Source organism: Sturnus vulgaris, chromosome Z, assembly GCF_052056855.1.
Source record: "Sturnus vulgaris isolate bStuVul1 chromosome Z, bStuVul1.hap1, whole genome shotgun sequence".
NCBI classification, from domain to species: Eukaryota; Metazoa; Chordata; class Aves; order Passeriformes; family Sturnidae; genus Sturnus; species Sturnus vulgaris.
Window position 1 is genome coordinate 65,321,691 of NC_142283.1, and position 282,811 is coordinate 65,604,501.

Here is a 282,811-nt window from a genome sequence, read left to right on the forward strand (position 1 = left end):
TATATTAGGTACCCAAAATCAATAGGTACTTTAACTTTTAACTTTCTGTGCCTCATTCCTGCTTCTGAAAGAAAGCAATAATAATCTCTCATCTTAGTGGATTGTTGTGAAAATGAACTGATTAGTATCATAGAACCATAGAATCACAGACACATAGTATCTGGTTTTAGAAGATAGTGTCAGATTATGTGACAAAAAAACCTCCAAAACTCAAAAGATTTCTGTCCTCAGAATTTGTCAAGTGGTGAGTAAAAAAGCATAATAAAAACATTAGGCCACATGCAACAATAATTCTTTACTAAAAAGTGAAAAAGGAGGAAAATTTAATTCTGATATAGTAGTCAAGTGGAAAATATACAGTAGAGTTATGTAATTGGACAGCACATTATAATATACAGGTATGTACAGGCTGAAATAAACATGCACAGGAAATCTGAAATTTAGCATTTTCTTTCTAAGTGTTTTAAAAATTTACTGCACTACAGCCACAATTGTTGGATTTCTGTTCTTTGTTTTTCAGCATGAGACACAATTTGCTGTAAGGGTGTGAGATACGCAGAAAGACACAATGCATTTATTAAAAACTATTCAGATAGTAATGTAGAGTTTTCAAAAATGAAGTTAGATCTGAGTACACTGTGACTTCTGTCTGCTCCTCTTCCTTGAGCACTATGAGTCAGCTGATGTGGTAAATTGAAACCTCTTGGCACTTCCCTGTGTAGAAACTGAATCTATTGAGTGTTTTCTGTCCCAGCAGAGATACCCCAGAACTTCCCCATCTGCAGCAGAATGATATTAGGAAGTGTAGGCAAGATTTGATAAGACCTGAGTTAAAATGTTTAAATTGGAAGTCTATTTATATACCAAATTTATTGGGACTTTTACCAATATATGTTTGTATGCAGTAACATGTCTTAGTCTTCTGAAAGCTAGCCATTAAAACAGTGAATAAGTAAAAAACTTTAGTTTTGCCTATGGCTCAGTTCTAAGACAAAGGATTAATATGCACACTGAACTGCTGAGCAGGGTGAAAATGAAGGATCAGTGATCAACACAAATAAGAATAATTTGCTCTAAGCGCAAATGGACAGTACTTTTTGTTCACAATATAAACAGCTTTACTTGAAAGAATCTCCCAGTATCTGCATAATTTAGTACCACTAGTTTGGTGTTTTAAATGTTCAGAGTAAGAACTATATTTAGCTTTAATTCTCTGAGTATGTATTAACAGAATTGCATGTTAATTAATTAACAAATTAACTTCCATTTTATTCTTAAACCCTCCACATAGAAGGAAGAGATCAAATTTCATGTTAATTACACAGAAGAGTTGTTTATTGTTTATCCAGGACTGTAAAAATAGTATATGATCCAGATCTATCAATATCCTTCAGGCTGAAGTAAACCAGAAATAAGATACAACAGGCATTCCTGCTCACATATTCTTCAGATGGGTTAAAGGCAAGACATCTATACTCTGGCTGCTGGCCTCTCCCTCACTGGAAAAATCTAAAATAGGTTAATGAGAATCAAACAGCTCTGTAAAGCATGCTTTAGACTTGCTTCAAGAGCTGAAATTTATAGTAACCACATAAAATACTTGGCCCTTAAAGAGCCTTTACACAACCTTACCATATTTCAACCTGTTTTCCTGATAATTTTTTTATTCATAAGATACAGTTTGGCTGATGCACAGAATTTTTTTGTGTGGGAGGTGACCCATGAGAATCATCAAGTCCAACTCTTAATTACATAGTCCGTAACAGGGATTGAACCCACAACATTGGTGTTAATAGCACCATGCTCTAGACAATGGAGCCAATCTCAGGGCCATTATTTACATTTCTTCATAGCGCAGCTTCTTGCCAGTTTTTTCCGTCCTCAAGACTATGTGGAGGATGTTCAAAAGACAAACAAAATTTATTCCTAAGCAAGAATTCTTCAATATGGACTCTGAATATTCACACTGTTGTCTTATTTCCCCTCTCCTTTGGATTTCTAATTGCACGAAGGATTGATGAAAGAATTGCACTGAACTGGCTGAATTCATGTGCTGTCTTTTGACCCTCATCCAGACACAGTAAATTGCCTGAGTGGAAATGCATTTTCAAGAGTGTATGCTCACTGTTGTTTTTATTCCCATACTCTTGTCTCTAATGCAGCTGATACACAAGACTGCCTCTTAGCATGTCTGCAGCAAAGATTGAGATGATTATCACTAACTGGTTTTGTTACTGAAAAGATAGGTTTATAATCCAGCTGCCAAGACATTAGCAAGAAAGGATGGCTGGACTTTGGTTAGGGCACTGCCTTGGGAGATAAGAAATCCAATTTGGTTCTTGTCTCTAGGGCAGGTTTTTCTCTTTGGCTTCTGGAAAATCACAGACTTTTTATTCCACTTTTAAAGAGCGCAGAAAGAAGTATCAGCATCATAGCTTTGTTTAGATTATTACTATTTTTAGGAGAAAGAGTATCTTCTAATACACACATGCAAAAACACAAAATAACATCTGAAGCTTTCAGAGGAAAAAGAGCAAACAAAAAGGATCACAAAAATTGGAAGTATGAAGGTGTATCACTACTGACAAAGAATAAAGTCAGTTTAATGTGAACATACCTTTAACATTGCTGATGAAACCGAAGAACAGGTTGCTGACTCAGGTTTAAAAGCAGACTTAATGAAAGGGGGAAGCCTTCCCAGCTTCCCTACTGTGGCACCGAATATGTCACTTGCTAGTGGGTGTCTGCTTGGGCACCCTTGTAGTGTATCTGATATTACAGGAATACAGCAAGTGGAGAGTGGGTATACAGAAAATAAGAAAACACATAGTAATTAAAGTTTATCAAAGAGTTGCACTTGAATAGAAATTTAGAAGCTTTCAGCAGATTTGTTGCTGTTGATAAAGTAAATATAACTATTTTGTCCTTTGCAAGGCTATTGCTTTTGTTTTACTCACCTACAGAGCATTAGTTTACGAAGAAAATACAGAGTGCCTCTTCATAGACTTATACTATAGTACTATTAATGGATTTTTTCTAAGAAAAGCTTTTACAGAATGAAATTGCTTGAGTTCAATTTAAAATTAACTACTCAATTAACACTCAACTTTTCAGCCCTCTCTTGGGCAAAGTTCATATTAAAATTGAATTTTGCATTCCTTTGGACTGAAAAGGAGCAAAGGGACAAAAGGATTAAATATTTATTTCGATAATACCTATTCTGTAGAAAGACTAAAAAAAATAAGCCTCAGCCACATAGATGGACATAAATAAGAAAAAATGTTGCAGTCAAAGTAAGAGAGATAAGGGACTGTATATACTAATATGTAAAATTGCTAATGTGAAAACCATAAAGCAAAGAATTGCGTTTTACCCAGGATTACCATTGCTACAACCCTGTGATTATTTCTTAGTATATATTAACTATATAATTGCAGTTTCCTGTAAATAATAACATGGAATTTTAATCAGTCATTTACAATTTGTATAAAATAAGGAGACTATAAAATGAACATTCTGCCTATTAATAGTCTGCAATTACATTTTACTATAAGATATATGGAATTAGTTTCATGCCTGAGTCTCTTCAAAACTTAATGCATATTTAATGATACAGACCTTTGTACAAAGTCAGTCAGCAGGGAGCCTTATCCTGACAGAAATCTAGCACACATTTCCCCATCCTGAATCCCAAAGAAGGTTAGTAAAGCCTGAAAAGTGAGTGGCAGTGATGAGGAATGCTGAGAGATACCCTGCTTCACAGCAACTTGCTTCTGCCTGTGAACAGGATAGCTCTTTCAGGGTTCCCTACTGATATTCAATATGAAATATTTAGCACCTCCATTGTCCCTTATAATTCCTTTAGTTGGAAAATACTGAGTTTTATAATGCACGAATTCTGTGGTATTAAATGCAGTAACTAATTGTGGTTATCTCAGACAAAATCAGTTAATGCAGACTTAATATTGCCTGTAGTAAGTGCAAGTTCACATTTACTATAATTTTGAATTAACATCTCTATTCATTTGGTACATCTTCCCAGGAAAAAAGCTAAGACAGCAGAGCACATAGTCTCTTTCTGGACTGAATCCTTTCCTGTCAATGACCATTTTCTCTTCTCCAGGGCACAGAATCACTTGGTCCTTTGTTAAACGGCAATAACCCTTGCTCCATGCTTTTTATGGAGAAATGGTTAGATAGCTCTCACACCCTTAAAAAGATTAAATTTCTTAGTTAATATACTAGGGAGTTACAACAGACATTGCCTTTAGCTGTTTTTTATACCTAATTTTACACAGCCCAATAAGCAGAATTAAATTGTTTAAATAGCTTATTTCTGTCCAGCTGGTTCAGTCAATAATGCCTTTTATTTTTGCCTACTCATATTTTTCTCCAAAGGATTCTATGCATTTTACTTTATTATTTTTCATTGTTTAGGAGGGAAAGGAACATTTCTCAGAAGTTTTATTCTACAAGGAGGAATAAAGAAGAATATAAACAATTTATATATTGTTATAAGTTCTAGCAACTAACTGAGTAATCTTAAAGGTACAACTGTACAACTACCAGCAGCATCCAAAAAGCTCTAAAAAAGTAACAATGGGCAATTAGAGAGTTCCTTGACCTTCCTCCAGATACCCAAGGGAAAACAGGACTTGCTAAAAAATAATTCAGTTTTTATTCATGGAAATCAACTGAAATCTGTGGAGGCTTTTCTCACCAATGCCATTGGCAATGGGCAAGTATAACTTTCAGGCATCACCAAAGTAAACAGTAGTATGTTTGTGACCTGTTTTGCAAGATATGCTTAGAGTTCATTTTTCTATAATCCCACCCCTTTCCACAGACCTGACTTTTTTCAGTCATCCTTCCCGCTGAAATGTCCTAAAGCCAATTCCAGTTCTTCTTTCCCTGCTTTCAAGGAGTTGCAAAGAATGAAGCTCTCAAATACACTTGTTGAGCTTGTCACTTCTCCACCACAGAACTCAACACTGATTTTTTTCCATTTATTGTAAATCAATCTTGACCTTCTGAGACTTCATAAATCCTCTCTGTGACCCCTTCCAGGAGGCTATTTTGGTCTAAGGGGCAAAATTTTAATTCTATTTCTCCTATGGAATTCTGTAAGACAAAGAATTTAAACAAGCAGAATCCCATTGTGACATCTCACTTTATCCCAATTCTTGTTGCCATTTCCCTGTGCTTAAAGGATTCAGAAGGCACACTGTGCTGTTATAATCTTGGATGGTAGCTTCCAGTCATTCGGGAGCAGTGTTACTGGAAGTATCTTCTGGGCTGGGAACAAGATACAGCGGAGAGCTGTCAGAGCAATGGCATTTCAGGGTCAGCTGCCCATGTCCAAACAGATGGTGTCTTGTTCTCTCTCACTGAAAAATCTTCCATGCAGAAAGTAACAGTGTCAGATCTTGTCATGCTAATTTAGCCTATATTCAAAGATAAAATATGTACTCCAAAACCACACAGACTACATGGTCAAAGTGCAAAACACATCTTTTGATCAATGTGGTAATTATGAGATAAGTAATTATGTCACCAAATTGCCTTTTAGTTTTGATTGGATAAACACATCTAAGCTACTTCACTTGTTTGCTTTACATTTCCCTCTTGGCCATGGATGAGGTATGCTGGGTAGCCAGCATTTAAGAGCTGTATTTTCCTTTCAAGTCTGCCTAGCTGTAGAACTGAATGCATAAGACCTATGAAAATCCAGTTTAATTGCCAAGAAAACTTCTGAACAAAATACCTTTTACATGAAAGCCGGTGTCTTGCTTCTATTGAAAAAAGTGATTTTAGTAGAAACATGAATTAGGTCTTCAAATCAAGTATAGCATCTTTGTAAAGACGAGTATAAGCCTTTCTACATTTTCTGAGGCAAAGGGTCCACCCTTCCAGAGAGATTATATTCTCACTATTTCTATAATTATGAAGATTATGCTGAGGATGCAAATATTATTTATGGTTTTTAAAGTAGATTTCTGCCTGTAACTTCACAATTCTCATTATGAAGATCATCCATTTTGCAGAGGACTCCTTTCTTATTTCCACTCACACTAATAGAATGGCTTCTTTAAAATCTGTGATACAAAACAAATAGTGAAAACTTGACCTGTGGATTTTTAAGGTAAAGCAGAGATAAGAAAAAAAATAGAAGGACCTGTTTAATATCTGCTTCTATAAAAATTGCCAGTAGACCTTTAGGATGCCCTTTAAGAAAAAAAGAGCTCCTTAAGGATATGTTGCATAGCAAAATGCAGGTTTAATTATAACTTGTGTTCACATGCCTGCATAGTTTAAATTGGCTAATATGAATAAAAGAATTACATTTGTGTGAACTGGTAACTGGCATTCAGACTCTAAGGCATGTGTTACTACTTTGTCCTTTCTTTTCTTAATGTACTACCTGTATGAGACTAAAACCTGACACAAAAGTATGTCTGTACCAAGACATGATTTCTTATTGAATTTTAGCATTTATTTTATTATTTTTGCTGGAAAACAGTTTTATTTTCATTTAATACTCAGAAAAAAACTAAGTTAAAATGCAGAAAAACCTTGAACTACAGAGACTTCGTATCTGATGTTCATTATATCCAGCAAAAGATGAAATGGTCATCTACACATATTGCTGCAATGCTTTGCCAAGCATATTCCATATATATGCTGTATTTAGACTACAAGCAAAGTTTAGTTTTATGAGTTTGTAGTCACACTGACTTCTTGGGAAGACATGACTATTAAGGAAGACACCACTGAAATATGTAAGATAACACGTTCAGTATAAATATGAAAGACAAGGTCATATGGAAATTGCAATTTGTTTTATTTTGGAATTAGCTGTACCTTCATTTGCTTTGAGACTTTAAAATTCTTCTCACCAATTCATATGTTCCATTGTTGAATCTTCTTCCTTTGGAGTGAAGAGGAAGACTGATGCAGATGACAGTCACCCATGTTCCAGGTCCCTGCAGAGCTTTGTGTCGTCACCTTCTTCTCCTTTGGACAGGCAGACCTGTGGGATGGGCACTGTTAATCTTCAAACACAACAGAGGCGTTATGTAGGCCATAAGATACGTTTTCTTTTAGTAAAGCAATAACATTTTTTTTCACACCTTAGTAAGACTGTGGTTTGAAAACTTATGAACATAAGAAGAATTTTCTGAGCCCAAGTTAAAAGGTGGGAGGCTGTAAGAACTGGTTCCAAACCCAGCTCATTTTATAATTTTAAAGAGACCAAGTATTATATCTCTCGTTTTTAGGGGTAAATTTGGAGTATAGAAGTGTAATTCTAGCTTAACAGAGCTCTCATCACGGAAACAAAAGAAAAAGCTACAAATGGACACATGTATTTGCATGTTAACACTAGAGCAAAGACCACGGAGTCTAATGGTACTGCTTCTATTTACATATTCATTCCGAAAAAAGGCAAAACAATCTGAACATGAGAGGTAAATATTTGAATACTTTGTAAGCAATATTAGAAACAAATGTACTACAAACTTTGAGCAAAATTGAAGTCTTCATAAAATGTACCACACTTAAGTCACAAAAATTGAAAGGTTCAGTTTATCCCAGAAAACCAGACATTATGAAAAACAGGACTAGATTTCTTAGGGTTTGTCTCCTTTTTTATTCCTAGCAGGGACATGAAGGTAAGGTACAACTTCCAATCCATCTCTTGAAGGTTTCCACAGTGCCACAAGCAATAGAGAATTAAACCTGATCAGAACTGTGAATTTATTTTTTTAATCTTCACAAGATCATGGTTTTCTGTATTTCACAAGAAAGAAATCACACAAAGACAGCAAATGTTTTCTTAAGTGTATATGAGAAGAAACCTTAAAGCCCTGAGTCTAAGATTTCCAAATTCCTCATTTTCTTAAACACAGAAACTCTGCTACCAAGGCAGATATCTGTGGCCACTTAGTTTTCAAATTCTGCTAATAATTCGAACAAGTTTACCAATTTATGACTGGGACTCTTAATTACATCTTTTATTGCTGTGGGACTGTTTAAAATCCTAACATAGAACAGCAATGAAATTAAAAATGAGTCTGCAGCTCTACCAACTTGAGCTAAGGTGACATAGAAATTGAAAAATATCATATGTAAATTCCAGCCTGCTTGGCAATATAATCAATTCAAATTTCCTCATGCAAATTTTTTTTGCATCATTTTATCAACAGTAACATTTTTGGTGCACAGGAAGTAGTAAATAACCTACATAAAATTAACTGTAATATTACAATCACTTTATTCATATCCCATAGATTTAAATTAATTATTCATTATAATGATACTAAATTTATACCAATGTAACTACAGTGTGAAACTGGTTTTTACTTTTGACCTTGTTCTACCATTAACCTTTGCTTTTCGACTGCCTGTTGTTATTTTGCCAGTGAGGTTACCTGAAGGTCAGCCAAATATTTCAGGAAACAAGGAGAGGGAGAACAGGTGAAAAATCCTTTTCAAAATCTGTGTGCTTGTTTTCATATCCATGTGTTCTTTTACAGAAAAAAAGTGTATATATGTATATAACCATAGTACACATGATGACCAAAATGCCAGAAGGTAACAAAGCATTAAAGCAAAGAGAAAGATTTTTGGCTGAGAGGCTTTGCTTCTCTCATAGTGTTCATTCACCTTTGCCTGTAGTATCTCTGCATGTTGACATTCGTCAATATCTCAGATAAAGAGTTGCAAATTGTTTCAAGCATTATTTACTCAGAGCACTTTCTTCCTTTCCCTGTAAGTTACATGAGTTTGATTAACAGCAGGCTCCAAGTTACTTACTGAAATTTGAGCTGCAAAAAAACCTGCTGACTGCTCTTGGCATCTATTTAATATTCAAACTCTCCTAATGAAAACCTCATTCTTTCATTTCTCTGCCCAGCTCCTTTTACATTTTTATGCCCTTCTGGATATTTCTAGGAAATACTCTTGGTCACAATTGGCCACACACATTTATTGTTAAAATGTATACTTAGAAATCTATTACTATTAGACCATTCAAATATTTTTTTCCTATCAGTTTTCCAGCTGCTGAACAACAGAACTCTTCTAACTAATCTTAACTTCCTATTTGGTCCGACTTCTTGTCTGTTCTGCCAGTGAAGTCAGAGACTGTTTTATCACATCATTTGTATTCTTGAACTAACCACAGTTTGTACCTTCTAAAGCATCCAATTCTAAATTTCTAGCCATAACAAATATAGGGATTTTGTAGCATTTGGGAACCTTTATATTACTGTATGAGCATCCTGAGTCAAATAACTCCATATTTTTATGTGAGGTTTTTTTCCTACAGATTTTATTTTTCCTGAGTAAGTATATGGTATTAACCTGAAGGTAAAAATTATGTTTTGCTTTCCTGCTCACTATCCTATGAGCTGCCAAGAGGAGAGTTTGTGCATGTCTGCTGTAACAACCTGTTACCATGGAAAACCAGTGTTGATAAGTATGAGTAAGTTAGCCTCTTTCAGTACTTTCAAAGATAATAAATGCTTTGCTTCTTTAATTAGAAGGGTAAAATATCGTGCCACTCTCCCCTCCAGTAATTAATATTCTTAGACAGAGCTATTGGGGCTCCTTGTATCAGTACAACCTGGTACAACCACCTTCTTGCTAATAAAAAAATAATCACTTACCTTTCTCCTATTAAAAATTGGGTGGGATGCAGAGAGCAATGGGAGAACAAATACATCATGCACTTTGTCCTCTTAATGAATTAAATTATGCTCGTGTGGTAAAGTGGTTTAGATTGTCTCAGTCACTGATGTGCTACTGTGTCTTTTTGTTTTAGGGCACCTTTTGTAAAATACTCAATTTCTAGGTCATTCAAACCATGATGTGCCAACACTATATTTATGTACATCTACTGGATGAATAGCAGCACTGCTTTCTATGGGACTTCTACACAAGTATTATCTTGACAGAATCTATTTAACTAATAAGATCGGAAATGAAAGCAATACGACTAAAAGATGTATTATGCCTGTCATTCAAGTTGTTTACCAGTTTGTTTGGACAGTTTGTCATATATACAGCTGGCTATACAACTCCAAAAAATATACTAATTCCCTTCAAATATGTTTGGAAATAGGCATATTCATTAGCATTTACATTTTATGTTCCCATGTTGCTGATATCTACTAAGTAACAAACACATTTTAATGTCAAATCCACCATCAGAGTTTGCTAACTGCTAGTGCTACGGAAACTTGAATTTGTCAGGTGCTACTCTTAGGTTAAAATGCTCAGAATCATTAAATTGCACTGACAAGCAATGAATGATAAAATGTTGTACTCAGCACTTCTCAGGGTCAAAGTCTGAGCCCCAGATTGATTATTTTCCATACAAGTTTACAGAAAATTATTTTTGTGACAGGATTTCACTGAAGATAAACTTGTGCTTCTGTGCATAAGCTCACTTCCATTTTTGGAACCAGACTAATTACCTCACAGCCAAGACCTGACGTTTGCTCCACTTAAATACTTTGATCTTTTCCTTCCTGACATATGAGTTCCTGCTGACAAGCTTCTTTATGAAGACAACTAACACTGCATTAGGTATATATACCAATATGAAACTGAACTTCATTTAAAATGAAAGAAATCTTAGAGGACTTGCTAGAAAAATCTTAGCAACATCATGACTGCTATGTATCTGAAAGGCATGTGTTATAGGACTTGTATTCTACTTATATTGTGCTATTATTCAATGTTAATCTGCACTTTATGTAATAAAATTAAGGTGCCATAAGGCTATGCAATGGCCAAAGGAAATAATGTGTTTACAGTGAACAGAATGACTAATATGTTAATTTAAGCTTAGCTTCTCTCTTGATCAAGTTTGTGGGATTTTCAATGTATACATTAGAAATTTCTTGATTTTTTAAAACCGATTTTGTGTTCAGATCATGAGGTCTTGTTTATAAACTAGAAAGAAAATCATATTTATAAAATAGAATAAACATTTTTCTTTGGATATGTAAACTGCATCTTCATAAAAAGATCTATCAGCTTCATATAAAACAGAGGGGTCTTCTAGTTATTTTTCTCCAGATGTACATCAGTGCTAAGAAACTAAACTAAACTACATCTAAGAAATGTTATTATAACTCATGGCTACTTTCAGAAATTCTACTAGTTTTGATTGTGATGTCCGCCCATGTTCAAATATCCTTCCCATTATTTTCCAGTAGCTGCATCTTCCTTTTTGCAATGAAAACCAATTACTTCTTTTCCTATCACAGCAGCATCTCTGCAGCAACTCTCTACACATAGATTCTATTTTCTTCTCAATCAGCTATAGAAGAAATAATTCTCAGTCCTTTCTTATTTGTCTCACAGGAAGCAGTTCTGAAATATCTGCTTGTTCTTCATGTTCTCATTTCAGTTGCCCTTCATTTAGAGGAGCATCAAAAGGCAGCAACTCTCAAGAATTATGTATTACTGCTAAAAAGAAGAAATAAAGGGTTTTAAAGGTTAAGGGGAAAGCACTGCAAAATGTTAAAAATCACATGTGATGACAGAAGTATGATGAAATCAGAATTTCTTGCAGCTCCTTGTTACATTATTGAGAGGCCTACTTTAATCACCCCTACAGTGGCTAAAGCAGTCTTTACACTGTAGTTCCTCCTGTCAAAACGACGTTTCAGGATCAAGTGACAGTTGCCAGCAATGGTTGTGACTACATGGAAAACAGTCAAAATTCTGAATAGCAGGGAGGGCCAAGCTCTAGCCCTCCGTCCACCCATTATCTATTAAAACACTAAAATTAGTGAACTTCTAAATGATTGAAAATTTTTAAAAATCATTTGTTCTCATCCAAACTAAACTTAATTTGTTGTGCAGATGTATTTGATATTGAATCCCAAAGTAAAGCAGGGATTGCCAAAGGAATCAATTTTTTCTAGACTAGATGAATAAGGAAAATTAATTATGCATTGACATGATGTGTTTTGGACAGGCACAAGGGGAACATCTTACCAACACTCTCCGGATATAGTAACTAAGACTGTCCGCAACAGGCCTTAATTAGTTACAAAATTCATAGCAGCAATTGTAAATTCCCTTCCCCCACCCCGGTTTACTAGATCTAGGTGAAGTGCTTACCAACAGTCTTGCAAATATTGGTTCCCAGTTGCTCCCAGCTCCTCATTTATACCATTTTTCTTCTAGCTCCTTACCTATTCTCCTAGTTCTTTTAACTACTCTTAAGGGTTTTTCCCCTTTATTCTTTCACTTGATGCCTCGTTTTTAGATTTCCTATCCCACTGTCACACACATGGAGAAGTTTCCTTCAATTTCTGCTGGAGTCAGGCATTCCTGCTAAACACCACAAATTTGTGGAAAAGCCTCCATGTTAGGATGTCAACTTGCAGTAGATATATGGGCGTTGCTTTCACGGGTGCTTAGGGAAATTGTCACAGAATCAATTAGATTGGGAAAGAACCCTGTGAGATCATCGAGTCCAATCACCACGATCTCAGCTAGACCATGACCCCAAGTGCCATGTCCAGTCTTTTCTTAAACACCTCCAGCGATGGTGCCTCCTCAGCCTCCCTGGACAGCCCGTTCTAGTATCTAATCACCCCTGCTGTGAAGAAATTCTTCCTGATGTCCAACCTGAACACCCCCTGGCGTTGCTTAAGACCATATGGCGAGACAGACCATGTCCTCTCGTCCAGTCACTGGCTGCCTGGGGGAAGAGACCGACCTCCAGCTCCCTACAGTTTCCTTTCAGGCGGTAGTAGAGGGTCAACCCTGGGCCTCCTTCTCCCTGCGCTGAACACCGCCAGCTCCCCCAGGCACTCCTCCCAGGACTGTGCTGCAGTCCGTTCCCCAGCTCCGTCGCCCTTCTGTGGGACGCGCTGGGCTGCGGGAGGACAGAGCGCCGAGAGCGGCCAGCGCTCCTACGCCTTTAAGGGCGGCCTGGCCGCGCCCCCACGTGTGCGATCAGCTGACGGCGCGTCCCGCCCCTGCCCGCCCCTGCCCCGCTCCCTCCGCCGCGAGGTGCGGGCGGCAGCGCGGCTCTGACAGCGCCGCCGGGGCAGCGCCCGCGCCCCCCGCCCGCCCTCGGCGCGCCCGCCCGGCCCCGCCGCGCCGAGCGCTCCGCGCCGCCGGCCCCGCCGCTGCTCCGCGCCCGCGCTGCCCCCGCTGGCCCAGCGCCGCTGTCAGCCGGGCGGGCGCCCGCGGCCCCTCCGGAGAGCTCGGCAGCCCGGCGCCCGGCGCCACTCCGGTACATGGATTACCTGGTAGGTTCCCGGCGGCAGCGGACCGTCGGACATCTTACGGAGCTGCTGGGGCGGCGTCCGCGGCGCGGCGGGGTGCGGGGGACAGCCCGGGGCCGGAGGCAGCCGGGTCCGCCCGCGCTGCCGAGCCCGGCCCGCCGGGCTGTTAACGGGCGATAAAGCGGCCGGGCCCCGCTCATTTGGCCGCTATTAGGTTGCTAAAGCCGTGACCCGGGTCGCTGTTTTTTTCCTAAATGCTGGAGCTTAGGGCACGCTCCAGTGAACTAAATTGCTACCGCGGGCGGATCAGCCGAGCGCCCGGGCAGCTGGTATTCGGGGGTAGTGTTTATGGCTCTTTAATGAATATTGGCTTCATTCGTCTGTGAAAGATCGTATCGCAGGCGTGCACCTCAGCCGGGGTCGTGGCTGTGTTTGCGCTCACCCGCTCACCCTCGGCAAGCAAAAGCCCCTTGGCACGGCTGGCTAATGAGCAGGTGGCTTTGTTTTAGTATGGTACCTGCTTACCTGGTCTTTTCAGCCTAGCAGTGGGGGGGCGTAACGAGCACATCCCATCGCTCCAGTCCTGTTGGCATCCCATTGCTCCAGTCACGTTGCTTTGAGCCCTGTGCTGTGAACTGGTGCCCACTCCTTCACCGTGAAGTGCTGCGAAGCGTCGGCCGGGGCAATGAAGAGCAGGCATCTTCTGGCCATCCCTGTTCATTGTTGGTGTCAAGTGCAACCAGGAAGTATTATTTAGAATCAGAATCTTGACTCTGTCATTCATACTTTTTCATACGGGATGCTCATGGTTATAGGTTTTCAAGACAGGCTCATCAAATGCGGCAGAATCTCTGGAGATGCTCTTTTTAATGAACAGAATATTTGCCATGCTGAGATAAGAGCTGCATGCAGTGGCTGGCTTTTCCTTTTCTGGCAGCTCACTAAAGCAGAAATTTAATTAATTAAATTAAATTCATACATACATTAAATTCATACTTTACTATTCTTGTGTCTATGTAGCTAAAATTTATTTTGGTTTGTTGACCCTCACACCTCCTAAAAATGTTTTAGGCTTGCCTCTCTGAATTTGAATACTACAGAGAGATGCTAGAAAATGAGTTCTCTGTGGCTGGAAAGGTAGGCAGACGTCTCTTTAAGAACCTGGTTAATGAAATACTGATAATAAACTTGCTGGGTATCAAGTGCAGCCTCTTAGCTCCTTGAGAGCCTGGAGCTGTTTCTTAGATTTTTTTTCCCTTTATAAACTAATGTCCAGATGAAACTGGCCATTCTGTATACTTTTTGAAATGCTTGCATTAACCTTTGTGACTGCTACAGGCTGTTGTGTGGAAGGCCAATCACTCTGAGAACAATAAATTTAATAAGCCTTGCAAAATGAGAGCATGTTTTTGTATTAACTAAAGGGGGGAGGGGATTAAATAGCTCTCCTTTTTTTTTTCTTCCTCTGACTCTTATTCTTCAGCTGGTCCTCTACTCCTCTACCTCTCTTTTGTTGTGTGGCCTTTTATGGTGTCAGTTCTAAAAAACCTCATTGATCATGAGGTTCAGGCACCTCAGAAAGTCTGCTCTAATGAAAAAAAAAGCGATGATGAGTTAGGCCACTAGTTGTGTACACCTGTTTTCAGCCTGTTGTCACAGTCTGCCCTGGTGGAAAGATGGGCCTACTCTTTATCTGTGCAAGACTTGAAGTTACACTGTGAATGTTAACCTATGGCTGAAGAACAATTGTCATTATTTCCAAAGCAAAAAGAGCTGTACATGTTTGTACATGTATAAATTTTCTGTCTTGTGCATTTATGTTGGGTTCTTGCACGTACATGGCAATGAAAACACAAACAGAAGGTCCTTTTGCTGGTTCTTCATATTGGACACCTGTTGCAGCCTGCAGGCAGTGAGGTTTTCTCTTGTGTTTGAAGTGTGAGGCAGAGAGCAAAGAATGAGTTGTGTATGCTTGCAGTAGTGCTGAGACATAGAGTATTTGACAGAGTTTTGGTTATCAGTGGGGCTGAGTGAGGGGGTTTAGTGGAAGGAGGTGAGGGTAGGTGAGGTCAGGTTTGCTGCAGCATGAACTCAGGAGTCAGTCCCTCTCCACAAGGAGTCTATCCTCAGCCAGCTCTTCCCAAACTTGCATAGAAAGATTCTTCTCCTGATTTTATCTAGATAGGACCTACATTGGAGATGTCTTTTCTGCATTAAGAAGCTGATCCCAAGAAATACTGAACATCTGACGCACCTTCCAATATCATCAGGTTATTGAAAGCATTCAAAGCCTTCTCAGAGTGAAGTCAGTTGGAGCCAGCCTGGACTATGGCTTGAAACTTTTATGAGCAGATACCCAGAATCTGAGTAGGGCCTCCTCGACTTAGAGTGTGATCCTTGATTTATAACTAATGCCATTTGATAATAAGTCAGTACTAAAAGAGTATCTTCTGTGATGCTCTGGGCTATTTTCGCAGTTTTACATTGTAACAAAAAAATATCACTGGCCTCTGTAGCTTTGATAGCTGGAAGATGCTCTTCAGCCTGGTGCCTCTTTTATTTTTGTGTTGATGTAATTATGATGTTAGGAGTGGTGTGGTTTGTTTGTTTGTTTTAATCAACATGGCTAAATCAAGTTCGACCTCTAAAGAAGAATACATCTTCACTCAGAGGCACGTTTTACTTATATGTGTTGCTCTCCTTGTATTTAGTGAACTCTTAAAATATAGTATGTGAACACAACTGTGTCAATGTAGATTTGTAAGTTTTTTGTGACTGCATAATCCAGAGTACTGTCTTCAACCTTCTTCATTCTTGCTACATTGTGTCTGGAAGGATTTTAGTGTATTCAGAGATTTGTGTTGGTTGGCCTCTGTTCAGCAGACTATGCTTAATTTAAGAAGTTATGCCATGATGCATCTTGTGAAAAGCATGGCATGTGACCAGTCTTACAGTGTTTGCTTGGAGAACTTGTGGGGAAACAATAAAAATGCTATGCTTTGGTTTTTCTTTTGTGCTACAATTACAATGCAGATTTTAAACTCCTGAGTAGACTTTCACAATACGCTTCTTCAGTGGCATTCTCTGCACTAGGTAAAGTTCTTACATGATTCTGTTCAATGTATTAGCCTGATCTGTGTAGAATTTTTAAAAACTGCTTGAGAGAGTGATGTAGAAATTTGAATCTGTCTCTTCACAAAAGAAAGGTGTTGTATGGGCATAAAAGGTCTATAAGAAAAAAAATTGATAACCTGTTTAATTTTGTATTTTTAGCATTTTTGTTGTGATACCTTATCCCTAAATTATATCCCAAGATGCTATGTACTATCTTAGTTGTATATAAAAATATCTCTTGGGCAGGTATTGAAGAGAATATTCCGACCTGAAATTGAAGATAACTCTTCTTCAATGATCAACTGCTTCAGCTTAAGTAATTTTTTTCTTTTTGTAATTTTTTTGTCCCTTTTCTGAGGAGTTAAACAGGAACATGGGTTCTGCAATGTCAAGGGAGTGCACACTCCTAGTGTGTTAGAATCCTTGTTGCTTTGTTGGAGATGGGTTTCTTTTAACTATAACAAGTTTTGCTGGGTTTATTTTGTGTTTTGTACATGTGTTAGCAGACCATATAAATTATTTTACTCCTGTATGCATGCACATAAAACCTAAAATTTGGTAAGTTTTTGAGTAAATTGAACTAAATTTTCAAATTTTAGATGACTATGTGAATAGGCCTTACAGTGACTTAAGAGTTTCTGCTTGGTTTCTGAACAGTCTTGACTGCACATTTTAGATCGTTAGTGTTCAGACAAAGTCTTGGTTGGGGAAAGCTGCATACACCAAACTGATGTTCTTCAAGTGTTAGGTGATATTAAAATTAAAAAAGAAATGTTTCTGAATAACTTTTCTTAGTCTGCTTACTTCTAAGACCTTTCTTTTAAATAGACTCTTTAATTTAATTGGACAGGTTAGATTCAGAAAGTGGCAATATGGGATAGATCAAAATCACTTAGTGATTCTGGTATATTTCAGATCCTGTCTTTCCGTTGCTGTTACCAGTTCTATTGTTTGGTATCCACAGGTCATAGAAAACATTTTTTCTTATACCACAAATGCGTTATAGAGGCATGTGTTTGAAGGTAAGAGTTTTACTTCACTAAAACTTTGTAAACACATAGGTGTTGTCCTTTGAAGAACGAAAAATGGGTAAAGGTCCATACTAGAAACTCTGTATTTTTCTTCTGAGGCACATATGTGATTTTTATACATTGCCTTGCAACATGAGCAGCCGCGGTTTCCATACATAGGGCCGTGTCCTCTTACTGTTTGCTTCACACCCCTCTCATACGAATTCTGCCCTTCATCATGTAACAATAAGGATTATTTGGGCCCTATGTTGAGTCATCTATCAGCTATAACAGCCTTGAAATTTTAAGCCTTCTGTAGAGCATAAGGGCTTTTATTTTATTATCCTCCCTTCAGTTTGGGAAGTTGATTAGATACAGGAATGACGGGTCTGACAGTTGTTTCAAAATAAAGATATAGCTGAATGCTGGAAAGAAGACAACAGCTGTAAGAGTGCATACAACCGTATTAGTGTTTGGATCAGATGTGAATCTTCTGATTGAAGAAGGTAATGCTTCCAGTTGTAGGTTTGCATTGCAGAGTGATCACAGATGGCATGAACTTAATATTTTTCCAATGAAACCAGATGGAAAGATTTACTTCACTAATAAGTTTTTACACCACAGGCCTAGGTCAGAAGGACTAGTCTGAACTATGTAGTAAGAATACTTGGTCTTCAATGCCCGCTCTTGCTATGTACTACCACACCATGTTGCTCTGCAGTGTGCTGCTCCTGAATTCTTCAGTCAGACCTCCAAGCTTGAGGCAACATGGTAATGAATTTCACAAAAGGTTAGAAATGCAAGCTTTTAATAAGTGAGAATATCTGTGTTTAGTAAGGACAAAATATTCCTTCTAATACCATATGCTGATTAACATTTTTGGCTTGTTGTCAGTATCATCAGCTCATGTTTTTTAATTTTGCCAGCTTGTGCTGTTTATTCTCTTAAACTGAGTTCTGAAGTTTTGTGACTGTGTGAGGATATTAGCTCTCCAGTAATAAAAGAAGCATTTTTAGTTTAGTTTAAAACCACAAATGCGGGCCCAAAGAGCCCTACGAAGAAACCGCAACAGTATTTAAAATCTTGCTCTTCTTTGTGTTTTGGCTCATGCTGCTCTGCAGTATGTTGGTTTTGCTGTTTTCCACTGAGTGTGCAGCATAACTTTCTGAAGCGCAAACTGTCTGTGACTATATAAAAGTCCTCGTGGACATAAATAGGGTATTTGCAATCTAATAGAAGATGGCTCATCTCATGCCAGAGCTCTTCAGCATACAGAATTTATTTTTTCTCTCTGGCAACCTGGTAAGGTGACTAAATTAATTGCCAACGAGTGTGTAACTTTGTTCCTTCTATCTGAGGAAGAGACACGAAGCAGGAAATGTAGCTGACAAGTGCTCTTTTGCTAGATGCAGTCCTGCCCTTGAGCTTTGTTGCTTATAAGAACAAACAGTAGGAAGAACATGAATCTTTGATGCTCTGCTCTATGTTTTGGTGGAGCAACAGAAGAAAACTTTGTTCACAGGACCCACTTTAGCTTTTGGCACTGGAGAGTCTGAGTAAGCAAGATGGCATCCAAGATCCACTAGGAACTGTTGATATGGGGGAAGTAAGTTTGCAGATTTCTTCTTTTGTTATTACTTGGAGCTTTTGTATGGACGAAACATCTGTTTTCCACATTTTATTAGCTTTTAAAGCAACTATTGCCTGGTCTTCCTTTATATGATTTTGACTCTAATAGAGGTGAAAAATTTAAAAGCAATTAAAAATGAAGTAATCATTTTGTAATCTGTAATACAAATTTCATGAGAAATACAAATCATCATTGAGAGCACAGCTCTGGCAGTGAATAAGAGGGAAAAGTGAATGCAGAAATTGCAAGGAAATTTCATGTTTGTGTTTACTTGTATAAACTGTGTATGCTGATGCAGACACGAATACTAAGAATGCATGTTGAACCCAGGAAAAAAATGGTAGTACCTCTTTTGATATTTGTAATAACATGGCAGATGAAATTCAGTGTTGATACATGCAAAGTTGCATATATTTATAGAAGTCACATGGCAGTACAGATGCATGGGTAGGCCCTAAAATACCATCAGCGCCCAGAAAAGGGAAGGAGGATCCTTTGTCAAAATGTCATCTCAACCCAGACAACTGTCAACAAATTTAGAGTATTAAGAAGGAAAAAGAGGGAAAGATCTCATTTTTGCACTGCTTAAATGTAAGGTTTTATCTTGTCTTACATACTACATTTCTGGTGCATCATCTCAGGAAGAATATTGAAAAACCAAAGAAAATACAGAGAAAAATGATGTGGTAATTGAAGAAAAGCAGTTGCTTCCATACAAACAGCCATAAGTAGTTGTAGCCCTTCAGTCTGAAGAAGATACAGCTGACTGGTATGAAGAGATGTCTTCATAACAGATGTCTTTGAAATCACAAAGAAGGGGTAACTAGGCAATAAGCAATTTTTTCCCTATAGAAAAACTCACTGACAGTTAAAATCCAGGAACTGTGTTTTCATGTGAGTGTAGTTGAATTCTCACTTATGCAGTAATGTTAGGGAGGTCAAAATGAGCAGACCAGGAATTTGTACAGAGTCTTCAAAGACAGGTTCATTGTGGGTGGGTATTAAACTTGGTGTTCAGGTGTGATGGTAGGAAATCCTGAAGTTGTGATTACTGGAACATAAGGATAGGCCCATGAGGTATGATTCCCTGGATGACCTGATGCTTTGCTGTGTATCCGTTATTCCTCCACATTGAGAGAACAGCTAGAATCAGTTCTGGAACAGGCAATTGCAGTTAGAAAATTGAGATATTCTGAATGGTGTCCAGGAGTGCTCTCCAGTGTAATCACAATTGTGTTGACTGCACAGGAGGTGAAACTTTTTAATTCAGTGGTATTTATGAAGACACTTAATCTGCTCCAGGGGCATGTAGCTAATGGATTCCTTCTGCTTGGAGGTGCTGCCTTGATGTATGAGGAAAATCTATTGGCATTCTGACATCTGTGTTTTAACAAATTTATGACTTTTTATGTAAGGCCCACAACACTGAGTGAACCCGAAACTGTATAACAGCCTATGTAGAGAGATGATGCACTCTACAATGAGTGATCTCTTTTCTCAGTGCTTTCTTCTTGCCTAGAAACTTGCATAATTTCAGGTTTCAGCAAGATTGGAGAAAAGGTCCAGAATTCTTGAGAAACGTCTGTGCTGTTCTTGCAGCTATTAATTTTCTGCTCACTAATCTGCATCTTTCACTGCCTGAGCCACTGCAGTCCTGGAAACAGTCATGGAAAACTGTTCTACTGATAATATTGCCTAAAAGAGAGGAGAGCATTGTTCTCTGGTGCATCCACTCGATTACATGTTATGATGACAAGAGAGTTCTTGGATCTAGTCCTATTTCCTGTTCACATATCATTGCTTTTCCATCAACATCAGGTTTCTTCTAGTCTGTAAACTAAGATTTATTTTTCTAATTATTATGTACAAAAAGACTGGTATTTTAGAAATCTAATTATTCAGCATTAAAGGAGAATATGAAGATATTTTTTGTGTCTTTTATCCCTGAGACAGTATTAAAAGGAATTCAGGTAGTTTAAATTAGAAGTGTTATTAATGGAATGTGCTAGAGGGCTGTGACATCTTGTGCAGAAAGGGAGCCTTGGAGTTACTAGTTGTAAAGTACACAAGGTTAGCAAACAGCAGCTCTGGTCAGAGTTCCTGCTACCTTTACTGTAGTGTTGTTGTGTGTGCTTTGGGGTACCCACATGCTCCTTAAAACATACAAACCTTGAGAATTCATTTCAGGCTCCATACATAAAGGTACCTTGAAACCTGCATATTTTATACACTTGTACTGCTAATTTTTACAATCTTATACACTGAAAAAGATGCAGATAAGAATACAGGTGGAAAAACTTTTTCCTGGAAGATCCAGCAATTCCAAGTGATTACTGTGTTGTATCTCTTCATTATAAACGAGCAGAAGTGTGCCTTGATCTTCAGTGTATTAAAGAAACGTATCATCAGAAAAAACCTCTAGCATCATCCTTTTTTTGTGTTGCTTTCTGTTCTTGTGGTCTTGGAGTTATATTCAGTGCTGTGATTTATTTAGGATTGTCACAGTGAATGAGGTCAAGGTGAGTATCTCTGTTGGGTGTCAGAATTGACTAGCTCCCACAGTTCTGTCAGTTGTTGAGCCTTTTGGTTCTTTTCTGAGGACTTGATTAGGATTGCCCTCCCCTTTTGCCCACCAAGGTTCTTGGGGCTAGTGCTTTCAACTCGGTGCTTGCTTGGAAATCATCAGTTGCAGAACATGTTCTAATTAATATTTTCAAAATCTGGTCTCTTGTAAAAATTATGAGTAGGGATTTAATCTTGTATTTGCTGACAAAATAGATGTTATTTAAAGCAATGGCTTTGTGAGTTGCAGACTGTGTGCCTGTATCAGAGCTGAATGAGTTTTTTTTTGTTTTAAACACCAAATACTGAAATAGTTTTTACTGATATTTGTACTGATAGATGAATACTTGAAAAAAATAGAACAGATGCTTGTTTTGAATTCAATGTTGCACAGCTGCAGGGCAGATATCTTTCTAAGTCAGTATAAACAGCCACATTTTTACAAGGTACGGTTAAAATAACAAAGTCTTGGGTCAGTAGGAAAGTTAGGCATGAGTTTGATTTCCAGTGGGAGAAATTATTTAATGTTTATGAGATAACCCTTTGCCTAGGCAGAAGGGTGCTTTTTGGCAAAGATGCATGCATATATTGTTTGACATATTTGATCTGATGACTGTGTTTTTTTTGCTTTAGACATGTGAAGCTGCTTCTGTGAAGAATTAGTCTTTGTAGAATTGTGTCAAACAAGGTATCTTTCTTTCATAGAATTTGTAGGTATATTTTTACATTTTTTTCTTTTATTTTCATGCTTACCGTGTAAAATCCTTTCAGAAAGCAACAATAAACTGTAAGTAAATTACATGCAAATTTTTCAACAATTGTTTTGTTGCCCAATTTTATGGTCCCAAGTGAGTTGCACAATGAAGCAAGCAATGAAAGATTACAAGTATCAAGAATAAACTTCCCATTGCAGCAACAGATTATCATCTATATCTTAATTCAGTGGTCGGAGTGATAGTCTGAAGGATAGTATCACTAAACTTTTAATTATTTAAATCAATTCCTGTCATTTTTTCAAGGATTAAACTGAAATACTACTGGGAGGGAATGTAAATTTTCAGAAGGAAGGATAGGTAAATATAATAGATATTATTATTAGTTCAGTTTAATTAGAGTAGTTAGATTAATTAGATTAATAGTAACATTGGGTTTAATGACCCTTTTGCTACAACAGAGTGTAGTTTATAAGGATTATCTTGGAGGCTAGAAGGAGGAATTATAATATTTCACTGGGAAATGCATAAGGGAAACGTTCACTGGTACTGTATGTGACAGAATTTATGCCTTATAATAATAGCCTATGGTTTCAGAAAGTTGACAGTAGCAAACCCAACAACAGATAAATAAGTTAACACAGGATGTTAGATGTTAGGATGTAACACAGGTTGTTTTATTTTTCTGAAGCAAGGACCTACAGGAGCTTGCTGGAGAATTTGAGTAGCAGCTTAGCTCTCCCACTAATGTATAGCCTGGAAGTACTGAAGAAAAATTTGAAAAAGAAACAATTTATAATGCTATGCTTGTCTAGAATAAAAGCAAACTGTATACATGGAGAAACTATAATGGTTTGCTGCTGCTGCACGTTTACTTCTCTTGCAAGCTGAAATAATAATTTACTTTGTATATAAAGTTGTTTCTGCCGGCAACATTGATTCTGCCAGGATACTGAAAATGCAAATCATTCAATGTATCACCCAGTGTTTAAGTATGGGCTTAAATTGCCACAGACCAAGGTTAAACATTAGGAAACTTTCTAGTACAGAGGGTAATGAAGCGCTGGACTAAATTGCTTGGGGAAGTCATCCATCCCTGAAACCTTTGGAACAAGGTCTGCAAATACTGTCAGGAGGGGTATGGCTTATGACCCTGCCCCACCACTTTGTGTAACTGTAGGATTTCTTGAAGTCAGTTCATATTTCTCTGTCACTTTTTTCTTTCTGGGAGAAGCTCAGAGCACAATAGATAGACTTGGATGTTTGGTGTTAAAGCTGGAAAAAAAAAATCTCCTTGAATTGAAATGGTGTTTTGATTCAGCATTTCCTTGTTGTTAATAGCATGCTAGATTACTTCCAGCAAGAAAAGAAAATCAACTGTGCTGTTGAAGATTGCTTTCAGATTTTTGTGCTGTGCTTTTTGATTTTCAGACAGTTCAGTGAAATACTGTTTGTTTAAAATTTAGATGTAACAGTTAACAGCAAAAGAAAAATCTTGCTACACATTTTTTATTATAATTAATTATAATTATAATTAATAAGATCTGTTATTCTGATTTTTTTATATCTCAATTCTAACTAAATGGGTATTTCAATTAAAGGATTTTCTGGTTTTTTTTTGGAGGGAGGCAAAATTAGAAAGCAGATGCTGAAAAGATGTTTTGGCTGGTATGTTTGAAGTCTGTATCATCCAGCACTTTATCTTAGATAATGTGTGAACTTGTTAAACATGTGATAAAAATGTTCCACTTGAAGGCTTTAAGTTTTGTCTTTCAAATACCTTTTATAAAGTAATTCCTCAATTACTCTTCTGAATAAATCATTGTAAGCTTAGTTTATTTTACCTAGTTGTATAGGAAATATTGCAAACATACAGTAGTTTTTATTTTGGTGTTGGAGAGCTGCATTTATTTCCTGGCTTTGTTGTGCTAATTAAAGAAGGTGTTTTTCATCTGTTTCATCAGAAATTCGTAGTCCATCCTCAGCCTCTCTGGGTGACTGCAGAAGACATAGAATTGTGGCATCACAGCAGATTGGAAGTTGAGCAAGTTGAGGGTAAAAACTTTCAATATGATTATTCCCAGCTATAAGAACAGATTGAATAAAATGTTTTATTTTCATGTTCTACTTTGAAGATGAAAATACCAGAAAACTAAAGTAACAAGGCTCCAGAAATGTGCAAACATTAAATTATATGCATTCTTCTGGTATATAGAGGAAGACAGTTTCAGTGATGATAAAGGGAGAGAAAAACTGTAACATATAAACACAGAAGCTCTTTACAGTCCACTAAGAGGCCAAAAAGCACTCCATTAAAATGATTCTTGCAGATTGTTTTAAAATCAGAGTAGATTAAAAAAAATGAGACTGAAAGCTTACATGCAAATCATTGATGTTGTTTACAGGCATTTTGGGAATCATTAGGTAATTTGAGACCTATAATGAAATACTGAACTAGTAGGTGTGAAGGTGTTGACACCTCTACACTTAGCTGCTTCTGTATGAAGGGTAGTATATATCTGTATAACCTGAATTTATATGGCATTTTTCTCAGGTTGTTTAATACAACCTTGAAGAAGGTGTTTCTTTCAGGGTAGAGGGGAGAGATGGGAAGAAAAGTAGTTCTTAATAAATAGCATTCTTGATAATGTCTTTATTTTAATTCCTTTAGACTATGTCTGAATGTATCCAGCTCTCATTTGCTGTTTGTAGAATTGGCATTTACACGGTAAGGCAATGTTCTAACTAACTATTTTTTGTTAGTGTTAATGCCATTTGAGTGAAAAGAAGTTACTTAAGTTTTTTAGGATTGGATTTAAGTAATGCAGATATAAAAAGGGATTTGTCATGCTAGTTTGCATAAACAGACTACAGTAGATTTTTGTCCTGTCAAAGATTTACTAAAACCAGAAGAGAAAAAGTATCTTCCACTTTAGTTAAAAAAGGTAAAGAAAAATTTAGCCAGCCTCCTGAGATATAAGAAAATTTAGAATTCATGTGCGTCAGTTGCTGAGAATTCTTGTGTAATGTAATTGCTGGAGGGTTTATGTACATTTGCCATTAAATACCTATGATGTTTGAGTAATGTCACATATTAAAACATGTTAGCTAAATGCACATATTTAAAATTTTGTCTGGAGAGCCTGAACTTTTTGGAAATGCTGTTAAGTTAAACTTACCAAACATTATATAAAAGAAATAAGAAGCTTACTTCAAGTATGTGTCTCAAATATGCTAGCATTTTTTTCTGCTCCCAGTTGTTCTAATTAATGAGGAGAACAGTTAGATGAATGGGGTTTTATATGAATTAATTTTAACGAATACATTACAATACTGTAGTGTAAACAGAGCTTACACAATGTATAAGACTCAGTTGCTCAAATCAGGCTTCATATCTTGGAGCTTTTGGAGTGGGAATGCTGCTCCTTCTGTTAAGACTTTTCAGGAGGAAGCCTGGAATGTACCATTTCATACAGTCAAAAGTATAGGTGAGTTTTGAACAACAGTGGTGAGGGCTATGTGCCATCAGTAAGTATTACTTGAAGACAGAATCTCAGAGCTTAACATTTGCTTTTGTTCATAGAATTTGGTTCCAGGTAGTGTTTAATACCTGCTTGAAGCTTTCTTTTTTCCCCATGATGTTTGCCTGCTTTCTGTTTTCAGCATCTGGAAGTCTTTTAAATGGTAGAAAAGAAGAGTCAAAGGCATATTTCCTTATGGTACTTAAATTTCTTAGGAAGACTTTCTGTCTAAAAATTCCTGTGTGATAAGATTATACTATCTTAAGGATCAGAGAAGGTTACAGTCTGAGGTTTCAATGGCTGCAAGGTACTCAAATGTTCTGCCAGTTCTTTAGAAGGTGTGAGCAAGCTGTTCAAATTAATTTGAGGGAATGTCCAAGTGTAAATGCGTGTGTATTGCAGGGCTGAGTATAAGCAGGTAAAACGTACAGCAAAGTACATCCTCTGACAGTAATTGGTTCTGTTTTAGTTTAAAATAGGTCAAGTGTTGTCTGTATACCAGAGCGCCCTGCTAAGTTGTGATAGCTGCAGTTATAGTGATAGCTGTCTAACTGGTATCTTCGGGCAGCAAAATACTTAATTTTATCAAATGTTTTAAACTGCAGAATAAGCAGAGCTAGCTTCATTTAGTAAAATGCTGAAGAAGATTAATTTCATTGACTGCTGGTACTTAAGGAAGGATAGTGAGGAGGATGATGACTAGGCTTCAGAGCATCCGGAGATGTAGTGCTGTGGCCACAGTGTACAGGGCAAGGCATGGGTCCCATGTAAAGAGCATTTGAAGGCTAAAATAGTTCCTTTAGGACAACGGTAGGTGTAAAGAGTACTTGCTTACATAAAAATGGCTGTCATTGGAAAGGTGAGATGATCTGACTGGAGGGTAGGTTTGGACAGCTTTAGTATGATAGTAAACAGAGAGGCCTGCTGAAGTGAGAGCTGTGCAGAATCACAGTGTGATAGTTTCTGCCTCTGCACCATACCCTGCTTGTGCTTGTAACTCTGTCACTGGATTGGTTGCTCAAGAGTGTCAGCAGTCTGGCAGCTATCAGCTATTGTGTGGTCCATACTGATGTCAAGAAGCAAACCACAAAACTCCAGTTCGTATTTCCCTTCTAATTCCTTAGGTCTTGTGCTTTCTGCTGCATACTATTTTGCAGATTCAATCGATTTTCTGTTTACTAGTTAATTGATTTTTATCCAAAATCTAAGCAGTCTCTCAGATGTCAGTCCTTAGCTGCACCATGTGTTCAGCTTGTACTGAGTTACTTGGACACTTCCTGTTCTGCATGTCCTCATGGTACAGTGCTGCAAGTAAGGCTCATCAAGCTGCTTATCAGTAACACTCTAAAGCACCCATTACATCAGCTGTACTACACCATTAAATAGGCTTCCTGTTTTTATGGCATGTACGGATTATGAGATGGAGGAAGAGTTTATATAGTGATCTATGGCAAAACAGTGTGTGCTGCCTTCAGCTAGGTGAAAACCTACATCTTTGCAAGAATACAGAAGGAGATGTAATGCCTATTTTGAGTGAATTAACTAGATTACTTTGAAGTGTATACCCTTGAAGGGAGGAGGAGCAAAGCAGAGACGGTTAATAGAAAAACTATATCAATATTTGTAGGGATCTGAAACCGACAGAAGCTTCCTTCTAAAAGGAAAACATCATCATAAACTCAAACGAAAATTTTGGGATTAAGAAATCAACCAACCAATGAAAACAAAACTCAACATGTTTCACATAGCTAGTAGCTTCTCTCAGAAGTACCGGTTTTTCAGGTGCATGTTTCTGCTTCTTCCACCATACTAGTGTCTGCATCAGATGTGTCAATTGGATGTGTGGGAACAGGTAGATAAATTTGTGAATCTGCCTGACTGTGGAGACTGTAAGCATATGGCAGCTTGTAACAAAGGTTATAATTTATTTCCTTTCTGTTTCTGATTTAATTTTCTTAACCAGATAAATGGTTAAGAAAACCATCTTAAAATAATGATGGAGAATTCTACCTATATGAACCTCAGAGAGAAAATAGTCCAAATTTTTTTTTGTCTTTTAAAACAGTTTTTATGATAGAACACTTGCTACCTTTATACATATTTAGGACTCCATCTTGGAAACTTTGTGCATGTTTGTGTGCCTACACATATACTATGGAAAGTTCTCTGATATTGTGTACTAGCCCTTGAGACTTTTTTCTTTTCATCTATTTGCACATAATTTAAAGCTTTTTTCAATAGGGATAATAAGGCATTCTTTCTGTCTCTAACCTTTAAATATAAATATAAAATGTAATTTTCACATCACTTGTTGTTTTGGATAGAAAAACAAGGAAAGAAGCCTCTACAGGGGTGAGAACCATGCACAAATACCTAAGGAGGCCTAGAGGAAGCATAGTCTTTTACTGGTATATATTAGAAGGAAAAATACTGGAAAAATGCATTTTCCTGTTTCAGGAAATTAGAAAGCATGTTTTTCTTGGTTTCAAAATATGGCGTCAGTAGACATATAATTTTGTTTCAAAGCAACATAAGGATAACAGAAAGCTCCCTTCAGCTCCTTCTGCTTTAAAATGCTGGGTATGGCAAAAGTGATGCACTGTGGCAACATTACATCGATGTTGGTATCTTCTTCCTGAAATAATGAGTAACCAACACTTCAGTTTTAGTAGCCTGTTGGCTTGAATTTGCGCAATGCGAAGTGGAAATAAATCACGCATTTTTACAGCTTTGCTTGTTATAGTTTGTATATGGTAAGTATAGTAAACGATGGAAATGTGCTTTTAGTTTTCTGGTTTACTTTGGACTTACTTACATTTGTCTTTGTTTATAATAAATAAATTCATGTCTTCAAATGGTTTGACTGGAATCAGCTGTTGTGCTAAGGAATTTGTCTAATGCTAGAACAAAACAGAAATAACATTACTCATGAAGTGGTGGAGAGGATGCTGTTAAAAGAAGAGAAACCAACTGAACTAATAACTAAAGACAGTCGTGAAATAGGAGGTAATCATGGGAACATGCCTGAGAGGTTCCTGGAGCCAGCCTGTGAGTGTGGAAAGCTTCCTATGAGACTCTTCCCCTCCCTGACATAGTTTCCCATTGGAAAATACTAAGTTAAAGTAATAACAGTGTTCATTTAGAATATCCTGTCTACTCCTCCCTTTCCCATGTCGTGTCCTTGACATGAGCAGCAAAACAAAAGCCCGAAAGTGCAGCAGGAAAAAGTCCTTTTATGTGCTACCCTTGGGGAAATGTGGATAATTCCATTCACAGTCACTGCTGATATTCTGTGGATAGACTGTTGGAAAGGAAAGGTCTAAATGTTTTTAATTTCCAGCCTTAAATAAAAGGTTCTTGCTATCACTCCAGTCTTGGCAGTGACTTGCACTGGGTGGGACTGTGCCTGCTTTGTGGCTGCAAACCTGTAGTCAAGCTGCTTGGACCGTGCTAGTTGTGATTTGTGTTGCTACCAACCTAAACAGGAGAAAGAGGGGAAGACTGTCCTGATCCATGTGTCACTCTGTGCATGTGAATGTTAGATACATCTTGGGTTTTGTACTATGAGCTGAGAATATCCTTTGTACTTGTCCTGAAATAAAGGAACAGTTGTAACATTTTTTCAAATGAGAAAACTAAGGTGAAGGGGGAAAACATCAAGGCTGGGCCAGGAATGTGGCCCAGAATACAATTTTCTTCCCTGTCTCTCCATAGAGTTTGTTGGTTAAGGTGAACTGTGCTGACATTGCTGAGAGTCACTCTCCTTGTGGCAGAGCTCATGTTACTGCTCAAAGAGCTCAGCAGCTTGGTGCAGCCAATGCTGCTGTGACAGCACTGCTTCCCTGGGCTGCTCAGTGATAGACACTGGGTTTCCAGCTCTTTGAGAACCTCTGACAATTAGTAATAGATTTCACTGGGACATGTAGGGTTTGCCAAATTAGCTTGTTAATTTTTGTCAGAATCTGTGTTGGACAAACTTGCATGTTAGAATAGAGCTTTTTCCTGGACTAGGGACTTGGACTAGTTTTCGTTCCATCTGATTTGTCTCTGCTGTCCATGGCTCCTTCCTGCTGTAGAGAACAGCAGTGTTTTTCCACGGGCCATTAGCTTTAGGGAGAAAAAGCCAGATCATCATTACAAAAGTCTACAATCTTTTCTATTCAGACAAGGTGCTGTTCAATTTGCATTTATCAAAGCTGTGGGGTTAGTTATCCTTGTACATAAGTGCTGTTTTGCTTCTTCCCTTTGGAAGTCAGGATCCTCACTCTTGCTGCCTGTTCAGAAAAAAGTTGTGTAATGTGTTGTCAAAATGTTGTATTTTGCCTTCATGGTGCTCCACATGGAAAATAAATTACTCTTGTTAGGCTCAAGTGATGCAGGGGGTGGTGGTATGAATATGGAATTTTTCTGATGGCCTCTGCTGAGCATCCTTTTTTGGATGTAGCCTCTTTAATTATATAAATTAAAAAAAATATTTTAATTGAATATAATAACTTTAAAATGTAATATGTAAGTACATTGAAAAGTAAAAATATGCAGAATTCTGACAATCTCCTATGAAAAAATGAAATCCAAGGTGCCCTGAGATTGTGGACTTTGAAAAATAGCATGGGAGCATGTGGAATTAGTGGCAAATTGCTAGGAAATTGCAGTTTGGCAATTCCTCTCAGGCCTGGATTTCTCCTGTCTCTCAGGTCCATTCCCAGGCTGACAAGCTGACTACAGCTTCAGTTAGGGAGGCAGTCTCCCAGAGTGATAACTTGGTGAAAAACAGAAAGGAATTCATAATAAAGATTAACACCTGGTGCCTTTCCCGTGGGACATCCAGACATGCTGTCCCAGGGGATGTTTGTCCCAATTGTCCAATGAACTACTGTCCTGTCCTAGCTGCGTGTAACACACTTTAAATATGGGATGTCCCTACAATAAAGTTGGCCTTTTTCCCCAAAAGAGGTCCGTGTGTGTTGCTGTCTTTTCTCTCTCTCTGCAGTGCAGTAACCACACTATTGCAAATTACAAATCACTTGAGAGGATGAAAAAACTAGAAGTGGCTCTTCAGCGAAAGTGAATTTTTTCTTTCACATTCTGTAATCCAGAAGCTGGAATCATGCATAGCAAGGAGATGTGCAAAAAAAGCAAATTGATTTGCAAGGATTCCTGACTGGGCATTTCAAAGCAGTGATGAAAAGCAAGCTCCCTGTGATTATGGTCAAAGTTGCATGCCCTGCTGTCTGTGTGCATGCAGTCACATCCTCTACCTTGCACAGTTGGATAAGTAAGAATCTAATAGGTGATCTGCAAGTGGAAATAGGGAGCAACAGTAATATATATCGCTCATAATATTTTACTTGTAGCTGCAGGGTTTTTTTGTTGTTCTGTTTTTTTTTTTAATCATAATCTTGCCAAAAACTGTGAGTGAATATGAGTTGTAAAGATTCATTGTTAGTCTGTATTTGTCTTTGACAGCAATTGGACAACCACAGAGCACTAGAAATTATGCTTGCAGAATAATTGCATCTTTCACAAATGCCATATTACAGAAGATGTGGGAAATTACCTGTTCTGCAGGTCCTAAACTTATGTTCTGTGAGCTCAAAAGTTGTCTGTTTGTCTTAGAGTGAGAGAAGATTGCTTTTTCCTGTGAACATGCATGCACTGTGTCCTGAGGGCATCAATGATAAGTTACTATTATGATTGCTACTGTAAATAGTTCAACTCTGTTTTCTGAAGACATCCTTTTTGTTTGTTCAAGAATAGGTATCTGATAAGGGAAGAAGTCACACAAGTGGATAGAAGATTTTAAAAAAAGGAAGTGCATCAAATACCACAAAACTTAATCTGTTAATGACTTAGCTTTTTTTTTTTTTTTGGTGGAAAGACACTTCTAATTCTTACCATCGCTGTATGTATATCTATGATGTTTTTAGTTTTTCTTCTCACCTTAAAGTAGAAAATATTTGCCTAGGTATTGATGTTAGTTTTCAAAGGGGTTTGAATATCTGTTGCTACAGCATCTTTATAATTACAGTCTGCTGTCTTCAAAGTAGTTTGTTTCCGTGTGTAATTAAATCCATAAATGCTTTTGGAAAGGTTGTTCTTACAGCATCCTTTAGAGCCTTTTAAAGTAAATGGTGCTTCTAGATCTGCCTTCTATTATAATCAGTGTTTGTATTTTGATCAGTTTGGTTATACTGCACACAAATCATAAAGCTAGTTATATTTTGTTATATGAAAACCTTTGAGTGCCATTTCATTTTTATGGCAAGGATTTATATAGTACAAAACTATATTGAATTTTTACTGGGTTTATATTGCTGGGTATTATGTTGTTTAAGAGTAGAAAACAACAGTGTTTAATAGATGCTATAAATTCATACTATGGTTCCACTACTATGACTATATATACTTAAATTTCAAATGGAAGCTTTTAAGTAAGCAAGTGTTACTAGGATCGTGAAAGCCATTTTGGGCAATAGACTTTTAGGAAACAGTAAAAATATGAGAAGTGGTGTAAGAATGTATTTTATCAGGGAAAGCAAAGGCTACATACAGCTGTGACATGGTGTGTTGTAACCACGATTTTAAAATTCTGTTTCTGGTATCGTCACAATTGCCTGTGTCAACGCAGGCAAAAATCTGGTACCTCTGCAGCAATGTTTGTCCCAAGGCTTCCTAAACTTACAACTTGATTTATTTTAGCTTTATTTAATGCTACCAGCGATCTACCTTGTTTCACTCAATCCTTCTAGTGTCCTTAGGACCTCACAAACACAAATTATTTGTCATGCAGTTATTTTATCATGGAATGTCCTATGTTGGAAGGGACTCATAAAGATCATTGAGTCAAACTTCTGACACTGCACAGGACAACTCAAAAAATGCCAGCATGCATGTTGTCAAAATGCTTCTTGATTCATATACTGGGACCTTTACACATTACAGAAAAATAAGGTTGGTGGATCTCAAATCCTGTAGAGCTTCTCATCTGAAAGAGGTTTTTTTTAAAAATTAGAGTAAGGAAAGCAGCAACAGCCAAGGGAATGAAATGTCCTTTTTCCTCCTCTTCTCCAAATCAAAGTGTCATTTGAGACAGGGATGCACAAGTCTGCTGTATGTTTCCTGGGCTTCCAACAGGATGCTGATGACAGAGCAGAGAGTAGCTGCTCAGTAGCATTTTCAAAACTTCATTTCAGCCTTGGGCACACGCTGGCAGCATGTTGAACAGATCCATGGTATTCCAGTAGTTTCTTTTTCAAAACAAGCCAACATGTTTCCATGCTGTAACTGTGACTTTTAAAAGGGCATGTAGTGATAGGAGAAGGGGGAATGGCTTTGAACTGAAAGAGGACAAATTTAGGTCAGATATTAGGGAAAAACTATTTGCTGTGAAGATGGTGAGGCCCTGGTACAGGTTGCCCTGAGAAGTTGTGAATGTCCCATCCCTGGAAGTAATCAAGAACTGGTTGGATAGGGCGTTGAACAATCTGGTCTAGTGAAAGATGTCCTCAACATTAATAAATGTTGCATCTCAGGCAAAACCCACGACCCAATTTTTTGCTTATCTTTGCTTCAAATTCCATTAATCATGGATTTTTTAAACTACTCTTTACACTGTAATGTAGTTAGACAACATACACTTTACCCTAATGGAAGATAATTATTTGTACCTGTCGGAGGTTGAATTGTTCCCTTTTCTTTCTGCGGAATTTTTCCTATTGTTATGCTAAGTATTTGTGGCTACACCTTAGTAGCAATAGTTTTCTCTTGCAGGGGAGTGGGGGATAGGGGGACACTGGAAAAGGAAAGGTGGGACAGGGGCCTGGGCTCTCACTCTCTCTCTCGCTGGTGGAGTGGAAGGAAGATGGCTGGGCTCCTACCTAGTGTCCTCTCCGCCATCCCAGTGCCAGGAGCCACGTTCCCTGCCATTGGACATCGCTCTGCTGCTTTTTCCCACCTCATCCTCCTACCTCTGGACACTCTGCCGAGCACCACGACCGACACCGTGAGGGGGGAGCGGCTCCTCCATCCCTCTCAGCCCTGGGCGCTGCCGCCATCACCCAGCGCCTTCAGCTGCGCGGGGCCTGCCCTGCCCCCAGCACCGGGAACTGAGCGCAGGGAGAGGGCTTTGGCCAAAAGGGACTGGAACTGAGCTACACTGCTCTGGTCTGTTGTCAGTTTTTATAGCTGGTGTTGTTTCTGCTATTTTGCCTGAAAGCCTCTGATTTCAAACTATAATAATTGGAAGGGAGAGTTGCACTCTCCATCTCAGGAAAGGGGTTCTCGCCTTTCCTTAGCAAATACCTGTCTTTCAAACCGAGACAGTACCCTAATTCTAAAAGTACACACATTTCCAAAATGCAAGGTTTTGTTTCTTAACCAGTGCTGTGTTGTGCTTGTGTTGTCTTGGAGATCTGCTTACTTCATTTTGTTGTCATCTTGGATTGAGCGGAAGACATTCCAGTGCAATTCTCTGGAATACATATGTACAGGGTCATACCTAGAGGCCAGACAGAGATTGATACTCTGTTCCATACTGACTCAAGTCTCTGCTGTGACAAGCAAGCTACAGGCAGGCAGGGATTACCTCAAACACATCAGTGTATTTGGATACCATGCAAGATCTTGCCAAGTGCACTTCTTGTCTATGTGTGGAAAAAGAGGTGGGATATGTTGTGAAGTTGAATCCTTTTGGGCAAAAGATCTGGAACCATGAAGGGAAAGGGAAGCAAATGTGTTGACTAAGACTTGACAAAGACTTCTGGTTATTGACATCAAGACTTACGTTTCAGATGCTTTTGCCTTTTTTTTCATAAGAGTTATATGCTGGTTTTTTTCTCTGCTTGAATTTATTGGCCATAAAAGAGAATGAATCTACTAAGAGAGAGGCTCGAGAGCAGATTGGGTCATATTGTGGGATGTTAGAAGGAAGTAACTCTTAATTTCAGTGGTTCTAAAATGCTTTTCACTGTGTCTTGACTTGACTGACTTGACTTTGAACAAGAAGATGACTCTGAAAGGGATGAAGTGTGGAAATTCACACCTTGTCATACCAGATTAAGAAGCAGTGGCCACAGTAGGTGAGACCGCCAAATACTGGACCTCAGCCTTGCAGGAAAGAATAATATAGGGATCATAAAAGAGTTTTAAATCCAAATAACCCATAAATAAGAAGGTATATTGAAAAAGAAAAAAAGAGGAAAACTAACCATCCAACTAAAAACCCAACTCCAAACAACTAGAAAACCCGAAAAACAACTACTGTGGAGTAAACTAAGCTGAATCAAGGCTCTAGGACTATTGGATAATGAGCAAGAAAACCACAATAAAAGAAACTGTTGTTATAGGTGTGTTTTGTGCTAAACCTGTAATGTAACATTAATTTTTTATAAGCTATCGCTCTCCAATAATAATTTAGTGGATGATAATTCAGCTCTAGATGGAGAATATGAATAAAGTTCTTAGTAAGTACAAAGTCTGAATGTATTTGGAAATGCCTATGGAACTCTAACTCATGATATTTTTATTATTCACTATGTTTGTATTCCCAAATCTCACAGATAGTGGCTCAACTTTGCCTTCCCAATGAGACAGAAGCTATTTTGTTTTTCAGCAGGCTGAAGTGAGGTGTAAAATGTAAAGGATTTACTCATACTCCACAGCAAGTTCTAGGCAAGATCTTGTGGTTCTGAATCACAGTCCATGCCTTGGGTGCCTTATACTTCTTTAAGTATTTAAATACTTATATAAGCCTTCTGCTCTTTTTGTCATTCAAATTGGAATGTAATTAGAATTTGTTGTGATTGGAAATTTGTGAATTCTAGCATGGTATTCAGAAAATAGAGGTTTTGTGTCTTCATTTATGGGAGTTAAGGATTTTCTCTTTCAAAATTCTGTAATGTAGGAAGCTCTTTTCTGAGGAAGGAGGATGTTAGTAATCTGCTCAAGGTCTTGAATAATATGGCAAAGAATGCCTCTTAATTTCATGTTGTTACTTCTCTGTCCTCCTCTGGCTTCTTTCAAGCTTTCTTTACAAGGCTGCTTTATATGAGATATGTGCACCAGGTAAGCTGGCATCTATTTTTCTCTTAGCATTTGATTCTAAAGAAATAACCATTTTTTCCCCATAGATGTTAACTGTGATATTGTGTGTGACCAGGGTTCAAGATTTTCTGGTTTTGATTCCCTCTTGCTCTCATTGCCAGAATATTTTTGTTAAGAAAAGCTGCTTGTCTTATATTTCAGCATGTGTATTACCAGCTCACTGTAACAACTGCCACAAGGAAGGACTTAGTTTCTTAACGATAAGGTATTCAGTAGAGGACTGAAAAGAAATTATAAAAGTGGTATATAAATTTTTGCAATTATATGCTCAGTAATTTGAGCTATTGCAAGTCTCTGTGTTGGTGTTTAAGCACTGAACACTGCTGCATTCCTTAGCTCTTAAATTGACTTAAGTAACTTTCTGCTGGCTTTGTCTGTGTTTTGTCCTGAAAACCGACTCCTTCTTTGAAGAATAGGCTTTGAGTCTTGGTGGGGCTTTCCAAGATTATTTTGGGCTATCAAAAAAAGTCTTTCTGTAAAGGTCTTTTTAATAGGTATTTTAGGCTTGACAAGGTTGAAATATACTTTAGGAGAAGTGCTTAGAGAGACGTGTTTTATAGAGAGATGACTTAATGGATTTATGTGTTGCTGATACAAGACTGCATGGCACAGATTGGTGAAGTATAAGAAGCCTCAGAAATAGGGAGTCTCCCTTAATGCATAAATGTTTCTGTTTTTCATGTTCACATGATAACATCATAACAAATAGAGCTGAAAAGAGTGAGAGTCATCTAATTAATTGCTGGCTCAGAGGCAGGATGAACTATGACCAAACCAGTTCTGACCAGACTGCTTCTCTTAAAAAAACACCACATCAGGTTCCACAATCTCTTCTGACAAACTCTTCTTGAACTCCACTAGCCCTACTTTCTACGCATTTTTTTTCTAAGATCTAGCCTATATTTCCTGTTAATCTTTCTTGCTTCAGTTTAAATCTTTTAGCACAAGGTTACATGGGGCTTTGAGCAACCTGGTCTAGTGGAAGCTAGCTCTGCCCTTGGGAGGGAGGTTGGAACTAGGTAATCTTAATGGTACTTTCCAACCCAAACCATTCTGTCATTCTTTGTCTTACATGCAACAAAAAGGTGCACTCTTTGCTGGATTAAAAACCGCCTGGATGACTGGGCCCAGAGACTGGTGGTGAGTGGAGTTGGATTCAGCTGGCAGCTGGTCATGGGTGGGGTTCCCCAGAGCTCAGTACTGGGGGCACCTCCACTTTATATCCTTATCCGTGATCTGGATGAGGGGATTGAGTGCCCTCAGGCCCTTCCCAGATCACACCCAGTGTGAATGTTCGTCTGCTGGAGGGCAGGAAGGCTCTGCAGAGGGATCTGGGCAGGCTGGATCATGGCTGAGGCCAATGGTGTGAGGTTCAACAAGGCCAAGTGCCAGGTCCTGCCCTTCGGTCACAACAAGCCCAGGCAGTGCCACAGGCTGGCACAGAGTGGCTGGAAAGGAGCTGGGGGTGCTGGTGACAGTGACTGACCATGAGCCAGGGTGTGCCCAGGTGGCCAAGAAGGCCAATGGCATCGTGGGCTGGATCAGCAATAGTGTGGCCAGCAGGAGCAGGGCAGGGATTGTCCCCCTGTGCTGGGCACTGCTGAGGCCACACCTCGAGTGCTGTGTCCAGTTCTGGGCCCTCCCTGCAAGAAAGACCCTGAGGGGCTGGAGTGAGTGCAGAGAAGGGAACGGAGCTGGGGCAGGGTCTGGAGCACCAGTGCTGTGAGGAGCAGCTGAGGGAGCTGGGGGTGTTTATCCTGGAGAAAAGGAGGCTCAGGGGAGACATTATCATTCCCTACACCTGCCTGGAAGGAGGGTGTGGCTGGGGGGGTCAGCCTCTTCTCTTACAACCAATGAGATAAGAAGAAATTACCTCAAATCTGTGCTGGGGAAGTTTAGACTGGCTATTTGGAAAATCTGTTCCTAATATTCACTATTTGTCCTTAATATCCACTAATACCTGCCATCAAAATTCCATCGTGGAAAGGGTAGTCAAGCTTTGGAACAGGCTTCCCAGGCAAGTGGCTGATTCACCAACCCTTGTGGTATTTAAAAGTTGTGTAGATGTGAGGCTAACTGTCATGTTTTAGTGGTGGACTTAGCTGTGCTGGGTTAATGCTTGGACTTAAAGAGCATAAAATCCTTCTCTAATGTAAATCGTTCTAAGATTCTTTCCTATGTATAATAGTAAACTTTGAACTAAAAAACCCATTTCAAACTGCATCCATCACTGGATGGTTTTTGGTTTACAGGGAATATGACTTGTTATGTAATTAGATTTCAGTCCTTAATTACTTGCATTTCATAATTTTATGATAGAATTTTATCTGTTTTATGAGAGAATCATAAAAAGGCTTGGTGTCACTAAAACTGCAGAGGCAACAAAAACTTGCCAACATTTTTAGTGGTAGAGAATTAAAGCATTATTTTATTCTGGCCAGGATGTGCAATGGAAACAATTTCATCCCCATGTTGCCTGGGTTATGCAGAGAAAATAATTCAATCACAATATAGTTTTTACTGCATTTTTCACATACTTATACAGTCAAAACCCAAAGAAATTAATTGGTTCAATGTTGGTTGGTCCTAAATTATAGAGTTCTTAGTATTTGGTTTTCTACTGGTTATTGATCCCTTCACCTTCAGTGTTAATAAGGTTCTCAGTCCTTGTTTTCTTACCTATCTTTTCCCAGACCAGGAGTCTCCAGCCATGCCAGAGGTGATGTTTGGAGCTATGTTCGTTAATGACCCTTTTGTGTCTCTTCTGTGTTACTCCCAGTCTGCTGACATGTTAAGGTCATCAGGCCTCCAATGGTGAAACAGTCCTTTGAAAAGAAACTTAAAGCCCTTTACCCTGGGCAAAGGTGAACAAAAGCTCTGAGTAAAGTTATATAAAAAATTTTAAACTTGGTGTAATTTCCAACAGGGAGAAACATTAAAGATCATCCAGTTCCAAAAGCCCTTCCATGGGCAGGGACACCTTCCACTATCCCAGGCTGCTCAGAGCCCCATCCAGCCTGGCCTTGGACATTTCCAGGGATGGGGCATCCACAGCTTTTCTGGGCAACCTGTGCCAGTATTTCACCACCCTCACAGTAAACAATTTCTTCCTAACATCTAACTAAACCCCTTCTCTTTTAGTTTCAAGCCATTGCCCCTCATCACTCTCCCTCTTATTTATGTCTTTATTTATTTATTTTTTTATTTTTGGTTTAGTATACAGTTTTATTATTTTTTTAATATTACAGACCAAATAACTCAAGTGAAGCTGTTTACTATGATCTTTTACAGAGAAAACTCATTCTACTTGTGATTTAACACTCAGGAAGGTGCTAATACTTGGAAATGTGTCTATAGGGCTGAGCCAGTATATTTTCATGAAATGTAGTATTCTTTCTTTTTTTTTCTTTCTTTTTAACTGCTAAATATTTGAACAAATTGTAACTTTGTTTCACATTCTGGCTGTGTGTCAACGAAGGCGAATGATTAGCTGGCAGTACCAGGACTCTCTTCAACTTTATCTTCAGACAGTTCTTGCTGTATTTTATAACTTAAAGTTTTAGTAACATAGTATTAGATTACAAAATTATCAGTTTTCTAGGTTTTCTCTTAATTTGTACTTTAATGATATAGTCCTTACCTGAATTAGAAATTAAAAATCAGGTGGAAAGGTAGTAATTTTTTATTGAAGACAATTTCTTGATTTCCCCCACCAGTTTTAGATTGCCTCTGTGAGATGAAGGGGCAAATAGCAGTCCTTACCAAGTTATGTGATTTTTTTTTTTTTTCCAGTGCTGTCACTATCAAAGTGGCAAAGCTGAGCTATGTCAAATCGAGCTGGTTCAGTATGTTTGCAAGACAAGATACTGTGCAGCTGGTTTTAGACTATCATATCTTTGAAATACTCATATACAGTTTCTGACCAGCAGGTCCTAACTGTCTTATGAGGTGAAATTAATGTTTAACTTCTCCATTTTGTAGGAAACTTAATGTTAATTCCCCTGTTTAAAACTGAAGTGGAATGAAGTTCAGAGCAAGGAGAAGAAGCTGTTTAGGGAGAAGTAAAAAAAAAAAAAAGAAATTAATTACATGGTGGAAATGAGGAATAAGTTCTCAAATGGAGTAAAACCAAACCCAGAAAAATGAAAACCACAGGAATGAAAACTAATTTTCAAACAATACATTTCTACTGGCGTATTTTTGAGCAACATTTGTAAGTAATTTGGTTTTGGGGTAGTTCCTGTTCTGTAAAATTTAAACAGAAGTAGATTGTACTGTTAGATATTATTATAATACCGAATTTTGAATGGCATGCTTATTTAAAATAAAGCCCAAGTATACAAGTCAGCCTGTTTTCAAAGAAGTCACATGAGACTAATAATAATTTGAGCAGGAGGCTATATACAATTTCTGTCTTAGAAGTACCTTTGTAAGAAAAGAAAACATTATATTTGTAGAATTCAGCATCATACATGTTTTTTATTCAAAAAACCTGAAAGCAGAATGCTTTCATAATGATGGTTAATAGTATGAAATATACTTTACAGTGATTGTGACATTAAGATCATTTAAAGAAACAATCTCTATATGTTGAGGACTTCAGCTGTGATTCAATATTTTTGAGGGTTGATTTGTCTTGGTGTGTTTTGTTGGAACTTCTTGGGGTTTTCTCCTCCCCCATGCCCCAGCAGATAAGGCTTCTCTTGGTCTTTTATACAGCTTGAACTTCAAATCGTATTTTTTTTGTGCTGAAATACAGTATTATTCTAGCATATGACATTCTACTTGTTGCCAACAATAGTAATAAGAGAAATTAAAAGCAGTTATATGTAGGTCCAGAGATGTCCTGTGCTAGCTTGTATCAGATGAATGCATGTATCTGGAGAACTTTTTGTCCTGTAGAAAGAGCTGAAGATGAGGAGTGCCTGAATGTAAGCTGTAACTTTTTGAGGTAATCTGTCACTTTAAGTAGGCAAGTGTCCAAAGTGCAAGCAGGCCTCAATTACATTTCAGGGCAGTGCTGCCATAATGAAGCCAGGAAAGCGTCCTTAGGCATTTCTCAATTCTGCCTTTTCTAAAGGCTGTGTGTCTTGGGAACATGCAGAAAGGTGTAAAAAACAGCTATAGCTTGGCAAACAATAACCTTCTCTGGCAAAACTCTGGGTTTGTCTCAGTGAAGTATTTTGATCAAGCTACATAGACCTATAAACAATAGCATGGCTATTTTTTTCTATAGTTCAATATTCCCTTTATTTGTTTAAAGCTTAAAACCAACTGCTTCGTGAGGAAATGATAAGCATGACTTTATTCTTGTTGGGGAAATCCAGGTTGAAAGTTCTGAGTTGCCACAGAGTGTGAATTGGAGGATATAAGTTTGGGGGCCCTCCCTATTTTAGCAGAAGCCTTTTTAAAGCTCTACACAAAGGGATCTATGGAACATGAACTAAACTTTTTTTTTCTAAATGGCTAAACAGGATGTAGATATAAATAATAATTCAATACAAACTTATTTTGGTGGAGCTTTCTCACACACGGCTTCTTGTATATTGAGAAATCCAGTTTCCTTTCAGAAACAGTTTCTTCACTAGTTTCCGGATGGTGCTTCAGAAGAATTCATACAATTTAAAAAGTATTTAAAACCTCTTTTTCCAAGATTTTGTAATTTCTTTTTGCTAATAGCATTTTTTTTTCTTAACCTAAAATCATTCTGACTTTTCTCAACTCTGCAAAGTATTCATGGTTGAGCAAGAAGGTGATCAGGTATTGGAGTGGAGACTTCTTGTACGCATCCTGTTAATAAAACAAATGTTTAGATTCTGTCTTTTTAGAGCATTCCTATTCTTGAATACAAGGTGAATACAATTTCAATGAAACTTTCCTCAAAAATTGCATGCTGATTTATTGTAACAATAATCACTCTATCACCTTAAGCCACCTTATTTTTGTTTTGTTTAAATGTGCCTGCTCAGTAGTTTATCTGTGGTTTGTTCCATATAGTCAAGTCACGTTGCTGACATGCACTTTCTACATAGCAACGGGGAAATCCTTTGTGAAGCTACCACAGAGATTTAACAGACCGGCAGTAGCAGGATGTGAAACCACTTCTAATTCTGGCAGTATGCTTGACTGTTTAATCTTCATCTGGATACTGTCCTACCTTGAGGGCAGAAATCATGGTTGATGTAACCTGAAGAAAATATTAAAACCTTTGATTGGCTATGATAGGAGAGTTGGGCAATACCTTTGTATGAAGGCAAGAAAGAAATGTTTGTCAGTCTCGTTGACATTTTATAACATCTTGTTCAGACAGGTTACTTTTGAATCACTGGAGTGTCTTCAGGTTTAAAACACAGTGGGAGTGAATTTGGGCACAGTGGGTGTTGGTTTTTTTGGCAGCATAGTTTGTATTAAGTTGTTTCTTGCTTTGAGTGTGTTGCCACACAACAGGCTTTGTATATTTTATTCTTTTATATTCTCCAATATTATCTTATTTTGTAAAGTTAACTAGCTAAAATGTTTTTTTCCTCCCATTTGTCTTTAACTAGTTAAATTTGAGGTAATTCTCACAGCAATACTACTCCTGGATAACCTTATAGGTTTGTTAATTTCTTGTATAATTCCTTTCAAGATGGACCATGGTCTCAGCAGAAGTAGTTTCTCCTTCTAGTCAGGCCTAATTTATAATGCCTAGTTCTTTCTTATGAGCATCTGAATTGTTGAGGGGAACCAGGATTACCCTCTTTGCTGTAAGGGCTTTGTGCTTTGCCTTCTACATTTGTCTTACGTGTGTTAGGGATTGATGTGCTTATTTTTGCATTTCTGTGGCTCAACTTCTGCTTCACTCAGTCATCTGCTTGGAGAAATAATCTACTTCTTGAACTATGCTTAAACAGAAGGTCACTTGTGACACTCAAGCTAACCTGTTTTGTCTGTGGATCAAAATCATTCTGTATTACTGCCCCTCTGTTTTGTATAGACAAGAGATTTTGGGGAGAGTCAGACCCAGGAGGTGTATGCATGCAATGTGCACTTATCCTTTCTCTGCCTTTTATATGGTGGTTTCTTCTAACTATTACAAATTTAATGCTTATTGCCTCAAATGCTTGGTCTGCAAAATGTCAGTAGGAATGCCTATGAAGTTTGTTTCTGTTCTCTTTCCATTCTTACCTGCCTTCTTTTTTTTTTAAATTCTCCTCTTTTTTTTTTAAATGGTCCTTCTTTTAAGCCAGTTCCTTGTCTAAGCCCTGACTTGTTAATGTCTTCTGTAAGCTGCTGTTCTGTGTCTTCTATAAGCTGCTGACTGCTAAAAGTTCTCTATCACTCTTCAATTATTATCTGTTGGTTTAATTTTTTTCCTAAAACATTTTCTAACTGAGAAATTATTCCTCAAAGACTTTTTCGGTGTTGGCAAGCTCAAAAGATTGGCAATTTATCCTTTTTATTTTCTGGAGAAGTGCTAGTTTTGTGACTTTGGAATTTCTTTTTGGCAATCTTTAATCTGCTATGAGGAACTGAGAGATGACTTAAAGCTCAGGGGTTAGGAGAACAGAACAAAGTGAATCTTCAAGATTGAGATTTTCCATATCTTTATATGGGTAAATCTTTAAATGAATAAATCTTTATTTGGATACCTACACTTGTGGAAGATGGAAATTAGTGACTCAACAACGCTCCTCTCTAGTCCTGTGTTCCCACTGGAAGTAGGAAGAGTCAGCACAATGCTGAATCTTGAGTTTACCAAAAGTGGGTTTACAGTTTACAGTCCCTACAGTTTAGGGAATTTTTCTGTTTCAGCTAGCCAAAAACTAAGAGCAAGGAGAGCTCTCTCCTGCTTCCACTGCAGACAACACAGTCTGTGTGTAGGATGTGGGGGAGCAAGTGCAGTCTCTGATAACAAACTTTGCACCTTTTCTTTCCTCCTTTACTCCTGGAACCAGTCTTAAAGCTGCAGAACTTAGTATCCAACACAAACAGAACAGATGATTCATATACAAGCATTATAAAGTCACTGCAGGACAACCTTCTATGTAGTTTGTGCTGAATACCTCTCACGCCTCTCTGAAGCTGCTGTGAGTTCTTACTCTCAGCTTTTTGAATACAAACTGCTGATTGGTTTTCTTCAGTCTACAGTAAAAACTTCCCTAATTTAAGGGCTGTGGTTCTCAGAATGTGGTAATATGTATTCCTAGAGAAATATTTTAATGAAATCTGAAGATGATTCTAGTTCAAAACATAAACTACCCCACCTACTTTCCCCAAATAAAAACAAAAAAGAGGGAAATGAGAGGCAGGAGGAAACAAATTTGTGTTTCAGCCTTTTATCTGGTCATCTTTGGGAATTGGGGACGATGCATATTCTTCTGCCAAGCAATTTGTTAGTTTTATGGAAGCCTTTTCTAAGGCATTGGAAGGAATATGGAGAATGGAGGACAGTGCTATCAGGTTTCTTAGTTGTTTGCTTGATTTCTGGTTTATATGACTGAATTCAATTTGATTGGTGGATTTGAGATCAAGAATACGTTTTTTTTCTGAGATCAGACTGTCTGGCCTGTGTTGCTTCCTTCATTTCCACTATGTTGGGGGGTAGTTTGCCTATGAGCTGGTAATTTTACCTGCTCTGCACCCTAAATGTGGAGCTCAGGTGTTGATAATAGCCTTCTGCTGTCAATTCTTTGGGGCATTTGATTGAGGCAACTGGTGGCTAAAGTAATTTAGCATAATTGATGTCTCAGGGTCTGTTTTATAATAATATTTAAATAATGGCATACACATTAATGATTGAAAACTCTGGTGATCATTTCCATCTTTAAACTATGCATAATTACACTTTTTTGGAAAATTATTACCAGAAGCAGTGGCAATACTTGTTGTAAGCAAATTGCTCACGTAGACATGTTTTTTTTTTTCTTCCTGAGTCCCAGTCATTATTTTGGCTTATGCCTGTGCATTACTAATTTGACTGTTTCATACCATATTCTGTAAAATTTGTCTGCTTCAGTTGTCTTGCTGCATGACTGGCCATAAGAAACATTTCCTACAGATCTATTTTGTAAAGACTACGTGCTTCTATACCATGTGGGTATTGCCTGAGGGCTTAACACACTCTGGTTGCAAAGCAATGTTTCCTTATTAAAACTCAGAAGAGTTTATCACTTACGGTATATATGGTTTCATTAAAAATTACTGAGAAAAATCCTGCTATGCTTTAGAGAATGGTTATAAACCACTCAATTGCTATCTGAGAAGTCCATATGATTGCCCCCTCTATTCCAGGACTGTGAGTTTAGTTACTGTGAGACTGTATGGTTCTTCTCTGGCCTTATTTTTAAAGTGGACATTCAGCTATTAAACATTATATTAGTTTATTTTTCCTAATGTCTCCAAGCCTTTTGCAGAAAATCATGGAGAATTTAAAAGAAGCAAATATTACCAGTTCTCCTTAAATTTTACTGGTGTTTCTCAAAAAAATCTTGCAGACTAGTCTTCTCCATTCCCCAGCACTGTCTAGCAAGAGCCTACATTACCAATGGTTATTTATCTTAACTTTATCTGCTAGCAGTAGCTTGTTTCCTTCTGGTCAGGAGAATGAGAAACAGCTGCAGTTCCTGGATGTAGGTGTCGAAGTTCACACCTTGCCCTGAAGTGGCTGAGCTGTTGCCAGCTAAAGGTATACGATTGTTCCCTGGATAATGTAAGTGCTTCAGTAGCTACTGTGAATTGTGTGGTTCAAATCCGAATTGGTATTATTGAATCTGTTGACTGTCAGACTCTGGGCATAAAAATAATATTAAAATACTATTTTGTCTTTTGTCAGATGTCAAAAGCACAGACTGTATCATAAGTTTGTGATACTAATACATTATTTGGAAGCTGTAATTCAGACAGCAAGTGGACTCTTGGGAAATGACATTGAATTGAATGTTAAAGAAATATAGTCTGACACAGCCTTGGTGTGTAAACCAATTTAATTGTAAATCTGTCGTTATCTAAACTGCACACGAAGAGATTTCCTAGATACCAGTTCAAAGGAGGAAGTTAATGAAACCCAGAAATTGGGTGTAGTGCAATTAAAAAGAGAACAGATTAGCTGGGTTGCAAAGGGGAGGTCTGTACCCACTTAACAATTAAGTGCTTCATATTTTAGTGAATTTGAAGTAAATGACCAGTGCAGCATGAATGCATGTTGAACAAAATAGCTACATGTGAAGACTAGAACAGAGGGATTATATGGAATATTCAGCAGAATATTTTGTATGTGTTAGCTTGACATGCAAACTGAGAAGTGACAAAGCTATGGCAATTAGTGGAGTGGACTGCCATAACTGGATAAAGCTTACTGTCCGTTCTTTGGAAAAGATGCAAACGTGGTAGTAGCAGGATAGTGATGCAGTTTGATAAACAACTGTTTTTTCTTCACCTAAAGCATGAGAGAGGTCTTTTTCCATCTCTCTGCTAAAAACGTATGTAAATAAAATATCTCCAGTTCTGTTTAAAAACAAAAAATCTGACAGTTTTTCAATCTTTCCCATTTGGATTTCAGAGGCCACTGCAGAATCTGGGACTCTCTTCTTAGAATAATTACATGAAAGAGGAAAAATAATTTTTGTAGAGAATTGTACAACTTTTGTAGTATGTAGAGGAACTTGATGCTGTAAGATCATGTTAGAGTTTAATAACATTTGAAGGGCTAAATGTTTATATGGGTATTTAATTATATTTGCCTTGAACAGCAAACATTTCTAGGGAAGACATTAAACCTCAGGTTTTCATGAGGTAGTCTACAAACAATATTTCAGAGTCTTATACATGCATACTTGTGTTGTCTTCTGTATATTTTGTCTTAGCAGCCACTGACAGACATAGAATCACAGAATCAATTGGGCTGGAAAAGACCTTTGAGATCCTAGAGAACACCTTGTCAACTAGACCATGGCACTAAGTGCCATATCCAGTCTTTCCTTAAATGCTTCCAGGGATGGTGACTCTGCACCTCCTTGGGCAGGCTGTTTCAATCCTTGACAACCCTCTTGTGAAGTAATTCCTCCTGATGTCCAACCTGAACTTTCCCTGGTGCAGCTTGAGACTATGTTCTCTTTTTCTGGAAATTTGTATGGCAATCTGTGTTTTACTTTTCTTTACTGTCCTGGGGTGACTTTGTCATGTTGAATTGTATCCCCATTTGTCTGTTTAGCCCAGAAATAAGTTTTGTACCTTTAAGGCTGGATTTGAGAGTGAAGGAGTGGGGAGGAGAAGCGGTGGAATGTCTGAGGCGGCTGTTTTCAAAACACAGAGACAGAGTTCCATCGGCTCGTCCTCCTGCACTGTGTCACCTGGAGAGCAGAGAGAGCTCTCCTTCGCTTTTAGTTAGTTTCTGACTAACTGAAGCAGAGAAGTTCCCCGGAAAGTTTTTTTTTTCCCCTTTTTCCTGGAATTATTTGAGCCTGCTCTGGACTGGGGGCCCGGGGGAGCACCCGGAGCTCGCACCTGCGGCCCCCGGGGCCTGGCCTGGGCAGCGCCATTTTCCAGACTGAGCCGAGCTACCCGCACAGGAGAGAGACTTTCTGAATTTGTCATCTCTGCAGAGCAGCGAGAGGTTTTCTTGTTCGGTATTGGGGTTTTTGTGCTGGGCAGTGCTGTGCCAGTAGAATTAACAGGTTTTTTCCACTTCTCTCTGAGGAAATTTCTTCCCCAACCAGCTGGGGGAGGGGCCGCTCAGGTTTGCTTCCGGGTGGCCCTTTGGAAGTTATCTCCCAAATTTGCTCTAAACCAGGACACTTACTAAAACACAATCTGTAAATGTCTGTTCCTAAAAAACAATCAGATTTTGTGAAATTGCAATCTATTTATACTTAGCCCTGTTAGCATTTTCTACTCACTGCTGAAGGTTCTGTCCTAGGATTTAAAAAAAAATAATTAGTCTTGCCTTACGTTTGGCAGATGTACCTATTAGTACAACTGAGCCCAATTTTAACACATAATCAGCCATAACCTTCTGGTTATGATCCAGTGCTGAAGGTATAGAAGGACTTTTGCAGCAGCGTCTTTGGAACTGACAGATATGCGTGGGATGTTCTGATACTGATGACAAAAACCACTTCCCTGTCAGTGTGCTCGCATCTGATTTCTTCTTCATTGTCGTCTAAAGCTATAGTCAAATGCACCTTTGATCTGCCTGGAATGGATGGAGAGAAATGTGGTTGCCTGTCTTAGCTGCTAGAACATAGTTAGAGTGCTCAAGCCCAAGTCACCCAGTTTAGTTTAAAGCACTGTCTTTGATAATTTATGCATTGTCTCTTTCCAGGAAAGCAAGTGGAGATTCTTCAAGTATTTCTTTAAATCAGTCATATAAGTGATATTCTCCCTCAAAAGACCCATACCTCAAACTCTTCCAGACCATTTGAAATTTAGGAGACTAGAATTGTCTGGTTGCAAAGCCAGGTTATCACAGATTGGGAAATATGCAAGCAAGATAATCCTGCCTAATTTGCCTTCTGTGTTTCATGTGTGTTTTGGTATAGCCTTTAATTACCTAACATTGCTTTGTTTTCTTTTTTCCTTTCCCCACTAAACCCATGAGTCATTCATTGCACAGGATGGGTGGTGGTAATTTAATTAGCTGCTGCTAATAATTGTGGAGAAAAACCGAGTCAGATGTTGTTGCCTCAAATTCTTTTTTGCTGTCTGTTCTGAAGGTAGAATTAGAACACAAAGATGTCCAGGTTAGGTCAGTCCAAATACATTGCTTGACCAGCAACGTGTTTTACAATAGCCATAAACAAATTCCTATGAAGTTATAAGAACAGGAAATGTATATGCACTAATGTTACCTGATACATTACAAGTTTGCAACTCTTTTAAGCCCAGGAGATTTTGGAGTTTGTTGTGGCTCGTGTTCTTTTATCATCAGTAGATTTGCATCGCTGAGTACATCTAGCTTCTTCAAGAAGTCAGGGAGAATACACAGTCTCTTTTGCAAATGAGCTGGTGGTTCTTCAAGTGAACTACCAGTTCCACAGTGAACCACTCATGTCCTTCTGAAGTTGCGTCTGATGAGCTGGACTCAATGGCTCTTAATCATTCTATGGGAAGAGATGTTTGCAGTTACCTTTACCACACCCTCTAGAACCCACCTAAACCTTCATATATGTGTCAGACCTCTCTAAAATTCTCTTTTCCTGAATAAAGAAATTAAGATTGCTTAGGTTTAAGATTGCTTGTAGGAAAAATTATCCCATATTTTGATCATGCTTTTTTGTCCTTTTAGGAGCTTTTCCCACATCTGTTAACATTTTTGATAAAAAGAGAAGAAAAAATACAATCTTAGGTATAAATATGGTTACATTGAAACACAGATTTATATAATGGCTTGGTGATGTTCTGGTCATTAATTCTATTTTTTTTTAATCAGGGACTAAACAGTTTTAAAGGGATTGTCATAACCCCAGATCTCTTTTCTGAACAATAGACCATATAAATTTATTAGGACTGCTGTTTTTTTCCCTACATGTAGATCACTTTATTTGTTCCGTATCACCTTCCATTCTCTCTGTTCAGTTTTACATTGTCCCTCCATGAAGCTTTATCCTGTAGTATTTTGAGTAACTGGATGTTTCTTGCTGCTTACCTTTGCCACAGCAGATCCATCACAGTTCCTTGAGAAATTTTGCAAGTGGCCTCCCTGCACTGCAGAATTGACCCTCTGTATCCTGACACTTAACCAATTAATCATCCATACAAGGCTTTTCTTTTTCTGTCATGATGACTTGGTTTTCCTCAGCTTTGAGGAATTTTGCAGAAAGCTTACTGAAAATACACCTTGACTATGCTTTTGTGGGTCTTTCTGTGGCAGTCATGGCAACTGTCAGGGTACCTCACAAATGCTGAATTTTATTTATTCATGTTGTAAAACGTCTTAAATTATGAAACAGAGCATAAAGTAGCTGAAGTCTAAACTGTGTAATAAGTTACTGCCCAGTTTTGGACTCACTCATTTTTTTTCTCTCAGTTTTCCCCCAGAATTCTCATCCTCCTGGAACATGTAATCTCTTCTGCTACATATCCATAATGCTGACTGTAGCAATGACTAGTTCTTCTCTAAGTCATGCTCCAGCTAAATCATACTCCTATTTAGTATCTAAAATAGCGTCTATCTTTGAATTGAGTAAATGTTCTAACAGAGCCACTCCGTGGCAGCAGTGATAGAATTACATTTGCCAAGCTGGCAGTCTTCTGATTGTAATGAAAAAATCTTTTGCCTTGTTCAAATTTCTACAACAAACAATGTTGTATAATCTATATACTTGTAAAACAGACTAAACATGCTGTAATTTATCCTATGTAGGTCCAGGATTGTTGCAGTGCCTTTGTCTTCACTGTCAAAAGACTTAAGAAGGACAAATCAAAATCATTACCAGAGACTTTGTCACCTCAAATATGAGGTTGGTGTTTATGATACCACCTGATCCTCTGGCACCATCCAGCATTGTATGGTGTGCAGAGTGTACAGCAAAGGCCAGCAATGCACCATATAATGATTGATCCACATAATGATATGTGGTAGCAAATTACTTTTCAATTTTATTCACTGTGCTCATATACTTTTCCCAGGATTTGTGTGCAAATGTTGTGTAAATCATTTGTTTTCTTGCATTTTGAGTGAAATTTTTTAATTTCTGAGAGAATTTAAAAAAACCCAAAAACCTAACAGGTTTCTGTGGAACAGAAAATAGATGTGTAACAGGAAACAGCATGGAAAATTCCCATTATCCCACTGTTTTACTGGAGTGGAAAAGTTGGGCTTGGAAAAAGATGGTTTATGCACATAGAATTTTATTCCTATCTGGCACGGAATTGGATTTGGTCACCATGTCTTGACATTGTGAAAGGAGGTCTTCTGTTCCCCAATGTTTTTTGGTGGTCAACACATGCTTGGGTGTGCCCTAAAGGTACATGGGAGCCCAACCAGACAAGAAGTTTCTGTCTGCTGCAATCTTGCAGCTGCAGGGAAGTGATAAATTAAGACTGAATGTGAGAATAGATGTTTGTTGGTAGATAATAAAATTTGTTGACAGATAGATGTCTGATCTTCTGCTTCTGTCATGCAAGACATAGGAGGCATAGGGTAAGGGAACAACTAGGAGAAATGAAGTAGGAAAATGGAGATTTCCTTCAGTCAATAGCCATCTGCTCATGCTTTTGCATTGCCCCAGATTAAAATCTAAAAGTATTTTTATGATTTTTTAACACTGTATAGGGTTTTAAGATTTCTACTGTTCCAGTATTGCCATCTGTAAAGCTGTTTTTCCACATGCACATGTAGTTCTTCACTGGTGTATTAAGCGTACCTGAAATACTTATTGACGCTAGCAAAGAAAATAGGAAAGGAAGAATATCAGTGTGAGGGGGGAAAAACAGATCAGTAGCTATAGACAGTATATGTGGTAGACTGATTTGTAGGAGTGATGTATGTATTTGTACACCTTTTTTTCCCTCTGCAGTTGTTTGCATATCTTGGACATTTTTTCCATTGGCAAAGCAGAACATTCTACAAAAGGTAACTTTCAGGATCTTTTACTTTGGCTACAGCACGAAAAACTGGTAATTGCCTAGACTTTGTGCAGCTATGGAAGAAGACAACCTTTCTTCTGGGTCTTAACGTGTTGGCTTCTTGCAATGTTTTGTATGTAATTACTAATTTTAATTTGAATTGTATATTTATGTGTAGATAGAGCCTAAGTGAAGTACAGGAAGGTCAAATGCTAAATTTTATTTCTCATTTCCTTCACTAACAGATCTCATTTTCCAGTGGCACCTTTTTTAGCCCAGACCATAATGGATGTAGGTTATGTAGTGTACCTTAGTGTGGATGGAGCTCAAGATGATGATGCACAAGTGGGGCTGTTACTGTAGCTCTGCTTCTGGATGTTAGACCTGCAGAGTCTTGAGGTTAATAACCAGATGAGATAGTGATTCTTTCAAGCTTTGGCAATCTGTGTAACCATATCTAGTGTGGGTTGATAATATAATGCCCAGGAGTTGATAAACTTGAGTTATCAGTGGTTTTGTGGTAGCCATTCCTCTTTGCGAGCCTTCCTTGAACTGTTGAGGATTTGTCTGTTGTGGAAATGATAGGTTGGTATTTTCAGAGCTATTCTTAATAATGGTTGGTATTTATGCAGTCCCTTCCACTTGTTTTTCAAAATATGATGCTGCTGTAATTTACAGCCATCTTGGAAACTTTTGGCTTTTGACTGTTTCGCACAACCCCTTGTCGGACTGCTCTACAGCATGCTTCTTAGCTAAATGATATTCCCCCTCAAAGCCTTCCCACCTTACTGTGGAGACTGGAGGAACAACACCTATTTCATATGCCACTTCTCATGTGAAGAGCTTAGTAGCATGTACAAAGTTTTAATCAATTTACTTATACAAGAATCAATTCCTCCGTTCAGTAATCTGTCATAAGGAGTGCACACAGCAGGCACTTTGAAAAGCAAACATCGGGGTTTTGCTAATGACTGGTGGTTTTGGGGAAACTTACATGTTCTTTGCTGTTTTTTTAAGAATTATGATATACCTCTTGCTGCAGCATTGGGAATTTGTTTTGCTAACACAGGGACTCTGTCATCACTCTGCATGCCAGCAGCACATCTGCTTCCTGTTTTCTCTGGTACAGGTGAATGCAGGTCCTCTTGTTACTACTCTGCCTGTAAAAAGTTCTGGAACTGATTTTTTTTTCTCCCCATTTTAAAGAGGGTGTTTAGTTTTGGTTCCAAAAAAACTGTATGCTTTTGTGTCCAGTAGTGATTTTCTTAAATGTGAGTTTTGTGCTGGCTGCAGGTAGAGACTAGCACTGAGCTTTTGCACATTACTTAGTTTTGTTACTGTATTATCTTCTTGAAGAGTCATGCAGTTATTTTCATACTTCTGATGACGATATGTAATGCACAGTGTAATGTTTCTTATGAAAGCCCATCCTCCCTGGTCTCCAAAATCATGGGAGATGATACCATGCAAGCTTAGGGATTCAAATTAGTAGGTTTTTCACTTTTCTGTGTCTTTCTTCCATGAAAGTAGGTTTGAAAAGGTGCTGTCATCTTATAGATTTGATTTGTAGGAATCTGGCCACCCACTAAATTAACAAGATGAATGTAAATGAAAAGTTAAAGAGCTCACTAGACTTTCAGTTTTGTGTTGCAGCTGGCTGGCTCTGAAGACACTACAGCTAAGAATGGAAAAATCTTGGGTGTCTCTAGTCTGACACTGTTCTCAAAGCAAGGTCAGCAAAGATGCCAGACCACATGGCTCAGGGCTTTTTCCTGTCTCTCTTTAAACCTTCCAAAAGCAGGGACCACACAGCATTTCTGTGCAACCTGGACCACTGCTGCACCATTCTTGTAGGTGAAAGGCTTCTCTTTATCTCCAGTTTGAACTTGCTGTCTTTCAGCTTGTGCCTGATATATGTCATTCAGCCACCATGACACAGCCTGACTCTTTATTGTCAGTGACCTGTCTGTAGGCAGAAGAGGGCTGCTCTGAGGTGCTTCAGAAGCGTTCCCTTCCCCAGGCTGAGGTAGCCCTGTGCATCAGGGTCACCTCACTGTGCAGGTGCTCTGGTCCCTGAGCATTCAGGTGGGCCTGTGTTGGGCTCGCACCAGTTTGGCAAGTGGGAGTCCTGCAGTGGGGAGCCCAAACCAAGAACTCAGTATCTGATCTTGGTGTTGTCTAAATAGTACTGAATCAATGGAGAACCATCCCTTTTCCTCCATCTCCTGGTTGTGCCTTACTGCTGTAGTGATGGATAGTGCTGCCCTTGGTTGCTGCCAGCCCCGAGGCCTTTTCTGCAGAGCTGCTGCCCAGGCAAGCCATGTCTAGCCTGCACTGCTGCCTAAGGCTCTGACTTCCTGCAGGCAGGGCTTTTCTCCATGCTGAGCTGCACAGGGCTTTTCCCACCTTCCTCCACCTTACCCAGGTCCCTCTGGATGATAGCCCTCTCCAGCACATTGGCTTTTCCTCCCAGTTTGTATGTCATCTGCAAACTTGGCAAGTGTGACTTCTGCCATGCCACTGAGGAAGGACTGGTCACCGATTTGCTTCTGTAGTTCTCCACTTTGTTACTGCAGTCCTGGTAGAGTACAAGACATTAACTGTTGCCTCTAAGCCAATCATCCAATCTGTTTTTACCCATCCTAAGTTGTCTGCTTAAGACTGTAATCCTTTTCTTCTTGTAGAGGTCCTGCTCTGTGACTTTCCCAGGAACTAAATCTAGACTGATAACCCTGTAGGTCCTTGGACAGTTCTTCTGTGGCCTCTTGAAGATGGCATTGCTTGGGACCTTTCCCCCCACCTCCGTCTCAGTCACCATTGAGTGCAGCCTTTCTGAGGGCCACAGTCTCTTACACAACCCATTACTGTCCTCCCACACTGCTGGAAATTCTCCTTGTAACAGTCTATGGGTGGTCTTTTTGGCACAGTAGTGACGACAGCAGTTTTTCTGAAAGGGAAGGCAATGTGTCTGAAAGCTGTAGCATAGCAGAAAGAGCTGAAGCACAGCAAAGAGGCAATCTTCAAATGAGGTCTTCCAAAACATCAACTTTTAGTCTATTTTCTAACTACTTCTTATATTCCCTCAGCATTGTTCTCATCTTTAAAGAATGTACCTGAATATGACTTATGTGTGTAGTTGGTTCAGATGCACACAATAACATGTTTTTGGTTGTAAGTGAAAGTCAAGGTGGTTATTGGACTTTTCAGGCTTATTATGGGAAGAAATCCTTGTATCTTCAGTGGTTTTCTGATACTGACAGGTAAAACCCAAGAGACCATTTTTAGAAGATGTTAATAAAACTTGCCCACTTTCTTTCTCAGCAAATTGAATGAAAAGTGTTTCTTCTACATATACAGTATATAGGTTTGCATGATTGTCTTAAATTTTCTGAACTTGGTTACACTGAATTTCTGTAGTTGGTTTTAGAACTGCCTGTGTAACAGATATTGTTTTGAGTTACAGATCTGTTTTGTTAGGAAGAGCTAGGAGGCAACAGCATCAGTGATCAGAAAATTACTTAAGAACAGTAAGTACACTCACAAGCGCAGTCCAGCGCTTGTATAGAGGGTATAGAGGTATAGAGGTATAGAGGGAATTCAGCAAGTGTGTCTTCTAAATAGCCTTTGCCTCAGTACCAGCTCTGTCTTTCAGAAAAGTCGGCTGCAGTCTGGCAACAGACCACTGAAATTGCTGTTCACAAGTGTTATCAATTAAATGTGTTTTTATGGAGGTTTGTTTAAAGTCTGTTAGTTGTGTTAGCATATACGTCCCCCGCCAAAAAAAACCCAAAACAACCCAAACCCACAGAAAACAAATGAGGAAACCAAAGTATTTTTCCTTTCAACCTCAATTCCTGTGGCGTGTGTTGCCCGCAACCCCCGCGCCCGGTTCCCGCCTATCTCTACGGGATCCATCGCTTTCCTTATGGATAACTAAGCTGCTGGGTTCTTTTGGAAGCTCGGCCCGGGTCTGGCAGCCTGCGTGGTAACGCAGGAGTGTGAAAGCTGCGGCAGCAGGACAGAAGCGCCATGCGCACCGGGGGTGCCTGTGCGCCGGCGGTGGCCGTGTCCGCTCCGGCCGCGTCCCGCCGTATCCCGGCCGTGTCCGGTCCCGCCGTATCCCGGCCGTGTCCGATCCCGCCGTATCCCGGCCGTGTCCGATCCTGCCGTATCCCGGCTGTGTCCCGCCGTGTCCTCTCGGGCAGCGCGGGGCTGGCGAGGTGCGGTTCCCCCGGCGCCCACCGGGGGGCGCCCTGCGCGGCGGCGCCCCCTGACGGGTGGCGCCCCCTGGCGGGCGGCGCGGAGCGGCGCCGTCCCCGAGCGGCCGCGGCCTCTGCCGCCCGCCTCAGGCGCTGTCAGACCGGAGTGAGTGAGTGAGTGAGTGAGTGAGTGAGTGAGTGAGTGAGTGAGTGAGTGAGTGAGTGAGTGAGTGAGTGAGTGAGTGAGTGAGTGAGTGAGTGACTGACTGACTGACTGACTGACTGACTGACTGACTGACTGACTGACTGCAGCCCAGGTGCGGTGGTACTGCTGCTGGAAAACCTTCCCAGCTGCAGCTAAGAGCAGGATTCACGTTCCAGCGAAGAGCTGCCCTGCCGCTTTGCTGTCTTGTTTGCAGTCTTAATTTTATGACGCTTTTAAGACATGGTGCCTTCATGCCTACTGGGGACGAGTAAATTTTAGATCCCTGCCAACAGAATGGTGTGACCGAGGGTTCTATTATGAGGAGAAGTCTGAGACTGGGACTAGTGCAGGAATTTTCCTGAAGTCAAGCAGATGGAGGGAAGTGAGTGTGCATGTGTGAGGTGGTGAGAGAGCAGATTTTGTTCAGGTTTTCTCTCCACTGTTTCCCTGACTATTATCATGCCTTCAGTGCAATAGGACAATCCTTGGACTTACAAGCATCTAAAGCAATTACTGGGAGACTTTGTGGTCTGAGGCACAGCATTCTGGATGGAGCAATGAATAAAGCTTGGAGTAAGCATACCTGTTTGTTGAGGAGAACAAGGATGGCCTGACCCTCTGAGTCCAAGACTACAGGGGGGACTACAAGGCTGGCAATAGTAGCCAAGGCTGCAGAAAGGAAGAGTATGAGAACTAATTTGGAGTGTGTGAAATGGCACAGTGTAGCACCTTATGGAAAACAGACACTTCCTGCACAGTGGAAGTTTTGGGTGAGTGAATGCCTGAGCCTGACGCCTGAGAGACATAGTGATAGCAGTGTACAAGTGTCAGGGCAGAGTGATGTAAAATGTAAGAACAGAAAGGCAACATTTCTAACTTCAGCCCCCAACATTTCCAGGGTTTTATCCTGTGGGAAGTCAAGAGACAACCATTTTCTGCAATGCTGCTGCCCTACAGGAAGAGTGACACTCCACAACAATCTTCCCCCTTGGCTAAACTGCGGGGAAAAGAGAGGAAGGAGGATACTAGGGATGATCCGCAGTGGTCTGTTTTGTTTGCAGTTGTCCTGCAAATCTGTACATCTGTTAGGCTCTATGTGATTTGCCTTAGGTTTTTTTTGTGTTTGGGTTTTTAAAATTTGATATTTCTAGAAACAAAGCACTTGTGGGCACGTGGCTAATGCGTAGTAGAATAGTTACTCCCTGTGGCATTTGTGTGGGAGATAAGAACATAAAAACTGTCGTACTTTGTATCTGCGATCTGTTTGGGGGTCTCCAACATTCAGTAATAAAAAATTCCCCATGTGAACTCGTGGTAGTTTATGAGGATTTTTCACAGTGCCTAATTTGGTTAGATTTGGGTTTTAAACATTTGTTTTCCTTAAAATCTGTTTGTCTTTTTCCCAGTATTGCAGCTCTCTAAATGGGTTTGCTGGTGGGTAAATGGGTAGAACCTACTTGGTTCATGTCAGTTACTGTGTTCTCTAGTATCTTGTAACAGTGGGGTTTTGCTGTATTGTACGTTTCTGGAGGGAGGAATTTTGTTTGTTTATTTTGAAGTAGCCACTCATTTAGCATAGTTACTGTTTTTACAAGTGCATCATCTCCTGATCATTGTGTATTTTTCCCCAGAGAACCTTATCTATCTTCTGTTTCCAGTTAAGGAGTATTTGCAGAAGAGAAAGAGCAAAACTGCCACTGTGACTTTTCAAAGCAGGGTTGTTTTTACATAGCTAATTATTTGAAATAGGTGCAAGATTTTTGAGGCAAAAATTTACTCCTTTACTGCTCTGTTTGCCATTCTGGCATTTCCATTATCTTGTTTAAGCTGTTAGGCACTCTGAAAAAAGACATGCCAAGGAGATAGATTTGTCTGGTTTGCAAGGAGAAACAGTGTAAATCCCTTCTGGTTAGACAGTTGTGTCATTGACCGAGGCAGGTTCTGAATTGTCTCACTTTAGGTCTTATATTGCAAATCTCATGCAGAAAGATGATGAATGCCAAGAACTACAGAGAGGGGAGATTCCGGATATATTTGAGAACAAGCAGAGCCTAGAAAAAACCTCAGGATGCAAACGAACAAACAAACCATCACTTAAAATTCAGCAGTGGCTCCAAATGTGAAAGACCGTGGTGTTTATCTGGGGGAAGAGGATGGAGGAGGAAAGGCAAATGAAGATCAAGAGTTCTTAACTCTTTTATTAAGATTTCGTTGATCAACTAGGAATAAGTTTTTAGACTCAAAGGAACGAGAATTAGCACAAGTGTCTAGGTAGTTGTGAGCTAGAGCCTGGAGATCTTGTTTCATTGAAATACTGACTTTGTTCATAATGTTATGGATTGCTATTGTGATATTTTTGAAATTCTTTTCTAGGTAAATGTTCAAACCTGTAAAATGAGGGAGTGGTTAAAGTGAGACTCCGGGGGACAGTTGAGCTGCCAGGAACCAGTGTGCTGCTGAAAAGGGAGTTTTGCTTTGAGGTTTATGACCACCTCCAGCTTTCTATTTGGTTTGACATGGGAGATTAAGCATGTGCATGTGGTACTTTTATTATCCTGTTTACTTTTTTGCCAGGTTTTCAAACTGTTTTGTGTTTTTCACCCATATGGATGGTTTCTGTGTACATGAATGATCTATGTGAGAGACTAAATTAGCACCAAGGGCTGATGGCATGTGAGAGGCAGGAATGTGCAGTGCAGAATGGACACAGAAGGGGGTGAGCCTACCCTTTCGACATCATTGAGAGCTAGATGTCTCATGATACCTTTTGCTGTACCTCTTTGAGTTAACAGAGACTAAAAGGGGTTCACTCCATGTACGCTTTTGCTTCATACTATGGAGGAAAAGGCCATCAGCCTTTATGTTGACTGTAAATGCGCTGTATAGCACCTCTTAGATAATTTCACAAACCAATACTGTGTACATGTTTGTAGAAGCACTGTAAGCATTTTATTTGCTTCAGGGTAATGAAGTTTGTATTGGTGTTGTTCTCAAGATTTCAAGAAAGTTTTGCATGAAAAGGCTAGTTTAAAAAGTTTTGTAGAAAATAGTGAAAGGACAGCTAGAACAAAGGAAAGTACTGTCTACTGGAAAGTACAAGGGCGTTATGTTCATATTATCCTGTTGTTAATGAACAATGTATTGAAAAATGTTTCTTAATGCAAATCTTTTAGTGTCTTTGAAAGGGAATAGTGAAGTCTTGGGACTTATTTTGAGAGATTATGACATTATATATAGTGGAGACCTTAGAGAATTTGTTCAGCTGCTGAGTGAAAACTTAATTTGCCAACATCAAGTTTCCACAAGCCTTACTCCTTTGTACTTTCTAGGGCTTCTGGGTTTTCCCCACCTGTTGTTTATCATCTGTTTCTCTTAGCTCCTTTTAATGGCTGATGGTTGGAGAAACAGAGGAGAAGTACAACAGTGAATATAGAATACTGTAACTCAGAGAAATTTTAATGCTAGAGTTAAACTGGACTAAAAATTTAAGCCCAGAGAGCTGATCAGTTTTTAAAATAGAGGGGTTTTTTTCTGCTTATGCAATTCCTGTATTGATTATATAAGCTGCAGTGTTATATAAGCAAGAGGGAAGTGTTGGTTTTTTGGCTCTTCCAGGTTTGTGATGTTTCAGGTCTTGCAGTTCTTTCATACCTTGTTGGATGACTCGGGAATTTCTTCTGAATCCATCTTTGCCCTGTGTTTTTCTGATAACCTTTATTTAGCTGCTCTAAAAACAAAAACAACAAAAGCCTTTTCTCATCAGATGATATTAAATATTCAGAAAGTACTATTGAAATTGTATTCTTGGTCTTGAATGAGAGTGGGTCAGTCTTCATGAGGCTTCCATGAATGCTCTTGCACTTCTGGCATTTACCAAATAAGTCTTGCCTGCATGTTAAAAACTTTTTTCTTGCTCATGTGAAGCTGATGCTCTATTCATATTAGTCTTAGAAGCGTCTGATCCAATTCAGGATGTTCACCAAAACAGCATTCCCGTGCCAACTTTGCATCACCTGGATCAATATAAGTTGCTGGGAAATTCTTATAAGCTTGGCTTCATGCTCAAAGGAGGACTGTTGGCTTGAACTGTGTTGTTATGTCTAAGATACCTGTGTCATCAGTCATCAAGACACAAATTTTGTTAGGAATTTGTGCCAAATTTTGTTCAGAGATGTCCTCTATCATATTTCTGGGCATTACTCTTTGTATTTTTCCAGATCATTAATAAGTCTCAGTCTTTTCATCTTAAATGCCATGCTGTTGATTTTGCTACATGTGGGAGCTGAAGGATATTCTGCAGCACTAATGTGTGCTAAATAATCCCTAAATAGTAATATAAAACTGTGCAAGGTAGGAGCACACTTCTTCGATCTGCAAAGTGTTACCTGAAACAGAAACAACTTATCATTACTGGAAGAAATTGATCATATTTAAGGCTTGCCATGGAAAAAGTGTGCCTTATATGATTTTTATATGGAAGTTATTAAATGTGAACCGAATTTCCAGGGAGAGCTTTCTTAGAATACTGTGTTGTCTATTTAGCCACATCTGTTTCATTTTGCAGTTCTTTAGAGAGGGCTGACATTTGTGTTGTGGCTTACTTGAGAGTTTCAGGTCAGGTAGAATTTGTTTGTTTTATTTTCTTTTTATCCATCTTGGCTCAATTTAAACTCAGATTTATCTCGTATTTAAGGCTGTCTTTTGTTTATGCCTGTTTAGCTCATGAGAACATCTCCAAGACTCCTACAGACTTTATGTAGTTCAGAATCATTTCAGGCTTTTCTAACAATATGTTCTGAATTTGACCTGACAACATTCAAAATTACTTTCTGCATTTTTTTAGTCTTTTTTTTTTTTTAATTCCCACACTGTGCTTTGCACAAACTTGATATTAAATAACATAACAAACTACAAAGCTGTTGACATCTTATGTTTTCATTGCTAGCAAGCATTGTTTGCCCAAGATTTATCTCCTGAGAGGAGAAGAGATTGCTTTAGAGAAATATGCTTGCCTTCACTAGCCTAACAATTGGTAATCTGTTCCAGTGTGGGTGTGTATACACACTCTCCTCTGAAATGTTTTCTCAGTCGTTAGGTTCTCTATAGTATGTTCCCATATGGGAAAAGGAAGTGTGGTTTCAGCAGAAATTGATCTTTTTCTGAATGACAATTTTGGTGTCTTTCATTCAAGCTCACCGTACTTATGATGAATTTCCCCTACTGCATTGGTTTGAATAAAAGCTGTCTAAACTAAAGCATGGTCATCTACAAGGAGCCATTTCAATGCTTGAGTCAGTGCAGACTTTACAAATCTGTTTATATGGACACATAGAATATTTTTGGATCTAAAGAGAAAAAAAGACTGTTTGCTACTTTTCAAAATGGAGTAAATAAAAGCTGTTTAAGTCAAACAGCTCTCTCTGCTCTCAAGTCTCTTCACTGACTAAATTGCTGCTGGTGTTCAGTTCAGTGACCTCTAGTCAGAGTTAGGCACGTCTGTTAAAATCAGAAGGGTTGCATACACGTGACCAGCAGCATAAGTTAGCCTTGAGAACCCTTTACTACATATGAGAGGTGAACAGCATATCTCAGCTTTTGCACCTGAAGTTCTCTGGAGTGATGCTTGCAAGCAAAATTGAATTTCTTCCATTGAAATCTGGTTGCATTTTCTGTAGAATTTGGTGAAATGCACCAAACAAAGAACAAGAATTTAAAGTTTACAAAAAGCTTTCTGAAGCAGACAGCCAGATGAGATACACTGAAGTCAGTATGTTCCATCTTTGGGCTCTGTCTTCCAGACTTACTCCATTTGACATGTGGGAGTGGATGAGCAAAATGCTTCCTCATTTGTGTCCAGCTGCAAAGGATCATACTGTGTCGACTCAGCTGTAGCAGGAGTAGTGACCATCTCACTTTCAACATCTGCAGGTCTCCTTCTTTTACTTAACCAGTCTCTGTGGCTGGCTTCATATCTATAGCAGGGAGAGAAAGTAAGAATTACAAAAGGGTGGTGTTCCCCTTCTGCCTCCTTTCTTTTATTCGTCTTGCAGAAGTGATTTCTGCTTCTGCATATTTCAAAGTCCCTGTGCCAGGCTAGGTAAGCAGAAAACCTTTTCTGTTGCTCTGTCCCAGAGGACATCCTATGGAAAGGTTTGCTTTTCTTGTGTCTGACATGCACTAGAGTCCTCCTGAAAGAGGTATATATTCTCAGCATTGAAAAGAATGTGCTGGAGTTATGCTGGTTTTGTACTTTATGCTGTTCTCTCTGAACTCCTTAAGATTAATAAGCTGAAATCAGCCTATAGCAGTTGTAATTTAGTGAACTCTGTGTTGTCTGTGTCAGCTATTTCTCTGAATGTGAACTATCTCTGTCTGACATGCTTCAGCATAATATATGCTTCTGTCAGCTCTGTGAAATGTTGAACAGCCCATAGTGGCCCTGGTGGAACCAAGCATGGAACTACTCATCTCAAGGATGTGCACTGTCTTATCACTCTTTTAATAAAGCCATGGTTACTAGCTGTTCAGAAAATACACGTAGGATATCCAAATGAATAGATGCAACCCCAGAAAGGTTTGTTCTGATCATGTTTATTCATAATAAATCTTCAGATATCCTCTAAACTACAACAGTATTTTAGGGTGAAGGTTAAAAGATCTAATTCTGATTTGAGTATTTTCAGTAGTAAAAAATTCACTATACTCTATGCAAGAAGTTCTAGTGTTTAATTGCCTCTCCTTTAATGAATGTCTGTGTCATGTTTTGGTCATCCTTTGTATGTTTTGAGGAAGATTGCTCTTACTCTTTATCTTGTAAGGTGAATTTATGAGTTCCTCAATCCCTGAATTATCTGAGATTTTTTTTTCTGCTCTTTCACCATTCCATTTTATTGACTCTTCCATGACCTATTTTATCCTGTTTTTCTCCATATTGAACACTCTGCTTTGCAGACATCAGGACAAACAACAGCAATGCTGTGGGATTGCTCTTGTGTCAACTGCAGACTTCATAGTTTCTTACTTTTCCAGTTTAGTAATTCCCTAATTTCCAAAGAAGACATCGGTGCTTTGAGGCTATAACTGATCTTTATGGATGCCCTGTGCAAATTTAATTACCATGCCCACAAGCATTTTTCAGAGGCTTTATTTCCCAGGGCAGAAAGTACTATCACCTTTTTAATATCTAGATAGAAATATGCACAACTTTGTTGCTAGGCCTGATGTTCATTGCCTGTGTTCAGAACAGTCAATGTGGCCTGCCATTTGCTTTCTGCAGTCTTCTCTCTAAGAAACATTCAGTGACTTTAAACAGAATTACCTTCCACAGATTAATTCAAGAAGTGTCTCTTTCAAGTTTTGCTGTGTTCTTGGACACCTAGTAATATATCAAAAAACTGTGGTCTTCATTTTTTTTTTTCCCAGTGTTCTTTCACTGTTTCAGATGATCTCATGCTTCTTTGAGTTGGGTGCTCTTAAATATGAGACAGTATGGGCTAGGTCCTGTGTGATCACAGTAGAAATGCTTCACTGCATGAAAGTGCCTGGTTTAAAGGTATAGCCAGGAGCCCATACCAGGAGCCCATAAATCAAATAAATTTACATAGTTTTAAAAGTGTTTTGTTGGTATTGGATTTTTCAAGTGGGTTAAGGAAAATACACTCATTTTGGCACTGTAGGGTATTACAGAATACTAAGAATATTACATAAAGACATACTTTTTTACACCCTATTTAAGAACAGTAAGTCTATTGTCTGTAGACCTGTTGTTGGTTCATTGTGTAATTTAATTTAATTGTTCATAATCAAATCGTTCATCAGCTATTTCACTGCATAAAAATTATATTTCTTCACAAAATCTTCTTTAGGCTGACAGGCATAATTATTTAGTGCATCCAATTTGTCTTTTGTAAATATTGACATAGCAGTTCTGTTCTTGCTGTTCTTGTAAACTTTTCCAATTTCAATTTTTCAAACCTTAATGACAGCAAGCACTACCAGTCTAGCTGGTACTTACGCCATTTCTCAGCATGCTTGAATCCAAGCTATCCAGCTTTGCTGATGTGAGTGTCCAATTAATAGCCACTGTTTAACATCGATTGGAATGAAAACTATCAAATCATCATCATAAGAATGTTGTTTACTTTTTCTCAGACAGTCGTGTGTACTAAACTTATGCCTTTCTTTGTTGTTTTCAGGAATGCTACAATTTCCATCGAATAATGCATTTTTTCCCCCCCAGAACTAGAGGACACCTTAAAGACTGCTGGTTTAACAATTCTAGCTATTATCTTTCTGTTCTTTTTCAACTTACATAATTTTCTTTCAGTATTAGTTCCCAGAAATCATTTTATGAGGAGGGAACAGCTGATACCCTGTTAATGAAGTGAGATGATTTTAGTCAGGCTGCCAAAGATGAATTAGTATCTTTTGTGTAAGAAAAATAAACTAGCTGAAGTAATTTTCAGTATGAGCATCCTGGACCTGTGACCTTAGATGCACACCTTGGAGAGAGAAGAACTTTGCATGTGGAGGAACTTGTTTCCTTTTACTGGTGTAAAGAACAGTAAAGAATTTAAGTGATTATTAGGCTTCAGATTTATAAGTGACTTATGGTAGATGTAAAGTGGATAATCTTTTTTTCAGATATAAAAATGGGGAACTACCAAAAGAAGCATCAGGTAGGGTTTATCTTTATCCCTTTGTTGTGGTTTAACCCCAGCCTGTGTCTAAGCCCAGGCAGCTTCCTGCTCATTGCTCCACCATCAGGATCAGGAAGAGAATCAGCAGGGTAAAAGCTGGAGAACTCGTGGGTTAGAGATAAAGATAGTTTAATAGGGAAAGAAAAAGATGCACACCCTGGCAGAGCAAACAATGAATTAATTCACTGCTTCCCATGGGCAGGCAGGTTTTCATCCATCTCTGGGAGAGCATCACACACAAGTGCCTTGGTAAGACAAACACCATCATTCCAAATGTCCTCCCATTCCTTTTTATTCCCCCCTCTCTATATTTGAACATGATGTCTTTTCTGTTACCAAGGTATTAAGTGTCTCTTTACAGGTAGTGTTTATAGTGTTTACCTTTATCCCTTTGTTTTGGTTTAACCCCAGCCATGGGGGTTAACCCCAGTGATCAGTGGGGGTCACCTGTCCTGGCTGTGTCTCCTCCCAGCCTCCCAGGCACTCCCAGTCCCCTCACCAGTGTAGCAGTATGAGAAGCAGGAAAAGGCCTTGGCTGTGTGTGAGCTCCTCTGAGCAATAACAAAAACATCTCTATATTATCAATCTTGTGTTCAGCACAAATCCAAAACACAGTCCCATGCCAGCCACTGGCAAGAAAATTAACTCTACCCCAGCAAAAGCCAGCATACCCTTGTTCACCAGTGACTTCAAGTAAAAAAGTAGCTTGTAAGAAAAAGGTAATAATTTGCATATATAAAATCTGAAAGTTAATTTGTCTTAATTTGTGTTCCAAATCAATTCTTCAGGTTAAATTTGACGTCTGCTGGCTTGTATCTTAAAATCTGTTTGCAAATCTGTTGGAGAGATAGAATGATTAATGTGGTCAGCACTTCCTGATGGGAACTGTATGAAAATTGAGTCTCTTTAGCTTTCCAGTTCATGTAGCCATAGGATTGTTTGGGTTAGAAGGGATCAGTAAGATCATTTACTTCCATCCCCTTGGTATGGGCCAGTGCACCTTCCACTAAACAGGTTGCTCAAATCCCCACCTAGCCTTCTTTTGAACACTTCTAGAGATGGGTTGTCCCCAGGTTCTCTGGGCAACCTGTTCCCGTACCTCACCAGCCTCACAGTAAAGAGTTTCTTACTGATACGAAGCATAAATCTATGCTCTCTCAGTTGGAAGCGATTCCCCTTGTTCTGTCACTACATGCCTTTGTCAAAAGTCCTTCTCCAGCTTTCCTGTAGGTCCCTTCAGGTACTGAAGGTGCTATAAAGGCCTCCCCGGAGCCTTTTCTTTTCTGGACTGAACAGACCCAGCTCTCTCAACCTACCTATAGGACAGGTGCTCCAGCCCTCTGAGCATTTTTGTGACCCTTCCTGGGTCTACTCTGAGAGGTCTGTGTCCTTCTTATATGGGGTGCCCCAGTGCTATGTGCAGTGCTCCGGGTGGGGTTTCATGAGGGCACAGTGGAGGAGCAGAATCCTCTCCTTCGCCCTGCTGCTCACTTCACTGGATGCAGTCCAGGACATTATTGGCTTTTTTGAGCCGTGAGTATTGCTGGGTAATATTGAGCTTTTTGACTACCAGATATCCCACACTGCTCTCAATCTATTTTGTGCTCAGCTTGTATTTGTGCTTGGGGTTGCCCCAGCCCAGATGCAGCACTTTGTACTTGGCTTTGTTGAATTTCATGTAGCTTGCAGAGGTCCTCTTCTCAAGACTGTCAAGACCTTTCTGGATGTCATCCCTTCCCTCCTGCATGTCACCTGCACTGCACTGTTTGGTGGTGTTGACAAACTTGCTAAAGATACACTCCATCTCACCATCCATGTTGTCACTAAAGATTTTCAGCCAATCTGGTCCCAATACCACCTGTGAGGAATAGCACTTGTTACACTCCGCTTGGACAATGAGTCATTGACCATGGTGCTTTGCGTGTGGCCATCCAGCTAATTCCTTACTCACTGAATGGTCCACTTATCAAATCCATTCTCCCCAGTTTAGGGACAGTGTTGTCATGTAGGACAGTCAAATGTTTTGCACAAGTTCAGGTGGATGATGTAAGTTGTTCTTCCCTCATCCACCACCCATCCCTAATCCTGTCAAAGAAGGCCACCAGATTTGTCAGGTGTGATTTATACTTTAGGAAGATGTGCTGGATATTACCATTCACCTCCTTATTTTCTTTGTGCATTAGCATAGTTTTCAAGAGAATCTGCTCCACAGTCTTGCTGGGAACTGAGGTGGCACTCTCAGCCCTTTAGTTTCCCATGACTTCTTATTTCCCTTTTAGAAACGGGGACTATTTCCCCTTTTCTAGTTAGTGGGAGCTTTGAGCTGCCATGACCTCTCAAATATGTTTCACACCAGCTTAGCCACTTCCTTGGCCACTCCTTCAGGACCTGTGGATGTACAATACCAGGTTCCATGGGCTTATGTACTTTCAGGTTCCTCAGATGGTGTTGAACCTGATCATCTTGTACGGTGGGTGAATGATTCTACATTGTCCCAGTCCCTGCCTTTTCCTTCTGCTACTTGAGCAGTATGGCTGGAACATCTTTCAGTGAAGACTGAAAGCAACAAAGTCATTGAGTAATTCGGCCTTCTCCTTGTTCTTGCTCATTTCTTTCTGGATAGGTACTATATTTTCCCCAATCTTCTTTTTATCAGTCACTCAAGTATGCTCTTGATGTCCTTGATCAGATTTAGTTATATGAGGTTTATAGCTTTCCTAATGTGATTCTTGGTTACTTGGTATTCCTTCCAGGCTACCTGTCACTTGAGAAGGAAGTTACCACCAAAACATTCCAAGAACCTCCTGGATTGCTTATGCTCTGCTGTGTTCCTCCAACAGATATTGGGGAGGTTGAAGTTCCCCATGAGGACCAGAGCATGTGAATATGAGGCTGCTCCTGTATTTCTGTAGAAGACGTAATCAGCTTTGTCTTCCTGTTTGAGTGGCCTGCTGCAAATCTCCAGTATAATGTCACCCGTGAAGAAATTAATCTGTATATCTTTTTGTCTACTCTGACAAAAATGCTGTGACATGCTTTTGTGGGTTCTGCAGAGCACGTATATTTGCACATTCTCTGAAGAATTGTTTTAAGAAGAAAGAGAGGAAGAGTGTTTGCAGAGGGTTTTGGGAGGGTGTTTTAAGATCTTAAGATTCTTGAAGTTTCTGAAAAGTCGTTCACATTTTGATAGACTGCTATACAGAAACAAAATCCCCAAACACCACAAAGCAACAGCAAATTAGTGTCTGTGTTACTTCACAATATTCTAATTACAGATTTCACAATTCTCAGCTTTTTATTCTCACCACAGTTGTTTTTCACCTCTATAACTTGTCAAGTTCAAATTACCACATATGGTAACAGGTAACCTTTTATTGTCATAGAATCCTGGAGACTTGAGTAACTATGTACTGTAATTATATGACACGTGATTGAAGGGATTGCATGGCTATTTGTATCCTTCAAAACAGTCTTAGTTTCTTGCTTTATTGGAATGAAGTGGTTCAATTAGTCTTCAATGTACTTACAGATTATGTTTCAGTAGTTTCATCATCATTATTACCATGTGAGATGTCCTCCATTAACAAAATCCCTAGTCTCTTTTCTTCAAATTTTGTGCCTCAGTTTCCAGTGAATCCATATTTGTTGTTAGTGGGAATAACACTTTTGAGGATGGATTCTACAAAACCTGTCAAGCTTACGAGGTGGACTTAATTTCTTTCAGTTAGAAAGGCAGTGGCACAAATATGTCCTCGTATTTATATTCTACTAAATTCTTTGTTGTGTCAAGATTGTGGTTGAAAAGATTTGAACATGTCAGTAATTTCCTAGGAACTCCTTTAAGCAGCTGAATGAAATACCTTTCTATTACTTAGTCCATGGATTATCCACAATTATTTTAAAAAGACTCGAGTCTGTAAACGTTTAGGAGAAATAAATTTGTTGTGCTAAAATTGAAAAAATTAACTATTGTTTTGCTTACAACGCTGGATATGTAATTTGTGTAGTCTTGTAATGTTTGTGTATGTATGAAAATGGATAGCTTCTCAGGATACAAACAGATTAATGTCTGTACTCTAAAAAGGACTGGAAAATGGAAAAAGGACTCCGTGTTCAGGAAGCATACAGCTGCGTTGGTGGGAAAGCAGGAGAGGGCACTACACAGCTACCTGGTGACTCCCTCTGGGGAGCAGCTGCAGCTCTCTTCCCGCTGTGCTCCAGTTCATTCTGTGCTCTGTGAGACATTTGAGTAAAGAAACACAGCCTTTTGTTTCGTATTATGTAGAAGTATAGAATCGCTAAAGGAGTCAGTGGTGCAGGTGTCTTCCCTGGGACTGGCTTCCCAAGGTCCTGTCTTTCCTGTGAGAGGTGTTTTGATGCTGGTGGCGCTTTAGCGGTGGTGGTGCGGCAGCGAGCAGTAGATGGCAGTGCTGTCCCGCTGCACAGCGAGATGGGGCGTCCTTGGAAGTTTTAAGTCCTGCGAAACATGCCCTTCGCTACGTGTCTGCTGCTGAAACATTGATAGTTAGGGCATATATTGTTCTGCCTAAATTTAGGTTAGTTCTCTTAAGACAATGCTCCGTGTAGAACTTTGGAGGAGACAGGAGATTGTGTGTTTTTCTAAACAAATGCTACGTGCATATGTGTTCTTCAGTTATCTGTTTTGTACATGATCCAGACATGAAAAAGTCTAATCCTAATACGATGCCATTTAATCCCATTGCAAAGGTAATGAGAAATTACTGTGATACATACATGTTTTCAACTTTTTTTTTCCTCAAGGGGAAATACTTGCTTTCTGCAGAAACAAGTGTTGGTTAGTGAAGCACACTTTATTCCTGTAAATCTCCCACTTCCCCATATTGAAATATCTCTACGGTCTGAAAACTTGATGACTCATAGTGTATCAGTCTTTTGAGTCATAAGTCAGGGCCAATCTCTTGGCTTTTCTAGTACCGGAAATCTTTGTGGAGATTTTCTGTTTATCCATGAACACACTTTAAACGGAAAGACTACTTTTCACTTATTTTTTTGCCTTAAAATCATCTGATTGCAGCAATAATTTTCTTTCTGCTCCCCACCCTTTTTTTTTAAATTATATTTTTTAAATAATTTTTTGTTTGTTTTATTGGAATTCTAATCTTTTAATCCGTGTCACTAAAAATGGTTATTATAATTGATTCTCTCATGGTATGGTAGCAGAAAGTTCCTCAGACAATTTCATCTCTGTAACAGTCTGAACTTGTTTGTCTTCTGAAGTTGTTATTGAAACCTGTATATATAGATAGATTTTTAAATGTTAAGATAATTTAAATTTACATAGAAATAATGAATTAAAATATCTTTAGGACTGTAGTGTACTTTTTTTTACAGTTTCATTTCAGTGATGGACTACAATATAGCTGTTGTGACTTCATGCCTACTCTTACAAATATTTTTTCAAGTTAGAGTGAGTTAAATTGTGTTTGGAAGTTTATTTTGAGTGATTTTAGTGTGTTTGTGTACAGATATGCAGGATTTTTGCAGGTTCTTTGAAGTAACTATGGAGTTTGTTTTTCTGCAGTGATTTTATGAAACTTTTAGGGATGCAGTATATTATGACAGGTCATTCATGTTAACATGCTAGTTCTGTGTTTTGTCGATAAGGAAATTACTAACATCAGCTTATAAAAGTCTAAAATGCAGTTTTATTAGTTATTTAACTTCCGTTGAGCTGCTTATGGTGGCAGAAGTAAATTTTGCTACTTGTCTTTTTTATTAATTTACAAAGAAAAGTATTTAAGGAGCTAGGATTGTAATCTTGCAATGTTTTAAATATGAAACACCACCATAACAGTATAGAGTCACAGAATATATGAGTTGAAAGGGACCCACAAGAATCATTGAAGTCCAACAGCATTCAGATTGCTTTCAAAAGATTAGAGAAAAAGACTTAAATGAGAGGATGTCAGCTTTTAAAGATGGGACTTGTATCAAAATGGTTGTTAAAACCTGTCTTTGCTGCCTGACTTGATACATCTTCAGGATCAGCAAACCAACTTCACACACAGTTTTTCCAGAAAGACTAAGGACTTTTTGCTGTAAACTTATACATCATAAAAAGAAAACTGAGTTAAATAAGAAATACAGTTTCAGTGGTCAAAAAGCTGGGAACAATATAATTGCTGGAAGCCTAGTATTAGTGGATACTTAACAGAAAAAAAATGGTGGATTTGATGACAAAGCCAAATGTTTTGTGCAGATTATTGAATTGGTTATATAATGCATTGCATTAAAAAAAATACAAGAACCTTTTGAAGGGCAGTATTAAAAAAGCACCCCAGAAACTGTCAGAAGTGAGCTTTGCAGAAAAAAAAGCCCACAGTAATCTTTGTTTTTTGTTTTTGTTTTCTTTTTGTAGTAGATGAAGCTTTGACAATTTAAAGTTTGTGGCATGCTATGTAGTATGTTTACCTATTTAAGCTGTGTCATGGAAAGCTGTGATTTGTTTTTTAGGAAGCAGGAAAAGATTGGCTTTACTTTTAGTTTTTGCATAGCCAGGCTTGCTCTTAGGTTTGTAATATTTAGAGAAGTTCAATAGGGGGCCCTTGGTGCTTTGATCTAGTGCCATGGTGCAGTTTAATGAGAGAGGGGTTTTCAATATTGTCTGCTATATTGCAAATTCTGCCAGCTCTGTCTTAAATAAGAAAATGCAAGATTTACACCTCAGAAACCTTCTCCTTTTTCTGGGCACTCTTTCTGTTTGAAACAGGTAATTACAAAAACCTCCGGATCAATTTTTGTAAAGGGGCACCCTGATGGGTGCCATGACTGAAGTGTGACATGAGCCTTTTCCAATACAATGGGTGGCCTAACATTCCTCGGGAAGGCCAAGCTCATTAAATATTCTCTTCTTTTTTTCCACCCTCTCCCCCTCTTCATGCACTTAGCTTGAGTTGTGCTAAGTCTGAGGTTTCTTCACTGAGGACTTAGGAAAATTGCATAGAGTTCTCAGATTGAATTTTTTATGTGTATGACTTCATGATGGCATTAGCATGTGCTTTGATCCATGTGTGAATGGCACTGGGTCGGCTCTTATTGCCATATCCAGATGGTGTTACAGGGAACAAACAGTTGTGTTTTAGGATTTCTCAATAGACTGTCTAGACTGGTCTTGCAGCAGACAGATACAGCCACCCATCAAATTAGCGTTTGTCAGATTTATGGTAATGGTTCACCAAAGCCTTCCTGTCATTGACATCAAGATTTACGCCTCCGAAGTTATTTTGTCTTCCGCAGTGTGTAAAGTCTGATCATATGTATGTGTGTGATTATCTATATGTAGATGTATATTTGCATATATAAATTTTTAACTAAAGGGAAGGAAAGCAACTGAAGAGAAGTAATTGCTATGGTAAGAGGCAGAATTTTTAAAGTATTTTTTTAAGAGGCTCATTCCTACAGCTGGATTGATTAGGGAAGCTTTTCCTTGCCAGTCTATCTCCTCCCTTCAAATGATAATACGGATGTTCTGTTCTAGCCAGTGTCTCCCATATGCCCTTTTTAGAAAGAAAAACATGTATGTGGATTACTACGGCTAGATTTTGCACTTTCATGTTACACTGCAGTAATATGAGCTGCTCTCTGTACGCAGTGGGAATAACCTTTTGACAGGCAGTATGTCCATTCTCAGTGGAAATGTTTTTCCAAGTCTGGCCAGTGCTCCTTTGATCATGCCACCTCAAACGTAGGGGTCATAGCTACTATGCAATGTAAGAACCACTGATGGTTGACCAGGGGAGAGATGATTTTGAGGAGAGCATATTTAAAATAAACCAAATGTTTTGAAGTATCTTTTTGTTTCTATTTTTTTTGGGCATCAGTAATTTGTGTTGCAGTGGGAATGCTAAGCAGAAGTGTTGGGGAAATTTTAAATTATGCTAAGACATGCTGGTACATTTGATGGTGGAAACAAGAGGTGGTGTAAATTTAAAATATCTGAATTGCAGTGGCAAGCTCTGGGCTTTAACATGCCAGAGCATGTTTTGAAAGTGTTTTCCTGTTACAAGGATATTTCAAGAATAGCAAAGGGAGTAATGGGATGATGAAAGGATCCAGATGTTATAATAAACTATATATTTGAGAAGCACTACCGCTTAATGAAGAAACAATTTTACACAATACTTGAATTGATTTGCAAGTCTCTCTGTGGTATGTGCTTTGGAAAGTCTCTCCTCTCTCGAAGATTATTATGTGTTTATAAGTCTCTCTCTTAATCTCCCAGGAATAATTATTACTGATCATGAATCAGAACAAGAATTCAATTAAGTATAAAACCATTTTACAGATAGCTTTATCCTCTACTATTGCTATTTTTCTTGCTTTAATGAGCTATGTGACATTAGAAGAAAGTAAATATCTCTGGTAAATATGCAAATAAAATTAAATATGTAAACACTAATTGACAAGAATCAGCTCCAGGAAAAGTGTTCCCTGTGCACTGTTCTGGGGACTCATAACCTCTCTGCTACATAGCAACAGTGTATTACCAAATCTTGGAAAAAGCAGATAGTTTATACTTTGCAAATCTGAGATCAGAGACTTTGATGGTATAATACTTGTATGTGTTTTTTGGTAGATTTCTGTGATGTATGAATTCTGAGCGTGTTTGACTATTGCACAACTTTCCTCTCTATGTCCTTTAGTGAAAAGAATATTAAATATCAAAGAAATAAGTATAACAGGAAAATAGGAATTCGTTTTATGCAGAGAAGACATAGGGCTGTTCTTTCTTTTATTTTTTTTTCTCTTTTCATATTTCTTAGGGATATCATCTATGGCTGTTGGGTCTAATAGTTTGTCAAACTTTGTCTCTTGTTTTACCTTCTCCTGTCTCAGTGGCAGCATATTTTTCACTCCGCCTTTTAAGCAGAGTAAGAGAAATATTCTTGCTTCTGATTTTCTTTCCTGTGCTCTAGTTTTATTAAAGTAAGCGTATATTGCATTCAGATATTTTAATTAACATGCTGTTTTTCCATATTAACTTTAAATTATCTAGTATTAATACAGCATTTAAATAATTGAGTAAACACTGTAACTTCACTATAATTTTATTCTGATTTTAACTGCATATTGTGAAACATGTATCTGCAAGCAATAAATATAGGTTTTTATTTATTTATTTTTAAATTTTCAAGACCAGTAAATTATACTTGGTTACTTTTTTATTCCTTGTTCATGGTACACTGGAAAACCAGAGGCTTTAGATGCAAAATTTTTCTTAGAAGTTGAAGAATTGAGATTTTTCTTCCAGCATACTTCTGCTTTTGTTTTGCTATATTGAAAATGTGGAATGAAGTATTACTTCATGCTGCCTTAACTTGTATCAATCAGCTTAAAAATTTTACATAGTTTAAATTCTGAAGAATTTTTACTTCTACAGCTACTTCTACTTGCTTATATACAAGATAATGAGACTATTTATATAAGCATTGCTTACTTTAATTAATGTGGTTTAACATAACTTTGTTGGTCATTGCAAGTGAATTTGTCAGAGATGGGCTAAAAGGTTCACATTTTTGCGTGTGTGTGTTTTGGTTTCTCTCAGCCCCCTAAGTCTCACTTTCGGGGCAGTCTAAATTTACAAAAAGTAACAGAGGGACTGATAATCAAGTAGTGTGCTGGCCAGGTTCCTACCAGAATGGTGTGTTGTGCTGCCTGAGGTCAGTGCATTACAAAGTCTTGAGGGTTCTGAGAGGCAAAGACCCCTGGTACCACAGCAAAGGACAGTTTGCTCTGTGAGCACGTGACTGGAGTGGAGAAGGAAAACTTAAGAGCTGCTGGGTGGTGGAGCTGAGTACTGCCATCACAATGGCCAGAGGTGCTCCCTCACAATACGTCCTTCTAGAAAGAGGTGGGCCACCCATGTTTCCTAACTCAGATGTGCAAGCAGCAAGATTTAGAACTTTTTGTTGGCTATGTGCTTGAGTGAATCACTGGTTTTCTGGGGTTTTTTTAAGAGTTTTTTTTGACAGGTGATGAACTGGGAAAGAAGGTGCTTCCATCTCCCCTCTCTTCTGACAAAGTGAAGAGAGAAGTGGGAGTGGGGAAGAAACAAACTATGGCAACCGGTATGTGAGACATGGGGGCAGAGAAGTGGAGTAAGTGATGAAAAGCAGGGGAGCAGCTGAGAGGGGCCTGATTTTAAAATAAGTGGAGACTAGCCTGTCCCTGCCAGCCCAAAGGCAAAAGGTTTTTGCAACTTGCCTGCCTAAACAGCAGAATCAGGGCACTCTGATGCTGGACTTTGCCTGGGCCACCTCTCTGAATCCCAGGTCCATTACCTGCACCCCAGAGGCAGTGCATTTTCCAGTTCTGCCCGTCACTCCTCCATCTGTGCAGACATTTAGCAAAATCGGGTGAGGGGGAGAGCGGAGCTGCTTGAGCTAATCTCGTATCAGAAGAGAAATCCTGTAGAGCCATGGCCTAATTCCCTTGTCAACACATACCGCCCTCACACCCAAACTTGCAAGTGTTTTAAATCCCAGCTATCTGGCCTAGGTGGGAATATAAACTAGACCTCAGGTATTGTTTAACTGAGTCTGGCAACCTGCCCATCGTGCAAATGAGGATACTGAGTAAGTAGATCTGGCAGTCCTTCAGAGCTGTCCCACAGCTCTCCCAGAAGCACAGGCAGATGCTTGATGATTCCTTTCCAGTTACTGTGTGAGAGGGTTCTCTTTTCCCCTGACTGTAAAAACGAAGCAAAAAAACACCCTGGCCATTGTGATACACCTCTAGAGATGTTTTCACTGGTAAAGAAACAATAAATTGGGTACTGACTACTCACCCTGTGACTAAGTTGGTGTGGGTGCTTTGGTTTGAGCACCTGGGCAAAAGTGGCAGTGAATCAACATGCCTACAAGCAGTCTGTGGAAGTCTATTCAAATTAATAAACTGTTCAGGATTTTTGAGGGCCCTCCCCTGTGATGGTAGATTTTTAAGAGCACTGTTGAATTCCAAACTGTTTATTGGAAAGTGTTGTCACTTAAGACTTGTATAGATGAAATATCACAGAAAGAATTTGTGTTGCTTTCACAGGACAATTGAGGTAGGAAGAGATCTTGCAAGGGCTGTAGTCTAACTTTTTGGTCAAAGAAGGGTCAGCTTAAGGTCTGACTAGGCTGCTAAAGGCTTTGTTCGGCTTAGTTCTGGTCTTGAAACCAAGTGGAAGAAACCGTCAAAGATAAGGGCTGTGGAGCCTGTCTGGGCAGTGCTGGACTGTTCCCGTGGGTAAAAAGTATTTTCTTCAATCCTGTCTGAACCTCTTGGGCTTCAATTTGTCCATTGTTGCTTGTCCTCACTCCATTTACAGCTGCATGCATCCCTTCAGAAAGTTCCCAGGACATTTATCTGGATATCTCAATTGCTTTAGATTGACTCGAAGATTATTATGTGTTTATACTGCTGTGGCTTTCTTAGATTTTGTAAGTGAGATTTCCTTTAGCAGAGGGTGCAGCTCAAGACTGTACTGTGATTTTTGAGAGCTGGCACATTCGATATGCCACGTGTAGTAGAAGTACAAAATAAATTTGAACAAATAGAAATTTGTACTTTGGCCAGTATTGTCATCTGAAACATAAGGAAAAATGTGATGTCTTGATGCATTTGCATTAACAAATGCCTGTTCTGAAAGAGGGAAATTAATGTCTCTGCAAGTAACAAAGAGAAATGGGTTTATTTATTTTATACATGCTGCTACATTTAAGGCTCAGAGTTGAGAGACTGATTTTATTTTTATGTAGGAAACTTAGGGGATCCATAAAGACACTAAAAATCAACAGAACCAAAAGATTACAACATGTTAATGTGCTACTGTTTTTACATAGCAGGGCAGCCTGAAATTGATGTTAAAATATCCAGCTTTATGAAAACAGATGTCTTTATTCTCTCTGTTCCACAGATAGATTTTTCTTTAATGGCTATCAAGTAGGTAAGTGGTTCATATATTTCTCTTTTATTTCCTTATGACTGTTTGACAGTCATAAAGAAATATGAGTTGATCTACATGTTACATGAATACATGCTGAGCTGCAGTCTAGCCTGTGCACAATTTGCAGTGTAATTAAAATTAATTTGAAAACACTTGAGGTACATAAGCACTAATCTGTGTGTGAAAGTTCACTGAGTTAAGCTAACTTGCATGATGTATGTATGTAATGTATGGAAGTGCTAGGAATCCACTTCTTAATTCATGTTTGCTTCTTTTTGTGCATTACCTGAAAGGCTTAAGTATCACTTGTCTGTGTGTAGCTCCACACTGTCATTTGAGCTGTCTAGGGCCTGTGTAAAGCACATTACTTGTTTTATTTTTAAATTGGTGGATCCCCACTTTTAAAAAGGGACTGTGTCATGTTCTCTTCCTCTGCCTGATCTGGATGCACTGGAGCTTTTGTTGTCTTGCACAGTATCTACAATGGTTGCTTTCTAAAATGTGTGCCTTAGGTAGTTAATTTTCTGCAGTGGTCCAATAGCATTTTTGATGTGCAGAGCTGCATGTGAATAGCCAGTATTAAAAATCTAGCATCAAGGACAGAAATTATTTTGTAATACAAGGCTTGACTAACAAAAGCTACTGTTTACTAAAGTGAGTATCTTGTTCATTAGAGAGAAAACTAGGAGTTGCTGGGACTGGGAAGACATGGGAAATCTGAACTTCAGAATGGTTTCTGCCTTGATTGGTCTACTTATTTATGTTACTTCTGTTCCAGCTGAAAACAGAATTGGATAAAAGAAGTCTGTTGAAATTTTTTTGTCCCACCCTACTCTTACTTGTATGTAAAGCAGCATCTTTTTCATTTTTTGAAAGCTTTCTGTGCAACTTCTTAAATACTATTTTTTGTTAAGACAAAAATGTTGCTCAAATGTTCTGTTCAAAATGCATGGTAATGTGATACAAGTGCCTAGTGAAATTCAGTATGGTACTCTGAGATGGTTCTTTACTTTTTCTCTTTGTGGGCATTGAACCCATTCCTATAATCACAATGCTATCGCAGAGGAAATTTTGCTGAACTAATAATCGTCTTGCGGTTGAGACACTACCACAAGTATTTCACTGCTGAAGTCAGCTGCGGTGGAAGTGAGCCTCCCTCCCCTGATTTGGCCCATAGCAATGATCTCTCAACTGCCATCATCAGAGAAGTTCATGGAGAAACGGATCCCCTCCCACGCGTTATCATGAAATCAAGCACCCGATCTTGGAAAGAATCTGCTCGCAGACCAGCGGGCCGCCTGGCGCGGGTGAGCAATCTCCGCGTGCCGCTTCCCAGGGCAGGGTGCCTGTTGATTCAGTTGGAACGCCTCATCCCTGGGGTGTAGCGCTCAGTGATACTCAGCCTAGGGGCGATGAATACATGGATAACTATGCTTGAATCCACATTCCTGAAGAAGGGGTGCAGTCTCCTGGACAGCCAAAGATGGCTAGAGTTTTTAGCTACTGTTACTATGTAAGCATCTAGGAGTACTACAAATAGTTCCCAATAAAAAAGCCTAATCAAATTCCTCCTACATTCTTTGAGATATGTCAGTCCTTTCAGTAGTCAGGTTTCGAAGCCCTAGCCTCCTAGGGTTTAAAATTGGCAATTGCAAAAGGAAAAAATATTCCCCCTCCAAACAACAAATGAGCAAATCCCCCTGAAGGAATGAGACTACACCATTGGGAAGATTCTCTTCGTATGTTCATTTGGATGGGCCCTACATATGCATAGTATATGTTGATACTGAAAATAAAAACTTGACCCTTACCATGTAGTACAGCTTAACATGGGAAGATGTGACTGTAGGATAAGCACAAGTGGGTAATAGCATCTTTTCAGTATTGAATTTTTTTTTTTGGCTGTTTGGATGGAAGCATGGACTGAAGTGAGTTAAGCACTGGTATCAGGCTATAGAAAAGTACAGAAAAAACTAATTGGAACTTGATGCCATATTCCAAAGTCTCTTCCTACAGAACCACGAATACAAATTATATTGAAATGAAATTATTTGAATATTGGCTCAGCTGGTAAAGAACAGACTGCTTTTACTAGATGGGGTATAAAAATCCAGTGAAGTAATTCAGGAGTCTTCACCTCCATAATGTTGAATGCCTCTAGAACTTTTAGATCCTCACATTTCTGAATGAAACTTTCCAGCCTGCTGCAAGTGTTGGGAATGAACAGAGTTATGTGCCCATTCATTTACAACGTGGAGAATACCCAAGCTAATGAGCAGGAAATGCTGAAGGGTATGGCTGACATTTCTGCCACATGATCTGCAGTGTAAAGTGGTTGAAAACTGCGGGATCATTCTTTCAGTATTTTTTTAAGGAGAAAACATGGTTGGGAAACTGTAAACTGAGATTTCTCCCTTTGATAGAATAGAAAATCAAAGGGTTTTTTTAGTTCTTTTTAAAAATAATGTTATGTCTGTATTGGAAGAGAAGTGTTTTGTAGTGTTGGAGCAATATTTTTCCCTATGTGTGGTCAATGGAGAAATCCAGAAAGTATAGGATGTTTGCTTTCTTTACCAATATTTGTTTTCAGTATCAATTTATAATGGCAAAAATGATGACATCAAATTCTTTAAAAACAAATCCATGTAATCTGGTTTTTGTTTTCACTGTCCTAAGATATCAGTGATGAAGTCTGTTTCTAATAACTAGCTAATGAGCCACTGAAATAGCTCTAGTTGCTGACATTCTTTCTGGGAAGATTGATTAAGTTCTCCAGTATGCTACAGTAAAAAAGTAGATCTAGAGTGCAACCAACACAGGAAACGTTATGAGCAAATTGGTCTTCCACTCATGATGGTCACTGAGACTAATGAATATTGCAGGAATTTGGAATGCAGAATAGGAGTAGTATGACTTTTCAAATATATTTGGAATTTGTGGAATGGCAAGCATGAGCAATCTTGCTTAATTTTTAACACTAATATGACTGGAAAAGTACTCATTTGAAACTTTTCTAGAGTTCTGACTCTGCTGACCAGAGATACAAAGTATATAGTACAAGTGTATGGAGATGGTGTTACTCTGCTTTAGAAGGATTAATAGTTTCAAATTAAGATCAAAAGAATGTCCAATATATGTATCATGTCATGCATCTTAATCTACTTTAAGCACATAACAAATATATAACACTGACCTTTACTTGGCATGTTAGAGATGCAAAGGAGTTAAGAGTTTAGATTTTGTCTGATCCTCAAGGTAGTGTTAATTCTTGTTAAAATAAGTCATCCACAATATGCACTTTAGGGAAATTCAAAGCTATTACAGCAGATGGCCTGCCAAAAATCTTAAGTCATTTATGACAGTCTAATAATGTTAAATTCTTTGAACATATGTAAAAATGGGGAAACTTGCAGGTCTAATTCCTGAAAATGTGGGAAGCACAGAATTGTATGAGAACACATTAGTGATCGAATTGCACTGCCAATTCACACAGTTCTTTGTCACGTGTAGTTTAATTTAATGGGTATTTATTTGTTGATAGAAGTTCAGGAATTTCTCCAGGAAATAAGTTTTTGTTTACCGTGAATGATATCTTGTGTGGCACCTGCAAGGTAGCCTTTTTTGTCACTGTTTTTGTCTAGCCAGGCAGCACCAAATTATTTTTAACCAGAAAATTATGAAGAGGACTTTGCTATCCTGAAATGCAACATATGAGCTGCACATTCATGATAGTACAATAATGCAATACCATCATGCTGCTTCTTGCATGTAAACTTTTTCAGTTTGTTTTTTTTGCAGTTGGTCTTTCCCACTGCATGACTTCTCTTTCAGATGCTTCTGATCCCACACAGCTTTAAAATTGTGGAATTAAGTCCAAGCCACATGCTTGATGTAGTTAAATTTTGCTAAAATATGGACTTCTACCACATTTTCTGTGCTGATAGGCTAAGGAAATTTTTAATTTCTTCGTTCCATATTATTTCAACTGGCATCTGTGGTATATCAAACTGTCCCTGAAGGATTTTCTTCTGTATTTATCTGACACACAAGAAAAATTTTTCTAGGAAATACCACTGAATGGTATGGTTGATTGGAGGAGAAAATATATTGCTATTAGGCTGGAATGTAAGGTTTAGCAGAAGAGAAAAGCAGGAGACAGCGGGAAGAAGAATCATGATACATTTGTCATTAAAATACTTCAGTGTGCTTGGAAGTCCAAGTAGGTTTTAATGTTTTTACAATGGACTTCATATGTATGCTTAGTGCAGAAATATTTACCTGGTTTCATATTGTTGAATGTTGTGCTTATTGCTGTCAATGTGATTTTTTTAATGTGGACATTTCCAAATCAATTTATGGTCTGTTGGAACTTTATCTTCATCTTATTTGTAGAAGATTATTTTTCCAAGGATTTTTATTGGGATAGGACCTAACTGTTTTTACCATTTAAGGCTGTATAATGTCCCCAGCTGAAAAAATCTTCAAACATTTAGACTACAGCTTAATAGTTCATTTTGATTCCTGTTTCTGGACTGAAGTCAAATATGAGACTTCTCAGCTCAGTTGTGTCCTCTTACAATAAACTACTTTAAATTGCTCTAGTTCCCTCATACTCGATGGGCATCACAATCGTGTTCTCATATTTCTGATTCCTTTAAAAACAAAACTAGCTCTGAAATTTGCATTTTGTTGTTGCTTTAAACTATTTTTCCATGCAGAAGGATAGTTTTCTTTTGAAGTACATATAGGTTGTGCTGCAACTAAATTCCATTTCTGAACAAAATGAAAAAATAGTCATGTAATTATTGCTTTTGTTGTGGTGTATGGAACTGAGGCTCTTGGCTACTTTACACACTTTGCACTGTGGCTTGAATTATGTTGAACTTCAGTTGTATTTCACTAGAAGTAATACATTGTTAGCAACATGTCCTTCCCCTTCCTGCTGGCTTTTGCAGTTTTTTTCCCCTGCTCTTTCTCTCAGTTTTACATTAGCTTCAACTTAGTGAATTTAAGTACATTTAAAAATAGGTTTAATAAAACTTGTTTCTAAGAATAAACTTAAAAATAAACTAATTTACTGCTAACATCAGTTTGAAAATTTAGGCAAAAGAACATTAGTTTTGGAAATCATAGTTGACCTCCTAATATCAAAGACCTTTGAGAGGTTTTTTTAGGAATATGCCTCAAGATAGCCTATATTTACTAGAATTTCGCATGATTTACTTAATTTTGGACCATGGGCCTAGATATTTTGTTGTTTTCCATCAAATTATTTCTGAGTTTGGAGAGAAAATACTTAATGCTTTAAAAGAGGTCTGAGATATTTTAGTTTCCTGTGATAAGGAGCTTGGAAAATTCAATAGGAAAGACAGTAGCTGTTAGCAAATTTTCAGATTTGATCAGTATGGTTAATAGTGACAGGGGAACTTTCTTCATCATTCTGTCCAGCTGTGCGTATTGAGGAATGGTCAGTCTTATGCTTTTTTTGATATGTTGCTCCATATTTTAAAATTTGATTTTCTTGGTACACATCAGTTGAGGATAGTGACCTAACACAATTTGCCTCTTCTCTGTTGCTGGAGATCTAGCGGCTTGTGCTATCCCTTGGGCATCAGAAATTTTGACTTGTCACAGAATGCAAACAGCATTTTTTTCCTCATTTATATAGGCTTTATAAAATGCTTATATAAAATGAGTAGAAAACATTCTTTTGCAATAAGTACTTCAAAATCTGATCTTTCTGCTCTTGACCTGCAGAACTGGAAGTGACTGCAATCTTGGAGGATCTCCTCTTTTAGTTCCTTTGGTTCAATATCTATTTCCAGAAGGTCCCTGGAACTTCCTGCTCAGCTATACAAGTCCAAGCTAGGTTGTCCAAGGTTGTACATAGAGCTGATGCTTCACTATCAGCTCTTATTCTGTGGACTGTGGGATCTGGGAAGTTTTTGCTTCCTACTGGTCTACAGAGGTAGTGTTTCTAATACAGAAGAGCACCAACAGCCTGTTCTTCACTCTGTTCTCCAAACATCTCATGTAAAATTTCATCTATGTGCATGATGATTCTACCTCCAGGTATCAGATAAGGATTGTGTGCAGTGCGCTAGGAAACCAAGGTTTAATGTCTCTTTCCTTGCTTTTATAGATTTCCATCTCTCCCTTATTAAGCATTGATCTCTTTAAGACATTATTTGTGATTGTATGCTTTTCTGGCAATAATTTTGACAGCATAATCTTAAAAATTTCTTGCAAAGATGAGGAAACTTGATCAATTACATGTTTCAAGAAATAAAGAGGCCGACATTGCTGGAAGTAAAATTCTTTCAGTGCTTTTTCAGTTACTGTGATTTTTGACATGTTTTAGACCAGTTAGTTTCTTCTGACATTCTACACTTTGTAACTTTATTCCCCAATAACATAATCAAAGTATGCTGCACTCCTTAGTTCTTCTATAAAATGGTATGATATATCTCACACCTTGTTGTTTCTTTTCATTGTAATAAATTGCTTTGAAGAATTACTTGTGAGCTGTGAAAGCATCCTCTTCAGTGAAAATATCTCTGTGGCTTGAATAGAACTGTGTGCATCTTTTCTCACTCTCTATATGTTCCCGGAGTTTCAAAAATATTGGTATTTAGTAGGTAATAGGCAGTTGAAGTGTTACTGTTAAAGTTTATTATGCCTTTATATTACAAAACCACAGCTTCCAGTTCCTTATTACAATTCTTTAGTAATCTTCCAGTCTTTAGGAAAGTGAATATAAAAATTTAAGATCCTTAAAATAAAAAGTTGAGTTAAAGCCAGTGTACTGCTTTTACAACCAATTGTATGTCTTAGTCTCTAAAAGACAATTGTCTTCCTTTTCTTAAGCCTGTTTTTATTCATTGTCTCGCTCTGAATTATGCTACCAGCTCCAGATTGCTTATGTTTCTCTGATAGACTGTCATCATTATGGCTATTCTCCCTGGTCCTCAGTGATTTTTTCACTCTAGCCAGCAAAAAGGAGTTTCCTAGCTTGGCAAGATTTATGCTGATCTAGAATAAAAGATAAAGTTTTTGTTCCCGTAAGAATCAGTGAGTCAGTTCTTACTGAAGTGTCTGCAGCCTCCTTAGAACATGTATTAAATCTCCCACAGCTAAGGATTTACTCAGCTGAGGAACTAGGCATCCCAGAGCTGTGCTCAAGCTGTGCTGTGCTGCTTATCTGAACAACATGTTAAGTGTATTTCTGCTTGGATTTGTGATTGTATTCATAAACATCAGGCGTATTCTTAAGTAACAATCTGTTGCTTTTTTAAATGAGAAAAATTTTTATGGAGCTGTTGCATAATAATTATCTGAAAAAAACCAAGACACTCATCACACTTTCAAAGAAAAGCAGTATCATTGAGAAACAGATTGCACAGGAAGGGTTCAGTCAGAGGGCTTTTACTCCCTTTAAAAGTGTTGGTTTCCTAGAACTGACTGGAGGCTGCACCTACTCATAGGAGAAAAATTTAATTCCCTTTAAAAGGTTTTCAGCAGTTCTGATACAGTCTTGTGGATTGAAGTGTTTCATGCCTCTTAATTGATAAAAAGTGGTGGTTATTTCACCAGGAGAAATTTCTTGGTTTGCGCTGTCAGCACTACAGAACAAGCACACTGACGTATCTGTGAGTCTGCGTAGCTTTATGGAAGGCTGTTTGTGAGTAAAAACACAATAATGGGTGTCTTCACAAAAAAAAAAAAAAAAAAGTAAAGCTGGTTCTTGCCAGCTTCCATTTTCACCGAAAAAATGTTAAAATTCAGCCATGGCTTTTCAAAGGCAACATAATCTGTATGTCCAAAATTTGTCTACAGAATATTCTTTGCCATTTATTTGTTTGTTTTGTTTTGTTTTTTTTCCACCTGACTCAAGAAGATGAATAGACATTGGGTCAATACTTACTAAAAGAGAAGAAAAAAATCCTGTTTGTGTGGTTGTTGTATGAGTTTTTGTACTTTATTTTTTTTATTTGGTTTTGTTTAGGTTTTTTTAACAATGCAAACTCATTATCTATAGTTGACACATTTCTCTGTAGGATCTATTCTCTTCCCTATCCACTGAAAATCCCCATCTCAAACTGAGTTGTGTTCCCCAAACTTTCAGGCACTAGAAGTAGGGCATCTCTTGACATTCTCTTTAAAATAGTTTAAAGGCTGTGTAATCCTTTATTTATATGCATGCTCAAGAATAGTAAATTTCAGTTCTGATTTTGCAGTTCTTAATGAACAAAATAGCCAATGGAGTCTTCATCAGCAGAGTGTCAGCTGAGAAACTCCATGGTAGATATGTAGGCAGAAAAAAAAAATAAAAATTGCAGCTGGAGACAGGAGAAATGTAAAATTCCTGTGTTGGAGCATGAGATGTTTTCAATGGCTGAAGTTTCTCAAACCTAACTCATTAAGAGTTTGATAGAGGCTAAACCTGTTCTGCATTCCAAGTGATTCTCATTGATTAAAATTTGAAGAATTTTTAATGGTACTTGAGATTCATATGCCTTCCTCTAATTGTATATTTTGGATTAATGTTTTTGTGTGGGTTGGTCTGTTTCCTCCCATGGTAGTAATGTTCTGCGCTAGCCAAGTAAAACTGTTACGCTCTATAAGGGGGAGGGAAGAGAAGTTCCTGTATATGTTACTACATGTTTCATATTCCCTTGTGTCTTTTGGTCAAAACAGGTATTCTCTTGAAGTTTCTCATTTTTTATAAATATAGTGTACAGGGAAAGTAAGAGGAAAAGGCCACATAAGATTGAAATCATTAATAGGGAGCCTAATGAATAAGAGATACTTATAGCCTGCAATTACCTAGTGTTTCAAATTCAGCACAGAAGACTGGTAACGCCATGAACTGGTAATAGTCTATCGGATCTCCCATTTGTGATGTACCAGTACGGGTATAATTCCTACTCCATTTTCTGGTGTTGAAAGCAGTCTTGTCTTTAGTGTTCCAAGCAGAAGAATTCTTTGGCCAGAAGACTTGCAGAGTCTGCAAAATCAGGCTGTCCTTGTTCTGTCCACCTCCTTCTGTTACATAAATCCTCCAATTACTTCTTGTTGGATTGTATATACTAGTAATGCTATTTAGATATTAAGTGCATACACTGTTTCTATTTTAGTAACTTTTGTTGCATCAGTTTCTACTTGTATCTGCTTTCCTTATCTCTTGGTAATTTTAGGGCAGTCAAACATTTCTTGTTTTGGTAATGCCTAAATTTGCCGTGGTGTGCTCAGTGTACTGCATGAACAAAGAGCAGCAGGGATTCCTGAGCAGGTTTAATAGTCACAGTTGAAACTGTACTTTGCTTCTTAATGTATTCTCACACTATCATGATAGTGTTTACTTTTGCTTTATGGTGTTTTGCAAATTGATTCTAAACTCTCCTGTTTGTATCTTCCCCCAAACCCTGAATGTCAATGTGTCCTTTTCTTCTCTGGTTTTTTTTTTCTTTTTTTTTTTTTTTTTTTTTTTTTCTTGTTTGTGTTTGTTGTTGGTTTTTTATTTGTTTCGTTTAGTTTGGGATTTTTTTGCACATTTTTTTTTTTTTTTTACTTTGATTGATACTCACAATCTTGCTGTACTGACTATTCTATCTCAGCTATGAACTTGTTCAGTAAGACTAGACTTTATAGAAAACAGTCTGGACTGCTGTCCTCAGAGATTTCTTCTCTTTTCTCTTAGATTTGATGTCAAATGTTAGTTTTGAAATCTTTCATAAGAAGGATCAAGATATGTCTTGGGGCTTAATCTCAGAGGGAACTTTGCCTCAAGTAAACATTAGTCATTTCTTCTTTTTCCCTCAAAACACTTAGAGTTTCTCTAGGTTACTTTGCTTTTTGATACTCAAGAGAAACACACTCAGCCCAGGAACTATTTTCTTTTATTTATGATTATGATGCCAAACCACTCTGGAAGCTTTGGATGAAACTGATTGGGAAAAATACACTGGAGTTTGCCTGTTCTTGTAGTGTTACTGATACATTGGATGGAAGAATTCAGATCTTGTCACTTTTTTCAGGGATTTATTCACTGGTGTCACCTGAATCCCCCTTGAGATCTTCTGGCTATTAGTGCATGGGGACATACTTCTCTTGTTTGCACTTGGCTATTCTCATGCTTTTTTCAATTATGTTTCAAATGAATTTGAGTTTATTTATCTTAACTGACTTTTTTGGAGACCACTTTGCTACATAGATCCTTTTGAACATTTCAGTAGTTTCACTTCACAGGGCATGATGGCACTTACCCTCTTAGTGTGCTCTTGCCCACAAATTTTAAGAGTAGAACAGCAGCAGTAGCTTTTCTTGTTCTTTACTTTTTAAATGCATGGACTACAATGCAAGTCTTAATTTACCTCCATCTAGCTAGATTTCTCTTTGCACCAGATATATTTCTCTGATTTTTTCCCCTTGATCCATTCTGGCATGAGGCTTGAAGGTGTCACTCTACTGTTTCGATAAATCCTCTTTTTGATATTGTTACCAAAGTAGTCCTATGTGTGCCATGTATGTTGAATATGAATGATCAAGGTCTTGTGTACTTGTGAATAGTTTTTGAGGAGAAAAAAGAAACAAAGCATGCTGTTGCATGTAGGTGGCATATAGTCAACTCAGAAAAAATATAAGAACACCAAGTAGTCTGCTTTTGTGATCCCATGTGAACAGAACAGAATTACTCATTCTATGCTGAAAAAAAAAGTTGTTTGGTAACCCATCTTATAGTGCACATAAATAATGGAAAAGCTTTTTATGGTTTGCTTCAGAAACTGTGCAGAAATGACTTTTAGCAAACCTGAAAGCTCAAAGGTGTGATTTTGTTTTAGTTGTTATTTGTGTGGTTTTTTTGAGGGGGCGTATGAAGAAAAAAATGTATACATCTTTTATCCTTACCAGAAATTAGAAGTGACAGGAGGTGTCATGTCCTTAACTTTTGCACATTTGGGTGGTGCTGCTACTGCCTTTTTTGCTGGTATTTTTGATGATTCTTCAGGGGTTTTTTTAGTGTGGTTGTGTTTCCTTAAGTTGTGAAACAAACTCTTTGCAAAGGCTTTCATTCATCTTTTTTGTTGCCTTTGTCTCTTGCTGTTAAATGTGAATGGACGGGTGGATTGAATGAATTACTCTTGTGCAATAAAACAAGTGGAAAGCAAACTGTCAGAGAGGAAACAACTTCAGCAATAATTCTACACTTGATGGAACTTAGAAGTGTCCAAAAGCCCCCTTGGAGCTTGATTTGACACTGCAGTGAAGCGAGTGATTGTCTTCTGCTCAGAGTACCACCTGTGCATTTGCTTATAACTGTTTGTTGACTCAGGTTTGGTTTATCATAGCTGTCTGACATTTAATTTTATGTAGGCTTTTAAATCATACTAATTCACTGAATATCTGAGTACATCTACAACTTGATATTTATTACTTCATTCGTTCTTCTAGTGTGAATGTAAAGGAGAATCATAATTTGATTTTGATTTTATAGGGAGTATGCAAAAGATTAAGGTCAGAGAGGCTCATTTTCCCTTTTGGATGTGATGTTTGTGGTTTATTTTGGCTGATGGTAGGGAAAGGACTCCTGTTGCCTTACAGCTTCTTCCAGGGAAGTTATATCTTTGACTGCTTTTATTGAATTTTTATGATTCCTGAACTTTGGGTCAAGCCTTCATCTAAGAGCAGTTCATCTGATATCAGATAAAACAAATTATCTCCTGCAATTTGACCCATTGTAATTGTATTATCATGACCATGTAGTCCTTTGAAATTATATGCTTTGAATGGCAGTGTTGTATCTGGCTTGTCAGAAGTCATCCAGTTCTTCATTCTTAACTGTATTTCCTCTAAGCCTTCTCTCTTGGTAGAAGAATTATCAAATAAGTTAAAACATTAATATGTCAGTGTAATTTGTCTGGTTCTAGTGCTTGAGCCTGTGCCTTATGACATCTGGGACTACCAGGGATGTAGAAAGTTTTTTTAAGACTATTGCTTCTTTAGAGGTTCTAGAATATGACTCTTCTGAAATACCAAGAAGCTTTTGATAGGGGATGGTAAACAATTTCAACCAATGAATCCAAATGTATTTCTTCACAGCCAGAAGGCAGAATTTGAGCTTCCTGCTCTAGACCATATGTAACTACTTCATCTCCTGTAGTAGAGGAGGATCTATGTGAACCACATGAAATTCAACAGGGTCAAGTACAAGGTTCTGCACCTGGGGCAAGACAATCCCAAGCACCTCTGGCAGAGAATAGGTTGTGAGCACAGAATAGATTGTGAGCAGCCCTGGCCAGAACTTGAGGGTGCTGGTGAATGAGAGGCTGGACATGACCCAGCCATGAACACTCACACCCAGAAACCCAAACTGTCCTGGGCTGCATCCAGAGCAGTGTGGGCAACAGGGCAGGGGAACGGGATTATGCCTTTCTCCTCTGCTCTGGTGAGACCCCCACTTGCTGCATCCAGCCCTGAGGTCCCCAGCGCAGGGAGGACATGGAGCTGTTGGAGTGGGTCCAGAGGAGGCCTGAACAAGGAAGCCTGAGCACCTCTCTTACAAAGACAGGCTGAAGAGCTGGGCTAACTCATCCTGGAGAAGAAAATGCTTAAGAAGATCTTATAGCACCTTCCAGCACCTGAAAGGAGCATCCAAGAAAGCTATGAGGGACTTTTGACAAGGGCATGGAGAATAGGACAAGGGGGAGTGGTTTTAAACTAAAAGAGGGTAGATTTATACAAGGTGTTAGGAAGAAATTCTTTACTGTGAGGGTGGTGAGACCCTGAAGCAGGTTGTCCAGAGAGCTGTGATGATTCATCCTAGGAAGTGTTGGGTGAGGCTTTGAACAACCTTGTCTAGTGGAAAGTGTCTCAGTCCCTTGCAGGGCAGCTGGGCATAGATGATCTTTATGGTCCTTTCCAACCCAACTAATCATAGAATCTATGAGTCTATGATTTCTGTGAGGTAGAATATCACCAGAACTGTTTACTCTTTCAAACTGCCTTACTTCCTTGAGGAATTGTTTTCTTCTGTCCTTTTTAATGTTATACAGTCTTTAATGCCTATACTTGTTGGTTTTTCTACAGCACAGGCTGATATAAAGTTGAAGAGGAGTAGATGCATGTGGAGGAGGAGTTCTTTTGGTTCCGTCTGTGGGCTGACATTCGCTACCTTGCCAGGTTAAGCTAGAGGATTGCTTTATCCTGTGTGAGGAATGGTCTAGCAGGTTAGGAGACCTTGAGCCTTCCACTAGAGTTTGGATTCTTACCCTGTATTTGGGTGGAGGATCTTGAGTATAGTGGTCACTGCTTAATGAGGTTGTGGACAGTCAGAGAAGGTGTCTAGTCATGATGCTGGGGTTTTTATCTGTGCTGAACATCACTCAGGCTGGTAGTGGCTTCATGCATTTACATTCATGTCTTTTGGTAAGCACAAAATGGACAGCAATCCTAGATTTTGTCCTTATTACTGAAGTCATATAGATGAAGATGAACCCTGTTGAGGTTTTTTTGTAGAGGTATAAGCACCTGTACAGTGGTTTGGAAACTGAGGAGCCTGCAACTTTAGCTCACGCTGTGAAATGCATGGAATTTTGTTGTACTAATTTAAAGTATTCATACAGTTAAAGTTAAATTTATTTATATCTATCCTTCACGCCCCCATCCCTGCACAGTGTATAATTTCATTCTGGTGCCTTGTGTGTTTTATTACTTGCATTCAGTTCCCAGTTGTTTCCTATTGTTAACGTAACTGTCTGTCTTGTGTCACTGTGCCCCCCCCTTCACATTATCTCTTCAGTGTTTGAGGTTTCTTTGTGCTTGTGTGATCTCAGCCAACTTTAGAGCTATGGAACCTACTGTGTGCAAATTTTGCTCTTTAAAATAAATGAGTTTTATCAGCAGCTTCAGATGATTAACTAGTCCTCTGGATATAAGTGTGTGCAAGTACTAGAAGTCTGTTTGTTCAAAGATACCTTAAACGAAAAAAAAATTGTAAAAGGAGACCATATCCATAAGTATAACCAAGAGGGGGGAAGGGAGCAGAGTTAGGGTTGAGCTTTCAACCTTAATTCTGTATTTCAAGAGTTCTGAATGCTTGGTTTGTTAGCATTAGTGCTGCACTAACTTAGGGTATTTTTCCATAAGAGTATGTGTATTTAACCAACTAAGCATGAAATCCCTTGCTTCTGTTTGTCCCTATTAAATAGTGGCAACAAAAGAAACAGACAGGAGATGGGTCCAGAACAAAGCAGAAATAATGGAGTATTTCACCCCAAAAAGGAGAGTGAAACGAGAAGTACAATGAGTAGGCAAAGACAGACTCAACAGCTGGAGGCAGTTTAATATGTTGTAGAGAGTACTAATTCAGGGATATTTGCTGCCCAGAGCTTCAATCTGTAATCTCAGAGCAGCATATATATCAGAAGTGTTTGGCCATCCCTGCTATAAACACAATATGCTTTTCCCAGAAGAAATCTCCATAGGGCTTTAAAGGGACACTGTCTAGGATATCAGCATAAATACTGATCTGCCTAAAACCCAGAATCATCTGATTGGGTTAGAAATCTGTGAAGAGCAGTAGAACTGGCTAGTTTCTTCTCTTAACTCTTATAAAATCATTATACATGCACATGCAGCATTCATACACACTGACAAGTAAAATAGAAGTAAAAGTGCTGCTGAATATTGCAAAGATGTCTGCAGACTACAGCACCTATTTCTCCCAGTTTCCTGGGTAAATGCATTCTTTTTTTCAAAAACTGATTAAATGCATACAGTTTTTAAAAGGTACTGTAATTAAGGATTAAAAGGTATTGTTTTATTTTCAGTAATTAAAAATATGTTTGTTCATCACAATGAACTCCTGACTCTCCATGCCTCCCTCTCTTTGCATGCCTGTTTTCCCCATCCAGTGGCTATTGCTTTGAGTGTGATATTCTCAAAAATTATGAAAGCTGACATTTGACATGTCATTTCCTTTATACTAAGTAAGGTCTTACTCTGATAGGATGAGAAGGCTCAAAAAAATGTTCCATTTTTGTTGCTAGTGGGGTCTGAATACATTATTACCATATCCCAAGCAACCTTTCAGTGACTGTGCCAGCTAGCTCTGCTTGACCCTGTATTTGCAGTAGTTCAGTGTTTTCTATCTGCTCTGACACTTCCTCTAAGAGGCACTGTTTGGGTTTAGAGTTTGTTTCATAATACCTAAAAAGCAGGATTTTATTGCCCATCGAGCAAATCAGGCTTGGGAATCAATGGAGGAGACTTCCAGGTCCTTGTCTGGCAAGTTAATTCAAGTTTCTTTTATGTCTTTTGGGTTGACTAACTGGAGTGGAAAGTATGCTGGTTTGGGAAAGAACTGACCACTGGTTGTGAATTGAGCAACTCTCTCAATGTTTTTGATATATTTGTGTTTTGGAATTCTGGAATGACTTCTTTAGTTACTGGTACACATTTCTTGCAGTTCTGTGGTTTTCAGAGTGCACTGTAATATGTGACGACATCTTAAATAATGTGTAACTCTAGTCCATGGTTATAAAATATTTCACGATCCATTTCCTGTCTGTAATAAAATGCAGAATATAAGATGCAATTTTATTTGCATGGTGACTTTTGAATTTTCTACTCCCCACAGATACTGTGTAGCTACTAGATGCAGCTGCCTCAGTTGTGACAATAAATGTTTAGTCTCTATAATGGATGCTTAAATGGCGTCGACTTTGTTAGGGAGCAGGTAACTTTAGGCTTCTGAGTGAACAGGAAGAGAGTGATCAGACTGTTTGTGTAGTGATATTTCCAATGGGAAAGATGTTCATTGAGCTTGAGTAAGTAGCATTGCGAAACAAGTTTATAAAGTCTAAATCTGTTTTTACAAGTATCCCCTACAATGTGCTCTAGAATTTCTCATCTCAGCTACTGCTATCTGCTATACACAATAGCTTAAGTTTCAGCAGCTTTTGAAGCTGGAATATTAAAAAATTGTTTTCATTACAACTAAACCAATTTACTGAAGGAAATTAGCCTAGCAGAAGGACAAAGTTATGAATATAGCAAAGACAGAGGAATCATATCAAATAAAATACAAGAATGGTCTGGAGGGAGCCATGTTTTCCTGTCTTCTAAGGATCTGTCTGAAATTTTTATGCCTAACTGTACTTAGTAGTGAAGGATAAGTGAAAGGGTGGTGAGTCTACATATGCTACTTTGGAGATGCAATCTGACCTGAGTTTTTGATCATATGTTTCATCCACAACATATAAAGACTCTCCAGACCAAGTTAAACTTAAGGAGTTTGTGGTAGAGAGATCCTGAAGTTCACGAAACCTGTCTTGTCACCTACAGAGCCTCCATATATATTCTGCAGAGAGCAGAAATTGTCTTTCACAGAACTATGTGTTATTAGATGTTGTCAGGGCTCGAAAGTAATGTCTGGTTGCATAAGAACCAGCACAGTGGCTGGACAGAGAAGCACAGAATTCCATCAGCTCATCTATTCCTTTATACTTTTCAATGTGACATCAGGAGGTTGTTGCAAAGATGGCATGATGACAGGGACAAATTGAATCCTTTTAAAGACTAGCTGTAGAGAGTCTGACACACAGCCTCAAGAGTTCTGGCCAGCTCTGAAGGATTTTATGTGGCCTTCAGCTGGATATCCGTTAAGTGGAAGCTCTATTTAAAGGAATTGATCTTGTTCAATGAACTCAGTTGGTCTTTCTCACTTAAGTACCACAGTAGAATAGTTTGCTGTGGCTTTGTAGAACCTGTGAGATAAGTATAAACCAGTAATTTAATAGAACATCAGTAAATAAAGATAGAAGGCAACTTGGTTCCTTTAAGGTATGGACACATAAAAGTGCAAACCTTCTTAAGATAACAATTTTTTGATTCAAATCTTGATAGAGGCAAAACTATTATTTTTAAAATCTGCTGCCTTTATTTAGCTTAAATATTATTGTACATATTCTTACTTCTTCCAAAGTATTTGGTTTCACTCTTTTAAAAGATGCTGAAGTAGTTTTGTAGTTTTCACTGAATTTATGTTTTGCTTCTTCAAAGCAATAAAAACTGTTTTGGCAGCATGTGTAATAGCTTACCAACTATACTGAGAGAATCCAATTAAAGTTCTGCATTGAGTGAGCCGTCCTTTTATAATCACATTCTCACTGGACGACTTGCTCACAGGGTCAGACCCCACTGTTTGCATTAGAGCCTTACTGACATCAGTTCAGTTTCTCTTCTCCTCCAGTAGCCCTCAGTGAGAAAACCTGGGCAGTTGTCAAGACAAACTAGGTTAAGGTTGTAAAGGCAGGATTTCTTATCCTGCAATCAGTGCAGTGCAGACTTGTGGTTAAGATGGAAATAAAGAGCTGGGACTATGTAAAAACAGAATGTGTGAGAAAGGGCTGATTGCACAGACATGTTTTCCCTTCCCTATTAGAGCAGATGTTGTCCTTTGATATAAAGGTGGCAGATACTGGGGAAAAAGTTATTTATATATATATATATTGGGCTGTTGGAAGTCTACCTTGGAAATTAGTGTGTAATTATGCTCTCTACATAAAATTTAAACTTCCTTGCTTTCCTGGAATTCTATGCTTTTAGATTTTTACATTAAAAATTTCTAAATTGAATATAAACAAAGAACTGAAGAGCTTAGTGAGGGCCTAAGGAACCTTTTGGATGAACCTGGCCTACTTTTGGCAAAACTGTGTAGGAGAAGTGAGCAGAAATCTGAAGTAGGCTTTGTGTAAGATATTTTTATTTGTTTACATTGTGATTAATTTATACTTCTCCAGGGAAAGTGAGAGACCTATCTGTTTTTTACTAAATCTATGTCCAGCAAGATTTATTTGTTTATTTATTTATTTATTTACAAGCTGTACCATTTAACAGCTGTTATTCTGAGCTAAAATGCGTGACAAAGCAAGCACAGAAAGGACATTAGTGGAGCAAAGGTCTCTGATTTTTTTCTGTGACAACAGGTAGAGCCTGGTCAGCAGCTGAGGATTGGCTCTGATATTCATACTAGGTATTGCATGAAATTGGCACAGGAAGGAAACTCATGCATAATAAACTGCAGAGCTGTATAGGGCACGTGCCTGTCTTGTGGTGTAAATGGTTGGTGCTACTTGGGAAATGGATGTCATATCCCTCACAGCTTTTTGAGGTTTAGGTGAAAAGTTAACATGTATATTTGTTTTCTTAGAAAGTTTTTCTAGATTTAGTTGAGGTGGTCTTAGTCTATTAATTGTTGACTTAGTCAAAATACTAAGTTGGAATCATAATTTGCTTCTATCCAATGCCTATAAGTTTATAAACTTCCTTCTTAGAAGGTTAAATGAATAAACATTTGCCCAAAAAGAGAAGTAACCTCTTCCTTTTCTTTCTTTTTTTTTTTTTTTCCTCCCTTCTGTTTTGTTTTGTTTGTTTTGCCTTACCCCGGCAGTGTTTTAGAGCACTTTGCTGCAAGGGACCGCCACCACCACGACCTGAGTATGACTTGGTTTGCATAGGTCTCTCTGGTTCTGGCAAGACAAGTCTTCTGTCTCAGCTCTGCAGCGAAAGCCCAGAGAATATCGTGTCTACCACAGGTAGGATGCTGCCTTTGTTCCATGGTGTGTTGGAATATTGCCCAAAGATGACTTATGAAAGACATAGCAAAAGCTGTAGAGAACTTCAGCCTACTTATCTTGCTCTTGATCCTAATGGATCACTTTGGAACTACCACAATGCTCTTTCAGTATTTGTTTATACATTGGGGAATGTTCATGAACACATACAACTTGGAATATGTTAAAAGTTGAATCCGTGTGGTCTAATGAAGCAGAACCATAGCATACAGTAGCACTGTACTGTAGACACACATTAAAATGTTTCTTTCTTCTCGTTTTACTTTGATTTTTAGACAGTCACATATAGAGAAAGTAAGAAAATTACAGCCTGAAAAATATTCCAGGCTGGAGCTTTTCAGCTCTGTTCCCAGCCGATAAGTTGGTCCAGCTCAAGGCTAGGGAGAATTTCTCCCAGAGTGATAATTTGGTCAAAATAAAAAGGAATTAATAACAAGATAGAACACCTGTTGTGGTGCATGACCAGGCCCTGGGAATGAGGTATCTTCTCTCTGAGCCAATCACCATTTCCCTACTTTTGGAATTGCAAGTCATGCTTTAAAACCAAGTGTGTTTCTGAATAAACTTGTCTCTTTCTTCCTGTCATGAAAGACGACCATGTAGCTATGCATCTTATTTCTGCTGCGCTTAAAGGGTTAAAACCCCTTTCCACGGATACAGTCTCACTATATATTGGAGGGAAAGGAGGAGAACATGGTGTAAAAGAGGATAGGACAGTGATGCTCTGAAACTTAAATTGGGATTTATTTCTGCACATACTTGATCCCTGCTGCCTTGTGGTATATTCTACCAACGAAAAGAATAAATGTAATTTTTTTTGTGATAATCCCAGATTTTTAGATGAGCAACAAGCTTGTTTATGTAGTAAGGGCAGATTGTAATCAAAGGATCAATTTATAGAAAGTTTCAGTGGTAATGAGAAGATACATAAAAACAGATAGTATAACCACAGATATGAGGTATCTTAAGTCCAAAATATTTGAATAGGCATCTTGATAAGGATGAACCAGAATGCCTAATACTGAAAAACATGTTTTGATTGAAAGAATCCCAAAACAAAACCAAGCAACCAACAAAAATCAAACCAAGAACAAAACAGCACCAGAAAAACCAGAAACAAGCATGTGAAGTAAGAAGAGGGAATACCTAGCTTAAAAGTTCAGAAAGAGGGCAGGTTAGGTCATAGGGGTTGAAGAAATCTAGTTCAGTGGCTGCAGCAATTATTAAGGTTGATTTGCTGATGAAACTGATACTAAGTGTTGTGCAAGTACCTTGTGTTTACAGTTACATGGCTTTGTATTGTAGCTGTGGTTCATGGGCTTGAATTTTATGATTGTGCCTTAGCAACCCTAACTGGTTTTCAGTGTACGTATTCTTAGTTTACAAGAACATTAGATTATTTAATACAACTGTAAGTAAAATGTAAAACAGGTACAAGAAAATAATATGAATAATGTGAATAATTAACCTGTGGCCTCTATAGTGGTGTTACTGGCAATGTTACAGAGATCTGATAGCTGGTTGTGAAAAGGTGACTAACTCAAAAAGTTTAAAGGAAATTGTAGAGTAATGAGCTTTTTAAAAAAATTATCCCTCTCTTGAGCTTTATCTCTCATTAGAAATTAGAAAAAAATTATACTTTAACACTTTACACCCTGAAAGCAATAGTAATAGCAATATAAATTGAAGCATGGAGCTATCATAGGAATGAATGAAAATACCATTAATTAAAAATTAAATTGATTTTGTTTTTCTAGAGAGATGCAATAAAATACCATTATATTATTTGGCAACTTGAGGAATGAAAACCAACTCTGGAGAATACGAGGAAGGCAAATCAAAATGATGCATATCTAGAGTATGCAGCTTATAATAAATCTTCTTAAATGTGGTGTATCAAACAATATTTTGGAGAATCTAAGAATACAATGTGACAACTTCTCCACTCAGGTTTCAAGCTATAACATATCTTTTTGCTTTTTTCATCAATCCCACTCAAGTCCTTTCCATTTCTTCCTTTTTTCTAGGAAGGGTTTAGGATTTCTTTTAAGAGAACAATTCTCAAAATATTTCATAATTATTTCCTTCAGATTTTCTTGTCCTTTGCTCTATTACATCTAGCACTAACTATCGTAGGAGTTCTGTAATATCTTATTGGTCTAACCAGGGAGAAAAACCATCTTGTTTCTGTTAATGGTAGCCAATAAATGTGAACTAAAACACATTTTCTCAAAACTTCTTTACTCAGTTCACAGGTATGTAATCATGTTGAAGCTACTTGTGTTAGATGGAAATGAATTTAATTTCTGTCTGGATATTTTTTGCTGAAAGAGCAGACATAATTTTTCCTATGTAAAGTATTATGTACACTTATATATATGTATGCACTGAACGTGCAAAATTTAGTGTATAATACATTGATATGGCTGGGAGCCTTTCACATTCCCTTTCTCTTGTCTGCTTGCATTTTCAATTAAGGGTCACATTTTGGTGGTGGATTTTTATTTGTTTGGTTTTTAAATTTTTATTTCAGTTTCAAGCAAAAATCAGGGTAATAGAGGATTCATAGATGTTTCCGGTGTGCTTATGACCATTTTAATACATCCAATTAAGGTCTGTAGAAGGATCTTTCCATTAATAACATTTATAGAAAGGATTAATAATCCAGGTACAGCCAACACCTTTGAAGTTTAAATGGAAGAATACAGTGATTTGAATTGTGTGTTGTCTTCAAGGTCTCCTAAAACTTGCAGGATGATCACTTCATATTATTGGTAGTCTGAATTATCCACTTTATCTCCAGATGCACTAAAAGATGATTTTATAGAAATGTATTCTGGTATATGGTCTGGATGGAAGTTTTGGGCTAAATTTTATGTGCCAGGTACTTATAACTGAAAATTGCATTGCATATCCTGGCTTATTCTTGTTCTACCCCATGGCACTCCTCTACCTCTTACCCCATCCCCATATAACTGACTTTTTAAACACATCAAAACAGAATTTCTCAGGCTAAATCCTGGTTCTTGATGGAAAAAGTTTTTTCTGAATATATATCAATTAATTCCAAATGGTTCTTTTAACAAATAGTTTACTAATGCTCTTTATTTCTCTTTCTTAGGTTTTAGTATAAAAGCAGTGCCATTCCAGAATGCAATTTTGAACGTAAAAGAACTTGGAGGTATGGTATTTATTCCTTTGTTCATAAAACATGCAATGTCTAAATCTCTAAATTGTCAGTTCTTTTAAATTGTTAGTTATTTTAAATTTTAAAATTATAGATTGGTACAGCTGCAGTTAAAAATCTCAGCAGATAAAGCTGAGAAAAGTTATACAAATACTGATCTCAAAAAACAAAGGGTGAAAGCAGGAGGAATGTAAGGCGTGTGGTGTATCCCCTTAATGTAATTTCTTGGATTGCAGTGGTTAAATTATAAAGAAATACAAACTAGACTGTAATTTTAGTACGGCTCATGTGGCAACTCAAGGAAATGTATGTTCCTTGTGTTTATTTTATGTATAAACTTTCACTTATGAGAACTGGCTCAGGTAACTATGTGAACATTTGTCAAAACCAATATATTTACTGCACCACTGAAAGTGTCGCAAATGCAGCCAACTTTTAATGAGTTATATTCTTTGAGAACTGTTCTCTTGTTGCATTTTTTGGATTCTGGAGCAAGGGTTGTTTTATGGTTTTAGGATTTAAAAAAATTTCTATATACAGACAACCTATTTGGCTCCCAATTCTGACTGAGTCTCAAGTGAGGTTGTTTGTTATAAGCAAGAAAACACTCTCCTGGTGAGAGTTCTTGTGGAGTCTAATGTTCTTCTAATTTAAAACCCACTTAAATCTTCTTCATATTCTAGAAGTTCTGTATATCTTTTTTTTATTATTTATGTAAATATAGTAGACTTAATATTGAGGATATTTATTAGATTTTTTAACAAGCTTGTAACCTCTCTTAAATGATCTGGGGTACAATTTGACTTGGTTCTTGAGGAAAGTTTCAGGAGATCTAGTTGCATGGTAGCTGTCTTACCTGAACTTGTTTCAAGAAGACTTTAAAATGAGCACATGTGGAAGGCATAGCATTTCCTCTTTACTACCACTGGTCCATGGATATAAACATACATGTTCCTGTTTGAGCATGTATTCTGTTAAAAAAACAAAAACCAGTAAGTTTTTAAGGTTTTAAGGGACCACTCCTCAGGGATAGTGTAGATACTGCTCGAGTGTGTTATGTGCGTTATGTGCACTTAGTCATAATGTCACTTTTTGGATTTTTTGAAAAATAGGGTGAATTATTTGCAATCTAGTTCATACATTCTGCAACCTAAGCTATATGAAATATATAATTCATGTAAGTAAATACAATTTTTAATCAAGAATTGAATCTGTGTATTCTATAGCAGATCCTTGTGTAAGTCTCTTAACCTTTTTTGATCATACGACATTTTTGCAGGTATGTGTATTTTGAGTAATCTTATCGTAGTGGAGAGTTTTGGCTTATGATGAGGAGTAATCCAGAATACTTGATTTGTTGTTTTCATCCATTTATCTCGTCTCAAAGACAGAGGGACTGTCAGAATTTTTACTATGCCTTTTACTTCCTTTTCCGTTTGACTATGGGTGTTTCCATGTCTGTGTTTAAAGATTATGTAATCTGATTTCTTATATGGAATATTGCAGAAAAATGCTAGTTCTGTTACCTTTTCATTGTCTAGGTAAGAGAGCAAAAGCAAGCTTCTAAAAGTTTTTGTTCCAAAAGTTGGTGGTCACTAGTGGTGTTCCCCAGGACTCATTATTGGTCCCAGTTTTGTTTAGTATCTTTATTAATGGTACGGACAAGGGGACCAAGTGCATTCTCAGTTTGCATATGACACTGAGTTGGGTGGGAGTGTTGATGTGCTGGAGGGGCAGGAAGGCTCTGCAGAGGGATCAGGGCAGGCTGGATCATGGCTGAGGCCAATGGTGTGAGGTTCAACAAGGCCAAGTGCCAGGTCCTGCCCTTGGGTCACAACAACCCCAGGCAGTGCCACAGGCTGGCACAGAGTGGCTGGAAAGGAGCTGGGGGTGCTGGTGACAGTGACTGAGCATGAGCCAGGGTGTGCCCAGGTGGCCAAGAAGGCCAATGGCATCGTGGGCTGGATCAGCAATAGTGTGGCCAGCAGGAGCAGGGCAGGGATTGTCCCCCTGTGCTGGGCACTGCTGAGGCCACACCTCGAGTGCTGTGTCCAGTTCTGGGCCCTCCCTGCAAGAAAGACTCTGAGGGGCTGGAGTGAGTGCAGAGAAGGGAACGGAGCTGGGGCAGGGCCTGGAGCACCAGTGCTGTGAGGAGCAGCTGAGGGAGCTGGGGGTGTTTATCCTGGAGAAAAGGAGGATCAGGGTGACATTATCACTCTCCACAACTGCCTGGATAGAGGGTGTGGCCAGGTAGGGATCACTCTCTTCTTCCTGTCAGCCAGCAACAGGATGAGAGGACATGGCTTCAAGCTCCACCAACAGAGTTAAGGCTGGACATCAGGAAGAATTTCTTCATGAAAACAATTGTTAAACATTGGAATGACTGCTGAGGGAGTCACCATCCCTGGAAGTGTTCACGAAACAACTGGACATGGCGCTTAGTACCATGATCTAGTTTACAAGGTGGTAATAGGTCAAAGGTTGTACTTAATGATCTTAGAGGTCTTTTCAAACCTAAATCATTCTGTGTTTCTCTAGTCAGCATTTAACCTTTTAGGTGAGAAATATGTTCCTGTTTGATGAGGGTAAAACCTGAACTTTCTGGAGTAGACATGGTTCCTCTCTTATATGAAAATAAACCAAAACATTTTACATTTGTCACCGCAAGATAAAAGTGTTAAATTTTATTTTGGAATTTCTCCTTCTGATGTTGCCTGATTGCTGGATTTTTTGGTCTTATTTCTGTGTTTTGCCTTCTGTTTTTATGCTATTGTTATATAATTTCTCTTTACTGTAGTGTGGAGGTCTTGTCCGGACATTTGATCTCGGAAACTTGAAGGAAGGCATCTTTTCTTAACAACCACTTCCTGTTGTTACATGTTATTTACAGAGTGAAGTTCTATATGGTTTTAATTTTTGTTGCTTTATATTTTTAGGTTTAGGTAACAGAAATCTTCAAATGTCATCATACAATAACATATTAACAGCCAGTATTTAAAACACAGCAGAAGTTATACTGCTTAAGGTTCTTATATTCAGCAGCCAAGCATTTATGTGAAACAGATGCTGACTGTGTAGTATCCTTTCTGTTTCATTGAAGTAATATTCTTCCTTGAGGTCAAAGATGGTGCGAGTTTTTACTGTGCTTGTTGTCTCCAAAGCTGATAATGAAGCCAGGTTTTATTTCTTCATTTCTACAGGGATTGCAAATTTTCAGGCAAAGTATATAGAACATAGTCTCTTCTTTAATCGGTTCAAGGAGTGATTTTCTCTTCATCCTCCTTTAACATTTAGGGACAGGGAGCAAAGTTTCATGTGCTCTCTTTGCAGAAGTTTTTCTTTGAAGTACATGATTCTAGAATATTAAAAATAGGACCCAAGTTCTGTTTGTTTGTTTGTTTGTTTTTTAATTGTTTTTGTTTCCTAAGACAGGAATTTGCAGTCCTAACAGAAAATAAAGGGTTCATCCAATTTGAAAAATGATAAATGTTTTGGTTTTTAAACAAAACATTTGATCCTGAAAAAGTAAGAATATATAGAGAACTTTCAAATCTAACATTAGATTTCTTAAATTACTTGAAAAGAAAGTTTTACTTTATTTGCTGACCAAGATGAACTGCCTGCTCTCTTAGTTGCTCTTTTGCTGTACCAATAATCCCTTCCTTATCCCCAAGAAGCTAAAAAATTACCATTTCCCCCAAAAGATTTGGCCTATAAAATAGAAGCTATAATTTCAATTATCATGAAGATGTGCCATGCTCTAGTCCACATTCTTCCAGAATGTACTGTTACCAAGACAATTGGAAATATGTGTCTTTTTATTATGCATCTCAGCTAAGTAATGGTATGGAAAGGAACTACAGTTGTGATGATTTCCTCTTATGGTGCAATAATTTTTTGTGGGAACTAAGGATGACATTGTATATGATGAACATAGCGAAGAGTGGGAGAGCCCTGTAAAAATAAGGAGGATGATAATGTTGTTCAGAAGATTCTTATAGTGTTTTTCTGAAAAATGTTTGAGATGCTGAATGCTGAGGTTGGTTCACAAGATAGATAATGGAGATGTAAAGGCAATAGGAAGCTTTTTCTTTGGTTCTAACAAATTCCAACCTGGAGACACAGTGGCTGAAAGCACCATTTATTCTCTGGTTTTTAGTCATTTGCTGTTGTAATGCTGTCAAAACAGCATATAAAGTTGTGGTTTAGATATTTATTCAGGCCTGTATCAAGATTTAAGGTCCATCCTGATAGACAACTAAGAATTTTCAGTTGTCTTTTTAGAATGAATTATTTAATAATTAAATTTGGTGTCTTGTAAAAGCAGAAAACTTAGAAACTACAAGTGAGATGCCAAATAATGAGCCAAGTCAAATTTAAAAGAATTATTCTGGATGTGAGCAGCTCGTCTTCTTACAAAGTTTAAAAATACTAACAGCATGATATAGGGTTTAATAATTATTTAACATATTTTATTTATTATATCTTTGTATGTTTGTATTAGGTTTTGTGATACACCCTAAAGCCATTTTCTCAAACATAGAGAGTACGCGTTGTGTAGTCATACTAGAAAATTCATTTAAGACAAAAGTCTGTTAAATACATAGCAAGAGTGGAGCGTTTAGTATCAGGAATGCTCTTGTGTCCAGTTGGTTGAGCTTGCCCAGGAAGAGATGAGAACTTGCCTCTCCACTGCTGTTGCTTCTTAAGCTTGATTACCAAAGTTATAAATTCACGTTCTTAGGCCAGTTAAATTAATTGTCTAGGTGACAGCTTGAGAACAAATAGCTTTAAATAGGTTTGGTTAAACAAAGCATGTATATTTTGTCTTAATTTGGAAGTAAAGAGCAGCAGAAAAGAGAGTAGGAGGAGAAGCCACACGGTTGTGCAGTCCAAGTTGAATGGAAAATATGAAATTCTGGAGAAGACAGCAACAGTTGTCAGGTAGTATCTGCCTGGTGAAAAGAATGGCTGATGTGGGAGAAAATAATGCTCTATTAATTAGAATTTAAAATTTAAATATTTTTGGAAATTTCTCTCTTCCTTTGCTACAGAGCAAAGAAGTAGAGTACTGAACATCCTTCTAGCAACATAGAGCAGCTAACATTTCATCAAGTTAGTCATCAGAAAACTGATCCCACAAGTAAATGCCAGATTAAGTCATCTACACAGTGGTGAACTAGCACAAAGCAATGAAATCTCCATACTGTACTTGGCTAAAAGGCACTTGACACCTCTACAAAATCTGGTTGTGGAGTACATGCAATGCCATCTGTGACATACTGCATCAAACAGTTTATAGAATGTCTTAGCAGATGAAATTTTTAGATGACCCTGTTGAGCTGTCTATGCTGTGCATCACAGTGTGGATTTCCAAAAGCATTAAAGTTAGATCTGTTTGCTATCAATCATACTCAGCCTGCTGTTCAAATGGTGCCCAAACCCAGGCTCTGTCACACAGTTTACTCATTTCATAGATAAGAAAGATCATTTACACCCGCTTATGGATGTCTTTACTGTGAGTCTAAGTAAGCTCTAATTCAGCATAGTGATCTTACCACTCTTCCTTGGAAACACTGTGATTTTGCTACAATTAGATATTTGCAGTGTGAAAAGACAACCTGAAGTTTGTCTCACTGCGAGTAGGAACCGTGCAAGCAATGCCTATCACAGCTGTGTAAATAGGATAGGCAAAATACAGAATTTCCTAATTAAGCTTTTTGTGGGTGGGGACTGGTTATTTTTGTTTTTGAGATATTTTGTGGAGAGAAAAACGGAACATTTGGTTTGTTTAAAAGTCTATCTCCTGTTTGGCTTGCAATGCCATTTTCTTCAGGCAGAATCAAAGGATAGAACCTAGCAGCTTAGTTAAGCATCAGAAATGATACAAATATTTTAGAACCATTTCCCCCTGCCCCGCCCCCCCCCCCCCCCCCAAAAAAAAGTTTTGTCTTTGATTCTAGACAGCTAAAGCTTTAAACTTCTGTTCGCCAATTAGCAAAAAGGCTAAGCAGAAATACACAGCTGTGGCAGACTTGCTGCTTCCTTTGTATGCCTACTAGTTTGAAGTGCCATAGAGAAAGATGTGCTTTGAACTTCATTTAGGTTATTGAGGTTAGCTGCACTGTTATCAAAGCTGTGACTGCAGCTCAGGGGAGGGTACTTTTGAACCTTGCTGGGTGCTGGCAGCAGTCTTACTGTGGAGTTGTGCCACTGCTTCTGAGACCATGACTGTCCTCTAGACTCCTCTAGCAGATGTGGGAGATTGACACAGATGTGGATTATCCTGTTGCCAACCAGTCTTTGCTAGCCCTAGAGGGCATACAGTGTGTTTGTGAATTTAAAATAGAAACAATACAAAACTCATTAAAAAAAGAAAAAGAGCTGCAGCAAACTATTAAATCTTTAGATATTGGGCTTAAATAGATATTAAAGCATATTGCAGGGTACACATATCCTTCACTTTATTTTAAATTAATTTAAATTTTATTAAAATGAGCTTTATAATGAATTTTATGTTCTTGAGTAGAACAGGAGATATTTGTTTCAAATTGCAAGTCTTATTTTAACATGGTAGTATAACACACACACCCAAGTAGATCAAACTGACTTTCTGCAGGCAAGTATAAGTATAATGTTTTTGAAACTTCCAAGTGCTTGAAACCTGAATGTTGTTCCAACAGATTTAAATCTCAGAGTAAGGTGGAGATTCAAAGATGGAAACAGCACTTAAGTTAGCTAATAAGGAAAATACTGAAGGCTTGACTTGTAGATTAATCTCACTGGAAAAGCCTGGAAGGCAGGCAAGAGATGACAGAGATGGTTTCCATAAACTTTGGTTTGATAAGAAAAATAAAGTACCATAAACTTACGTGCATTTTTGATTTTGTATGTTTTGAATACAAAGACAGGAAATTTTTGCCTCAACATTTTTGTCTTTTTTTCTCCTTCTATACTGTTTTTTTCATACTGTATTTGAATTTCTGCAGTGAATATAGCTGATATGGCAATCTCAAAATATTCCTTTTTCTTGGGAAAATATGCCAATTTCCTGCTGCTGTGTTTTGTGCATTGCAGGAGTGCACTGCCTGAAAACCTAGAGAAAGTAGGCTATGATCACTTGGTCTTAGACCCTAGGAAGCAGAAGTCCTGGGACTTTTGAAAATGGAGAAGGTTTTAATTAGCATCTGTGTTGTCACAGTAACCATACAAAGTAGCCATAGAATGATAACTGACATTACATTCATGAAAATGTTTGTATATATGTGTGGATGTCTCTGTCAGATGGGACAAATTCCATGCACATTCATAGCAGGTTATCTTATACAGAATTTATAAATTTGTAATAAAAGGGAGCTAACACATATAAAAACCTCAAAATCAAGAACAACAAAAACTGTATACAGGATTTATTCAAGCATGGAATACTGAGAAACCTGCCAAAATAGATAAGGAGCAACCACATCTCTTGAACATGTTAAGATTTCTAAGGTTTCAGGCATCTTGACTACTCCAGAAAATACATCAGTTTTACTAGTGAGGATAGGATTTGAAATGAAGGTATAAACCCTATATAGAAACATTTAGAAACATGTATTTCCAAAGGTTTTCTTGAAGTGAGAAACTAGGGTATATGTACAGATTTTGAAGGAATAGATAAGAATGGTCCCTTCTTTCTTTCTCCCCCACCCATGGGCCAGTGATGCAAACAAAAAGATTTTGTGGCAGAGTCCTTGGCATTTTTTCACCTTCATGTTTATTAGAAATGTTTTGTTTAATATCAGTAGAGGAATGATTTATATAATATTTTAATTAACCATAAAACCTTCAGAGTATGTAGGTGAGTGGGTGATATATTTGAAGTGGTAGAAAATCTGTTTGCAGCCTGCATTCTTTCGTGTCCTCAAGTTAACTGTTTCTGATGGGAAGGAAAAAAAATATTTTTTGCTCTATTTAAGACTATAACTTCTCCAGATATGTGATGTATTTTGAGGTTAATAAGAGCTTTCGTTTGCAGACTGGACGGTGTTGAAGCAAGGGCTCTGTCACATTTATTGTGCTCTCAATGGGGAGTTGCTGCACGTCTAACAAATAAAAAAATTGACACGTGATGATTTCTTTCAGTGAATTTTTTCGGTAATGCTATGTTCTGTTTCTCCTGAAAGTACTGAAAAGGAGGGAATTGAAGGTAACTTTAAATCACCACTGTGAATGAACATGTAGATAGAAGTATTCATAGCTGAAAGGAAGATTTGCAGCTCTGTGTTTTGCATAATATTTAAAGGAGTGTGTACTTGTACTTGTGTGTACTGGTTCAGGTGCATGTTAAACTGCACATAACTCAAAATTGTCCTCCCAGCTCCTAAGGGGTACTGTTAGCACTGATAAAAATAATTAGCGGTGTTAATATGAGCACACTATTCCTTTGACTGATGATAAAGAAAAAAATATTTATATGATATTTAAAAATATTAAAATAAAGGTCATTAAAATTACAGTTAGTTGAGTAAACCTGTCCTGTAGTAATGCTAAATGGTTGGGGTTTTTAATTGCAGCATCCTGTAATTTTTCTGTAAGGAGAGGTTTGGTTTTTTCCTGTTATAAAGTAATTCAAGCCTACTGTTTGATTGACTAGTATGTGATTGTGTCGTAGTTTGGATTTTGGTGGGGTTTTTTCCTCTAGTTTATTTATAAAGTGCATGTTTTAGTCACATCACGGGACTCAACCCACTCCTGTAAATTCCTTCATTGCTGAGGGAAACAAATCATCTGCTTAGCCATAAGTAGTGGCTCTTGCTTGTGTTTAAGGAAGCTGCTACCCTGAATGCCACATTTTGGTGAACCTGTCACATAGCACGTTTCTTAGGTCTAATGTGGATTATGTCTTTCTGATGTTTTAGAGATTTTTTTTCCCTCATTTTTAAAAAAATCTTAGTTTAGGCAGATAATTGGTTGGAGAAACAGGCATATGGTTCAAAGCTGTTAGAGAAACACATGATAGCAGGCTGACAAACCTAAGTGCTTATTCTATGTGTTGCTATTGTTTGATGGGATGTTTTGGGTACCAGTTAAATTAAATTCCTGCTTTTATCACATCAGTCTTCTCATGTCTAATGGGCACACATTATATTCTGGATTTCCAAAGAACTCAGACTTTGAATCTTCCTGTCTTTGAAACCTTTGGAATAGATGAAAAAATTAATTAAGAAGATAATTTTGTTAAACTGCACCTAAAAACAACTGCTTGCTTTCTAGCGCTGTATTTGTCATGCCACAAAGTGTGAATGGCTGAAACACTATTCATAGACAAGTGTTTCCTGCCCAGTGTTTCCTCACTGCTTTGAGGAAAGAAGCTGAGAGCAGATTCTGTTCCCTGGATATGAAGAGTTAAGGCAAAAGAATATCAGGTTATTTGTCTTGTAGAAATTGTGACTTCCAGCCGCTGATAGCTTATTGATGCCAAGAATTATTTTTCAGGTGCATTGCCAGAAAAATGGTTTGAAATGGCACCCTAACTTACATGTTTTATCAGTCTTTTTTCTTGTCTGCTTAGTGCAAATTATTTTTATTATTAAACCTCAGGTGATTTCCTCAGAATTGAAGTGTAAGCAATTTCAGGGCATGTCATTAGAGTAATGGAAGATCCCAAAGAAAATACCGAGTTTCACGAGACGTTGTAAGTTGGTTCTTATGACTATGCCATGGTGACTGACCAGGGCTGGAGAGAAAAAGACTTCTATACTTTGGTGGTGATTCTTTTGGGACAGCTCACATGGAGGAACAAAGTTGAGCTGCTAAAAGAACGTGAACCAAAATGACAGGACCATAAGGTCAGGAAATCAGCATACTCCTTTTCTGGCTTCAATGTCTCATGCAGGGATCCATGAGCTGCTTTTTTCCAAGTGCCTGCATACAAGAGGTCAAATGCTCTGCAGTTCACCACAGATTTTCTTTTTAGAGTGAGTATGGTTACAAAGATAAGACTCAGATTCTAGCAGTGAAATGTGATTGAAAAGTAGGTGACTGATGCTTAGAGCAAATAAGACGGATGTTATGTTGCTAGGAAAAAAAAAATGCCTTCAAAGAACTGATTGTGGTCTTAGTGTTTAAGTTCATAGAAAATGATTCTCTACTAGTTTTTAAAGTAATGTGATACTTCAGATGCCTGCAACACTGCTGTGTGTGGCTATGTAAATAGTGTCCCTCTGGCAGCTTGCTCTACTTGGTTCTGAAGTAGACAGCTGTTTGGAAAGACTGGGTCATCTAATAGATGCTATAAAATTCTTTACAAGTACAGTTGACAGATATTCATATGCTACAGAAACATAGAATTAGCTTTCAATGCAAGACCTCTTCTGTATATATAATATTAGTCTTCAGATCTTGATGATAAAATAAATAAAACATCCATCCTGTTTGTGCATTGTTATTTTGAGTCTGGTTAAATTAACAGAGAGATTAAACAAGTCCCGTGACCATTTGCCTTTAATTAGTCAACTCTGTAGGTTTCTTGCAGAAAAAAATTATTAGGTATGATGTCAGTATTCTCTGTAGGAAAAAGTGTGTGTGTTTGTTGATAGCTTGTGCTGGGTGAAGATGCAGGAAAAGAAAGTGTTCAGGGTTCCAGTGTGACTAGTAAAAATATGAGAGTAACTCCATTAGGTGAGATTTGAATACTCTTGAGTTGCATACTTAAATTTGATGGGGAAAAAAATTTATTTCTTCCTTCATTTCTGCTTAGTGTTTTTTTGTTGCACAATGTGTAAATTAAGTTAATATTTTAAGTGTTGCATCAATATTATGGCCATTATGGTGCATTAAAATCATTTTGTTTCACTGAAAAGTGGAACTTTATTATTTTCAGCTCTTGGCTCTTGTGTATATATGGAAGTTCACTTTTCCCTGTCTCAAAATAAGACAAGTGTCTGTAAAAGGTACCTTCTGCACATTTCTGCAAGTCACTGTCTGGCAGACATGTCAAGTTTTGTACTAGACTATTGCTGCTGCTGTTCACTGTTTAGTGTTTGTCCCCATGAGTGTAGTGCCAGATCCAGACATAGAATGAATAGCCCATATCCAAATCATAGTTTAGATAGTTTGACAGCTGTCAAATACAATTTTTTTTTTCCTACCTCATTGCTACAACATATGCTGCTCTCCAGGGGAGACAAAAGCTTTCTGTTGATAACCTTAGTGCTTGGCTTCTGTTGAGATGGCTGAGTGCTGCTGAACTGTGTCCTAAAAATTACTGTGGCATATAAGCCAATACAGTCACTCATGTGTCTGCTGTTGGGCTCTTCCAGAATCCTTAGTGTGGTTGACAGAGCAAAAGTAGTTGAACTGAATGCCTTTGCATGTTGTCACCATAGCTCTTCATTCAATGTTCAACTCACTATTGTATCATCATTCTCCTCATTAAGTATCTAATTACTTTAATAGGCTTTCCTGACACCTTTTTTCCCCAATTATGAAGTGGTTGCCTGATGGTTTGGAGATGAACTAGAAAGCCTCATCAGAAATGAGCAACTGCCATGACAGAAGCTGCAGGTTATGACAAGGAGCTGCAGGGCAAAGTGAAAAAGAATAGGTAAAGATTTAGGTATTAGTGCCAAGATATTCCAGTGAGAAGGTAAAGGATTAGGCTGTGTGGTACTGTAAGCATGGTAGTTCTGCCAGTACTCATTAATACAGCAGAAGGTTTAATGGAAGAAAGCTGCATTGAGTGAGCTTCCTTCCTTATTTAAGCAATGTAGATTTGACATTGGTGGTGTATATGTCGGATTTTTTAATTGCTCTTTTTTTTCCTTTTTATTCTTTTAATGATGGTTAAGAGAAAAAATGTGGTTAATTCTAAGTAGAGGGTTTATTTTCATTTACAAGTGTTACATTTGTTAAACTATTCTTGTTTTAATTAGTTCTCATTATTGTTTTGAAAGGAGCTGACAATATCAGGAAATACTGGAGTCGTTACTACCAAGGATCCCAAGGGGTAATATTTGTACTAGACAGCGCCTCCTCTGAAGATGATCTAGAAACTGCTAGGAATGAGCTGCATTCTGCTCTCCAGCACCCACAGTTATGTACTTTGCCGTTTTTAATACTGGCCAATCACCAAGACAAGCCAGCAGCTCGCTCAGTACAAGAGGTATGTTAATGTGGCAGCTTCTTGCCTGTTTGTATTTACTTTCTGCACACCACTGATCCACTCTCACTTATTACCCTGACATCTTGGTTAAGGACTGGCCTCAGTTTCTTCTTTACTGTAAGTATGCAGACCAGGAAGAGTCTCAGTCCCTAAAAACTTAGTCCACTCCACTCTATACAGGCTTAGTTGTTCTGGAAAACAGACAAGTAATACTTGGATACAAACAGATCTTCTGCTTTCACCATATTTTGCTTAAGGGAGAAAAGATGTTTTTAAAACTACTCTTATGAAAAGCTGCTGGGACAGTGATTTTTTGTTTGGCTTGGGTTTTTATTTGCTATTAGTTTTAATTTTGCACTGTTCCGTTACTCCATTCTTTTCAACTGCTTAAAGCAATGCATTACGGCCATATGTTGTCATTTTTATGTAAAAGCTTTTTCTGGGCTGCTGTGTACTGATGTGAAGTCAGAGTTGCAATTCCTGTTCTGAAGTCCTTAATTGGTTCTGTTCTTCCTGTTCCAAGGAGTAATGTTTTTGTCTAATTTCTAGCTATCATACAGTAAATTGTGTAATTGTTCTATTCAGTGTACCTTTTGCTCTTCAGTTTCTGAGAAATTTGTCTTGTCTACATTCCTATCATGTCAGATACATTTGAGGAAATGCTGAAAATTACTTCTGAAATTGTAGGAAGAAGTTAAAATCTGGTTGTGTCATTCTGTTCATAAATGTCATTTAAAGGACTCCTCCTCTTAGAGATTATATATTAAATCAGTTTGTTCTGTGAGTGCAGCAGAGCAAAAACTGTTTCAGCATCTTACTGTGTTGCTGCTTTGTATTTAAACAGATTCTTTCTTAGATTTTCTTTTTCTGAATTATGAAGTTCTGGACTTTCACCTCGGAAAAAATCTGTAGAGTAGCTGCTCTTAGTACAGAATGGTTGAACATAGAGCCTTTACTTCTTTATTGCTACTTGATTCTCCTGTCTGAGTAAAAAGAAATTAAGCTTATTATGTGCTAGGAAGTGGTGTTAATGCTATTCGAGTATAGCAGTGTTTTTAAGAAGAGATTGTGACAGCTGTGTAAACTGCACTATGAAGTATTTTTTTAATTGTTGGTCCTTTTCTCTGAGAATTAATTCTTTGGAAAAAGGAAGAAAAAGGAATTAGATTTTATATATCAAGTTACATAAAACCCCCCCAAAATTATGGAGGGATAGAACCTATAAGTTCTAGATCTTGTTTATATGAAAAACAGACATAGAAAGACGTACTGAATATTTAAAGGAAATGTAATACAGATTTTGATATGTAGGTTTAATAATTTGGCCCAGTTTATTATGCAGCATAAAAGCAAAGCATGCAGTCCTAAATCTCCCACTTAAAAAATGACAATATCCTGAGAGCAAAACTGATTTGATTTTATCATCCAAATATAGTCTATGTTCCCTGGCTTTAATATTTTCATAGAGCAATACAGATCACATTTTTCATCAACAGAAGGGCTGTTTCTTACATGATTTAAGTATTTATTATTTTACTGTATTTTTAATTTTTAAAGGGGCCAAATTTGGTTCAATATTAAGTGAAGTTTTTGATAGCAAGTAAAATTTAAGAAATATTCTTTGTCCAATTTCATATTAATAATGAATGCAATGCCAGTTGGTTTGCTTTACAGCAAATTATACTTGTAACTCTCTCGTTTTGCAGCTGAGCCCATGTGGATGGGCTTTTGGGCCTGAACTGAATTTTTTGTGTATTTAGATTTAACATTTCTTTTCTTTTATTGGCAACACGGTAATTTTCACCTCATTCTTCATTACCAGTTGCTTGAAATCTCAGTAGGGTAATAGATCTCTGTATGCTTATAATAGAATTTCGATGGGTTTCTACTGCATGCTTTAAATAAAAAATCTTACAGTTTATTATCATAGCAGATAAGTCTTGATTGCTAATGTGTGTATGAAATACGGAATACAACAGTTTTGTTAAATGTGCACAGTATATGCATATTTTCAGGAAAAAAACCCACACTGTATCAAGAGCTCAGTGATTTTGAAATTCTTAAATTCGGGGTAGTGAAAAGCAAAATTAAAAGAACAAAAAAAGGAAAAGAAAAAAGAGAGACAGAAAATGTCACAAAGTTGTTATATTGTCCCTGAAAAAAATGTTGATCTGTGTTTGCTGTGTATAGAAAGTAGAAGTCTTATTCAGTCGTTTTTACCATGTTAGAATGGTTATTTTTTGCTTTCCTAAAGGCTTTGCTGTGCTATTGTCCTTATTATTGAGATGTGGATAGAAGTAAAATGTGAATTGTAAGATCATTGCTTATATAAAACCAACATATTAAAGCATATAACAAATGTAATATGTTGAGGATTGGGAGTTTTATTAGACATTTTTTCATTAAGTCCATTAATTATAGGTATTTTCTTGACTTTTTCATGTGTCAGAAGACAGATAAATCACAGTTGAAATTTAAAAATATGTACGCATTCTTTTAGGCAACAAATTGCCTTTCTTTAATGGATATGAAAGGACTCCTTGGAGTATAATTAAGGAAAATGTCTGAGTTGAGTGGTGCATAATAGAAAATGTAGAAAAATATTTATCTACAACAAAAATTCTTCACAAAACTGTGCAAGTGCCAAGCAGTTTCTGCAGCAGATGTTAGTTATATTTTTTGTTGGGAAGTGCAGTTGCTTCAGTTTTTCAAAATGTTGTACTTTATTTAATGTGTTATTTTCCATGCATTGTTTAGGTAGAAATGGTACTCTAGAATCTACATGCTGTAAATAATAAGCAATGTCATGAATAGTTCTATTCACAGCTATAATAGATACTTGCAAGAATATCCAAATAACTTGCTTAATTTATGAAATGCAATTTAACCTAATTAATTTTGCAGAAAATACTTCATATTCTTGAAGTGACCAGGGAAAATTATAGGAGAAGCCAAGCTGAAATACTAATCAGTAAATGTAATCTTTTTTTTCCCTGAGTTCTGTTGCTGGTTAGCTGTTCCCTTGTTATATTTTGATTTTAAAATGAAATCAAGAAAGTAAACTTGGCATGACATTTCATTGTAGAAACTATAAATGAAAATGTCCCTAATATTTCTCTCATGTAGACTTCTATGGTGATTATTCTATCTTCCCATATCAAAGATATTTGTAAGTTTTTCCTATGACAATAGCACTTATTTAGATGTTTTCAAATATCTACTAAGTGATTTCAACTGAGCCATGCTGAAATAAAGCCTGCATAAATTAACCAGGAAATAAAACTGATACAACAATTTTTGTTTCAATCGGTTTGCTCCAGAATAACCTTATTTTAGATTAAAATTACAATAATAAAGAATTAATCATAAGTCAGTTCTGACTATAGTTTTGGAAACTTTATGAAATAGCAAATAAAAACTTTTACAAATGAAAAATAAATTTAGCTACTCAGCATGTGAGGGAAAGTGGTGGCGTATCAGTTTGGCCATGGTTTCCAAAATACAGGGTTCAGTTCCAAAACAGTTTACCTAATTATATGTTTTTTAAAATAAGTATATTCCTGACAGAATGTGCTTTTGCTTTTCCACACAAAAGTACTTTTGATTATTGAAACCGGTTTTCATTAGTCAGATTTCTCTTACAGGCTTAAAATATTGCAGGAGAGTAATGGTGATAAAAGTGTTTCAAAGTGCTTTAAAAGGAAACAGGCATAACTGTGATTGTCAACTTGTTAATTTTTATTTTGGGATGTCTGCTACTTTGTGTATGAGTATCAGAAGCTGGATATTGCATTCTTGTGAGTTGAACCAGTGTGCAAAGAGAGCTACTTTTCTCCCAGGCCAGAGCAGCAGTTAGGAGCTGCATGTGTTGGAAGTTGTCCTAAACCACTATATTTTAGGAGCAGGCTATTCTGGATGCTCGTCTGATTCTGTTCAGGACTCTTGGAAGCCATGTAGGACTGGCCAAAGGAAGAACCAAATTGAACTAGTTTTTCCAGTTCACTGGTGAAGCAGCTACTTGTTTGGCAGTGTGTTGACTTTCGGATGGTTCTGTTTTTGTATTTAAAGCTCTTTTGAAGATTGTAAGTGCATTAGATGATAAGTGTAGGTCCACTCCATTTGAACTATTCTGTTCTAAGACCATATGTGAAGACATTCATAGAGTATAACCTGTTGGTGAGTTTTTCTTCAGTTATCCAAAAATTGAGGTAACTAATACATTTCTTTCATATATTCAAATTGGCGAGCACTAGTAACAGAAAAAATCACTGAAGATCTGTTCTAAATTCCCATTTAAAAAAATGCTAGAACTGTTTAATATAGACTTACTAGTTTACAGTAAATCAACTTATTCTCGTTCTATTTTAAGATTATACTGTTGTTTTAAATATAGTTGTCAGGAAAAGAATAGTGTGGAAAGCTGGTGCTGATCACAAGAGCTGGGGTTTTTTTCTTGTATACAAGATCTTACTTTAAAGTTGAATTGATGGGAGTGTGAAACTCCATAGGGCAGTCATTTTGATTTTCCTTTTTTTCATTGCTAGACCAAGATTTATAAAAAATCTTTAAAATGCAAACAATATTTTCAAAAGTGAGTGTGAAAGGTTTGTTGCATATTTACATAGATTGTGATGTTATTTATCTATTTGAGAATATATGGATTTTTAATCACTGAGAGTGTTTAATTGGGATTTCTGCTAGCAGAATAGTGGAAGTTGACTCTCCTTATGAAAAAAGCCATCTTAGGGCTGTGAGGGCTGTTATCTATTACTCTGCCAATATCTTCTATGTTGTTTATGTCTAGAAATAATTTTGTATAAACAATGTCTAGAAATAATTATGTATAAACACATTAACAATGTCTTCTTGAAGCCTTAAATATCTTAAAGCTGAATAACCATTGTAGGAGAATGCTCAGGTTTGCCAGCAGCTGTGGAGGCTCTTACTGGTGGTGGGGATCTGGGCATGCTGCAAACTGGACTTTCTGGGCCTGCCAATGATCTAAGCTGGCTATGTATCATAGGCTCAATTTCAGGAAGTAATCACTTCTTTATATTACAATGTCTTTGTACTGTTTTTCCATAATTCATGCTGTTTGTGGTTTCTGCTAGTTAGGGGAAAATGGTTTCTCTTTGGAAACCGTTTCAGTGTATGAATTATAGATGTCATTACTAGCAATCTGAAAAACTTCATTGAACAGTGACACCTAAAGAGATTTAGATTCAGAGAGTATGCAGTATCTTAGCTAACAGTTTTGAGCAAATGTTTTCTCCAGGAGCAGGTACTGCAAAAGTTTAGCCTACAACCAAGAGTGAAAATGAAAGCTTTCTCTGCAGTCTGTCCCATCCTCACCCTGGTCAAGACTCTCAAATCTGAGTTTTCAAAGACCAGCTGTTGCAAATCTGTGTGCTTTGTGACAGAGACATCCAGAGCAAAGTTAAATCGGGGACAGATTTTTGGTTCCTCAAGGAACTGTTTCTGAGATGATTTATCTTCAGATTACTGCAGTAAATAGCCAAAATATAGATTCCTACCCTGTTTTTGAGATCATAGTGACCTTAGTGACCTTAATATTTGCAATCCCCTCACTGCAAATACTTCTTTTCGTCCAAGGTGTATCCCCTGATATTTGAAGATTGTTTTGGAGCTGGACTCTGCTATTTTGAGTATTGGCTGCTCCCTTCACAACTGTGGCCTTTGAGGGAACAGAAGAGCTATTTGTCAGACTTCAGTTATGAACACATTTGCAGGAGAAGAGAATATTATTAAACTGGTGTTTAGACAATATTAGTTTTGTCCCATTTAGAACAATGCAGAACTAACTCCTATTTGCATTTCTCCTAAGAACTTCCATTCTGATTAAAAATTTCTTCATACCTATTAGGAAAACTTTTTAGATATAAAAAGGATCCTATAATAAAAATAATATATAAAAAATGCAATATAAAAAGATAAGCAATATAAATAAATGTGAACAGCAAGGAATTTCATATAGTTGCAAGACTGAATCCAAACAGTAACCACACCTTTTCTTCACATGAATTTGTGTTTCAATGCTCTTCCGTCTTCCAGGTATGACAGTCTGACGGTATGACCATGTGATGAACTGGTTTGGACCTAATATTACTAAACTACCATCCTTCCTCAAGGTCTTATTTTTAAATAAACTCAGATGAGAAGACAATTGGATAATTGTACAGGCACAAACAAGAGGTAGGAGGAAGGTGTAAAACTAGAACTGATGCAGAAAGTTGGAGGTGTGGAACTCTAATCCAGTGAGAGTTAGACACTCCTATCTACCATGTTACTTCTCATGTTTTTTTTCTTATCTCCCTACAGTGAATCACAGAAAGGAAGATTATACAGAAAATACTGGAAAATAGTTTTTTCCTCTTACTTAAAAATGAATGTTCTAGAGTAGGTGTTACTGGACTTGAGAGAGAGGTAGAAAAGAAGCATTTATTTTCACTATGTGCTTTGAAAATTTAGAGTCTTTGTTGACTTCCAAGCAAAGAAAGAAGAGAGAAAATATTACTCAAAGAGAAGGAGTTGGCTGTACTTGCAGAACTGAACACAATGACTGTAAAGACAGAGTATAGTCTCTATAAATAAAAAGTAAATTTATGAAAGTTTAAAGTGCTTTCAGATACAAACCTATATGCATATTTTAGTAAATGTTTTTCATAAATATTTGTATACTTACAAATGCTTATATGTATTCAGTAAAGACCGTTAGAAAAGAGCACAGCTTTTTATGAAACCTTTTTTGCTTGGTAAAAAGTTGATGTACTTTATTAGGGAATTAAATGAAATCCTGAGGCCTGTTGGATACAAATCTGACCACACAATCATTATGACCCTTTTGAGCCTCTGTCTGTGATATTGCCGTTCTGGGGAATTCTTGAATGCTCAAAAATTTAATTACTGTTAGTGACGTCTTACATGAACAAGAGAAGATGTATTTCCTTCAGAATTAATAACTATTACAAATGGAACACAATAGTGGCCATATAAATACTTTCCAAATACAACTCTACCATTTTAGCAAAAATGGTCTCAGGATCAGTTGAAAAAGAATGGAAAAGTATTTAGTAACGCATTGGATCAAGTTTGTGAAAACTCTTCTATTGTAAAAGTGATTTAGTATGTGTTTTTCTTTCAAACATCCATCTTATATGGATAGATGTGTGTGTATGTATCAGAATGAAATCTTGAGCTCAATAATACAAGCTCCTGCTTTTTAAAAGAAGAGGACTTATCCTTCTATTTTCTATTTTCCTCTTCAGTGCTAAAATAAGTTTGCTGGTTAAAAGCAAGTCAAATATGCTGTGAACCTTGTTCTTAGCAAGGAAAAGGTCATTTTTGTAATTGAACTACATAATTTATATTTGGTACTCAAAATAACAGAAGTAAGTTCAAAAAGAAGTGGTTTTCAAGTTGATTGTGATCACATAATCTTCATTCCATTAGAGTAGGTATGCAGTCTATGAAATTAATTTCTGGCCACAGTCCATTCTGCAGGAATTAGACACTCACACACATGGGAAATCATGGTGAGCATCTTTATTGGTCATGTCAGGGAAGTTCAGTAATAACCACAGCAGGAGAAAATCTATCCATTTTATATCTATATAAGTATTTCAAGTTGAATTTTAATTATGTGCCACAAAAGGAGAACATTTTCAGATGCATCAGTACTACCTGCACTGTGACACAGCATAGGTTATTATTGTCTGTAATTACTAATGCCCTGAAGACCTTGCTGGAAATATGTGTATGCAGAGTTTCTTAAAACCTGCATCAAATACAAGGTGCTCAGAACTCAGCCTAAGCATGGGAGGCTTTCTATTCCTTATCAAACTCAACATTTCTGAAAATGCTTGAGAAGAATTTCTCTTGAATATGAGCTGCAGCATGAGGGAAAGCAAACCTGAAAATTGATGCGTCATTGGCCCATCAGAGGCTGGTTCTTCTTTAGATGTTTGAGTGTAAAATTCCTATGAGCGAAAACAAACCATAAACCTCTGGAGATGGAAATGTTGGCATGTATGTAAGAATTGATGAAAAAATGATGTGTTCCTAAGTGACAGGATGGGAAAAGGATCATCTTTGCATCAGTGTTCTGGATGTTACTGAAACAATGCTGCAATTGTCAAAGGCCAGGTAGGAAACACTACTGTAAGGTGAGATTAAATTCCTTCCTATTTATTCTCGCTTTTGAACTCATTTTTTTTACCCTGGGACTCTTTCAAGCCAATATACTCCTGGAAAAATCTTGGGTGCTCTCTGGATGTTGTGGAAGACAAAAATCAAAGATTGTTGTGAGCTTGATTGCTGGACAAGACACTATGGTTTTTGCAAATGGAACGAACCAGAGAGAAGGAGTAACAGGAGGAAGGGAAGGGGACTGCTGACAAGTCTCATGTTCTACTTTCCCTGTTACTTCTGAAGACCTTTATTAGCAGTGAAGCAGAAGAGATGAGTAGAGAGTATTCTAGGGTTCAAACAAAACTGAAGAATGGAATAGAGTTCTGCAAATTCAAAAGTAGTGAAGGGCCCCACAGTTCAGGGATGAGGAGGATGCAATACTATGAATTTTTGCTTAAAGAAAATTGGACCCATTGAATGCCTTCTTCTATAGTGATATAGGCTGAGAAGAGTGTCCATTATTTCCTCAGAAACCACTTCTGTTCAGTGCATAATGACATTTGGCTCAAAAAGAGGAAGCCATTTTCCCATCCGCTTCTTGCAGTGATTCAGCAGCAGATGCAGACATGCTTCTGAAGAAACGTGAATTATCCACTCTAGCATCTGGGAACAATCGTCTTCATAAGACTAGAAGCAGGGTTTTGAATATAACGGCGTTATTCTAATGATGATTTGTTGATACTGCAGCATATCATTAGTCATGCTGGAATCTTTATAAGCATAAATGTTTTCTCAAAATAATTTAAATGTTTAGAAAATCTATTACAGCAGTCTGACATGAAACAGTAACTTCTGTTAGAATCTGAACAGCCTGAAATTTGAGTTCATCTAGAAAAGAACTTTGTGGAGGATCATACAAATTAACTAAATAACATATTAAAAAAGGGCAAATTTAAGCAATTTTTACTTGAAAATATGTTTATTATTCATATTTACACACATCATCCTTATATTTTTCCTACTGTTTTCAAAAACAGAATTAACAGTTTATTGAATAAATCCATAGCTGTGACTACATATTTTTCAATATCTTTACTTTTTCTGATCTTTTCTGTTATATTTAGTTGTTCAGATTCTGATTAGATGTGAAGTTGGAAGGGTCCAAAAGCCTGTGCTGTATTGATACTGTCTTAAAAGTAAGGACTCAGTATATTAATGTGTGGGCCTCTTTAAAGTTAATGCATGCTGGAGTTCCATTTCAAGTATTAATAGTCATCTATTGCCTATTAATAGAAGTGTGAGGCATCTAGCAAGCTGATTAAACAAAAATCAACAAAAAGCCCAACCTGCATTAGTCAATGAGCTTTGCTTAAAAGACTGTTCATTTCATCCACACATATCTACAGAGATGGATAATTGAGATTACTGCATATATTGTTATATATTTGCTGCAATTGCATTATTTATTTAAAAATAACATATTCCCTCTTTCTTCCTGTCAATACAAGCTTATTCTGTAAATTGTTTTTCAGTATTTTTTTGTAATGTGCTATTGTAGCATTTACAGTATCGTTTTTTATGTTACTCTGGTAATAAATGCTAGGAAATTGTTTACTACATTATATGACTCATTTAAGTACGTTAAGGATTTCTTTCCTTTGATTCCCTATAGCTTTGTTCTGTTGCAGTAATGCTTTTATAGCAGACCGTGTATTAACTACAAATCTACTACAGATATTCTGTTCCAATTTGTTTACCTTTGTTCCTTGTTGTTAATTATGTCTTTACTCATGGCTGAGGATAAAGGGAGTAAGAAAGTGAAAGTTGAGTCACTCTAGGGCAGGAGAAGAAATCTTTTCAGAGCTGTAAACAAAAAGATGCTCTGTCACCAATATTGCAGGAAACAATCAGGTCCCTTTAGCTGCATCAGCGTCTTCATTAGTGGCACAGTATATATTTGTTGTTTTAGAAATACATAACTCATTATCAATAAGCATTATTAGTGCATGTGATATCTGTAATCTGTGTATGCACAGAACCTTATTAAACAGTCGTACTCTTCATTGAGTAATTTGATCTGTGAATCAAAATGTATTACTTAAAATTTTTACTATATTTAAAATATTTGTTTAATTCGGTTTGGTTTTTTTGTTTGGGTTTTTTTTTTTTTTTTTTTGTGGTTGTTACTAAAAAATTGCCCTATGTACTTAAAAGATGAACAGAGGCTACAGAAATGGTACTGCACATTCTTGAAGTATTGCATGTGTCTGCACATCTGTCATGTACCAGAAGAGTTCAGACTGTGTAGTTTTGCTTGACTACCTTTTTTTGTGGTCATGCTACCTGTGTCATTTCTCATGAAGTTCAGAACATATGATTTGTTTAAATTGAAGTCATAATTGGACAAAAAATTTTGTTGACTCATTTTGGAATAGCTAAGTATTTATGTGATGGAGAGAAAAAACTCTATTATATTCCATTATTATTCCTCTTGCTAATTTTCTTAAAATAAGTTTGAGTTTTATTGAAACCTCAATCTTAACACTTTAAAAATACTCTTATAAAATCTTCTGAAAAACAAGAAAAACATTTTAAGGCTGAAATGAACTGTTGTTAAAGGAGGGGGAAAGCTTAGTATTTTTCTATTCTGATTTATTATACAGAAGGCTGTTTTTTTACAAAAAAAGAGCTTTTTTTTCTTCTTTTTTTCCTTTTTTTCTTTTCCTTTTTTTTTTCTTTTTCTTTTTTTTTTTTTTTCTTTTTTTTTTCTTTTTTTCCCTCCACTATTCTCAGTCTCTTTTGATCATTGATCTGGGTGACCCCACGCTCAGGGGTTTTTTCTTCATTTGACATGGACAGATTTTTGAAGTATAGCTCTCCTTTGGGAACCTCGGGCAGTTCCACTTGACTAACCTGTGATCTAATGAGCAGTAATGCAGGGTTACAGTGACCATTTTGTTTGCTTTGAGGGAGGATGGCTAGACAGAGAGTGGGAGAGAGGCGGTGTCTGCTGAGAAAAAAGATGCAGGGTGATCGAACAGTGTGAAAAAGACTTGTTAGCCCACATTAGTGTGCCTGATTTACTTCACAACAGGTCAGGAAAGGCCAAAGGCAGGGTTGTCATTAAATTGCAAAGTTGAAAATCCTGGTATTCAAAAGCATTCAAATTTCTGAAAGTTGTAAATTAGAAAGTTTGTGGTTCATGTTGAATTTGGCAGAAAGATATATAGAAGTACCAGCTTCTATAAAACATGAATGGTACATTATAAAATCATGCTGTAAATAAAAAGAAAATCAGCTTTTTAAAGTACTTTCATGGTTGACTGTTTTACAATGAGACTGGGTGCGAAAGAAAGGCCAAACACTAACAAGGTCGTTGCACTTTCTTTATGAGCCCTGGGGACCCCTTAATTATGTGCCCGTGCTGCTTATTTTGAGATCTGTAGAGTGTATGTGCACACGTGTTTGTATAATATATAATTTTTATTTGTATTTAATTAATCCATACACATATGTATATACACACATGCATATGTGTATAAAAATAACATTTTAGGTCTGCTTGCCCAAGAATGTAGATTTTTAATCTTCTTCAGCATGTTATGATATTTTTGCCCTCATATCCTTAATTGTTTCTTTTGGAGTGAATATTAATCTTCATGCCTTCGGTCTTGAAATAAGCATAGATTTATCTTAAATTTACATTTACAAATGAAGACACACACAAAAATTGTCTTTATGTACTAAGAAGTTATTTCTCCTAATAGTAAAGCTTGCTTCTGAACACTTGAATTGGACTTGACAGCCTTCTGCTTTGCAATTGCAAAAACAAAATGTTGAAGCTACCTATTCCTGAAATTACATTTGCTGTTCTGTTTCATTCACTTATTTGGCAGTGGCCTGAATTTCCATGAGTTGAAGAGTACAAGCAGTGGCATTGATAGCCTTTAACTCATAGCAAAGTCTTGTTATTGCTATTTCTGATCTGGCTGGATTTACTGAAAATCAAAGTGCAGCCTTTTAGCTGTATTATCATTACGCATTTTAGCAGTAGGTAGTAAAACAAATGGGTGGTCTTAGGGATAAGTTACTTTTTCTGTCTGCTACCAGAAGTTTCACTAATTGATTCTTACTCCTGTTGGCTGTCAAAAGTCAGGTTTTCACTATTGCCATACAACTGTGTTAACTTTTAGATTGTACTGCACAGACAGAGGTGGTTGTCTTGATCCCTGTGTCTTGTTGCAATTAGAAATACATGAATTAAACAGCTGAGAAGACCTGACCCATAATTAAGACTATATTTCTTACCTGACTTCATGGGTTATGTTCCCACTGATCATTCAAATATTTTCACTGACATTTAAGGGAGTGTTTCTTCTTTGTTGAAGGAAGACAACGGGATGTCAGGCTTCAGTGTTCACATTGAACATTAACTTTTGGTTTTAACTTGTATTAGATTATGTGTTAATATATGGTGCCAGATTATTTTTGGTTGATCTTGGTCATCTTTTGTTTACAGTGAAAATATGGTATAGTTTTACCTCCTGATAACCTGAGGTTTAAGTAACAGTTGAATGTGGGTAACAAAATATATTTTTTTATATTCAGTGCTGCATTTTTCAAATAATTTCACAGTATGTCAGTCCTGTTTTTAACACATTGTAAAATTCACTTAGTAGTAGTATTTGAAATAGGATTAGTTTATTTTGAAACAGCATGATGTTCAAAGTGGCTTAGTTGTTACTATACCCAAAGACTAGTCTCAAAAAAATTTGCCGTGGTATGTATGCTTCCATTTTCTTGATTATTTTAACTGATACTTAGTAGTAGCAACTTGATGGAGATATATTCTAGGAAACTCTGCATTGAGCTAGCTTTCTCTGTAGCTTTAGGTCATGTTAGACAATGGAAACTTATTAGGGCATAAAATGATGGGAAAATGTTTAACAAATCAGAATACTGAATCAAGGCATATTTTAAGCTTTATGAGTATTCTCTTTCCATTTGCTTTCTCCATTCCCTAAATAATGTTGTCTTTGCAGTCTCTATGAACTCTTTATTAGCTCTTCTATTTGATTTAATTATTCAGTTACTCAGTGTGTCTGAATTAAGTCATCTCCGCCAATCTGCTTATTACAAAGCATTTGGTCAGTGAGAAGAGACTAATGTCATCTTGCTGGACTTATTTTTGTGGGGGTGTGTTTAGGAATCAAGACACTGGAGCAGTATTTCTAAATTGGCTTATAAAAAAAAAGTCTGTCCAAGAGTATACTATTGATACTGCCAGTCACAGGCTCTGTAAGAGTAAATATTACTTACTCATCTGAAGAAACAGGGAAATTTTCATAGCTTTCCTTAAGATGTGAGTAGCTTTTGCGGGTTTCTACTTGGAAATGCTTTATGTAACACAAAAAGTTTGCTGCAGCATAAATTGTTTTCACATAAACTTGCCAGGTATTATATGAAATGACTAAGTTCTTTTTTTTTTTATGGTAATATTGTTGCTTGTTTCAGGAAGACAGCTAACAAAAGAAGAGGGAATATAGCCAAATGCAGACTTTTGGAAATTTTTTTCCCCAGTTCATAGTTGCATTTTTAGAAAGCATTTCTTTTAAGACAGCCATTCTTTTAACTTTTGATATAGGCGCTAGAATGCAACATGAGAAGTTTTTCCGTTTTATCTTAATGTTGTGTTATAAAACTTCCAGCAAAACCTTCCTGCAGGTTAAGCTACAGTTCCCATGGGTTATCCACTGTAAAATCCTTAATAGTGTGAAGTAGTTATTATTTAATCCTCATCATGGGTAGGGTGCAAACACTAAGTTTAGCAAAACAGAAAAAGTAAGATATAAAAGTAGTTGCAGGTGTTCGTTTTCTAAAGAAAGTGGGTGTGCCTTACATTTCTCTGAAGACAGTATTTGCATCTCAGGGCTATGTTTGAGAGGTATAACTCTCAAACTGTTCTAAGCTGGGAATGCAGTAGCTAATATGTTGCATAAAAGTGAAATGTTATGTTCTGCCAATGGACTCTGACAATTCAATTTTTAGTACCTGTAAAATGGGCTTAAAATGTTCCCCAGATGTATTTGGCTACCTCTCCTTTTGGAAGTCGTTTCTTCTGTGCAAGAGGAAAAAAGTTTGCTTAACTAAGAAAACAAATTCAATAATGCCACCCTTTCCCTGCATAAATAAAAAGGTGGGGGTGGTAATACTATGTCTGGGAAAGGAAGCAAAAATGCATGCTTGGATATCTATTGCTGGCTGTTGTAGAGAGTGCGCTTGCCAGCAGTTTCTGGCAAGCTTATTGCCTCCAAACGCTCTCCAAACTTGCCAGACATTTAAAAAGTCTTTTGCCTGTTAGTCACCTTTCACTTACTTGTAGCATTAGAAGAAATGTTTATTGACTGAAGAACTGCCTGTTTTGAAATCAGGAACATTGAATTAAGTTTTTTGTTTTGTTACATGTTGGTTTGTTGATATTTACTTGACATCAGGGTTTAGTTAGGAATATACTTGCAGGCTGTTAGTAACCAAATTGTGTCAAAGCTCAAAGGGTCTGCACTTGTGGGTAGTAAAGCTCAGGCTTTACTGTTTGGCTGATTTTTTTTGTGCATGTAAAAGGCATCAGATCATCAATCCCTGACCCATGTGCAGAGGGATGGAAGCTGTAGAAGTGGACTGCATTCAAACGATGGCAAAGCATTTTCTCCACTTCTGGTAGAACCTAACTGAGAGGGAATTTAAAAATCTCCTGTCTGGCAGTAGAGCATGCAGGGACTCTTTGTGTTAGTTTGGTTCAGTCGTGGTCTGGTGTTTAAATCCTCTTCTGTGTAATATTGATCAGGATGTGCATGGGTCTGAATCTCCCTAAGGCATTTGAGGACAAAACAAGTAGCATATGTATCTGAGCCCTAAAACAGAGACCATTCTGACAGAGAGGGGTTGGAGGGAGGAATCAGATACAAGGAAAGAGGAGAAACTTGACTATTGTCCTAGGTAGAAGCATGCCAGAAGGGAGACTAGAAATCTAGCTTATTGGATACAAAATATTTTGCAAAACTGCCCTTCTCAAGGAGGTTCAGATTCATAATTGTGGTTCATAGTTGTAAAATCTGATTTAAAGAGAGACCTCAGTTATAATACCTATATATATACCTATACCGGAGATGACTGGAGTTACACTACACCTTCCTTCAGGATTTTTAGATGGGAGGATGTCTGGGTCTTTTTCATGCATCTTCTCCCTTTACCTACATGTTTAACTGAAGTAATAGTGCAGTATTGGCGCATGTCAGTCTTTTAATGGAATTGCTTGTCATCTCTGAGATATGGAAGCAGTCTGCCATTAATTTTATAGTAATTTAAGCATTGGTATACTTGTTAGATACAACCACAAAGCTAATGGCCTTTTAATTATTAGTGATTCCAATGAGAGTTTGTATCTTAAGCAGGAAGTAAGAGCTTAATGCAAAAGTTCGGACAAATAAAAGAAAACAAGACTACTAGCACTGACTGGTGTTACCATTCTAATAATTGAATACTTCTAATTTTCTGCATTTTGACAGGGTTGTTATTCAGGCTGCTTCACAGTGCTTTTATATGCATAGAACCTGATGTACACAAATTAAAGAAACGTGGTGTCAGTCATAAGAACTGTGGTCACAGAGAGTCCTACACATATGTTGCTGTTGTGGTCACAGTATTGTTTTCTCTCACTGTAGGAGTAATGCAAATAATTTAAACAATAAACAAGTATGACGGTCTTGTGGTCCTGTCTTTGCAATCATTTCAACTTATGTTTTCTGAAAAGCACGATTTCAAGCATTCTGAGAACTTGCAACAGCTAACTGGGAGTGATTGAGAATACAGTGTGTATTGCCAGGTTATTGTGATCGGGCAATGAAAGAAGAGTTGACTTGTCTGCTCAGAATTATCTGCCAGACACTCACAGTGTTAGACTAAAATATATCAAATGCTGGAAAAATCTGCCGAAACTTATTAGGTTATTTTCATGCATCTGAAAAATTATTTTTTAAAATTAAAATGGCATTTAATTTTGAATTTGTGTTCAAAATACAGCTTCTAGTGTACTTATATAACTATATAATCACTTTATAACCTGCTGGAGAGCAAGAGCTGCAAATTAATTGAAAGAGGTAGTGATGTTCTCTGACACTTCAACATTGTCATTCAAAACCTTTCTTGATGCTTTGAAAAAGATTTTTATTTCTTTGATATCAATTTGTATTCTCTTTTATTGTAAGAATTGGAAATAAATATAGCACTTGCAAGTTCTGAAATAACATTCTTGTGTTTCCTGAGACATAGAAAATATAGAGCATCTTCTAATTAATCTAAGTCAAAGGCCATAATTCTCCTTACCTTAGAGATTTAAAATTTCCTGTTACTATTTAGATTATTTCAGTTGTTTCCATTTCTTTTGTTTGATTTTTTGTTCTTAATAGAGTATTGATTCATCTTGTGTGCAAAAAGAAATTGTTTCTATTTGGAAGTGTTTCAGAATTCCTAAGTCAGAGTCTCGGGGCAATTATTCAGACTGTTAGTATGAATATACAGAATGCAATTTGTAAGAGATAACAACTCTTTAATTTTTATTAATATGCAAAAAGTAGTGTCAGCTAGTTTGTTCACTGGAGTTGTTTCCAAGTTTTGATAAAATTCTGAATTTTTCTACCCATGAAAAGAAGTTGTAAATTTGAATCGCAGGTCTCTTCTAGGGAGCTTAAATGTTCCTTTATCAGGTACTTGGTCCTTAATTTAAACCAGTGATGCATTTCAGAAGTTTTGTTAAAGACTGCAAAAAATATTGCTACTTGAAATTTGTGGCAACCTTGTACCTATTACAGGAATTTTCTATTTGAGCTCCACAAAAGACTCAACAAGAAACTGATGTAGTTCTACTGAAATGTGGAAAAAATCTGCCAGAAATCCTGCAAAACACCACAGGATTCCACAAATATAGCATTTTTCAGCTGACTGCACTCTGGACAACTACCCTCTCTCTATAACAGTGATAGGACTCATCAGAACCATCAGTCTAACAATCTCTATCACAGTTGTCTCTCATGCATCTTCAGACTTCGTTAGATGGATGCTTTGTGCAGTGTTCAGAAATAGTGAAATGTTTTCTTAATTGCAGCTTTTTTTGCTGGGACAGATGTGATTATTCATTACCAGGATGTTTATAACTATCTTACTCAAAACCACTCTGAAAATCTAAATTTCTGCCTATAAGAGGAAAACTGAAGTCTGTTCTTGTTGAGCAAATGTTTATTTCTTGGCTATTGAAAGATTTTAAAAAAGAGTTTGGTTCTGTCACCTTATTATTTAAAACCTCTCTGATTTTAGTTTGGATTGCTAGATATCATAGAATGGCCTGGTTTGGAAGGGACCATAAAGATCACCAGTTCCAACACCCCTGATGTGGGCAGGTGTGCCAAACACTAGCCCAGGTTGCTCAGGGCACCATCCAGCCTGGCCTTATCTACCCATTTAGTGGAATATATTTGCTGTTCCTGCAAAGGAGGAATTATGGCTATCATCACCATAAGCTTTCTGGTCATGAGCTTTCAGGCACTGAGGAAAATTTCCAAAATTAAACTTTATCATCATAGTTTTCTATTGCAAGGATGGATCAATACAACCCTTCTAATCACTCAATTTTACTTTTTTAAATTGTGTGTTTGGTAGTAGCTCCTGAAAGATTTTCCTGTACTATGGCACTATATTTTAGGGCTCTATCAGCTTTTTGTTATTTCGTAACACTACGAAAATATTATTTACAGATACTATCCAAAGTTTTGCTTTAGAAGGGCCAATCACATGTCTCTTGTAGTCTGTTTCTGAGGCTGGCAGGCTATTGTTAGAAAATACAAGAGGGGGTTTTTTTGTCATGCAGTAGTAAGCTCCTGCTTGTCTTTGCAGACCCGAGGTTTTCATCTTAAGTTTAAGAGGCAAATAACAAGGGAGAAGAGATGAAGAGGAGAAAAGCAAACTAGAGGCCTAGAAAATTCCTTTTCTTTCTTTTTTTCCCCCATGAAACTACTTCTGCAGAAAAAAAAAATATTGACAGACAGGGTGTGCCAGCTAATGTCACCAAGCATTGAGTGGAAAGAAGAATACTAAAGAGCAGAAAATTAGAGCTGTGCTTGCCTGTTCACCTCCCCAAAAGAATTGAAATTGTCAGCGTTTGGGACTCCTTGTCAGAGCTGAGATTCTCACCTGTCTCGTGCTCTGCAAATCTGCTCCGGTGACCATCATCCCTCAGAAATGTGTATTTGAGAGCAATTAGAATTTTACCAAAGAATACTGAAAAAAAATAAGTACATGTATGTCATGTAGTTTCTGAATTCTTTAAAGATAAAAACAAAGGCCACCACAGAAGCAAATTAAAGCCCCTGGGAGCTGACATGGTTATTGAAAGCTTTAACAGAGCTGCCCTGCCATAGAAACCTGCTTTCCTATTGTCATTCATTTTGGTCTCTGAAAAGAAATTTATGATCAAAGTTTTGTTTGAGCACAATGTAAGCACTCAGATTAGATTTTGGCAAAGTTAGTCAGGGATTTAGATATTTTATTTTATTTTTTCTTTTTTTGGCACTTGTCTTCTAGTGAGAAAAATGTTTTGCCCTTAAAATGTTTTGCCCTTAAAACAAGAGAGTATCTGTTTACAATATTTTCTTGAATTATATTAGATCTCTGTTTCTTGTTTTATATCGCCTACTACTGTTTCATGATGACTCCAATCTAGAGCATCTTTTCTGGGTATGTAAATGAAAATACATAAATGAAATAAAACCTGTGTATGCTTAAAATATTTTAATTCTTAAGTTGCTTCTATATTTAAAGCTTCCACCTTGAGGATTCTCCAGCAAATGCCCACTGTCCAATTTTTCAGTAGTTATTTGGAGAAAGAGGTTTTATTTTTAACAGAATACCATAATATAATGTTTCCTGAGCATAAGAATTAGTGGTCCATTAGTTGTTGGATAACTAATACAGTTTGCTTTAATCTGAGGAGGTCTTTTGAGGGAAAGAAATTAAGATGAGAATTAAGCACAGAAGGAGAAGTCATTACAATTACTAAGATGTATGAAATATAGGTTCATTTCTTGTATTTGCTGTTGTCTTGGTATGTAAGAGTTTGTGAGAGTAGGTTTTTTCTGGTCTGCAGCTTACGTCCATATAGAAGAGTCTTGTAAGTGCTCTAAATGATAATGAAGATCCGAAGTTTTGAATATCTTGGAAATTCAAGTACAAGAAGGAGCATTAATTTCTGTGAAAGATGAAGTTTCTTCTCTACAAAAATTTCTGTGAAAGATGAAGTTTCTTCTCTACAAAAATAGCTCTATAAGATCATGACAGTGAAATGAGTTATTCATATTGGTAAGAGGTAATTTAAAGCAAGGATCGAGAAAAATATGAATGTGTCCCTGAAAGTTCCCTTAACCTACAGTCACGCTGGTATAGGCTAAAATTATAGAAGTAGCTTTAGAAATGCTGTCTCATGATGTGATCAAAGCAACAAGCACAGTCAATCAATTTAAGTCTTGTGTCTTGAATGCCCATGGGAAGTAGGAGTATTAACTTAGTCCTGTATGTGAGGTTTGTAAAAAGAATGCACTAGAAACTAAACAGCGGATTTAGAAGTCTGCCTTTAAGATTGTGTTGAAAGAATGAAATTACAATAGAGGTTCCCCCTCTGCTGGTAGAGAGTTCAACATTCAAGACATTTCAGTGTGTCTAGACACAGGTAAATTCGGTTGAGTCTGAACATATGTATGCAAAGAAAGAGCCACTGTTACACAGTACAAACCACTGCTGATCTGCTGAAAGAATTTGAAAGTGCAGTATAGGACAACTGAAGTTATCAAGTTCCATGTCCATTTATTTTAGCTGGCATGTAAGTAATTCATGTCAAGTGCCCAATAGGGAGTGTAAACTATTGTGTTGTCAGTACCTAACCAGTGACTGTTCAGCTTGGTATTTATTCATTTCAGTACTGTTCAAGATTTTTGTCCTAGTAAACAAACCCTTTTCACTTATCCTTTTTAAGAGATTTTCAGTTTGATTTAATTAATCATCTGCTTAAAATATTGCCCTGTGCATGCTTGTCAGGAGAATTTCTCAACTCCTTCTGTGATGGGAAGTGTCTGTGCCAAATTTTGCATATTTACTTTGAGTACTTGTGAAGAAGAGTGAAAATTTTAGAGGTACTGGAGACAAGAGAAGTAGATTATGTATTATGAGAAGCAGGTGCTGTTATCCATTAGAAGGTGAACTAGCAGGAAAGTACAAATGAAAAGACAAACAAAAATCCATCTAAGTGAAATTCTCAAAGACCTGGGTGAATTCATGCTGCCTGGTATGTTTGTCCCAAGGCTGGTATGAAATCTGTTGTCCCAGTAACCCTAACAATGCAATACCTTTTCCTCTACCTCAGGAAGAATTTCTTATCAGGAAGGTAGATAATTCTACTGTTTCTACTGATTTCTTCCAGTTTCTCTTTCTTATGTTTGGCTAGGTTAAAACTCACTCAGAGCTGCAGATATGGTGTTCAGTAAGGTGGTGAATCAGTTAATTTTTAAAATTTTTAAATATTGTGGCTACTTGTTTTCCTCTGTGTCTGTGTGAAAAAAAATGTTACTACTTTTCTTGAAAATATGCCAAGTTTTCAGGTTTTCAAATATATAATGAGATTTTTATATTTTGGTATAGCGAATACTAATACAACTTTGAATAGGTATTTGGAATAAATGTTATGCTCTGTCTCAAATAATTTCAATTTCTTGTGAATGTAATTAAGGCTCTATTACAACTGTTTATCAGAACTTTTCTATTTTCCATCTATTCATATATTAATATGAATACAAAAGTTAAACTTATTTATGTGGGCTTAATGTTGTCTCTCCATACATCTCCATACATCATCTCCATACATCTAGTGTGAGACAGAATGAGGTTTAATTCCCTTCAGAGATGGAAATCATAAGAGGACTATGGATGAGTCTTCTGATCATTGAGCTAAACCTGAGTGGAATTTCTTATACCAAAGTAACAGCACCATCAGGCTAAGGGGTGTTCACCTTCTTTTAAGAAATGAGTAGTCTTGAAATTCTTACAACATGTTTTTGTGGCTTTTCTTTTACATTAAAAATGATAGACAGTGGAAATACTTCTTTCCCTTCTCCCTTTTTTTTAGTATAAGCTGAATGATTTAATGTGTAAGAAAGCAACTAAGCGTTTTGCCACAAAATTTGATTTTGATTTTTATATTTTTAAGATACTTATGGATTTATAACGGATTTATATGGATTTATTTATTTTTATTTTGATCATTCTTTCTGTTCTTTTGGGAAAAAATTACTCTAGCTTTTTGATAATTTTTTATATGGAACTATTGTTTTCTGTATCATATGTTAATCCATATCAATTGTACTTTCCTTTTTCAGTTACAGTTAGATTTGAATTAAGAATAGACATGACTTCTCAGCCTTCAGTTTTATGCTTGCCTTTCAGTATGGTGTAAGTTCTCCCTACTGCTAAATTACTTCGTTTTGAGCAGTATTGTTAGATATATTTTCTCATTAAGCTATCAAAAAAAATTGTCAGTTACTGTACAAACAAGGTCACAATTGAAACTTTTCTGATAGCTACATATTATTTCATTTTCTTGAAACTTAGCAAAATTTCATCTAAGTTTTGAGGCTAGGTATTCAGAACTTGACTATATACCCATTTTATATATTAAATGCTAATATGAACTGGTGAATAGCAAAGTTGATTTGAAAATCTGGCTACTCCTGTAAGCATGGTAAGTTAAAATTTTTCCCTGTTTATACAGCCTTTGGCAATTTAAGCAATGTGTTTTGTCACCTGTTTTGCTGTCTCGTGAAGAGCTGGAACTTTTATGAAGAAATAGAAAATATGACTTTGAATCCTTGATGTCTTTAAATAAATGCACATATTGATAGTGACAGATTGCTAAACTTGGCGTTAGACACTTAGTTGTGTTTCTTGCCAAAAGTAATCCAGATGTGCATAATTTATCCGCCTGCCATATGTGCACTGACATGTCTTTCTATAATCAACTGTCTGTTGAGTATTGTTAAACAGTTAAATGTTCTTTAACAATTATCTTTCTGAATAATGCTAATAACTCCTTTAAGGAGATAAGAAGCAGCAAGACCATAAAAACAGCTTTCTTAAACTGAAGAAGGCAACTTCAGTTTTTTATTATCCAAAAAAGCATGTAGTTTAAGGAGAAAACTGTTGGTAAAAGAAGCATATTTAAAGCCAGTCTTAGATGGTGTTATACAACTAAGGTGGATGCATATTTTACGTAATCTCATTATGATGGGACACATCTTTGTTGTGACTGTGTAAAGGAAGTTGCTATGGAATAATAACATTAATTAATAAGGATTTTTTTTGTATGAGGTGCTTGTTGAAAGGAGAAAATGAACTTGACAAGCAGTAACCAAACATGTCCTGGCATTACGTTCAGAAAGATTTGTAGGAGGACACTTGTGTCATTTGGAATATTTCATCATATCGTCGGAAGAAGCAACTCCCATTTTATGGCATGATTTGCAATGTATGTTTGTTCTTTGACTGTCTTCAGAAAGTTACTTATTGATTAGAAGTACATGACCCAAGTGGAAAAATTCCTATGTAAAAAGAGTTTCTGTCCAATGAGTTTACCCCAAAATTTTGAAATAACCCCCCTTTGCTTCCTATAAACTTATCCTTTCACCTCATTGAATAATGTTATCAGAATATTAGCATGGATAATCTCACATTCATCAATCTCTGAGTCATATCCCAGTGTTCACCTTGGAGGTATATAGGAAGGTATATGGTGGTCATGTAGAGCAAAATACACAGTGTCTCATGGTTCTGAGTTTTCCCTGAGGAGAAGGGTGTCTGGCGCTGTCTGATGTTCCTGTGCATACAGGTAAGTATTTATCCCTACAGTTATATAGATATCTATCTGTTGTACATAGGCCTGTCTTTGTAGCTATCTACTTTGGTTTTTTGAACTTCCCCCCCAGCAGTTGCATAATTTGTGGCATGATTAGCTGCTCTTCTTCATCATCCTGGGAGGTCTCAGTCATGACCTTTCCAACTGCTGATCTTTGTCATTAAGATGAGAATAGGTGTATATAAGCTGTTGAGAGCACCAACTGTGTGATTCTTATTTCCATAAGGTCATCCACATTTGAGCAGCTCATCTTGGTTTGTACTAGGAAGAAACAGAATGCTTACATAATGTCCTGAAATTGGGTTGTCATGCTAGATAAGGTAATGCAGCTATATAAGACCATGTTAGAAGGCATGTTTGCTAAAATGGTATGAAGACACTCCCTAGTTTGTAGAAACATGCTCCTTGTTTGTAAAGTTTGCTGTTTAAGATTTCAGCTTAACCATTTTAAACTAATTCACATGGTCTACATTGAAATACTGATTCAGTGCTCCGAGGTATTACACTGCTGAAGTTCTCAAAGATACAGGCTGTGGGGATATGGTATGGATGAGTACTGCTATGCAAATGCCAGCAGTAAGCAGGAAGGTTGGGAAGCCTCTTCAGCCAAGTTTGTTGGGTGTTGGTTAATATTTCAAAATGATCTGAGGTTGCTAGGGCCTTACATAAGTTGATCGTAGATTAACATTGATCCATTGCTGCTTGAAAACCTGTGCTCATTATACAGTGCTATAACTACTCTGTTAGAAACTGTCTTTTCAAAACAAACAAGTCAAACACCAAAATCAAAGCTGCGTGATGTGTTCTTAGCTGCTTCTGAGAACTGATCATCATATGGAGCTGTTTTCTAGAGAATGCAATTTGACCAATTTTTAAAGTTATGTAATATTTACTTGTCTGATGACAGTAGCATGCAAAATACAGGGAAGCACATTTGCTGAAGATATTATCATTGTTTCTTACAAAGGCACAGCATTTTGCACTTGAAAAATACTGTGGAATCTATGTATCCTATAGCAAACCAGCAGTTTTCACCTGAAAGAAAACCTAACCTATTTCAACAGTTATTCCTTGCAATGTAAACTTTCTTCAGAAGTGTAAATGATGTGTTTTGAAATTTATATACTTTGGGATTGAGAAACTATTGAAGCTTTATTCTCTCATTGTTTCTTGGTGTTTTGTCCTTTGTTATAATCCCTAGCAGATGATGTGAAATTCATGCACATATACACACACTCATTAAAAAAAATCAAAACAAAACCCAAAACCTCACACATTACCAAAAAAATTGTAATTTGCGATATTCCTTCAGGCAACATATTTCAGGGATTAATTCACTCCTTTATTAATGTGCATTTAGTGTAGTACTTTACCTCAGTTTTATAATTATTTACTAAAATATATTCTTTGTTATTTGATCACTTCAGATTGAAGAGAACCGCTTCTCTTCAAGAGAATTCCATATGAGAAAAGACGTGTTTTCTTTTCAGAAAATGCTACTGTGAATTCTCAGATATGTGTTGATGTTTGCACTTTATGAAATATTGTGATATTTTCCATTTTTTGTATCTTAGCTAGTTTTCTAAACCTCTGGGAATCCTTTAGCCTCCACAAGCCACAGACATATGTCTTATATGAAAAAATCTCTTCTGTTCTGATTAGTTGAGTCCTGAATATGACAGAGCTGTCATTGTTATGCAAAGAATTTTGCTTTGGAATCTTATTTAATTTTCTTTCTTAAGCTATTTCCGTCTTAATTCTGTGACCAGAAAGTCTTTTGGAAAAAAGCAGACTAATAAATGTTACTACAGTATTACCTTACATGACTATCTGAAAATTAATGATTGCGGCATTTTGAAATTCTTATCACTGATCATTTGGTTGGTATTGATGACACCCCGGCCACTTCTAATGTGACAGTTTTGTCAGTTTTGATGGTTTTGGGGAGTCTGGGGTGGAAAGGGGGTGTATGGAGGAGAGGAAAGATCATTCAAATTAATCTGGATGTGTGTGAGTGTTTACATATATCTTCCAAACAGTGCTGCAGTGAATATAATCTGGAATAGCGTATATCTGTGCACCATAGTTCTGTGGCCCAGCAGCATTTAATCACTTCAGTTTGTCCTCAGTTACATTTACCCAAAGACTAATTAAAGTACTAGAAAAGTGGTTTTGGCCCATGAAGAGCTAGCCTTACAACTACACTCTCTCATTACATTTCCATCTATCTGTCTTGCTAAAGTAGGCAAGACCCTGGATTGACTTTAGTTTGAAAGGTTAGTTGAAAAGATTAAAGGTGACTTGTAAATGGAAAATGGCAACTTTGCACTTTTGAATTCTAAACACATCTGGTCTAGTGTTCTTCTTGCTGAGTGGTAGGTCTGCCAAGACTTGTTGCAGACTTTGTAGAGCAGTAATAATAAACCTGTTCAGAGGTTTAAAAGAACTTGGCATGTTATATGACAGGTTCTTGAGTCGTTTGTCAGGAGCCAAGTGTACTGTAATAGACCCTTTAAAAATTGTTGGCTTACACGAAAACTAGAGATGTCTGCATTTTCTCTTTCTTTCCCCCCTTCCCCTGAACTACAAAAGGCAGATGAATTTATTAAAATGCTGCTTTAGTACATATTATTGAGCTGTGAAAGAGACCAATAGATAACCATTATTGTAAGTTTGCAGATGCAGTCTCATTTATGCCTGTAGGCAAGATACATTTATATACTTATGTTAGAGGAGCTTTAATCAGATAATCTGTTATTGCAAGCAGTTTAGATCGTGAAGTGAGTAGTTTTTCAACAGGCCTTTACAATGTATGTAGACTTTGCTGGTCCTGTTCTTCATCATGAGAAACATAAGACACAGTCAAGTGTAAGGAAAATAAGCAGTATACTTTTCACTCTTCCCTTCATAAAGTATATATAACTGCAGACATATACAATATTTCTAGAGGAATATACAGCCCATAAAATATTGCTCATTATATTACAGAGAAAACAACAGATGTTTAGGTAGCAACATTCTTCTAAAGAAGTAGGAAAATACCAGGAAAACTGAAATTTGTACAAATAACATCACATAAAGAATTTTGACCCTTTTTCCTAGAAGCAAAGGAGATTGAGATTATAATGGAGGCCTAAACCTGTAACATCTAGCATGAGTTTTCCTGTGTTGAAAAGATGTGTGCTTTTATGAAAAACTACTTGTCTTCCTGTACAAGTCTGTGCTGGTCTTCATTTCTGGTCTTTTTGCTAGTCTTATAGAACTTGCACTTTACACAAGAAAATCTGTGGTTTAGTATATGGAAACCTTAACCCCTTTGACGTCCTCTACTGCTATTCTGGAAAGGTTAAGCTTTTCTGAGAGCATCTTCACCTTATTCAAGATGAAGCAAGGAGTGAATGCCGCACATAGATGCTTTAAGTGGTTGGATGGAATTTTTCTCTGAGAAGAAATCCTATGTTCATGCTTCTTTGTTGCATACAGGTCAAGCATTTAACTGGTGGTTGAATTCCTGGTGCGGGAATGTGTAGTAGACCAAAAAACTTGGGACAGGATCACTTCAGTCTAACTGTGTCATTCATCTTGGTTTTAGTCTTCTTTCCTCTGTGTGAGGGAGAGGTCCCTAAAGAGGGGATAACTTGGAAGAAATCAGGGAAATCCCAGGCCTTATTTATCTCTCAGAATCAGTCTTTTTAAAATTGTATTTTATTTTTAATTTTATTTTTATTTTCAAAGTATTTATGTATTGTGCACAGTAGATTTAAGAGTCTTAATTTTCCCAATATTTTCAAATCCTATTGCTTTCAACATAGAGTATCTCATTAATAGAGCTAAGAAAGTTTTTTGCAAGTTTTTGTTGTTGTTTCAGTTGTTTGTGGAGGGATTTGGGTGTTAATTGGAGGTTAATTGTTGGGTTGATTGTGGTTTTCAATTCTTTTAAGACACTGAAACTCCACTAGTGACAGGAAAAATCACATTATCATGCTAGTTTTGACTGTTTGACATTATAGAATCCTGAAGAAAGCTACTTTCCAGCTTAATATAAACAAGGCGGCGAGAAAAGAAGATAGGAACTTTGGAAGAACAGGAGATTTTAGAGGATTAAGAGAAAATTTGAGGACTGATCACCTAATCAGCTCCTCCTAGATAATATAAAAGGGAAAACAGGAGTACTCCCAGCAAGAGTACTAATCGATAGTAATTGCAATTAAGACCAAACTATTCATATCTCTCCTCTCAGAGATTTCTAATGATTTGGTAATCTACAGTAATTATTTTTTTTTAATACAGGGAAAACAAAATTCCACTATCCGTTTTCCTTTTATCACCTAGAAGAATATTCATGAATATAAAAACTTACCAAAATACACAGGAAAATAAAGACCGGTTAACAGGCCTCTATTCTTCCATCTCTTTATCTCCCAAACCTCCCTTCTTCTCTCAGTAAAATGTAGGCTACTGTAAACTTTGAGCAAATTGAGCAAGATTTTGCAATCAGGCAGAAATGACAGATATGAACGGTGGAAGCTAAATTATGAGTTTGACTTGTGAATGTAATCTGATTCATTCAAGAAGTTTTTAGAATAAGGTTAAATATATCTTTCAGTATGAATTTTGATTGAATTTTAGTAGTATTAGCTTCTCTTCAAATCGCATGTCATGGAAATCTACTCTTCTAAGAAAGTTTTTCATGAACATACTTAAGGATTCTTAAAACGAAGCGAAATATACAGGGTTCAGGTTTTAGAAAATAATAGAGGGAAAAGTTTTTTGAAGGGATCAGTCAATTGCTTTTATTGCAGTTGTGCAGCTGCTTGGCTGCTCTTCTCCTCTCTGCCCAGTTCTGACATGGAGAAGAGAAATAGCATCTCTTTGGGTGTGAGAAGCATCTCTGCTTAGGTTCTTTTGGAAGGATAAAGATGGAACAGAATTGGACAGAAATTTTTGGGTACAGTGATCAAAGCCCAGCGTAAATGCTCTAAGGAACTATAGTTAATTTAATTGCTGTGTTACCTGAACTGGGGGTGGGGGGGTGGGGGGGTGGGTGGGCCACAAGAGCGGGGTTTGAGAAATAAATAATCCCCAAGCCCCAACTTTTGTTCATTATATAATCGTAGAATGTCCTGACTTGGAAGACACTCACAATAGTCATTGAAGTCTGGTTCCTGGCCCTGCACAGGACAGCCCCAAGAAACACTCCATGTGACTGAGAGCATTGTCTAAACATTTTTTGAACTCTGGCAGGCTTTGTGTTTTTAAAATAGTTTGTCTCTTGGCTCTGCTCTAGGAAGAATTCACAGAAAGGCTGATTAGATGCTGGAATGGGCTGCCTAGTGGGGTGATGGAGTCACTGTTCCTGGAAGTGTTTAAAGGAAAAACTGGACATGGCACTAGTTGATCTAGTTGACATAGTAGTGTTTGGTCATAGGTTGGACTCAATGATCTCCAACCTAATCCATTCTGTGATTCTGACTTTCATTTGGTTTTATATGTATGATGGAAAATAGACAGGACAAGGGATTTTTATGGTGAAGTTTCTGACATGGTTGTTCTTTCCCTGGGTTCCTATGTCCCTTCATTTCTCCTTAAGCCTTCCTAGCATACTCTAATCTCATTGATTTTTACTGTGTTTTCTTTATTTGCAGAAAGGGTATTTTGTGGTCCGTATCAATACCAAAGTAGTACAACTTTCCCAAGGAAAAATTCCGCTTAGGTTCTAGTCTCTTTTTTTCTGGTTGTCTCCCTTTTTTAGAACCTGCTACCTTGGTGGATTTTGTGGAGATGCAGTGTGCCAAGACTTGGTTAGCAAAGCAAAGTTGGAAATGTTCACATATAAGTGTTTCCCAAGGGTCTTGAAGTAATAAACGTACAGTCATGGTCAAGGTCGATCTTAATCTCAGGTCAACAGATAAAACTACTTTTAAAGATGTAGTTTCATCAGTTTTCCAAGTGGGAACATGGATTGTTATTACCTGCAGGGGAGAAGGAATTCACTTGACTGTCCTGGCTGGCTCCACAGAGTCTTCAGCTCCTGCCCTAGTTGAGAAGCTGATAGGCAGTTTAGAGCTCAGTAAAATATGTGTATTTGATCTTATTCTTTTCAGAAGCCGTTGATGTGCATTTATTGTAACTGGAGGCATCTCACCTTATGTGTAGCCTTCTGTTTGCTTTGGCTAGATCTCTTTGATCCCTTTCTCAATCTGAATCATTATCAATATTGTTTAATTTTTAATTTATATCTATATAAGAATACATAAAGCCGTATCAATATTTATCATTATTATTGAAATATGCATGTACATTAATATCAGCAGAAAAATATTCTTGAGTTTATTGTTATCTATTCATTAAAAACATACACGAGTGATTTTTGCACCCATGTCATATTGCATAATAGTTCTGTAAACTCAGCCTCATTACTTAAAGCAGTGGCTTTGTGGCATCTCAGTGGTTTCCTGATTTATGAGAATTTCACTGGGTCCCACTTATAAGAGAACTTGATATGGCATTTATTATGCAGAATACGAGCCAGCTTAATATCCATATGATGTAAAGCAAAGAAAATAAAAAGCACCCAGAAGTTCCCTGCAACAACCAGTTTTCAGTGTTCCACCAGAAAAAAAGCCAAGTTATCTTATAATATTTACGATCAAATAAGAAATAATGTGTAAAATCATCCAAAGATGACAAGCATGTCTGCGCAGTTTTCCAGCTGCAGGAGGACTATCAGCAGACCAGGTGTCGTGCTTGTACCACTGGGCTCAGGATGTCCTGGCACATTGCACACACACAGCACATACACACTGCAGGCACTCCTCTCTTGGTCTCAAGTCATGACTTGGCTATACATGGTTAAAGCACAGGCCAGCCTTTAAGATAGACTTTGGATACTTAAATAATGGTCATTGCAATGTACTAGTACAAAATATGTATAACCATTTAGGATTATATTTCTGTGCATATTCTAATGGAGCAAAATGAAAATCTTGGTTATTTAGGCATGTCTTGTCCCATCTGAAAGTTGGAGCCACTGTTTTAATTGATGCTGTTACTTGATACATACTGTGAAGAGACTTTTCTACTACTGGTCTCTGAGTCTGTAATTAATAGAGAACAGAAGGTTACACTGCATTCAAAGAAACAAATGTTTTGCAAAGCTCAGGACTGACAGATGAGTGTCTGTGCTGCCTCAGCAGTGCAGCCCAGCCATTTGTGAGGGGAAACTTCCATGGTCTGAATGCAGGGCTTAGGCTGTGTGTGCTATTGCTATCCAGCACAGCTTCAGGGAAAAGGTGCATTTTACAGAGAGATTGGAGGATGTCTGCAGTGTAAAAAAGTTTATTACTTTATTATTTACTTCTCCAGAATGTCTGCTGAAGTTAAAAATGTAGCTGTGTAGGAAGATTGATCCTTCATATTGGAATGTTAAAAGGACATTGATAGGTTGTGTTTTTTATTACTGTTTTTCTTGTGCTTTTTTGGAAGTTCTTGTTATAACTAAAAACTAGAGTAATTCCTATTTGTAAAAAGCTTTAACGTTACTTAGCTATTACTGGGTTTAGCAGCCTTGACAACAGAGGCATCCAAAATCTGGACATGCACATTTGGGAAAGAAAACAAGTGTTGTGTTACATTAATTGATCTAGTTTCCTGTCATGCAGCATCACTGCAAACATAGGTGCCTTGTGATGTGATGTGCAGCCTGCAGATAGCTAATTGACTCTGATCTCTGTTAATTAGTGCAATTAAATCTTATAATGAAGCTTTGAAGAGGTCATCTGAATTAGATGAAAGCTGAGGCTTTACTCAGTGTCAGAGCCTTGATGTTAATTATTGAATCCTGTGACCCAGCAGAAGGAAGACTTACTGATAATGTGGTCTTAATACAGGAATTTCTGTTGTAGTAGTATTTTAAAAATTGTGTGATTGCATCACTACCTCTGCTTCAGTATACCTGTACTTCACACATGATGTAAAATAATTAGACCAAAACCTGAGGGGGCCCCTGCATTATGCTTAAGATACAGTTTAAATTCTGAAATTAGCTATTCTAATATAAAGAAAAAATGAAATCTTAGAATAGTTTATTTATATTAAAATAACAGTTTTGGAACACAGAAATAAATGTTCTGTGACTGAAAAAGCCCTTGACTTTTTTTTTCTCTCTGAAATTGTAAATTAATCTCTAAAAATGTCACACTCTAGACTGTTCATATTTCTATTTCATCAGCCTAACCTTCTAGGTGTAGGGAGTAATACTTTGTATGCCACAGTCATGTATAGTTGTTATTTTTGATGCTGTATAATTTGTTCATTCTATAAAAATGCACTTACCTAGTTTTAAAAATGAGCTACATGATGTTAAAAAATTGTCAGGTTAAGTGTCAGATTTCAATAATTAGAAAGGCTGAAATAAGAAAAAAAACCACAACAAACTCCAGATCAGCCCTGGTGGGGCCTCATCTGGAGAGCTGTGTCCAGTTCTGGACTCCTCAGGACATGAGAGACACAGAGGTCCTGGAGCGCATCCAGCTCAGGACAATTAAGAGACTGGAATTTTTCTGTTATGGGGAAAAGCTGGAGCTGGGCCTGTTCAGCCTCAAGAAGAGATGATTCAGAGGGCACCTCATCAGTGTGTGTCAGTGTCTGCAGGAAGGGCTCAGGAAAAGGAGCAGGCTCTGCTCAGTGGTGCTGAGCAGCAGGGCAAGAGGCAAGGGGCAGAAACTGATGCACAGGAAGTTCCACCTGAACACGGGGAAGAAATTCTTTACTTTGTGGGTAACCATGGACTGGAATGGATTGTCCAGAGATATTGTGGAGTCTCCCTCCCTGGAGATATTCCAGAACCATCTGGACACAATCCTGTGCCATGTGGTCCAGGATGACCTTGCTTGAGCAGAAAGTTTGGATCAGAGGATGCACTGTGGGCCCTTCCAGTCTGACCCATTCTGTGAAAACTGAAACTCTCAATCTCAAATAGACATTTTGATGGGAGATATTTATAAGCTTTGATATATTTAAAAGGTTTAGGTATTTCTTAGAGTACAACCTCATAAAGACTGTTACATGAACCAAGGTTGTAGGTCTTCCTTTCTGGAAATTCCTGATGATAATATTTGCTCTCTGAGACCTAGTAAGTTGAAATCCAAATCTATTATGAATCAAGTTGTGCCTTCTTTATAGGTGCTCAGCTAGTGCATGTGTGATAGCAAAAGATTAGGCTTGTCGTTCTGAGTTAAACACTTCTTGATAGTGTCAAGCTTGTTTCATTCTTTCACTCATGGAGGCTGACTTCATTAAATTAGAGATGGCCATGTGAGATACTCATGTAGTTTCAGGATTCTTTTTCCAGGATTTTATGTTCACTGTAGATGTCAAAGAAAAAAAGTTTTTCCAGAAGAGTTGGAGAATTAAGAGCAATTTTGGTGGACTGATTTTTAGACAGCATTTATATTTAAAACTGTTTAAAGAATTGCCGTAATATAATTTATGAAGTTGCTTTAGAGTGTAAAAATTATCTTTCAGCCTAACATATTGATAGTTGCTTGAAGGACCAATTGCTAGCTGTGGAAATTATCCTAATTTCCATGTACAATAAAAGATGTTTGCACATCTTGTTTGCTTGGGCATTGGAAATGTGCCATAAAACCAGTGCTTGTTTCAAGAACGCTGGAATACATAGAAGATGTGGGGTTTATTTTCAACATAACAATATAAAATTAGTCTTTATAGCAATAGGTAAAGAATATATTTTTTTATTTTGATTAATTCTAGGAGGCAGTGCTCATTAAGGTGGCTAGCTAGAAAAACACTTGTGTGGAATACTTGTAGATAAGTGTTGTTGATTAAAATTATTTTTTACATATATAATTCCTGTCAATTATTACAGATAAAGGGCTTCACTGTAGAATTTTAGTTCTTGAAAAAAGACACAGATTTTTGGCTTCCAAGCATGTAAAATTTGCTAGAGAAAACTGAGTTTATATAAGTTAATTAAACTACTTTGTGTAAAATAGAATATAACCAATGGCAAAACAGAGATCTGCCAAAGGACAGTGGAGGAGTTTCCTAATATAGTAGATAATATTGTATAGTGCAGATATGTGGAAACTTCCACTTTTATCTGCTGTGTCATGAAATGTAAATACTATATCCTTAAGGAATTTCATAGAACAAGCCTCAAGTTACATACCTGAACTGTTAATAGAAGGACAGAGAAATGTGCCCAACAGAAATGCACTTTTGTGAGCTGCATTCTTTGTATGACTCAGCCACAGCTGGGAGTGTTTCCTTTTGTACCATGGTGTGAGATGCATTTTTCACTGAGCCTGTGGCTTCATCAGATCTTTAGAATTTGCAGTGTGAAGGTCATGATTATTTCCTAATGGTTCCTGGATGGTGATTCAGTTATCATTTGTCCCCGTCTTGTTCCTGAGACCTGATTGCCAGACTGAGGAAATAGGGTAGGAGAGGACAAGTCTCTCAAAGTAGCATAACCATGTCATCTGATGTGGGAACATGAAGTAACCATGGTAAGTCAGGTAGCTGTGTAGTTTATGAACACAGGGTTAGGGTTGTTTCTTTGCCTGTCTGCATTGTGTTTGTGGACATTTTTAACCAGACGTCCTCCTCAGAGATAAAAACAGCTGCCTTCTCACTGCAATAACAAAGTAGTATCTGTTTCCTCTGGTTTGAACTCCAATTTTGCCTGTTTTTAATTAAAATTATTTTGAACTATTTCCCCTTTACCAGCTGAAGATGGGTTGCAGTTCTTCTCTTTAGCTGCAGACTGGACCTGGGGACATTTTGAATTTCCTTGGCTATGTCCATAGTAAAAGTTTTACAGAAAAATGTCCTGATTAACTTTATGCCAAAACCACTGAGCTAATTTCTGGACACTGTTTGGTAGTCAGTGTTCCAAGGATCATTCCCTAAAGACTATTTCTGTGAGGCCACTCTGTTTTGCAGACTAAGGGAGTTTACCACCCTAGACACATCTCGTTTTGTACCAGTTGGCTTCAGTTCCCTGGAAGTTACTTATGGACATGTTTAATTTACAGTTACAGATGTTTCTAAAAGGTTTGTTGCATATGAACCATTTCAGCTAAATAAATACAGTGTGGTACCATTCCATGCTGGGTGACAATGAACAGGTAGTGGCTTCATTTGGTTATGCAACAAACACTTTCATGGGCAACAGGAGGAACTGCTCACGTGTGCTGAATTATGTAGCCAGCAGCATACGTAGAGTGCTGTGCTTCTAACCTGCACGACTTTTGCGTGAATGCTGTTGCCCTCCCAACTCTCTCCTAATATCTTGCAGATGTGTGTAAAATATGTGAAGCTAATAATTTTACTTTTTTGCTCTTTAGGAGGTCACAGTTTTATTGCTGCGGTTTCATTTGCTCATTTTAGTTGTTGCTCATTTTAGTTGAAGTTCTCTCCCTTTGATTCTCATGTGATTATCAGAATCATGCATCCCAATTCAGATGAGCATACCTATTTCCAAGACCCTGTCATACAAGTATTAGATTTTAATTAAACTGTGGAAGATCTGTTTCAAATACATTGGACTTTAAGAATAAAAACTGTTTTTAAAACTCTTGAAGATAAGTTATTTTAAGATATTAAACTTGTCACCATTCTAAGCAGTTTCAAAACCTAAAAGAGTAAATGTGTGTAGACATTGCTTTCTTGTTTCTTATGTATAGGAATACAAGTAGCAGTAGGGCTTGAACTTCTCTTTTCTTTTGCATGAGAATCAGAGTTCTGTCCAACTACTGTCACTGCCTGGCTGTGAAATACATGGCTGGCTTGGACTCTAAAAACTAAATAGAACCGTTGTGAGTAAATTGGTCTTTCTGCAAGTTTTATGTAAGCAAGAGTTAAGTCTTTGGTGTAATATACATGAGTTAGAAGTAAACAGGCTTTGATTTCAATGCTAGACACTGCCTTAAGGCAGAAGAAATTACACTGTCATACAAAAGATATGTAGCTGTTGCTATTTTGGTATTTGATTTTTTCATTGTCACATAGTTGAAAGCTGTCCAGGAGAGGAAGAAGTGTAAACTGACAAAGGAAGAAAATGACCAGCTTATGGAGAATATAGGAGTGAAGAATAGTATATCTATGTAAGAGTCATTTGTACTACTTGCAGCTTTTCTTCTATATATCTGTTTACTCTCAGAGAAAGTATTGACTTCCCAGGATAAAATGCTTCAAAAATTGCCAAGACTTTAATGCTGATTAAATATTTTGGTAATAATTTATGAAGTTGATTATCATCTGACTGATGGTAGTGCACTTTGCCATGAGAGAGAAATGTATTTTAGTAACAGGTATGGCTTTTAATACACAACAGTGGCTGTCTTGAGTTTTGAAGAAAATTCCTGGAAATATCCAGTGCTGGAAAAGGGCTTGTCTGTAGCAGCTTGTGAAAATATGTAGTCATCATGCTTGTCATTGTGTATTTCTTCAAAAGACTCGGGGTATTTTGGATCCAAGTTTATAAGTTGGAGATAGGCAATTTATTAACAGGTTCCTTTAAATATATATATGCTACTGCTAATGGATGAGCAAACAGATAATTAACTTAGGGAAATGTATCCATAACAACTCCTTAAAAAAACGGTAGGGGTAAACACTAGGCATATGTAGTTGAAGCCTTCAGCAAATATTAAGAAATCCTGGTAGTAGCTGCCAATAAATCTCACTCAGGAAGTGAAACATATCTGACCTACCCAAAAATGAAGTATGCAACAGTATTCAAGATCACCTTGCATCTCTCAAACAGATGCTTTCAAACATCTTAGTAGGTGGGCAATAACCGCCTGCATTCTTGCATGCAAATTGACCCCATGTAAAAGAGAATGCTGGGACTGGTTTGTGAGGGATGAGTAACAGGGCTTTATATGTACAGCCCAGTGAGGTACATGTAGGCTGTGAAAGAACTGTTTGTGAATTATTGAAGACTAATAAGGAAGGAAGGGTCTGTTTTGATTTGTGTAGTAGTTGAAATGAGTATTAATGATGTTAGAAGATGTCTCATTTTGTGGGATTCTTTTCTGAAATTATATTGAAGGTGTTGGAGGAGAAATAGTGTAAAGCACAAGAACTACAGTCTTTAAAACCAGAGCAGGACAAATTCAAGAATCTTATTGTGAGAAGTTATGTTGTATTGGGAAGGGTAAGCAAAATATGTGTCCTTAAAGATACTTTGCTGTAGCTGTTTTGACACGCTTTTATTGCATTTTCTTCAGTGTTTCCAAAATACAGTGAAAAATTACTCCCAGTAGTTCTGCAAGGGAACTGAACATTCTTCCTTTCAAACTGTGGTGAAGAGCCAAGTAGTAGGCTGGGGTAAGGGAAAGACGAGGTGCAATGACAAACTTACAGACTTGCCTAAAGAAAGGTTGTCTAGGATCTCTGTTAAGTGCTGGCTGAAGTGCCACATCGGCTGAAGCTCCCCGTTCCCTTGTAACTGTGGTAAAATCACACCAGCAGCACCTCTGCTCCTTTCATTAAGAGCAATATAGGGAAATAATTATTTAAATTACCACAGTTTATTCCATTAGCCTGAAGTCCTTATTTTTTTTGTTATCAGAAAACCTTACTTGCAACAATAATATTTTCTTAAGAAGTAGATTTTGGGCTCTGAATTCCTCAGGCAAATAGATTTTTTAAAAAAAAACAAACAAGGTTTTGTTGACTTCGAGGGAACTGACCAAATTCATTCTGTTTGGGGAACTGATACTAGAATAAGTGCAAAAGGAAAATCTGTAGAAAATATTCCTTGGACAAAGAGACCTAAATAGATAAATAACCTACTAACATTTCTGCAAAGCACTTTTTAGTTGTAATTGTAATATCATATAAAACTACGTCTTTTATAATAAGGGAAATAATAGAGTATGCATTTTGAAGTCCTTCAAAATTATGAGAGGGAGCAAAACTTAATGGCAACGGATGTGCTGAGTACATAGAATATCACATACGTGGGTTTTTTAAAATGTGAATTAACAAGTTAATCCCTGTACTTTAGTTTTGGAATGTATTTGTTGGTTGTCTTAGTGTATGTTCAGGTTTCAATCACTGAAAATATTTAAGGAAAAAGGCAGTTGAATCTATCTTTTGTGTAGAGGTTTAAATTCTTTCCTTAGTTGCTGGGAACAATTAGTTGCAGGAAACATTAAGAGATATCCCTGTCCTCCAATTCTCTCTCATCAGTTGTTGCCAGTAATTAGTTTATAAACAAACAAATAAATAGGTAAACCCCAAACCAAAGAAACCCACTCAAAAACCCAAACAGTTTCCTATTATATAACTTTGTCATCACCTTTTTGTCACAATTTCTTTCTTAAGTATCCAGATACCCCAAATAAACCAAAAGTGTTTAGTCAGTGTGAATGAGTCCTGTCCCATTCTTCCCCCTCCCCCATAAACAGAGTACTTCTTCAATTTATCCAAGTCAGAGTTTCATATTTTGACTTTAAATCTCATAGTAATTTGACATGTAGTAAAGATTTCATTGCCTGCCATTCTCTGTTTTGTTAATGGTAGACATATACTGCATCATTCTGATAGTTATACAAGAGTGAAGATCTTTCACTGCAGACAAGAAGATATTTTGCAGCAAGCTCACATGACTACTATCTGCTATTATATGATTATTATTTTTAAGCCATAAAAAGAAAGAGTTCTATTTTCCAATCAAGTTAGTGTTTTCTTTGACACCTCAGGTCTCTGGAAGAAGGAAAAACAGAGCAACTTTCTTACCCTGTCAGATTTGGACCATCCTTTTTTTTCTCACTTTTGCATCTCATGATGTCTGATGAACTGTGAAAATACTTTCATCTACAGATTGACTACAGTTTAGTAAAGAAGTAAACACTTCACTGGATAACAGTTTGTTTTCCAGTGTCTGAGAATACTAGTTGCTTAGATACATTTAGAAATTACTATTTTCTGTGTACTTAGTATTTCTACCTAGCTAAATTTTCTAATGAAGTTGTACATTTCTATTGTAGAAAATTAACTCTTAAATATTCATTAACTCAGCTGGAAAAAAATGTTTGTGTATATATTATATATAAATAAATGTATGCTATTTATACTTTTAAAAATTTAGTTTTAAGGCCATCAGCATTAGTATGCAATGAAATAACTTATGTCCGTCTGCCTTATTAGCCATGTCAAGCAATGTCTGTCATAATCATTTAACACATTTTCAAGATGCTGGTGATGTGTCCAAGCTAATTCCTTTTACGTATTTTCCATAATTACGCTGTCATTTAAATGAGGTCATCCTCTAGTATTTAACTAAGCGCTAAAAAGTCCAGACTTCAAGTTCTGTCTTGAAGCAAAGAGTAATAAATACTTCAGTATCAAATTATATGTTTCTTACTAAATATTATCAAGGTGTCACCAAACTGAATTCAGTTCTGCTTAAAAAAGAAAAGCAAAGAGAACATAGTGGACAAGTCTTTTAATGGCAAAATAATTAGGCAAAATAATAATGTTATGGTATGTTTAAGTTATGTCGAGCCCTATGAAGTAGATTGGGTAGTCTGGTTTCTTTCCAAAACAAGAAAAATGCATGTAAAATTGTATAGATATTGTTTTAATACCCTTGTGTGCTCACAAATGGTGATACCCTTCTCTAAATGCACCTAAGTTTGTTCCCATAGCTATCATAGAAACAGTTGCTAAGATAAAGTCTTAGTTAGTGACCTTTTTTTCCAATGTGTTTAATGTTTTAGGCTATCATATAAGTAAGACAAGCAGTTCCAGTGCTACTGCTTTCCATACTACCTCATACTATACAATAGTATGCAAAAACATTACAGAAATGCTTCAGTTTATACAGGACCCATTACAAAATCTCATTGTTTCTGCCTTCCTCATTTTGAAGACAACTTGAAAGTGTTTTTCGCTTGGCTTAATTAAGAGGGTGGAATCCTTTTAAAATCGTGGTGAAATACATTCAGCAGTTGTTCTGGGAATCTGATCAGTCCTTACCATCCAGAAGCAGAACCATTTATATAGTGACTGAAATTATTTCTTCTGTGGCATTGAGGTAAGGTTGTCAATTTCAATTATCATTATGTATTTGTATACATTACAAAAACTGTGAAGTGCATTCAAAAAATGTTAAATGTAAAATGAAAAGTCCTGCATGCTTTAGAAAAATTGTCAGCAGAAAAAAATACCCCAAAAAATCCTTTTAATAAGAACGTGTTGAGTTAAATAAATTCCAGGACAAGGTGAACTATAATAGTCCATGTTCAGGACTCAGTCCTGAGAATGGAGCATTATGGTTTAATAGTCCATACAGGTATTCTCCCGGAGAGCTCTTAGATAGAATAAGTTGCAGTTCATAGATTTCAAGGTCCTAGGATGGGGAGGATTAAATATAGAATATGTGTTCTACAGTGATCACACTTAGGTAGAATTCTAGGTGTTATTAAAATACAAGTTCCTGAATAGTACTGAAGGATCACAGTTATTATTTCACTGTTTTTCATTACCAGTTTAAAGGATTTCAGGTCTTCCCTGTTGTGTTGTCCTGGAGTGGTGTGAGGTTTTTTATATTGCAGAACCAAATGTGTGATGATCTGGCTAGAGCACCACAACTTACAGCTCTGCTCTGCCCCACACAGTGGAAGCAAGACCTTTCTGAACATGCAGATAAACAGTAAATTTTAAAGAACTATAACTGTGATTACATTTAGATTTTTCAGGTCTTCTGTAGAAATGCCCAGTAGCAGTATTCTAGGATCATGCCTGCAGTTTCTAGAAGGAACTACCACGGTTCTCCATAATTTTCAGTTATTCTTATAGGAAAAAGTACTGGAAGAACATGCAGCAGCCCCCCTGCCTCCCCCTTTTTAATTTTCTTTTGTAAAGGGTATGCTAGATGACAGCTAACATCTTTATGGCCAAGAATTGTGTCTATCATAAGATAATGTCAAAGTGACAAGAAAGGGAGAAAGTGTAGAAAACCAGAGATAACAGATCTTAGATTTTTTTGCCTTCCTTTGGTCTGAGAGTAGCATTTTGTCTGCAGGATATTTGTGTGAGAAGACTATGTAGAATCAGGGTACAGATAAATGCAGTACAATGGTGTAGCTATCCAGGTAAAAACAAATGAATGAGCAAGAGGTCTGGGCTGTCTGTGCACAGGCTACTGTTGCTGTGGAGCATGACCACTTATTAATGTGCATCCCTTTTACCTGTGGTTTGTTTGAGACTGGACTTCTAACATTATTTGGCTGGTTTATACTATAGATCCTGTTACTAGTATCTCAGAGAAAACTAAGTCCTGCACATGTTGGAATAGGCAACTGGGTAAATAAGAATCAATCCCACTGGTATCCTTGGCAGTGAGAGATCTGCAGCATCAGATGCTGGTGGTCAGAGCTGTATGTAAACCTTCAGTATATGAATATGGGAAATTCACATGTAACTAAAAAAAGGAACTTGGATTGGTTTGGCTGGTTGGCTATTTGGTTGGTTGGTTTGTTTTGTTTTTTATTTTATTTTATTTTTTTATTAACTTAACAAAGATATCCTATTAACATGGTATTTAAAGGACGCAGCTCTTCTTTTCTCCCTAGTCTTCCCCTAAAAAGTAGCTTGTTCCAGTTTGTTTTCCTGCCTTTATTCTCTCATCAAACATACTGGACTTTTGGTTAAAAAAGTGAAAAATGGGGTAGTTGCTATTAAAGCCTTGAGTGTTCCTCTTATTGACCTTGGCAAAAAGAAGATGCTTTGAAACTCAGTGAGAGGATGACTTTTTTCATTAGCCTTTTATTGCTCACTACATATGTTTCCAGACACAGCCCATAAGGAAGTTCCCAGGGAGGTAGGAAATAAGACAAGGTGACAATCTCCCTAACGGGAGGAGGATGCCACATTCCCTAGATGCCCCATTTGGGCAAGAGGAGGGTAGGTCATCTCTACTTCTCATTTTTGAGCTCGCCTGCATTTTTAAAAAGCCTGCTTTGATTTCTTCAAGGTTTTTATAAACTATGGCATGCTTCAAGAATTCATCTCAAATACTCCTTGTTTACTGCTGTGCAAGGGTGCATCACAAAAACCTTATGAGACGCCAAGCTTACTCCTGGCAAATGTGGGTAGATTTCTTCAGCAAAAAAACCCAGAGAAATGAAAACTTAAATACTGTATTTAAAGTTAAGTAATTAAAGGATGCAGTCTATAAAAATGTCCTAGTCTTGCCATATAAAGAGTAATAAAATACATTGTTCTTTTAAATAAATAAGAGGTAATAATATTAAGGGAGTAATATTGTTACTCTTTTGGTCCTTGTATAAGGCTCTGTGTACAATCTTTCTTGTTTTGCAGGTTACTTTTAGAAGTTTGAAAAACATCCAGTGAAAACTGGTTGGTTTTGGATTTAACATATTACATTATTGTGTAATTACTTTTACTGGCTGTACTGCTTGAAATGGGTTTGTTAGGTGGTGTCTGTTGCCTCAATTCCTTTTTGCCACAATGTTTGTTAGGTTTTTTTTACAAGCTGGGACATACTGTAGCTGTCAGAGTAAGAATAAATGCAAAATTTAAGGGTATTTGATAAAATAATTGGGTGACAAAACCTTCTTCTGTGTGTAGATAAAAATCAAAAAGGGCATGTTCCAATATTATTTTGACAATTTGATTAATTACCAGTTTACGAGTTCTAAAAGCATTTGTCAATTAGAATAATGTATGAATACTTTTTTTTTGTTCTGTCAGCCTGAAAATTTGACATTCAGATATGTACATAAATTAGGTTAGTTATTCCCGGACCTGAAGTTTGAGAAGAACAGCGATGAGGTCTTTTTCTTCACCTGGTCATTTCCTTGGTCATCAGGAGTACATCTCTCTATAGTTCTGATGCTTAAGCAGAGCACCCTTCTGATCACCCTTGCAGTTCCCTTTCCAGTTTGGAATGGTTCCCTTTTCAGTGAGTAAGGTCTTTCTGTCTGGTCTGTATTAAGATTCTCCTCCTAGAATTTGACAAACTATAAAATTAACACATGAACTGGGAAAAAAACTTCTCTTAATAGGACAGTTTGCTCATTCATATATAAATGAGAGGCAAGAGAACTCCATAAGTAATAGCTACTACTACTTTTTTCTTGTTTTCCTGCTGACTTCTTATCTATTTGCTTTTCTGTGGTTTTGTACTACAGGGTGCAGGAATACATTATTCTTCTATGAAAGAACATGAATTACTTTATTCTTCTTGTTTTTAAAATCAAAATCAATTCTCAGCGATCTACTGTTCCATTATATACAAAAGTCATTATTAGCACAGATCACTGTGAATCTTCACAAAGGTCTGTAGGAAGAAAAGTGTTATGGTGAGAGATCAGCTGCTAAAACTGAAAAATTAGGTGGGCCAGGAATATAGAGGCTTTTCGTGATGTTAACAATACTGAAGATTTTAAAGTACATAAATTACCTCTTCAGTCAGACTTAACCTGCCTTGGTAACTTGTGTAATAGAAAATATTCAAAATATGGAATTGTAACACAATTATAAATGTAAACTTGCACAAAACTTGCAGTGTAGCTTTTTGAAGGATTTGTGTCCAAAGCTTATTTAAATTACATTTCAATGTTAAATTAACTTTCCTATGTCTAGACAAGTATTTCTACTGCACTATTCCTTTGAGGCTTTTTCTGCTGTCTTAGTTTAAGAGAGCTGTCCCCACAGCCACACCATTCATGAGCATGCGTTAATACAATCAGGTAAGTGGATCAAGTCTGAAGTGTTTAGAAAAGAAAAATAAACACACCAAGGTGATGAAAGAAGTGAAGATATTGTTTCATTTTTTCAGTAAATAAAGGTTTTAATAATTAATAGTTTGTGCTAAGATAATCAAGGACTGTCAGCATTGATTCTTCTGTGTTTTCTTCCCCTATGATTTTAAACTGTTTAAAATCTGGACACAGATAGGGCTGCAGTTAGTGTATCACTGCTTATTGGGTTTTAGACACTTGCATTAGCTAATGCAGTGCCTGTGTAAGTAAACAGAAAGTTGATTTAGTGACCAAAATATCTGGCATTTCTAGATGATGTAGCTTTTTTTTCTTGGCACTAAGTTTCCATGCAAAAGCATATATATTAACTGACTCTATAAATGCCTCATTTGCCCTGTTTGTCACTGGGTTGATTGCTTTCTTTCTGCAGAATGACTATTTTGCTCAGTATCTGCTTATGCTCAGGATTTTGGAAACCTGAAGTTGAGATACTGACAGGTTTTGAGGATATTTGCCTGAAATGTGCAGCACACTCCAAACATCATTTCCCTTATCCTCCTGATTCAAAAGAAGGGATGGTCGGCAGTTTAGTATATGTCCGTTCACTATTTTATATTTAGAAATATTAGTCTGTTTTCCTTTAGTCAATATTTTTACTTTTCTTATTCATATACTCTGTCTGGCAACAAAAAGTAGTCTCAGACTCTGTGGACTACTGGTATGCTCTGAGTACATCATGGTCTTAGATGGAGAGAGGGTGTATTGACAGCTGAAAGTATTAACAGAATAATAATTTTTTAAAATATAAAGGCTGAAGCTTCTGGAAAAGATGCTTCCTCAAATGAGATGTAGGGCTTGACTCTGCTCGTAATCTAGACTGCATGAAAACTATTGAAGAAACATAAAGCTTTACCAAAATAGTATTAATGGATAAAACTTTCTGTTTAGGAAAGGTCTGAGAGGAAACAAATTAAAAGGCACATTTTGGGCCCCGTAGTGTGCTGGTGGAAAACCTCTGTGGATTACACCAGAGATTGCATTGTGGTAATCTGGGAGTAGAACTGAACATTTTGCTCACTGTAAGTATTTTCTATGGTCTAGAGAGGGCGTTCATATTGTGACTGACTTTATTAGAATTAAAACTAATGAAAACAAAGTCTTTTTACATTGGATTTCCCAGTGTATTTTATAAATTGCTTATACTTTGTTCATTACTGAATTTTCAGTTCAATGAATTTTGACATGTATTTTAAAGAGACTTATTGGTATTCATATTAGACACATCTAAATATAATTAATCTCCTTTTGGCAAATACTGTATTCTGTAGTTGAGTTAAAGATACTCTTTGCTATAGAGCCTTAGGGATTACACCTGAATTTCATTAAGGAAGTCTAAATAATATCCAGAGGAATCTCCCCATGTAGAATTGCTCTGGACTGGTTAGGACAAGATGGGATGCAGCTCTCCCCCCAGCCCCTAAACCAGTTGTATTGTTTGCTTTTTGTAAGAATAAAATTGTATTGAGATGAACAGGATATTGTCTGTGAATAATTCAGAGAGTGAAGACAGATCTATTGTGCTGGAGTTTCATTTTCAAGGCACGATATGTTTCATAAGCATTTTTTTAAAAAATAAAATTGTCAGATTTTAACTGAATACAAAGAGTTCATGTACAATACAAGATATTGGGAAATAAATTAGTTATAAAAACACCACTTAAAGCCTTGCCTGCCTAGGTGACTGAAAATTCATGGGCTTTATTCACTGTTCATAATATGTCTATTTATCTTCTGAAGAAGATTTTCATACTGTAGGTTCATCCACACAGATTATTTATGAATAGAGTAAAGATTTGAAAATGCTTAAGGCTTGTATTCCATACTAGTTTTTGTTTTTGCTTTCTTTTTATTTAGGGGTAAAGAGTCATGATCATCTTAGTTTTTTCTTTTCCTCTTAAACCTACTGCTATGCATACAGAACCCACTTTAAGAACTGAATCACGTATGACAGGTGGTAAGAGTACTACCTGTGCTTTATGTACTGACAAATTAGGAACATAAGAAGACATTTTTTTCTTGTCTGAAAGGAAATGCTTGACACAGATTTCGAGGTATTTGTTATTAATCTTAAGTCCTGCGTTTTTGCTTTTTGCCATATACAATGGCTGTCCTGGCATTTTACATTTTGAATTTAGAGACTTGTCAAAGTTCAATAGATTAGTCTATTGGCCCTGTTGGCAATCAGTCCAATGCTTGAGTTAGCTTAATGCTTTCTTTCTCACAACCCATTTCTGCACAGTATAGAACAACTTTTGTCTTTGTTGGTTTCCTCCTGAGAACTGATAATGAAACTGCTCAAGCTCACTCACCAGGCATTAAAGTACCTGGATTTGAAACTTCTAAACAAATTTCTTTTCTGGGAACACTTATGGTGTTTGTCAATTTGTTAAAGTTTGGACTAGACACAACTTTGGGATGATGGTTGTGCAAATGTATTTCTGCAGGCGAGACCTTTAAAAGTTTACAGAATAATTCCGGTTCTGTTTAAGGTTCTAACTAGGTCAGTTCAAGGCTTATATAGAGAAAACATTTCTTAAAAATCATAGCTTTCCGATGGCTTGGCCAACTGTTCCAGATTATTGTGCAGTAATGTACTTCCTATCATTAAACTGATTGCTTCTGTAATTAAATGAGGTTTTTTTCTCCCTCTGAATTCAAATACCTTGCAAAAGTTTGGCACGTAGTAAAAGTTTGTGATTAAGGATTCTGTATATGAAGTGAGATAGTGATAGTCTCGTGAAGATTCAGGTGAACTCTGTTTATGTCTAGTACTGTACATGATGTTTCAGAGTTATGAGGACCTCTATACAATTAGTTATTATAAGTAGTGATCTTGATAGATGGATTTATTGCCAGTGGAACAAGTTCACGTTAGGAGGTCCTCACATTTAAAACAACTTCTGTCTTTTTAAAAAATGTCTTACCCCAACTGTACAACTGGGATTTTACATGATGAAGCCTCATAAGGGTTTTGCAAACTGATAACTGACTGTTATGAGGGAGTTTTGCTGCTGTTTTATCATGCAGATGGTGTCTGAATTTTTCAGAGGAAGTGCAAATTTGTTTTGCTATTGGTACTTCTTTCAATATTAATGCTTCCTGGTTCGAAAGGATCTCTTTTTTTGCTTTCAGCTACTTCCTTTCCTGAAAAAGAAAGGTAGAAAGTGGGGAGAGTCTTTTGCTAGCTCCTTGAAAGTTTTGGAGAGTTGAGCAAGTTATAAAGCTTTGAAAATTGTCATAGTTTGTCTAGCTTTTCCTTTGTACAGGGTGTTCCTGGATTTCTGCCAAAATCACTAAGCATTATTAGCACAACACTTGAACCATCTTAGTGTCTTGCGTCAGTATGACACACACAATTTAAACTCCAGACGGGACGCAGATAAAATAGTGGTGGCTACGGCTGCAGCTGCTTTCCTCCCTCTAAATACCCTTTGGCCCAGACAAAGGTGTCCTGGGGCAGGTAATCAGTAAAGCATGAGATCGGGTGTCATGTCTGCTGACTGATGTTAATAATCTGTGTTTTCCTAATCACTCTTTACCAAGGAAAGAATTCTGACCTACCCAAGGCTACTTGCTCTGAATCCTTCTTCTGAAGGTGCCTGGACACTGTGGTCCTTAAACCAGGACTAAAACTCCAAAACAAGGGGTTCTCAGTCTGTTTTGCCCTATGCATTGTTCCCACTGTAATTAACTGCCTTATGGTAATGTTGAATTCCAGTGCAAAAAAATTAAACTAAAATTGAGATCTTCTCTCTTTCTAATTGGAAGATACAAAAGCAAATCTCTCCTTTTGTCACAGGGTGTCATGCAAATTGCATGGGTTATGCTTTCTTCATTAGGTCTAACCTGCACATAGAGTTGAAGAACTCATTCTCCAGAGGCTGTCTGGAATCAAGGAAACATCTTTACAGAAAATAGGACCCTACTGATGAATGGAATTATTTTTGTATTTTAATGGCAGTTGAGAGGACAAAATTCAGGCTCTATAAGCAGGTCCACTCACCCTCCCCCTCCCCCCCCCTTCCCAATTTTACTAAATTCTGAGTACTTGCTTTTATAACATTATTTAAATTTCAGGAGCAAAGGGTGTCTATCAGTGTGGAGTTGCCTTGTTAACGTGTGAAGGGACTTCACTACTAAGACTTGGGTTTTAGAGGAAGAGCTCTAATCTTGTTTTAAATAGTGAGACAGAGACAGTATTCTGGCAACTGATTTGATGCACAATCTATTGATAGGAACTGCAAAGGAATGATATTCAAGCTAGCTGGGACCCAGAAATAGCAATGGATTCATGGAAATATTTTTTTTTATTAGAGGAAGAATAAGCCAATAATCAGTGCCACTGCTGACTAATACGAATGTGCTCTTTCACAGGGAATGTGCTAGTTGGATACTTTGGGTTTGCATTCTTGCACTGTGTATGTTTCTGTCACCTACAAATACATCAAAATCCTATAGGCCAGATGATAAAATTCAGTGGAATGATGTGTCTGGGAGGCTGGATGCAAGAAGAGAAAGCTTCAATTATTAGATTTGAGAGTTAGAACTGCCGTGGTAGTATTCTGCACTTTAGCAACCAGGTTGACAGTGTAGAAAAAAAGCTGGTAGAAAAATCTAGAAGCCTTTAAGAGTTTGGGTTAAAAGAGGAAAGCAAGAGAACAAAACTGGATTGTAAAACAGCTAGACATAAAATGTGTCTATTTCTAACAAAATGTAAATGAGTGGATGAGGGTGAAGAGAACAAATAAACAGCAGATGGAAATCATGCAGACTGTAGAGTCCAAAAAAATAATCACTTTGTCATGGTGTATGACTGCATGTATCTTTTTTCAAGGCTTCCCACGTCATGCCTTTGAGCACCTTCCCTAACCAGGTCATGAACAGCCTTGTGATGATGTCCAGAAGAGTTTTGTTTTGTGCAATGCCCTGTTTGTTGTCATGTTGAGGACATTACTTTAATAAATGGTTTTACATCTTTTGGCCTTGCTATCCTCTGAGACTGAATAATTGATTTCCAGCAGACCTGCTTTTTGTGTGCTCAGACTTAGTTTAGCATGTCTCAAAACAACAGTGGTTTGCCAGTCTCTTGAAATTGTTTATGGAGATAGTAAAAGAATGATTTTGTTGCATCTTTAATGTGTGTTGGGATATATTTGATGATATATGTGAAACACAAGTAATTATTGCAATTCCATATTAAAGATTTCAAACTTTCAAGTGAAATAAAATAATCTTTTAATGCAATGTTGATAATCCTGGCAGATAAGGATGAGACAGGGTTATTACATGGGAAATGAGGGCTACCTAGTGGTATGTTCTATTACTTTGACTGGAGTGGGCTGGCTGGCAAAGTTGGTTGCTTTTGAGAAGAGAGAGACATCTTACCTATTTTGTAGTTTCTCATTTGACAAAGTGTGAAATTACATTTTATTTCTTTTGTTTTCCCTTTGGAGTCTAGAGTTTGCTGTTTTCTGTCTTAAAGTTACTGGAAGCCTTTCTTTTGATGGATGTATCTGCACAGTTGCACATGTTTTCTATCATCACAGAACAGGTTTTATGCACCCTGTTATGTTTTGGATTAGCAGTACAACTACTATATCAGAATAGGTAATTTTCTATTATAAAGGTGGGGAAAAAGAAGAATTTCAAGTTGAGTCCTAACGATTATGTGTTTCTGGAGTTGTAAATGCATAATTTCCTATATTGAAAGAGCAAGTTTCAGTATTTGTTGTTTAAAAATAATACAGCTAGGGAACTTTCTTTTTAATTTGGATGGAAAATTTCCTTGTACAAAGGGAGAATATTAGTGGCAATCTTCAGGGTATGAAGGAATGTTCAGAGTTCACATTTTCTATACAAATGTTTGATGAAAAACTGTTTATATACACAAAGCCTTCTATGGATGAGAAGTATATAAGAGTTTAGAGGACTTGGGATAAAGAATACCTGTGTCTACCCACAAAGTTGTTTACAAAAAACTGAAGCATTGTGGTAGATGATGTAACATTAGGAACTATGCCAAGAAAGGTATCACACAAGGCTTGTCTACATGAAGAACTAGCCCAAAATATCTGTCAAGGAATAGCTCTTCTACAGTAGCTCTCAGAGGATGTTAAGAGTGTATTTTTAGTCCACTTTGAAAGTGGATTTAGCTAAACCCAGGAAAACTTTTAATAAAAGTCTGTGGGGGAGTTGAACAGAATAGTTGTAGTACTTCTATGCTTTCGGAATACCCTCCCCATATAGATTTGTCTTTGCAGCAATTTTGACCATTTCCAGGTGAATTTTCCTTTTGGGTTCATGACATCATACAGCTTCAGAAAACCTTTTAAGTATATTTATGAAATAATAAGCATACAAATGAAGGCTCTTAAAAATGATATGAATATAACAATGCTGGTCATGACAGTTAAATACACTATGTAAACATTGATTATAAATTTCTGCCTCATACTTGATAGCAGAAATGAATTCAACCTGTACATTTCAAGATCATAAAACTCCTGTATTTTTGGCACAGAAAAGGCCAGAACTTTTCCAAACAAGCCAGATGGAAAGTCAGGTTCTGGAATCCTTCAGCTTTTAAGGGTGGATGTGAATAACAAAGCAAAACACATATCATGGACGTGGTCAGAAAGTCTAATATATTTTAGCAGCAGCCTAGGAAAAAATTTGTTGCATGTTTAATGCTCAAAAAGGTGATGCTTAGCAATGTTTCACCAGAAGAACTGAAACGGAACAGGATATAATTCAAGTTATTATCCTTGTCACAATGATCTCAACAGATTCTTGTAATGCTAGAAGATGCAATTTTGTGCTTCCAAAATAATGTTTGTCACTCTCATCGGAGGCCTTGTTCTGTAGATATATTATTCTAATATGTCATTTTGCATTTTCACTATAAGAATAAATAACTTTATAGTAAAATTCACATGTTTAACTCTTTTATCTGTATATACTATAGTAAAGTTTAAAATATGATTCACAAACAGAAGACAGTATAATTCGTTATGAATCCATTTAGAGAAGGTGGGTTAAATGTGTTCTCCATGTGAAGGAACTTTCTTTGTAATCCACTGAGTCTTTCACACTCTGTTCTCATGCTTTGCTCTGCTTCAAATGGGGTATTGCTGCCTCTTCCACTGGAGACAGCACATGTGCTGTAAGAGCACAAACAGAGTACTATGGAGTTTCTCAATGGAATGATGTGCCTTTCTCATGTTGTTTAGGTTCTCACCTCATTGGGAAAGATAAAGCCCCTTGCCTGTATGTGTGTACTGTGTGAAAAGTATTGTTGTGTCAGAAACGGGGAAGACTTGGCAGGTTTTGGTGTTTGCAGCATGTCACCTGCCCTGGCTGAAGCATACAGTGGCTTCTAAGAGGGCCCTGCAGCTGCTTGTGGCACAGGCGGCTGGGTCTGTCAGGCTTCATCTACATGGAAACCCCTCAGCTGCAGAGAGCCAACCACTGGCCTTGCCTGCCTTTTACATGGTAAAATATTTAGCCTCTGGTTTTGTTTGCGAAATTGTTTTGGTAAACGTATCACTTGTATCTAAGAGCAAGTCTTAGCAGTAGGACAGGAATAGCTATTCATGACTGGGAAATTGTCAAAGAACAAAGCTTAGTAAGAGCCAAAATAATAAAGAAATTGATCTTACTCCTCCACCAGTTCAGTCTGCACATATTATCTGAATGTGGTGTCAAAACAGCATGGGCAGCTATAATAGATTAAAACCGCTTTTTGTCTTTTTTTTTTTCTTGAAAGACCAAACTTTTCTGTTACTGTGTTTGTGACTTTGCTTCAAGGACATAGGGCTAGACTTTACGGTTTGTTTAGCTATGAAGGGATGACAGACTAGGGGGGTGGTAAGGGGAGCTTAGTTTTGGAATGTAAATACATGTAGAGCTCTTCTCCTTTTGTTTAGCATCTCTTTAAACTAAGACAAAAAAAATCAGTGAATGAATGAATAGCAGCATGGCGAAATACCTAAATGTTTGAGTTAAAATTTTTGGATGTTTGAAATCCTATTTGGATCCTTTTCCCAGATCGCTGTGCATTCATATGCACTCAGCAGGAAACTTCATGGAGATGCACATTTGGGCAGAAGGTCTTTGGCGGTGCCTTTTTCTTAACTTGCGTCTTTTCTTCTTTTGAAGAAAGTAATGGCTTAAGTCTGACTGAAGAACAATCTTTTTTGTATGTTCCTTATAAGAATTTACTTATGGTTCACAGATTTTACCCACCATCTATGTCTGCAGTCCTTTGGATTTAAAACAGCATATATCCCTCTGCAGACAACAGGAAACGCCAAATTAAAGACTTAATGACATACTGCTGAAAGAAGACAAAAGGTGACAAATTATAAAACAGCCAGCTAAACTTTTAAAGAAAACGCTGGAAAAAATCCCACATTCAAACAGCTTGAAAAGGATACGGATATTGTTACACTTGCAGACATGTTAATAGAAATTAGACTGAATCATGCTGGATATATACTTAAACATTTAAAAAGAACAAGTTTCAAAAACAGTATTTTCCTAAAACAATGAAAACAGCTTCTAAGTTATTTTTAAAAAGTGAATAATATGTTTTAACCTTGTTGTTGGATGTCTAAACCATAGACTCCATTTTTGTAATTGTGAAACCAGTGAAAATGGGACTTCTGTCCTTTAAAAATTATTAACCTCTGTTGCTGATGTTAGTGCAGTTGTGTTCATTTCCCCTGCAGTTGTGGCTTGGCTGTGTTCTCCAGACTGGCAGCCACTAGCTTGATTTACTATGGGTGGAACATCCTTTGATCTCCTGTTGAGTTCTGGAAGATGGTGGAAAAGGAGCAAGATAAGTGAAAAAGAGAAGGGAGGGAGAAATACACAGATGAAAAGCAAAGTTACAGACCTCTCCTCTCTGATCCTAGGGACCTTAATCTTTTAATTTATTTAATAATTTTAATATTTATATTGTTTGATGGTAAACATTTTATGTTTTACTATCCTTGATGCCATGAACTTAATTAATTTTGGAGTGCAGCACTTAGTAAATTAACAAGAGGTGCTGCCTTTGGGCAGGAAATGGCAAAAATGTGAATAATTTCCAGTTGTGTTGTATTTACATTAACGACTGCTCCCAGTTTACCTTAAAGATTTTTACTTAAAGGGCTACCAACTCAGTAGCTTACTCATACAAACCTGAAATCAGATCAGAGGGAATCTGTCAGTGGCTTTCCAGTAAAAAATCATCATGATAAGACTCTTGTGAATCTTTTTATTCATATGCTCTTAAAATTATGTTTTGATATTCCTGTCACTGCCACTGTAATATTTAGAAATACACAGGATCCATACATGGTACCCATTTGTCTGATGAATTCTGTTGAGGCATTGAGGGGTTTTATTCAGTGGGTGGTTGGTTTTAGTTTTTGTTGGTTTTTGCGGGGGTGGGGAGGGGGTCATTTGGTTGATTTGGGGTCTTTTTTAGTGGTTGGAAAAAAAAGAAAAGGACTTATTGGTTGGGGATTCCTCATGAAATCCAATTGCATATTAAGAGAGAGTCTTTATTCATTACTTCAGTTCTTATGAAAAGCAACATTTAAATAGGAATGTTTGCAGGCCCATGTGAAGTGTTCTGTTTATGATGATAAAGTCCATTGCTGGCCTAACACTTAAACAAGCATCTTCATCCTCTGTGTATGCCTCAAAAGAAATTTGCCATATATATTTGTTTTATATAGACAGATATAGAAGATCCAGTTATCTCCCACTGTGCTGAGAATGTTCTGACCAGCTTTATCTCATTTTTGGAATTTGTCTGCATCCATCTGCTGTTTTTGTTGTTCAATGCATTTTAAGCTGTGGGGCTGAGCCTCTGTTCTGTATGTGCAATATCTATTGCAATGAGTGCAAGTCAACATCTGTGCATCACGCAATGCAGTAAAACTGAATAATTAATGAGTGTGTGTGTGTGTCAGATGAGCTGTTGTCGTTGTCAATGTGCAACACTAAAACCACTGTGAGATGGGTGAAACAGAGAAGACCCACCAAGTTATTTTTTATTCTTGACAGTGTGAAAGGCTGATTTAATTTCTTTGGCTTAAAGCTAAACTGAAATGTTTACCCCACCTCTTTCCATGTGGAAAAAAAGTTTGCCATTACAACAGCACTCCTTTTTTGACTGCTTCAGCAGTTGAAAACTTGATTAGTTTTTAGTTGGGCTTTCTTTTATAAAAGTGTTAAAAGTCCATTTGATGTTTGTCTTTTAATAGGTTACTCAAAATGTTTTTAAACTGAAGTGCTACTTAGTCTTTAAAAAATACATGAATAGTCAAACTCAAATCATAGTAATTTCTTGATAGTCTGTGCTCTCAAGGGTATTATTCAGGCTAGTTTTGAAGAACTGAACAGCCACACTGTATTTATGTGCATCATAGGAGGAATACACATTTGTAAACTCTCTTGGGCTGTAACTGAGTTCTAATAGATGTCTGTACAGCACATCATGCAGTGGGGCCCCAGTCTCTAGTGGGGTTTGTAGATTCTACCATGATAAAAAATAATAAAGGAGAATCTTCTTGTAGAGATAATTTAACCTCAGGGTGTTGCCTTTTTGTGCATGCATGTGTGTACATACACACACACACATACACACAATATATATATATATATATATATATATATATATATACACACACACAAACTCAGCTATTCAGTTATTAGCAGTTCAGCCAAAATTTTTGGTTTAATACCTACAAAACCATTAGTTTCTCATTTGAAACGGAAGAATGTTAAAAATTATAAAAATATTCCAAATCTAATTTACAAAAAATGAAAAGTAAAGATTAAGTATATAAATGAATTTTCTTTAAAATTATTTGTTTCTCTTATTCATATGGTGGAAAATATTAATTCAGATATTCCCAAGTGATTTGCAGTATCTAGTAGAATTGGAGCAGTGCTTGAAATATGATAATCTTGCAGAATGAATGAGTAATCATGAACAGTATTTAGCAAGTGATTTTTAAGTTTTAAAATATTGTAAAGTCCTGCCAGGAAGCAAAAACGGAGAAGCGAAAAATCAGTAATGTCAGATAAATCTGACACTAGCTAGAGCAAAGGAAGTTTCCTGATGGGAGTACTATCTTCTGACAGTAACAAGGAAAGGGCCATTAATCCCGCAAGAGGGAGACAGTGAATGTAACTGCAGTTGAGGTGCTTGGCTGGCATGGTGTGGAAGCAGCAAAAGAGTAATAGGATTAGGGTTGTTCCTTCTTTAGGACTTTCCACCTGTCCATTTGTGGTTGGAGGAAGATGAGAGCCAGCTCTTAGCTCACCTGGGTCTTTCAGAAGCCTCTGGCTGCTAAAATTAAACTGCATGGGTGTGGAGGACATCTTTTTGTTACATTTAGGGGCAAGCAAATAGAAGTTGTTTGTAGGTTCTGCTGAAAAACAAATAATAGTTACACCCAAAGCTAATTTTGTGTTAAAGGAAAGTACATACTTTCTAAGCAAGTTCAGGTATAATATTCCAACCATACTAGCACAAAATTAGCTCTCTTTACAGCTATAGTTTCTCTTGATGCAAATATTATTTTAATCTTGGTTCAGGCACTGTGGAGTGAGCATGGTGGTTAGTCCTAAAAACTCTCCTGTGTTTATGCCCAGAAGCAGTCTTCCCAGTGTGTTACAGCCATGACTTCAAAAGCCAATTTGCAGGAACGGGAAACAGTGGTTTTACTCCTGTGCCACTTCAGCCTTGGGTCTGAACTGCAAAGCTGCCAAAATTGCAAGTCATCATGGTAGTATGAATCAAGGGGTTTGTTTCTTTATTACTGAGAATGCCAGCAGTTCTAGAAATTAAGCAAGACAGTCGACCAAATTTGCACAGGCTATCAAACTATCAACCTGATGCCATCAAAGGGCATCAACGTTTAGTAAGATATGGTCAAAATTATCTTCTGCAGAAAATCCCCAGAGGCACTGAAGGAATGATGCCGTGAAGAACAGACCTGCCACTGGCAATGCTCCAGCCCTGCAGATGTGAGGTGGAGGAGGTTCTGCACGATTAGGGGAGTGGAGAATATGCTGCATTCAGCAGGAAAATTCTGCACTCGTTTACAATCCTAGGTTGCTTAATATGGGTAGAAGGTGGCAGAAACTAAGAATATTTCATAAAATTGTTTGGGCAAAAAGTGAAAGCAAAAGATGAAAACAACAAAATCTGAACTGTGTTTGCAGTAATTTAGAAAGTGATCATAGTTCAGGCTATGCACGAAGGGGCTTGTCACTTCACAAAAATGCTTAAATAAATAAAAATCCATAATCTTAAACTGGCCCCATGAAAACTGTCAAATTGTGTTTTGAATGAATGATTTTAATGGTTGGTTTGCCATGTATTTTTGATGTCATTGAAACACAGCTCTCTTGTGGTACACCAGACATTTTAAAGTGGTTTATCACTGTTATCTTGGCTACCACCGCTGTTCTGTATTGAGCCAATGGGACTCTTCACCACTCCAGTGAAGATTTCTAACCACTGAAATCCAACATAACGTAAAACACTGTAGCTTACCTTATGCACTTCTTGAAATGGATAACCCAGTTCTTTACTGTCTTGTCTCATTTCTCTAGGGAGATGGGGTGGCTTTGTGTAGTTTTTGTTGGGTTTTTTCCTCTTGGTGTTGGCCTCTCTCCATATTTCCCAAGTGGAAAAAAATTATTTTAAACTTAACAATATTGTTTTATAAATAGAATGCACTCATCTAGCTTTTCACTAGTTTTCTTGTTCTCCAGTATGAGTCTTTTTGATTTTCCTTACAGTACCTTTTCCTTGTGATGGCCTGCTCATAGGGATGTTCCATTTAGCTGCCCTTCTTCTGGAACTTCATAGCCTGCTCCCAGGGTCTTTCTTCTTGAAGTTGCCAATTACACAGCTCGAGACATGAAGTAGCCATTTGTTACTTGGCTGGTGTCTCCTTCTTTTCTTTCCTCCCAGATGATATGTGTTCCTCTTGTGTTTTCACTCTTACTGTGTTTGTGTAGCACTTATCAAAACAGACCTAAACAATGTAATGGATGTTATGTGTCAATGATAATCAAAGCCACAGTGTTTAAACTGCTTCGTGAAGGTTTGGGTTTCCTCAGTGTTCTGAGGTGTGTTTGGAAACAATTAGGTCTGTTTTTTGGAAAGAGATCCTTCAGAGTAGGAACAGTTTTTCTTAGTCCACACTGAAAAATTCCAAAGGCAGGTTTTCTGTTGAGTGGTTTAAATAGTTCTGGGAAATGACAATCTAGATTAATTTTTCTACATTCCAACTTTGCATCTGAAAGATATTGTTACTGAAATACAAATTAAATAGCTAATGTAATAGCCCTCAGACGAATGCTGAGTTTAATAGATATGTCTGTATTGTAGTCGTGTCTCTACCGGGACACAAGTTTCAATCAGGGTTTGTCATATGCAGTATGTATGTTTTGCTGAAACCATTTGCAAATAACTGCATCTGTTAGCTATTGGTGTCCTTGCTTAATTGGCAACTTTAAAATAGCTGCTTATACTTATGTGCTTCTGATTCTTTCTTTTGCAAAACAGATGAACCTCTGTATTCCAAGAATTGTTCCAAATCATATTTTCTGGCAGTGCTCTTACCTTTAGCCATTGTATGAATTAGAATATGCTTTCCAGCTCTTGCCTAAGTTGTCAGAAAAGTCTCTACAGAATTGACATGCAAACAGTTTTTGCAATCTCTTTTTTTGTTGTTTTGTTTTGTTTGGTTTATTTTTTTTTGTTGTTTTTTTTTTTGTTTTTTTTTTTTGTTTTTTGGGCTTTTTAAGCAATGTTAAATTTGCTTGAGCAACATCTCTTGTTTTGACTAGTGGAAGATCTAAAAATACACTACTGTATTGACTGAACTAATTACATTTCAGATCTAGCCACTACCATCTGGATCTCTCTCTTTCTGGTTACATTTTCATTGCACAGATTGCACATGAGTGATTAGTACCATGAATGAGTTGTCCAAATTTTGTTCTGGGTGTTAGCAGCAGTTCTGCAGAGCTGCACACAAGTTGCTGTGCCCTTTGTCTTCCTCTGTGGATACTGCATTTCAGACAGGGACTCCTCAAGTCAGCAGTGATGCGGACAAAGTGAGGAGGGTCCAGTGGCAAGCTGCCAGAGTAACCAGGACCCACCTTCTAAATAAGAGAGACTGCAAAGAAGCTGGGCTTCTCTGGTGTGGCAAAGAGAAGGCTAAAATGCAGCAAGAATACTTGAGAAGCAGTTAGAAAGATAACAAAATTAAACTCTTCTTGGTAAACCCAGGTGACATGAGGAATAATAGCCAGAAATTGTGTGTTGGGTGGCTCAGTCTGGACACTGGGAGAGGATCTTCCCCAGAAGAACATGGTTGCACTCAGACAGAGGAGTTATGGAGTCACCCTGCAGAGATTTTCAAGACTCAGGGAGATAAAGCCACAACTAACCTGCCAGGTAATGGTGTTATTCCAGGCTTCTGCCTGAAGTCACACTGAGTGAGCTACAGAGCTCCTGCGGATTCCCTGATGCCCATGAACAGAACTTGACTGAGATCTTGATTTCTACCAGTGAATAATGGACAAAACTTTCTGCTCAAGGCAAATGCTCTGTCAGGCCACAGATTTCAGCCTTGGTAAGTAGCTATTATGTAACTGAAACTTCCTCAACATTTTGAACCCATGCGTAACTTAAACTGGGAATTTTTCATTCTTGGCTGTAGTGTATAGCAAGTACCTGAGGAGTACAGTTTAGTTATGATAGATTACAGGCTAATGGGCATGCTGCCTGAAGGAAGCCTAGCTGAAGCTATCAAGTTGAGCTCAGGCTGAAGCTCTCCTGCACTCGAGTGAAATGTTCTGTACCACACATACACACTAGGCAGCAATGCTTGCATGACGTCCTAATGTAACTCTTGACAATACTGTGCACTTCTCTGTTCTTTCTGCTATTTCCAAGATCATTTTAAAAGAGTCTTTTCTGTCTCATTCTCGTAATGTATATCTTTTTGCTGTTAGCAGAATGTCACAGGTGATAGCCTCTGGATAAAACGTGGAAACTAGAAAGAAAACTGGATGGCATGACTGCCCTCATCCACGAAAAGCAAAGGGTTTTTATTTACATACCTAATAAAGAGTGAGCTAGCATTGCTTCTGAAAGATCTGTGGTAAGTTTTCAAAATATAGGAGGGTTTAAATTCTGCCAGTCCAAGTCACATGATTTGTTGTAGAAAGTGTTCAAAAAGTAGCAGTCCAAAGTCATGCAGTCCATCAGTATTAGAAAAAAAATATGACTTTTTCTTTTGCTCAAACCAGCTGATAATTTAAGAAGAAACAGATTCTAGGGGAGGCTGTCAACAACAAATAAGGTATGAAGTAGTGATGATCAGCTGGGAGCTATGTACTGTAGAGAGGTATGAAAAATTCTCGAACAAATACAATGATAAATGGGTTGAAAAGATGTAGAAAGTTTAAGTTAGGTACTGGATTCAACAAGCCATTTTGATTTTTTTTTCTTATTTTTTTTCTGCCAGCCATGTCCTTGTCCAATTTTTTTCTCTTTTCTAAGCTGCAGATTTTTGTTCTCAGTGGTGGTATTAACACTGCTATTGGACCTGGAAGATAAAGATATCTTTGCTGTAAACAGAATCAGTGAAATTCTGCATCTTTCAATGTCCCTTCCTTTCTTTTCAGAGAGAGATGTTTGTTCTAGTGCACTATAATATGGGAAGGCTGTAAACTTCTTCAAGTCATTCTGTTGCAGAATGAGGCAAATGGGATACTTCCCAAGAAGTGAAAACTTGCACTAGTTCTGCTTCCACACTGCTAGCTGTTTTCTGTCCCATTATACTGCTTGTCAGTCAATGCTACATTAACATCTAATACCATTTTCTTCTCCAGTTATTTTCCTTGAGTTTGCAAAGCAAGTCTAAAACATTTTTTATTTTTTGTATAGGTCTGTTTTTTGTGTTTAGTCATTGGGACAAAGCAGCTTCTCTTCAAGGGGGATCAAAAACAGTTTGTCAGTGATAGCATGAGGTTTATGACCTGCTCCGTGGGGCATAATTAAATGTGGAATTCAGCCCCTTCTTGCAGAATAACTTTGACACATCTGGTTTAAACAGTTTTAGTGCAGTGAGGAGATAAGTAGAAGTTTCTTTGCACAGTAGATTAGTTTCAGATGAGGTATAGGATCCTCTGAAATTCAGATTCACAGAAGTACACCAATGGGACAGCCACCCAAGGAAAGTACAGAGTCACCCACTGAAATACGTTAAAATAAATGGTAGGCCTGCAGTGCAATAATATGAAAAAGAAAAAAATAAATGTCTTGTCACAGTCCCAGAAGGACATGTAGGGTAATTGCCCAGAAAAGGAGAAGGACCAGTGCTGAATTCTTTTACAAAATCCCTATTCTTTCTCTGCTTTCTTTGCCAGAGCACCTCTGATCCAGTTTTATTCCATGTTCCCCTTCAGTATGTTCATGCTTTTACAGATATAACATGTTTTATGACACCCACTAAAGTTATCTGCTGTGAAATTCAATTATTTAAATACTTTGTCCTTTTGTTACCCTTTTCTAATGGATTGCCAATACATATTGCTTTCTCATCAGATACTGATAGTCCCTTTAGTAGACTTTACTATTCTGTAAAATGGTGATGAACACACAATATGGCTTATAGGTAGTGAAGTACAAAGTAGTTGTTTCAGCACTTTGCTCTCAAACAGAAAATACAATTTGTTTCTGCTTAATATTCACAAGGCTCTCCAGTATTTAAGGCATGTTTCTATTAGGTAACTATGACCATTCAGACATATCATTGCTGCGTACATTTTACAAACATATTTTTCCTCATTGTGAGGATAATTAAGATATAAACAAGAGTTGTGTGTACCAAAGGAGTATTTGTGAAGACTTTATGAAATCTGAATATGAACCATGTGTTTATTTGTGTTAAAAATACCTGATGTGAATTGCTGACTGCTGGAAATTAGCAGACTGGCATAAATAAAGCATGGCACATCAACATGTAGGTTAATTTTTTTGTAAATTATTTCTAGTTCACCTTTTATTGATTAAGCAATCTTTAGCTGAATGTTTTGTCAAAGACTAGTTGAGAATCTGAAAAATATGATATTTAGGTGGTTGGTTGTAAAATTTGTGAAGTAACTCCAGAAATATATCACTTTTGCTCCTACAGCAGAAATACAGTAGTTCTTGACCAAAAGTTGAAGTGATATAAAATATGTTGAATGAATGGAAGTGTCCTAGCAAAGTCCTTTGGTCTCCTCTCTCAGTGGAGGATGGAGATCTATGTGGCAGAAAAGGCACAAGGGTTATTGATGTGTTAGAAACTGTAGACCTTAGGTTCACAGAGAACTTAGGGCTTCTTTCCCCCAAAAGGTAGTGGGATCAATAGTCCAAGTACATGTGCACCAATGCACACAGCATGGGCAATGAACAGAAGGAGATGGAAGCCTTTGCACAGCACAAAAACCATAATGGAAACATGGTGGGAAGACTTGCACAGCTAGAGTGCTGTAGTAGAGGGCTATAAACTCTTTGGAACAGATTGGCAAGAAATGAGAGGCAATGAGGTAGGCCTCTACTTTAGGGCATGTTTTGATTGTCTAGGTCTCAACAATGGTGACAAGAGGATTGAGTATTAATGAGTAAGGATCAGGGAAAGATACAAGGCAAATATCTGGCAGAGAATCTGTTAGAGACTGCCCAACCATGATGGGGAAGCAGATGAGATATTCTATAAACACCTCAAAGAAGTCTCATGATCACTGGCCCTTGTTATTGTAGGTGGCTTCAATTTAGCACATGTCTGCTGGAAATTCAATACAGTGGAGAGGAAAAAGCCTAGGAAGTTCCTGGAATGTGTGGAAGACCACTTCCTCACACAGCTGGTGTGTGAACCAGTTAGGCAAGATGCCCTGCTGGACCTGCTGTTTGTGAGCAGAGAAGGAAAGATAGGTGATGTGGTGGTCAGAGGTCATCTTAGGCACAGCTATCATGAAATTAGAGTTTTCAGTTCTTGTACAGGTAAGGAGGGGGTTCAGCAGAACTGCCCCCCTGGACTTGCAGAGGGCAGACTTTGGCCTATCAAGGGGCCTGGTTGACAGAGCCCTTGGGAGGCAGCCCTGAGGGGCAAAGGAGTCCAGAATCACTGTTCAAGGAAGAAATCCTGAAGGTGCAGGAGAAGGCCCTCCAGTGTGCTGAAACACGAGCCAGTGGTGGAGGAGACAAAACTGACTGAACAGAGGTCTTTGGCTGGAACTCAAGGGAAAAAAAAAGAGAGTTTATGACCTTTGGAAGAAGGGGCAGGCAACTGAGGGGCGCCTACAAGGATGTTGTGAGGTTATGCAGGGAGAAAATTAGAAGGCCCAAAACCCAACTAGAGCTTAATCTGACTACTGACATAAAAGGCACTTACAATGTTTCTATAAATACCTTAGCAACAAAAGTAGGACTAAGAAGAATCACCATTCCCTGGAAAGGTCATGGAGCAGATAATTTGACTGCCATCATACAGAATATGCCAGGTATCAGGCCCAGGCAGAATGGGTTTAGGAAGCCCTAAGGATTTCTCTGCTTAGTCAGAGGTCCTTGCTGATCTCCTTCTATGACCAGCCTACCTGCCTGGTGAATGAGGGAAAGGCTGTGGTTATTGTCTACCTGGACTTCAGTAAAGCCTTTCACACTATTTTCCACATCACTGTCTAGAGAAGCTGGCTTCTCATGGCTGGGACAGGTGTACTCTTCACTGGGTGAAAAACTGTCTGGATGGCTGGGCCCAGAGGGTGGTGATGAATGGGGTTACATCCAGCTGGTCACTATTGGGGTTCCCCAGGGCTCAGTGTCAAGACCAGTCTTGTTTAACCTCTTTACTAATGATCTGGATGATGGGATCAAGTGCATCCTCCGTCGCTTTGTAGCAGACACCAAGTTGGGTGAGAGTGTTGATGTGCTGGAGGGCAGGAAGGCTCTGCAGAGGATCTGGACAGGCTGGATCAAGCTTGAGGTTCAACAAGGCCAAGTGCCAGGTCCTACCCTTGGGTCACAACAACCCCAGGCAGTGCCACAGGCTGGCACAGAGTGGTTGGAGAGGACCTGGGGGTGCTGGTGACAGTGACTGACCATGAGCCAGGGTGTGCCCAGGTGGCCAAGAAGGCCAATGGCATCGTGGGCTGGATAAGCAATAGTGTGGCCAGCAGGAGCAGGGCAGGGATTGTCCCCCTGTGCTGGGCACTGCTGAGGCCACACCTCGAGTGCTGTGTCCAGTTCTGGGCCCTCCCTGCAAGAAAGACCCTGAGGGGCTGGAGTGAGTGCAGAGAAGGGAACGGAGCTGGGGCAGGGTCTGGAGCACCAGTGCTGTGAGGAGCAGCTGAGGGAGCTGGGGGTGTTTATCCTGGAGAAAAGGAGGATCAGGGTGACATTATCACTCTCCACAGCTGCCTGAGAAGAGGTTGAAGTGATGTGGGGGTTGGCCTCTTCTCCTAGATAACAGGTGACAGGATGCTAGGAAATGCCCTCAAAGTTGTGCCAGGGGAGGTTTAGATTGGATACTAGGAAAAATTTCTTTGCCTAAGTGGTTGTCAAGCACTGGAGAAGTGGTCCATAAGTGGTGGACTTGACAGTGCTAGGTTAGTGGTTGGACTCAATGATCTTAAAGGTCTTTTCCAACCTAAACAAGTCTATGATTCTATGATTTTTAAATTTATTTGAGAGCGCACACAGTTTAAGTCAGTGTAGGTGGTCTAAGTAAAGCCATTTCAGATGCGGAAAAGGGGTAGTGTTTTCATTCCCATGTGCTGTATGTACAGTATCATGGTTCAAGCTAAACTATTTCCAAAGTAATTGGAACATGAGGAAGTTGGTTACTAGCAAATTAATTCAACCCGCCTCCTGTTGTAAATCTTTCACTCTCTAGAGAGGATACATTTTGTTAAAAAAAAAAAAAAAAAGAATTAAAAAATGTAGAATAGAGAAGTAACGTAGAAATGTGTCATTCTATTATGTAATTAAGTAACTGACTTCTTTTTATGATAATACATTTGGGTGGTCTGTTCTTGAAACACTTGATTTGTTAGGAAACATTACCATTTCCGCAAGTAATCTCTAAGTCCTAAATATTTTGAAAAAAATTTGCATTGCGGTATTTCATCAGTGCATTACTCACCAGTTAAACACTCTAAACTGCTGTCGCTTGGCATTGGAGAGGGCTTCCAGGTTTTTTTCTATCAGCAAAAACTTCTGTAAATTATAATATTGCTTGGCAGAGTGTAAAGAATAAATACTAGAAAACCAGATGATTTAAGAGAAAATAAATGGGAAGACTTGAATCTCATTTTACTTTTCCCTGGAAAAAGAAGTCTCTCTAGTTTACAAAATATATAAAGTTTGAAATTGCCTTCAGCCACAATGTTTGTTTAGGTGTGGTGACCCTTTTGTATCCTTGTAGATTCCTCTCAATCAGCACAATTCTGATTGTCCCCACTGGACACTGAGGAGATTTAGTGGCTTGCTTGCTGTAATGAACCTCAATAATTTTGAGGTTAGGCATGCTGCCACTGGGACTAGCATCATTTTAACTGACAGTGGTAGTAAGCTGCTGACTTTTTGGATTAAAAAAAAAAAAAGAGTTCAAATATACTAAATATTATGCTAATGTTAATAAAAACTAATAGGTTTAATAGCATTACTACAACCAAAGCAATCTACCCCAAACCCATTTTTATAGTCAGCTGACTGTCAAGTTCTCATTCTGTCCACAAATGTTTAAACTTTAGGTATCAGCAGGAAACAGCTAATGCACTGGATACTTCCTATAGTTTATAGTTGGTGAAGGGTCAGTATTAAAGTGTTTCTGTGTTGCAGTTGATGAAAGCAGTCTGTGATGATTTTTCCCAAGCCTGATTTGCAACACCCTTGCTTTACTTTTCTAAATTCATAAACATCTGTATAATCAATTTTTGCAAAAGAAATATACTCATGGAGACCAAACCGGCCTTTTTAAAAATTACAAAGGAAAAGAGAAACAAAAATAAAACCCGAATCAAATTATACTTATTTGCTTATAGTTTTTTAAATATCAACATTCTTCTCAGTTTATTTTCCATGTGGTTCCACTGCTATTAAGTTACAGGTTTCGCTATAATACAGAAATGGTGATTAGAATTGAAGTAATCTGATGCTTGAGTTATTAGGAAATTTAGGACACTGTTACATTTCCTTCTTTAAGACATTCGGGAATCATTATGCTATCATCCCTTTCTTCCGAAGAAGAGTGAAGGCGGGATGTGAAATGAGAGCCCTTTGCTCCCCTCACTTTTTTTTTCCATGCCTGCTGCTATAGCAGCAGCCAAGCTGTGTGGTGTGAGTAGTTGAATGCTGTGGCTGTGTCCTCAAAATAGGGATTTGGTCTCTTGCTCGTGTGGTCTGAGCTCACACAGTAGAAATGATCTGACAAGCACTTAGAAACCTATGAAGAGATTATACATTTTGTTCACAGGTGGGAATTGTGCTCAAGAGAGAAGTCTCTCTAGGGAAAAAGCAAAATCCTCCCTTGTCGTGGCTCAGAGACATGCTGATGCCTCCTGCTAATGCTCAAGTTTCTGCTGACTGTCTAGACGGTTTCCATTCGGTAACTCTGCTTTTGTTTCTTATGATGCACTGTGTCTGCAAAGACCGTGCTGATCGCTGACAAGAACATTCTCTGTAGCTTGATTAAGTCAAAGTGATCAAAAACTGTAGAGGCAGGTTTTCCCTATAAGGTTTGTCTTGAGTCTGTAATCATATGCCTTCAACAAGTTATTCATCATCCTTGAAGTTAGGAATAAAGGTTTTGATTTAAATAGGAAGATTTGACAGTGCACAGCTCCTACTGTTCACAATAATTTCACCTGTTCTGAGGGGGGGAAATGACAATGCTAAGATCTTGGTAACTCTTTAACTATATTATTTCTCAAGCCAGTACAACTCGACTGTGTACACTATGCATTTACTGTTGTAGATCCTTGTTTAAGTGAAACGTCCACTCCCACTCCAAAAATCCACTGAGACTATGAATGGCTCCTGACCAATATCTCTGGGAGCTGAAAATAAAGCAGATACTAGCAGTTCAAGAAGATGTAATTCTGTATTTGAGATATGAGAAAAGAGAGAGATATTGATGCCCTGTGAAAAAAAGGTTTTACTTTAGCAGCTGCAGACTCTTAACTTCATTTTCCTAAAATCCTGGACTCGTAGGTCACCTGATTATAACTCGCTTTGGGGATGATACTGTTAATTTTTCTTTTAAAATTAATTTTATTTACAAGAATAGGTATATCTTCATAGCTTTGTTCCCTGGTACCAAGAGAAGGTAGTGTGTTTGTTGTACTAAAAAAAGACCATCTATTTTACTGTCTTCAACTTGAAAATATAATTGCAACAACCAAAATGAAAATGCAGTCAAGTCGGGTTTTATGGGGAGCAGCCATACGCTGTTTGAGAAGTTACCCCACAAAACACTGATTATTGGCCCTGAACGGCAATGTCATATGAAGCACTGCAAGTACTCCTCTTTGTTTTTGAAGCAAAGTAAAATGTGCTGGTGTAATCTACTGATGAAGAGAGTTCAAGCTAACCTTTTCTTTAAGCTGACATATACTAAAGCATATACAATTGTTATTTTATCTTCCTCAAATGAGAGTGTTTAATGACAGTAGAAACATTTGCAGCACAGTAACTGTCTACAGATACAACTGTTGAGCAAGAAGGTATCTCATTTGCCTTGGTTCTGTTTATATCTGAAGTGCAAAAGAGAAAAATGCTTGGTACCTACATCAAAAGCTGTGCAAGAGTTGGGATATGTCATGTTAATCATTATAAACCAGCATCCTTAAATATTTTATTAATCTTCCTGTGATATCTTGAACCTAGATAAAATAGTGTCACTTACACAAATGTAAAATCCGTGGTCTTGTTTTGAATCATTCACAATAATTTTATTTTTTAAATTCTAAAATATATGTTATTAGTATTTTTAGTCTACTTTAATTCCTTCATTTTAAAAAATCATAATCCATGTAATTGCACATTAAATGCTCCAAATATATGTATAATTTTTTCTTTGAGTTTGCCATGATTATATGATTAAGATAACTTTAGAAACGTAATCAGTCTCCTCTTTGGGTCACTTACATTAGTGCTGCATAGAAATGTTTATATTTGGATCAGACAACTTTTTGTATTGCCATAGATATATCAAAATGTGAATAGATGTGGAACAGCACTGTGCCCTATGTCTTTAAACTGTACGGGCAGTAGTGCTTCCGAAGCAGTTGGTGACAAGGTTTTGTGACATGCTGAGCTGAAGCAGCGGCCACTTTGGCAGCCTGAACATGTGAAATAATGCACATCAGAGACTTGCAAGACTGCTAGAGGAAGATCAATGTCTCATTTTCACTCGGTGCTTATGTGGCTCTATCAAAGTCACTTGCTTGAGCTTGGACACCAGCCTCCCAACTGAGCTCTGCTCAGCCTGTGGGGGTGTGAGTACTGAGCGTACTCTTAGATGAAGAGTCTGCAGAGATGCACTTGAGGAGAGAGGGTTCACTGGTGAATAGAAATATATTGCAGCTGCAGTGCTGCACTCTTCCTCCCTTACCGCCTTTTGAAGTTGTATACTGAACACAGTAAACTGAGCTTCTTGGGTCCTTAAAGCAGAATGGCATCGTGTCTATGAGCCCACTGGCATGGTGCTCAGAAATTAGTTTGAACTGTGAAATGTACAGCTCTGGGTTAATCAGCAAGAAGGCAAATGTGTGAAATAGATGAATAGCAATGGGTTTCCCCAAAGCAGCAAAATAAAATGTGACTTCAGACAAAACTTATTAACTTAGTTGGATCTCAGCTGTTGGCAGTAAGCACTGTTCTGTTATCTGCTTCTCTTTTTCAGGGACAGACTGCGCTTAAGGCTTTGTCAGATAGTTCAGTAGATGTTGGCCTTTGTTGTTCAACAAATTGTGGAAAAATTAGTTTTATTTGGGGAAAATATGTTCTGATCAATTATAAAACTCCAGCTGCAGACTGATGCCTGGATACTGTTAAACACAATATATGAAACAGCACTATACCTCTCTAAAGGATCGTTTGTATACCCAGGCATGCAGCAAAGCATTAAGCAGACATGCAAGTAAATCTCTCCCATAAAAAAGATATTGTGTTATATTGTATATGACCTGTAGCCCAAGACACTTTTATGAACTGCTTATCCACTGCCATCCCAAGCCTACTCCCCTGTCTGGTACCAGTACTCATTATAAATCATCAGTGTTTCTCTCTCTTAATATTTTCCTGCTCTAGTTAAGTTCTATTTTTAAAATAATACTTAATTTAATATTATTAAGAAAAAGATTTTTTTAAAATACCTTTTTTTTTTTTTTTTTTTAAACTGGGTGATTTCCCTGATTTTGGGGATATTGAGGGTAAGAGAACTGCTGCAAACTGTCTGGAGTTAGTAAATGGCCAAGAGGGTGTCTGTCTGGGTGATCTGTATTCAAATTGTGTCGTCTTATCCTCATTATCTTTTTGTGTAATTGTCTGGCAATTTTTCTGAAGGATTCCTTTAGCATATATCATAATATATGATTCCTGATACTTCATTTTTGTCTGTGTGGCTTAAACCATATATTAAATTTGGTCCTTAAAATCCTTAGGTCATTCTTTTTCGTACCATTAAGAATTAAACCCTTTTCTCCATCTCCTTTTTCTCATCCCTAGATTATTTTTTTACTAGAAAGAGCTGATGCCTGAAAATTAGAGGGAAGAGTGTGCTCCCCAGGTTTTCGAAGTGTATTTGTGTTAACATTTTAATGTGGATTTTTTTCTTGCATAATCTAATGATGGTGGCATTTTTAATGAGTTTTGAAGGACTATTCTGAAACAGCCTGTGAAATTTGAAAAATACTCCAAAAGGAGCTGACTAGGTCTGAGATACTCATTAACAAACATCCATAAATTCATAATTGCAGACTGGCTTCCTTGTTTACCATTTTTCTTTCATAAGGACAATGAGACATGACAGCTAGTCCCAAGGGATTACTGCATTTCTCGGCTGGTTGATGTCACTATGTCTTTAGACCTGCATCTTGCAGAGCAACCAAGGGAATCACTGATCTCCCACAAATGTGCTACCTGTCACGTCTTATTGTCTTAAAGCAAACCCATCTGATTACTGAAATGGAGAAATATTTGTGCATGAGCTTTTAAGCACATCTTAAAAAGACTGCCTCTGCTTCTGTAACAGATCCAACATTGAGATGCAGTTTAAATTAAAAACACAGGAAAGACATGTTCTTTTTAAAGATTTCATTTGTGAATCTGTATTTCTTTATTTGGGTGCTGGAAGAAACCACTAAACTGTCATTTGTAAGTAGATACAGGTCTTCCTCTAGCAGAACTCTTCTCAATTCATGTTTTTTACTCAATATCTACTGAAAATTAAAATTCTGCTGCTTGATCAGTAATTTTTGGAGGTGAAGTGAAAACCTAGTTTCAGACTTTCTCAAATGTAATGGATTTGAAGTAGATTTTCTTTAGACTTTTGCATCTGGGCAAATGCAATTACTTTCTTGGCCTTTATATTAATGTATTTTGGTACATTTATTATGATTATTAAATAAATGCTGGGTTTGTGTTATAAATTCTTTGGTCTGTTCAGGATGTCCCCAGATGCTTCTCAGTTGGCTGCTATGTTCTGGATTCTGGATTGAATTTTAAACTGGTGTTTGGATCTGCTCAACTGTGCCGCTTAAAATCTAATTGTCATTTTTGGACTAAAAAAGCAAGCAGGATTTTTCCCCGAAGGTTTGGATGTGTTCATCATTCAGCCTTAAAACTGTTAAGCTTGCAAACAATTTGAACTTGATTATTCTTCTGCAGAGCTGTGTCCTCCAAACAAAAATTAAAGGCAGAAACACTTTTGAATTTTTCTGGGAACAGAATTGGGCTCTTACAACCTCCTTCCATGTGCTCAACTTTCTGAATTTTACTCAGCATTGGTATTACTCATTTATTTGCAATGATGCTTTGGTCTTTGTGCCACATGTCGTGTTAGTCCAGCAGTATGACTCTACCAATGAAGAGCAGGTTTAGTCACCTACACCTAAGAATCCCTCCTGTGCTAGGAACCTCTAATGTGGAACTACCAACATGGACCAACCCCCAGCAGCCCATCTCAGGAGGTGCAGCTGAAGGCTTCCGATAGTAGAAGGGGATCAAAATTTCTTGTGTTCAAAGCTGGCTTTAGTTTGATTGGTAATTTAATGAATACATTATTTGCCTGACTCAGAAATAATTTGCATCTTGCTCTGGCATATTGAGATTCATCAAGTTTCTTGTGCTGAGAGTCGTGAAATTGCATATTAATCACTCCAAATGAATTCTTAGTGCTGCTTGCCATTTCCACGTCACAGTCTCACTTGCTCTCTGTGGCTTCCATCAGCTTGGACGCAGTTGTTTGGGAAATTTTAATTGTCAGCTCCATTGATGTGTGAGGCTGTGATACCTGTGCAACTCGAGGAGGTGTGTGTCAGCTCCCCCAGGGCCCTGTGTTTGGGGATTCTGTTGTGACATGGTGTCCCATGCCAAGCCCTGAGTGCCCATTACATCTCTCCCCAGCTGTCATTGATCAGGTGCCATGCACACACCCTTTTACAGAGACTTGTCTGTCACGGGCCCCTGTCTATTGAATTCTTTTGCAAGATTTGCAAATTCCGCATTATTCTTCCACAAGTACCTAGTACCCCTCCCAAATGTTAAATGCTGGGTCACTAAAGTAGGAATAAAAAACCCTAAGCCTTTTATTTGAGACAAGAAGCAGTTACTTGGACTAGTTTCTAAATATTTGCTTTTATTACTGATATAGTAATTAATAAATTATTAGTAATTAGTAAGATGTCACACACTAGTTGTTTGAGTTTGACAGATTTCAGGGAAGTTAGCAACCTTTGTCTGGAAAAGTGACATTGTGAGCCATTCCAGCTCCATCTTTAATTACATGAAACTGGCTTCTAACATGAGAAGATGTAATCATGCAAAGACACAAAATATCTCCGTAATTACCAGTTTTATGAAGTACTTGAAAATGGTGAGAGGAAGCATATTGCAAATCTCTAAAAATAAATAGTTTGTAAAGTCATAATCATTATAAAACAGATTTACTTGAGGAGACAGTATTACACATGTTACGGGTAGTCTGTCACTTACAGAGTGTAGTACATATGTGACTTGAAAAAGCAAGCCAATAAGAGTTGTATTAATGATGAATTTTATTTTTGTTCTGTCATTTTAAGGGATGAAAAAATTGCGAAAATCAGAAAGGAGTTTGTAATATTTTTAAAAATTCAATCCTGAGAACATGTCTTTTAAAAAAAGCTTAGTTTTTGGAAACATGAACCTATTTGTATTTTGTGAAAACAAAACAGAAGAATCCCCTTCATCAATAGGTAATCGCTCATTTTAATCACCCTACTGATTATTGTTTTACTTTTTCTTTCATTATTTTAAAACTTTAATTTCTGTTGCTGGCTATGTTGGAAAACTACTAAAATACTATAATTTTCCAGATAATGTTTGTAACTTTTTGGCATATGTTTCTTCTTTCAAACCCCTTAGGATAATCCACAGTTCCACAAAAACATGAGTCAAATACATTACAAATTTCCCTCAGAGAATCTACATCTTTTCCAGCTGTTTGGATAGTCTGTCTAAAACCTGACCAGACCTCTCATCTCCCAGTATTGTTTTGGGCTTTTATTTTTTTGACTTTGATTTGTTCAATGTCATAATTTCTAAACTGAGCCAATAATTTCAGTCTCTTTGGTTTTCTTTAAAATACCCACACTGGACAATAGAATGATCTTTTATCCAAAGAAAATTGCATTGTTTTCAACCATTTCTATTTGCCAGTGCAAAATTTCTTACCCATGTAAATGAACTCCCTTTTAAAATCCTCCCTAGGCCGTTTTATATATTATTTATGGATTAAAATATATCTCAGCCATATTCCTAAATAGACTTGTTCTGATTGGTTTCAGATAGATGAACAGAAATGATGAGGGCTATATAGAGCTCTTGGTAGATGTTCCATTTTAAATATGGTTCTGGCAACTGGGTAACTTTTTTTTTTTTAAACAAAAAAGGGGAAAAACTATCCATTTGTAATGATTCCAGTTAATTCCTTGTGTATTTTGTCTGGCAAGGTAGTATAAATCTAATTGTAATAGTGTTAAACGATTGGCAAGCTACATAGTAAACAGCTTAAGGTGAGAATTGGGCCTCAGAAGTTTTCCATCCTAATTAGCAAAAGTAAGTTTATCCACCAGTCTATGTACCCATGATCATTTGTTTTCTTCTAACCCTTAAAAAGCTTTCATTTATGATGGAGAAAAAGAATTATGTTAAGACAGTCCAGAGTTGGACCAGTTAATATCTGTGAACAATAATTTCCTGCTCTACTTTTAATTTTTTGCGTGAAATTTGTTGCCCTCCCTCTGCAAGGGGAAGAAAGCAAAGGAGGTTATAACCATAGTAACACTATGTCCCAAATCTCACAATATATTAGATCATACTTGTATAAAGTGCTGTATTAAATACAATAGCCAGCAAACAGGAAAGCATTTGTTACTTGAGTTGCCCAGGTCTCTCTCAACGGAGGCAGTAATTGTGTGTTTTTGTGCTTGATGATGGATGTCAGCTGCTGGTTCCTTATGAGCATGGGGACTGACACAATAATGGCTCTTTGACATTATCAGCCACAAACTACTCTGGCATTCAGCAAGCTGAGTGGCTTGTAGTTGTAGGACATGGGGCTGCTCTGCTGGCAGCCCTTCCAAGGATCCCAGCTCTATGCCTGGACCAACTTTGAAGGCCTTGAGCTGTCCTATCAGTGCTGGGTTGCTGCTGGTACATGGCAATGGTCTTCAGCTTTTACCTTCCTTCCCCTTCATCTTCCCTGTCTGGCTGCTGATCCTCTTCTACAGCTGAGCAGAGAGACTTTATCCAGTTATTCCATCTCACTCTGCTCACTCTCTTTGCCTCTCTGCTCCAGGATTCCCTGACACTGTCTCTGCTGCAAGCTAAGATCCATCACATAACCCATGTGATTGCTCATTACTCCCATATCATCTCCAGGCTTAAAATTTTGCAAAAAAATAGTTTTAAAACTATACTGTAGATGTCAAAGCTAGCCCAAGCAATTCTAACTGAACTATTTAGGCAAATAATTGCTCAAGCAGTTATGCCAGCATATTCTAGGGAGAGAAAAGCTCTGACATGCCAGGGAAAAAGCTGGCAGGTGGCAGTGACAGCCAAGTTAACATATCAGTCTTCTCGTGGAGCTCAGCTACAGGCAGCACTATCTCTACAGACACTGCCCAGCACAGGCACTGGGCTGCCTTCTGCAGTTCTCAGCCCCACAGAGTACTCTGTAGCTGAGTGCTGCTATGTTGAACCACAGTCTGCTATGCTTGGAAGGTCAGCAGTTTCTAGTTTTTGTCCATTTTCTTTTAGAGATGTTTAAAGAGTTGGCACCTGCGCACTTGCCTCCCAAACAAACAAACCTACAAAAAATAAAACCCCAAAACTTCTGTGGAAAAAAGGTCAGGCAAACTGTAGTGAATCCTTTCCCTTGCCTCCCCAATCTACACATAACACACTTCCTTTTGCATCATCTGTAGGTTACTCAGCAAAACTTGGGAGTGAGTTTAAGAACTGCCTAGGTCACTCTCTGTAGTATCCATGTTCTCTGAGCTTCCCTATATACCATAATTTAAATTATGTGTGCTGCACATTGAAATGTGTGTGTGTGTAGTTCAAGTTGGAGATATGAAAAAACAAAAAGCAATTTTTTGAAAGAAAAGCTGTTTTGAAGAGAGCTTTTTTGCATTGCTATGGAGCCTGAGATAAGTATGGTCAGTAAGGCTGGACACAGTGAACATTTCTACTCTGCTAAAAAAAGTTGCATGCAGATATCCTCATGATACTCTTTGCATGTGTATAGAATTATGTGTAGATCTTATGTAGTGGATATTCTGCTTTTAAACTGAAATGTAGAGTAAGTTTTGGGTACAGTGAGAATTTGAACCTACTTGTCAACCCACAAATTATGCTAGTGACTGCTCTGTGAATTTAGGATGTCTAATAAAATTTTATTTAATACTATTCCTGAGGAAGACGTCAGAGTATGGACATCTTACCACTTCTAAGAAAGTGAGCACTTACTATTTGGTAAGTCTTTGAACTCAAAAAAAGTACTGTGTTGACTGTTTTGCAGAAGAGGTGTTCTCTGGCTCTTTGAGCTGTGAGAGGTTATTTGTTAGTCTTCAGTATTTTCAGTGCTGCTGGTGAAAACATTCTTGTTTTGTGAATCTAACTGATTTACTGGGACATAAGTTATTATTAATCTTTCTCATTATAAAGACTGCATTTAGCTTCTGGCAGTATGCAGAAGTCATTATTGTCACATGTTTCTAATTTCTGAAAACTAATGTTTTTAAGATAAACATGGAAAAAAAACACTCTGGACACTTCATTAACAGGAAAGTAGTTGAAGTTCTGCCATAAACACTTATGAAAAACTGTATAATACTGTTTGGCCCCACATAATTTCCTAGGGAATTCAAATCCTTGAATAAGTAATACTAGTTTTATAATATTCTGTGACAGAGAATGCTTGTTATGTAAACATAGTTACTAAAGATACTAGAACAGATGTGTTTAATACTATAAATTGATCTTACTTGAGCATAAAAGTGACTGAAGTCCCTTTGAATACTTTTTAATACACCTAATGCTTATGCCAAAAGGCAGAATTTATCTGAACCTTTGACCTTTATTAAGTCTTTTTGTCTTGAGTATGCATTTCTCAGTTGCAAGCTGCTTGCTTTAGAAAATCATCCCATAAGCCTTTCTAAACATATAACTGAATCTCGTTTCCAGGAAGAACAATAATGCTAGATGAGCAAGATACTGAACACTTGAGGTGGTATGTTTCTTATGACATCTTGAAAGAAACCTGGATTCTCATATTTTCAATGTGTCATGCTCTGTTCTGCAAAAAACATTCTTAAAGAAATTGCTGTTATTATGGCACTTGCCATGAGGAGCAGGAAAAATTGTTAGTGTTATTCTTGTTAATAAGTCATTGCCTTCCCTTCTGTTAGAAGAATGATGATGCTGTCTAAGGATCAGTACAGGACTTTGTTTTCTCCTATACCCACAAGGTCTTCATTTTGTAACTACTGCATAGTTCCTTATCTTTGTTTCTGTATTTTGGGGGGGTTATTATTGCTACTGTAGGGCTATTATTGCTACTGTAGGGCTTGCCTGTGTTTGCATAGCCATATCCTCTTGGGTAATGGCTGTTATTTTTGACAACAGCATCTGACTGATTTTAAGGATGACATATAAATCTATGTTTGTAGCAGAAACTTCTTTTGGCTCCTATGATCTAGAAAAAAATTGAATAGGACTTTAGCAATATTAAATATATTTTGGATTAATAAATATAAAAACCAGCAGCACTCTACATTTTATCAGTCTTAATAATTTTGCAAGTGTTATAAGACATACTCTCAACTGTTTAATTAATGAAACTTTTAAATTTAATTATTAGGCAACTAGGAAACCTTTTCTAGACATGCCAGTGTGTCCTCTAGCAATGGCATGTTTGCAGCTTCTGGGTTAATAGTAACTGTAAACCTGCTAGTGGCAGATGTCTTTTTGGTTGGGTTATTGCACCTGCTGTATACTAGTTCTTCATCCTGCTTGATGCTGTATTTGGTTACGGTGGTCAGGAAGCTTGAGTGGCTTCGGTCTTGAAAAAACTTGAAAAAGTCCACCAAATTATTATATTGAAAAGGTTTTGTTTACAATAGAAATAAATCTTTTGTTGAAACTGAAATATGTTGTGTGAACTGGTCAGTTTAATGGTACAGCTCTAAAAAAGTCCAGTACTTTGCTTTATTTTATATTGAAAAGATTGTTCTCTGCAGTAAAGTAATACAGAAGATGAAACAAAAGTATTCAAATAACAGCTGAAATGTTGTACTTCAAAACAACAACAAAAAAATAAATCTAGCAACTTACTCCAGTCAGTAGGGAATGATATTCTTTTGTAGCCAAGACTCCCACAATCTCAGTTTTTGAAATAATTGCTGTAAAATTTCCAAATATTGTAACTAAAAAAAAGAAAGCTTCTGACAATACTATTGTAAGTTTTTTTTCCTACTAAATTGTTGTATGCTAAATAAGACATGATCTTTATAGACTAAAATCTTTTGAGTGATAAGATGCAATTTTGTTTTCTTCTCTGAACCTGAATATGACTGAAGATTTAATACAGGAGATATGACAGTGAAGTTGGCAATCAGTTGAAAAGCTGAAGAATGACTTTTTGTTTGAACACCTTTTTTCTTCTGCACAATCTTCTCTAACATAGTACTTGGAGGACAGTATGAGTTTCAGATGAATTAATTTAAGAGAGTTGAGTTCTGGAGTACCAAACCAGTGAATCTCAGTGCTCCTTCAATACAAGGAGTATTTACCATTTAGTATTTAGTAGTACCAGTATTTGATTCTGAATTAGAAATTAATTCAGCCTTAGGAATGCCTCAATGCCTTAGAAAATTGCAGCAAGATGGCTTTTTTCCTTCAAATTTTCTACTCCCTGGAACAGGATTTTTGTCCCAGGAGTGTGGTGTGAACTCTCATTATTAAAGTATGTGATTCTTTATTATTGTCATGTCACAAGTGAGGTTTTGCTTTAAAATAAATATCCTTTGAGGAATTGTTTTTGAATGTGGTTTCCCAAGAAAACAAAGCTCATGTGATGGTGTTTTCTGCATGTGAGAGCCTGCTTGTGTGCCCTACTAGCAATAACTTTTGACTCTTGTCCAACTTCAACATCTCTGTGCAGTCTTCTGAAAAACAAGTTCACCTCAATAACAAAGAATCGGTGCAGGACACAGAAAACCAAATTTTACTCTTTCAGCTGCTTATGGAAATGCTTGATTCATATGTAACATATGGGTTTAATTTGTTTCTTTTCCAAGTTGGGAAAGGTTCTTTTTAAACTCAGGCTTGCATGACTTTGTCTTGGTCCGGACTGGTTTGTTTTGATGGGGAGTTGTGAGACGACAGATGTAGTTGTCATACAGGTGAGCAAGCCAGGAGATCTGGCCCTGTTTGACATAGACTGTATGGATGCTGTTTCCAGTTTCTTTGTATGGTGTAGCTTGAAAGTATGGACCCTTGTCTGATATTAGTGACCACATCAGCTATTCTTTTTATTTCAAAAAGGTATTTTAGATTTTCTGCAATTTATTTGAGGATATGTTAGATGGTATTTTTGACTTTCTGCTGTCCAGCATGACTAGCAAACCATTGATATTTCCATTATTGCCAGCCCAGTTATCCACAGAGTCATAAAATTACAGAATAAGCTGACTTAGAAGGGACCCATCAGGATTATCTAGTCCAACTCCTGGCCCTGCACAGGACCATCCTCAAGAATGGTGCCATGTGCCTGAAAGCATTGCCCAAATGCCTCTTGAACTCTGTCAGGCTGGTGCTGTGACCACTTCCTGGGAGCCTGTTCCACGGCCCAAACAACTCCTGGGTGAAGAACCTTTTCCTAATATCCAGCTAAACCTCCCCTGACACAGCTTCACGTCATGCCTTTATGTGCTATCGCTGGTCAGCGCAGAGCAGAGATCAGTGCCTGCCCCTCCTCTTCCCCTCCCAAGGAAGGTGGAACTGCAATGAGATCTTCCCTCAGGCTCCTCTTCTCCAGGCTACACAGACCAAGTGGCCTCAGTCACTCCTCGTACAGTTTCTCCTCAAGGCTCTTCACCATCTTTATTGCTCTTCTTTGGACACTGTCTATAGCCCAATGTCTTTTTCATATGGCAGTGCCTAAAGCTGTACACAGAAGCCGAGGTGAGGCTGCACCAGGTTAGAGCAGAGGAGGCCATACCTACCTCCAAGCTTTAAATAGAAGCTGAGCAGAGCAGAGATGCACTCCTCCTCTGAACTGTGCTTACCTTCTGCTTTCAGTTCAGCGTATGCCCTGCATTGGTCCTAGGGAAGCTGGGGGAGCACTGCTGCTCTTACGTAATTGTTACTTGCCAGTTTTTGTCTTGTTTTCGTAACAATTTTATCCCAGACATCCTGGTCTTCCACCTTGAAAATGTAATATTTCCCATGTGCCTCTGCCCTCGCCAGGGGCAAGTGCAAAGCTCGCAGGGGTCTCTCTAGTGGCAGCCAGGCAGTAACAATGCACTCCCTCTCCTGTGCTCCTCCTCTTGACCTGTATTTTCTCACTTACCTTTGCCTCAGGCCATGGAGTTTCTTTAAAAAGGAACCACTTGTATGGTTATGTGGATACTATTGTAATCTGCTGCTTAAAACATAAAGGAATGATAATTCTGAGTTAGGTTTTTGTCCTTCCCAAAAAAAATTGTCTTTGAAAATCAAAGAACATTCCTTTTATTAGAAATATATAACTTTGTTAAACTGTTAGCAAAAAGTAGGAGTAGGACTTTTAGACTTATTAATATCCTTAAACTTCAATTTGCTAAATTATCAAATATACTTGTTCAGTCATTTATTTTGATTTTTTACGTTGAAGTAGTATAGTATCTCTGATGAGAGTTTAGGGAAAATCTCTTTATTATTCAAATCTGCAGCACAGTAAAGGGTTGATCAAGTCCTAATGTCCCCAGGCACAACATCTTTTTTCCTGCTCCTTTCATTTGTAACTACTTGACATGAATGATAAGGAGGTTGGTAAAAGCTTTCTGATAAAATTTTGTTGTTTGACTCTTACTTTGAGGATACGTTTCCAAGATGCTGCTGTTCAGCATAAAGCAGTCCTTTTCTTTTAAACATATGCTGCAGGACAGGCTCTGAATGCAGGTTGCACTTAGCACCTTGATGTCAGGCTCGTTCTGTTTGGTTTAGTTTTGTTAATTTTCCACCTCAGCTAAAACACTAATGTTTTGTCTAGTAAGAAATGTGCTATGAGCTTCTGCAGGAAAAAGTATGTCTTGTTTTGTTTATGCAGATAGGTTTTATGGATTATTTCCTCCTTTATCTACCATCTGTTGCTGACTCCTGTTCTCTGGTAGGTTCTTCCCACCCAACTCTCCCAAATATTTCCTTTTTTAGCAAATACATCACGTAGCTCTTTTTTTGTGCAACCCTGAAGAATTCAGTCAGTTGTTAATGTATTTGCCACTTGGATTAAAAAAATGCCTGAAATTCAATGATTAGAGTTTTTAAAAGTAATTATATTGCTTTAGACCCCTGACCAATACCCTCTGAGTGCCTAATATATTTTCCTGGAATTGAAAGTGATTTTTGTTTTTCAAGAATCAAAATAAAATGTCCACGAAAGAAAGCGGGAAGAGTCTGTTCATTAACAAAAGGAAAATTGCTAATATCTGAACTAATTTCTGAGTTAGAACTAAATGTAAAGTAAATTCTTAATACATCTGGCTTTGCTCATTTAACTTAGAATATAGGCTATGTATTTTGGAGGCAGACATATAAATTTTAAAAAATAAGTGCTTGTACATGGCATGAAATAATTGAGAATTTTATTTCCTTCATTTTTGTATTCTATAATTTAAAAAGGCCAATTTTTATGCTACATAGTATTAAGTATAGATTGTCAGGTATCTCACTTTACTGGAAAAAAAATTGAGAAATCTGTAGTTAAAAAACCTAAATTGAACATTTCAATGTCATTTCATTCATTCCAGTTCATTGTACTAAACCATAGGAAAAAAGTTTCTTTTGATTGACATCTTCACATGTTGATAGCTTGGATAGTTCTGACATAAATTTAAGTCTGGCATTAACAGGAGTGAAAAATATATTAAACTTTCCACCCTTTTATATCAAATGTGCTTTTTGATTCTTACATCTGGGTTATACTTTTTTTATTATAGCTGTATCCTTTACAGAAATGCTGGTTGAATAGTCATATCTAAGTATTGGTTTGGACAAGGAATAGATACAAATTTTGAGAGACGTGCTTTAGAAACTGCATGTGATATTGTATTTCAACTGCATGGAGATTGAGCATAGCTTCATTTACTCTTGGCAGAGGTGAGTGATTATGTTGCTTGTCAAAGAAGCATAATTATAAGAGGAATATGTCTTAAATTGAAATGGTGAAGTATTTTTGATCAAATTGCAATGAATTAACATAAACGAGGATTGTTTTGTGAAATGACAGTGGCATCCTCTAGTATCTCTGTCAGTACATCTTACTCAACTAAAACCATTTTAGTGTTAATCTGCTGTACTTACTAGAAGAGAGTGGTTTAAATTTAAGTTTAATCTAATTACAACTGTGATGACCAAGTTATTTGTTTGAATGGTTTTACATAGATGGTTATGTCCCCTTGCCTTCTGGAGTGATACAGAAAGCATTCTGCTCAAGATATTGAGATTCAAGCAATCAAATTGGCATGAAAATTTTGAATATTGAGCAAAAGTCAGGGTGAGACTTAGCTACCACCACAGTACACATCTGAATTTTTGAGTCTGGTTTTTGTTCCGTGGTTAATGGACACCTGCAAAGCCCTCTCTGTGGAGTGTGCTAATTGGCTGGTGCCGGATGAATTGCTGGTGCAGGTGATACACGATCAGCCATGTCAAAGCAGGGGCTTATGCAGCCATGGTCATAGATGAAGTTTACCAAAGGCATATAAACAGACTGGTAAAAGATCAACCCTGCATCAATGAAGACAAAATGTCAAAGAATGCATGCAATCTGAATAGGTGTATAATATTGCAGGAATTACTCTTATTTTTAAGCTATACTATACTTTTTGAGTATTCAGGTGTTTAAAAATAACAGTCCATAGAGCCTTACAGCTCTAACAGATGAGCATAGACAACTTTTTATGACTAACACTTCATTTGTTAGCAAATTATCTTTCCAACTTGCTAGGTCAGCGTCTGCAATCACTGAGGACTGTTTGAGGGAACTTTCTATTTTTTACAAGAAGGAATGTATATAAACACAAAGGGCCAATCTGGGCCAACTACTACATCTCTTGAGACCTTCCTATGAACTCCATGTGGCAGGAACTTCTGCTGAAGTAGTGCATGAGTGAAATCTCAAGTTACTACTTTTTGGATCCACTCTTGGGTGAATGACAGCAAAAGGCAAACAATGCCAACAAGAGTAAAGTAAAAAAAAATTCCACTGACTACCATTTTCTTTTGTCCATGTGTCTTCAATCAGGTTTAGACAAGCTCTTAAGCATCATTTTTCCTCACAAATTCACTTATAGTGAGGCAGGTAGAGGCAAGCAGAATTACTGAGTTGGGAGGACTCCTAAAATGTCTTTGATGCAAGATACCTCCTACTTACCAAGAAAGTTTGATTTAAGCAAATTAGTTCCCCACACATAATGGAAAAAAATCAAGTAGTGATTAAAAAATCAGGACCCTACTGCTCTTGCCACCCTCACAAAATCATTTGTAGCTGAAGTAGGTAAAGCCAGTGGTGATTTTCCAAAAGGCAGGACCAGGCAGGTGATGTGGGTGGTTTTTTTTGTTCACTTTTCTTGTGAAAACTGCAGCAATACACTTAATGGAACAACAACAACAACAAAAAGATTTTTTGAGACAGCTGGTATAGATGAAAAATGGAGAAATTAGAGTCATTAGAGAAGATCAAAAGAATCTGACCATGCTTCAGACATAGTGAAAATATTCAGATGACAGAGATATGGCAGAAGACAGAGACCTGGTAGGGAGGTTTCTTCTGAACAATTATTTTTATATGAAGATGAAAAAACTCTTCCACTTCCTTTAGCAAACAAGCTTGTTACTCTGCTAGCAGAATAGAAGTTGCACCTAAGCACAAGGTAAGACTTGCATAAATAGCTGCTCTTCATCAAAGTGATGCTGATCATCCAAGTATCTTGAAGTGAGTGTTAGAGTTGTAAAATCTAACGAGTTTTCCTCAAAACCTCCCATTAGCTCTACTCTCTCTCTCCCAATATGAACAAGAAGATTCTGGCATTTTATCAGTTGTCAAAAATGAATCCAATTGAATTTTAAGAACTTCAGAAGCAACACCTTTGAGCAATGTGATCTAGTTGAAGGTGTTCTGCCTGTGACAGGAGGCTGGAGCGAGATGATCTTTAAGGTCTCTTCTGACCCAAGCCTTTCTATTATTTGGTGATTTATTGATAAATATTTCATGAAAATAGTACAAAATAGTTTATATCATAAGTGTGAAATTTACAGTTAGTGTGATTTACCAGGGTTAGGTGGAGGTATGGACTGTTGAGAGCTTGTCTCTCTGACTAGATTTTTGCATCTATTCTCATCATATAGTTCTTTTCAGTTACAAACATTAAGGTCAGACAATGCAACAGAAATTTCCTAAGGGATTTCTAATTGCTGCATATGAACTCGGAGATCTGAGTCTGAAACAGGCAAGCTTTTGTGCCTCAAGCAGACTTAATAAGGAAATCTTAAAGCTTTTCCAGATCAGGATGCAACTTTGATTTGATTAACAGTATATCCCCATCTGACATCCTGGTTTTATTGTTTTGCTTGATTACCCTCATGTCATCAGCATTTTATTAAACTATTTTTCTGGAAAGAACTTATTTTTAGTGTACAATCCAATATATATAACGATCAAATATATTAGATTGCATAATTTTATGACATATTATGATATTTGCAAATATGAAATTTTGCAAATCTGACTCCTTCCATTAAATAATAACATGGTTTGTGATATTCCATTAGGTTTGGAGTTCAACCATATAAACCACAGCTGTATTAAATGAACATAGCACTTCCACTTCCACAGCACTTTCTATGCAAGTTAGGTGGTTGGTTTTGTAAGGTATTATGGTGTATAAAGAGGTGTCTGCTTTAGTATTTGGCCTTCGTGCTTAATTTTTTTTACTTTTATAGGCTTAAACCAGACCCTTTATATTGCTTTAATGCATTTTTACATGCATTATAAGCACACCCACACATGCATCAGTTCAACATTCCATCAAGCCAGCTGATTTAAAAAAAATGTTGTTAAACAAGTCGAACTGGTTGGCACATATCTGAAGAAAAAAATCAAATAAAACTGGCAACTAAAGAGAAAGGGAAGTTGATATTGGCACATCATCACAGAGGTCTCTAGGTAAAACATATGCAAAAACCCTTAAAATGTAGTTCTACTTTGAAAAGTGGCTATGTAAAATGTCACCTTACTCAACAGATCTGTTCCTCGTCTGTACTCAGTGTCGCATCCGCTTGCCTTATAAAAAAATACATATTTTAATTTCAATTTCTTTTCCTGTTAACTCCACAGTTTCAATACAAATCTGGCTTGACATTTGTCCTACCAAAGGTCAGTCAATTTGCAAACGACTCCACAAAGTACAATTTCTCTTTTGGATGAGCAGCATTCCAGGCTGAGTTTGGTGGTACTTTAAACTTCATGTATCCCATTTTGTTTTTTAATTTAAATTATCATTATCATTATTATTTGACAGAAATGTGCAGATTGAAATTTCAGTTTCATTGGGCTAGTATTTCATGAAAGAGCCTAGAAGATGAATTCTTGAAATTTAAGCTCATGATTGCAAATGGAGTCAATCTGGTCTGAAGAGAATGGCATAGGAAGAAGGGGCCATTTGGCACTTTCTGGAATTACTTTCTATATCAGAAAAGTACTTTCAGATACAACTGGTAGAATTACTGCCCATATTATAGCCTTTCTGTTATTTTTGGGTTTTTTTAAGGTTTAGTTTTGTGGTATTGAAAGCAAGTTTTCAGTCTTGTCCTTTTCTCTTAAGTGTAGAGTTGCTTAGAAAATTTTTTTTTTCTTAATTATAATTTTGCTGGATTCATTTTGTCAAGGCAAGGGTTTTTTCCTATGCTTTTATCATTACAGACCCTTCATTAGGCATGCTGGAAATAGAATTATGCTTGATCACATACTTCTTGAATCCCTGAACATAGTGCAGATATTCATTTGTGTATCTGCTTGTCTGTGTGCTTACTCAAATTTCTTGCCCTTACTAGATGTAAAATAGCATTGAAATATGCAAATAAATGAGAGGTATCTAACTATGTTAGTCAGAACTCTTAAAATCTGATTATCAGTGTTACTTGTAAATATGATTACCTGTCCTCTAGTCAACCTGAGCTTCTTTTGCAACTTCCATTTCTTTTATCTGCCCTTGTCTGGTAGTACTTCCCTTTTAAACTATATGAAAGAAGAGAAAAACACATCCAGAACTGACAGAGACATTAAGAATTTCAAACTGGACACAAAAAGTGTTATTACACTGACAAAAGTGTTATTACAGATGTTTGATAGGCTCAGAGCTTAAAACTTGAAGGTACAATACTGCCTATCAGCGTCACTATTTTCATTTCTGATCAAAATGGGATGTTGCAAGAATTTTGAGTTGCTTGATGCGAATAAAAAAGGTTTGGGTATTTTATCACAAATAAATTTTTCTGAGCAGTCTCACAGTATGTGGGCATTTACACACTGGCTGGCACAATGCAAATACACTTAGCTAATGTCACAGCCTCTGATAGGATCACGAAGTGTTCAAAATTCTGTGGAGAGTGTTAGAAAGGCTGAAGAATTTATTTTGTGGTATTCTAAAAAAAGCTAAAACTTAACCAGGATTGCTGGGGTTTTTTCCTTGGTGTTGTAAATCTGTATGTTGTGGTGGTATGACAAGCACTGTTGTTCACATATTTCTGTTTTTTATTGTTGGTACCCTGGAAGCATACTTCATATTTGGTCCTGGGGGTGATTGTGTGAACAAATGAACTAAAAGCCACGTACTTCCACCAAGCCTGAGATACACTGCAGTGAAGGCATTGTGTGCTCAGCAGAGGACATCAGCTGAGCTCACAGCCAGCAGTTTGCTGGTCGTCCAAGACTGCGTTTCAGGAATGGAAGGAGCCATCTGCATGCAGAACACTGTTCTCAGATACACATTTTATCCTAGTTGGCTTTCCTTTGCAGCTCAAAGGTCTTGTAGTCCGTGTGTGTGCTGAAAGAGGCCTCCACATGTTCATCTCTCAATTTCCTGCTCTTGTGATACAACAGCAGTTTGTTTGGGAAACTATATGGATCAGGCTAAGTACTTTGGGATAAAAGTATGAGTTATTCATATACACAGTGCATACTTTAATTGTGTTTTCTGACCTGGATTTCTGCTTATGTAGAGATTATTCCAGGGTATTCATGACAGTCATGGGGTTTTTCTATTCCGTTCAAACAAAAAAAGCAAATCTGGTGAAAACTTTCTAATCTGGTGGTTGTTACCATGGCAACCTGAAATACAGTTTTCTGTGTTTGTACTATAAGCTGACTTGAGATGCTAGCATTAGCTAAAGTACTTTGCTTCTATTTCCTTCTCAATTTCTCTTCCAGCATTCCCATGCCTAACACTTCTGGATGATATCTCATTGCACCTCTGAGAAACTGGAGTGCAGCACATTGCCTTTATCCCCAATTGTTTGAATTGTGAGGAATGCAGTCCATGAGTTATAAGTCATACAAGTCATTGTAGTGATAACATGAAATACCTCCTGAAATGCCATGTGTGTGTTACACAGATTGAGTGCTCTGGTTGTCCCTCTGAACCTTAAATCTGTGGACTGCATTCTTACTCTGCATGTCATTTAGGAGTTTTATGTATTCAGTTGAGTAATATTGAAAGTCTGGCATGTCATGTTTTAGTAATGCTGGACTTTCATTGGTCTCCAAGAGAAAATGTCGCACATAGTTTTTGGGGGAATTTTTCTCTCATTGTAATGTGGGATCTGTCATGGCTGTGCCAAAAATCTGTTGATGTAATTTCTCTTGCCAGTGCTTTGAATCAGGGATGGGGGGAAAACTCAAAATAAAAACATATGTCATAGAATTTAGAATTTAGATCTAAATGCCAGTTTCTCATGTTGGCCATAGGCATTATTTGTCTGTAGAAAAAAATTTACACCCACTACCTTGAATTAATATGATGTGTATTTTTCAATCAAGATATCATATTAGTAGATAAAGGGTTATTCTTTATTTTCATATCCATTTTAGAGCCCTAGAAAGTGATTTGGCAATACACTCCTCTGTAAAGAGTCAGGGGTGATGATTATGTTCTTTCTGTTCGTTATAAATTGATCATACTGTTTTTCTAGCTACTTCCCTCTCTTCCCTAAAAAAATAACCAAAACTGATAGCAGTAAATTATTTTTGAGCTTCATTAAAGTAAGTAGTTCTATTAATACTTACTGCAGACTTTTTTCTTCCAATCTAATATTTGGAAACTCGTTTCTGATTTATACTTTTGCTTTGATTAGAAAATGGCTTCAGCAGAAAGAGAGAAGGGTACTGTTTTGGGTCCAAGTATGCAGTAGCTTAAGTAAAGCTTACAAAGGTCTAAAGTAATTGTCAGGTATTTAAATTGGAAAATATCCATTGAATGTAAAAATTAAAAAACCCGCATTGTACTCTGCAGCTCCTGAAAATAGGCACAATTCTAAGATTTCTATTAGTGCTAGACTTGATCATATAATTTTTAGCTCTTTTTGACTTAATTCTATCTGTTCCATTCGGCATCATAATCAGGAATAGTTAGTTACCATCCAGGATTGACTCCAAAAGTGTCTGAACAAAGTCAGCTCTCTATTTTGATTTGATTTGTATTTCCATATGGTAGAGAGCCCAGATGATGTTCTTGATACAAAACTTGGCAATTTTTCCAACACGAATGGAAGATATTTTAAAAATATATATTATCGTTATCAAAACTAAATAAAGCTTTGAATTGTATAAAGCAGCTGCTGTGAGTCAGCCCCTAATTTGAAGGAAATTCAAAGTTTGGTAGTAATATTCAGAGCTATAAGTCCTTTCGTGTCAGCCATGTTTTATGTCCTGAAACTGTTTTTGATGTTATGAGTAGACTAGCTCTTTCAGTACGTGTGTATTCTTATATATATTCATATATATTAATATATATATTAAGTGTATATTAACTTCTGCAGCTTCTTTCACTCTATTCTTCCTTTACTCCTTTGACACTTTGAGAAGTTCCTATCTCATTTCCAGCTGCATTATTTAAATGCAAGTCTCCTTTCTCCATTCTTGCTTAAGTGCCCCAGGACTCCTGATCTTGCTTCCTGCCCACTTAAGTAATCTCCAGGTAAATCTATCCCACCACTATTTTTAATTCCATAGAATCAAGCAACACATTTTAAATCTGTTATGTATATGTTATGTATTAAATTACTTAACTTTTAGATGTTGATTAGGACTACTATTATAGTTTCAAATTGAGACTTCAGCCTCTTCCTTTGCAAAATACAATACTTGGGAAGGATTATGCTGTTACAGTTATATGTAATGAGCGCTCTAAGTACCGTGGATAGAATAGCTATTCCATAAAGGCAATTTTTATGAATAATAAAATGGTATGTATTTCTGATAATATTTTAATTGAAATGACGTTCATTACAGTCTGAGATAAATACTGTGGCTGACTGCTACTTTCTCTTTTATTTCAGTATTCCTGATTATCACAAATAGTAGCAATTTACATGGAGTTTCATATTACATGTTTTATTGACTATTTTGCCATGGCAGACTGAACTTTTTACCAGCTTTATTTCTTATGGGATTCCTTCCCATTCAAAAACGTTTCTATTTTCCTAGTGTTTTTATACAAAGGTGAAGACTTATATTTTTGGATGGTGCTACTTTGTCCCCTATCATCTTTGTGTCGACCGGAGGCAATTTAGGTTTTTAATTCTGTTTTCAACTTATTTTTTAACTCATTATACCTTAAGACTGACACTCTAAAAGTAAGTGGTAAACGTCTGGAAATTTTTGTAGAGGTGCTCAGATGTTATTAATGATCAAGTATAATTTTTCTGGGTTTTCTTGTGCATTTTACCTGATCTTATTGAGAATTGTGCTTAGATTTGCATCTTTATCTTCACTATTTCGAACATGTTTGAAGTAATCTTTTTCTTAAAATAGTTTTCTACCCCGTTCACCTTACTACAGTTATTTATACAGAGATTCAATATTAGATTAAGGTTGAACTTTTTTTCCTGAGCAGACTTGAGGTATTTCTTTTTAGTTTTATTTTCTTATTGTCTGAATTTTGTTGCTGAAAAAATTAATCATGAAAACATGTAAAATGTGAAGAGGAAATAACTCTATGAGAGGCCCAAGAAAAAAAAAAAACCATGAATAAAATTGAAGTGAGGGAGGATTGCACAACTGATATGTGGTAAGCTTGTACTTTTCAGTAAGTACAAATAACAATATCATGAAAGTGAATAATCCCTTTTACAGACTGTCCAAAAGATTTTGATGATGTATGGAGATAATGGAAGAGTAGGAAGGATCAAATAGAAAGAATAATCTGGAAGAAAATAGGATGGGCTTTCTGGGACATGTAAAGATAAGTTTTAAATCTAGTAAATATAACTGAGAATTATTAAATACAGATAGGACAGAAGTCCTAACCTGTGGACAGTTGTACTGAAAGGCAATATGAAGAGATTTGTCAGATATCATCAAAAGGAATGAAAACAAGCTGAAGGAAAATTTATTGAAAGCTTCATTGAGGTTTTACTGCTTAGTAATGGAGAGAGAGTAATACAGAAGGGTGACTCTCTTCATGGATATAAAAATCCAAGAAAATAAACTTTCAAATTATTAAACAGTATACATAAGCAGACAAAAACAAGAAAGGAAACTAGAAGTGAGATGCACAATCTGCAGATGCTACATTTAAAATCTGAAGATGATAAAAACCTTGGAAGGGGTCTAAGGTACAGACTTCTAATGGACTTGAATCTTAAAACTTATCTGGGGATTATCTCTGGCTTTTCTGTAGTTAAAGTACATATGCTGTTACATCCCTCTGTGGCTTCTTCAGTTTCTAATGAGGTTTGGATCTAGGCTTCATTCTTTAAGAGAATGGGTCAGTTAATGTGATTACAGTGCTCTGCATGCTTGTTGATCTTCATGAGACTTGGAGGTTTAATATACTGGTGGCACACCTCATCTGCCAAATTACTGGGTGGATAGAGTCAGTTGAGTGAAGTCTCTTAGTGTATCAAGTCTCCTTGAAAGAGAAAGAGGGAGACAACTAATTTGACTTAGATCCTTATCAAAGAACCTTTTGAAAGTGTTCAGGGATTGGCATTTCAAAGGGACGATTTGTTGATGTAAATGGTGAAATGAAGCTGTGAGAATGTTTGTGTAGACAGCCCAAGACATAGGTACACAGCCCAATTGTATCTTCTATGTCAGAAAATAAAAACATGTATGAAACCCTTTAGGAGCTATAGTAAGTTGTGTTTTGGTTGAAAAAAATCAAAATATATAACTATGGGTGCTTTAAAATCACATTGTTATTAGATATAAAATTTAAATAACTACTGAAATGCTACAGAGAACTGACTCTAAAAAATAAATGTAACACACATTTCCAGTGCAGCTAGTTTATGGGAATGTTAAGATGAAACATGCAGAAATCTTCTACTCCTAAGCCATAGGGTCATGCACCCTAATAAAGAAAAATTATCATGTGGGAGAGGAGGAGAGAGAGAAAGAAAGAAAGAGAAAGATATTTCATTATACTGAAGCAAATATACACAATAATGTAATTAACATCATGGAAGGACATCAAATATACCTTATAAGTCAATTAAAGAGCAGAATGATGGACGACCTACACTAAGAAAAGCTGTAATTGTTTGCAAAACAAATGTATATTTATGGTAAATACACTGGTAGTCAGGTAATGCTTTGGTAGAATTACAGGCAATTAAAACAAGTAGAACAGGAAGTACCTTGCAAAGACGAACTAGAAAGCAGTGTGAATAACTGCTCACGTAAATCTCCAGGAGCAAAACTTGAGGCACTGTACTTTGAGCTAGTGCTGGGTTGCATTATTAGTTCTATAGTCTAGACAGCTGGAGGCCATTTTAGACTTTAGCCAATTAAACAAATCAAGAATGAGACATAGGATGCAAAGATTAAAGTTAATTATGAAAAGAAATGGATGAAGCAAATTGTATAGACAGAATTTCTTCATTGCATCTCATCTGTTGAGCCTCATAGTTGAGCCTCATAGTGTGGTTGTTACTTCCAGCAAGCTATTCTATGGTTGTTTTGCTTAAATGGCACATCTAGTTTGATCTGCTCTCTGAAAGATAACAGGCTGCCCTTCTCAAGTGTCTGGAAAGCAGCTACTACACTGAGGTGTGAAGCAGATGCGTGAATATTAGTTAGAAGTGTGAAGAGTAGAATCCAACCTTGCACAGCTACTTTGTGTGTTATTCTACAAAAGTGCAGGTTTGTTCTCCTTCAGAAGAACTCCAGAAAATCTGCAAAGTATCTTTTCAGCAATTTTGTTAATTACATAGGTGAGGAATCTATGGCAGAAGCTGAGAGAGCAAATTAACTTCTACCTCCAAGCAGCCCAAGATATTGAGATGGAGGCTAATTTAAAAAAGAAGGGTTACAAAATAATATCCTAAAGCAATTCCTCTAAATATTCTAAAATGGTATGTATTAACTTTCTTGATCAGATGTGGTAGTGTTTTAAGATCTGATTCTATAATACAGTACTTTGTTTGTAGACTTGTGTAAAAAGTATCTTCATTTTTCCCATGATTATTTGCCACATCAATGACTTTTGTTGTAAGTCTGAACAGTCTATTTTAATTGATGGTTTAATTGAAAATATAATGTGGTATTGTTATTTAAATGAAATGCTACAATTAGGAATTAATGTAAGATGAAAGGGAGTTGAAATTACTAACTAATCCATCTAACTGGATGTAATTCAAACATTTAAAAAAAAAAAAAAAGTTAATTAGGGAAAACCAACATGACTTTGTAAGAAGGCCAGCCAGCTTAGGATGTTGAGAAGGCAAACAAAGAAAACTGAGTGGATATTTATTTTGACTTCCATAAAGAATGTTAGAAATTAATCACATCCAATACTGTTGGCTAAGGTCAGAAATCTTGTTGCCAATGTAATACGGTTTGTGAAATAGAAAACTCACCTTACAATGTTAAGCAAACTGTAGCAATAGAATATAACCATTATTTTAATAGTCAGAAATTACTAGTGCTTACTGTAGGGAATGATTGTAGGTCATCTAACTTATAAACATGCAAAAGTTTCCATTATTGCATCACTGTGGTTATGAATTCAGGAAATGAAAACGATATGATTTATAAAGTAGAATTACTTGGCTGTGCTGTACTTCATGTATTTGTTTTAGCATTCAAACAGGCTTTTAGTGCTGTTCATTCAGTGGACAAATCAAATTTCAAGTGTTCCTTTCCTGCAAAACATTCCCCCAGGGAGTTTGAAGAAGTTCTTCTCTCTTAGGGGAACTCTCCTGGCATCAAAATCGTACAGGAATAGAGAGCTACAGGCTTGTTGCTGTCATAATCCTATCAACACGAGCTTTATGCTTTTAAGACAGTCTCGGCAGTCTGTCACTGTATTTTGGAGGACTGGTTGATGCACAAAAGTAAGTTGGTTGGCAGAAGCTCAATCAAAAGAAAAGAAAGAAAATACTGGTTCTAGTTTAAGGGAAACTACCAGAAAATTTGGTGGAAGTATTCATGAGCTACAAATCCTGCTAGATTTCTGGATGTTGGCAATGATCAAGTCGATCAATGGCCAAAAAAAACATTTTTCCATCTGTATTTTTGTAGAAGACTGAGCGTGGAGCACTGTAGTGCAGACTTCTGTCTGCTTGTGATTAGATGTTTGCAACATGAATTTTATTGAATTGAATTTTAACCCACCTTCATAACCCAAAGCTGGTAAGGAACCTGGTAGGCTGCTTATTTAAATGTATATATCTTCAACAACACTTTTCATTTAATTCAGCAAGTGGGGTTTTCTTGTCACTGTGTGGCTCTGGAAACTGGGATGTGGGAAAAAAATCAACAAATATCCTGAGACTCGTGATAAAATCGTAAGTTAATAGTGCTGGTGGTGTTCTTGGGGTGGTATTTAAAATATTGTCTTTGGCCTATGGAACACCTGAAGGCTTGGAACTTGTCTAGGCAGTTTGTTCGAGCAGTGAGCAACAGAGGAACTCAAACAAAAGGTCCCCATTTAAATAAGAGCAGCAACTGGCAATGCTCCATCAATATTGCAATGCAGTTTTCTCATTGCCCCTATGTTTATCTTACTAAATTTATTGCAGGAATTAAAAGAGCTTGTAGAGATTTTGTGGACTTCAGATTTATTTTCCTACATCCACACTAAGACTTGTACACTATTAGTAATGTGGAATCTGCCTTCATTCTGAATATAGAGGAAATTTATACAGATTGAAAACTTTTGATATTCCATTTGCTCATATTCATATTTTTTCATGTTTTTATTTTGCAAATAAAATTAAAAATATTAGACTCAGTCCAGGAACTTTTAAAAACAGCTTTTATTTAATGTGTTATTGTGATCTGTAGAGCATGCACCGTGGTTGAATACAACCTCAGCTCAGGAAATTTGTGCTTATTACCAAATTGAACATTTAATATGACATACATACCTAACAAAAAGTGTTTGAAGATTCAAATAAATGTCAGTTGGGCTCAGATCAAAAATAACATGCATTACCTGATACAACATTTGGAAAATATGCAAAAAAATAGCAGTTCAAAAATGTAATCTTTTGCTTATTACTTTGAAAGAAAATATAAAGAAATAATTACTTGTAGCTGTAAAACCTCTTAGCTTATAAGGATAGTTGACATTGCTCTTCCCTCACACATTGAAAGAGATGCATAACAGTGAGTAAGTCCTTTCAAAATCCATAATATGTGTCCTTCTAGTCCTGTTACATCACATCTGGGTAACGTTCTGCAGGTATTCTTAGACCTGGAAAGTCTCTTCACCTTTGTACTTGAGATTCAGACTGCAAACCCCCAAAAAACGTGTGCTAGAGGAAAGCATGCATGTGTGCTGCCTTGCATAGCCTTGCATAGTCACAGTGTAACAACAAATTTGCAAATAATTAAAAGAATTATAGGTGTAGCAAGCAAGAAACAGTTCGATTGCATTATGTCGAGACTCCATATCCAGGACAGTGTAGAGACACTCCAGCTTCATTGGACATTCATTATGTAAGGACTTGCTGCATAAAGAGCTATAAGGTGTGGTTAAGTTACACTTAAAAGATACAGGCTTGTTTGTGGTGGTATTTAGTTTGCTGTCTGCTTGTAGTCAAACAGATTTTTGCTTATTGCTTCTAGTCTTGGCAATAAATTAAATATTGAAATCAACAACTTGTTACTACTTATATCTTTCATGAGCAGCTATCTAAGTGACAAGCAGACATTGCTTCTGGGTGAGAGTGGGAGGACAGAAAATAGCTCACTGTTACAGTATGTAGAAAAGGAATCCAAAAGAGATTTAAAGGTTTACACTATCTAGCCACATTTTTTTTCTCCCCCCCTTTCTTTTTATCAGAGGGGTTATTTAGAAAATGAACAATACCACTTAAGAATATTATTTAACTTCATGTGCAATCATGATAAGATGAAACATTGCACAGACAAAGAGATATGTGGTTTGTAACATTGGCATTTCTGTGTTCTCCCTGATTCTTCAGCTTTGCCTTAAGGCAACAGGACTTTCTTGGGCAATGGTAACAGTAAAGTTGTCTTTGAATACCAAAGACTGAAACTGCAATTCCCCATTCAGCTAAAGAAAGCATTGTCTTTATAGGTCCAAATACTTCCTGATGGTTTTTTTCCGTTTCTAACAGATCTAGAAACTTTTTCAGAGTCAAGTGTTAAGAATATCTGATCTGAGATACAGCAAAATCCCTTACTATTAATTAAAGAATCTGTGTCTCATATAAACAAATGAATTAACCAGAAGTTACTGTCATTTTTAAGTGAACGTGTGGAAGATTTTGAATAGAAGGGAATTTGAATGTGAGGGAGTTACATACAGCAATAATTTTGCATGCTTCAGGAAGTACTTGGTGGGGATGGGAGGAAAGACAGTGCAATATGAACTTGCTACAGGTCAGGTCATTCATGATCGTAGTCCATGCCCACTTAGCCCTCAGCAGGCACAAAATAACCTAAATGAAGTTAGTTCTCAGAGGATGTAAACTGTCTTGAATTTGTCTTAGGCCAGAGTAAACTGTCAGCATGATGCTTGAAAACATAATTATTTGTTCCACAGTGGCTTTTTCCTATGTCAAAGCTTCTGCAATTTTTAAAACTAGACCAGATATCTTGCTTTAAAGTTAGGTTCTATTTCAAACAATAATAGCTATGATCGGTACAGAAACTCTGTGGATTGTCGGTAAGACCAGAAATTGTCATAACTGATGTAACTGTCAGTCTGTCAAATCAGTGATTGACATAACTGTTCTTTCTAGCTCAGTTACTTTTCCTGCAGAAGGAATTTTAAGACCAAAGTCTAGTTAACATTCTACACTGAAATTTTCAAGATTATTTTACTGTTGACTATGCAAGACTTAGTTTTACAGCACATATGTTTACATTATAAAATCTATTTCTCTGAGGATTAATGAGTAAATGTGACCCTTCTCAAACATAGAGCTAGATACCAGAAAAAGCAACCAATTCGCTTGTAAGAGATAGATTTCTGCATGATTACATGTCCTAGTATTTTTAACCCTGAAGCAATACAAAATGTTAAATTTAAATTGAAGCAGTAAATCTTTCCTTAGAAAGATGCACACTGTACTGTCTGCATCATACTGAAACCATTTTGCTTTGAAGCACAGAAGGAACACTTAATTTTTATTTACTATTATGAAGGAAACTCTTTCATTACAGGGGAAAAAAGGCTGACAAATATGAAAATATGGCTGTGATTTGGGCAGAATTCCAGAGATGGGAGAGAGTGATGCTTTTATCTTCAGAGGGTCTCTAACTGCTGCATTTATTCCATTAATAACTTCAGTATGGCTAATGTCATACTTTGTGCATTTTTCCTTGTGTCTGGCCTTTGTATAGACTGCAAGGGAAGGTATTTTGGTGGTTAACTCTGTTGGGAAAAATGGTGCAGTATTATGCTGTGTCTAATTTCCCTGGATTGCATGGGACACCATGCTGAAGTTCCGTTTTCACAAATGTGTTTTTTTCATACTTTTATTCTTCCCAGTTTGACTTTTAAACCCGTTGTATTAAAGATCTAATTGAATAAAAATCATTGTAAGTTTACCCATGCATAAAAGAAACTGAGAAATGAAAGCACTTTGCTATGACCTTCAGTAAAGTTTTTATGCTTTGTAATCAAATTTATCATCTACACATATGCACTCATTCTATTCTTATTCAGTATTTATTATTAGATATAGGTTTACCTGTTGAATACAGGGATGTAATACACAAATGCACTGTAGAACTTTTTTAGCTGTTTCTTGTCTCAATTTCTGCCAAATGGATGAATGGAGTATGTCTGTGAATATACATATATGCTGAGTAAATTCATAATGACTTGTAAATTAATTTTTAAAAAATAGATGAAGAAAGAAATCTGTCAGTGAAAGCTATTTTGCAATATCTACTTTAGTTGAAGTGAAAGGATTCAATCTACACACACTAATTTATGTGTACTGGAGGATAATAAATCATAGGACCTGAAACTTCCATGTCATTTGCCATGCCAGGATTTTGGAGTGCTCTGCAGTTGTTAATGTGAAAATACAGCCTACCTAACTCTGCCTTCCAAAAACAAAGATGAATGAGATCTCTGTGTAACTCAATGAACAGTCTGATCTCATTGCATTGATCCTTAGCCATATGCTTTGTGGTGATACTAAGTCTTTAGAAAGGAGATTGCTGAAACATGCCACTATCTCCTAGTGCATGAAAAACTGTTCTGGTCAGCTGAAGACTGTACATTTAGGGGATTATTACATTGTACCACTGTTCTTCTTAGGTTCTAATGAGAAGTTTCTTTGTAAGGCTTCAAGTTTTCAAATAATTTCATTAATTAATTTGATGAAGTAATTTTGTCTTCTGAAAGGTCTGTCAAAGTATTACCTATGTGGTACAGACAAAGAAATACAGTTTCTAGTTGCCTCTGCTGAAAATAAGATAACCATGCAAAACTTACTTATCCAAAACATTTGACAGTGGTACAGGAATGGTTAGATCTACAGAACTAAGAGCAAGTATTTAAAAATATGGAGTGCTCAGTTATTCCATACCCTAAAGAGTGCTCTTGAAAAACTAAGGTGGTCATTTCTACTGGTTTGTAACTGAACTTTTTATTTCAAAAATATATTTTCTAATATAATAAGATCTTATTTTGTGCAGGTATCTATGTATGGGGTGATTTGGAAAAGTCCTTCTGAAGGGAAAAATGCTTTTAATCACAAAAATCTGTGATTTGAAGCTGTGCTGAAAAAGCCACATGAAAATACTGGGAACAGGTTTGAGGGCATGGAGATATGTGAGGGAAAATGTATGACTTCTTAACATTATTTTAAGATTATATAATAACAAGAGTTTTGCTCAAGCACTTATTTTAATGGAACTTTTTGGTTTGTTCTATTGCTGTATAAAATTAGCATTCAAAAAATTTGGTAATGTTGGAGATCCATTAATCTGCCAATACTTGACCTCATGCCACTGGATATCTCTATCAGTCAGAGGTTTTTGGTCACCTTGAGATTTTATGCCCATACACCAAATAAAGATAGAAAAAAAATAGAACCCAGGGGACATGGTCAAGGAACATGGTGAACAGTCCTGTACTTCCTCTTGGCCCACACTGATTCCCTACTGAGATCCTATGTAAAATTGCATGGCTTTACTTTTTTTTTTAATACTAAATATTTATAATCTGTTTAATTCCCAAGCTTGTTGTTGGTGAAAACAAGGTAAGATTTAGTCTAGATTCTCACCTAATGCTTTTCATAAATTTAGTTTACTTCTGTTATCCATCATGTGAAAATAATCTTCCCATAACTGACCCACGGCTGACTGCTAAGAAACCTAATAGCAGTCTGTAAATTTTAAAAGGTTGTGTTTTCCTCTTTTTTTATATACCCAAAGCAAGTGGAAAAACAACCAAGAAGTTTGGGAGGTCTAAGCTTTGCTGACTGCCAAGGTTGTATTGTCTGCATGAGTTCCTCCACTTTATTTTGTAGCTCATCTGTGGATATATTTTGGTAGTTTTGAGTGATGTTAAAACTATTTATGGCCTTTCACACAATGTCAAATATCCTGCACTCAAAGAGCCCCTGAAAGTCAAGTCCAACAGGCAACCATCCAGAGTACCAGGTTAAAGCACATATTACTATTGGTTTCTACTAAAGTAATGTTAATAATTATAAACTAATAATATAAACTAGATAGAATGCTATGCTATGTGATAGAAACCTAAAAGCTGCCATGTGCATCATATAGTAGCCTAATTACTAGTGGCTTATACCTGAGGAATGTTCCCTCCTTCTCTGCTAAACTAGTCATAAATGAGCTGCACTCTATTGGCTTAAGCTTGCAATCCTCCCCTGAAGTGCAGGGATTTTTACACTTTTGATGGTTCAGCCTCACACTCCTTTTGAAATTTTATAGCTATTTTGTGTTGGTAGAAATCTGCAATTGGTGTTCAAGAGTTAGTATTTTTGCTAATGATTTTCTATCTTTTTTAACTTTTATTTCATTACATTCAGTTAGTTGGCTCCCTTGTTTAAAAAAATAGACCTTAATACCATTCCATTCTTTCATGTTTTTTTTTATTTTTCCTCATCAGATTTGGAAAACCAAAGTCACCAACTCTGACTTCCAGCTCTCTTTTCTTAAACTGATAGTTTTCCTTATTTACATTAGATTATGAGAGGAGTGTAGCCCCACAAGACCATTTGCTATATGATGTTGCTTTGGCATTGCTATGGCTAAGGTTTTTCTCTCTTAAAGGAATTCTATTTTGTTTTTAATCAAAACTGTGCTTCGCTTCTACCTTCTGAGTATAATGTTCTTGCTTAAAATTGATTGGGTTTTTTAAATCTGATTTTATAAAGGTTGCTTTTCATTTGCATTCAAATATTACATAGGGAATTTTGTTGTATTTTCTTGCTTAAGGAAACTGATGTATGATGCCATTGAGTAAAGACGTTTTCCATACTCCAAGGTCTTTTGCTCTTGTAATGAGTGTTTTTATATGCCGTCACATCCAAAAACTTCTGTAACTGTCTTAGATACTTCAGCGTAATTTTGTGTATTCAGAAAGTATGGGGCATTCTTTTTTTTAAAGTAGAAACATCTTTTCTTGGACTTAAATTATGGCAAGGATGCCTTCTGATAATTGAAATTGTTTTTTAAATGATTCTAAATAATTTCTTGCTTTAAAATATTATTAACACTTTTCCTAATATAAGTTTAATATGGGTGTTTTGATTTGCAAGACAATGTAAAGACAGGTATACAGAGTTCTTCTTAGTGCAGTATGAATATACAAACTCCATAAATAGCAGGTTCACGCAGTTCTCTGTGCATTGGCTTCACTAGACAATTAATCACTCTGATGTTTGTTTCAGTTTATATTTAAAAGATCTAGGTATGATACACAGAATGGAAGTAGATAGTGTTTCAAAGAAAAGCTTTGGTATGGAACTACAAGACACAAACTGCTGGATTGAGTCACACCAGAGGATCATTTTTCCCAGTGCCCCTTTCTGGCCATGGTTGGCTTGCAGTAAAATTATACCAGTGTAGGTACACAGTGATGTTTCACCCATCATCCTATCCTGGTTTCAAGTGATCTTTAGGTACTTCCTAATTATGCAGTGTTGAATTTATACTTTTCCAACTGAAAGAATGCTGCTTCCATTAATTTGTCAAATTAAATGTTGAATGTATTTATGCTTCTGACATCCACAGCATTCTGTGGCAGCGACTTTCACAGTTTGGTTGTATTTTGTGTGTGGGAAATCCTTTTAAAGGACCCATGTTCATGAGTAGGTAGATTGTTGCATTGATGGAAATTTAGACACCAAATATACTAGCTGGGGAGACAAAATTTGCGACATGCAGTCTTGTTTAACTACATGAGTCTGATCAGTCAGGTTGTATTTGGTTTTAGATGTCTAATTTCCCTTAATTGAGCTTTATCCATTTGTTACATGTTGTGTGTGGCTTGTGTAAGAGTAAACAGATATAGTGAAAGCAGTGAAGTTGCTTCTCCATAAGTTATGTTTTAAAGTATATATTCTCCTAATTAAATGTTTTGTAATTCCAGTTACAGATAAGAATAAAAAAATAGTGCTGAGCATCAAACATCCTATTATATTTTTTGGCAGATGAAAGTGAAGCAAATACTCAAGTATGTGGGCTATCCTAAAAATGGCATTTTATTACAACTACTACAAACATTCCATGTGTGTTCTGATACAACAGTGCATGAAGTCATTTATTACTCTATACATATGTGTAACTTGCTGTTATGTATAATATGACATTTGGGGGTGAAAAAGGAAATTGTAGGAGGGAGCGAATTTTCCCCCTCAGCTCCATGGGAAATTGTTTATATGTAGATAGATGTGCATTTGCATATGAAGGAGAAAAACATTCTCTTTCCTAAAGTAAAGTGAAAGGGTTGGGTTTTCTAATATATAAATAAATGTAAAGAAAAAATATCTGAGAACATGCCTACTGCAGCTGCATTGTTATTGTTGTTTTTAAGGGGAAAGTATTGCTGCCTCTGTATCATCTTCCATCCTGCTGCAATTTCATTAGATTACAGAATCATACTTTGTCAGGCATTGATGATTATTGGTAGGTGATTTTAGTGGCCAGTGATGCCACATTGAACAGAATTTCTCTCTTTTGTAGAAATTACTTCTCTCTTCTTTCTGAATTGTTTGTTCAATTACTTATTTTGAGAAAGAGTTTGTTAATTTGCTTTTTTGGAACCTGTACTAAGGTTCTGCCCTGTGTGTGCGGCTTCCAGTAAGTACATGAGATAGGATCTTGTTGGTATGTGGGAGAGAGGGCTTATGCTTCTGGCACATTTCCCTCTGTAAGTTTCTGTTTCTCTGATAATCTTTTTCATCAAGAACAAATGACAGTCACCAAATTAACTGAAGTCTATGTGGACCTATGTCTAGGTGACTTTTGCGAAATAATTTTTTAAAATTGTAATTTATTTTACATTTTCAGTTGGTAGCAGGTAAGATAGCATAGTCTTCTTTTTGAGCATGCTATGGTTTGTGTTCAATGTGAGCTGCATTCTTTTTGCACTTTGTAATAGATAATACTTACATTAGTTTGATGCATAATTCTGTTTTATTTTTAGTTTTTGCATAGTGGATGCATTTCAGCTGTGGCCATCTATGGAAATGTTTTCTCTGGCCAAATGATTTACAATCATCTTCCCAAAAAAAAGGGTTCAAAATTGGGTACAACAAAGAACATCAGTGCTATTTCTTTCCCTTTCCATGTTGAAAACTAGCTGTAGAGAATACTTTTGAAAGTGGCTTTCTAGCTACCATTATTTTGGTTTCATGTAGCTACAGTGCTGTGGTTCTAGACTGCTATAAGCCACAGTCACCACATGATTTTGGGTGCTTCTGTTGGTTGTTTCATTGGAATAAAGTAGTGACCAATTTTAATTTTCTCATCAACAAAATTTTGAAGCAGTCAGCCTAATCTTCAATTATGTTACATAATTTGTATTTAGGTACTTCAACAAATCTGAAACCCTGAGCTTTGCAAGTTCTCAATGCATCTGAAAACTAAGTCAGCATTCAAAGTCAACATTCAAATCTGGGTTAAGAATTTAACTGTAAGCACCTCATTTGAGAAATCGAGCCTGTATAAATTTCTGATTATTTTTGGCATTCCATATTGGTGAAATATTAATGTCAATCATGTAATATTGTGCTCTTAACATTGATGGCTGTTAAACTTCTACAGATTTTTCTGCAGTGTCTTTGTGAAAGATGTGCTTCACAGAGCTTAGTACCAAGTGTGGAGAGCCAAAAATGGGCCATCAGGCAGTTTGAAGCACATGCAGATACTTCGGTGGTAAGGCAAAAGACTAAGATTCAGCAAGAGTTCTTTTAGGAATCAGCCATTAATAATATTTATTAGTGTTTAAGCCTTGATTCAGCAAAGCTCTTAAACAAGTGAATAAAGATGATAAGCGTCCTACCTCTGATCCTTAAATATCTTCAATTCTTTTATGTTTTAATGGTACATTTTAAATATTTGGAGTTCAGCATGTCCTTATAATCTATAGTGCATATGGAAATTTTTCTTGGTGGTCTATTTAATTCTGATTCTGTTTAATTTGCTGGCGATCCTTTAAGAAATGAATAGGATCCAGTTGGGAAGATGTGCAAGGCAATGCACAAAGAATTATGTGGTTGTAGTAATTGAAGGCTTCTCTATCTGACTGCCTTTATCATAATTTTTGTCTAATGCCAAATAGGTCATTGAGACCTAGTGGTTTTTAGTGGTTCCTTATTGTGTTTGGTCTCAGTTCTCTTCTTTTGATACCCAGCTTGAGAGAACTTTTCTACAGTAAATGTTGACCATGAAAGACTTACTAAGCACTTTGACTCTGGAAAGTGCTCTATTTGTTTGACAAATCAAAGAACCAATGTCTGGATCTTGAAATTAAGAAAAATGCTGGTCTTTATTTCTGTAGATCAGTTTTTTGCAATAGTTGATTTGTTCATTCACAGGTAGTATCTTTTAATGAACTTTCTATGTATGTTCATCTTTGTTTTGTTGGGGTTTATTTTTCTGGGCAGATAATTTAAATGAGCCTCCTGAACTCTTAGTTAAAAAGAGTGTGATCTTGCATATTAGATTTGGAGGAATTTCCATGGGGATATTCCCATTAGAAAAAAGCTCAGTCTCTTCAGTTTGACATTTCTCTCTTTTTACTTAAGAGCTCTTTATTCTCAGTTGAGAGCTTTTTGCACTCAGTCATACTGCTGTTGCATGAGCAGTCTGTAAGCAAGCATATCCTGGCAGAGCTTCACATGTGAATGCTTGCAGTTGAACTTGCAGTTGCCCTCACAGGGAGCAGGAGAACACAGGGTTCATGATGTTTATGAGCAGTTCTTCCTTCAGTAGCAGTCTGTTTTCACTCTGCTGGCTGACTTGTGCTCTACCTTTCTGCATGCCTCAGTAGTCCTGGTGTGAACAAAGTATCATCCTAATTCTCCAGTAGGAGAAGTAGAAAGAGGCACCAGCTCCAGCTCCTTCTGGCTTTCAGACAATTGCCTACAAGTTTCTTTGTGACCCATGGTATCTAGTTGGTTTCTAAGTACATTACACTTTTTTCATTAGCACCGGATTATTTTTACCTTTGAAAGGAGAAGGCTGCTGTCAGTAAAGAGCCATGTAAGCTGTAGTGTTTAAGAGCCACAGATCTTTGGGAGGGCAAAAGAGCATTACTGTCTGAAGGTACAACTGCCACTGGTCTTTTCTCCTCAGAAAGGAGGAATGAAGAAAGGAGGGTGAAGAGCTTTTCCCACCTTTCCTGAAATTTGTGTACAGATAAGCTAGGAAAGCATCAAGTCTTCATCTTTCCTACAAATCACCTTTTCTATAGCTATTAGGGAAACATCTGTCAACAGCAAAAGGCTCTGGCAAAAAGACAGCAAAATTGTGACTGTTTTTTTAAGTACTTTTCTGTTTGAAGCTGCTGGAACACCTTTCAGGAAGAAAAAAGCACTACTGAAAGTAATTTGCAATGTACAGTGGAGGTGTGCAGAGTATGGTGACTTCACAGACTGTTTAGATTTATTACTTGTCTTGATGCTACCAATCACTTTCCTTTGGTCCTTTGTTATACATCACAATTGCTTGGGGAAATAATTTCCTCTGTTTTTCTTCTTGCCTCCTTTTATGATTCTTAAGCTATCATTATTACTATACTGTGTTAAAATCACTTGTTGTGATGTTCAAGAATTTTATATTGACTTTTAAATATTTTTCAAGGTAGGGAAACAAGGTGTTTCACTGGTCCTGTACTTCAATTCATGTATCTCAAACTTGCTTTAATATAATGCAAAAGTTTTATGGAACTAATGTTTATATTTTAAATTGGAAAAATATGTAATATTTATGGTACTAATTAGGTAGTCACGATGTTGCTTTATATCAGAGTGTTTCAATGCATTTTTCATACTGCTATCAGTATTATTATCAGAGTAAGGCTGTGGTGAACGGTGAAGAATAACAGCAAGGAAAGACAATGCTATTTATCTTGCTTAATATAGCCATCTTTTTGTATGAAGATTTCACATCTCAGTTGCTTCCATATAAGGTACCAATAGGAAAGTTCCTCTGTTGACTTCAGGTGGTACCTGAATCTTTTACAAGCAAATGGTTTTGAGACTATTTTAGGAATTGTTTGGACTTTTTGCAGTTTAGTTAATTTCTGTGTCTTCTTAGTTTGTGTGTTTAGGGAGAGGATGAGGAGAACGTAAGGGAAGCTCAGTACATAAATATCTATCTTACTATGTTTTAATTGCCAAAATAAGTTCTACTACATAGTAATCAGGAAACAAAAAAGAAGCATACATTATAATTAATACATTGGATTCTTCTGCTATAGAGTTTATTAATTTGTATTATTTAAAGTTCTTCTGTTGCTGGCAGTAACCCCTCCACTTCTCTGTATCATTTTTTAGTCAGCTTGTGAAGTCAACTATCATGAATGTGTACATGCTTTACTGACCTAGAATGGATTAAGCAAATCACTAAAAGAAACAGTGTTTTTGCACAACAAGGTGTTAGGACCCCAGGTATAATTCTAAGCGGTCCTCAAGAAACACAGGGAAAATGTGATACTACTACAGCACTTGCTGTAGTAGGGTGAAGCATCATTTGGAAAAAAGCATGTTAAGAAAAGCAAGTTGCCTAGTGTTAAACTGAATTGCACTGAATTGTCTGTTTTCATTGAATGTCCCAAGCTTCATTTCAGTGTGCTGCTAAAAGGCATTTATTTGTCATAGCTGTCTGCCAGAATCCATTTAAACTATTTGAAAATAGGCTTGGTGGAGTGGCTGTAAGAGGGTGAATTAGTTCTGTGTACAGCAGCAGCAGGTTGGCCCAGTGGACTTCTGACCTATAAGGATCCTGAGTCACTGCAATCTGTTCTGTGGGAGATGGAAGGCAGTATGACCTGGCTGTTGGACATGTTTTCAGCAGTCGTGAGAAAACAGCCTGTGGGCTAAGTGATGCTATGGTGCTCCATGCTATTCCTGGCCTTGTGGGCTGTGGTGCTGCAGCAGATGGTTCTTGTCCAGTTGGGTGGATTTGAAAGATCAGAACAAGGTAAGCACAGGAAAGGCCCTTGACTGAGGGGGAGAGGGGAAAGAATGAAGAGGGATAAACAAGCCATGTTTATTTTCTCCTTTTTCTTTGAAGTTTTTGCTTTCTATCTTTAAATTTTGTATAAATATATATAAATATCTTAACAAGTAAACAGTAAGACCATTTTAGTGGGCGAGGAGGACAACAAAAACCTACCGTTAATGTTTCCATAATCAGCTAAAGTTCTGACTTTCTGTTTGTGTTTACTTGGAAAATCTTCAGTTGTGTTCATTAACTCTACATCCACAAACTTCTCAAACATATTGGTAGCTAAAATTAATTAATATTAGGTTTGTAGTATCACTAAACTTAAATGGGAAAGCCAAAAAGAGATTCTGGAACTTCTTAAACATCCTCGGTTTTCTAAATATAGTCATTTTGGTATTTAAACACAGGACCTTGCAACCAAAAAATCTGCTTCTCAGGACTTGAGTGTTTTAGGAAACATAAAATCTAACTTAAATATTACTCTATATTCATTTTATATTCTGTTATCAGGAAAGTAGTATTTTATTCCTGAGATTTGCTATGAAATTCTTGGGCCAGCTGTACTTCAAAACACTTTCTGCAGCCACTGACAGAGAGGTAATTGTACCTTGAAGCATTCATCTTCTGGACTGCAAATTTGCTGTGCATCGAACAGCTATTTTTACCTTATTTAAACAGAATTTGGTGGAGTAGTTATGTTGTGAGTCTTTTAGATGGGATTTTAATGTGGGAATTCTAGTCTTCTGGCACTGCTTGCTATGTAATTATTGACACTGATATCCTGGAAACACTTGGTTTTGATTCCTTTAGAAAATCTCCACATTCCGGAGAATTTCAGCTTGATAAATACTGATAAGAGCTGTGTTAAGTCAAGACAGGTTTTAGGGGATTGGGATTTTGTTTTGGGTTTTTCTCTAGTTTTTTTAGTTGGTTAGTTGGTTGTTTGGGGTATTATTATTACAGTACTGTCTAGAGTAGGAATACTCTACTGCTGGAGACTTTTTCAGCACTGTGCATCTGACACAAGACAGTTATATTGCTGTACACATTTAAATGGCCTATTACTATTCTGCTGCCAGGCACTAATAAAAATATATAAACCCTCTGATCCAATTTTATTATTTTTCTCATTTTCTTTCTAGACAGTTTATGGTTCCACAAGATTGTTTAATTCCCAGTCATGATGCACTGTTAATGGGCTTTAGAATCTTGTCTACTTGGCTTTATGCCAAGCAGAAGTCTTAGCTATCTTTTGAGCAGCTATACATGTGACATATATGTAGCACCAGAATTTCTAATATAACTGTTAATGAGAGGAAATGGCAAAAAGTTGTTCAGCATACTGCAATTCTTTATGCATAAATTTACCCATAAAAATAAGAGATAGATTTTCTAACAAAATATTATTTGTATAAACTTGGTTTTACTCTGTTTTAAACCCACTGAATTTTTTTAAGCTTACCTGAAAGGGAAAAAAAATGAACACTTAATATAGACATAGCATAATTATGCAAAAAAAGTTGAGACATGTAGATGAGAAAGCTTACTGTGTTTATAATGTAAAATTAATTATACTAGTAAATACTGGGAAAAAAACATAGTAAAAAATCCTAATTTTTTCATAATTCTAAATTACTATAATTTTCTCTTTCCCAGCATTTGATCTGTACAAACTCAAGGAGTTGGCCTGTGGGAATCTGATGAGATTTAACAAGGTCAAGTGCTGGTGCTGCACCGGGTCAGATCAACCCCTGGTATCAGCACAGGCTGGGCATGAACAGCCCCAGAGCAGCCCTGCCCAGAAGGGCTTGGGGGTGCTGTGGGTGAGAGGCTGGACATGCCCTGGCCATGGCACTCCCAGCCCAGAGAGCCAAACGTGTCCTGGGCTGCATCCAGAGCCCCGTGGGCAGCAGGGCAGGGAGGGGATTCTGCCCCTCTGCTGTGCCTTCACAAGACCCCACCTGCAGTGATGCATCCAGCTCTGGGATCCTCAACATAAGAAGGACATCAGCTTGTTATAGAGAAAGTCCAGAGGAGGCCACCAAGATGACTGGAGGGCTTGAACATGTCTGTTATGTAGAAAGTTAAAAGAATTGGGATTTTTCAGCCTGGAAATGAGAAATCTTTGAGGTCACCAAATTGTGTCCTTTCAGTCCATGAACGGAGCCTAAAGACAAATGGAGAGGGACATTTTACAAGGTCATGTAGTGACATGACAAAAGGCAATGACTTTAAACTGAGAAGAGAGTAGATTTAGGTTAGATATTAGGAAGAAATTACTGTGGGGATGGTGAAGCACTGGAACAGATTGGTCAGATGTTCAAGGCCAGGTTGGATGAAGCTCTGAGTAACCTGGGCTAGTGGGTGGCATCCCTCATCATGGCAGGGCGGCTGTAACTACATGATCTTTAAGGTGCCTTCCAGCCCAGGCCATTCTGTGCATCTAAAGAGATGATCTAAAGAGAGATAGGTCCTCCTTTGTCCTCCAAGAAAACCAATCCTGTATACCTTTTTCTGTTGTTCCCACTCTGGTAGTCTAACTTTTGTCTAGGTTAATTGACTGAGAATTTGTATGTATTTACTCCTCTCTAAGGAACTTATGGAATAGCTAGATGATAAACACTAATAATGCCCCATGTTTCCCCAAAAAACAAGGAGTTCTAAGGAAAACCCAAAAAATTTCTCACAACTCCTCACCAACTCACCTGTGTCATTCCCGTTCTGGGTTCATAAGATATGCCAGATCCAGGTGCTGCCAGAGCCTGTTTGTAAGTGAGTCTATTTTAGGAGACGGTTTCTATGTAGAAATGACAAGTTTCCTGAACTTCTCCAAGGCACAGACGCAGAAAAGAACAAGTCTGAGCTGGTGTCAGTTCCTAAAAAGAAGTGTTGTTTTTCTTCTGTCTTGCCATTACCTGTCTCAGCTTATTCCAACATACTTGGGACAGCGGTGGCTGGGAAAAATCGGAAAAAATTGCTTGCAAGTCAGAAGTGAAGTATTTACCCATCTGAGTACTCAAAACTGGTAATCAAACACTTGGTGAAGTAACTTGCCATTTCAGGATTATAATCTTTCCTTTCCGCTTTCCATCTGCAAAACTGGGAAAACAGTACTTATTTCTCACCAGGAATAGATGACATTTCCTTCATTAATGTCTTGGGCATGAGATAGTATTCTTCAGCATGACACAAAAAACTTCAAGAATTCAATGGTATTTTTAAGAAAGAGAGCTGGTACCACTATTATAATTTGTGTTAATTCTAAGGCTTGTTTAAAGTAGGTGTGCCCTTAGAATTAAACCAAGTGACATAGAAGTAGAGAAACCAAATTTGCTGACCTCATAGTGCTCAACAGTTATATTTACATTTAAAAAAATGTTCCAAGATCTGAATTTTAATTTGTTGAAGACATGGTTCAAATATTTTACCTTCTCTCTATATGTGTTATATATGATTATCTGTTGGATTTTAGGTGTTCCATTAGCTGAATATTAGATACTGTAACTGGGTATGAGAATGTTAAATGTTATCATATTGTTCTATTAACCATGCTTTCAAGGTGTACCATGATGATTTGCTTTTGGCAGTGGTATTGTTGAACTAGAGGGGATAATAAAGTGGTTTGCAGTTGGTAATTGAATTAACAATTAAGCATAAATTATAAAAACTCTGTTCACATTGAAGCTTTTCCAGATTCAGGTGCATCTGAAAGACAGAGAGTAGTGTGGCATTCCTTTACTATCTCAGAACTATTTAAAAATTAATTTTTTTAAAAGCAGTATTATGACTCAAAATCTGGACTTTATGGAATGAGATATTTCAGCTGAAATGAATGGGAAACACTGGAGAGATATGAGAAGCTCTAATGAAGATGGAGTTCTTATACAATAATGGCTCATATTGACCTCTTGCAATTTCTAGTAAACAAAATTAATCTGAAACTAATCACGATCTGAACTTTCTGCTCTGAGTTCTGTTTATTTTCCTCCATTTCTAATGGAGCATGTCTTTCTTTTGCTGTTTATCTCCTTCACCATTTTTTCATCTATTCCTACCTTTCTGGGTTCTCTTTTGAGCTGAATTATGGAAACAAGAAAATGAAAAAAGCCTCAACCAACCAAAAAATTCAACCAAATAAAAAGCAAAAAAAATCCCCCTGAATAAACAACCCACCAGCACTTAAAAATCCCAAACAAAATTAAAACAAACAAAAATCCCTGACAACTGTGTAGTCCCCTTAGATCTCTTTAATTTCTATTGGTCATACTTGACTTGATTTTAATGTAAGCCCACAACTGGAGCTCTAGTCACCCTTTGTGACTTAGCATTTGTGTAGGACTTCAGTCCTGCAGCATTCACCTTTGTCCCTGACTAACATGGACTGTTCTACTGCTACAGTTAAATTTGAATAGGAAATGAAGCAGACTTTGCTCATGGCTGGTGAAGGCTGAGGAAACTTGCCTTTCTTATTCCAGGTGGCTAGTCAAAGCTAAAATGGTGATCAGTTAGCTATGGAGCCTGAGAGTAAACTTTTTCCTATTTGACTGCTGTTGATATGCCAAATTTTCATCCTTCAACGTAGGTGCAGCTGGATGTTTGGTTGTCACTGGGAGCCAAAGGTGGGCTGGCAGCTCTCCAAGTGAAAGCTCTACTCTGCCACATGTATTTTAGACAAGTTCAGTCAAAAGTATGCTATGTCTTTTACTTTGAACTTAAATGAAGTAGGAAGTTAGAGAGCTTTCTGAGAAAACTTCTTCAAGAAGCTGGGCATAACTCGGTTTCTTGAAGGGTTACAACAGCAGTACAGTGGTACTCTGTATGCAATTTTCATTATCATAATCTGTTGTAACAGCCTTTAGGTTAGTGCTTTTTTTTTTTTGTTTGAAAGCTAATGTCAAAGAATCAATTCCTCAGTTACTAGAAAAGAGCAAAACGGACTTTCTAAGACAGAGAATATAAGGAAAATAATGAAAATTGTCGCACAATTACACATGGGCTACTTTTGCAGTCCAGACAGCTTTGAAAAGTGGAAAACTCCTAAAGGTGAAGAAGAGCAGTCACACTTGGGCTGTCAAAATCTCAGCTGTGTGTGGCCATAGGAAGTTTTGAAAGCACAGGTGTGTTGCTGCGTCCAGTTGCAGGTTAGCAGTAATTAGCAACTGGCTTAACTGATTACTTGCCATTAAAATTCGTGCCTTTGTTGTCAATTCTAAGTATGATCAATAAGTTGTTTTGGTTTGTCAGACCAGGCTCTGCTCTTAGCAGTGATATTGATGAACTGCAGCTTTGTAAATGTCATGGGAGAGTGCTGTTGTCCAGACTCCTGCCCCTCTGCTAATTCACAGGTCAGTCCTGGGGAACAACCCACTGTCAGTTTTTCAAAAGAGACTGTTTTTTTGTCTACAGTTCTGTAGTTCCAAAAACTCTATTTGTACTGTCTAATGGATTTGTTAAAATGTCTCCTTTTCATAGACTTGTAATAGCAAATGGTCTCTAATACATTTTTAATTAGTTGATTAAAATTAAATTATTAATTAGAGACTATCTTCTGTGAAGCAGAAGACCAGGGTAATCAAACATTAATTACTGAATATTTTGCTGATCAGCTGTCTGCTGAACATGCTATATTACACATGTGCAATAGGAATTATACTTTTTTGGGCTTACCCAAAAACAGAGGCCAGACGAAATTAAGAGAATAAAAAGTGGTTATACTTACTGAAGGGCCTTCAGGTATATTTAGTGCAGACAGGCCACCCAGGGACTACACTCAAAAATGGATGATGGGTCACGAGTTTTCACACTTTTAAAAGTTTGGACCATTTGCGTATGGGGGGTTAACCTTCCAATTACAGCTTCAGAAAATGAAGTAATTTATCCCAAGTTTGCTCTCCCCAACTCACTTTTGTTTACATTTCTCATGGCCTGGGACAGTAAGGTGTCCTTGATTCCCAGGATTAGAGAGGAATTGTTTTGTCTGACCAAAATGTGAAGACAGTAACTAACACTGTATATTGAGTTTGGAGTTATACACTAAAGAATTATGGGATTACAAATATATGAAAAATATAAAAGCTAAAATCCTAAGGTGTCAGGAGAAGTAAAACTTCTCTATAACTTCAACTCCAAAATAGGCAAATTGTACCTCAATCTCTTAAAGATGAAAAATGCTTTTTTCACATAATTTTTTTAGTCATATTGTTTTAAGGAGCATATTAGCCTTTAATTGCCATGCATGTGTACAGCGCATAATAGTTCAAGATTTATTTAATATGCATCTGGCATTATAGAACTATGAAACTGAGTAGTTTATAGAGGGTGGTACTCTCTCATGGTACAAGACTGGTGGCAAATCTCCTTTTATGACAAAAAGAGACAATAGGTTTTACTTTTAGGGTTACCACCCTAAAAGGGATTGTTGATTCCCTTTGCTTTCATCTCAGCTTTCCTGGCTTTGATAGTTGGCTGTCAGTGCAGCTCTACATTGTTGGTTTTTAAAAATCATGTGGGAAAAAATTACGTGTTTTGCTTGTTTTTTACATGAGGAATCATAGAACATATACATTGGCAAAGGATTCAAGAAGTTAGTGTTTAAATTTAAAATGTGAAGATTTTGGTTTTTTAGCAAAAAATCACCTGCCATTTGGTAGGACAGCCCCATGAAAAGCATTCAAGTATGACCAGTCTGACTATTCCAGTGACAAATAACTTGAAGTGTTTTCTGAACTAAGAACTGTTGTGCTGGATAGCCAGAGAGCTGAGCCATTCCCAGGTGGACTTAGAAGCATCCAACCCAAATATGAACAAGAGAGTTAGCTTCCAAAATAAATTATTAGGAGTAGACATTTGTAGTAGACAAAGCCAAATATGTTTTCCCTCTTCTGCTTTTATATCAACAGATGATGGAAGTTATTTAGTTTATACTGAAAATGTTGGAATGTGATAGTCAAGCAGAGTTGTCACACCTGTGTTATGCTTTCCTGGTTGTCTAGACATTCCAGCCTCCGTTCATTCCTGTGGATCTGAATCCATCACCTGTGCTTAATACTTATGTCTGTTGAAAAAAAACTAAATACTCCTCCAAATGGTGTGTCAAGAACATGCTCTTCTAACTTCAAACAGGCCTTTAATTCTCTTGGGTTATGTGAAGTATACTGGTGTCAAGATAGAAAGATTACTTTAAAGAAACCAGGTGTTCATTCTCTGAGATTTTTTTATAGACTTACTCATATATCTCCTGCTGTTTTCAGCTACATCAGCACGACGAAGCATGTATTTTCGACTATGGTGCTGCAAGTTTTTCAAACACATCTATGAAAGAGGCCATCCAGTTTGCTGTAGTGGTTGTACATTTATGTGTTGTTGTTTGTTGCAATATGCCTTACATTACCTAACTCAATCTCCTACTCTTGAAAATGAATCTTATTCCATCTTCAGAAAGTTACTTTTATTCTTTGAGTTTGAGACACTGATACCACAGTTCACTCCTCTTTTCCTTACCTCAGTCATCTGTCATCTTTCCAAAGCTTCAAAACTCTCAAGAGAGTACAATGAATGTCAAATGTGAGAAGAGTGCTGTCTCAGTAAGTTTGGCCTGATCAAGAAAATTTTCTTCTTTTCTTCTCCTTCCTTTTCACCCAGAATGACTTCTTCAGGAAACATCCAATCTTTCTGTAACTCAGTAGATCAAAGTGCTGTATTGTTGGATCTTAATCACATATGAATGGCTCCAGAAGGGATCAGAGCTCTCTTTGTTCCTTATAGGCTTCTAAGCCAAAACCAGTGCCAGCAGCCATAAAGGAAATATGTAAACCTCTTTTTGGTCATTCAGTGAACCATGTCACTCTAGGTTTGACCCCTACTTCTTTGCACTAGCTTCCTTCTTCAGGAAGGTGTCCTAGATCATGGCTGTAAAATATATTAATGCTAGCAATTGTAGGCAAAGGGATTGTTTTTTCATTTCTTTTTGATGTCTCTGCTAATTTTACTCCTTGCTGTTTCCTGCTTCTTAATGTTCTCAGCTTTAAGCACAATCTAGGTTCAAAATGTTCCAGATTTGTCTGTACCAGACAGAGAATGGTCTACATCACTATGGTGTTACAGTGTCTTGCAAAGTTTAAGTGCTAAGTTTGTGCAAAGTATAAGACCATAGATGTTTGCGTTTTTTTTCTGATAAAATGAGTTTCTGTTTCATTGGGTGTTTTGCATATTGGTACTGGTTATAGGTAGATGGACTGTTCTATTAATAAAATTTTTTACCAAGTGATTTTACTTCTTTATAGCCCATCAAGATATTAGAGGAGCTTAACAAGACGTAAGTATTGGATAGATAGGACATTAACAAGACATTGTATTTTTCTTTTGCTTCAGCTGTGCATTTTTTGTGCAGCCATTTTAATGATAATGATGATTATGTTTTCATATAATACAAGCTGAGATAATACAACAAGAGATGTTCCTGCTTGTAGACTAAGGTGTAGTTGATATCTAAAGTGCAATCCAGTATCTTTCTTACACTGTTGTATCAAGCATGAGTTAACTGCATAACTGATAATAAACTTAATATCTCAGAATGTTTGTAGTGAAAGGAAAATAGAGAATGAGAAGTTGCACATTATTCAGGGTATTTGTGCACAAACATGAGTGTTGTTGTTTATTGGGTTTTCTGTCTGTTACTGACCTGCTTTAAAATGTCATCCAGGGAAAAAGGCAAACCAAACAACTTAGCTGATCAATCATGTACTATGGATACTGAAAAGCAAATAATTGAACTGTTTGTGTTTGCCCTTTATGTTAGAAAATTCATTGTGCAAAGTAATTGACAGTGTGTTCACAGAAATAAGAATTTGTGAGTGTCCGGGCTATATTACTAGAACAGCATAACTTCAAATATGGTTTCATTGGCTTTTTGTCTTTATGTACTGTATCCATAAAAATGGACAAGACTAAAAGGGAAAGCGCTTCGTATTTTGTTTAACAGTTCTGATAAAATTCAGAAAAGTCAGATATGTCAACTTTTAATTAATTTTTAATTAAAAATGGAATTTTCAGATACTACTAGAAACATTATAGTCTTGCATATGTTTTGTATAAAATGAGCAGAATTGCTCTCTCTCCTCCCACACAAACGACTGAAGATCTAATCAGACCACTGGCCAATGAATTTTTTTATAGCATCCAGTTGTATTTGTTTGTTCACGCTTGTCTTTAGTCTAAAAAGATTGAATCTACCCCTTCTTTTTATTGATAGATCCTGTTAATACATTTAAACCTCTTGTCAAGGAAATAAAGGAAACATTTTTTTGTTTTCTGTGACAGATGTCACTGTTCAATCTTGATTTTTCTAAGCATTGTTCACTTTTCAGTATACTCTTCTTCAAATGTTGTCAACTCCTTTTGCAGATTTGTGCTTTCTAGCTGGCAAACATCAAGCTGATACACTACCAGCTGGACTGGAATTGTTCTAATATTATGTCATTTCTGCTGTCATGGAGTAGACATCTTTAGAAGCAGGATATTTTATTTCTTGTAAATCATCTGAAGCCATTTTATATGGCTGATCTCTACTTACCCTCTCCAATTCCTGCTGCACTCCCTGTGGCCTGACTGACATGATGATGACACTGTCTTTTCTATTAATCTGTCTACAACTGGTCTCATAAAATAGTGTGCTTGGTGGCACTCTTCACTGCATGTTGAGTAAATTGCTGTGCAATGTGCAAATACTTATTTTTTTGAAGGCTTGGGAATTTGATCCATTTCCAAAACAGTTTTGCAGTAGGCAGAATAGCATCTTTTCTCACTTTTCTGGAGCAATTATAAAACACTTTGTAATGTTAATTTTTAAAAAAATTGTTGTTAGTGCTTCATCTTGTAAGGAGGTGATTTCTTTAGTGAGAGGACAGTTGGAAATATTAAATTATTAATATTTCAAAGTCCAGCTCTTTACCAAGTAGACCTTTTTTGTTATAAGTCACTAAAGTGTCTGAATTATTAGCAGCATACCATTAGTACAATGATTCACTATAAAACAATTGAAACATTTTCCAGTTATGGAAGCAAACATAAAACATTAGTTTGCAATGTCTAGTCTTTTCAGTAAAACTGGCATGATCTATCTGTCTGTTTATATAGAACTGTACTAAACATTCAAATCTAAAATGTTATTGAGGAACTTATTTTTGGTGGTGAGGGTTTTTTAATATATGTATTTAAATCCATTACCTCCTTGCAATTGTTTCTTTTTCTTTGAAATCTGGACCACTGTAAAGCTGAAAATGATGTCTCTGAGCTGGAAATTTAAGAATATTCAGTAACCTATTGCTAGTTATCCCCTTCTCATGCTGCCTGCTGAATAATAGCCATAACAGGCTAGTAATACTAAATCTAACTGGAAGTGCCAAGAAAAAAGCTGTGATGTAGTGCTACTTTCAAACTAAAGAAAAAAATCTGAGATTTATTTTTGATGTTTATGGTTGAAGGATGTTCTATTTGTTGTTTTATTGCCTTTATAATACTTTGGAGTTGCACAGGCAGTGGTGATATTACGATATACTACACATCTTGGCATAGAAATAGCAGAATAGTTTAATTGTATTAAACCTTTCAATTACTGCCTCACAAATGACTATTTGTTTTTGATGGGTTTCTCATTCAAGTAACCCTCGACCTCATAAAATACTAAACTCGTACTGCAACCTATGCTTTATAAAGCCAGATTTTTTCCCATTTTCAGTTTATGCAGTTAACTTGTTTCCAGTTTAAAAATAATGCTTTAAAAGAATCAATTTCATGGTGAATGCATCTAGTCAAACAACTCATTTAAACAACATCTTACTCGTGTGTAGCAGACCGTTTTACAAGTAACTGAGAGTTTTACAAGCCTATGTTTCAGACAGGATAATTGGTTGTTTCTCATATGTGAACTCGAAACTTCAACTTGTTAGCTTCAATGTACAGAACCTTTCCTGGCTTGGAAGGGAGTATTTAGTTAAGGTCTTTTTAGCTGTAGACATATATAATAGTTCAGTATCAAGAACTATTGTCAAATGGTAAAATGGTACAAATTTTAAATATGTTCTGTAAAAGCTAGTGGTCATAATCTTTTAGCTTGTCACTAGTGGTCAGCAAACTTAGCCTATGATGATTTCTAATGTAAAGTAAACCCAATTAGCAATTGCTAATGTGCAAGTTTCTGAATCATGTCAGAAACACTGGAACCTCTATTAGACCTCAATTTTGAAGAGATAGGTAGCTCTCTAAGGTTAATGGAGAATGCTAAGAAAAAATTGTTACATTAAGATCTTTTAGTCAACTGATAATAATCTTCTCATCCTCATAAAAAGTTAGTGTCAGCTATTTGTTTGCTATATTTGATTTCATTTTCAGTGCAGTGCTTACCCCAGGTGTAACACTAGGGCCTGTTAGTAAAATTTCAAGTCACATCCAAAGGTAGAGGAAAGGAACTGTCTGTCAGCTTACAAATGCCAGGTTTCCCTTTCTGCTAGAATCACTTGACAAGTATTTGCTTTTATTTTTCATTGGTATAGTCGTGATAATTGGGGCATTACTAGGACATAGTAATTTTTCTTCAGAAAATAAACTGGCTTTTCAATGACTTCAAAGGTAATCCACAATTAGTGTGTACAAAGGAAAGCCTTAAGTCACTTAAAGTAACAATAGCTTTATTAGAAAACCTGTTTTATGCTCCTTCAATATTACTTTCAGTAGCTCTCCTTTAAGGAGACCATAAATTTTACAAATGCTGTCAGTCAGATTGTCCATTCTTTGGAGAGATGAGGGACATTTTATAAGATCATGTGATGACAGGAGAAGGGGGAATGGCTTTCACATGAAAGAGAACAGGCTTAGATTAGGTATTGAGAAGAAATACTTTACTGTGAGAGAGGTAAACATTGGAACAGGTTGCCCAGAGAAGCTGTGGATGCTCCATCCCCAGAAGTGTTGAAGGTGGGATGAGGCTTTGAGCAACCTGGTCTAGTGGAAGATGTCTCAGCCCATAGCAATGGAGTTGGAATAGGATGATCTTTAAGGTTCCTTCCAACCCAAGCCATTTTATGGTACTTTGGGGCTAGTTTGGATTTTTTAATGTAAAAGTTGATACCCTTCCTGAGACGTCTCTGTCTCTCTCTTCTTTGTATGTGCAACTCTTGATCAACTGCCTATTATTTAATCTCTTTCCTTGAAGTGTGGATCAATAATAATGTAGGGAAGTGATGATGCAATAAGAGAAAAGTATTCATTACTCATTCTCTTATCCCTTCCCATGGAATATTTTTACTAAAAGACTTTTCAGAATGGTAGAATTTCCTGCTGCAACCTATCATAACAGGAGGAATTGCTCTGGCACTTAAAAAACAGATTCTCACCTTTTACCTTTAAGTTCTAGAGTCAAAAGAACAATATGCCTCTTCAGCATCTCATTGCATTCACCCATCTGCTCCAAGTCTGGTCATCCATGTCTGTTCCAGCACTATTGCAAATCTCGGCATTAGTATTTTAATGTTACTTCCCATTCACTTGACTTAACACATCCTCTCTTGCTGTTAAGTGCTCACTTTTTTTTTCTGTATCTGTTTGCTCATGCATTTCTTATCATTTTAGGATGAGTGACAGATTTGTTTTGCACATGGATATTCTCCTGTGTACAGGATTGTGTCTGAATTGAGCTGTGTAATTTTCCTCTTGGTATCCTTGTGCATTATGAATAAATCTGAAGGTAGGGAGAGGGCCTTGCTCCAGCAAGCCCTGGTGAGAGAGACTGGAGGGATTGTTCCGTAATTCTAGGTGGAGAGTTTAAAAGTATCAAGAAATAGATGAGTTTGGAGCTGCCTGGAATAGTAGTTTTAAGTGGTGGCTTGCTGTGAGTTTGAAGGCATTAATCTTCTCAGAGGCATGGACCTAGAAAACGCAAAGTATAGGCTTGCATCTTCTAACCATAGGACAGAAAGAAATCCTCAGAAAGAGGTCCCACAGAAGTTCCTGGTGCTGGAGAAGCTGGGAGGGTTGCAGACCCTGTGGCATTCTGATAGCCAGAAACTGAACCTGGCAGTGGCATGGCCTCTGGGAGCAGTTCTTACTTAACAAGTATTTTATGATAACTTTTTCAAATGGATTTATTAGACAGTTTCTGGTTTTGAACAAAAAATGGTTAATTGCAGTTAGTTCAGGGCTTCCATTGCCTCTGCGCAGACTTTTCATAACAAATAATTCTTCCATTGGCAAAGGACCCAAAGGAATGTTGGAACCATCTTATACTAATATTCTGTGCTCTGCAGATGGTAAGGAGCAAGTGGAATAGGCACAACTGCTGTCTGTGTCTGCTTGTGGGAGCACACATCTCACAGAACCACAGCAGCTGCTGAGTGGCTTTTCTTTTGTGCTCAATCTGACTCTTGGAACAGTGTTAGCAGTGTGAGTGTGGGGAGCCAACCACAAAGCCCTTAGAAATCCCGTTCTTTGCAGCTGATACAAGGGTACAGGTCCATACAGTGTTTTGGTGTTTTGCAGACATGGGCACAGTATACAGATGTTATTTATTCAAGTGCTAGATTTATGTGCATGTTCAGGCAAATGCAGATGAATCATCACATATGCACTTCTCCAGAAAATACTGTTTAACTGTTATCTGAACAGAAGACATGCTATTTGCAGAAAGGATGTCCTAATTAGGATTAATCTTTGGACTTCTCTTACTCTAAAGATTATTTTGACATTCAACATCGCAGGTAAACTTTTTTGGGTTGGGGAGGGTAAAATCTCAGCACTTGTGTACTTGTGTTTCAGATTTTGTTCCTAGTTCAAACCACAATCTGTATATAAAACTAGCATATTTTGCGGCTGAAATCAGCATACTCTGTCAGTAGTCTTATATTCTGAAGTAAACCATGAGTACCTGCAGTCTATTAAAAAAAAGGATGCTACAAAAACTCTGTAAGTCTCTGAAAGATGTTTTTTCCTAAAGGTCTTGAGTGTTGAGTCTCTATTAGTTTTTGTACTCCTTAAGCTATTTAACTGAAGTTATAACAAAAACAAACCTGAGTGAGGGATGGTAGAGAGGAGATGACTGCTGGTATAGTAAAATCTTGCAGTAGATTTCCTGTAAAATTATCTTTGAATGTGTTCCATTCTATATTTTTTGTTAACAGATTAGGACAACAACAGTAATTTAAATGAGTTATCCTAAGTTTAAATTGATCTTATATTCAATCAGTTATTTTTGATACAGCTTAATATACTGGGATGTGCTAAGAATACACTAAAATAGAAAATTGTTCTTATAAACAGTAAGTTGGCATTTTTGGGTCTGTGCTCTATGTGGAGGAAAAAAGATATGTGAATTTTAGATGTCCTCCAAATATCTTTCTTTAACCAGGGCTCATTTTCAGCATTACTCTTTGGGATATTATACTCTAATGCTTTACCTGTAACTGCATAACTGTCAGGCAGTATCTGTGACAACCCAAAGTACTTAATAAAACACAGTGGGTAAGAGAGAAATCAAAAGGAGCAGTAACTTCTGAGTAATTCTTTGAAGTAAAATAAAGAATTAAAGCAGCATTAAAGAAAAATACTTTACTATGCTTTCATTGCATGCATTTTTGTACAGTATCTTCTTTTCTGTTCTTGTTGTTGCCCTTATCATTCGAGATGCTGTTTCACTCGCTCCAGGGTTGGATAATTGTGAGCCCTTGTCTTGTTTTTTTCTGGTTATATGGTTATAGGAGCCTTCATCTGGAAGTCTGGTTTTCTCTATATAGGTATGCTGCTGCTCTTCTCATGTTATTTCTATTTCTTCCAGTTGTAAGAAAAGCACATGCTTACATGAAAGGAATATCCTAGGTGAATAAGGCATGGAAGACAAAGTATAGGTGTGTGTTTTTGGCAGCTACACATGATTTACTATTTCTTTTGTACAAAATAACAGAATCTAACAAAAGAATCTAACACACTGTAGTTCACTGTTATGGGGCAACATAAAGAGTGTGTGCAAAGAGTGAATGGACCCTAGTAGCTTCTCAAAGCCTATCTTTGCTTCGTCCACATACAAATCTCAGTGATACTTCTGCAATCTCTGCAATTTTGTGTCCTCACTCTCATCCATCTTATTTATCCAGACCCATTGTAACATGAGTCTGTCTATTTATAAAAAAAAAAATCCCAACTTTTCTGTTTTAAAAACCTTCCAGGTCTTTAGCTCACTCCCCTTTTTCTTGTTGCATGCTTGCATGTGCAAATACTCTGTGCTCTCTGGAATTGTGTGGCTCTGCGGATTTGTAAGGCATCCTATTTCTTAATTCTGGATAGTTAATTATCTTCTTTAAACTACGTTTCTTTCCACTATCACTTGCAATCTGAAAAGTGTTGTGACTTGTGACCACTGGAGATAACAAGGCTGGAAATGTGCACAAGGCACTGTGTACATTACTTTAAGTGACTGTATTCCTCTTTGTAAAGACTTAGAAGCCAAAAATATCATCCGGCTCTCTTACAAAGCTCAGTTGGATGTGTTTCAGGTAGTCTTTTATGAAAGGCGAAATCTGGAAAAAAAAAAAAAGAAGAAATTGAGAAGCTTTACAAACTACAATTTGTAAAGCATTAACCACTACTTGTGAGATGTATTAGAAGGCCTCTGATAGTTTTGTAATCTTGTCTAGAGAAATTGCTTACCCTGCTATCACACAGAAATGCTGAAGAAGACAGATTTTTTTCTTTTGATTTTGGAGGTTATATTTTAAAGTAAAAAAAAAAGGCAGCTCAATTACATGATTATCTGATTATCATAATATGTACTTAATGGACTCATTGCAAAATTTTAACATTGTACATACAGACTTTGGATTCCTTGGCACATTAAAGTTGGTGAGCAGTGAAATATGTATTGTCAAAGAGCTAGAGTATAAAAGCATTTCTGTGGCTGATAGTGTTGCTGGACCTCAGCTGACATTCCTGGGAGTAACCCTGTGCATAGGTTGCTCCAGACCTCAGCACATCACCATCCCTTCTCATCAGCTGAGGCACTTTCATTCCCCTCCCTGCTGTGTAAGAGATATTGCATATGGAATCAATAAACATGAGGTACAGGTGCTTTAGGAGGAGTGCTTATGATGCATAGGTGCATTACAAGGATCCCTCTAGACAAGGATGAGATCACTGTTAAGAAGAAGCATACGAGCAGGCATACGTGAAGTGTCTTTTCAGGAGAAGTGAAGTGTCTCTGTAGGATGAATAAATATTACAAAACTTTGGCTGAGAGTTGTGCACATTACAGCTGCTCTGCTCAGATTGGAGGTCCTCTTTAGCCAAGTGGACTGTCAGATAAGGAGCTTTCTAGCAGATTTTTCAGGAAAAGCATGGATGTCTTAACTCCTGTATGACAGTGGATTGAACTAGTTGATTTAAGATTAAGTGGCTATCAGCCCACTCCACATCGTCCTATAAATCACTGTACTCAGAAAAGGACCAGCAGAAAAGTACATGTAGCAGCTCAGGAGGCTGTGCAGTTTACAGTGGAGAGCACCAACATAAGCTAGAGTGGATTTCAATTTACTTTTTAGCATCAGTGGTGACTTAAGTAATGAGTTCTACTCTATGGTTAGTAGGTCAACATTTGTGGTTTCTATTTAATATGCCAGAAATTCCTCTCTTTTGTTTTCTCTTCTCTTTTTTTAGACATGACTTCTTTTACCTCTAATACCATCCTTTTCTGTGCTGCAATTGGTGAAAGCTTTTTTTGTTTATTTTAAAGTCTTCTGAAGCAGTATAAATATACTCTGAGCCTCTAATTATGGTATTTTTTCTGTGCCACCTGCAAGCATTTTACTTTTTTAGCTGCACAGTTCATTTTCTTTAAGTTCCAAATTTTATGTAGTTTCCCTTTTTAAAACTTAATGCTATGTAAAGTAAAGTACTCTTGGCTTTTTCTCTTCTCCAAATATATTGAATTTGCACATGAATTCTTATAGGCAGCTTGTCTGTTGTTCGTTGAGCCAGTAAGCAAAAAAGCAAAATTCCCTCCCTCTCCTGCATCTTCTGAATGGTTGCTCCAAAAAACAGATTTTTATGATGTCTGAAAACATATTATCTGCATCACAGCTCAGTGAAACTTTCAATGTTAATATGGGCTACTTCAGTCTCGCATTATTACTTTATTTGTTGTCCATGCAGATTTGGAATGGATTAATGTCTTATGGATTCAGCAAATTAGATTATTTTAGTTTAATTCATACCTTCACCAGTCACCCTTTTCACCCTGTGAAAGTCTTTCAAAAATTTAGTCTAGTGGGGACACTGACAAGACCAGGCAGCCTGTGATTTAATATAATATACATGTTTTGTTACAATTCTTTTGTCCCAGTGAAATTTTTCAATAAAACATCAATGAATGAAAAAATATTTTATTCATTAAATTCTCCATTTACCAGCCTGGTAATGTAAGTGACTATCTGAATTTTGTATTTGTTTGCAACAAATTAGTCACAGTGGGCTGGAAGTTTTCTGTATTGATGAAATTTGGTAGTATAATTTTGAATTTGAATTAAAAACAATGCTTTCAATCAGCTTTTTTTAAAATGTTGAATAATAACGATTACTCTTCTCATATATTAAAACATCTAAGTTTTCCTATAGATCTTATGTTCACATGGGTGGTGAACTGACTAGATGATGAGGTTCAGTAATAGAACATAGAAAAGCTTTCAGCAGGGCCTGGTTACTCAGCTTACGTATATCAATTTAGTAACATCAGTTCCACACTGCATTGATAATTTACACCAGCTGAGGTTCTGGGCACTGATCCTTTTTATTGTGTCTTGACATTTCTAGCACGTAGGTTAAGCAACATTTGATAACCATATGTTTAGTGTATTGTGCCAGTAGAATAGGGCTTAGAAGGTGGAGTGTGGGAAGAGTGGAAATTGCAAACGTGTATTGTTAGATTTTATTGACTTCAGAATGTGGCATAAATACAATGTCAGGTTCTCTATAAAATAAGGCCCCCATGTGGAGTCAAGACATAGAGTGAGATCCTGTAAAAATTTGTGAAGTAGTCTTAAAATTAGATCTAACTGATTGTATTTTCTTCTAAAACTATATCCTAAAAATTTACTAATCTCAAAGTAAACTCTTGAAAATGTAAAGCCAGTATGCAAATGCTCATCTTATGCATCAGACTTCTGAAACATGTTTGAGTCTTTATATTTCACTTCAGCATCCATGAACAGTCAGGAAGCTTTTCACTGTTTGTGTAGAGACAGAAGAGCTTCTCTGAGGAACCCACTCCTTTGTGCTACTATGATTGAAGGGAGCTGTAAAATAGTAACTGCTGATTATGCAAGAGCTACCCAGGTGTGTGAGTATTCAGTGAATTTCAGCTTTCTCTGGCGATGTTGGTGATCAGTGTACATCCTCTTAGGAAACCTGCAGGGAATGAGTGTGGATGATGGTCAGTGGGGTAGAAAGGAACTATAAAACCAAACATGGATGGAGACCTGAGTGCATTCCAGCGGAAAACTCAACAGTATAAAAAGAATTGGGCATCTGATTGTGTCAATCTTCACATATTTCATCTGTTGCGTGTAAAAAATGGTTCAAGTCTAAAAAAAGTGCTTGCTTTTAGACCAGAATAACTTCTTCTGAGTTAAAGGGAGGAGAAATTATAGTAAATTGGAAAATATTTGTGTCTGCAAACTTCTTTCTGGAAGTTTCAACGTCCAGAGAGCCTGCTTGCAAAACCTTGAGGTTTAGTGAACTCCATTGTGGTGTGAAGTTTAAATGAAGAAATACAGTAACACACCACAAAGTGTCCCTTGGGTTGTGAAAAATCACTTCTGTGCTACTTCTGTTTAGTTAGTTATTATTTGTAAGCCAATTAGTGTTATTTTTCTAGATTTGTATTAGGCATGAGTCATCTAGCAAATATCTTTTTTTTTTCCTGCAGAAAGTATGGTTTAAATAGCTCTTACTTTTGAATATAAGCAGTTGTGCTTTCATACCAGTATCAAACCCTCACATTTTAAAAACAACTTTTTTGCTTAACATTTTCATTTCAGCATTCATCTAGGACCTATTAATGCAGATACTCTGAACTGTTCCTTACTGTGGAAAATGTTACTAAATCATTAATTTAGTAACATTTTTGGTTATACAGATAGAAACAGAAAAAAATACATTTTCATAAACTTTGGGTATCCAATAATTTATTTGCAAAATTTGTTCCACTAAATCAGTTGATACTGTTGGCATCTGCAGTCACTCAAATATAGCTTAAAGGCATTGTGTTTTTCTTGGCTAGAAGCTGCCTTGGTAAAATTGTGTTGTATTTACCCACAAATGCACAAGACTCAGTGCTAGTCTGCTTACTGCCATCATTTCCTTGAGCATGTGTTTCTACTTTTAAACCCAAATGCTGTCCTTACAATGTAATGACCTTCCTTCGTATGGCAGAGCCCTAATTCAGGAGGCTGTGCTAAGAAGATTGTGGACTGACTTCAGTGAGCTCTAGGGTCTGATGGCAATAGTCTTCCAGTAGAGGGGGTGTGGTGGACATCTTCTGGATTGTGGGTCTCAAACATCTTGGATTACTCAGCCATATTTGTCAGCTTAACATCAGTGGGCAGCTCTGTCCACTAGCTGCACTGACACCTTGCATTGTTATCCTTCCATACAACTTTTACTTCCTCCCCTCAAGGAGGCTGCTTGAATAGAGCTTCCTTACCCTGCTTTTCCAATACTGTGATCAGTCCCATTAACTCAGTATATTAATAAGGGTAAATTCAAGCTGCTGGGAAAGTTGCAATACATCCCTTATAGATACTAGTATTTTGGGTTTTTTGACATATAATTGTGCTAACATATCAGGTACTGGTGTGGCACTGAGACAGCAATGCTAAAAAGTAGGTATGTTGATATTAAAACATTGGTTTGTTGAAGCCCCATTTATTTCAATTTGTAAAAGATGAAAAGAGATTTAAAATTTTTCACAGTGTCATTTCTGGCTGAGCAGAAGTTCTCATCTCAAAACCACCATTTTTTCCCCCCTGTTATTTGTTACTAAACATTCTGGTTGAAATTTTTTTCTAAAATATAAGAAAGCTTTTCTGACACATGATCATGGTGGATTTCTGAATTATGAGAGTTGATATAACTCAATTTGGTTTCTTCTATTAGAATACATCAATAAATAAACAAAATTTGTTGTTTATCTACCAGCAGACACTGTAAAAGCTACACAGAGATGTTGCAGTTTGTAGAGACTTTGAAAGACTTTTTTTTCCCCTTCCTCTTTTTATTCCTTCTGCATACAGAACTTTACTCAGTGTGGCTCCAGTTGCTTGTCTAGGGCCTCTGCTGCCTACCATGTTGTGAGCAATGTTCCTGTAATTGCACTGCATATTTACAGTGCACTCTGTGCTAAAAGAAAATCAGGAGTATTTGTCAATAATTACAATGAAGAAGAATGTGCAAACTAAGACAGGACTAAGTATTTCCATTGATATATGGACAGTAGCAAGAACTGAGGGATATAGTTTTGGATGTAAAAACTAAAAGACTATTGGACAAGTCAAACATGAGTAGACTTCTGGGTCAAATACCTTCAAAGGCTAAAATTTTAATGAAAACAGTAAACTGTGGACCAGTATAACCTACAGGCTACTGTTCTCTTCTAAGAGACATCAAAAACATGTTTTGATATTGTAGTTTCTATTTTGAAAAGTAATTGGAGTATACTGCTAAATTGAAATCTTTCCTTTCTCAGTCTTTCTGGGTCTGCCTTGACAGTTGCTGCAATGTCGGTAATGATTGTTGTTTCCAAGAAACTGCATCACGTTTCATGTATAATACTTATTATTATCCTAGTAACATTAGTGTGTTAATTTTCTATTTTTAATTTTAGAAAAACTGAGTAATTTTGGAAGAATTTTTTTTTTTTAGGTTTTTCATGGTCACAGAGAGATACTGTGCTTGAGAAATAGCAGATGTTTGACAGGAATGTTTAAGATCTGTTGATTTTTTATGTTTAATTTGTGAAGTTACAGTGGTATGGTGACAAATTCTATATCTTAAGTGTTTATCAATAAGAGTATAATGAAACATACATTTTTAACATTGAAATACAAACACAACCTAAAATTTCTTATTTAATTTTGCTGTTTTGGATATGTTTTTGAGCACATGTTTCATGTGCTTTGCTGTTTGCCTCAAGTCAATACAATTCTTCCTCAGACCTCCCATGCTGTTAAATGTATGGGTAGAATGGTAGCTTCCAAGCAGGTCACTCACCCCTAAAGAAAACACTTTCGGGTCGTGTCATATAACCTGTATTATAAGAGCAGCTGTGGGTAAGATTCTAAAAATTAATATCCTGATTTTTTTACATGTTTTTGTTTGGTTTAGTTTTGTTTGGTTTTTTTAGATGTGAGACAGAGAGTTGTCATAATGTCTCTCTTTTTTTTCTTAATAGATAAAAAAATATTTTGAACTTGAGCCACTTGCACGTGGAAAGCGCTGGATTCTTAGACCCTGCTCCTTGGATGATATGGAGGCAGTAAAAGACAGCTTCTCCCTTCTAATAAACTTGCTAGAAGAGAGAGACTTCGAACCTTCAAGAATGTGAAAGCCAAGAGAAAGAAGAGGTTCCCACGCATCGCTGTAACCTGCTCACTCTGTCACAGCTTAATTATGGTGTAGTATCAAGGCTGAGCTGTGATATGTTGTTCATACAGAGTTAATGCAGAATGTCCTTTGGTTAAAATAAATGTTCTGTGAATCAGGTGCACAGCTATTTCCAGTAAAGTTGTCTAACTACTGAAGTAGGAAGTTCCTCTTTGTTTACCACTATTTCTGCACACTGCATGTTGCTTTCTTGCATTGCGATCATCCTTGGTAGAAAATTTTACACGCACAAAAATAATGTAGTCTGTAAAGGAGAAATTCCATGTGCTACCTTGAATTTTACAAAATAACTAATGTCTAAAGAATTTATGAGTCTAATTTAGCTTGTTTATTGACCTCACATAATGGAAAAGCACAGCCACTGAGAACCTTAATAGGATACCTAAAAGGCAAGCAGTTTCATGTTAATGCAAAGGTTATTCCTGAGGTTTTGCTAAGTGAAAACACAGTTGAGATAGTTGACTCAACAAGGTAGTTGAGTCTCTCTTAAAGTCACTGCATAACCCTGCCAGAGGCAGTATGGTATTTTTCTGGAAGTTTGCTGAAAAGAAAATTTATGAACAGATGTGCACAGATAACAGTAGTTGGGGAAAGTAACTGACATAAACAGGTGATCTAGGTAAAAATGATTTTTAGAAGTATATGAAAGATTTTAGAAATAAACAGAAGTTGGATAAAGTAATAATTTTCATTGAAAGTAGTTTTCCATAAGAAAAGTAGGGCAAATATCTGTTAGTTTATCTGTGGAGGCTTTATTACTAGTTAGAAGTATAAGTGATTTTAATACTTCCTTTATCACTCATTCATAGACTACTACTGTTATTGTAACATTGCGAAGGCATCTGTCCCGTAATTAAGGGTCTTCCAGTGTTTGTACTATAAGCTTCTCTTTTCAAGGGGATTATATCTTGTTCTTTCAAACTTCCTCTGGGCTGTGTTACTTAGAAGACAAAAAAGTAGTCATTGGAAACAACATTTGTAATACATTTAGAAAAAGTCGATTTGGTTCATGTAACACAGTCCACTTTTCCTCTTTCCATGTTTTCCCCATTGTAGATTTGCAGTATTTTGGCTGCCTTTTCTTGATGTTTGAAAACCTCATAAACTGATTTTGCTCATTAAAGGAACGTGCCTGGCCACTGGTTCACAGTGACAGCAGGGTACGTGCAGATCAGTCACTGGACTGGTGCACGCCTTGAATGCTGTGCCTTGCACATTCAGCTACCCTTGTGCATGAGTGTCTGCAAACTCGAGTGAGGTGTCGTTAGATCCTCATCAACTCTGCTTCTGTCTTGAAACACATAACGCCTTGTTTTCAGGGCTTTAAGCAACATATCTTTCTATTCTGAGCATTTAGCTTCTGTTTGAAGTTTATTGTAATTTCTCACTAGTTTATTTGGGGATAAGAAAATTGTAAAGATCAGCTTTTAAAGGCTCATAAAAGCCATTTCTCTATTAATTGTAATTTTGCTCTTTGTTAAACAAAATGTTTCTCATAGGTATTTTAGTTTACTTTTCAATTTCCATAAATTTCTTGCATTGCTTCCACTGTTTTAACTGCTTCCTCTTATCAAAAAGAAGCTGGGAAAACTGGTAAAAACTCCCTGTTTAATTTTGAGATGGAATAGGCAGGAAGCCTGAAGGGCATGTTGTTGCTTTGTTTTTTATTCTCTTTCCTGCCAGGTCAATCGTCTCACTGCTGATACTCTTGGAAACAACCAAGAACTGGAATTGTTCATTTTAAAGCACAGAGGAGCCCTGCTTTGATTCACTTCTCTCTGCACACTTTAGTTGGGACCCAGCTGCCCATCAGTTTCTCTTGTGGGGGCTAAGGAGGTTTCTTTTCCTGGATTTAAAGAGGAACTGGATCTAATTTACATTTCCAAACTCTTTCTTTGCTGACATGAGCTTAAAGGCTTCAGAGTCCCCAGGTTTTCACAAGGTCCCCAGTTTTCTGTTCTTTTTAGGGACAATGAAAAATAAGTGGGGAGGAGGAGTAGGAGCATTATTTCCCAGAGAAGGCAGGCAGTTTGGGAAGGCAAGATGAGGGATTCCAAGCTTTTACTACTTTTTCATTGGCCATCAGTTAGAAGATGTGAAATAACATTTTTTCACTATTTTCCCCTGCTTTCATTTAGTTATGGACCAAAAGGTACAGAAAATGAAAATAAGCCCAACTGTATTGCATTCTTGAAACTGTACTTATTTCTACCATCAGTGAGTTTGTCTGGTCCAAAAACTTTAGTGGCTCCTTTTGGTCGTGATCTCCCACCTATGCACTGTTTGAAGGTGCTACATGGAAAGGCCCAAGAAGTCCATGATAATGTGGTTTTGGAGTATGCCAGTGGCCACTTAGACTAGGACCTTTTGATACTTCAATGTTTTTTCTTTAGGCAAATTTCAGCTGCACAGAAGCAGTTTTTGATTTTAATTTTCAGAATTATTTTGAGTAAACTTTTTCTTACTAATACAGTGATCATTCCTCATCACAGGTTGAAACAATACCTCATAACTGCTGAAGGCTAAGACCAACACTTATCTTTACTTTGAATGTAGTACTTCTGTGGTTTTGTGTTGTAATGGACTTATAGATGTGTACCTTTTTAATGTCTATAAACAACTTTACCTTTTTATGAGGGGATAACAATGTTCATAGCAGCTCATGTCACACTCCCTTGTCTGCAGTGTTGTTGAATGCTCTGGCTATGGTAGAATATGTAAGCATCATGCAATTTTCATTCAGATAACCAATCTCAACTGCTTTAGTTTTTGTTTGTTTATTTGTTTGTTTTAATATTTTCAAATGTGTTTGTCATTTAGGTGGAATAAACTTGGGCACTAGGCTTTACTTTCCATGCAAGTTCATTAAGGAGTGAACATTGTCTTTTAAAAAAAAGATATTGTGCTTTAATGTTCTTTAGCCATCTGTTAAATTACTTTGTGTGTGTATGTGTGTGTGCCCACACTGGGCTTCTTCTCAGACTTGTGGCTGTCTGCAGTGTCTCAGCCGTCAGAATGAAAACATTATCAATCAGTATCCAACAACAGCTGGTTTTGACAACCTTCTGTCTGCTGCCTAATGCTTTACAACTCATCAGTAAGGCTTCTTTGTCTGCCCACTCTGAGCTGGTAATCTTAACTGCTTCATGTTGTGTCCTGTACTTGTACTTCTAGCATTTGTATGGCTTAAAAGTTAAGTCTTAGTGGGTTTTGATATTCTTTCTTGCTGTATAATGCTCCATGTGTATCTTAGCTTGCCTATTCAAATGCGCTATACAAAAATCTGTGATGTATTATTTTGTTTAACTTCTTGCATTTCATTATATTTATAGAAGTTGCAGATTTTTGTACCGTATTACTTAATACAGTTGCCTTTTTGTAATGGCAATTAATTTATATTACAAAAGTTTGTATCTTTACTGTAGTCAAAAGTATTAGTTAACTGCCATATTATCTTGACTTTATACTAAAAATACAGTATCAACAGAAGTTGACCCAATCAAGTGGTCAACTGCTGACATGGGGAACTTGTACTGTTTGTGATTTATACATGATTTCCACTATCAAACAAAAAAAAGAAAAAAAAGAAAAAAAAAAGAAAATAAACACTGTGTAGAATTGACTTGATAAGCTCTTTCTTTTCGTGCCAGTTTGGGAGCATGGCATATTACCTTGATTAGAATTCTTCAAGTTAAGTTGTTTACTCATAATTGAAAACAAATACTACTGTATAACCATTGATACATCATACATATTTGCACATTCATGTACATACATATGAAATAGAAACTTCCAAAAATCAGCTGATTTCTTACCACAGCAAGATGTTGTTACTCTGGAAGTATATCTCAAAGATATTGCAGGTTTACTGGTGAAACAGAGATTGGAATAATCCCTGCACAATTATTCCATAATATTAAACTGAGGGACATGTTTGTGTGACTAGAAATTCTTTTTAAATAAACGACGTGGCAAAGTATGAGCAAAGCTGAGCAAAGGAATATATTCTGGGAAAAATAGAAGCTTCCTGAAACAGCTCAATGTTATCCTATCAAACACTGTTTGAGTAGAAGGTGCTCTCACAATGCATGTTGTAACAGTTGATGGAAGAGCACCACTGCTAAACCAGCCTGGAGCTGCTAACACAGTCACTGAGGTATGCTTTTTTCATGTCACTGTTTTATAAATCTGCCTCTTAACCAAGACTAGGAATGAAATTAAAGATTTGTAAACTGACAATTCTTTTTAATTCTTTTCTTTCATACAAATAGGAACTGAAAACCAGCTAATCATGCCTCATTTGATAGCTCTTAAAAGAATTTTCATTAGCTCATTAGCCCTTTGACCTAATAGTTTAAACAAATAAAAACATCTGTTTGTGTCAGCTGTAGGGTTAGTCATCCAGGGCCCAGGTTAACGTGAGGATAAGAGGGAGTCCCATATCCTACATGAAAACAAAAACCATACATTTTTCAGCATCTATAGTTAAAAAGGACCCCTGAAATCGAGTAGGCTGTACTGAATTCTTTTAGGTGAAGAAACTGAAGAAAATCATTACCCTTTTCAATCCTCTTCCCTCATGACTGAACTGACTAATTTCATTGTGTGGGTTTGACTGAAGATGAAGTTTAATTTAAATAGTTCTGAGACATTTATTCTTAATTCTAGCTGCTTATAATGTATTTTAGCTTTTATCACAGCTATGTTTAGAGAACCAAAACAGGCTATATATAATACTTGTTCATTCAGTGAATTTCATAGGAAAATATAATGTGGTATTCTGGTGGGTTTTAATGGGATATATTCAGGACAGCCTTGCTTGTGGAAGGTGTGTTTGTGCACCAAACATGTTCAGCATTTCCATTTATAATATCTGAAAAATACCTTAATTTTTTAATCACTGAGTCTCCCTAGGAAAGGCAGATATGCGAATGTTGGTATTGGTACTAACAGTAGTCTGTGGAGCTCCAGTTACCTGTGGCAATAAACTGGAAGAGAATGGAAGTATTCTAATCTTGTTGTCTGGTTTACAGAAAACCCAACTGAAATAATCAGCAAAAGGCCCCATACTGGTTTGGGATGATTATGGCAAGAGAGACACTCTTTGCCTGAAAAGAGTCAGAATCACAGAATATTCTGAGTTGGAAGGAACCCACAAGGATCATCAAGTCCAGCTCCTGGCCCTGCACAGAACCATGCCCAAGAATGGTAACACGTGCCTGAGAACATTATCTAGAGGCTTCTTGAGCTGTCAGGCTGGTGTTGTGACCATTTCCCTGGGGAGCCTGTTCCAGTGCCTAAACACCTTCTGGGTGGAGAACTTTTCCCTAATTCCAACCCAAACCTCCCCTGACACAGCTTCCAGCCATTCCCTCAGGTCCTGTCACTGGTCACTCAGGGAAGAGATCAGTGCCTGCCCCTCTGCTTCCCCTCATGAGGAAGCTGTAGACTGGGATGAAATCTCCCCTCAGTCTCCTCCAGGCTGGTTTTGGTAAAGACTATAGTTGTAATAAAAAGCTGTTCCAATTAAGTTCTAAGCACTGAAACATTTTCTCACACATGAAAATAAAAACAAAACAACTATGTGTACATGTATATATATATATATATATATATATATATATATATATATATGTATATATATATATATATTTGAAAACCTGCCCACTTGCTAAGAAGCAAGAAGCATGAATTGTACCTAAAACTGACAACAAATAAAACCAGCCACCACGGTATTTCTTTTTCACCTATCACCTTGCAAATGTGAAATGCTGTTGTTCATTTTATTACCATGCCATGTAACTATAATTTATTGCATTTCAGTGTGCACTAGAAAGCATTTGCTTGCAATAAGTAAAAGACAAAAAAGTCCTTTTGCAGTTTTGCAACTTCCATGTATGAAGAGCTGCTATCTTTCTAAGGAAGCATTGAAGCACAGGAGCCTCATAACTTTGTTATGAAACACTGCGAGCTGAAATGCTAAATCATGGAAATCCCAAACAAAAGGTCTGGTGCTGTTCAATAGCATAATCCCAGAGATGGTATGCAGGAGAGAGGAAATAATGACTTGCATACAAATGTTGCAAAACCAAAACAAGGCCAATCACACAGCAAAGTATTTGGTGTTTTCACAATATGACAGTCTTGAATTAGGAAGGTTGATAGATATTTCAGGATCAAAAAGGCTTTCTGTAAAGAAAGTGTCTAATTTTATAGTAGGTTATATTTTGGGCTGATCAATTTAAACATAGCCCCTTTAAAAAAATAATTCCTCCTGTGCATTAGATTTGGCACTTTAAAGATCTCATCTATAGAAATGAATAAATTTTGTGTTCTGTTAACATACACTAAAATAGCATTTTCTCTCTTTTGTCATCCTCTCATTTATTTGAAAGCACATATTCTAGCATTTCCTCAGAGAAACTTATATCCAAATTGCTGTATTATTGTAACTTTCAAAGATCCCATTTCTGCCACTATCAAGTTTTAATGCTTGTGAAAACAAATATCTTTGCTAAACTACATCAGAACTATTTTATTATAACATTGCCATATATAGTATTTTTGTAGGACTTGGAGATTCAAGATGTGAATGGGGTTGGCACCATTTAAAATTAACACTGATTAACTGCAGTATCTGGAAAACTATTTTTTCCCCCTAACAGTGGGATGACAAATGCAATATCATAATTTTCTCAATATTTATCTTGCTGCAGAGAAGAAATTAGCACTCATTTTCAGTAATATGAGTTATAACAGCATTAGCCCATTTTTAATAAATTACTTCGTTTGCCAACTAAGTAGCTGTAATCCTCTCTGTTTTACACAAGGGTGTTAGAATTGAAAGAATTAAACTTCCTTCAGTATTAGAAACTAAGGTTGATTTTTAAAAATACTAATTGCTTTGTCTAAAATATTTTTGCATGGTTTGCCTGGAGTATGGTTGATGCATGGAAGTTCACTTTTGCCTTTAAGATATAGAGCATGACCTTTTGGTTACAGTAAATACAGTATTGCAAGTCTGTGAAAGTCATCACATATACTAAAGGTATTGAGACCATTTACCTCACATTCCTTCCTATTAGCTTCCACAATTAACATGATCCACAGCTGAAAAAATAATTCTGGTTGTCAGTGATAAATGGGGTGAAATCGTCAATCACTGAAGTTGACAGTATTATTTTTAAATTATATTGCAAACAAATGTTTACCCAAAGATAGCAGTATGTTGCTGAGGCTTTTTTCTTTGGGGTTCTCTCATTTCATTGACATTGCAGGATGACTTCAGAGCTCACTCTCAGACTAAAGAGAGCGCCTTTTCCTTTTCTTGATTTTTTTTTTTTAATTTTTAATTTCTGGAGCATTAAGAACACCGAACATCCATGCACCAAAGTCTTTAACAGAACCAGGAGCATTCCTGGTAACCCTATGAGATATGAGACAGAACATCAGCTCTTTATTTGTTTTCTTTTCTTGGTATGATGTACAGACCTGAGATATTGGTTCAGGCTTGTCTCTGCTGAGAGTGCCAGTAATATAGGATTCTAATATTATGGGCTATATAAATATCTTGCTTATTTTTAGCACTCACTTTTGATCTCTGAAGAATTTAAGTATCAAAGTCAAATATGGTGGCTTCCTATGTAGATATATTGGTGACATAAGAAAATGCATGTAGTGTTTGTAGATTAGAAATAGCTTGTTTTCCAGGCTTTCAATAATGAGGACAAATCTTCTGTAAAACTACAGTGAGATGATGAATCTTACTCTATCTGCTTACGAGAGATTCAGAAGGCAGTTTTGCTTTCAGGTTTTGGTTCAAAGACAATTAAACAGAAATAATTTTTTCTTTCACGTGTAGTACTTTATGCTGTGTGGATACCAGTGACTAGCATGTTCTCAAGCACTTGGTCTGTGAGAACCATTTTGCATTCAACTTGATTAATGCCTGGGAAGGTGTTCACTACAGGTCAATGTTTCCAGTTAGTGAGTGGATCCTTTTAATTTCTACTTACATATAACATTTTAAAACCCCTTGATGTTCACACCTCTTCGCACATCTCTCTCCCGTATCACACAAATGTATACTTAGAGCTGTTGGTAATACAGGTCTGGAATTCCCCTGGCACTGAAGGACCAGTTCATTCATGGTTGTCAGGAGACACTTGCTTCATCAGAGTATGCACCGAGGCTCATTTTCTCATCATTTTTTTGTGTTTCTGTACCTGCTTATTTTGGGTGGGAACTCTGGTTCATGCAATAATTGATTTTTGATGCTGGGTTTATCTTTCACCAAAGCAGGGACTATTACAGGAGGATAGTTCTGAGACTCTCTTTTATGATCAAAATTACAGGTTACAATACAAATAGCTAGAAAACTGTTAGTAGATGGCTTTGAGTATGACTAAAAGCCAAGATCAACTGTGCCTTTCTCCAACTGACTATGCTGAAAGTTGATTCTTATTTACTAATATCAGAATTAAACCAGAAAATTGCCTAAGTTAGATAATGTCAGGTTCAGCTTGAAGAATGCAGAAGGTGAACCTGGTGACGTGTGGGCCACCATTCTGAATGGCACTGAGGTCTCCTCAGGGATGGTCACCTGCCTGAGCCCGTGACCTATTAGCCATATTTGTTTGCTGCAGAACTGAGGGGGGACACGAGTTTGAGGAGGCCTCCACAGCAGCTCTAGCTCACCAAGTAATGCCAGCCCACGTCCTCCAGAGCCAGATGCTGATGACCTGCAGTCGCTGCTCCAGTGGAGCCACTGCTTGCCAGTGGTGCCTCTACCACAGGAACCCCTCCTGGCTTGCCAGGAACAGTGTGGGGTTTACAGCCAGGGACCAGCCATGCCTGGCTTACTGAGACAAGCACTTTTCAAGGCGACGAAAGAAATACTGAAATGGGAAAATCACTGCTGGTGGCATGCCTTCACACCTGTCATGCTGTATTACAGTCTCAGTCTTTGATTATTGGTCCCATAAAGGTGTCATTTTCTTCATGTTATTAAAGCAATTACAGTTATTATACTTAATTTGTCCTTTCCGAAGGGAGCAAGAATAAATGAGGGAGGATTTGCATACAAATTGAGCCTGATGTGGGGGGAAATTGCAGCAGGTGGTGAGGCTGTGAGGAGATGTTATACAGAAGCATGGCCAGAGCTGCCCTCCTCCGCAGCCCTTTGCTGGTGACCCTTTGAGGAATGTCTCACAACTGTCTGGTGGATTCATTTGAATGAGGGACAGTTTGGCTCACTGTCATCCTGGGCAGATCAAAGCCTGTGCCTTGGCCGGCTGCACGGACAGAGGAGGCATGTGAAAGGTCTCCCCTCCCCCAGGCAAGTCCTTTTCCCTGGCACTGCTCAACCCTCCCCACCATTTCTCTCAGGGATGTGCCCCATTCCCATGCATCCTGTCACAGGCTACCATGAATCACAACCATAAATAACAAAGATGCTAATTTTTGGACTGCAACTCCACAAACTTCTTCAAAAAGCATTTTCTGCTGTAATCTGTTCCATCAGAAACCTGTTTTTTCTCTACATCTGTTACTCAGTACTAATCCACATATTACGCCCTCTCAAGCATTCCCCTTGCATACAAGTTTCTCAAAAGCAAACACTTTCAAATACGTTTCTGCATACTTAGTGAAAACAAACAAACTAACAGATAAACCTAGATGTCAGGATGTTCAGATAACATAAAATGTGTTTTTATTTAATATGAAGAGATACAAGGAAAAAGACATGTTGACCTCCCTCCAGTAAATTTTCTCAAGAACATTGCAAAATACATGTAAACTCCCTTGGCCTATTCAACCTTTCCAGATGCATCACTCTCCTGGGTAGTTAGACAGATGCAGAGTCAAGTGGGAGTGCAGATAAGCATGTTGGATACCACCACTATACTGAAATATGTAGACCTCCATATGGTAAGGTAAGTGCCATAATTTTTTTCACCATTTTAAGGTTTCCTATGAGGAAACTATAGTCATATCTGTGGTTACAGAACAAAGGAAAAATCTTGTCTACATACATTTTATAAAGTATCTCTTTCATATAATCATTTATGGGCTGTGATAGCTGGACTACATAAATTGTTTCAATATTTATTTCTCCTTCAGAATTGCTTGGATTTTTCTTCACCTGTCAAAATGACTTGCCTCTATTGAGCAGTGTCTGTTCTGCATGTCTGTATTCTGCGGTTACTTTAAGCCTACAGTATATCAGATTCAGTTTCTTGTACTAAAAGTACAGAAAATTCAGAGAAAAAATATTACCAAAGTAACTCAGTTAAAGAGTCCTGTAGGAAAGAAGCTTGTATATGCTCAAAATTCACTCAAAGAAAATATGTTCAAAAACAATGAAAAGTATTACACTGATGTTTCAAAGGATGTAAGTGTGAGAATCTGTTACTGGAACTACTTTAGTGTCGGATATGCATACCTATAATTAACTTTATTTATAAATTTTGTCATCTATCCTCATTTCTCTGTATGTCTCTGTTGCAGACCTTTCCAAACCGTGCATTGTCTAGTTTCGATGCCCAGTAAAATTCCCTGTCCTCCTGCAGTTCCCCAGATGTCAAAATCAGGTCATGACTGGCCTACCTCCATGATAAAGCAGTTTATCAACACTTTTATGGGGACTTACAGCTCCCTGTGGTGCTGATGGTCTCACAAACCATTGGGATTATCCCTTTCCCCCTCCATCTGTGAATTCACTGCATATCTGCAGCATTTATATGGCATGGAATGAGTGTCCAGTGTATGAAAAGTCTGCAATGCATGAAAAGACAGGACAAAAATATTTGGAGCAAGAGAGCATTTCCTTAGCAGAGAATGAGTACTGTGTGAATTTAGCAAATCTATATAACTGACTAGAGGGGATGGAGAGTATCACCTTCCCTCACACAGGACAAATGTAGTTCAGAAACATGAGGCTTAGTTTATTGATCCATGACCTTCAAAACAACTCCCTAATCCTTGGTCATGGTATCATGGATGTGGGTCTTGAGGATCAGGTAGAAGTGGTGAATTTTTTCTCTCTGACTGGTCTTTTCACTCTGCTTGCCTTTTTTCCCCAGGACAGGAAGGCTTACTTTATTTTTTTTCCATCTCAAAGCCATTATGCCATTCCCTGAATAGGTAGGTTTGGTGCCTGCCCAGAAACTGACTGGTTCAGAACACTGGTCCTCACCTTACCTATTCAGCTAAAAGCATAGAAACCAACTAAACTTGTATATATTTGCTGCTTCATTTCTTGATCTTCAAGATCCTGAATAAGGCCCCAACATCCAAAGGGTGCAATACCTCCTTCTCATACAGCCATAGTGACTATGAAGCCTTGAGCAGTGACTTGGCTGCAGACAATATCTTCTCCATTGAAGATGGTGTCTGTGGCACAGTTCAGCACAAAGGCTGTCTAACAGCACGATTTAGCTCCCTTAACAACATGGCACAATACCAGTAGCTCTTCTCAGACCATTGCCAGACAACATCTCAAAATAATTCTAGAAAATATTTTCTTAATTGACTGTTTATCTCAGATTGCCTCACCCCTTCTCAAGCAATTGAAATCTTGCTGGTAGAAAGTACAATTTTTAGAATTTTACATACAAGTTAGTGTGGAGAGTATTAAGGATGTAGTGCTGTCTTTCAAGGATGCCAGTTTTGTCTGGAGCCTTCCACAGAATCTCTGTTGTCTGTTGGATATGAGCTGAGGCCCGTTGTGCTGCTGACATTCAGACTGTCAACACATGAACAGTTGTTTACAAGTGTAGGTAATAGTTTGAAGCATGCATATTTTCAGACAGCAACTGCTGCATGACCTGTAGCTATCTTGCAATCCAGATAGAACAAGAGTTAAAACAGATGAAGTTGTGTCAATATTTTCCCATTTTTATCTAGGTTTCATGGAGTGCCTTTGAATGTCTGGCTGGGTAGTACTAGTTTTTAGCTCTCTAAGGAAGACATTTTGTCTGATTTAGTGATCTATTTCTACCAATTCTCTTTCTCACATCAATATTTAATCAGTGCCATAGTTTTGTGTTGTTGGAACATCCTGATTTAGCATCATTATTCTACTATAGCTCTGTTTCCTTTGTTATTCAAATAGCTTTACAAGCCCACAGCATTAAGCCTCACTCCGTTCTTTACAAAAGTGAGGACTTTTTTTATCTTCCATTTGGCGGAGAGAGAGATCAAATGCAGAGTGATTTTGACCTAAAGATCATCTGAACTCTGAAGCAGTGCTGGTGCTTGAGCATAGGCTCTCACTGCAGTGCTTTCCCTATGCAACTAAGGCCTCCCACAGATGAGACCAGCAAAGCAAGTTTGTAATCCTTTAATGTTAAGCTTCCCAAGGCACTTTCACTTTGGCAACTCAATGAAATTTGTCTGGTAACAAGAGGCTCAATTTCACTAATCACAACTAGCATGCAGTCCTCTTGCACCTTGCAAACAGTTATGATTCTCCTCTGCAGCTGTTCTGCAGGGGAGACGAGGTTGTGTCCCCAGCATGGCTTGAGTTTTAGTTTTGTCTGAAAGTCTTTTGGGAAAAAAATCGGTGTTTTGCATTGAAGTACTCTGATTTTAGGTAGGCAATGTGTACAACAGTGTAATTTCACCTGGTACAGGCATTGTATATTTACATCTTGGGTCACATTAAAATGACAATTGAATGGTGGTTTCCATGAAAAACTAATTTTAAAGAGTCTTTTGTCTAAACATTTCATAGGTTTATCTTTTTAAGTGGTCTGTAGAAGAAAGGATCTGTTGGATATAGTTAATTTCTTTCAGCTGTAGCTAGACATTCACATATATCTTTTAAGCCATGTGAAGTCAAACTCAGTTAGCTATAAAGAAGGGATATCTGTTCACAGTTTGGAATCTGTTCTATTGCCTATTTCAAACCCTCACTGTTGGATTGATGGACAGTTATTTAAATGTGTTATTTGTTTTTCGCTATAATTCAAAACAGCAATTTTCTAATTTTGAGGCAAAGTTCAAACTGTTTCTATTTAAACTGAATTGTGCTATGTGGCTACTTCAGCCTGAAATATTTTGAACTATGTTAATAATTGTAAATAATTTACAGTTTTATTGGAAAAATAGAGAAAGGAATTAAAATTTTCTTTAAACTGAATTTTTTTATGATTAAGTAACTTATTTTCAAATGAAAATATACTTGGAAATTAGATGTGACATGATATTACATCTCCTCTGAACATGATACATCCATCTGTACAGTTATCCCTGACTCACCAGAGCTGTATGGCAATTGAACACTGTTCAACAGTGAGTCACTAGTGCCACTGCTTGCAATCCATCCTTGGTTTTTCAATAGGTCTGTTCCTACCTAATGCTCTTCATGATCTGGAACGACTGCATGCAGATATATTGCAGTGGTGCTTGTTTTAGGTACATGTGGAGAGAGTATGTGCCTTGTTTCTTTCGGTTTCCCGCTGGAGTTTTTTTCTCCATACTACTTCTTACAAGATTAACTTCCATCCATATTATTTTCACTAATGCTTTCCAATGAAATACTTTGAGATGACTAATTCTCAGGTGAACCTGCAGTCTCCATCTGGTTTCTTTGGTGGTGAGTTTATGAGGAGTTTATTTCTGCCCTTACTCCTCATCTCCTGCTCCTAGTGTTAGCACCAATGTCACAGTTTCAGTTTCCACTATGGCAATGTAGACCAGCAGTACCGGGAACCAAAAGTTCGCACTGACCAGTGCATCTCTTTCTCAAAAAAAACCCAGTCTAAATAATCTACCGCACTCTGAAGTGGTATAAACTTTCATCTAACTTCTCAGTTTTCAAGATAAAGTAAACTGGTTACCTGCTTAATTTTAGCTTTCTTGTAAATCTTCTAACAGTCATTAATCTTCTGCAGCTTGCACACGCTAGGTCAGCAAGCACAGTAACAGAGGCTCACCAAAATGACATAACTTTGCTGCAGATTCTAAGCATGTGGCACAATTTTTATGCTGGATCATTTCAATTTTGTGATGTTATCTTTTCAATTAAGACCTTGCTGTTTCTTTTGTTCATGGAGACAAAAGCAAAAAAGCAAACACATAACAGGCAGTCCCTGGTTTGCAGTATTGAAATAGATGAAACGTTTCCCTATCTTGACTTATCTGTGTAGTCAAGTTGGATGAATTGAGTCCTCTGACCCTATTTAGTCCTCACCCTAAATAATGGTGTATGAAATGCCTTCTTCAATTGTATTGAATATAAACCAACTCTATTTTTAAGAGGTTGTATCTAGTATGTCTGTATTCAGTCCTGTTTCTTCCCCCACATCTCCCCGCTGCCTTTCCTTGTTAATTCATTTAAACAGGGTTTCTGCTCAATTTGCATTCAAATGGCTGTCAGGGGAATTTATGGAAATAATATAAGTGCTTTTATCATTGTGTATTTAGTCACATGTGCTAATTTTCAAAAGATGAACTTGTCTAGCATCTTAGCAAAAGAAAGAGTAAGAGTCAAGCACCGGCTTTTACATGGCTACAAAGCCATGAACTCCCAGACCAGCATGCCAATTAATGATTTTTTGGCTCAGCTGATATATCTTTGTCTGTTGTGTTAGATGGCCCATCTTATCCTATTTCTGGAAGATATTTTCTGCCTCTTCTTCCTCCTCCTCCTTTGCAAAGGAGGTTACACAAACTACCCATGTCTAGATCCAGCACACACCAGAATCTCTTTCTTCATTGTCTTTAGCAGTAAAACATGGATTTACTGAGTTTTGGAAATTTCGCTTTGTATGCTGTTTCTTTTCCTTAATTGGTGTTAGAGCAATAGTGGGGCACATCTCTCAATTAGCAGTAGCTCTGCAGAGGCCACCATGAAACATCAGTGGGTACCTCTGTGGATTGCTTCTCTGAAAGCTGAGTCTGCCCCCTCTTTTTCTCAAAGTTGCAGTCAGCAGATTCCCCAACCCTTAGTATATTTGGTAACGTCTTCAGCAAAATTCACAGCAAGACAAACTTAATTTTGACCAAATCTGACATCACTGGCTTATAAAATTGAGCATGTAGTCATAGGTTAGGCAACATAAGCTACTTTTTAGTTTGGCTCATTTAAGACCCAAGTAACTTGTTCTTTTTGGCCCTTGATGACAAATGTTTCCTCCTCTGGTTTCTTGAAAATTGGAGTAATCAGTACAGAAAAAGACTTTCCTAAAGCATGTAAGCTGTTAATGAAAATGGTTGGTGACAGAAGTATGGTATCTTTTCAGACAATATGGCAGATTTTGTATTTTAGATCTACCATTAAACTGTCTCAATGGCAGATGATCCACTTTACTTTCATATATTTTCTAGCAGAAAGAGAGGAATTGTGTAAACATGAAAATTATGTATTTCAAGCCTTTCAATCTAGTGAGTTTTAGATATTTTTTGTTACTCTGCCATTCTTATTTGAAAAATATATAATTTATATAACACCAAAAAGAGAGGCCCTATTCATTATGTGAGTGTGAGTTACTGATTTAATTATAAAATTCCTGAAATGATGGAGGGTCAAGGGGGAGTCACAGAAGTTTTCAAATCTGTAGCTCAAGAAAAGTAATGTCATGTCCAAGTATATTTAGTGAATGATAATGCAAACCACAGACAAATACAGAGGAGAGGAGAAAATAAATTCTCTGGCTCAAGATGGGAATGTATTGAATGCTTAGAGCCAGAGAAACAATAATTTAGAGGGGAGTATTTCCCTGGATTCTGCACTACTAATAAATCATTGCTGGTCATGCAATTTTTAGTGGTCCCAACAATGATTACATTTTGCATACACTGGTCACACTTCAAGCCTACATACTGTCTTTTGTTCTGCACTCTGCATTACTAATGCTCCAGGTACTCTCAGATGCTGAGGAACAACATTTTTGCATAAAAAGGAAGAGGTCTGAATCTGTCTTTGTGCAACATACTCACACATATACATATGCCACACCTCAGGTCCAAGGAAAATATTATTTATGATACAAGTTTTTTCAGAATTGCCATTAGAAATTAGAAAAAGATTTTTTTAAAATAGGTAGAAATCTTAAAATTTAAATTAGATTCTATTTCTGAGCATATTTTCCTTGTAGAGGACAAGAAGCAGCAAAACCTGCCAGTCTATCTCAGATGGTATGAGTATGAGTTGCCTTGTGTTCATAAATGACTTAACATTCTTTGAAGAAAGGCAGATACTAAGGAGAAAGTATAAACTATCTGACTTACAGAATATAATGTCTTCATCTTAAGGAATTGTGACTCCTTGGGGTGTGAATGGAGGTGCAGGGTATGCTGCAGTAAACTGAGAGAACAGACTCTGAAGGTGGGTGCTGAGCCGTGAATAGCACAAAGCCTGCAAAATGATGAAGGAACGAGTACAGCTCACTCTTCTTTTTTTTCCCAGGGAAAGAGTATATATGCATCTTCCATTGGAAGGGCATTCACTGATGCAATATGAAAGTTTGTAAAGACTGTTGGGTCTGAAAACCCTTCTTCTAGAAAGGACAAAAAGTCAAAATACCCAATGCCTATCAGATCAAGAAGTTACCCAAGATTAATTGGTAGGGAGTTTCAAAAAGATCTCTGTGAACATCTGTGAAGGACACAGAGTACTTTCTGGAAGTTTCTGAGAACTTTCTGAGTTGTTCCTCAATCCCTGTGGAGCTGGTGAAGGACAGCCCAGAGACTGCAGATGAAATCCTGGCACCAAGCAGTAAGAGCCTGCTGAGAGGAACAGTGAACCAGCCGCCAAACCCCAGCAGTGATGGAGAAAACTTTCTGCAGACTACAGAAGACTCTGCCAGGTGTGCTGCTACTAGGGAAGCCAATGGATTGACTGGACCAAAGCCTGGAAGCAAGGTTTGATCTCTGTTTGAAAATCTACCAAAATAAAATGTCAACACAAATCTATTGTAGAGCTGTGCTTACTTAGGTGTTGCCATGGTATTGAAGAACTATTACAAATTTAAGCATTAGCAGAGAAAATCACAAATCAAAGCTGGGATTTAAGTTTATATCTTAATTAAATCCCTAATGTGAGCTGACTGAGCGAACTAGAGTTTCTTCAAGGCTGAAGATATGTAGCAACAGAAAGAGCAACAGGGCTACTGACAGTGAGAAAAAAAAAGATGGGGATAGTAAAAGTGCAGAACAATGTTTCCAAGCTGAATTGGCTATGTGCAAATCTATAAGGAACTGGGAGGATAGGAAGTGACCTTTTAAGTTAGAAATGTGTGCATATAGAGCAATTTCTGTGCCTTTGAGTGAAGTGTCCAGCCTCTGGGTTTCTGCAATACAGATAATACTGGACTGAAGATTACACCAGCCCACAATCATGCTGCTTGTACCACTCCCTAAGTCATGTGCAGCAGCAACCTGGTCCTACACTAGGATCCAATTTTGTTACAACTGCCAGCCTGATGTTTAAATAAATTAAAAACCAGTATCTTAGATGAAGCTCAAAATGCTTTTCTTTGTAGAAGAAAACCTCAGCTAAACCAACTAATAAAGCCAAGTGGAAGATATAACCTATTTGGGCATCTCAGTGTTAACTTTCTCCCTTGACAACACCCATTTCAGAAACATTGAACTATTTACTGTCTCTGAAACATCTGGACTTTCTACTTGTTTCATAAGTCTCTAACAAAAAATATCTACACATCATCCATCAATCCACAGCCACATTCTTTTCTCACCCTATCATGATTAGATTCTTTGGGAGGTTTTAGGGTGGTTTTTTTTCCTAATGCTTTTCTCCTAGTTTTTCTTGGACATCCTTGTATTATTAATGGGCTCGATATATGCTCACTTTGAGCCATCAGAAATTAAACTAGTTTGTTTTATAAGCTAGAGAAATGGGGACTTTTGGGGAGGTAGCCTCTTTTGTTTGCCACAACTGTCCCATTCTGGCAAAACTGAGACAGACCTCAATCATTGTTTGGAGAAAGTCCACCTTCTGTTAAGTTGTGGAGAGCAGTGGTGCAGTGTTTTGTCCAAGATAATTTTTTGGTAGGAACATCCACGTCAGTAGTATTATCTGTTGTGATATTAAAGAGTAATTGCATATCCTATTGTGGAAGTGTCATTTTCCTTCCACTTTTAAAGCTCATGGGTGTGGAATCTTCCCACCATGGGCTGGCACCGGGGGAAGGTTTCTTGCAGAAGGATGAGGACAGCCTGCCATCAGTGACTTTAAGCAGAGGCTGAGCCCCTCTGGCCAGCACATGTTCCTCCACAGTTTACACTGCTGAGTGCTTTGCCTTTCTCCTCCTCTTTTACACCAGTTTCCTTTTTCCACATTACTTTTCAGCCAGATGAGTCCCCTGACCCAACTCAGTGTGCAATTGCATATGTGCAATCAGTGCAAGACACTTGTAAAATTAGTTAGCTGTAAAAGTGCTGAGCTGAGACCAGCAGGGAAGTCAGGAATCTGGCCTGAGCCCATGTGGGGCTGCCAGGGCGGAGTTTCTCGTAGGCGAGCAGCCTCTCAGGGGCGGCCAGTTTGCTGCCAGGTAATGAGAGGAGCCGGCTGATAGCAGAGCCTTGTGTGGGGATTGTTTCATCTGTCAGGCTGCCAGGGGATACACAACAATTGCAATCTCCACTGCTCCTCCCTGCCACGAAGATTAGGGGAGTTAGACATGTGGAGCTATGAGACTGATAGAAGAGATGATAACAATGCACAAACATTAGACTGGTGTAACTATTAAGGAAAAAAAAAGGATGGTTCAAGGATGTGTGTAATTAAGAATAATGGCTTGAAGAAAAAACATCTTATTATATGTGTTGCTATTTTTATACGACCTCTGTCTGGAACTCAGAAAATAAAACTGAGGAGGAATCACAATCTTCTCAAGAAATATTACAAAGTGAGACCTTGCTCTTGAAAATAAATCAGCATATCAGATTTAAATTTATTAATTTAATTTGTTTGAATACCAGATTAACTAAGAAAAAACAGTTCAAAGAGCAGACCCTTCTTTCTGATCAGCCTGTGAAATAGTCCTGTAGTGGGAGATTGAGACTTTTTTAGGGTCAACAGTACTAGAAATTCTGCTGTGATTACCAGATAATTCATCCACTACCAGTAATAATCTTGTTAATAAAAGTGGTATGAAATAGAATATGTCCGAAAGAAGGAGTGAAGAAAGTATGTAAGATGACTTTATATTCTCTTCTAATAAATTTTTCTACTAGGCATTAAAAAAAAAAATTTTCAGAAAAACACGGGCAAAAATACCTGGGAAAAATAGCTTTTTACCAAACAGTAAATCAAAGGTGGCCTCTAAAATCCCATACCGTGGGAAGGGAAGATGGCAGTTCCTCTGTCCCAAGCTGAAAGGTAAAAGAACGTGTCCTGTCCATGTGACATGAGTAGTGAAGAGGGGAGGCGTGGTGACCTGGGGTGGGCAGAGGTATCTCAGGTGCTGCTGCCAAGCCCCAGTCAAACACCCAGCAGTTCTTAGCCCATCGTGTAGCACTCACCAGCCCAAAGCCAGACCAGCATTTTTACCAGACATTTGCTTTGGCACCAGACACTTGGCATGAGGGACTGCACATGAAATCCAAGTACTGGCTGCTTCTCACACAGAGTAACTCTAGAAGAGGCAGAGAAAGGATATGGAGGATACAGGTGGGGGAAGAGGGTGTGGAAAAGAGCAGAAGAGGGTGGTGAGGAAAGGAGGATGAAAAGGAAACATAGGAGGGCATCAAGAGAAGGTCATCAAGGGAAGCAAATCAGCAAGACAAGTGGAGAAAGCAAGGAGTACTTTATACCAAAACCAGACTTCAGGCATGTGAGAAACTCCCTCTATTTTATCCCACTGCTCATCAGAGCTTTCTGTACCATGCTGCTGCTCCTCTGTGCCTTTGCCCAGCAAATTCTGTCAAACAGCCAGCTGAGTATGCACTGTGCCTCTAATACACCAAGGCAGAGCCAGCTGCCCTTCCAGGCTGTGCTGGAAACTTGGGAAAAGAGAAAGAAAATAAATTCTGTTCTGCAAGGCCTGGTGGTATTCCAAATACTTGAGACAGAATTTAGGTTAATGTAATGGGGATTTAACATCTCACCATCAAAGTTATGAGTTTGCCAGCAAAGCCATCACAAACCACCTTCTCAGGCACGGAGAACTTAGCTGTGATCATGTGTTCTGAGAGTAAAAAATTTTCTCTGTTTATTAAATAAAGTCATTGTGTGGCTGCTAGAACAGTGGAAGTTGAGATAGACAAAATGTGAGCATCAGTGAGAAACAACTGGAAGGTATGAGAGCAGGAATAGTGTATTCTCACAACACCTTTAATATATTGAACAGTAATGGGAACAGAGATAAACATAGCACTCTTACTTAGGCAACTACGTTAAATTAGTAAACTCTAGAGGTTGCTGTAAATTTAATTAAAGGCTGATATAAACAGCCATGATTTTCACTGTCTTCTGAAACTGGATAACCACAAACTTTGGCAGATGACCAGAAGAACCAGTCTCATCAGTGTCTATCCCAGAGCTGCCTTACTTCTGCTCCTGGAAGATAAAACACGATGAATCATGAAGAAAAGTGAATGAAACTGATTGTGAAAGCTCTGAAATGAGATAAAGGTAAAAAGGCACTTCATCAGGTAGGTAGCTCTAACATTACTCAGGGATTGAGAAAAGAATAACCAACATCTTTTCTAAAACTGCAAAACTAACAGAAAAGCGTTGAGCAATGGGCTTCTCCCTGTCCCAGATTAAAAATTTTCCAACCAGATAAAAACAGGGAAAATGATCCTTCAAGCTGTGTTAAATATCAGGTATTAAACACAAATGCAATAAACTTTATTCTGTCTTTCATGTCACCTCGGGTGTGGCTGCAGCTCACATGCTTGCACAGTACACAGTAAGAAAAAAGCTTCACTATAAAAACCTGATGTTGATGTCCAGTCTCTGACATGACATTACTTCCTCCTTTGGGAAAAGTATCCTTGAGGAGTTGGGAGCTCTTTTTCCCTCTGGATAAATGACTTTTCACAGAACATCTTAGAAACAGAAGCAGTTGCAGCAGTTTGTCTTAGTAAATAAATTTGTCTTAGTCAGCAGTTTGTCTCTGAAGTAAGAACGAGACCACTCCTGGCTCATTCACCTAATTTGATGCGCATCAGAACATTTCTGTCACACTGCTCACAACGCACAGTGTGAAATACATGCTGGCTTCACACTAGCTGCAGAAGGGACAAAGCCTGTGGTTGCAGCATTACCCAGCAACACTTCAGAAAACTAGACCCAGCACTGGGAGTTTTCACTGCCTCACAGCTTTGCAGTGTGGGGGGTTTTTGAACCAGTATGCATTAAACCAGCACTGCAGATGGCTCCTGCTGGACCATAGGCTGATCAGTATCAGTAAAATTCATCTCATGTGAAAAAGATATGTAGCTGTAGCGAATACATATATATATAATATATAAAATGCATATATATATATATAATACAGATGCAAAGTAAGAGAGGAGAAAAGAGGAAGTTAACGAGTTAAGAATTTTAAAATTAGACAAGTTATGATTCACTTAAAGTTGGTCTCAGTAAAGTGGACAGCCTAATTAAAATATCATCAATAATCTATGAGATGACTGGCAAAATTTATGTGCAGCAATGATTTGTTAAAATAGCTTCATGTATTTCATAGCAATGGAATTTACAATTTTGTTCAGATGGGAAAATAAACAAATAACCTTTTAGTTTTGAATAACTTAAAAATATATGGTGTAATCCATTGCAATGTCACATGTGTGACTCCAATGAGAATCTGAAACAATGCCCCTAACTTGTGTGAATTGATCCAATTTGTCTTAATCCTGTTCCCTGAGGCTCAGGGCCCCTGTGCTCAGCAAAGCAATGGCTACATAATTTGGCATTTCTTCAGGGTGCCACCAAATTCAGCATTCCCCCGTGGAATTCCCCATTTTGCTGCAGGCAGTTGCTCAACCTTTTGTTTTCTGTCTCTGACTTGCCTCTTACCTCCTCTCCTTTCCCCATGGGGAGGAGGTAATTGAATTCCAAGGCGTGATCCCTCTACTCCTCCATGGAGTCAGGCAGCAGGGGGTTGGAAAGCAACTGAGTGCAGCCGTGGCCAGGAGCAGAGTAAAGCATATTGGATCACATGCTGGGCCTCAAAAGGAGCACAGCAGCTATGGGACCTGGGCAAGGGCTCCTGAAACTAGCTGCAAGAGCCCTGCTTCCCTGGCAGTCATGAGAAAGGAGTTCAATTTATATTTCCAAAACAACACTATGGGAGCCAAGACCTTGGGTATAGTCTGGGGCTCTTTGAAAAGATGTTCAAATCTTGACAAAAAGTATTATATCTTAGGACAATTACATATCGTTTATTTCATTTTAAAAATGTCTGCATTAATGCCTGTGTATGGAAACCTGTTAATTGTCTCACTACTCTCACGTACATAGAAGTAAGTGATATTTTGGCTTGTGTTGCAAAATCTAAAGGGGTGCTTGGTGATGCACAGCCTTTCTGCTTGACCCCCCTTCCTACCCTTCCAAAGTTTTCACTCTTTTCTCTGACAGACCCACACTTACCCATCCTCCATCTGAGCAATTACACAAATGGGCCACAGCAACTGTTTTCCCCCAACCCAGCACCTTTGTCCTGCCCCTCTCCAGCAGGCTGGACCTCACACAAGGACTGTCAGTCCCCTGCTTGGAAGATGAGAGATGTTGCCTTAGTGCTGCTTTCTCTCATGCTGAATGAGGGTCAAATGTGCCCACACCTTTCTCTCAGCCCTGGTTCCCTTCCAGTGTTTGTGAGGTGCTGCCTTCTGTCACAGGGGGAGCATGAGGAGGCCTGGAGGACACCACTTGGGGTTTCCTCAGCTCCAGCTCCTGTCTGGGACCCTACAGCCCATCCGTGCCTATGTGATGCTGTCTCTTGGCTCTAACATGCATTTTCAGCCATGACTGTGTCATTCCTCCGACACTTGTAATGCTAGCTTTCATTTTTTTTAATATTAGGGAACAATATTGCCTTGGAACTCCTGAAAAAAGTGAACATATTTTAAGCAATTTAGTTGAAACAAATATTAGCAAGCTTTTTGAGGATGAAGCACTGGGAAAAATAAAATTTGGGGGTCATGAAAAATATCTAGAGAATGGTAAAATGGAATTTCAGCCCATTTTGCAAAGGGAAAATTTTTCTTGTGGAATTCTTGCAATGAAGGAAGTTCTGAGAAAAAAATTTATTGACTACAATATTATCCTATCTCTGTAAAGCACCATGCTGTGAATATAACCTTTGTCTTCATAACTGCACATTCCTACTAGGCAAAAGAGAAAGTAGTTCTTGCACCATGATCACTTTGTCTCCTCATCTCTCTATGACATAATGAAATTGGAATTGGAGGGATAGGACAGGATCCTGAAGGTCATGCCATTCTGGCAGCTTCCAGCTCAGAATAATAGCCAAAGGTGTTTTCAACAGTACAAGCTCTACCTTTAGATTTATCAACCTTCAGGAGTTTGAAATTAGCTTTTAACACACAGGCTTCAATATAGAGTGGTGGGCTGAAAAAAATTATGTTGTTTTTTCTTTACAGGAAACAACAATTGCCAGGATGTCATATCTGTGCTGGGCGGTGGAGTGAGGCTGCACAGGGGCTGTGAGGTGCATGTGGAGGCCTCCTTCCATTTGACAGTACAACTCCAGACAACATCTCTGTTGCCCTTGGCTGTGTCACTGTGAAGCCTAACTCGACCTTGGAAGTCTCTTGTTTTTCTGTAGTAGTACAAAAGTATAAACAGATCAGACTTGTTTTGTCTGCCATTTAAGCTTACCACTAGTGTTGTTCATCCAGGCATTCTTGGTTTGTGATTGTATCTTCACGTGGAATAGCAGCGGAAGGAAAACAAAGCTCTCTCTGGTTTTTGTTTTATGCACCTGTGTGTGTGTATCTGCACATAGGAGTGGCTTACAAGACACTGCACCTGGATCCTGCTAGGATGTAGGAGCAAACACTGCACCAAAATAGCAGGGAAGAGGACTCACAGGGAATGCAGTGGTGTATTGTGTTAGAGACCCACGATTTCAAGTAGCTTGAACTAAACTGCATATCAAAGCATAGCTGCAACATGTTACACTAAGAATCTTTAGGTAAGAAATTCCATTTTGTGGCCAAATGTGACAATAAACTGCAAAGATGTTTTGTATGAATTACCTAAGGTAATTCATCCCCTGCTTTTACTTTGTTAAAACATTGGTGTGATGTTAACAAGTGACAAATTTTACAGATAAAGGATATGCACGTAATTAACAGAGATTGTCCTGTCTTAAACCTTAAAAAGAACAGAATATCTTGTTCCAGGTTGTTTTACTTGTGAGATCTGGGTCCTGTAAGAAGTTGTGCACATGCTCACCTTCATTTCTTCCAGGTCTCATGAACTTAACTGGTGAAGTTAAATGTGCGTGTAGAATTTGATCAGTGCTCTTAAAAATCCGAAAGAAGTTTAGTAAACAAAACCAAATATAGAAAGATTAAGATTTATTCTGACAAATAGTATATACATTTTGCTGGACTACATTTACAGAAGGAATTTTGTTTAAGAGCCTTCAACAAAATTTAGTAAATGTCTTTAAAGTCCAGTGTATTTTTAAACAATGCAAATGTCATTCTTCTGGGGGAGGGGGAAGGGAAATGATGTGAAGACCCTTTAGTTTCTAGGATGTCATGCTGATTGTTTTTCACAATATTGCCAAAAGGTTCTAATAGCCTCTTTTTCATTAGTGTTTCTTTGTTCACTTCTGAATCTAGATAAAGTGAACATACACTTGATATGGGATCCATTTTCTATAAATTATCATAACTAAGCTTGGTTCCTCTTTGTAACTTTTACCAAAGTTTGTTAGAGGTTTAAGGCTGAGAAATGTATGCAACAAACTAAAAAGCAGAGAGCTAATCTGATCTTTGAAATGTCAATATGAGAAAACAGATATTGATATGATTTTTACTCTAAATGTGTAATTGTTCTTCATTTATTAAAACACAATCCTTAGCCCAACATTAAAAAAAATCAACAGCTGGACTTTATGAAGTTTTCACTAATTTAAATTTCTCAAACAACTTCTAAAAATTTTAAAGTTTGTTTAAATTAAATGTTATACTGCTGGTAGTCCCATGCAGCTGAAACAGAAAAAATGAGAAAATAACAGCTGCTAATTTAAAAACAATAAAGTGTCTGCAGATTCCCCTATTAAAAAACAGTAGTAAATAAATATAATACAGAGTTTAGTGATGCTTTCCCTTTAGTGATTCATTATTCAGTTTATGTCTCCTATCTTCCTATGAAAGGCATAGAAATTTCGATGGATGAAAAAAACCCCACTGAAATGGCTGCTATTCCTCCACCTTGTTATAAGTGTATGTGTAAAATCACACTTTCTTCCTATAAAGGCCCACTTAGGTCTGAGGAAAAATATTGTAAAAAACCCGCACAGAACAGAGCTATTTCTCTCCCACTGCCAACTGAACAGGTCTATGTAATTGCTGAAGGCACAGTCATCTCCTATTAACTGTTTTTTAGGTTCCAGTTGAAAAACAGTAGTGGTGCTGATGCTTAATCTGGAATACTTTTTCCTTACTTAGAAGGTGGTGTGACACAATCCACAGTTTTAAGACTAAACTGTGATTATTTCTGTTGTTTGAAAAGGAAAAAAATAGAATTTTATGACAGATACATCCTGTGTCAAATTGGCTCAGTGCATCTATTTCAGACAATTGTCTATCAGAGGGCAGAAGCTAATTTGTGTGGGAACAAAGCACTCCTAAATATTTGGATGCGTAAAAAGTTAACATGTTAACTTTCAGTTCACACAGTGCCAGAGTTTTGCTTGTGTTGCAGACTGCAGACTTGAGCAGCAATGTCAGATTTGTGCTATACCACTAGTATAGCACCAAATGAAGTTTTAGTAACAAATAGGGACAAATTCAGATTTATAGCATGAGAATCAGTTTGGGACATATAGCAAATTTTACAAACTATCAGAGGCTGCTTTTAAAATTTTGTTACTATTTCTAGGTTGCTGTAAATGATATGACATGGGTGAAAGACATAGAAGAACTTGACTTGAAATTCAGGGATTAAAAAAAGAATCAAATGTCTTTTGCAAGACAGTCGCCATCTGATTTCACCGCAGATGGAGGAAAAAAAAAAAACCCTTACGTTTTAGTCTCCCATGCTCTCCTTTATATACTACTAGGGAAAATGTATCATGTTCACTGAGTGGGAGATGTATTACATTTTTAAAGAGTACTTAAGGGTTTTCTGCTCTGCAGTGAAAGAATGTAACACATAAATTATTAACTCTGCAGTGATAATGTGCAAACAGAAAAAATAATTCAGAAAAAAGTAAATTCAAACATCCCACAGACAGTGAAGTGATATTAAATGACAATATTAGCTACAGATGTTTTCATTTGAGTATAAACACATCTCGGTTTGATGGTAACTCTAGGAAGGAGCTGGAAGAGAGTAAGCAATACTTTCTCCTCCTCACTTTTGGTGTTTAACAAGCACCCTAACTACGATGGGTTTCGTTGGATGAGGCTACTAATTATTTTGTAGTCAGAAAGTGCTCTATAAAAGGCATAAGAGAGTAATTCAATGCAGTTTCCTTTTATCTGCCTTGCCAATTGATGTCTATACAGAGCAAGCAGGGCTCCCCAAACACATCAGTCTGTTTCAGATACACAAGATTAAGTAGCAAGTGACATTCAAGAGCAATCGGCCCACCCAGGAGGAGTGAAACCAGCGGAAAAGCTGTCAGATTCCGCCTTTTCTCCATTAATCTTGAAGCTTTTCAATGCTGCCAGGTCGCATCTCCATCAAACAAGCTGAGAAGAGTGTCGGGCTATTTTCTTTAGTCTCACCCTCCCCTCCCCATCACCCCATTAACCCCTGCCATGCCAGGTTCTTCTGGTTTGGGAGCAGCTCTTATGTTAACACCAGTAGGTGGGGTATCACAAAGGGCTGGATGGGGCCCAGCGTGGACCTATTTTAGGTGCAGGCCAACATTTAGGTGGTTGGGAAAAAGTGTGACAGAGCTTTCCTCCATGATGGAACTGTTCAGAGTGTTTGTGCAAGAAGGTAGGAAGTAGCAGGTGTGTTTGTCTTCTGTAGCCGGACCATGTAATGAAGTACTGTCTTCCAGGCTGGTCTGGCTTGGAATAAGCTGTATTTTCCTTAGTGTAGATTAGAAGTGTAGATTAGAAGTGTAGATTAGATGTGTATATTCATGCTTTCCTTCATTTGCAGGTGATTTTTTTTGCCAATTTTAATTGAGTTGGCTGCTTTATGCAAGATCCAAGAGTTGACCATGGCATAGATATGAACCTCATTCTTGCCTGGGTAGTTCCTGTAGCGTGTTGGACACTGTGTGGCTGTCACGGAGAAGGCATTCAGGCTGGCGGCAACCTTCAGAAGTTGAATCATAGAAGCAGAGGGTGGCTGAGTGGCCGGAAAGTGACACAGATTGTGAAGTGTTCATGTCAGGAATAAGTGATAATGTATTGTTGGAACTGGAGCCAAGTGACTGTGTTCCTCTGATACGAGGGGATGGGCCTGGCTGGAAGGAAATCGGCCTCTTCACTGGAGTTTGTAGGGATCGCATCCTGAGGATCATATTGGGGAAGGTGTGGTTTTCAGAGGGAGGTAATTATTGTGAAGGCAAAATCCAGATCTGAGAAACGAAATCTGTGAGTGTAAAGAATAGATGCAGCATGTAAAGGCAACAGTGCATCTCAATTTTCTCTCACAGCAAATGTCTTTGGAAAATTATATGAAACATATAGGCATCATATAGTGATAGCTCCTTTGATAATCTTCTAGTTTGCAGTAACTTGTAGATAAGGATTTTCCCTCTGTTGAGGTGGCATCTCTCCCCCAGCACGTCTCCCTTTGTGCTATAATAATATAATTGTAGTGTTTATTTTTCTATATTCTATAAATCTCTTATGTTCCTTTTCTACAAGTGATATTTGATTATCTGACAATCAGAGACATAGGGAGAGTGGATTTGTTTCTACCATAAATCAGAGAGTGAGAATCATGAAAGACGTGTGTGCCCCTACCTAAATTACATACCACTATCCCCTTCCTCACTTTCGAGAAAAAGTGAGCAGAATCGAAGCCAAGCAGAAATGGTCAGGAAGGAGCTGCAAAGTAAAATGATTTCAAGTCTTAAACTCGTGAGGTGACTGTTCTGTCGCCAGAAGGAAGGAGTACCAGGAGGATGTGGTGATGGTCAGTCTGCAGGGAATGTTTACTTGTATCCTAACCTGATCTACCAGATCTCACCTTGAATATTAGAGAGGGGGACATACTTCCTCTAAGCTATCCACTCCCAAACACCGATTGTAATTCTCTCTCTGTGCTGTTACAGCGAAAGTAAGTGATATAATTTAGTTTGTAGGGTTTTTCTTTTAAAGGAATTTAAGAGGATTTTTTACTAATGTAATCTAGGTTACTCCTTGTTTCTCCCTACTACCTACTGTTAAACTTGATGTATTTTGCTTAAATATGAAGAAACTACATTAGAAAATAAAACTGCTTTTCAGTGGCTGCTGTAAGTGTGCTGCTAGTTTCTATATGTTTAGGTTCTTAAGCTATGTTTGCAGATAATAGGCCTTCGTATTTTTTTATAGAATTCTGCCTTTAGCTAGCTATGTGTAGTTCATTCTCCAACTGCTCTTTATAAGTCCCTGTCTGAGTAGGCCAGTTGTTTCAATTGGTCATTCTTCACATAAGACATGGTAGCCTTTGTAAACTGAATTCTGTATTAAGACAGTGCAATCTGCAGCAAAGGGGGTATTAACACATTTAATGGTTATGACAGAAGAATCAGGTTCCTAGAAAAGTGGTGTGCCATTCTCAAACATACATGCAGAAGGACAAATAGGGTGTGTGATATAAAGAATAGTATGAGGGGGAAACAGCCAAAGGTGAGAACAGGCTGAAAACGGTACTTGGAAAGTAACAGCTGTAAGGCACAGGCATAGAGGGAGAAACACCTCCTCTATGACTTTGTTCAGACTACTGGCAAGTGAACGTTCATGTATGCAAAAATAATGCATTTTAAGTAAAGAAAATTTTGTATGTCAGAAGAGATAAAGACGTTAATACTTAATCTAGTTGTAATCTCAGAATGACTGGTTTGGACTGGCTAGCATGTTGTGCATTGTGACCCACTGCAATGTCATGTCATGCTGTTAGCAGGTGTGATTACACAGGCCTTTATGAACAATCATCACATTAAAGGTGAGTCACTTCCCCCTGCCATTGCACTGAATATGCAAGCAGAAACATATGGACGTGCTGAGATAGTCACTAAGGTACTTAGTGTTTACTATTATTTGGTTTATACTCAGCGGACAGAGCAGGAAAAAAAATAATGACATTACAGTGCTGGTGTAAGAACTGAATAGACCACTTGAATAAGACACTCTTTCCCAATGCTCACGACTCACCCACGCACCTGGCATTCACCAAGCCCACACAGCCAGAATGTCCCACTCCTAATTTTACACAATGGCTAGACATGAACTTTTTCCATTATGTTCATCTATAATTCAATGACATTTATCTTTACTAACAACTACAGTAGCTGTCTGTTCTCCACAATGGATTACTGCCAATATACAGAAACGAATGACCTTAAAATGTCTCCCCTAAATATCTCTCTAGTTTCTTTTCCCATACACACTCTTCACCATACTCCCCACCATTCAAACTGCCTCCCCATCCAGACCAAAAAATAAACTGTTATCACTTGCCTCACTGTAAAACAAGATTTCTCTCCCACCTTTCTTTTTCTCCTATTTTTTTACCTTTATTGCCCATGTCCTTTTCCTTTTCTTTTTTCCTGACTATTGCTCTACTTTTTTTGTTTGTTTTCCTGTCTGGTTTGTGTTCCCAGTTAAGGATAACTGATCTGTTTATAGCCCTTATGGCATCTATACTCACATTATGTCACACCTTTCCATAGCTGTAACTAGTTTAGTACTGCTAATTGCTCTGGTCTTCTCTCATCTACATTTCCATTCAAACCTTTCATCATCTACCAAGGAGCTTAAGCTACAGTGCCCTTCCTTTCAGTTATTTGAGTTGTATTTCTTCACAGCTTAATCTTTTTTTATAGGCATAAGTCAAACATGAGGTTTGGAACATGTTGTTTGTGCCTGCTAGACTGTGCTAATTAAGGCCACAAGAACTTCCTGCTGCACAGCCTTAAGTGGTACTTCTGTGAAATCCTATGCGATCGCAGTATATAACTAATTTTGGAACCAATATTCTTTCTAAATTTCCATGCAAATTCCTGCCTAAATAAAAAGGTGGGGACCCCTCCCCTGACATCATCTTCACATAGTGGTGATGAATCCAGCTGTTAACCCAGCAGTGCCAAGTCTACCACCAAACCATGTTCCAAAGTGCCACATCTACATGCCTTTTAAGTATCTCCAGCTAGGATAAGTCTACCACTTCCCTAAGCAACTTGGCCCCAATGCTTGAAAATTCTCTCAATGAAGACATTTTTCATAAATTTCCATTTAAAACTCCCCTGGCACAGCTTGAGGACACTTCCTCTCATCCTATCACCTATTACTTGTGAGAGGGGGCTGACCTTCACCTGGCCCCACCCTCCTTCCAGGCAGCTGTGGAGAGTGATAATGTCACCCTGATCCTCCTTTTCTCCAGGATAAACACCCCCAGCTCCCTCAGCTGCTCCTCACAGCACTGGTGCTCCAGACCCTGCCCCAGCTCCGTTCCCTTCTCTGCACTCACTCCAGCCCCTCAGGGTCTTTCTTGCAGGGAGGGCCCAGAACTGGACACAGCACTCGAGGTGTGGCCTCAGCAGTGCCCAGCACAGGGGGACAATCCCTGCCCTGCTCCTGCTGGCCACACTATTGCTGATCCAGCCCAGGATGCCATTGGCCTTCTTGGCCACCTGGGCACACCCTGGCTAATGTGCAGCTGCTGTCACCAGCATCCCAGGGTCCTTTTTCACTGGGCAATTTTCCAGCCACTCTTCCCCCCATCAGTAGTCTTCTGGAGTTGTTGTGACCACTGTGATCCATTTCTACCAGTTTATCCTTTCTGTGTTGCATTAATAAAAACCAACTATAAATTATACGGGTTGAGAAAAAAAGTTAATTACATTCCTGCCACTCTCTTTAATTCCTTTCAATATTTCTACATACGCAGAGTTCAGACACATGTCTTAAAAAAAAATAAATTATTTAATATAAAGCTGCAATCTGTGACTAAAAGGATCTTGCTTTAACCAAAATGATCCGTTGAAACCTGCGCTGTTTTTCCACAAGCACAAAAATAGCTTGTAAAGAAATAAATTACTAGTTTATTCCCAGTCTTCTTCTAGTGATTCTTAAAAAAATCGAATTATCACCCTTCAGTGGATCAAGAGACTCAGAAATATGTTTTCCTGATCAGGTGAAGTTATTATCTAATGTATAATACTAGAATAATTAATGTATTAAAACAATTGCCTGTAATGATTCCTTGGAACCAACCAACTCAGAGATGAGTAAGTGAAAATGATGGTAAGCTTAATATCTAATCTAGGTATTTACTAAATTCAACAATGTTTTCCATGTCAATATCAGGAAAACATAAGTAAACTTTTGGCAGAAGATAATATTTAGAAACACTGCAAGACCGTTAATACTCATTTCTATTGGGGATCATCATGTTCTAGCAATGATTCTTAGGGCAATATGTTCCAATAACATTTCATTCTTTGTTGAAAAGCTCAAAGGAAGTTTGATCCCTGACATTCATATACACAATATAAAGAAAGGGAAACTGAATTTTCCTTACAACCTAGAGTCCAACAGAAAAATGAAAGTCAGGAGTCTGCCAATGAAAAGAATAAAATTAATCATGTGCTGTCTGTTTCTCTGAAAGGCTTGCTTGTAATGGTTGAAGATTGAAAAAAAATAGGATACCTATTAATCTATGTTGCATGAGGTTACATAATGAGTAACTGATCTAGAGAAGCTCTTACCTCTGCTTGGGTATAAAAGAACTTTGGGAAAGTGAGTGTAATTTTGCTGGAAAAATCGTAGATCAACTTACAAACAGATTTAGCATTTTGAAATTTAGTATTAGAACATTTTGATCTGCTGTGAAGCATTTTGGGGTGTGCAGAATAGAGTGGGGTGGTTTATTTTATCTTTATGAACCTTATGGACTTCCTGTGATTCACAGAGATGTATATAGTCAAGTAAGACTGCTGTTTCAAAGCCAGCAAGACAAGCACCCAAAAGAGGCAAGAAGGCATTACACAGAGTATCTAAAAACTTCTGCAATTGTATACTCAGCTGAATTTAACATTCTTTTACTATCAGATTTTTAAAAATATTTGTGATTTTTCATAAACTGTTTTTTTTTAATGGGGTCATTGGAATTAGCTCCAATCTAATTTTGCTGGTTGTTTTTGTTTGTTTGCTTTTTTTTTAAGAGGTCTAAAATAGTCTTTCTTAGCCAATATAGGAATAGTTACATTTTCTGTTATTCCACTGCAATGGTGATACAAACAGGAGCTGTGGACCACAGAATGCACAAAACTCAGCAGAGTCTGGCACCTGTCTAACACTGAGAGTCAAAACTGAAGTCTGGACTTGAAAATGGATGTATTTGTATAGGTATCCTTGACCACTTCATTTTTTGTTTACATTTCTAACCCCTCCTCTCCTCACATTTCTAGAAGAGAGCTTGTGCAAAGTAATAAAAGAAAGACAACTCAGAGCTACAACCACTGGGGTTACAGAGCAGCCACTGTATATTGCATTACAGGAGCCAGGAGCTACAACAAAACTTCAATTTTCACGTTGGACGTATTTTCTAATAGAAAAGTACATCGACATTATTCTCTCGGTAAAGTGGAATTCTCTGTGTCTCTGTAGTGGAGACGTGATGTGTTCAAGAATCCACACAGGATTCATATTCTACACACAAGTTTCAATTATTGACTTATTTAGAAATCACAACTTATCTGCAGTACAGAAGTAAAGCAGTACTATAGTATAGGAGCTAAAATGATAGACCCAAATTATATGTCACTTTTTTTCGGAGTATGTCAAAGAAATATGCCTCTCCATGCCCAAAGGTATTTTATTTTGTGAGCATTGTACACCGTCCTACTGAGTAATCACACCTGCTTTAATTGTTACTCACATATTGCCAGTTCAAAGGCTAAAAGCATTTATTGAGACTTTTTTAGCAACACTTTAGTTCTAAGGCAGTGGATGTTAACACCAGAAACCATGACAAGCTCTTCCTTGTAATGGTGCTGTACAGCGGCAGGGCATTCAACAGGAAATTTTGTAGTAGACTTGTGTATAGGATATACAGTCCTGATAGGAGATGGAGGCTTTAAAAAACAGTATTGAGCAAAAGAAGAAGAGAATGTACTATTCATAATATTATCAGGATGAGGATAATTTGTTGTTATACATTAGAATGTAGAAAATACCCATTACCTTGTGACTCTCTAATGTGAAATGCATGTTGCTTAATGCTCCTCTCTGCAAGCTCTAGGACACTAGTCACTGAAATCCGTAGAGATGGGTATTGCACAGGTACACCAATGCAGAGCAACTGGCTGAAACATTTATGCTTTAAAGTCTACAAAAATGTGTTACATGTTGCCTCAGTTCTTGCAGACCTCTGCCAGGTTACAGCCTCCGTTTGAGGTACAACAACAAAGACGAAGCAAGGTCTATATAGCTCTGGTGGGAACAGCGTCCTGGTAAGAGGCACCCTGTGTTCTGAGTTTGCTCAGCCTACAGGAATTTTGCTCAGCCTGTAACCTATTGATGAATTATCCCTTTTATGGGAATGATCTTTAGCATGGACCTTTTCTTAATCTTCTGCACCTGACAGGTATGTTACAACAATAATGCTGACTGGCATGTACATTCTTTCACATTAAGAATTAAATACATGTAGACTGATCCTTGCCTGGTTAATTCAAGTCACTTTATCTTGCCATAAGCTTCTGCCATGCCTCATGATAAAGGCATCAGATACACCCAACAACAAAAAACATTGGGTGGAAATGAACACAAGTGACAGGCAGCGCTCAGCTGAGTAAACACTGCTTTTTAAATTAACTGGTTTACCATGCTGGATTGAAAGGACGAGTCTTGCTTCCTGCCATGGAGAAGGCACTCACAGGGCCTGTTTTTCACTATAGAGTTGTTCTGTCTTCTTCTGTTATGGGGCTTGCTAAGAAGTTATCATGGTCAATCATACTAACAACTCAGTTTTTATCACACATGAAATGCATAAAGAAAAGAATGTTTCCTGGTGTTTTGAAATGCAGGGCTGTCTTGATGGCTTAGGCCAGATGCTTTCTTGGCAGATTGTGTAAGGGCAACAAGAAGAATACACTTTCTCCTAGTCTACTAGCTCTGAATGTGCTTTAAGACACCATGTTCAAAAGCACTGCAGCAACTTCATCATTCAACAGTGAACAGCCAGTCATGGCCTCTTTTGGGGATTTCATCTGCACAGCTTTGTCTCGCTATTGCAACCCTTCAGTTTGCCCTTAATGACAATGGGGACTTTGGCAGAACTAACTGATTGGTTAGCTAACACATCGCATTTTATTCTTATCTTTTTATTTCCATTGTTTGTATGCTGCTATTTCATGTGATAGTCAAGGGTTGTTATTTCTGACAACTCAGATAATTAATCTCCCTCCAACAGCTCTTCCTGTGCAAGGAGTAATAGTTTCCTCCTTCACTGAAACACTCTAACCCAGCATTGTGGCAAAAAATAGTCCCTGCATTTCACTTAAAAGATAAATATTTTTTCTGTCCATTCCAACTTCATTATCCGTTTCTTTCTCATTGTCTTTCAAAGTGACCAGTGTCAGTACTATGAAACTTTGAAATATGCAGTTTTAATACCTTACATCTGTGATAAGCAAACATTTGGTTTCTTGATGCAAGTTTGAAAGCATGGACACACAAAACAAAAGTGTTGCAAATGCCATCTGATTGATAGGTAGTTTCCAAACCCACTTCAATGCCAGAACACAATGGAATGTCTTGTGGACATAGCCACGTCTCAGCAATTCATAGAATTGTTTAGGTTGGAAAAGACTTTCAAGATTATCGAATCTAATAATTCATCCATGTTCCTCTTCCCTTCCCTTATACAAATTAGGATGTATACCTATGTGTATCTCACCTGGCATCTCCTTCTGTAAAAAAGCTACCTTGAGAAATTATATGGCAGTGCATTTAAAGTTCCTAGAAACTGTAAAGTAAAACAGCTGTCTAATTAAAATAGCTATGTGCTACATAGTAACCGTTCAGTATAACACCATTGACAGTTTTTGAAAACTAACAAGATCAAAGAATAAATTTTGTCACAGAACTTTGGAATTTCAAGCTAAAGCTCATGCACTGTTTGGCAGTCTGACAAAAACTGAACTTTGCGTGGATTTAGATGAAAATTTACTTTGCTTATATACTTGGCTTTTAGAAGAAAGTGTTGTTGCTACTGTTGTAGAGGAAGGAAAAGCTTTTTATCCATTGGAAACAGGTAGCTTGATGTTTTAACTGAGTTATTAATATTCATTTCATTGAAACCTACATATTTAGTTATGGTGGTGTTCTTAGCTCTAAGATTAAGTCGCAGTTAACTGATTAAGGAAGTATGCTTTCAAGTAAAATTTACACTTTTTATAATGAACAGTTCTTTTTTCAGCCCTTAAATAAGGACCAGAACAGTAAAGCTATCAAAGGAATATCTTAACACTTTGCCTTTCCTAAACAATTTGGGCTTAGCAAATCAGCATTTGTTTCAACAGTTGCAATCCTGATATACATTGACCACTGTCACATTGCAGTTTGCCGTCTTGATGAATAACTTCCCTTCTCCTTCATCTATCTTATTTGTGACTACACACAAATAATCATCGGATTGGCAAACTGTGTTGCAAATGGAAGGAAAATACTAGTAGACCAATCACCACCACTGGCACTGTTGTTCTAGTAAGAAAACAACTCCCATTTGTTATTTATTAACTATATTCAGTTGACTCTCTACTTGTTTTGAAGTTTGTATGACAAAATTTGTAGAGAGAGGTGACAACATTTTCAGGCCAATTGAGGACAGAATTTTATTGGAAAAAAAAATACCAACTCAATAAAGAAATTGAAAATGGAGATCTACCCTCAGTACTTTCAGTGCTCTAAATGGCTATCTGTTTTAAGATTTATGTAGCCTAGGTCTCTGGACATGTCTCACACATTGAAATAGAATTGCTAAATGAAAAGTATTTCAGTGACATCAGAAGGCAGTTAAAAACTACTCAATCAATTCCATGTTTGATTGCAACTTGTTAATGAGTTACAAATTACTTCCTTGAAAACAATAAAAATCAAAGCAGCAGTTTATTTTTCCCAGTTTTTAGCTGAAAATCTTCAGTGTCTTCATTTGATAGATTGACCAGACTGGTATTCTGGACTCTCCATTTCAGAATCTGATTTGCAAGTCACTGCCAAATTTACAACATTTTCTACTTCTGAGAAAATTCTTAGGCTGTGATCTTTCATACTTAATCAAATGCTGGTTAGGGTTAACTGCACTTTGTGGCAGAAACACATTTCATCAGCTCAATGACAACAACCAATTACAATTCCCATTCTGAGTAATGTTTTGGCTTTGCACTGGGCATGATTAATGGATAAAAGAAATTAAAGCAATGGCTACCAAAAAAATTTGGCAAATGACGAGCCATTGGCCTGAGAAGAGATTAAAGAAAGAGTTTGATGTGTTTAGTTTGCAATCAAAGCCTAGAAAATAATTTGATTAGGTATTTTAATTCAGAAAGCCCTTACCAGACAAGGAATATTGGTTAAAGCACCTAAGTGGAAAGGTGTATGAACAGGTTATAAATAAAAAATAGTCTGGAAATAAGAATAGAGTTTTAAAGATAAGCCATTCTGGAGTATTATTTGAAATAATGTCCATGAGGAATAAAATGTTTCATGCTAGCAACTCACAGGTGTAAGTAGGACTTGATGACAGGATAGAAGTGATCCTGTTGTTCAAAGTTAAAACTTGTGATTTGTATCTTTGGGTGGTTAACTTCTTGTATCTGTAACAGAGCCTTGAAAGGAGACTGCATTTCCATATATCTTTTTTGCACCATGTTTTAAATACTTTAATGCTACCAGCTGTTTACCTGCAGGGGCCAGATTTACATTTGCCTTCAGCGTATAATTTGGCTTTTGGAGAATCAAGGTAGGCAGGGTTACTTTCTTTTGAAGCATCAGAAAATGGTCACAGAAAGTGATGGGATATTGGGGCAGAATTTACTAGAATTTTCACGATATTGAAAAAAACCCACTTGCCTGCTTCTGTTCAAAGAGGTCCAAAGAGGACCTTGATTGTCATATATTTAGTCAAAGAGGTTTCTGTCCTGTTTTAATAATGGAGTTAACAGTCTTGTCTGTTTTCTGCCTTTATATATGGGGTTAGGCAGTGCTTACTTTCTAGGATCCACTATGCAGTTTTTCTTCAAAAATGTCCTATTGCTAAGGCCATGGTTGGGACACTGGTGACATGCTTAATTGTTCCAATTTTACTCTCATATATTATCCTCCATGGTGGTTGGTGTGTTTTTTTATTTGTTTTTTTTCCCCCTTTATACTGAATCTGCATTTACAGATATTTTAGTAGATAATAGCAGAATATATATCCACGGTTGGCTGTGATTGATTCCCAGTCCCTTAAGACCTGTGATACTTATTATTTAAATACACCAAAGAGTTGTTGAACCTCTGTGACTGTGATCAGCTGGAAAATGTTTGATGCCCTAAGGAACATTAACCATAGTGAATTGCTCCATATGTCCTTTGCCTGAACATTCTGAGAATGTGGAGTTTGCAGAAGAGATGTTTTGGTTTTTTGTAATGCAGGCACTCCTAATTCTTCTGTACTACAATCTCCTAAACTATTTCACCAGTTCATCAGCTAGAAGAGTAAGTTCTAGCTTCTGGGGATGCAGGTTTGTAATAATCACTTCATCTAGCTTTCCATTCTAACTCCAGCACGTAGGCATGCTGGCAATACATCCAGATTTGGTCTTTGGAGAATGATTCTGAAGATGTGAGGTCAGACTCACAGCCTTCTATGCCAGATGGCATAAAAAACCATCTCAGCAACTTACTTATCACTGGTATTTTTTGGTACCATTCAAAAAGCAGTGTAAGAGATTGGACAACATGCAGAAGGGACCCTGCTCAGCTTTCTAAGATGTCATTCATCACCTCCCGTCCTCCACCTTGACTCTTGGAGAGTATAGGCCACTTCTTTTATTGCTTCCAGATGTATAGTCAACCTTTAGTTCTACAATTAGATTTACGATGAGCGAGACATTTTTTGGAGGAAGAACAGTCACTTCTAGTAACCCAGCTCATTTTATGTGTTCATCAGCACCTTGATGATGCTGCCACACACAGAGTAATGGGAAACCCTATTTTCCCTTGAACATTAGAAATTCCAGAGCTAAAAATGCTTTGTAATATATTATGAATTTTCTGACATTAAAGCATACTGATAACCAGAACAGTTATTCAAGAAAGGATCCATCTTGGAAAACCACTCTTAACCACCCTGCTGGAGCTCATATGATGTCCATTCACTGAGCAGAATTGTGACGAAGAATAATTTATGTGTCCTTAGTTATTATTGAAGGAGTAGCATTTACTTGGAATTACAGCTCAGCTGTGGATAAAATGGAATGGGATGCAGAGAGAATACCAAGAGCTGGCTAACAGTATGCAGACATCAAACAAGTTGGGACACCCTTAGGGAAATATTTGAACATAAGCTTATTTGATTAAACAGCATTTCAATCTTTAGCTGGATGGCAAGCATCACTTCCTATCACTGGATTAGCATCTGCAAGGTACCAACAGTGAAGTACATAAACACTCACTCAAAGGAGACTCCACTGTTGCTCCTCTGATGATCACTGTTTTATAACACCAATTTGTGCAGTGACTCTTCACCTGTTGCACACATGCCATAAATGAAGTGAGAATATTTCATCCTGAGTTGTTAGATGGTCTTCAACAGAGTCCCAGATACCCCCTTCATTTATAAATCTGTTAAAAGCTTTGAAATAGCAGAGTACTGCCTACATGTATACAATCCAATGAGCAGTTAATTTGGGGAAATTGAAATGAGAGAGAAAAGGTATAATATATTTTACTTCTGGACATAACTTCATTGGCAGGAGATAATTACTTAGTGTCTGAAGATTAAAGTAGTGCTTTATCAAAATAAGCATACAACCCAGACTTGTCCCGCAGGGAGTAGCGTTTCATAAATACATAAACAGGTGGCATAGTGCATACTCCAAAGATGGGAATATTTCCAAAAGAAGTTGCAGAAGCTTTTATGAAGTAAATCTTTATCTGACTGGGGAGAAGGTTCTCATTTAGCTATCTGTTAACATAGAGTATTTGAGTTAGCAATCCATATGGGTTCATTTTGGGAGAAAATCTGCAGTACTGCTTGCAAAATTTGTTTGTTCTCTCTTTTAACAAAACCAGTCACCTCAATCAAGGTTAGGAATGTTTTAGATGTGGTTACTGCGCTGCAAAGAGAGAGAAAAGACAACAACACACACGGACCTCTTTTGGGGAAAAAGGCCAACTTTATTGTAGGGACATCCCGTATTTAAAGTGTGTTACGTGCAGCTAGGACAGGACAGTAGTTCATTGGACAATTGGGACAAACATCCCCTGGGACAGCATGTCTGGATGTCCCGCGGGAAAGGCACCAGGTGTTAATCTTTATTATGAATTCCTTTCTGTTTTTCACCAAGTTATCACTCTGGGAGACTGCCTCCTTAACTGAAGCTGTAGTCAGCTTGTCAGCCTGGGAATGGACCTGAGAGACAGGAGAAATCCAGGCCTGAAAGGAATTGCCAAGCTGTAATTTCCTAGCTCTCTAAATGTGTGTGTTCACATTTAGTAACATCCAAGTGAAGTGTTCTAACCATAGAACGGTTTGAGCTGGAAGGGACTTTAAAGATCATCTAGCTCCAACCCTGCAAGTACACCTTTCATTAGACCAAGTTGCTTGCAGTACCATCCCGTCTGTTATTTAACACCTCCAGGAATGGGGAATCCACAGCCTCTCTGGGAAACCCTCATAGTAAAGAATTTCTTCCTAATATTCAATCTAAGCCTACTCTTCATCTGTTTGAAGCTGTTCCCTTTGTTCTATCATTACACACCCATTTAATCCCTCACCAGCTTTCCTGTAGGCCGCCTTTAGGTACCAAAAGGCTGTTCTAAGGTCTCCCCAAAGTCTTCTCCAGACTGTGCAGACTCGACTCTCTCAGCTTGTCTTCAGAGGAGAGATTATCTTAATAGAAATGAAGTTATTGACAAGGAAAGCTACAACTACTTACAAGGAGAAATTTTGTTTTGGAATTAAGGTAAGGTGGACTTCTATTGGCTTTCAAGAAGCAGAATCAAAATGCTCATAAAGAATCCTATATTCACACAAAGACTTAAGAAACAGAGTTAAAAACCAGTCCTTGAACATTTCACCTATAATGCTAAGAATGAAGGGCTCAGTAACTGCAGAGTGTACACACAGTAATGCTTTTGAGACTATAAGAAGCTGGACTAATTGCTGCTAAATTAAGTACAAAGAAACCTTGAAACTTGCTCAGACTATCCAGGTCTCAGGGAAACAGCAGGAGAGCTTATTTGGATGAACACAAGATTGCAAATCTTTTTATCAGCATCACTGCAGGTGAAGGTTGTGAGAACAGCCTTATATATACTGTAAGAGAATTGTTCCACCTGATATGCTAGAATGTTTTGGTCTCTGAACCAGGATGCCAGGCCAGAAACGCTTGCACATAAAGACAAAATTTGGCTTCAAGAGAAACGAATGCATCCCATGTCACATGATTAAATATTCTCAGGTTCAGATTATTATTGCCCAGTAACTCCTTTAAAATTGAAGCAAGTTTTACTGATTCCTATTGATTTCCTATTCTGAAAGCCTAAGTTTTCAAATTCCCTTCAGTAAGATGGCATTAGAAATTGCATTTATTTTTCTTTCTAAGCCAATATTTAGGCAGAGAATTGTGAAGCAGCATATTCTGTCTAAGATCTGGCAAAGAAGATACTCTAAATTAATTAGAAGTGGGTGGGGAAATATTATCCCTGAGGACCTTGCCTGGAAATAAAACCTGGAGCTTTTGAAGTTCCTTGTAAAGAAGAACAGAAAAATAGTAAGACAGAAATAAACTACCGCAATTAACAGTCACAGAAGCTTCCTAGGAGACATAAGATCCAGAACTGAAGTTCTGGCTTCAAATCAGACCTGGGTCATTCCTACACAAGATGAGTATCCTATCAGTATCTATTGTCCTTCCTTCAGTCACTTCTGTAGAACAGTCCTATTTCCTGTAAATAACTGGATATTAGTTGCATTAGCAAAAAAGAAAAATTCCTTAGCCTAACAGTTAGGGAATTCACCTGTGTTGTAGCAGCAGCATGTGCCACACCCTTAACTGCACCTTCCCAGACACTGTACTTTCCTACTGCTGGCTACTCTCATGCAAGTTTAGTGGTTTTGATCTGAAATCATTCCCAGGCTGCAAAATATTTCAAAACTAATGTTACTTCAGCCAGAATTTTTCCACAAATCACAATGATTTCAACAACTCAATATTTCCCAATATTACCTAATTTTTTACAGAATATTTCCGAGCTGCCAAGACCCAGAGAACTTTTTACATTGCTGATAACTCAAACAGCAGGGCTATAATAGGTAAGAAAAAAAAATCAAAACGAAGCCTAAAAATAAACCTTCTTTTTATTTGACCTGCTACTAGATCAGTGATATGCTACAGAGAATAAGAATTAAGCACCTAGACACAACTAGCAATTCTAACCACAGATGAGACAGTTGGCTACGCTCTGCCATTATGCCCTCAGGAGATGGTGAAGGTCATTTAAGTGCACCAACGTGGAATGCTGAGCCAACTGGCCAAAAAAGAAATTCCAAACTCCACAAAAAATATCAGCAGAATAGAGCACACACAACCACATCACTCAAAGACTGACTGTGAATCTTTAGGCAATGCCTATGGAAAATAATAAAAGGCCCAAGAGGCGCCAGTAAGAACTGGATTTTTGTTTCTGTGACACCATTTGTTTTCTGTTACGGGTATTTGTGTCTTAGGTTAACATTCTTCTGAGATAAGGCCTCCTACTTGATAATATTCATCCCCAGCCCAGGCCACGGATCTGTGTCCTTGGCACCACACAACTGTTTCTGTATGAAACCCAAAATATTTCCAAGAACCATATAACTTTGAGTAGTTTTTCGTATAGAGAACTGGTCAGAAAAAAGGTCCAGTGAGAGAAAAGTAAATCGCAATCCTGGAAAGAGACCCTGAGCACGTATGAAAGACCATATGGTAATGATCAAAGTTGAAGAAAAACAAAAAGCTGCTTTCCACCTGCAAAACAGAATTGTCTGAAGATAGTGAAATGGGAATGCTTTGAAGATAAGCCATCATATAGTGTGGGAAAAGGAGGCAAGAAGTGAAACCTGGTATTGAGACAATTTCCTAAGGTGCATTCTGTGATTGGTGGGTGGTGGAGCCAGGTGCTGATTATTTTCTACCATGTTCTAACATGTAAAAATCAGCAAAAGAAGTGGTAATTGTATTTGTTTCCCGCTTTTCCTCATAACCTGCTTTCCAGTGTATAGAAAGAAGGCATGGGTGGATCTAAAAATTATCTTGGCTCTTTCTTACAAATAATTTCAGGTTGTAAAGTAAATCATCTGCCCTTCCTGAAATTAAATTCCTGTATTATCTTCCTTTTGGTCTTCTGGCTCTCTTCAGGAAAATAATGACTTAATTTAAAATATTGGGCCTGCAATTTCTCTCTCCTATGCTTCCTAATCAGCTTGAAATCTGAAGGTAGACACTGACGTGAAGTGAGGATGCTATTTTTGAGGGCACATCAAGAGAACTGAGTACATCCAACTTTTTCCACGCCTCTGTTGCACTGACTAGTAGCATCTATGCCTCGTTCAGAAAGCATATGGAATTTTGAGACATAGGCAGGACTTTGATACCAAACAAAACTACTAGTCTGGAGAAAAAAAAAAGCAAAAAATTATTTCTTAGCCATTCTTAGTAACAGCGGAGGATGCTTCAGCCATCATTTTTAAAGCAGGCAGGATAAAAAATTGAAGGAACTAGAGATAATACAAAAAAAAAATGTATGTAATTCAACCCTAAGATGTGCAAAGCAAGGAGTTTCAGATACAGAGATATAAATCCAACAGTTTCATCATCACTCACATGATATTTAATTCAACAGACATTAATTATCTCTCAGACATGAAGAGTGGTATTGATGACTGAACTTCAGGTGTTTACACCTGAGATGGCAGTCATTAAACTGGTCTCTGTTTACAGTCATGTAAGTGGTTGTAAGAACAAAAGGTGCTTATGGTGCATCCGTCTAGCCCAGGTCCTGTTTCTGAAGGGGAGCAAATGTAGACAGCTGTCTAGCTTTGCGGGGATGCCTGCTGAGTCGTGTTCCTTTTCTTATTCTGACAGCCTTCAGCCATTTGTGCTTTAGGGAATTCTATGCTGAAGGTGGCTGTTATGTGTTTAAAAACCCTTTAGGGCTCCACCCCCCCCCCCCCCCCCCCAAATAACTTGTTTAGTCTCTCTTTTGAGACATGCACTTTTAACATACATTCACATCACACCCACGGCAATAGACAAGAAGGTATTTCTAAAGCTCCATGCATCTCACCTCTTCAGATTTCTGCATTAGTTAAATTCATCTAAATTCACCAGCTACTAAAGGAACTCAAGTGCAAATATCCACATACTGTGAGTGGATGGGCAATTCTCACTTTACCTCATTTTAAAAGAGATACTGTAAGATGTAAGACTGGATTTGAAATTTTACTCCAAATTACAGTGATGGGCTGCAGCGAAGTTGTTTCAAATTTACTGTTATTTAAAAAATTTGGAATATACTAAAAGTGGAATGTTCTGCTTTTTAATAGCCTAGTTACCTTGAGTAGTTTTTAAAAAATCATTTTACTTAGGTAGTTATTACACCTGTGCAAATGCAGCCTGTGGAATACAGTCACTGTGCATTCTCAGTGCCATGGTTCAGTGTTCTGGGTTGAGGCAAACATATCTTTTGCTCCAAAGTTTTATTTTATGCATAACTGCAAATAGCAGTTGCAAACTAAGGACAATTAGAAATTGGAAATTATCTCCCCTCCCACCCCCCGACCCCTCCCCATTTAGTAGTTTATTTTGTAATGTCTCTGTGACGCTCCTTCAATTGTCATGAGATTTTATGTCTGTTCTAGAAATTAGGTATTTTATATGTCTTAAGGCTATACTTCGGGGTGTTGACTGGTAAAGGAACTTTGCTATCATATCCCAAAAGTAAATGGAAAAGACAGAAGATGCAGCATTGAAAAGCTAAAACTCGAATCTTTCATGCAACAGAGTATTGAATAAGACACTCTGAAATGTAAAGGGCACTGTAACTCTAGCATTTCCCCAGTCATACTCAAAAATATTTTCTCAAGCACTGTGCAGCCATCCTAAGTGAAGCAATAAAAATGGTCAGGTGGGGCAAAGGGTAAGAAAGCAAAAATAAATTTCATTTATAAGTAGATTGTAATTTTGACAAAACTATTTGGCAGCAACACTGGATCACGTAAACAAAAATAGTGAAGAATCCAAGAACTGGTCAAAAAAGGGGCTGGAATAAGCACAGAATTTATTAGAGACTGTAATAAGCAGTGTGTCTTGGTTTTAAATTTACAGTACTTCTCAGTTTGATGTTTGATTTCCCTCAGCTGGTTAAGGAAGAAGGCAGCAATGACAAGCTTGCATTCAATTATAGAAATCTCAGTAGACTGACTACAACTTTGCATACATATTCCTGTAACAGACAACCAAGGCATGCCAGAAGACAACTGCTTTACTTGATAGACATGATAAGAATTTTCTCATTTTCTCTACCTAATAACAGAGAAATTAAAATATCTTCCAGTATTTATAGGCAGAGTACCAGAATAAACAGTCTTCTTCACTTCTTCTTAGTGATATATTTTTAAGAATAATTCTAGTTATTTATCAAGACTAGCCATTATTTTACCAGTGTTTTAGGAGGAAAACCTGTACCATGTACCTTCATTTAAATATTTCTGAAGACCTAGAGAATACTCCTGAAACAGAGGAATTTGGTCACACGTAGGTATCTGAGTATGATAACCCATTTTAAGACACCTGATGATCACTGAAGATCATGATGGTCAACAGTGTATGTCCTTCAGCTTCAAAGTGGAAACTGCGGTTACTTCTTCACTATAAAGAATGTCTTTAATTATCACAAAACACTGACAAAACACAATAGCATACAATATTGGAATGCCATACTGGCAAATAGTACAAAGAACAGCCATTCTGAACCAGATCAGGACAGACACCTGAGCTAACTCAGCTTTGCCAATGCCTGATAAAAACAGGGATACTCCAAGAATACCTTTCCTAGCTGTCATCAGCATTTACCTCAGAGATTTTACTCAACAGGGTACTGTTTTATATTTAATGCAGATTTTTATTACATGCATTTCTTGTTTTGAATCTAGTGTAAAGCTAGTTTTGGCAGTCAAAAAATTGCCAATGAATTTCAATGTCTGCTATGAGAAAAAGTACTTATGAGTTTGTTGGAAAAAGTACTTATGAGTTTGTTGATATGCCTGTTTAAAAGTTTATAATTATTATACAGTTTTATACAGAATTATACAGTTTTCCCCAGACTACTTGTGGTTTTAGAGGCCACCCATACTAATCCTCAATTGTCTCTCCTCCATGCTAGAGATTTGGTCCTCAAAAACAAAAATACTTACATCTTCAGGTGTGCTGTTGCCTTTCTCTGTAACTTTGTAAGAAACCTTTTTAAAGCCCTCTGTAAATCCAAATGAACTACTCGAATCACTCTGTCCCCATAAACACAAACTACAATAAAGAATGTGAAAATAAGTAATATCTAAAATAGCCAAATTGTCACATCATTTTTATATCGTATTTGTTCACAGCATTATTTATAGAGATTTTAGAGGGGTAGGGAGGAATGAAAGAAAACCCAATAAACAAAAAACCCCAAAACCTGTCACCTGTTACTCAGATGACAGTTTTAAGAAAAATGTTTAAATCACAAGTAATAGCTACACAGCTTCAAATTCCAGTTATTCAAGACTATGGTGTTATTCTAATCAAGTTATTTGTACTTACTCTAATCAACTTGTCCTAAAAGGTGTTAAATTCACTTTTTCTGTGCAGGAGGCATTCATGACAGGAACCTTTTTACTTTCCCTCATGATGAACATGAAGAATCAGTATTTTACGTCTACTGAAACCAACATTTTAGTAGCAATTCAAAATTATTTTGCACCCCTTTTTTTAAAGTTGCTCTAAGCACAAGCTTTGTGACGTTCGTGATATACTCCAGCATTAATGAAATACGAACTAAATGTAAATCTCTCTCAGAACATAGGAATGAGAAAAATGAATTATCAAAGCAAGTTGCCTTACCAGACATGCCATAATTTACTATACAACTGTCTAAAATTATTTTCTTAGGTTATTTCAGGTTTCTCTATTTGCACGTTTTTTCTTTTCAGAACAACAAAATATGCTGACCTCCCCAGTAGTTAGACAGAGTCAGATAACAGTATTTATCAAAACCAAACTACACAACTGTGAAAATACAAAAGTTGGTAATTGTCTAAATTATCTTCTCCTTTTCTATCACATGACGAAACTTTGCATATATGGGTAAATAATTTTTTCGTTTCACAGTATCCATTAATAGTCTGATTTGTTTTAAATTATGCATCAATTGGCACAATTAAGGAATACTCTGCTAGAAATCTGAAACTGTGCTTTTAATTTCCTGACATTCTTTACACTCCATTAAACATCATGATTTTAAGAATTGCAAGGCCTTTATTATTAATTTTTAAATAAAGTTAATTTGAATTATGAATGATGCCAATATTCCTGGTACCTGCATT

General features: G+C 37.3%; 1 protein-coding gene and 1 long non-coding RNA gene across 7 annotated transcripts; one reads left to right on the forward strand and one right to left on the reverse strand.

Moving 5' to 3' along the window:
• Nucleotides 1-6,824: 6,824 nt before the first annotated feature.
• LOC148219887 (uncharacterized) lies at nt 6,825-12,893 on the reverse strand. The gene is made up of 2 exons (XR_015799396.1): nt 12,139-12,893; nt 6,825-7,030 (listed from the first exon to the last, which is right to left on the reverse strand). It is a non-coding gene; the product is annotated as an uncharacterized LOC148219887 (long non-coding RNA).
• A 263-nt stretch (nt 12,894-13,156) lies between these two features.
• On the forward strand, nt 13,157-240,624 carry ARL15 (ARF like GTPase 15). Of its 6 annotated transcripts, none has more exons than XM_088157350.1 (8): nt 13,245-13,280; nt 22,344-22,359; nt 24,250-24,340; nt 24,957-25,013; nt 94,979-95,123; nt 98,284-98,343; nt 110,286-110,494; nt 165,430-165,480. In XM_088157350.1, exons 4-8 carry the CDS (start codon nt 24,960-24,962, stop codon nt 165,463-165,465), a joined length of 504 nt encoding a protein of 167 aa, XP_088013476.1. In that variant the 5' UTR covers nt 13,245-13,280; nt 22,344-22,359; nt 24,250-24,340; nt 24,957-24,959; the 3' UTR covers nt 165,466-165,480. The 6 variants fall into 6 exon arrangements, with proteins under 6 accessions (XP_088013475.1, XP_088013476.1, XP_088013478.1 ...); XM_088157352.1 differs by lacking the exon at nt 165,430-165,480 and adding an exon at nt 167,973-168,667 and having other exon boundaries at nt 13,246-13,280; XM_088157353.1 differs by lacking the exon at nt 165,430-165,480 and adding an exon at nt 116,834-123,223 and having other exon boundaries at nt 13,247-13,280.
• The last annotated feature ends 42,187 nt before the right edge of the window (nt 240,625-282,811 follow it).

Bases quoted from the DNA above. Each gene is read 5' to 3' on its own strand.
- ARL15 (XM_088157347.1), top strand. From the start codon at position 24,960: ATGTCTGAATGTATCCAGCTCTCATTTGCTGTTTGTAGAATTGGCATT. The intron at 95,124-98,283 runs GTAGGATGCTGC...TCTCTTTCTTAG, and splicing joins GAATATCGTGTCTACCACAG to GTTTTAGTATAAAAGCAGTG. The intron at 110,495-235,408 runs GTATGTTAATGT...TTTTCTTAATAG, and splicing joins CAGCTCGCTCAGTACAAGAG to ATAAAAAAATATTTTGAACT.